The 258869-nt window shown below is 40.4% G+C and overlaps 13 protein-coding genes, 1 long non-coding RNA gene and 1 other non-coding gene across 19 annotated transcripts; 6 read left to right on the top strand and 9 right to left on the bottom strand.

Moving 5' to 3' along the window:
- The first annotated feature begins 16042 nt into the window (after positions 1–16042).
- On the top strand, positions 16043–36479 carry amacr (alpha-methylacyl-CoA racemase). 2 transcript variants are annotated; one of them, XM_040000710.1, is made up of 6 exons: positions 16043–16142; positions 19798–20054; positions 20477–20620; positions 23292–23452; positions 33079–33265; positions 35762–36479. In XM_040000710.1, the coding sequence occupies exons 2-6, from the start codon at positions 19808–19810 to the stop codon at positions 36169–36171; spliced, it is 1149 nt and encodes a 382-aa protein (XP_039856644.1). In that variant the 5' UTR covers positions 16043–16142; positions 19798–19807; the 3' UTR covers positions 36172–36479. The 2 variants fall into 2 exon arrangements, with proteins under 2 accessions (XP_039856644.1, XP_039856643.1); XM_040000709.1 differs by lacking the exon at positions 16043–16142 and adding an exon at positions 16329–16483.
- Positions 36480–47961: 11482 nt separating this feature from the next.
- slc45a2 (solute carrier family 45 member 2) lies at positions 47962–70138 on the top strand. Its single transcript, XM_040000799.1, has 7 exons — positions 47962–48697; positions 51068–51244; positions 62478–62839; positions 64133–64276; positions 66268–66391; positions 66868–67073; positions 69850–70138. The coding sequence occupies exons 1-7, from the start codon at positions 48226–48228 to the stop codon at positions 70069–70071; spliced, it is 1707 nt and encodes a 568-aa protein (XP_039856733.1). The 5' UTR covers positions 47962–48225; the 3' UTR covers positions 70072–70138.
- A 12730-nt stretch (positions 70139–82868) lies between these two features.
- rxfp3 (relaxin family peptide receptor 3) lies at positions 82869–84508 on the bottom strand. The gene has a single exon (XM_039999994.1). The coding sequence runs from the start codon at positions 84506–84508 to the stop codon at positions 83270–83272; it is 1239 nt and encodes a 412-aa protein (XP_039855928.1). The 3' UTR covers positions 82869–83269.
- Positions 84509–96059: 11551 nt separating this feature from the next.
- Positions 96060–102650, bottom strand: btc (betacellulin, epidermal growth factor family member). 2 transcript variants are annotated; one of them, XM_039999996.1, is made up of 5 exons: positions 102297–102650; positions 101564–101671; positions 97495–97649; positions 97052–97198; positions 96060–96905 (listed from the first exon to the last, which is right to left on the bottom strand). In XM_039999996.1, exons 2-5 carry the CDS (start codon positions 101633–101635, stop codon positions 96761–96763), a joined length of 519 nt encoding a protein of 172 aa, XP_039855930.1. In that variant the 5' UTR covers positions 101636–101671; positions 102297–102650; the 3' UTR covers positions 96060–96760. The 2 variants fall into 2 exon arrangements, with proteins under 2 accessions (XP_039855930.1, XP_039855929.1); XM_039999995.1 differs by having other exon boundaries at positions 97495–97615; positions 102297–102644.
- A 2640-nt stretch (positions 102651–105290) lies between these two features.
- gng10 (guanine nucleotide binding protein (G protein), gamma 10) lies at positions 105291–106697 on the bottom strand. Of its 2 annotated transcripts, none has more exons than XM_039999999.1 (3): positions 106433–106697; positions 105564–105691; positions 105291–105484 (listed from the first exon to the last, which is right to left on the bottom strand). In XM_039999999.1, exons 1-2 carry the CDS (start codon positions 106511–106513, stop codon positions 105566–105568), a joined length of 207 nt encoding a protein of 68 aa, XP_039855933.1. In that variant the 5' UTR covers positions 106514–106697; the 3' UTR covers positions 105291–105484; positions 105564–105565. The 2 variants fall into 2 exon arrangements, with proteins under 2 accessions (XP_039855933.1, XP_039855932.1); XM_039999998.1 differs by having other exon boundaries at positions 105291–105466; positions 106433–106688.
- A 930-nt stretch (positions 106698–107627) lies between these two features.
- nxnl2 (nucleoredoxin like 2) lies at positions 107628–110032 on the top strand. Its single transcript, XM_039999997.1, has 2 exons — positions 107628–108195; positions 109016–110032. The coding sequence occupies exons 1-2, from the start codon at positions 107894–107896 to the stop codon at positions 109182–109184; spliced, it is 471 nt and encodes a 156-aa protein (XP_039855931.1). The 5' UTR covers positions 107628–107893; the 3' UTR covers positions 109185–110032.
- Positions 110033–110132: 100 nt separating this feature from the next.
- On the top strand, positions 110133–147405 carry csgalnact1a (chondroitin sulfate N-acetylgalactosaminyltransferase 1a). The gene is made up of 9 exons (XM_039999993.1): positions 110133–110464; positions 112884–113058; positions 124697–126025; positions 129239–129455; positions 131442–131543; positions 141784–141962; positions 142216–142310; positions 142519–142600; positions 144925–147405. The coding sequence occupies exons 3-9, from the start codon at positions 125215–125217 to the stop codon at positions 145218–145220; spliced, it is 1782 nt and encodes a 593-aa protein (XP_039855927.1). The 5' UTR covers positions 110133–110464; positions 112884–113058; positions 124697–125214; the 3' UTR covers positions 145221–147405.
- Positions 147406–151808: 4403 nt separating this feature from the next.
- Positions 151809–164216, top strand: plpp1a (phospholipid phosphatase 1a). Of its 2 annotated transcripts, none has more exons than XM_040000808.1 (6): positions 151809–152396; positions 156803–156954; positions 158287–158567; positions 161090–161147; positions 162631–162807; positions 162975–164216. In XM_040000808.1, the coding sequence occupies exons 1-6, from the start codon at positions 152339–152341 to the stop codon at positions 163092–163094; spliced, it is 846 nt and encodes a 281-aa protein (XP_039856742.1). In that variant the 5' UTR covers positions 151809–152338; the 3' UTR covers positions 163095–164216. The 2 variants fall into 2 exon arrangements, with proteins under 2 accessions (XP_039856742.1, XP_039856741.1); XM_040000807.1 differs by lacking the exon at positions 156803–156954 and adding an exon at positions 155370–155524 and having other exon boundaries at positions 151817–152396.
- Positions 160134–162433, bottom strand: LOC120714544. The gene is made up of 2 exons (XR_005691422.1): positions 162003–162433; positions 160134–161219 (listed from the first exon to the last, which is right to left on the bottom strand). It is a non-coding gene; the product is annotated as an uncharacterized LOC120714544 (long non-coding RNA).
- A 5156-nt stretch (positions 164217–169372) lies between the features above and the next one.
- trnae-uuc lies at positions 169373–169444 on the bottom strand. The gene has a single exon. It is a non-coding gene; the product is annotated as a tRNA-Glu (tRNA).
- A 10448-nt stretch (positions 169445–179892) lies between these two features.
- On the bottom strand, positions 179893–194764 carry mtrex (Mtr4 exosome RNA helicase). The gene is made up of 27 exons (XM_040000804.1): positions 194664–194764; positions 194268–194408; positions 193516–193582; positions 193341–193403; positions 193138–193250; positions 192559–192733; positions 192341–192431; positions 191502–191626; positions 191259–191357; positions 190927–191047; positions 190712–190843; positions 188909–188988; positions 188457–188567; positions 187595–187696; positions 186708–186833; positions 186385–186535; positions 185998–186170; positions 185850–185918; positions 185655–185780; positions 185460–185570; positions 185182–185370; positions 183594–183757; positions 182928–183033; positions 181329–181385; positions 181079–181241; positions 180739–180843; positions 179893–180427 (listed from the first exon to the last, which is right to left on the bottom strand). The coding sequence occupies exons 1-27, from the start codon at positions 194762–194764 to the stop codon at positions 180375–180377; spliced, it is 3114 nt and encodes a 1037-aa protein (XP_039856738.1). The 3' UTR covers positions 179893–180374.
- On the top strand, positions 194761–206678 carry dhx29 (DEAH (Asp-Glu-Ala-His) box polypeptide 29). The gene is made up of 28 exons (XM_040000803.1): positions 194761–195127; positions 196329–196402; positions 196505–196618; positions 196711–196840; positions 196947–197089; positions 197170–197307; positions 197492–197618; positions 198620–198778; positions 199424–199592; positions 199673–199793; positions 199915–200304; positions 200378–200644; positions 200722–200865; positions 200950–201126; positions 201966–202106; positions 202241–202385; positions 202514–202634; positions 202723–202807; positions 202939–203027; positions 203542–203670; positions 203881–203956; positions 204040–204264; positions 204519–204655; positions 204921–205011; positions 205115–205417; positions 205520–205651; positions 206090–206186; positions 206457–206678. The coding sequence occupies exons 1-28, from the start codon at positions 194977–194979 to the stop codon at positions 206510–206512; spliced, it is 4131 nt and encodes a 1376-aa protein (XP_039856737.1). The 5' UTR covers positions 194761–194976; the 3' UTR covers positions 206513–206678.
- Positions 206679–207925: 1247 nt separating this feature from the next.
- Positions 207926–218928, bottom strand: pstpip2 (proline-serine-threonine phosphatase interacting protein 2). Its single transcript, XM_040000805.1, has 14 exons — positions 218806–218928; positions 217917–218017; positions 216236–216310; positions 214460–214494; positions 214246–214352; positions 214099–214161; positions 213393–213491; positions 212657–212702; positions 212278–212357; positions 212097–212195; positions 211067–211163; positions 210880–210964; positions 209664–209701; positions 207926–208734 (listed from the first exon to the last, which is right to left on the bottom strand). Exons 1-14 carry the CDS (start codon positions 218839–218841, stop codon positions 208679–208681), a joined length of 1017 nt encoding a protein of 338 aa, XP_039856739.1. The 5' UTR covers positions 218842–218928; the 3' UTR covers positions 207926–208678.
- An 834-nt stretch (positions 218929–219762) lies between these two features.
- Positions 219763–224492, bottom strand: LOC120714070. The gene is made up of 2 exons (XM_040000103.1): positions 224489–224492; positions 219763–222183 (listed from the first exon to the last, which is right to left on the bottom strand). Exons 1-2 carry the CDS (start codon positions 224490–224492, stop codon positions 219836–219838), a joined length of 2352 nt encoding a protein of 783 aa, XP_039856037.1. The 3' UTR covers positions 219763–219835.
- Positions 224493–229893: 5401 nt separating this feature from the next.
- On the bottom strand, positions 229894–250592 carry LOC120714542 (Golgi phosphoprotein 3-like). Its single transcript, XM_040000806.1, has 6 exons — positions 250581–250592; positions 234861–235235; positions 234239–234370; positions 233868–233982; positions 233099–233259; positions 229894–232325 (listed from the first exon to the last, which is right to left on the bottom strand). The coding sequence occupies exons 2-6, from the start codon at positions 235068–235070 to the stop codon at positions 232062–232064; spliced, it is 882 nt and encodes a 293-aa protein (XP_039856740.1). The 5' UTR covers positions 235071–235235; positions 250581–250592; the 3' UTR covers positions 229894–232061.
- Positions 250593–258869: the final 8277 nt, after the last annotated feature.

Below are 258869 nucleotides of genomic sequence, written 5' to 3'. Positions count from 1 at the left end.
AGAGCAAGCATTAACATGCTGTTGCAAATGCTCCCCTGGGAAAAACAACACGGATGGAACCACGAAATTTAGGTGCTAGTGACCATTTACTGGCTGGCCTGTGGCACCTCATACCGAGTGACAGCAGACATCTTTAGCATGCCGGTGGCAACAGTGTGCAGGATTGTCCACAATGTCATAGAGGAAATGATGAAAATTCTGCATCGCGTCATTCATTTCCCAAAGGCAGAAGAGATGCAGGAGGTTGGGGCAGGCTTTGCACGCCTTCCTGGCAATGAGGCATTCCGTTGCACAGCTGGTGGAATTGATGGATGCCACATCTGCATTCTTCCACCTGGGGAACCACATAAGAGGTCATACATCAATAGGAAACTGTTTCCCTCTATCGTGATGCAGGGCATCTGTGACTCCAGAGGTGCGTTCCTAGATCTGTACATTGGTAATTGCGGATCTGTGCATGATGCACTAGTATTGCGAAGATCCCCAATGTACAAACAGGCCCTGTATCCACCAGCAGGCTACTTCCTCTTGGGAGATGGAGGATACCCTTGCTTTAAGCACCCAGTGGCAATAATGACCCCATATCGCCAGCCTGTGTCAAGTATAGGGATGGGTACCGGTATCGGTTCTGACATAAACGGTAGTAACCAGACCGAAAAGCAGCGCGCATTTCGGTGCTTTATTTCGGTGCTTCTTTTTTCCTGAGCTGTGATACACTTCTAGCCAATCATTTTACGTTTCCGAGGATAGTAGGCGGGCCCAGGTACGTGCGTTCTTTTAGAGCAGAGCTACAGATTAAAAATGCCCAAGGCGAAGCGGTCAAAAGTCTGGCTGTACTTCACAGCAAAATATGCAAACTCAGCAGCAACAAGTGCTTTAAGCTGATACTGTGATACTGTCAAAGGAGGTAACTCCTCAAATCCGACGAAACACCTGGCGACGCATAGCGTTTTTTTTAAAAGCCCAGAAATGCGCCGCATTTGATAGCTTGCTGCGAGACCTCACACCGTGCACATCTACTGCGGGTGTGGTGCCTGTTATCGAACCCGGAGTTAAAAACCCGAAGAGGAGAGTCCTGGCCCCTAGCCCTGCCAGTGTAGCAGAAATGATGACGGATGATGATGGCAGCAGCAGCCGTTCTTCTCTGCGTGAGTAGCTTAATGTTGTTCGTGTGTAATTTACGTTGAGTAGGCTAACCACGTTATTACATTAATGCATGTAAGGTGAACTAGCAAACATCATCATAGCTACATGCGGCTGTCTTCTTGTTTGATGGCAGATGCTCCCTTCACCCTGGCCTAAAAGGCTAAAATGACCAAAGAAAAAGTGGGAAACAGCTAAAAATCAGAGGTGTTTGGACAGAGTTTGTGTTTTTTCCATTGTTTAAGCACTGCTTCCAGCCAAGAGTGATACCATATATGCCCCATAGCTGCAGAAAAGGCTAACTTTGTTATCTTTTTACAAAAAAACAGCTGAACATAAGAGGTTTGTGGACCAATTTTGTGTTCTCCATTCTTTAAGCACCGGTTTGAGCACCGTTTAAGCACCGCCACCGTTACAAAAGTACCGATTTGGCACCGGTATCGGATAAAACCTAAACGATACCCATCCCTAGTCAAGTAAGAAAATAATTCCTTTTCTTTACACCTACAAACACGTGTAGTGCTACATCTGTTACTGTGAAGCATGCAGAGCTTTAAGAAAACAAATGCAATATTATAATTCTACCTCCTACACTAATTGAAAGTTTACTAAGCACTGAATAAAAGTGTGTACTGTCTTTCTTTTAAAGCTCAAGTTGAAGAAAGGTTCAATCGGCACCATGCCAAGGCCAGAAACATCATAGAGCGTACCTTTGGCATCCTCAAAACACGCTGGCGATCCATTTTCTTGCGAGCCCTTGAGATCCGGCCTCTGTTTGCTCCCAAAGTTGTGGGAGCTTGCTGCATCCTCCACAACATCTGTGTGGCAACAGATTACGTCTGCCAAGAAGAAGGAGACGAGGAGGAGGCGGCACAAGCAGGACCAGACGCTGAAACAGAATGCACAGGCGTGGACAGGGAGCTTGTATCCGAGCCAGGCTTGCTGCACGACTGTCTGCTCCTGAACAGCTGCCTGCATATCTGTTTGAACATGACTACATCTAGGTAAAGGTTTAATTTGTAAGATGTAGTCATGCTCAAACAGATATGTAGGCAGCTAAGGCCAAAAGAAAAAGCCTCCTGTTGGTTAAAAAAAAAAAAAGTAAATTCAAATCATATTTTTTTTCCAAATTAGTGTTAGTTAGTTAAGTTAATTAGTTAAAATACATCTTTATTTGTTCAGCTTGTAAATAGTGTACATTAGTGTTCTTTTTTGTATATTTGCTTGTGTGCTCACGGTTGTATAGGTTGAATTCAATGTTAAAAGTTATTGTAACTGTTTTACTTTGACTAAAGAGATTCTCTGTTACACATGCAGCAAAAACCTCACTTCATTATTGAGATTTAAATTGCTTTATTTAAAATTTAAAAAGTTTTTCAAACAGCAGTGATCGGTCTGCCCTTTCAGTAGCTGCCCTCTCCCTCTCTTCCTCCCTAGCCAGCGCCTGTCTCTCTCTCTCTCTTCCTCTCTTTCCGCCTGGTCTTTTAGAAACTGAAGTACAGCCTGGCTGTCCCTGGGCCTCTTCCTCTGGCTCTTCCTCGACACTTTGGTAGAAGGGGACGAGGCTGGAGTGCTGACCGCACCACCTGCAGTGGATGTGAGGTTTGCTGCAACTACCAGGGGTGGACTTATTGAGTGCTGCCCCTGGAGCACAGCATCCATCATTCTGTACCACTGCCAGGTGGCGGCAGTCGGGCTACCTTCCTCTACTCCCTTGCCTGTGGGTGGGTCCCTAAGCTCCTGAAAATATGTATTAATGTCTATATTATCACAGATACAATTACTCTATTATTAAATGGCAAAGTCAGATTGTTCCATTTCTTTTGTGCTTGCTTAACTGTTATGGCCAGGCCTGAAGAGCTAACAAAGTCCCTGAGGGAAAAGAATGTTGCGCTGTCACTTCGATAGCTGGTTATTTGCTCCTATAATCCTTCCCTAGAAAACAGGGAGCAGCAAAAGCAGTCAGTACTTACTCCCATCCAGCCTTGCCGGAATTTCTCTTTCCTGTAAAAAGACTCTGATTTTCTGCCTGCCACTCAATGAGAGCCTGTGTTTCCTCACTTGTCCCTTGATTAAAATATCAACTATTGCATTAATATATTAACAATCCAAGCAAATAAAAGTAGGGAAAAATGACAGCAAAACAATCAGGTGCTTTATTAAAATTTACTGTTGATACAAATGTAAAAATAACTTAAGTTTTTTAAACATTATACAGGATAGTACAAGATTTGTGTGAACGACTGGCTATTAAAATTGCCAAAGTGATTTAAATCAGAGCCTTTAGAGATTCAAAACAAAATGCCGAACCTCTTGTGCTCGCTATTTGGTGGGCAAGGCCCCTTTCGAAAACAGCATAGGAAAATTTTAATTAGGGTCTGTGCTGTTAAATTTACTAAATATTTGAAGTTTAAATAACTATATTCTCGCATAAAAATGCATTGAAAATGCACTGCATATTACAAAAATAGTAGTATTTAACTTACAATTATGCGTCTTCTCCTCTGCCATTTTCACAGAGGTCTTGCGAAATGCATTCTGGGATATTTAGCTGTACCAAGTCCACACAAGTCACCACCGATGCATGCTCAATAAAACGGGCGCAGTGAGAACACATCCGGGAATTTTTTGCGTTCTCGGCTTGATGCGTACTTCGGATTGGAACAGTACTTGGTCTCCGACTGATGACCTATCACGAGTACATGAGAACGCAAGTACGCACAAGTACGCATATTGAGAAAGGGCCACAGTGCGAAAATTACCATAATCACCATCCCGCGCAACACGCACTCTGCTGTCACCACAACCATGGCCCTGGTCATAGAACACACATGTGTGGTTACCATACCAAAACATCAGGAAACCACCTTTGGGGAAACAAACCTATAAACACTGCAGTAACAGCACTGTAGAAAAACAAACAAACAAACAAACAAAACTGTGGAACATTCCTTCAAAGCAAGAACATCTTCATGAAACAAGCAGGTGGCGGACTCTTGACCAGAAAAAGTTTCAAAGTACACATTGTGGATTTAACAAAGTAAAAGCTAAAAGTCCACAAAGAGTCAGTATTCAGGCTTAACGCCAGTCATGGTCGGAGAGATCCTGAATCAGGGTGAGGACTCGAGGGTTCTTGTTGGAACGACGCTTTGAGTTGTTGTTCTCTCTTTTGGTTCCTTTTTCTGGGTTTATGGAGAAGAAACATCTGTAGAATAAAATCATATAGGAACATATTAAGCATTTTAATTGATCAGTTAAAAAATAAGTACAAGCATATACGTACACATACACAGCCATGGCCAAACTGCAACAACAATTGGTTTCCCCAAATTCAAGACAAAATATAACCAAAATGCTTCGGGAAGTGACCACTGCATGGTCAAAAGTATTGGCACCCTTCACAACAAGTGTCTTTTGCAGTGATAAATCGCACTTTTGCATTTTAAAAATCCAGCGCAAAGGTTATAGATAGTCAGACGTCAGCTGAGTCTTGGTCTGGCCCCGAGTCTTAGCCAGGCTTGGACCCAGATTCAGACTGTTATTTTATAAAAACAGTCTTAATCCGGGTGCAAACCCAGCCAAGAGTCAGAGCCAGACTCCAGATCCCAGAGTCTCAATCACAATTGTTGTAACGCGAGATTCTCAGATCTGAGAAATAAGAAAGACATATTTGCCCACCTTTGAAGAACCTCCAGAGTGAAAGCCAGCTCAGATAATGGATGTTAAAATTGTAGTAGCTCTCGAACATGATGCACAATGCAGAAATGAATGAGGATATGTTTGTGCTGACGAGGTTCCGATCAAGACTCAGCATGTATCTTCTTAAGGAATAGCAGGACTGTCCTGTGAACCAATTATTTAACAGGTTATATTAATAAGCACTGCAGTACATGACATTCTATAAACAGTGCAATTAAAAAAAGAGAGAGAGAGCTATGAAAAAGACTTACTAAAGACAATAATAGTGGGTATCAGAGACACTTGCTCCAGTTGCACCTCATCTGCCAGACATGTATCTTCTACATGGAAAACTCCTCCTTCTCTTCAAAGGAGCTGAACAGAAGCAGGACCGCCTCTTTCACCTCATCTAAGCAGCCACTTTGCGGTCCCCATATCCTCTTAAGCCTTGCATCAGTCTGAAGGAACGTCTTGCTTTTGCTGACACCAACTGTAGTCATGTAGTCCAGAAAGACCTTTTCCCCTTCAAATCCAAGTAGTCTATATAATAGAGGCAGGAATTAGCAGCTGTCCTTGCAGTTTAAGGTAAAAGAGACACATGTTTCTGAGGAAGACTGACCATCATTCTCTGGCGTATCACTGGCTGAACTAGCAGATGACATGGTTTTATGTGTGTTTTCTTAATAATCTTTACTATCATTTGGGGGCTGAGGGTGAGATTGTACATGTCATCAGTACCATCTGGGGAACATGCTTTATGCTTCTTACACATTTTCCCGACTTTTTTGTAAACACGTGCATACAACCATTCTATAATACTGGACTTATTTTTCCACTAAGGTTTGAAATTTGAGAGAGTTTAAACAAGAGCGAAAAGTGTGAAAATGTTCATGCTTGTCTGAGAAAAGTGTATAAAGTGTGTAGTGAATGGTTTTACAGCCTTAAAACATCTATAATAATTGTAAAAAATAAAGCTGGCTATGTTTCACCTATGGCGGGTTATTTTTTAGAACGTAACTCCCGCGATAAACGAGAGAACACTGTACACACCCTCTTAATGTGACCAATATCTTTTTACAAAACACGCAGGTGACCATTTTTAGTATTTAAAAAGTTTGCCCGTGCTTTTCAGCTGAACTAGCATGCTAGCGCTAAGTTATCAAGTATTAGTCTAAATATCAACTGGTGCTAGTGATGTTTTGTATGGGCAGAAATCTGTGCCATCAGAAACTGAATTTGAATAAGTTAAATTTGAATTTGAATTGCTCAGATTGAATCTGAATTGTAACTTGAATAAATGCTTTTGAAAACTGAATTTGAATTAGTCTAATTTGAAATTGAATTTATGGTTTGAAAATGATCATCACAAAATTGAAATTGAATTTTATATTTTGAAAATGAATTGATTTGCTTTGAAAATGCATTTTATCCTTTAAAATTTCAGCTCTCGAATAATTTCAGTTTCACTTCTCACCATTCAGTTTCAGTTCTACAATTCAATTTCAGTTCCAAAATTCAGTTTTTTGGAACTTACATCCGGTTCCGGTTCAAGCGCAGATTAATAGAACTACGTTTTACTAGCGGACCGAAAGTGTTACTGACAGGAATCTACAGCGTCTTGAGCTGAATTAAGACTTCAGAAGTCATTCGTCATGTCGAATGACCAGCGGATAAACTCTCAGGTTGGTAATAAATGTATTACATGTATAAGAACAAGCGTCATGTTAACAAATGATAGCTGTAAGGTAACTTTTATGCTTATTGTAGCTGTTAGCTAAAAACGCTAATTTAGCGTAGTTTGCCCTGAATTCAGCTTTGACAAACAAATATGATCGACTGTTTCTAGTAGAATTCCAAAGTTGTCATCTTGTACCCTGTCAGAGCACCCCCTCTGTATGCTTGCAGAGACCCCTACAGTAGGGAAACATGCAAAACTGTGTCCAAACCTTTGTATTTTAGCTTTATTTATGTCTTACACAGCATCCCAACTCTTTAGCTAACTTAATAACTTTAGCTAAAGTGAATAGTTAGCCTAATTCATTCAACATGTCTTGCAAGTAAAGCTTAACGAAGCACTGCACAGAAATGCAGAAATGGTTCATGAGAAGAAACAACTGGACACTAAATACAGAGAACTGGAAGGCCGAAATAAAGACTTGGAAGAAAGGCACAAGGAACCAACAGAAGCAGCCCAACGTGGACATCATAAATGAGGGCTGGGAAATAATGTTTAATCAAGCTCAGCAGCGCATTGCAAGCCTGATGGCAGAAAAGAAGCAGAACAGCCATAAGTTAAGAACAATGTCCTGCCAGCTTCAACAAGCACAAGCTGTTAATCAGGAGCTCCATGGGAATCTCCAAGACGCTGAGAAAAAGAAGCAGGAGATGCAAGTACAGCTTGATGAAGCCCAGGAGAAAAACCATGAGTTTCTTCAAGAGAAGAAACAGCAGGACATAAAGGAGAAAGACATGGAATGCAAACTTCACAACATGAAGAAACAAAATGATGTCTTGCAAATAAAGATTAATGAAGCAATGCACAGAAATGCACAAGTGCTTCATGAGAAGAAACAATTGGACATCATAAATGAGGCCTGGGGAATAATGTTTAATCAAGCTAAGCAGCGCATTGTAAGTCTGATTACAGAAAAGAATCAGAACAGCTACCAGCTTCAACAAGCACAAGCTGTTAGTCTGGAGATGTATGGGAAACTCCAAGACGCTGTCAACTTGAAACAGCAGCTGCAAGTACAGCTTGATGAAGCCCTGGAGAAAAACCAAGAGCTTCTTCAGGAAAAAGAGCAACTGGAAAAAATGCAGGGAAAGACACTGGATCAAAAGGCGGCATAGCCTGGTCTTCCTCCACCGCTTTTCTCATCTCCTCACCCCTATACCTCCCCTCTTGCCCTTTCTCTCCTTCCACCTCTCCATCATTCTCCATTTTTTCTTTCTCCCCTCCCTTCTTCATCCTTTTTCTTTTCTTTTTTTCCCCTCACCCCCCCAACTAGTCAAGGCAGATGACCCTCCCTGAGCCTGGTTCTGCAATAGGTTTCTTCCTCTAAAGGGTGTTTTTCCTATCCACCGTCGCCGAGTGCTTGCTCAGAGGGGATTGTTGGGGTTTTCTCTCCTCCTTTCTCTTTCCTTCCTTATATCCCTTTCTTTTCACCTCCCCTCTTCTCTCCTACCATCTCTCCTCATCCTCTCCATCACTCTTCATTTTTTCTTTCTCCCCTCCCTTCTTCATCATTTTTCTTTTCTTTTTTCACCCTCACTTAACTTATTCTTGACTAACAATAAACACAATCAACCATATTTTTACTCGTGTCAAATCAATGTCTCTTCATTGAAGAATAATTCATCTTATGAATAAAAGCAGCAAACGGGTAATAGCTGTGTGTGTTGGTGGGGCGGCATATTTACGTTTTACATTTTATAGTATCTGTCGTGATCTGCTGGTTTGACTCATCCAATAAAGAAATGCATTATTTTGACTGGTGAAAAGCACAGATTTTATTCACATTTGGGTTAAAAAATTAAAAAATAAATAGATGAAGGAACAATTGAAAATATTCTTAAAAAAACAAACCAGAAACATGAAGCCATTGTAGATACATAGCTAGGACCAGAGTCTAGGTTTGCAAGAGCAGTTTATACTGGTAACCTGAAGTAACAGACCACAGCCCACTGTGAATTTGGAACTGCTGGCTGCTTTATGGAAAATGGAATACACAGAAATGTACGCATGTATGGTTTCAGCACTTAAGTTGTTGGATCTAAATTACAGAAGGAATTTAATAAAACATCCATCCATCCATCTTCTTCTGCTTATCTGGGGCCGGGTCACGGGGCAGCAGCCTAAGCAGAGAAGCCCAGACCTCCCTCTCCCCAGCCACCTCCCCCTTTCAGCTTGTCAGGCGGAAAACCAAGGCATTTCCAGGCCAGCTGAGAGATATAATCTCTCCAGCATGTCCTGGGCCTGCCCCAGGACCTCCTCCCGGTGGGACATGTCCGGAACACCTCACCCACGAGGTGCTGAGGAGGTGTACTCATTAGGTTATTATCTTCTGTGGATAAAAAGCCAGCTGAACTCTTCACTATTCACCAGTCAACTGTGCGTTGGTAACTTGGTGCTCAACCTATTTTTCACTCTTACTTCATGTTACCTGACCTCCTCTTGTCTCCATTCCTATTTCTCTCCCTGTCTGTTCCTTGGCTGGTAAAATGTGTTGGGTAAAAGCGGGTGAATAGATCAAAATATGATAGTATCGACACCAACACTGATACTCCATACTCCTTTGCTATCTATTTTTGTTGATTTATTTCTTGGAAATTAATTGGAAATAATTCCAGTTCATTTGTGAAAAATCTCTGAATACTTTTTTGTTGGCTGTGAAGTCTGTTATATTTATATAACATGTTTAAAACAGAATTTGACTCATGGTGCTTTAAAGACAGACACATTTAAATTACAGGTACTGAAAAAACATTTTGAAAATATAATAATATAATAATAGCTAAAAGGTGTGTTATATTGTGTTAACTACAACTATTATTAGGGGCAGTAAAAATCTGTGATACATAGCCAAGGACATGAGAAGCCAAGCAGGAAAGATAAGGGAAAAGGAGAGGGAGAAAAGTGTGACCGCCTTTGTCAAGAGCCAAACGAGGAACGAAAGGCTTTGCTGAAACTTTATACAACACAAACTGGAACGTGGAAAACATATGAAATGTTTAAAGTGAGAAATTTCAGTATTTGATGGAAAATATTTGCTGATTTTGAATTTGATGGCACCAACCTCTTAAAAACACTGAGACTGTGGCAACAAAAGGCTGGAAAAGTAGGTGACATTAAAAATTGACGGATATATGAACAATTTGCAACTAACTAGGTCAGCTGCCAACATGTCAGTAACATGACCGGGTACAAAAAGAGCATCTTAGGTAGGCAAGAGTTTCTCAGAAGCCAAAATGGGCTGAGTTTCACCACTGATCTTCAAAAACTGTATACAAATTGTGGAACAATTTCTGAATAATCTTCCTCAACACAAAATTATTTCAAAAGAGTCAGAGAATTTGGAGAAATCTCTGTGTCCAAGGGAAAAGACTGAAATGAGATGCAAGGAAGAAGCCATATGTGAACCAGAAACACAGCTGACTTCTCTGAGCCAGAGCTCATTTTAAATAGACTGAGAAGTAAAACTGTTCTGTGGTTAAATGAACTGTCCATGAACTGTCAAAAGCCTTCATCACTGATGGTATGGGGTGCACATGTGCTGAAGATATATAAAGATTTTAGATTTTAAAAAATGGGAAAAAACAAAGTACAGATGAACAGAATATACCGATAAAAGCAGAAAACACATGGAAAAAGAATCAAAGAAAAAAACTAATGACCTCACTGTCAGTGACATTGAAACCAGGATGTTTAACATCATCTCAAAGTGCATCCTGAAGGAGCACATGGTGTATGTCTGCGAGATAATTTGAAAGAAATTATGACTTCTTCTCTTTCATTGAACGAGAAATAGTGAATAACTTAAGTGCTGGCTTCTGGGGAATGTAATTTAACAGGTTAATAAAGAAAAGTAGCACATTTGTTGTTTGATGCATCTGATATTAACTGCAGGTGGTGAAATATCAGACCAATAATCGATTAAAAGTGGCTAAATTGAGTCAAACCATTTCCTATGAAGGCCTTTCCAAAACACAATAAATGCAAAATAATTTCACAGGGTTTTCAGCTACTATTTGCTGCTCTGGTGCACTTTTCTTTTATGATTTCTTTTTTCTTGTGTTGAATTTAAATGCTGTAGATTAAGTATGCCGTTGGAGAATAAGGAGTGAGACAACAAAAAGAATGAAAGTAATGTCTGGATTTTGCCAGCACAGACTATATGTGAGCTCAGAAAATTGCTCTGGTGTGTGTGTGGCCTTCCTCACTGTTAACTACTGGTAGTGGGTCATACTAGAGGAGCAGTGGAAGAAAACCACACCATCACTTCTTCTAACACAGGGCCTTTATTATTTTCACTCTGAATTAAAGTTAGGGTGGGTGTGAGGTCCGTGAGCTCATCATGTGGTTTGTTTGCATTGCTGTTAGCTTACTCTTCTTGTTTGTCAAAATGCCTTTAAACCTAAGCTGTACTTTGTACTATATAGCAAATGACAAAATTACTCACAAAAATGCTCATGTTGAAGATGAGAGCTGAAAAATGACCAATCATGCTATATTCAATCCATAAGCAACAGTTTGAAAAATTACTTTATTCAAATAAATGTTTGCATCTTTGCACACCAGCTCAAAAGATGACCGGTTATTACCTTACTGCTGCCAACAGCTGACCACAAATGAAGTACACTCACTAATTAGGTAAAGCTTGGTAGTGCTAGGGTAGACTTACTTTTGCCTTTAGAATTGCTTTAACTCTTCGTGGAACAGATCCAACAGATCCGGAAACATTTCTCAGGGATTTTAGTCCATATTAACATGTTATGCTACACATACAGCTGTCAGAAAATGGGTAAACTGTGGTTATAAAAGGATGATTAACATGGTGGGCACCAATATACAGCTAGGCTCTGGTGTTTAAATGATAGCTCAGTTGGTTGAAAATACTCCCCAGATCATTACACCATAATGGATTGCATTTATATAGCACTTTTTGAGACCCTCAAAGCACTTTACATTAAATTTCCACTATTCATTCACACAAGGGTGGAAGCGACCTACAGTTGTAGCCACAGCTACCCTGGGGCTTGCCCAAGGAAACAACGACCAAGACAGACAGAGCTGGGGATCGAACTGGGAACCTTCCGGTTACAAGATGAGCTTCCCAACCCCCTGAACCATGATCGCCACCACAACAAGTCTGTCTTGAACCTTTGACATGAGGCAGGATGGATCCAGGCTTTCATGGTATTTAGTGAATTTGAGACTTATCAGGCAATTTTCTAGTCTTCGATTATCCAATTTTGGTGAACCTGTGTGACTTATAGCCTCAATCTTTATGTTTAGCTGATTTAGCTGATACCATACCTGGTGTGGTCTTCTGGTACTGTAGCCCATTTGGTTCAAGGCTTAACATATTAGAATTCCCAGAAGAGTTTTATTCTTTCTTTTTAAAATAAAACAAAAACAAAACAAAAAGTATTCAACAGGATAGATCGATAGACAGATAGATCAAAATTAAGGATGAATGATTGGTGTACCGTGTGTATTATGATGCGAAACAAAAAACAGCAAAACCTAAATACATTAACAATACTAATTACCCAAAGTGATGCAGCAAAATTAATTAAAATCAGCTTCTAAATGCTAAAGTCATTGTTTGTGTGATGTTTGTCAAAACTCTGGACTAGGACCTCTCTCTCCCACAGTCAACACAATACCCGTCATAATCACAAACAGAGAGCAACAGAATTATCATAAATCCAGTAACTCCAAAAACATTAATAACCTCCGGCCTCTTCAAAAATATCAACATCCATTCAACTCTATTGTCAAAAATCCACCAGTCTCAATTAGTATGGCACTTTTAAATGTACGCTCTCTGTCGAACAAGTCTTTTATTATTAATGATTTAATTTTAGATAATAAACTTGACTGTTTATTTTTAACTGAAACATGGCTGGGCTCGGATGCACCAGTTGTTCTCACTGAGGCCTCCCCACCAAATTTTAATTTCTCTTTTTCTATTAGAAGTGATAAGAGAGGTGGTGGGACTGCATCTTTAACCAACAACACACTCACCTCCAAACACATTTTATTTGATCATTTTACCACTTTTGAATTCCATGCTATTGTTTTCAGCAGCCCTCCAGTTTTATCTGTCACAATTTATAGACCACCTAAAGACAGCGCTGCTTTTATCAAGGAATTCTCAGAATTTTTAACAAACATACATTCAAACTATAATATGATCATTTTAACCGGTGATTTTAACCTGCACATAGATAATCCTTCTGACCCTGCAGCAAAAGAATTCTTAAACATTCTTCACTGTTTGGATTTTACCCAGCACGTCACGCAGCCGACTCACAACAGAGGACACACTCTGGACCTGGTCATCACCCATGGGCTGTCCACCAGCGTGTCCTCTGTTGTTGACTTGGCTGTCTCTGACCACTACTGTGTGTTTTTTAACATCACCGGTTTTATTCAGCGGGAGACCTCGGTGCGAACTGTGAGGAGGCGCTATCTAACCTCTGAAGTGGCTGCAAATTTTACCAGGGTTTTAGTCAAATGCCCCCCTGTGATTTTACCTGCACCCTGCGATTTGATTTTTAATCATTTCAACAGCAAACTGAAGAAAAGCCTTGACTCCGTTGCTCCACTCACCACCAAAAAGATTAACGTAAAACACGTATCACCCTGGAGAAACGAAGAAGTCAAAAAACTCAAAAGAAATTGCAGGGCAGCAGAAAGGAGGTGGAGGAAAAATAAAAATACTATCAACCATCAAATATTTTGCGAGCAACTTAAAATGTACAATAATACATTAAGGAACTCAAGAAATTCATACTTCGCCAAAATAATCAGTAATAACAAAAATAATCCCAAGGTCCTCTTTTCCACCATAGATCATTTATTTAACCCTGATTTTAACAGCTCCCAAAGAACCCCCACAGACTCGCTCTGTGAGCAGTTTGCAGACCACTTCAGGGGAAAGATCAGCGCCATCAGATCTGATGTTTTATCTAATCGCGATATGTTTGTAAACACATCTGAGGGCTCAATTGTACCTGAGGAGACACTGGACAGCTTTGTCCTGGTTAATGCTGAGAACCTTCAGAAAGTTTTCTCCACAGTGAGACCCACCACATGTCTTTTAGATCCAATCCCTTCTTCACTCTTTAAAACACTTTATGGATTTTTTGAGGCTGAGCTTTTATACATGATGAATTGCTCTCTTCAGTTGGGTGTCTTCCCTGCTGCCTTTAAAACGGCGGTGGTGAGACCCCTTCTGAAGAAGAGCAATTTGGATTGTAATGATTTCAATAACTACAGACCTGTATCCAACTTACCATTTTTAAGTAAAATCTTAGAAAAACTTGTTTTTACTCAGATTACTGATTTTCTCAATGATAGACAGATCCTGGAGATATTCCAGTCTGGATTTAGGGTGAACCACAGCACAGAGACGGCTCTCCTAAAGGTTTTAAATGATCTTAGATGTAACTGGGACGCCCAAAAGCTCTCAGTCCTGGTGCTGCTGGATCTAAGCGCAGCCTTTGATACAGTAGACCACGCTATTCTTTTAAACAGACTGAAACACATGGTGGGCCTCTCTGGTGCTGTACATAACTGGTTCACTTCCTATCTCTCTGACAGAACTTTTATGGTGAGTATGGATACATGCTCCTCTAAGATCCATAGAATGACATGTGGTGTGCCTCAAGGGTCGGTTTTAGGCCCTGTACTTTTTAATTTGTATATGCTCCCTCTCGGCAGTGTCATCAGGAGGCATGGAGTGAACTTCCACAGTTACGCTGATGACACGCAGCTGTACATCTCCGTGTCTCCTGATGACACCAGACCAATGGATGCCCTTTTTAACTGTATCTTAGATATACGATCTTGGATGGCAGCACAGAGAGAAACTCTTGTCTAAATTACAGGCATTTTCACTATGTCCTTCGCTACAAGTGAAAAACCTGGGTGTTATTTTTGACTCTGAGCTTGGTTTTATCCCACATGTTAAACATGTAACCAAAATGGGATTTTATCATGTAAAAAATATAGCCAGAGTCCGCCCTATTCTCTCTCGGGCCAACACGGAGATGCTGATGCATGCTTTTATTACCAGTCGCATTGATTACTGTAATGCCCTGCTCTCTGGTCTTCCTAAGAAGAATATTTCAACTTTACAACTTTTGCAAAACTCGGCAGCTCGTGTGCTGACGAAGACCAGAGGGCGGGCCCACATTACACCGGTTTTAGAATTGCTGCATTGGCTCCCCGTGTGTTTCAGGATCGATTTTAAAGTTCTTTTATTGGTTTTTAAATGTCTTAATGGTCTTGGGCCTTCTTATCTCTCAGATCTGCTTTTACCATACGAACCCTCGCTGACCCTGAGGTCCTCTGGTGCTGGCCTTTTAATTGTCCCTAAAGTCAGGACACATACTCACGGAGAGGCAGCTTTTCAGTGGTATGGTCCTCGTCTGTGGAACAGCCTGCCGGAGGAGCTCAGGGCCGCAGAGAACGTACATGTTTTTAAGAACAGGCTCAAGACCCACCTTTTTAATTTAGCTTTCACCTAACGTTTATTTATTTTATGCTTATTTATTCTATCCTGTTATTATATTATTAATTTAGACTTTACCTAATATTTATTGATTTTATTCTTATTCATTTTTTAATCTTCTTACTCTATTTATATTTATATTGTATCCTGTTCTTATTTATTTTATCATTTTACCCTGTATATATCCTATTGTGTCATATCTCCAGTGTTTCCTCAGAGGGCGCTCTCTGCACCGGGGCTGTGATCGACTGTGGCTGCTGGGTTTCTGGGGGTCCTCTCAGCCTGGCTGGGGGGCTCCTTGGCCTCCCTCCTGCTGTGTGCCCAGCCTGGAGGCTGCGGTCTGTGACCGGCTCCCGGTGCAGACGGCTCCCTGTTATAGTGTTTCCTCACTTGGCTCATGCGAGCCCAGCCCAATTTTTACTCTTTAAGTGTGCGCGTGTGTGTATGTGTGTGTGTGTGTGTGTGTGTGGGGGGGGGGGATATGTGTGTATTCACATCATTTATGTTAATGAGAGTGTGGGGAGTGAGTTGGAGGGTGGGGTGGGCTGCTTTTAACTATGTAAAGCACTTTGTGCTACATTTTTTTTGTATGAAAAGTGCTTTATAAATAAAGATTGATTGATTGATTGATTGATTGATTGATATTAGCAATCATTTTAAATCTGAGCTTTCTTTTTGAGCTTGTTCAGAATACTGTCTTTAAACCTAAGGTAAGTTGTTATATACTAAGAATAACCTTTAACGATGGAAATAAATAATATTTTGTCTTTACATATTTTATTTTGTGGAGTTGAATGCTCTTTCATTCAGTCACTCACTTAAAATTACCCTATACGTTAGCGACACGTGGAAACTACAATTCCCAGAAAACCTAGCAGTTGTCTCTCTGAGGTCACCAGGAAGCTGCTTCTTCACAACAGACGGTGTTCGCTAATTGTTCACCGGCGTACACCGCAAGCAGTCCGGCTAGGCGGAGTTAACCACTCTATTAAAACTAGCTCCCCAGTGAACTCCTTCGGAGTTGTTTACTCAGTACAAACCTCTTCTGAACAAAAAAACATCTTTTTAGCTGAACAGGTGAGGACGAGCAGGAGGCTTGGAGGACGGTATATTTGAATGAGAGTTGGGTTTTATACAGCCTGTTGGTTACACCTGTGTAATTTGGCCAGAATTACTTTTTATACATTTAGCTACGATAGTAACTCTATGACAGTTATGAGCGGTTTGGTATGACTGTTTCGTGTGTGTTTCTTTCTTAAGTTTGTTACTGTTATGTCGTAAGCATGTAGTTGTTGTTTAGTACACACGTGATTCACCCCACAGTGTTTAAGACATATCCAGCGGTCACTGTAACGTCAGTCTGCTCAGGCGCCCCGTGCACGCAGCTTCAGCAGAGGTGTCTTGTCTTCTCCTTGAAAGTAAGCCAAACTGCTCCTTAGTGCTATACAAAGTGTCGGACGCAGTGTGAAGATGTGCTCCACTTGTGGTGCTGTAGCTTCCCCTTGTTGCTTCGACTGTTCATGACGCATAACGTAACCGAGAAATAGCCCGTTTTGGGCCAAACTGCAGTCAGTGATTGGCTCAAAAGCATTGAGTTTGTTGGCAGTGTAGTGTCGTTACTTGGGTACTAAACGGAGCTACGTGTGCATGGTGCCATAGACAGTATAAAGTAACGGAAAGAAAGGATTTCAGTATAAAAGTAGAATCTTATACTGTCTGTGGACATTTGTGTACTGTAGTGTGCATGGTTGCACTCACTGATAATGGATGTCACTTTGACCTTTGAATAAAATACTCAGGTCCAGTTTCAAAGTCTAAAGTTTAAACGTCTCTGTCGCTGCAGACCACCAGGAAGGGTATTTCAACTGTGGTTTAGTTTGTCCTCTTCTGGTAGTCTTGGGTGCTTGAAAAGAAGACAACGGGACTTTCTTGTTCTTTAGTTCTGAAACAACTATTGGAGATTCTTAATGATCCTGGTTCATTAACTCACTATTGTGGATACCCCAGGATAATTCAAGGTGTGAATTGTTTTTTAAACATTACCACCCTCTGCCACAATGTAAGCTATTAAGGGCACATGGGTCAAATTGTGACTGGGGAGGGATCTCAAGACTGCATTGTAGGTGGGTGATAGTTAGTGTCTGCTTAGTGACAGTCAATCAGAGTGGATGTAGACAGCCTCCTTTATCCTTTTCTTAAACAATTTCTCTTGGTCAAAAAGATGAACATCTACTATGACCTGGATGACTGAGGACCTGCACAGACATCCATCTTATGTTTTTACTATAACACATATTTACATGTATATGTTATACTTAGAGACTTAGAGAGTTTTATTGTCATTGTGCAGTTTCTTGCACAGCGAAATTGGGCAGCTGGACCACAAGGTGCAAAAGTAAAGAAGGGAAAACAATATACAATGAGGGGAAAATAAATAAATAAATAAAAAGCAATATATTTTTATACATATATGTGTGAGTGAACTATATACATGGTGTATGCGTAGGAAACATTGAAACAGAAAATAGTCTGTCAGTATACCCTACACTACTTGCCAAAAGTATTTGCTTGTCTGCCTTCACATGCATATGAAGTTGAGTAACATCTTATTCAAAAACCATGGGGTTTAAAATATGTTGGCCCACCTTTTGCAGCTATAAAGGTGCTCTGTCAGGTTGAGGTCAGGTCTCTGCAGGCCAGTCAATTTCGTCCACACCAAACTCATTCGAAAAAAAGATATATCGAAAAATAAATATAAAAAGATAAAAGGATATCGGTGAGTAGTGGCAGCAAGTCGCGCCAGCGTTCACTCAACCGGAAGATGATAACTTGTACCTCCAATGGCATTGTGGAACCTGCTTTGTGGACTGATGTACAGTTTTGTTGGAACAGGAAGGAGCTAATTCCAAGTCCCCACACAGTGCAGCATGTTTTACACCACTTCAACTGAGGCTTTGGATTGCGCTTGGCGATTTAAGGCTTGGATACAGTTGCTCAGCCATGGAAACCGATACCATGAAGCTCTCTATGCAATGGTGTTGAGCTAATCTGAAGGCCATGTGAAGTTTGGAGGCCTGTCGTGATTGATTCAGGAAGTTGGAGAAACCTGGCTACAGCTATGCACCTCAGCATCCACTGACTGCTCTCTGTGATTTTAGGTGGCCTTCCACTTTGTTGCTGAGTTGCTGTTGCTCCCAATCACTTCCACTTCCATTGACTGTGGCAGTCACTCTGGCACTGATTGCTTTTTCACAACAGCAATGCCCTTAATAGTAGCAGATCCAGTTTTTCTTGGTTTGTTTTCAGCAGACCAACCACATTAAAACCTCACCAATTTTACACTTAACCTTGGGTAGGTCACTTAAGAAAGTCCGCAGATACGCAGTAGAACCAATATAGGACTTTTAAGACCAATATTGAAGGTGATATTTAGTAAAAGTGTGATCATTTTTTTCTTTCAGAAAACATAGCAGCTACATGTAATTATTTATGAGTCCTTATTAAGCTAATATGACAGTGCAGTATAAATTAAACTGTTTTATTGTTCCAATAGAGAAGTTCCAGAGCTCTGGTTGATGCAATATCAACACTCATAATATGAGTGTTTCTGTTGAATGAGCATCATCCATCCCTCCGAACTCTCTTCAAATTTGTCTTCGTCTTTGGATTACCAATGTTTAAATAAACCAAAATGCGTGTTTCTTTCATTTCATATATAAACTGTCTGCCATAAGAAAACTCACTATTTTGTTTATCTTCAGGCAAATTCACATTACAGTACAGCTCAGGTACAGTGTTGAAGCTGTGTGTTATTGCCTCTTAACACAGTCTGGCTCCATTGCCAATAGCATTCACACAGAGAGTAGTGTTCTAAGGATCCTCTGATGCGATGTGGCTTTGAAATCTGTTTTTTGATTTCTCACTCTTCCCAAGGTCGACCTCATTCCCCTTAAAAAGAAGGTTTGTCGCCCAAGGATTTTTCACCCGAAATTGCACTTTCAGAGATTTGTCCCGGTTGCCTGTGTGTTTCCCTTTGATGCGCTGCAAAGCTTTCCATCTTAAAAAGAAAAAAACGATGTTGCTGTGTTGCAGCATGACCACAGCATCAATTTAGATGTTTGACGGATGTGCAAAGCATAAAATGGGCCCACTTTCTCTGTCTTTCCCACAAAATGTAGGCACAATAATAAAAGATCATGTGATTGCAGGCCATGAGCAACATAGAAATGAGATCACATCAACTGATGTTACCGGTCCAGGAATGGGGCTGCTACTGTGCTGTTATTAACAGCTTTTTCTCCTCTGTCACAATGTGACACCCACTTTGAGCTCCAGGGCATAATCAGACCGTACCATTTCTGGCACTGAGTCCAGAAATGAAGCTGCACTTACAGTTAGTGCTAAAGGTTCCTCATTACAGCCAGTACAGTGTTGCTGTTATTGTTTTCATCTCAGTTTGAGTGTGTTTGTCGGTGAGTCATCATGGAAAACTGCTGTTCTGGAGACATGTACTGTTATATGAACTACATATTCTTGCAAACACTTTGACATAGACTAGCAGACTTTTTGACTGTATGTGTGTCTGAACAGATTTTTGTCAGCTAAACTTAAATTTCTCCTAACATCACAGGCTTTGATATTAGCCTCCCCACCCCATCCCCCCAACTACTGCTATTGGTGTTGCATTGGATTGCATTAAACTGAAAGAAGTTTCTGTTATTTGATCCTATAGTCCTTTAATCATGGCACTGGCTGGGGTTAGAGTTATTGAGCTGGCAGGCCTGGCACCCGCACCCTTCTGCGGCATGATCCTGGCAGACTTTGGTGCCAAGGTGATCCGTGTGGACCGGACCAAAGTTCCTACGTCTTTGGACACACAAGCGCGGGGGAAACGATCTGTGGCCATCAACTTGAAGACCGCGGAGGGTATAGCTTTGCTCAGGAAGCTCTGCATAAAGTCTGATGTGGTCCTGGAGCCATATCGCAAAGGTGAGACCTGCAGCACAATAGTGCCAGCAAGGGGTCTTGCTCTCTACAACATTATGGTACTTATGTACAGAATTACTTAAGTAATTATAATGTTTAAAAACAACTTAATTCTTATAAATTCACTTACATAACAAGTTGGCAATTTAGGGAAAGAAAACTATATATCCTAATGTAACACAGAAGTATGGCTCTTTGAGTTATATAAAAAAAACTTTGTGTTTTATTATACTCTTATTTTTTTACACTTAGAAGATTCTTAATTTTTAAATGCCATTGACTCTTATGTGTCTTCAAAGGGTTTACATAAGGTGACAAGCCACGTAGGAATATGAAAGTCTTTGAAAACCAACATAAGCAGTAGCAGAAACAGAAAAGGTAATGTGTGATTAAATTTACATGTGGACTTAATTTTGACTGCCCAGGTGTTATGGAGAAACTTGACCTTGGTCCACATGAGCTATTAAAGGAAAATCCTCGGCTGATCTACGCTCGCTTGACTGGATATGGTCAGAGTGGATCTTATGCCACCGTAGCTGGGCATGACATCAACTACACTGCCATGTCAGGTAACACAACTGTTAATGCTTTCAGATCTAAATTTTAGACTCATAAGACTGCAGACTTCATCAAATATTTATATGTATTTATTATTAATTGACATTTATTTTATCCTTCTTTTACGTGTGCACATGAGCTGTGAAAACAGGCCCTTTTAAGGGTGTCTGCATCTCACAGTTAGAAATGAGCTCAATGCTCCTTCATGTTTAAAAAAAGAAGCCAGTTAAGGTGGTTTAAGCACTGATCTAGGATGCTTCCTGGTCACTTCCAAGGTGAGGTGTTTTGGAGCAGAACCAGGATACACTGAGAGAATATGGGCCAATCCATTAAACACCAACATATTTAAATAGCATCATTTCAAAATTCTTTAAATAGAAATGTTAACATTTTCTTACATACCATGTGGCGTTACCTTAACAACCACAAAGGCTTTTTTTTTATCCTTCTCTGGCTTTGTGATTAAACTGTTTCCTTGTTTTGTTTTTTTCACAACAGTGTAGTTAGAACCATTTCTTCAAACTTAAAATTCATATATAAAAAGGTATGTACTCACATTCCCAGTTCCCACTTTAAAACTTCATGGCAGCGCTATAAACTGTGTGAAGGACTGCAGACTGACACAGGGTTTGAATAAAAGGGTTTGAAATGACAAGGGAGCCTTCATGAACTTGATAATTTGAGGTTGGGATAACCCTAAAAAAATTTAAATCTTAACAAGAGTGTAATGTGTGAATCTCTGAGAACAGTGGGATTGGGTTTATGTCACTCAGAAAGATGTCGGCATCTCACCAGAAGAACTGGAGGCAGGGACCTTTTCTGGCCATTCACTGTAGAGCCTAGAGATGGTTGTGTGGGAAAATCCCAGTAGATCAAGAGTTTCTGAAATATAGATTTGCACATCTCGGAACTAAATCATATCACATTCAAAGCCACTTTGATCACTTATCCTCCCCATTCTGATGTCGTGGTGGTTGTGTTGATCATGTCTGCATGCCGAAATACACTCAATTGTTATTGGCTGATCAGATCGATAAAGGTAAAGATTCCTTTATTGTCGCTATACTTGGGCATCGTAAGGTGTAATTGGAGCAGAGCTTGCATTTCAGCAGACTAGCGTACATACATTCTTACGTGCTCTCACTCAGATATTTGTGTTAATGAGCAGTTGAGCATGTCTATCTATTAAAAGGACAAGTGGGCGTATGACTACAAACTCCCAAATGAGGTCTGATAATGTAAACGTACTTTCTAGTTGTGCCTCCAATTAAACAAGCCCCAAGAAACCTTTAATAAAGCAGGATTTACTGCTTTATTAAAGGGTTCTTGTTCAGACTTGTTAATAAAGCATTAATGAGAATTTTAGAAGAGGTTCTAGATATTTCTTTTATTCATATTGTTGATATCAATCAGTTGGCACCGGTTATACCAGATGAACTTGATGGATTTTTGAAAATATATTAAAAAGCATTTAACCCCCACACACATTCCCCTCTCTTTCACCTACGTTTGGTGTCTTTACAAAATGAAAAAAGGCCGTCTGCATGGCCTCTTGCACTTTCATGGCCAGATGCTGGGTAATAAATTGTACTCACTAACTGCAGCATTATTTTATTTTATTTTTTTCAGAGAGTCTTTGCAGTCACCCTAAAACTCTGTTCAAGAACACATTTCTGTTATAATTAGCCCATTAGTGGTTTCCTAATAATATCATTTTAGTTTCAGCAAAGGAGGTGAAATGTTTTATACATACATTTACACTTACAAGGATGCATTTTAAAGGTCTAGATAACAAGTTTTGATAGTCTGTTTGGGCTTTATTTTGCAGCACACCAAGCCAAACTATCCATGTTTATAAAGGATTAAAGGGAATGATGACATCAATGTAAGCCGAGCCAAAAATATGGTTTTATATGGTACTTTGTGAGAAAACATCAGAAACGATCCTCAGAAAAGCTTTCAATGTTACTTAGCTTGGCACTTAACGGTACAGGCAAAATGCAGCGAGTGGCTTTGTTTAGCATAAAGAGTGACCTTGGTAAGTGTATATCTAGTGTACTGTAAGGCAGGTGAGATGTGTGTATATGAAGCTGTGAGTTTTTTTCTGTGTGTGTGTTTCCCCCACCCAACCTCCAGGACGTTTTATGCAAACTAAAGCAGTGAGTGGATACAGCCACGATAGTAGATGTGTTTAATTGGGACCCCATGCAATAAAAGATGGTTGTGAATATTATCTCTCATAGTTTATGTCTAGCTTGACAGTCTGCTTTTCATTCAAGATCCTTTTCTTTTTTTTTAATATGTAATTTTTTGGCCTTATTATAGGGCCACGGGTCAGATATGAACCCGGGCCGGCCACGCTGTGCTATACAGCATATGGTCGTCGCCTCATCCCCGTAAGCTAAGTCGGTGCCCCAAGGTCCTTTTATGCTTATTCCTTTGTTACAGGAAAAGCAAAAGGAGGGAAAAAATACAAAGCAAAGGTTACATGCTGCTTTAGCAATGCCAGCAATGGATTTGACAGACTAGAAGAAAAATAAACCCTTTGAAGGAGTTATGTTCACTTGCACACCACTAAATATCTTTCATGCATTGCTGTTTGTTGTGGCTCTTTTGTTTTCACTGAGCTTAACAATACTTGTTTTTCTGCGTAAAGCTTCTACTTTTTCTTTCCTGTCATAGGCCTTTTATCCCGGCTGGGTCGCAGCGGCGAGAAGCCTTACGCTCCACTGAATCTGTTAGCAGACTTTGGAGGCGGTGGTCTTACGTGCGCTCTGGGGATTGTCCTGGCGCTGCTGGAGAGGACAAAGTCAGGGAAAGGACAGATCATTGATGCTAGCATGGTAAGCACCACTGGTGCAAACATTTACTATCATGAACTGTATAAATGTAATAGTAAGAAATTTTTGTTTTTATCATAACATGCTGAAGGTGCTTGGTACAAAGTGCTTTGCACATATTCAGACTTACAGAAGCCCTGCAAACTTAAGACTATGTGTTCTGTTTTATGTTGCACTGCACTGTGGTAAACTGTGTGGCTGTTATACCTTTCCCCCTGCAAGAGCATAGGAAACACTAAGCACACTATGAAAAATTAGTTTAATGTACTTATTGTAGTATAATAAAAAAGTAATCAGTGCGATGTCCACTCCGCTGCCCGTGTGAGTATCTTCAAGTGATTGTATTTCCTGTGATAGTAGGATAAGTCATTAGGTGGATTCCTTGCAAACATCTGGTTTATTAGGCAAAGACAGAAAAATGCTAGTGGGTGTGAAGCAGTTATAAATGTGTGCTCTGAGCTTGTCTTATGACAGAAAAATGTTTAGAACCAGTCGGCTGAATTAAAGTGATAGAAAGTGTTAAAGTATTTACAATGATTTGTCAAAATGCTGAAAAAAAAGAGCAGTATTCTTTGCTCTGAAGTGCAGCTACAGACTGACAGCCCTCACGTCAAATGCACTGCACTGTTCAGATAAACAGAGTTGAGTCTGTCTTTAAACAGGAACATCACAACATCCTTTGGAGATTTTTGTTTAGTGCAATACGTTTGCAACCCTTTTATCCTGTTAGAAAAAAATAGCTACCAATGTGGCTTGAAGTCGCAGCAGTTCTACAGTTTTTACATAATCCATCCATTCTTCTGTTCTCTTCTGCCTATCCAACTCAGGATCGGGCTATCTGGAGCCCATAGCAGCTGCCATAGGGCAAGAAGTGGGATACTTTTAAATAATAATTATATAAAATACTTCACTAACTGAGCGGTCCTGTATACTCTCAAGCCTATTAGACTATTTATCTATTTGTTGCTGCTGTCAGTGTAATGTTATAGAATAATATGAACTTAAACTAAACGACTTCAGAACTTTAACATATAACAACATTTACAGGTATGTTGTAACGTGTTATGTGTGTGTGTGTGTGTGTGTGTGTGTGTGTGTGTGTGTGTGTGTGTGTGTGTGTGTGTGTGTGTGAGAGAAATCATGTAAAAATGCAACGGTATAAAATGCTGTGTATTTATAAAATGATAGATAAATATTCCTCTGCATTCCTAAGACAACAGTCTGCTTTTAGGATGGACTTTTTCTGTTTTCCCACATAAGATCCTCTGCACTTCACCGCTTCTCTTTAACTCATATTTGCAAATCTCTGGACAGGGAGGGATAAAACTCGATCATGTTTACTGAGATCAGCAGCAAACCTTTCAGATTAAAAGTCATAAATACGTGAAAATGATGCAGCTCTGTAATGTGTTTTACAGACTCATGGATCGCAGGTAATTGACGGCGGGAATGACGGTCAAGTTAGAGATGATCTTTTCACTCTGTCTTTTCACGCACTCTATCAGCTCAGCACAGCAGCTGTCCCATCAGCTGCAAAGCCAACAAACTGTACATGTAATTTCAGAGATGCCCTTCATAAGTGAAGGATGTGCCAGACAGCAGCTGTAGTAGATAGCTGCAATTTCGCAAGTTGAAAGAAGCTGCACATCTCACCCCTGTGGGGAACTGTTCACTGATCACAAGTTCTGAAAGTGAAAGTTATTTTGGCTGTGGAGAGATTTGAGATGCAGTGCTAAAGCTCAGAGAGGGGATGAAGTTTAATATTTTTACATTTTTAACTTGGGTACACAAGTTTGAATTTATTTGGGGTTTTATCAGATCCACTTAAGGTACAAGGTATTAATACAGGCTCAAAGTTTAACACCACTTGAAAACGGGCAAAAAAAATCATAATTTGTATGTTTGGACCTTAACAATGTTCCAAGTAGAGCTTCAACATGCAACAAGAAGAAGTGGGACTGAGACAAAACATTTTTCTGAGCATACAATTGTTTGAAAACAATGCTTAAGCTGAAACAGGCCGTTTTACAGCAGATGAAAAGTTTAGGACCACACCTCCAAAAAAACTGTAAACCCCCCAAAATATAAATGAAAGTTCCAAACATGCACTCAGTAGTGAGTAGCTCCACTATTATTGTTTTTGATCACTTCAAAAATTTGTTGTGGCATGCTTGATGCAAGCCTTTCCATGAGGTGACTGGGAACATTTCTCCAAGTGATGAAGATGTCCACATGAAGGGCATCTACTGTCTGGAACTGTTGTCCATTTTCGTAAACCTCCCTTGCCATCCATCCCGAAAGGTTCTCATTTGGATTTAGATCACGGGAAGAAGTCCCTTGTCCTGCGGGCATTGTGCACTGTAGCATTGTCTTGTCGAAAAACCCAGTTGTTACCATGCAAACAAGGGCCCATGAGGGATGCTCTCTGCAGCATCTGGACATAGCCAGCAGCCGTTTGATGCCCGTGCACCTCCTGAAGCTCCATTGTTCCACTGAAGGAAAAAGCACCCCATTATGGTGCCTCCTCCACTGTGGCGCATAGAAAACATTCTCATCAGAGAATAAAACTTTCTCCCACCTTTCATTGTCCCATGTTTGGTGCTCTCTTACAAAGTCCAAACGGTCAGTTCTGTGGTGTTCAAGGAGACGAGGTCTTTGAAGCCCTTCAGTCTCAGATGCCGTCTGATTGTTATGGGGCTGCAGTTGGCATCAGTAAAGGCCTTAATTTGGGTCGAGGATCGTCCAGTGTCTTGACGGACAGCCAGTTGGATCCTCTGGCTCAGTGCTGGTGAAACCTTTTGGGGTCTTCCACTTGACTTTTTTGTTCCATAACCCTCAGGATCATTTAAGAAATTCCAAATGACTGTCTTACTGCATCCCACATCCAGCAGCGATGGTGCACTGCGAGAGACCCTGCTTATGCAGTTCAACAACCCAATCATGTTCAAAAAGGGAACGTTTTTTTTGACAGTGTGACTACCTGACAGAAAATGACAGTGAATGCACATTTTTGCCCAGATCTGGCCTTTTAAAGTCATGTGGTCTTAAACTTTTGATCAGCTGTAAAACGGCCTGTTTCAGTTTAAGCATTGTTTTCAGTAAATTGCATTCTCCAAAAAATGTTTTTTCTCACTCCCACTTCTTCTTGTTGCATATTGAAGCTCTACTTGGAACATTGTTAGGATCCAACGATGCAAAATATGATTGTTTGCCATTTTTCAAGTGGTGTTAAACTTATGCTGAAGGTTCTTCAAAGTCTTTTAACCTGACAAGGCAAAGGCCTTTTAACTTCTTGTTAGTGATGTTGATTGACTACATCTAGTAGTTTTCTCAGCTGCATCCAAGCGTTAGTATAAAGCATGCTGCAACCAGAGTGAGTTGGGCTCAGCACCGTAGTTCCAGTGAAACCAACTGTTAGTGCTCTTACTAGCATACCAAGATATTTTGTACAATTTCATGTTCCAACATGACTGTGTGCACCAGTGCAAAAAGCAAACCCCATAAAAATCCCATAAACACACTAAAACCTTGTGGGAAACCTTCCCAGATCAGTGGAAGCTGTTACAGGTGGAAAAGGTGGGCCAACATCATACTAAACTTATGAATTAAGAATGGGATGTTTAAGTTTATGTGCATGTGAAGGCAGAGGAGCAAATAGTTTTGGCAATATAGAGTATGTATTAGCGCTGTATTCAAATTCATAGAACTGTTTAATGCATTTTATGTTTGTTTGGTCTGGTGTAATTTCAATTTTCATGCTGTGTTACTTAGTGTCCTCACCCTCAGGTTGTTAGTGGCATAAGCATATACATGTCAGCATCCACTTAATGAGGGATGCAAAATGCAGAGTATTACAATTCAGTATAAAATCTTTGGCTTAAATTCAGCCTTTTTATGAAACTTATAATATGTGTGTTAAATAAAATTTTTTTATTAATGCATACATAATTATGGTTTTACCCTACCTACCTATCCTATACAAACATGATCAGTACATATGTTGACTGGATTTTACTGTAGTATAATCCAGTCAGGTACAGCACTTTTATGATGGCTTAAAAAAATCTATCCTCCAATTAGAATAGAGACAGTTGATTAGATTGTAGAGGTGTTGGGAAAAGACCATTAATAACCACAACGTAAGACTGCACACTAAAACTTGCATCTTTCGTATTGTATTTAATTTTAATGTATTTTTATTTTACTTGTAGAATTATTCAGGCCGGATTTACTAGTGGGTTTTTTTGTTGGGGTGGGGGGGTTGTTTAGTTTTTTTGAACTACCAAAAAGAATAAGCAACTTTGATAAGCTACTATTGAGATGTCCTAAATAGGCATGGTGATAAATTGCGACTGAAAGGCAATTTTGAATGTTATTATTTATGATGTGCAAATTTATAGAAAATATCGTATCAAAACCCAAAATTAAGATACTGTAGTATTTATGTTATTTTTTCTAACTTGATTTTCAAAGGTTTGAGGCTGGCAGAGTGGCAACTTCTTGCATTTTGTGCCAGTACTTACAGCTTTATTTTGTGCCTGATATGGCTGTCAGTATTGCTGCTAGGAGCATTTGTTCATTTGGGCTTCCAAGAGGAGAATGTTACGTTGGTGCAGGTGGACTGCTTGAAGCTGTGGGGTGGTGCCAGAGCTGTGGCTCTGTCCTGTTGTTCTTTATGCAGTCTCAATCAGTTCCTTCGCCCACCTGTTTTTCATCTCCTTCCTCTCCTGCTTTAAATGACCTGATTCAGTCTCACGGCTCTTCAGCCTTGAGTTTTGAGGCAAGCTGAAGGTTGAGGTTAGTTCCTGCAGTTTTGTTGGTCCTGGTGAAGTGCATCCTATCCACTCGTTAGTCCCTGGATAAGCTTCTGATTATTCACTAACCTTTCAGCATGTGGCATTTTCTCTCCCCCACTAGCCAGCTTACTGCCTTTTTGTTGCTCTTTTTGTACTTCACTATCCTTTTTTCAACCATTTTCGTTCTGTTAATGCCAGTGGAATGAAACTTCCCAAAGGTGTGTATTTTTTTGGATTTTTTAATTTTCAACATCAGCTCCTTAATAATATCAATAATATTCACTATACACCAAATTGTTCCTCTTGATTATATCGTGGCTATTTTTGGCCAATTGAAACCCATTATAACCACCTTTTTTGATTCCTTGTTATTGACAGTACTACATCATGCGATTTAGGTAAAAATGCTTTCGTTCTAAACTCAACACATGAAAATTGTAGTTTTTAATGTTTTTTACCAAATTACATCATTTACCCATTTTTGGCCAAGCAAGCAATGTAATATTCCGAGTTTCTAGTAGCGGCCTTTGATGGCCTACCACACTCCAATGGATCAAAAATAATGAAACAATTTTGACATAGGTTTGATCTTAAGGATCTAATAGTTTGTGTTTGTGCATGCTGCAGCTGCAGCTCAAACGACAACAGCACTGTTTGCAAACGTGTCCTGGAGTTTCTGCAGGTGCAGACAGTGCTGCTACTGTAAGTAAGCCTAACAGCTTCCAGATCATTTATTCTGGCAATATGGCAATAAAGTCATCACTGCTTCAAGCACTGTCTATATGATCTGGTCAGAGAGCAAGGACAGCAAGCAGTCCTCTGCCCTTGAAGAAAAGACATCTGCCCAAGATGAAGAAACTTCCTCTCCAGAAGATAAGGGGACAATCTCCAAAGAGGCTGACTGCATCACTACTGATGATGAGTACTAGCCAGTGCCCGAATCCTCTTCTTTGGGAGAGGATTGGGGTTGGGGGGCATGCAGGTGGAGGCCGAGCAGCTGATGGAAAAGAACATAGGAGCATTTTCTGAGACCGAGGAGCCGGTGACTGAGTGGATCCCTCATGAAAGGAAAACCATGTGGGTCCCACCACTGAAGAGAGACTGCTCTACAATCCAGTACCCACTGGTATCAAACCAGGGGTCACCCTGTATGCAGTTTCCTGCATTAGCAGCCTGAGATCTACTTTTGACTTTTTATAACAAAGGAGATCTTTTAGCTGCTGTGCACCCTTACAAACCTGCACGGGAGGCGAAGGTGTGAGGATTGGAGGATTATAGATGAAGAGATGAAGCCTACACCGGAATAAAGCAATACATAGCATGTTGGAAGACAACACTGGAAGTTCTCAGGAAGTAAAAAAGGGAAAGGGGTTCAGACTCCAACTGACGGAGGAGCTCCGAAGACAACGTCTTTCCTTCGGTCACCTTGACAGAGGAACCCCTCAGATGAAAACTGGCACAGGGGAAACAACCCAGAGCTTCCTCCCCAGCTCCTCCAGTTGCAACAGAGGAAGATTTTGTTGTCTGTCTTTGGCTTCACCAAAACTACCACGGACTACAATAGGCACAAAAACAGCTTGGATAACTTAGAGAGGATGTTGGCACCTCGAGTTGTAGAAGGAAAACTAGCTGATGGCTGCTGGCTCTTTTCTCCAGTCTCCTGGATGTCTTGGGATATGATGCCTTTGTCCCGCCGGAAACAACTTCACTGAAGTGGGGGAGTCCTCTACAACCTACAAATGAAGAGTGATCCTGGGAGAGCTGGGGCACATGCTGGTGACCTCAACAACTGCAAGACGCCCATGTCCCTGATTCTCAGTCACTTCTGCCATTGATCTCAAGATACAGTAGTCTGACCCAGAGTGTGACCCACACCCCACCAACAAAATGAGAAGAAGGTGCAAAAGGCGCACCTCCAGGATTGGAACAGCAGTCCCTTGCACCAGGTGTGCAATCATTGTTACTGTTACTGACCTGCAATGATGATAAAAAAATTATTAGGTTTCATCATTCATATGCTAAAAAATGTGAACTTTATTACTATTTTCCCCCAAAAGCGTAGTAATAATACATAATCTGACTGGTATTCAAAGGGTATAATATCTGAATTTGAATTATATTTTGTTTTTCATGACTAGGACTGGTGCTAATTTAAAAAATCAAGTCAATGAAAGTAGAAAAATGTTTTAATATAAATAAATTTTATAGACTTTTGTAACATAAACAGGGGGTGGCCATTTTTGGCCACGAACAAGCTGAGAGGGAGTTTTTTTGTTTTTCTGTCACTGCACAAAAAAACAAAGATGCATAAAATTCATTGATACTGTTAATTATTGCTACACATCTAACCTCCATCATGGTTAGAAAAGAAATCAGATGGCATGTATTATTTTGAAAAAAAATTGGGGTTTTATGATGTTTTCCATTTATGAGTTCCTACAATTATGTGATCTAACTGGTATTTAAAGGCTTAAAATTCTGAATTTGAATGAAATTTTGATTTTCATCAACAGCACTGATGCTAATCTAAAAAATCAAGTTAAAAAAAGTGGAAATTTTTCTCAATATATATGAATTTTATAGCATTTTGTAAATGTAAACAAGGGGTGGCCATTTTTGGCCACGAACAAGCTGAGAGGGAGTTTTTATGTTTTTGCTCTCCCTGCACAAAAATAACAATGCATTATAATCAATGTTGATGTGAATCAATTACATGTCCCAGACTCTACTATTAATAATACAAGAAATTTCAGTAGCAATGCAATTATATAAAATTGCGAGATTTGAGGTTGTCTTCCAGCTGGTGCAGTGGACAAACAAACTGGTGTTTAAAGGGTTAAAAATTTTAAAAGTAATAACTATTTTATATTTATGAAAAGAACTGAAGTTACTTAAAAGCTTTATGCAGAAAAAATGGCAAAAAACCATAAAAATAATAAAAATTACATTATTCTATAAGTAGAATAATGCAGATGTTGTTTTTCAAGTTGTTAATGATACTACATAGACAGAACATCAATTTGATTAGTTTATTATATTGCCTTGGATTCTCTTTAATGGGAAAATATTCTTCATATGAAGCGTGAGGTTGTAGAAACACCTGTTGTGGCCTGTTCTATGTGTCGGTGCAGGAGCTGATTAAATGCCCAGCAGTACACCAACTGCATCACAACTACCAACTGTGACACATGTTCGACATGATTTCTAATTTTTCTCTCAACATCACTGGTCTGCTATCAATTATATTATTAGTGTCCATTACTGTCCGTCCGTACCTGACATGTCTATCGTTTTGATGCTTAGGTGGGCTGCAGCCAGTGCCAGCACGCTCTGTATCTGAAGGCAGGGTGCATTACACGCTCATCGTGTGCTTTTCTGCCATTCTGACATACGTGGACATATTTAAATTCACACCTGTGGCCACTTTACAGACAATTTCAGGGAATTTAGAAACATTGGTTGTGTACCAATGTGACAATGGAAAGAGTCACTTGAAGGTATGATTACCTGTGTGTGCAGCTTCCTTTGCTTTGCTGATTTTTCCCCCATTGTTTAATAATCTACTCTGAAGCTTCAGTGTTCATTCTCACTGCCCTCCGAGCTCTTTTCAGTGAAACGACTCTGGAAGGCTCGCTCAACACTACACTTTATACTTGGCAGCAGACAACAGACAGGCAGTATTTAGATGATAATAGAAACCACAAAAACAGCTAAATATAACTCAAGATAATAAATACTGGGTGCATGTTCAGCAGGTGGATACAGACACAAGTCCAATAAGCAGTTGCTTGCTAATGTTTGCCAAATCGATTTAAAAATCTATGATATGTCAGTGTTGTGTTCCTTAGTTGTTTGCGTTGCTTCCAAGCGGTTAAAGACATCAATGATTGCAGGTTTTATAGCTTTAAATAAAGACAGAGACAATGATCTCCTATTTTTCTCCTATTTTTGTGTCAGCTCTTGCTCTTAGAGATCTTATTGAGGGGATGAGTGGATTCAGCTGCTGTATACAGTATGAGGTACACAAGAAAACAGACTATTAACACTGCTTCTCAAATCTCCACACTTATGGTCTCATAGTTCTAAACCAGAAATGCATTTTTCATGAGTGAAGATCATCAAAAGAGAAAGCAATATTCTTCAAGCAATAATTGGGGGGGGGTTTGGCAGCGAGTAACAGTGAAATCACTGAAGCCCCGACTAGCTGGAGATCTTTCTCCACTCTGCTTTGTCCCTGACGGCTCACAGAACTGTATTATATAGATGCACAGCTTGTAAAATCCGGGGCTGATGCCAGCATCGGTTTTTATGATAACTATTTGGCCGGTACTAGTGCCTTTGTGCATTCTTATTTAGTGTTGTCGTTGACCCTTCTAGTGCCAGGCAAGTAAAAAAAAGTTACTCTCTTACTGCCTTTGCAGAAGGACTATTGCTGACTGATTCCCTCCCAGCAATGTTATTATTTGCGTTTTTTATGTCATGCATTCATTATTTTTTTGATCAAGCTTTTTCTGTTTACTCAGCAGCAGTGGAAGCAGCACCAGTTTAAATAAGCTCTGAATACAGAAAGCTGTGTTAGTATTTAAAATGTGATTTGTGCGTGTCGTTGTTGCACTGACACCACATTTCATCTTTGCTTTGTATTTTCTGTTCTCTAAAGATTTTCATGCCAACCTGCTTAAAAAAACAATATCCTCTGTCATGTGTGTGACAGTTATCTACACTCACACTAAAAAATTAAAGGAAAAAATAAAAATGAACAACAGAAAATTGTTTCTTTCTTTTCAGTGACATGAAATATGAACCTCTGTCTTCCTGTCTCATACTCTTCAGGTGGAAGGAGCAGCATATATGGGTTCGTTTTTATGGAAATCTCGTAGTATTGGTTTGTGGAACCGGTCTAGAGGAGAAAATATGTTGGACAGTGGAGCTCCCTTCTACGATACCTACCAGACTTCGGATGGACAGTTCATGGCTGTTGGTGCCATTGAACCTCAGTTCTACAAACAGCTGCTTAAAGGTTTGTTGACATATTTGAATAAACGATAGGAAACATTTATGGTGGCTAAGAATCAAGTTTAAGGTTCAATCCAAAAATGAATGAATCAGAAAACTGCCTGTAACCCATCCAATCATGACTCTGATCAATATTTGAGCAAAGTGAAGCATTACAGTACACTGCCAAAGTCTCGAGCTAGCCCTCATTGCTTCATATTTTACTTGGAAATTTGGAAATGAATGCAGCGATTTGTTGAAACAGGCAAACACTGAAACTGAATTCTTACAACAACTTTTACTCTTCAACACAGCTTGGATTCTCCTACACAAGCTTTTTTTTGGTCATTTTTAAGTGGTCATCAGGAATATTTCTCCTGACTTGTTGAAGATCATTCAAAGCCCTTCTTTGGATGTTGGCTGCTTTTTGTTTTGTTCTCTGTCAAGATGATCTTTCAGTAATATCTTTTTCAGTGATAACTCTTTCAGTAATCTTGAGGTCTGGGTTCTTTCTATCCAGGTATTCTTTTACTGCATTGACAGTGTGTTTTTATGCTGAAAAATGAAGCCGTTGCCAATCAGATGCTTTCCAGGTGGAATCACATGGGGGATCAAAATCGGACAGTAGTTTTCTACTTTCATAATTCCATCGGTTTTAAAAACATGCCCAACACCACTGGCGGAAATGCAGGCGGAAACAGAAAATTTAGCATACCTCTGCCTTCTCTCCCTGTTTGCCTTCCTCAACAACAGCGTTTTTAGAGCCACGCTTCCACTGAGACTAGTTCTGATGAGGCTTCAGTGGATGAATCAACTGAAGGGCCAGATGCATCTCTCAGCTTCTGTGTCAGGTGTGGATTTTTTTTTTTACCTTTTTCATAAGGACGTGACTTTCAGATACTGCTCATCTGCTGCAGAGTTTTTTGGTCCTGTCACTTTTTTTTCCTATCCACCTGTCCAGTTTCCTCAATATTTTTTACATAATGTACATCATGCACATGTGTCAAGTTTTCAGCTAATGGCTCAATGGTGCAAAAGCTATTGAAGGCCTGTCAAACTGTCATCCCCTGAGTTAGGTGCCTTTTTGAGGCTTGGGCGATTCATAGGTCAGTATTATGTGGCGCAACATTTCTCTAAAAATGGCCAAAAAAGAATGACGAGCCGCCTCTTATCTCTCAGTAATATGAAGCGTTGGTAGGTCTGCACGGCTTCAGGGTGCAGCACGTCACCATCAATTTCTAGGTCAATGCCTGAGAGTAGTTTGTCATCACGAAACTGCCCCAGTGGGAAATGTCCCGTGGGAAGAATTTCCAGAGCTGGCGGGACCTCATTCTAAGGACCCGCACTTCCAGGACCCCGCATTCACCGTGCCACCACGTTGTGCAGTTTCCGGGCCCACACAAAAGGATGGTCCTCCTCAGTCAGCCTACAGGCCCAATCGGTCCGGCACTTCCCAGCAGATGTCAGTGAAGCTGCCGCGCGAGGTCAGCGGCAGACTCAGAACTGCCATCTCAGCTTCCCATGACAGCAGTGGAAGCAGCCGCGGCGCCCACTCCGCCACTGCCATGCCTCTGCCGTGGCCTGGAACGTTTCCAGGAAGACCTGGGGGTCGTCACGGCCCCCCATCCATGCATTGCCACCAACAGTAGAGGAGGGGGCGGCAACATTGCAGCCCCGACCAGCTGCTCCACGACCTGAGTTTGCCGCTCCACCTGAGCATTTGGAGCTTCTCCAGCTACTCCAAATGAGTGACCACCTGATCGTGGTTCATCTCAGCCAGTATCTGCGCCAAAATTTGCAATGGCTGGGCGGGTGGCACGGCTTGTGGGTCCGACATACCAGCTTGGTTTTGGCACCACTGTAGAGATTGACCCGACACTCTGTGATGTTTAATGCTTGAGAGGGTTTTTTTAAGCGACACATATATGGCGGTACATTTTGGTACTTGCTTCTCGACTTTTCAGCCAGTTGGTAGCACAGCACACACTCTTCCTCTGGTCTCTGGCTTCACTATGTATAAAGGGAGAAACCTCCTTAGTCAAATCACTGCATGTCCCTCCAGCCCCCATGAGCTTACTTCAGTTTTCTACTCACAGTAACAGTAATGATTGTATTCACTGTTATAAATAGAGTTACCTTTTATATATATTAGCATATTTTACATATATATATATATATACCTTTTATGTATTCATTATATGAAAATACTGCACTGCTGATCACTCCTGTCTGTCGTATTTGGCTGAAAGAGAAATTGTGCATAAAAAATTACAGAAAAAAACTGCTATATTAAAGTCAGTGCTTAAATCCTGCACATGGAGTCATTATTCATTATTTAGTAGAGCAGTAACGAGTGGTTAAAATGATTACATCATGTGGCCAACTTGGACCTTCAGCAAGATCAGCAACCCATACTGAGATGAAAGTGTTGGCTGCTTCTGCACCAGCTTGTTATACTGAAGTTTATTTAACTTGATATTACTTTTGGGTCATAAAAAGTTATTTTTTTTTTTCTTTCTAGGCTTAGAGTTGGATGCTGGAGAGTTGCCTTCTCAGATGAGCTTTGATGATTGGCCAGAGCTCAGACGAATCTTCACAGAGCGTTTTGCCTCAAAGAGCCAGACGGAGTGGTCAGAGATTTTTGATGGGACTGATGCTTGTGTTACACCTGTGTTGTCTTTTGACCAGGTGAGCTCACACCCACATAACCGGGAAAGAGGCTCTTTCATGAAGGACTCCAGTGGGGAAGAAAGCCCCCGACCAGCCCCGGTTCTGTCTCGCACTCCTGCTGAGCCTTGCCTCACCTCCGACCCCGTTACTGGAGAACACACGGCTGAGGTCCTACAGGAGTACGGCTTCACATCCCCACAGATAAACCAGATGTTGTCAGCAGGAGTCATAGAGTGCAATGCTGTGAAGGCAAAGCTGTAAACAAACAATCAAAACAGTCAAGTTATAAATGTTTGAAAATCACACAGTGGCACCACCTTTTAAGATTTGAAGGAATCAGTAATTAACCATGTGATTGACATACTGGAAATAAACAACTGGTTTGGATAAAGCAAAGCTACATGCAGAGCACATTTGAGTGACTAACAGTAAGATCTGCCATTCAGATTATGTCTAACATAACTGTGAACAAATCAAAAGAGAAACTAAGAAAGTTATTTTCTTTTCATAAGCTAGGATTTCACAGGAGGCTGCTGTGTGCAAAGTAAACAAAGATTTTTACTAATTCACTTCTGCCTATGTGTCTTGATTGGACAAGACGTCCTCAGAATATGTGAGTGAATTTTTTTTGCAAAGCACACCTACTCTATTAATCATAAACTACTGATATCTGCTAAATTATCCAGCTCAGGGTGAGCAATGGTCATACATAGCAAAAGAGGATTGGATATCTCCTGAAAGCTCAGCAGTACCAATAACATTAAATTAATCAGACTTTGTTGTTGTTTTGCTCTCCCACAACAGCTTTTGATTTGTGTGCACTAATTCTGACACACAGATTGTTTAGAAAAAATGGTTGTAGCCAGACATGATGTCACCCACTAAAATCATCTTTTCAAGACGTTGGCTTGGGGTTTCAAAGCTCACCCTGCGTTTTTTTATTCTAAAGAAGGCCATAATTTACACGATGAATGTCAAGCTGTATTAAATGAGATCAGAAACCAGTGTTCGTGATTCATCGGTAAACTGTTTACTGAAGTTTTCAATTAGCATTAGGCTTGTTTATATCCAGAGGAGCTGCCCCCTGCTGGCTAATTAAAAGAATGAAGAAGGCTTAACTTTTCAAAACCACATGGAGACCTGTGTCTAACATTCAGTAGATCCGACTTTCGTGTTGCACTAACTGCACATTTCAGAGACAGGAAACGTTACGCCTACAAAGTGAAAGTAAAACTACTGCATTGATTATGTTGACAGGAGGCAACTTGGTCCTTTTTCGTGTAAGTGAAGTTTAAGTCACTTACCAATATCTCTGTTGCAAGCTACTAATGCAACTCTGCAAGCTCAAGTTAGGAGGCTCTGAAGATGATTCAGATTGACTAAATAAATTACTCAGTAGCTCATTGGGTATACATGTTCAGCTGCTTGTTAATCCTAATCCAATTAGCCAGTCACCTGCTGAAGTTCAAACTGAGCATCAGAATGGAGACGGAAGCTGATTTAAGTGATTTTAAACAGGGCACAGATGTTAGTATTTCAGAAACGGCTGACCCGGCAGGCTGGCTCCCTGCTCAGCCCTCTCTAAAGTTCAAAGGTAATGGTCCTAAAAAGAGAAAATATCCCCTGAATGGCAGTTATTTGGGTGAAAATGTTTGGTTGATGCCAGAGACCCGATTAGAATAACCATTCATTGCAGTCAGTGTATGCTAAAGAGCATTTGTGAATTCACAACACCTCAGATCTTGAAACTGATGGGCTACAGCAGCAGAAGACCACACCGGGTGCTGTTCCTGTTAGATAAGAACAGGATAAAGGCTGCAATTTGACAGTGAAAGAATGATAACGCATTGCATGCTCCAATGAGTCTCGAATTGCAGGAAATGGTCAGAAATTGATGTAAAAATCAATTCTGCTTTGTATCAATGGTTCATCGTTGTGGCGGTGTAATGGTGTGGGGAATATTTTCTTGACACACTTTGGACCCCTGAAGCAACTGAGCATCATTTAAATACCAATGCCATGTGTCCATGCCAGCTGGCCCAACCCCCTCTGTGACCCTATGTTGGATAAGAGTTACATAGATACATGCATGCATGTATGTATGATTGATTGACTAACCTTGTAGCTATGTGAAGAGAACAAGTAAACTGCATTACCTAAATACAAATGATGTGGAAGAACATGAGAAATTACCATAGTTATGTTTAGTATGCCTCGAGACAGTCAGTAACATCTCAGAAATATTATTAAATATTTATTTAAAGCCCACTACTAATAAATACAGACCTTTAAATTTAAATTTTAGAGCCCCAATCTGCTCAGCAGAGAAGATGGTGAAGCAAAGAAAAGATGTGCAAATGAGATACTTCCCTCCCTACGTATTCATAAGTACTTGCAATCACTCATAGCTGTTGTTAGTCGTGCATATTAAAAGTGCTAACGGGTTTCCAGAGGATTGAAAACATAAATGAAACATAAACATAGTTTCACAACAGTCTAAAACTTAAAAGAAAAATAGTGTAGGTGTGCGTTTATTACAGTCTTATTACAGATGGCTCCCTAAAGTATTTCCTAAGAAGCTGAAAATTTTAAAATACACATACAGGAGGGTAAGGAAATCCTCACAGGAGATATTGCATTCTTTAGGAGCTTTCATTTCTTTTCTCATCTGTAACATTTTGTACACCACAAGTTATTCAGTCATCTTGCTGCATATTTGCATCGCTTCACTGCAGCCCACTGGTGCCGCTAAATGTTTGAATGATTTTGCTCCTGAAGTAAATCAGTCTTTTTTCCCCCCCGACTTCATCGAAAGTTGGCAAAGACCTCCACAATGCCTTTTTAAAATGCAAACATATTCCTCTTCCCTGGAGTATTGCAACACGTCTGTCTGTACAGTATATATCATTCCAACAGGGAAGTACAGCAGGAAGTACTAGAAGTAACAGTGACCCAGTGTGCCGAGCGGTGTGCTTTAATGTCTGCAAAACTAGCAAAGCTTTAATGACTCACCATATATTTAAAATAATTGGCTGTGTTGGGAATACATGTAAACAAGGACGAATGTCATTTGATTGAGAGAGAGCAGAAGTGTGCAAAGATTTAAGGTCAGTCCTTCAGAAATCAAGATTTCTCATTTGCTCCTTATTGACAGACATTTTTTATTCTTCGTAGACAGGGAGCTGAAATGTTTACCTCTAAGATGATGATGACCTGGAATTTGTGGCATTCAAAATCAAATTAAAAAAAAAAGTTTTTAAAAATGATAATGAGGTACTTCTGGAAAAATAGTGGAAACTGATTGTAGTATGCCCTAATTAGGAGTCCTCCCTGAGCCACGTATACAGTATCTATATATCCTCAGTATGTAGCACTACACTAAGAAACCTTTGGTCACAGTGGGCTTTCATAGACTGGCAACATTCCCACTACTTCCCAGTAAAGCTAACATCATCTTTGACTCTTTACAACTGAGTGTTTCCCTCCATCTAGCAATAGCAGAGTTGCCAGCTTTGTTTACCTGGTCACTTTTTACTTGTTCCTGCATTTACTATTACACATTGTGCTGCAGTGTAAGACCTTGAGACATGTAAGAATGTGAGGAATGTCTGCGTTATGACTTGAAACATCTGACGCTCATCATGTCAGGTCAAATACAGGGCAACTGAATGTGAGCTTGCATCATGGGATGACCTTTAAACACACTTTCATGTGAACGACTGTCAGAAGTTTTAAGGAATAATGTAAAGCAAGAATGGCTTCAAAAATAATACTGTGATTTTTTAACTATAGCTGTTATACTGTACAGAGAAAAACAAGTGATCTGCTATGAGGAGGCTTTATGAGGATGCTTTGCTTGAGCTGTAGCTGTTCCAAGTACAGTTGTTGTCAGTACAGTTGTTTACATGTCAAAAATTTAATCCACAAATTTTCAGTAGGCTTGATGTCGTGGCGTTGGCAGTTCCAAAAGCTTAATGGAGCCATTTCTACATAACTGCAGGCCATCAGTGCAAACAATTGTACATAAATACAAGTTATTCAGTTATGTCACTGATGTATATAAACTGTCACCCTCAGATGTAAGGAAATTGTTTAGCATGCACAGGAACAACCCAGGAAGCACCAAAGCTTAACCCTGCCATGAAACTGCTGGAAAACCAGCATCATTGTCCACAGTGAAGCAAGTTTTACATCGTCATGGACCGAGAGGGTGCTGACCAAGAACAAAGCTCCTGCTCTGAAGTCAACACCGTCAAGCTTGATTAAAATTTTCAGCATATGGATTAGCCAAATGCCTTCTGAAGAAAAGTGAGACCTAAGAACACTGTACCAACTGTAAGCATGGTGGTGGTAGCATCATGCTCTGGGACTGTTTTGCTGCCAGTAGTACTGGTACATTGCACAATTTGGATGGAGCAATGAAGGAAAAACACCTCCAATTTTAGCTCCACCTGATATCAACAGCACTGTTCCAAAAATAGTAATGTCAAAGTATCTTACTGTATATTTTACAGTTTTGTACTGTCTTTCTAGAATATCATGAAATTTACATAAGTAGACTGTGATTTTACATGTCAAAGGTAAAATAACATAACATCACTGTAAATATAGTAAAACACAATTTACTTGTTTTTTAAATATATTTTTTTGTACATATGCATATTTAGATTGTAAAAATACATTCACAAATGTATCATGATCTCACAAATATCTGTCCGTTATTTGAAAGATCGAACTGTTGAATTCAAATGTGATGCTATGGAAAAGTATATAACATGATTCCTATAAGCTTGTGTTACATCACATAAGTATTATTATCGTTGCTATTTAGGGCGATCGTGGCTCAAGAGTTGGCAGTTCGCCTTGTGATCGGAAGGTTGCCGGTTCGAGCCCCGGCTCGGACGCTCTCGGTATTGTGTCCGTGGTCCAGACTCTTCCCCTACTGGTGATGGCCAGATGGTGTGATATGGCAGCCTCACCTCTGTCCCAGGGCATGCAATCCATTATTATTTAAACCAACTGTTAACTGTATATTTCTGTACATTTACGTATTATGATTCATATTGCCACATTCATTGACCTTGTTTATAGGTAATTTCATTGTTACGTTAAAATGTTCCTAATTTACTGTCTAAAATCACTTGGAAAAGGCAGAATCCCATGTAAAATTAGCGCAACAAACTCTATTTTCATTACTGAAAATGACTGTATTTTCATGAGAAAGTTATTTTCTGTTATTTTACGCTAGTATTTTGGCGCCCCAGCTGCCGGAATATTAACGTTTTTTTAAGATGTTTTTGTAACAGCGAGCCTAATAGTGAAAACTTGGATACAACTGGGTGCTCCAGCAAGGCACACACATCAAAGCGTGTTTTGGAATAGATAAAAAAGGCTAACATTAAACTTCTGAAATGGCCTTCCCAAAGCCCCACCAACTCTCTCTTGACCCCCCGTGGATTGGAGAAAATCCAAAATAAATTCAAACCTGTACATCTAATTCTTGTTTTTAAAGCTATTAAAGATGTATGCTGTACAATCCTTCCACTCTGGGAAAAGAACAGTTCAAAGAAATCATTGTGAATGTGTGTGTGAATGGGTGGATGACTGGATGTGTAAAGCGCTTTGGGGTCCATAGGGACTAGTAAATTGCTATACAAATACAGGCCATTTACCATTTACCATTAAAAGCTCAAAATTACCGTGACATTTATGCCCATGATGAGTGCATCTGCAGCTCTGACCACAACTATAATGTGAAAACTGCTTTGTATTTAGAATGTCTCTTACAGTTCTTTTAATGCCCACAGACTCCATAGTGCTTACATCAGATGTCTCTACTATAAAGCAGGAATGGGGTTTAGCAAGGTAACTTTAGACTTGGGTTTTCAAAGTTAAAGAAGAGGAAAAATAAGTCTCTAATAAGGATTTTAATTGCCTTGCAACATTTTGAGCTGTTCCTCAGACTTCAGACGCTTTAGAAGTCTTGACGCTTTACTTTGTGGATCTGTCTCTTTTTCTAATAGGCTAGATCTTTTTTCTTTTTTTAAATCTTTTTTTTATTAAGTATCACTTCAGCATTCATAAAGCTGAATATTGGGATATATTGGTTGTCTATTCTAAATATGAACATGACAAACACAAACTAATCTATAAAGTGATATCATATGCACAATGTAGAGCAGTCTCAAAGAAAGTGGATTCTCCAGTGTAGTGGTTTACATTTTCACCTAAAATAACAAAAGCTCCCCAGTTTGATCACACAAAGAGAAACCAGCCCCTTTGGCATTGTCTCAAGAAGGGCATCTGGTGTAAAAAATAAAAAATACAAATCTGTCAAATCAAACATGTGGAGCTGCTTGCCATGATGACCCCTTGTGTGCATAAGGGAGCTGCCGGGAGCAGCATTCATTAGAAAATGAAAATGACCTTTTTCTTCTCACTTCCTACATCTGACTGCTCCCACCTTTACCCCAAGGGATCACATGCACCATCACTTGATTAACTGAAAGTACTTCTGTAGTCAACCACAAGCCCCTTGTGATTTCATGGTTTATTGTACGAGTCGTCCATCATAGCATGTGCTTTGAGGAGCCTTTGCATTAACAATAGCTTTATTTGTATAGCACTTTTTTAAAACACGGAGGTACAAAGTGCTTCAGAGTTTAAATGAAACCACACATTATATATAAGTGTACGTGTTCCAGTAGTCACACATATAGACTTTTATCTGCGACACCTTAAAGGCCGGTCCGTGAAAATATTGTCGGGCATAAACCGGTCCGTGACGCAAAAAAGGTTGGAGACCGCTGATTTAAAGCAAACCAGTTCACTGAGTGCATCATTTGTCCAGTGGAGGTTCTGAAGTCTCATCTGCTCTTAAAGCCTGTCTCCATTTTTCAAAGGCTGTCGAGCATGGCTTTTTAAATAAAGGTCACATAGATGCATCAGATTCCAAGAAAGACTATTCTTATAGATTCACTGCTGTCAGTATTTACTGACTCATCATTATAAAAGTACCTCTTACTCTGTAATTTACAGTGTTGATTAGGTGAAAGTTAAATTAAAGAATCTTTGAGAAATTGGTGATGGGGCTAAAGAGATTTATTATCTTAAAAATTATTATAAGTGTCTCTTATCCATACATCTAAGGATGTTTCATCCATTCATTCTATTTCTGTCTGATTATAGCACATCAAGGAGTATTTTCCAAAATCGAGGGGAAAAAAGAGCAGCTATATTTCAGACAGAAAGCGTGTAGGCAGAAGCAACAGCGTATTTGTGCCTACCTCTCATACATAATGCCATGTTTAGCCACCAGAAACTGACAATGCAGAAAACAATATGTCACAATTAAATTCATTTGAAATAAATCAAGTAGTTTTCTTAACTGACACATATTTAAACTGTGCCACTTAAATTAAAGTCATCACTGGTATTATTCCATACATTTATTACATCAACAGAAAACCTTCCCCCCCCCTTTCTTTTAAATTAGTTCTTATCTTGACTTTAAAAAAAAGGCATATTCATCCTAATTCACAATTGGTTGTTATTAACTGGGACATATCCCGGACACCTTGAGCTTTTTTACTTTAAACACAATCAGCATAATTTTGAAGTTTTACCCTTGTAGTAGTGAAGCTGTTGATGAATTTGGGGATGTCCCCCCCCCCCCCCCCAAGATGAAATAGATGGCCCTCGTTAAAGGGCACAGTCGTACTCACAGGTCACAGATTGCAGAAATTTACTCCTACACAGCAAAATCTCCAGTGTTAAATTAACACTGGAGAGTGTCTATATGGGTCCACACCTCTGAGTGTTAAATACAACACTGTTGAGTGTTAAATTAACACTTTTGACAGTGTTATATGTTTAAAAGTAACCTAGTCAGTTTTGAAGATTAACAAAGACTAACACTGTGCAGTGCTGATTTTCTAACACTGGAAAATAACTCAAAATGTTGGAAATATTCCAGTGTTAGAAAATCAGCACTGCTCAGTGTTAGTCCATTGTTAATCTTCAAAACTGACTAGGTTACTTTTAAACATATAACACTGTCAAAAGTGTTAATTTAACACTCAACAGTGTTGTATTTAACACTCAGAGGTGTGGACCCATATAGACACTCTCCAGTGTTAATTTAACACTGGAGATTTTGCTGTGTACATCTGTCTTCCTGAACTGTCTGAACAAAATGTTACTGAATGACACTGGCAGTGCTTCAGTTATAGCCTATCCACACTTTTACTTTATAAAATAGCACCAAATAACCACATGCAGCCGAAGCTTTGGCCCTGACCTCTTTAGAGGTGAATAAACTTAACAAGATGACATTGTTAGGTATTCTTAGACACAGGAGAGGGAATATAACACAATTCTGGCCAACACAGTACAGCAGGATTCACAGCCGGCAAAGAGTTTGTACATTTCAGACCATGGTTCACCATTTGAGTGTATGCAGGCAAGCGTGTGACGACTGTAATTAAGCCATCACAGCCAGGTCATTAATCACACGCTTAATCCAGCCTTTCAGATGACTTCCTGTAGGCTCACTGCCAATCCAATTAATGGAAAATTAATGATGAATTATATCTTATCCTCAGTCTGGATAACACATTTGCCTGAAGCTTTGTTTTTTCCGTGATCCATGTTTATTAATATTCTGTCACACAGTGCATATAAACAGTAGGTTGCATTGTGTGGAGCCCATTAAAGTGACTCTTGATCACGGCCAATTTTTACCCTAAAGTCAAACTAAAATAATCTAAAAATTATTATTCATGATTGAAATCAAAAGCTTGGAATTTATTCAAACTCTACAACATCAGTAAGAAGTTCCAGATGTGTTTGATATATTTTTGATGTTTCCTGGCACAGTGACAAATGATCTGAAGGATAGATGGACGGGTGCCTTGAATTATGCCTTTATTTAACAATGAGAATGTCAGTGTGTAGCACAGTGAAAATCCTTTCATCATTTCTCGAAGATCTCTCGGTAAAGAGGCAACTATGAGATGGTACGTTAATGTTTAAAACAGTTATGGAAAAAAAATAACATGAAATTTCTCTCTAGGGTATATTTCTCTCTTTGTAAAATTAATCACACATCAGGAAAAAAGCTGTTTTCCCATATACTTCCATAGGACTGGAAGTCTTTTTGCACTAGGTAAATTGTTCAAACCTCAACAATTAAACTATGTTTTATTATGTCTAGAGGGTAAATTAGAGAAAAAACAATGTTCTCTTAACATGGCATCCTTGGGTAAACATAAATGTCAGCTTGTTAGCTCAAAGCATTGTCCCGTGACGCGTATTTTAACTGGCACTTGTCCTTTATATGAATCTTTTAAAGACTACCAATATGAGTTCAGCGCTTCCAAACTGCCTTTTTTTTATTTGTTTGTTTTTAGGTTAAAAGAGTGGTGACTATTAAAGAAACAGGCGGTCAAAGTAAATTCTCCTGAGCCTGTTTTGATGTCATGGAGATTTGATTAAGACCACATGAAATACTTTTTCGTGGAAATGCTAATAATTCACAGAAATCTGAATCAAGCGGTTTAGTTAATCAAATGCTATGCTGGTTTTTTTTCTTCTGATCACTCAAGATGTTTCGAAACCGCTTAATCTTGATGATATAATATGTTGCAAGAGAAGTTCAGCTATGAGATAAGGGGCATGAAATACTATTTCAAATGAATTTAAACTCATAAAAAAGAAACAAGTACAAATAGCTCAGGATTTCCTAACTTCATTTAATTTAATTGTTAGCATTTTATTCTGGACTGGACCTCTGGGAAGTGGTACATCACTCCAGGGTGTCCTGTCACGCTGCTTAGCACTGATTTGTCCTAAAAGATTAATCCTTTATTATAGAGATGGGGACTTATACATACTGGGGACAACTGCTGGAAAATATACTTTCAGGATGAGGTCTGAATGGTTGAAGTACGAACAAAGGATGGTTTGTGTGTTACTTGCATGCAGACTGCGTGTCTCCTGGTTCATATCCTCTGATGATACACACAAGATGCTAATTTTGAGAAAGACGCTTAACTTTGAGACTGCCCTTTAGGTAGCAGCCTTAGGTAACTGTAACTGCCAAGTATTTAGGGGTCACAGCATTCTAAGACATTCTGCTATATCTAATGTCGTCATCCACACTTGAAGAGCTTGACAATCAGCCTTTTTCTTCTTTACTACAACACCAATAAAAACTTGGCTCCAATAAGCACATGATGAGATGGTGACAGTAAGAGAGACAGTGGATCCACACAACAAAGTAAAATTCCCAATTGTTATTTATAATGTTTACACAAGAAGTGATTTATATAACCTTAAATTAAAGCAGGGATGGAACTGAAACTAAATGGTAAAGAAAAGAGGAGATGTTCCTTAAAATAGTAGATATGAAAGCAACAGGGGATGATCTGATATCCTCGTGTTGGTGTTGTTCCCAGACCATCATGAAAATGTTGTTCCAGGTTCAACATTGCAAGTGACCAATCACATTGTTGTGACGTTATTCCTTTGCGCACCAAGCCATTCGTGCATTTATGAAATTCCAATGTTGCAAGGACAATATCAATTCTGCTTACTGTTTATTAAAGGGTTACGGTTAGGGTTAGGGTCAGGGTCCGTTGATCGGCGGACAGAGGCGGTTTCACGCAGCTTAAGTACAGTTTTTTGTTTTACGCCGGTTTTTCCCGAAGTCGCAAAGGTATGACGTCACAACATTCTGATTGGTCACTTGCAATGTTGATCCTGGAACAACATTTAGTATGATCTGGGAACAACACCAACACGAGGATATCAGATCAACCAGCAACAGGGGTGATGAAAAATGTAACAATATTGTAACAAAATAAACTAACAAAAAAGAGAATTAACTTATTCTGACCTAACTATGATTAAACTGAGATTAAAACAAAATCAAGAGGTTTGGGGAGGGGGTCAAAATAATACAAAAGCACCTGAGCTGCCATTAGTGCTAAATTAATATTGATAATTATGGATTGCAGTTATAGGGCTTTTTTTATGATATAGTAGTGAGGACAGTGTTTAATGATTGTAATGGTTATACAAAAAACCCTTATTGAAGATTTAAGAAATTAAATCTATTTATCACAGCTGCTATGTCTTAAGTAAAACAGCACATGATATCATGTCATAATAGGCCTTTTTCTCCAAGTGTTTCAAAACCACCCCCATGACTTGACATTTATTGATGTCAAGTCATACATTTTGTGTATATTTATTCTAAATTGATCTGTAGCTCAAAATTTGGCATACACATGAGGCAATAATACTGTGGAGGCATGAAATATAACCAAAATGCAAGAGTTAACCGGTAATGTTACAAAGGAAGGCTGCTTAAATGTACAATTACCACCCCTCTCCTTACCCTGCCTCCAACCAAAAACTGAATACCTGCACAAAATGACATTTATTCAGTTCTGAGTTGCATAAAAAAAATCAGTCAATTAAACTAACCCCCTAAATTAGATTTGCAACAATTAGGTTTACATCATAGCTGCCATAAATTAACAGTATTTAATTTTTTAACAATATTTCGAATGACCAGAATCATTCTGTAATCGTTCATTCATCAGTATGCACAAGCTGTTTATTCAAATGTATTATTTTTAATGCCAAAATATAATTAGTGTTGTTATCCACAAATGTTCAAATTAATTGCTTTACAAATATGCTGATAAAAAACATTAAAGCACACTTTTGGATTAAGATCACACATTACAAATATTTACTTGCACTCCTAAACAGATAAATATTGTTTTAGCTGTTGTTTCAGTTGTACAGCACACTAGTGTGCCGGCTCACGTTTGGATAGAAAAACATGAATTTAGCTTTGTGAATTCAGTCATCTTTACTTGTTTTAAAGTAAACACTACTGGCCAGTCATTAGTGGCCAGTAGTGCCACCCATTGCCAAAACTAACTCAACCCCATGAGCTGCCCGAGGCCTTTACTAGACAGAATAGGAAAAGCCATTCTGTAATCTCTTTAAAACACTCCCTTCTTTTTCCTCCTCCCTTGTCTTTCTCTCCTCCTCGCCGAGTCTTGCTCAGACCTTCACATGCAAAATAAAGCTGCGTGGCGCTTGAACTCTTTGCTCAGCTATGCAGTAGTGAAGGATTAACTCAAGCCAAGCGCCAGTTTTGGCATTTCATCCATCCCTTGGCAGACGGAGAGAGACTACCAAAAGCTACCTCTTTGCCTCTCTTCATCTAAATCTCCTCTTTACTCCCTTTCTGTTCTCTTTTTCTCCTTCTGTCCTTTACCCCCCTCATTTTCAATTATGACTCTGTTATCAGAAGATCAGTCTGTGAGGCCCCAACCCTGCCGGATCTCTGAGCCTGGCAAACACATCAGCACTTCTCTGCACCAGGACTCAACAGACTGCAATGGCAGCAATGTGGACTACATAGACAGTGTGGAAGACTCTGTCTTTGGAGCTGTGGAGCCTCACAGGCGCTCTCGGGGGCGCCTTATTCTCCACGGCCTGGTCATGTTTGGAAGGGAATTCTGCTATGCCGTGGAGGCAGCTTTTGTCACGCCGGTGCTCCTGAGTGTGGGCCTGCCCCAGAGTCTGTACAGCTTGGTGTGGTTGATCAGCCCCATCCTGGGCTTCCTGCTCCAGCCCATCATCGGTTCAGCCAGCGACTATTGCCGCTCGCCGTGGGGCCGGCGGAGGCCTTACATCCTGGCACTGGGCATCCTCATGCTTGTGGGAATCACCCTGTTCCTTAATGGAGATGCTGTCATCTCAGGTGAGGGATCAGTGAAGAAAACTTGAGGGTGAGGAATTCAGACAGAACAAGAGTGGAGGTAGTGTGCTATCTGTAATCTTGTTATGTCAGAAAATGCTTTGAGGCCACGCTAGCTTTGATTTAAAAGTATTCCGAAGATTTACTATCAGGCTCCACTCCTGTGGCTCCCACTTTGGATTCGGGAAACAGGCACCCTCTCTACTTTGAAGGATAGGCTTAAAGCTTTCCTTTTTGATAAAGCTAGAGCTGAATCAGGTGACCCTAAGTACTCTCTTAGTTACACTGCAATAAGCTTAGGCTGCTGGGAGGGGCTTCCTGTGATGCACTTAGCATTTTTTCTTCATTCACCTTGTTTCACTCTCTGTGTTTATACACCACTCTGCATCTAATCATTAGCCATTATTAATCTATGGCCCTCTTCCACAATAAATGAATGTCTCTTTCCCCTCACGCCCAACCAGTCAGGGCAGATGGTTGCCCCTCACTGAGCCTGGTGTGAGCCTCCTGTTAAAAGGGAGTTTTTCTTTCCCATTGTCACCAAATGCTCCTGTGATCATTGGGGTTTCTTTCGAATATTGTAGATTCTTTACGTTACATACCTTATATAAAACACATTGAGGTGATTGTTGTAGGAATTGGTTTGATATAAATACATATGAACTGAACTGATTTAGGTTTTGCTGTCTTCTTTTACCTGCAGGACAAGGTTAAGGGCAAGTTTCAACCTCTTTGTAAGACTTTTAAAGACTCTGAATCCAAATTTCTACTTGTGCACAGATTTTGGGGGATAAAATGATACATTCATCATGAAAGGAAAAAGTAGGGCCCAATAGACTCCAAACAGCATCACAAGAGCGTCTGCACACGAAAGAATCTGTTACCATAAAAAGCAATATTAGGTTGGGTAAAAAGCCTTCTCTTAAAAAACAGAAACACTAACTGATTCACTGCTGGCAGTGACAGCGTGTGTGTGATTGTTCAGCATCCTGTGGAATCATTCAGAGATTAAATGCACATTTGGCCATAATTTAAGTCACTCTGATTTGAAGCACATCATCCACTTAACCCGAATCATTGTTTTTGATTGAAAAATCATGAAAGCAACACTCTGCAAAAATGTGACAAACTCAGATTCAGAGGTTTGCTTTGTGAGGAATAATGGAAATCGGTGTGTATGGGCAGTTTTATTTGCTGTAAGCTGTACATTTAAAATGCAGCAATCAGCTCAACAGTAACATTCGTTAAGTGTCTTAATTGTGTGTAGTTTGAACCTTTTTCACTCTCGTGCCGTCTTTGCCTGGATATCAGCTGTCAAAACACAATTAAACTAGATGCAGTATTGTTGTGGTTAATTTCCTTTTCGATCAAACTTAGTAGCGCAGATGTTGAGAGTTTTTATACCATGCTGAACATCACATTCACAAGTCACTGCTATGAGTTTGTTGGGTTTTTTTACCTCTTCATTTATAATTTTGATGGTGCAAAAATAAATGTAAAAAACCACTCTGTTCTGATATACACACAAAGAGAATTATTTTTCTTCAATATCATCCAAAGTGTTCAAGGTGGTTCAGTTTAGCCTGAAGCTGTTAGAGGATTTTTTGTGCGTGTTTTCAGGCAAAAATTACAAAAATAGACAAATAAACAGCCAAGGAATTAAAGATAAAGGCTCCTGGCTTTCTTATAGCGCTCTTATGAACTATAAAGTATGTCTCCTGACGTAGGCTGGATAAGCTGATTATCTCTCCATGTTCCCCGGGGCCGTAGTAAATGCCAAAGCGGTCGTGTGACATAATGTTTTCTATTGTTGTAGCTGCCCTCTTCTTAAAGATGAAAAACCTAACGCTGGCCTGCACCTCCCAGAGTTGCTCTTTTGGTGTTAAATTGTTTTTTTACTCTTTTTTTTTGCGACTTCAGGCTTTCTTTTAAAAGAAGTGACAAGTTAAAAATCCTTCCTTCACCTGTAGTTTTAATGGAATGATAAACCTGTCTTTCAGTATTCACTTGTATCTCTTAATGAAATCGTAAAATTGTCTTTAATAACTTCTAATTACACTTTCTCTTGTGGTGTGATTTGACATCTTTCATATCTCTAAAAGAGCAGCTTAGTGTTCAAGCATTCAGGGTTTTAAAATATAATTGCTATGGCGTCAGTTATAATAGGTTTTCTTTTTTTAATTATTGTATTGTTATTTTAAGTGCCTTCTGACGTGCTAGTCCTCTGAGGTTCTTGTGACGTGTATCAAGCCTAATTAAACTTGTGAATGTGACAGATAAGGCTCCTTAGTGTACTGATGTAGTCAGTGTATTATTATTTTAATCTTTCTCTGTGGTACGTGCTGAGTGCTGATGTGTACTGTTGTTTTCCAGCACTCGTCAGAGATAGGTCTCTGAAGAGCATATGGGCCATCGTGGTGGTGATGTTTGGAGTCGTGCTGTTTGACTTTGCTGCAGACTTCATCGATGGACCCATTAAGGCCTACCTGTTTGATGTATGTTCACATGAAGACAAGGAAAGAGGCTTACACTACCATGCTCTCCTCACAGGTATGTAGCACAAACACTGTTTGGTTCTTGCTTCAATACTCACAGCTTTTGTGTTTTGTTTAGACTTATTAATGCCGGTTACGTTGGTGATTGTTTCCTTTTGATGGATTTGGACTTTAGTTAGGCAATAATTTTATGTTCATTCTGCATCTGAGCAACTCACAGTAACGCTTTATGGAAGTAAGCCTCCAAAACTTCTCCTGCTGTGACTGAGTGGGCGGAGATGCACATATAGAGGGAGTGTGAAAGTTTCAGTGAACTGTGTCTGTTTGTCGGCGTGTTAAACTGTAGGTGGAAGCTACGTCTGGGTTTTTTTATTTGTGAGTGCAAACAAGAGTTCACTTGGGAAATGTTCGATAATTTCAGATATATACATATATGCTTTTCTTAGTAAGTTTGTCTGTAACAATAAAAGTTAGGTCAGGCTAGGATGAAGCACGGATATAAGAGCACAACTGATAAAACAGCTGGCTGATGATATTAGCCAATATAATGGTATAGATAAATAATTTTCATTCATCAACTAATAAATGAAAATTTAAAAAAGTAAAGAAGAGATGGGTATAAATGTCCTTCAACCATGTTATGAGTTCGGGCCTTTTTCCACTAGCGGGCACTCTTTATGACACAGAAAGTAATTTTTTTAGGTTATTTAATAGAAAACAAGAATGTTGTACTCATAAATATACATTGATTTGTGTGTAATTTTGTCTTTCAATAAAGTAATGCATACTCTGGAATTAATTCACTAAAAATACATGCCGGTTTGCCATCATATTGCGCTGTCATCTTTAATTCCATCACTGTATGCTTCATGTATATTGCTAGAAACCAGCCACATAAATAATACATCCATAAGTTCCTTTCAATTTTAAAATCCTCTTTCTTCTTACCTCACGCCTCATCTCCTGAACTGAAGTCAGGGCTGTGACAAACAGAACCATGCATGCACATGCTATTTTTTTTACTGATAGTGTCATAATTTCTAGCCGTCAGCAGATTAGATTTACCCTCCCATCTCCGGACAGCTGACAGCGAGCTGGCTAAACAACAATAGCAACAGTTCGTTATAAGCTAACATTATGCCAGCTAATCTTAGGCTCGAGTGGTCTAAAAATCACCCTTTGATTAACAGTGTGATGATATTTCCACATAGTATGAGCTCTAACAATGTTAGAGCTACTGGCTAACAGCAAAAACTGCAGCGCTTACTGCCTGGCTCTTGTTGTCAGGGCATGAACCACCACAGTGCCTCTTGGTGTTTCTGTCCTTGCTTGACTGTTTGCCTTCTAGTTTTAATTGTGGTGTATTTTGCCCTCTTTGAAGGCTGTTGGTGAGAACCATGCGCACATGATGTATCAGAAGAATACAATGTGATGGATGTCTCAAAATGCAGTTGGTGGCACATATGAATTTCAGTTTGCTCCCTGTTTTTCCTACAGGGTTGGGACACCTGTCAATACTCATATAAAGCCAAACATAAGATGTATAAATATCTACACAAATGTTTGTGTCATTTGCCTGAAGAAAAGAAATATCAGCCAATTTTTTAAATTTTTAAATCATCAAATGTTGGTCTGAAATTTTCTATATCAGTCAGGATCTACTGCCAAAAAAAAAAAAAAAAAAAAGGCCTGTATTTATATAGCGCTTTACTAGTCCCTAAGGACCCCAAAGCGCTTTACATATCCAGTCATCCACCCATTCACACACTGGTGATGGCAAGCTACATTGTAGCCACAGCCACCCTGGGGCGCACTGACAGAGGCGAGGCTGCCGGACACTGGCGCCACCGGGCCCTCTGACCACCACCAGTAGGCAACGGGTGAAGTGTCTTGCCCAAGGACACAACGACCGAGACTGTCCAAGCCGGGGCTCGAACCGGCAACCTTCCGATTACAAGGCGAACTCCCAACTCTTGAGCCACGATCACCCAAAAAGCATTTGTTAATCTGTTTTCACATGCATATGAACTTAAGTGACATCCCATTTTTAAGATCTTGCTTTGTGTACTGGCGTACAGTCATGTTGGAAGAGGAACAAAGCTGGGAGCATGAAATTGTCCAAAATGTGTTGACATGGCGTTAGCAGTTCCTTTCACTGAAACTAAGGGGCCGAGCCCAACCTTTAAAAAACAGCCCAACACCGAAATCCCTGTTCTTTTACCTAGCCTACCTCTCTGTGGCTGATTTGCTGTTGTTCCAATTCACTTGGGTGGAAAGACTGTGGAATATGTAGTAGCAAGGAAATTTCACATCTGGACTTCACTTAGCTCCTGAGAGCAATCCATTCTTTCACAAATGTTTCTAGAAGCAGTCTGCATGCATAACTGCTTGATCACCTGTGACCACGGTGACTGAAACACCTGAAATTCAATGATTTAAATGGGTGAATGAATACTTTTGGCAATATATTGCATCTAAAAGTAACAAAATAAAAAATCTGTAAAAGTCTCCAGCACATCTTGCTTTATTGTTTATATTCATTTGACGATATTTCTTATGTTAAGCATAACATCTGTGTGTAGTAGAGAGGATAATGCTCTTTACAGTTTAAATGCTCTGGTCAATTTAAAAATTGCAAACACGCCAATATAAACTGTTCATTACTACTATAGGAAAAGTCTAAGCATTAACAAAGGATGGTGATTGTGTGTATTCATAAGGGATTGCTCAAATACTGTGAAAACTGTAGGGTTTTAGTGTTTTTGAGCTCAATTCTACAGTATAGTTTTACAGTTAAAAAGTCGAACACCAAACCAAAATGCAGGACAGGTGAATGAAAAATTGAGCACAACCCATCATTCAAAAGCCTGTAAAACCACTTTTAGGAGCAATAAATTGAGATGATCATTATCAGTCTCTCACATTATTATGGAGGGTTTTGGGCCCAGTCTTCTTTTTATAGTTGTTTCTGTTTATTGAGGTTTGCAGGCCTTCATTTACACACATCTCTATTAAAGGTCCACTACAGCATTTTTAATCAAATTGAGGTCTGGGCTGTTCGGCTATTTTGTTGTAGATTTGCTGTTGTGCTTGAAAACGTTGCAGTGTCTCGTGACCAAATTTTGATTAATCTATCGCTGTTGGACAGATGGCTTGACATTTGACGCTGGAATACTTTGGTATACAAAGGAGTTCACTGTCGACTCAATGACTGAAAGGCCCTGTGGCTACAAAACAAGCCCAAATCATCAGCCTTCCACTACTTCTGCATGTTGCAATGTACACTATGACCAAACATCTTCACTTTGGACTGCTCTGTTCCAAAGGTCTTGTAGTTCACTCAGGTGCAACGTTGTAACCTGTGAGGTGCTCAGCGCAGGTTGTGGGATTTTTGAGTTTTGGGGCATAACCCTCTTGTCCAAGGCCAGAGCATGGAAGTGCAGTGGAGCTTTTGTGTGAGTGCTCTCGTGCCTTTCATAACTTTGCTCACTACATTAGCTTTTACCCAGCACTTCATGTTATGGCCAAATGGTTGAACTGATGAATATATTTTCACTTTTGCTGAGCAGGTTTGCACTACAAAAAGTTCTCAGGCACATATTGGATGTAGCATGACATCAAACAGCACATCAGTTTCTCCTATCAGTTTTCATTTACGTCTGATCTTTACTTCTGATTAAATAACACGTTTAGGCACACAAAGCTGCTGCTGTGCTTTTGACAAGACTCTTTGGCAGGAGGGCGAGTTAAACGCTTTTCAGTGTGGTAAATTCATTTGCACCTCTTTGTCATTCGGCGGACCGTTTATCAAAGAAAAGGAGAAAAAGATTAATATTATCACTTTTTTTACGTTACTGGAGGTATAAATTCAAATATCCTTTAAAAAGTTAGTATGTATACTAGCCTGCTTGAAGATTAAAGTTAAATATAAAGTTGAATATAGTTTGATGTGCAGACTTTAAGATCCCCCCTGCTTCCCCTAATTTCCATTTCCAACATTTCTGGAAGGCAGTGTAATTCTTTTTAATAATTTGAACTGAATATAATTTGAATATAATTTCTATGTCGATACCCATAATATTTTCACATTGGATGAGTTCACAATGAACAGATAAACCTGCAGCATACTGTAGTGCAGTAAATGTGATATCTTTGTATATTTTTGTTATTTCCGATGCACTAATGAAGCATTATAAACTTAACGAATATTTTCCAAAGTAACTCACAAAGAAAGACAGACAGGAAGTTTCTTTATGGACATGATGATGATGTTTTCGGTCTGAGCGTAGTGGTGTGCTCAGCTCAAATGTCAGCAGGCACTGGGTGGTGTGAGCATTTGAGTGAGGCAGTAATCCAGCCGTGAGCTAGTCATGTGTTACAGTCATGGGTCTTAGCTGAGAGAGACCGGAGCCAGGCACATGACTGCCATGTCTGGTATGTGAAGTTTTAGTACTGTACTGAATACTTTTACATCTGAAAGTCATGTTTTTAAACCATGTTAATCAGTATAACATGCATATTATTACTGTGCAACAGGATTTCTTAAATAAATAATTCCATCGATAGCAGGGTTGAGCTAAGACAGAGATGGTCATATGAATCCAGTTTATCAGCAACATACTAATAACTGTTTGACGAGTCATTAGTCGAGCTGAAGGCTAAGACCTCTATGTGCATGTTAAGTATTAATCTATAAAGATTTGTTTTCTAATGTTTTCGGACTTTTTCTGTGCCCTGGATCACCAGAACAGCGTGCTCTCTGTGGGTGTAGACCTCCTGATTTCCAGATGAACCTCTGGGTTTTCCTCTCCTACTTAACAAAACATAGACACAGTGGAGCTGTGACTCCCTCCATCGGAGACAGGGGAGGGTTTGGCAAGGACAAATTTGCATCTTAAGATATCATTTAGTTCAAAGATTTGAGTTTTAGGGTTGTAATTAAGGTCAGGAGATGAACTTTATCTGTGGACTTTTGTTTGCAGCAGTGCTTTTTAAAGCTTGCTGTTTTGCTCAGATGATGTTGTTGGTACCACCAGGGGTACTTTGGAGAATTGGAAAAGGTGTGAAACTTGTTTTTTTTTTTTCTTATTTATAACAATGTTAGTCCTGCATTATTCCTAAACTAATTAGGATTATTTTTTAAATGTAGCTTTGATAAACTGCATTTGATATTCAGCATTCCTGTTTTCATTGCTACGGCAATGTGTGAGTAGGAACCCCTGATTCTAATATTTAATGAAGGATTAAATGTTACAACAGTATTCAGAGTATAGTGAAAGAACGCAATTGTATGAGGCCTTTTTTGTGCAATGACAAAAGAAAGCAAAGAAATAAAAGAGACCAAGAAAAAGACCAAAGAAAGCATGTGATCATTGCAGAGAATGACAAAGACTTTTTAAACCCTGTTTTTTTAGATTTGGTTCAATACAACCAATTCTTTGTCATAAATAAGGAGATGTTTTTTGAACTATTGTATGTAAGTGATTGTCATAACAGGTTTGTTGTTTAAAAAAGCTCAATGGCTCAATCCTTTATTGTACTTTTTGTGGTGGCAAGGGGGTATTTGTCCTAATAAAATACTTCACGCTGGGATGCAGTATTTATGATGACAAAAGTTTGATAACCACGGGTTTACATTTTTACAACAAATCTATGCGCTGTTTGCAGCACCATCACGACTGAGAACAATCAGCCTTGAGTCTAACCACTTCAGCCTTTTTTTTTACTTTTTACTTGAGTGAAACTGTAGGTGCAGACAATAGAAATCTCAACTATTACAGTGGTAGAAAAGACCAGAAAGAAAAGAAAGGAACTCTCTTGAACCAGGAATTGATCCCACATCAATCTTCAAGTCATGCAGACATAAGTGAAGCGTGACTCCTGAAGTGGTTATTACTGTACCTGCCAATGACTAAAATGTAGAAAAATAGCCTCTATTGAGGTGAGCAACTATAGAGGGCTGCAGAGGCAAGAGTTAGTGGACAAAGTTAGTGATTCAACAAAAACAATCAAGTAGTTTTATAACACCAATTCATAAAAAGTTTGGATGCTGTGTAAAAACAAAATGAGACAGTCTGCAAGTCTAATAAAGTTTATTCACAATAGAGCACAAAGAACATTTTAACATTTTACTATAAGATATGAGCTCATTTTGAACACATCTCAAAATGTTCAAAGTAAGAGGTGCTAAAAAGAAAGAGCTGAATGAACATTTTACAATGAATTAGGTTATTTGGAAACATGTCAGTAACACGATTGGGTATTTAAAAAAAGTGTCTTAGAGAACATCATCTACAGTTCATAGTATCCTGAAAAGATTTTGAAACTCTGGAGAAATCTCTGTGGGCACAGGACAAGGCTGAAAATCAATACTGTCTGCCCGTGAACGTCTGGACCTCAGACTGCACTACACTAAAAACAGGCACGATGCGATCATTGAAATCACTGCAGGGGCTCAGAAACGCACAAAAAAGCCATATATGAACATGATCGAAGCTCATTTCAAACGGGCAAAGTGGAAATTAGAAAATCATGGGATTTTCTAATGTAGGATGGCCCCTACATCTTTATTTGTCCTCATTCTAAACATTTTACAAGTTTTCGGTGTGCTATTGTGAATAAAATAAAATTGATGAAATTTGTAAATCACTGAAATCTATTTTTTGATTGACATGTTACACAGTGATTGTCTACATTTTTTTTTGAATTGCTGTGTAATTCTGTCTTTTTAATTTTGTTAATTGGTTATTTTGCTTATGGCATGTGGTCAGTTAAACACGTAATCACGTTAAAAAAGAAAACTCAGTCTCTTCCTGCCATTTTAAAAATAGGCGCTTTATAAGAATAACGTCATCACATTATAAAAACTATTAGTGGTGTACTTTTATGTGTTGCAAAAGCCACCAAGTTATAGAGAGGCAGTGATTCACTGAGGGTTCACTGAAGGTTCACTGAAGGTTCACTGAGCTATCCATAGCTCAGCAAAATTATGACGCTGACATAAAGAGACAGCTGTCTCCATTAAGCAAAATGCTCGATAATGACGCGGTCCATCTCGAGTGTGGAGGCTGTGTCGTTAATCAAAGACTGGTGTGATATGTCTCTCCAGCGTTGTGTGTGGGTGATAATTCGCTTCATAATAGTACGCTGCGACGGTGACAGACAGGCTAAATCCAGATTCCCGATGAGACATATCCATTGCCTGGATGTTGATCTTAGCTTATGTCATCTAACCTTAACACTGACATTAAAGTACAGACAATCTACATTTGAGCTTAAGCACAAACACTTGTGTTAGAAATACTCTGGTAAAAATGGAAGTATTGATTCAGGTTCTTCATGCAAATAAAAGTGAAACACTAAAAAGTAACTCTTTTTCAACTCCACAAACAGCTTTTGTGCAAACCTCATTGAACCTCCACCTGCCAATTTCATTTAACAAGCAACACTGCAAGAGTGCGAACCTTCACCGTGGCAGTTCACTCTCTGGGCAGTATTTGTATTTAAGAAAACTGTTGTATTTTTTATGAATTCATTTTGTTTTCATTGGGGTTTTTTAAACACACTTTCAGACGTTTGTAGTGCAGTGAAAAAATTGCAAAGTTCAGGCTTTTGTTGTTTGTTTTGTTGAAACCTATTTTGATATACTTGACAAAATTTTGAATATTAGTATTTTTTTTTTAATCAATTTTATTGTTATGGATATAGTACATGTGTAGCATTCATTTAGTATTTTTTTAATATGCAATAATAAATGCCAAGTGAAAGTTTTTGCTCACCAGCTTATTTGGTTTTCCAAAAAAACAATACAATAAAATAAATTAAAAATGTATTCAGGAGCATTATACTGTAGTCTGTATAATGTATTTAAACAGTTAAAACCTGTAGTACACACTTGCAAGAATCATAGTTTCTAAGTTGTAAAGCTTTTTTTTGTCAATTTTTGACCAACAAATCATTAAGTTGACCTTGAAGACCTTTTATTTGTTAGCCTGACCCCACTCTACACCCCTACACAGTTTTACCAGAATTCATTCAAAGCTTTTCAAGCTGTTGTGAAAAGCTATCGTGTTTACAGACAACATGACTCATGCTACCAAAAACATAAACACTTTGGCAGAGTTAATAAAAAAATATTAATTCGTGGGAATATTTTTTCAGCCTTGACTCTAATGAATGTACTCTGCTTAAACATCTGCTATGTAGAACGCAAGCAGAGGAAAACAAGGGAATTAAAAAAATAACTCTATTTGCTGTTACCTACATTATAGATGGGCCACTTTGCCTAAACAGAAAAAGTTAGGAATGGATTCAGAAGTTGTGGGAACACTAAGATCAATTTTCAGTTCAATTCAATTTTATTTATACAGCACCAAATCACAACAACAGTCACCTCAATGCACTTTATATTGTAAGGCAGACCCTACAATAATAAATACAGAGAATAACCCAACAATTATATGACCCCCTATGAGCAAGCACCTTGGCGACAGTGGGAAGGAAAAACTCCATTTTAACAGGAAGAAACCACCGGCAGAACCAGGCTCAGGGAGGGGCGGGGCCATCTGCCGCGACCGGTTGGGGTGAGAGAAGAAAGACAGGGTAAAAAACATGCTGGGAAGAGAGACAGAGATTAATAACAAGTATGATTCAATGCAGAGAGGTCTATTAACACATAGAATAGAAGAAGAAACACTCGATGCATCACGGGAATCCCCCGGCAGCCTACGTCTATTGCAGCATAACTAAGGGTCGCCTGATCCAGCCCTAACTATATGCTTTAGCAAAAATGAAAGTTTTAAGCTAATGTTAAAAGATCAATGTTAGTGGTACAGCCTGGGACAAAAACAAAACAAAACAAAACACTAGAAGTAAGTCACATTCATTTCTTTTGTGAGTCCCAGTGGAGTTTGTGTGCATGACGTGATCAGTTGAGCAGCGCTGCCTTAGGTCTGATTTAACCCACCGAATTTAACAAGATATAACCACATGATCCACAGTGGGTGATTTCCAGTCCCTAGACAGCATAAACCTTGTATAGGTGGGATTCAGTGAGTAAATCTAATAAGCATTATCATCTTAAATTTATATTGATGCCTGCTACCCTTGGTATAACCAAACTCTCTGCACCAGTCCAACAGTGCATCACTGTAAACTTCACCACAGCAATGAAAAGTAACCAGTATAGCTTGCACTAAATTGCCCAGTATTTTCATGTTATCTTTGAATAGCGCAAAGATGGTATACTTAAAGTTGTTTTGCAGGATATTTCACAGTATGAAAAAAAAAACTAATTTCATCAACACATCAGGTATAAAGCTGATATCAAAAGCTTATGAAATTGAGGACATTACCTTTAAGATTTAAATTCCGAGTCTATCAAATGTCACTGAGCAGCACTTAAAAACAATCTCTCCTCCCCCTCTCCTCTTTCCTCATCGTTGAGTAAACTTCGCTCTCATTCTTTTCCCACCCTGGGAAATACAGCAGTGATCCTTCACACTGTCTGACAAACTGCACAGACTGTTGTGTTTGCTGACATTTGTTGAGCTCTTTAAAAGATGCATTTAAAATGACTTGCCACTTAAAAAAATATTACTCCCTTTGTGCTCGCTCCTCTTCTGCAGCGCTATTTCATCTCGTCATGTGTCATAAGAACCGATGTGGGATACACCAAAAGGATTCTCTTTTATATGTTACTGTTTCTCCCTTTACAGTGAAATCAGTTTGATGTCTGGAAGGTGAGTGAGGTCAAATAGCTCCCGTTTGAATAAACCTAAAGTAACAAGTGTTTAAATACTCAAATAAAGCACAGGTATCCAAAAACTCTATGTAAGTACAGTAACAACATATTACTTTTCCCACATCTGAAAATATTCAATTTTTTTCTGTCATGAGTTTTGAAAGGTGCTTGTCCAGTGGTGTGTGCCAGTAAAAGTAATAAAATTACTTTTCTCTTCATTTATGGAACATACTGTATGTACAGTTACATTTGGTTCTTTTAAAGAGTGTCAACAGATAAATGCGGTTTGCTTGAATAATATCTCAGATAAAATCCACTTTTCAATCGGTTATTTGATCCAACTGATTTAATAATTTAATTTTCTTTTATGGGAAAAAGTACGTTTATTCTTGGCACCAGAAGCTGTTAGCAAAAACTAGCTTTTGTAGCTTGTTTCTTTTGACTATTTTTCAATGCATAATTCCCAGGGTTTCAGGGTTTTTTGGAGGGGAATGTCTTTCATGTGCTGCCTGTTTCAAATCCATCACCTTACACTTTCCTGCAGATGGCCTCTAATCATCTTCCTCTCTTCACTCTTTGATATGATGCAAAATTCATAGTCGTTTCAGAGATCGCAAACACAGCAGCCCCTCAGGCACTGAAGCAACAACAAACCAGAACATTTCTACCATTATAAAAGAAATGTCAAGGCATTGAGTCACATAATTGTATGTTCAATGACATGTTCACCAAATGTTTTCTTTTTCTTTGCACCCTTTCCATAGAGGTCAAATTTAACCAGTCTATTCCTGATGACATACAGATTTAAGAATTACCTGATGGAAGATTTTGGGATGCTTAGAATCTTCTTCTGGATGCTCTTGATTTGAATTTGGATAAACTGGTTTAATAATAAGCAGAAGCCCACTTTTTTCTGAAGTTTTTAGCCTGGATAAAAGATCAGATAGAGATTTTTAGATCTTGGTATGATGACATCACCAGAACAGTAGGCCCTGGATGTCAGAGGTTAAAAAAGATGGGCTCCACTGCCTACATAACAAAAGGAACTAGATAATAATGTGAAATAGGTTTATCAGAGGAGATAAACTAGTTACAGCTAGTTGAGTTAAGCTAGTTGGTTTACACCTTAACTGCTTTGGTTACTGTCAAAGGTGTCATGGAGTCATTTATCCACATTATTACAGCTTTAAGCAACTACAGAAAGCCCGATAGAGACTAAAAACAGAGCTTAGAAGCAAGGAGATGTTTGATTTGCATTCTTTAGTTGGTCTTAACACAACACACAATAAATGTCAGTGCAAATAACTGTTTTCTAGCTACTTCGCCATATCAGTTCAAAAGGAGGTTTCCCAACTCTTGATGCTGTCCCCAAGCGGTTGAAAATAGTAGTTATTTCATCAGTCACCACTCTAGTCACCATGTATATAACTAATAGAGAACAAGTGCATTTGATTCCTCCCCTTTACCTCTCACTGCTCTCAGCCATGCTTCTAGAACAATTCTTGGATCTACGCATTGTTTTAATCTTTCATTCTGTGTGCACCAGGCCTGGGCGGAGCATGTGGTTACCTGGTGGGAGCTATGGACTGGGGTCACTCCGCGTTGGGCCGTCTCTTTGGATCCGAGTACCAGGTCATCTATTTCTTCTCAGCGCTGACCTGGGGCATCTTCCTCACTGTGCACCTCTTCAGTATTCCAGAGCAACCTCTGGGCAAGGCACCATCTCTGTCTGATTCACCATCCAGCCCTCTTCGCCTACTGAGCTCTCATAGCAATAGTTATGGAGCACTTAAGGAGCCTGTCTCTCCTGTAGTCTCCGCATCTGTCACAGATCTCAGGCCCAGATCTTTCTCAGCCCTGGGAGAAGCCAATTCAGTGACCTCAAGTGTCAAACAGCCAAACAAAGAGGTATGTAACATGCATAAAAAGTCTTTCAGGGAGTTTAGTGCATTACCATAAGTGAATTACACAATACAGAGAGCCAATAAAACTAGTCAAACCTTGAAGTTGCCACAGACTATATTGAGATTCAAATGGTTAGTCAGGGTACGCTTGGCAGAGGAAACTATGGAAATAACACACTGAGTCTTATAGGAGTTTGAATACTTTCTCTACAGTAATAAATGCTGATGTGAGATGCAGTATTCAGGGAGTTTCAAGACTATTGATACACCTGCCAGTTCATCTTACTATTCCTGCTTTGCTGAATGCTTTGCAGAATATCTTAGTATTTGATCTGTCCCCCCCCCCCCGCCTTTTGCTTTATTGACACCATCCATGCAGCTGGCATGAACTCTCCAAGTTTGTATAAATCCTGAAAAACTATGCTATCCCAGCAGGATCTAAGAGGGTTCCACAGAGTATCCCAAAGGCCGCTGAGATGCAGGAATGCCTTGATATCAGAATCTTTCAAGAACCCCTATAAGTATAGAGTGAGGCTGGGGTCAGCGGAGTGTTCAGGAAAGACCAATAGAACACATCTACCCGAGTGTCATCTCAACGACTGCTTCAGTGCAGACAATACAACTTCCAACTTTATAAGTTCCTGCATTAAAAGTATATCCAAACTTTCCAAAGATTTTCTAGACTTATATATTTGACTGATGTGATCTCAGTCTTTTACATTTCAGAGGGACTGATGTGATCACCTTCCTCAAAATCACCTTTACAGTTTTCATTTAAGTGTGTTTGATGAATTATCTCTACGATGTCGACCTTTTGCCTGAATATTCCTCCTCCTTCTTTTGTAGATTCAGCTTTCTATTGATGCTTCACATTTGTTTGTTTTTTGCCTGTTATGTTAGAAAGGTTTAAGAAAAAAAGATGCTAAAAGAATTGCTCTGTATATATCTGCTACACTAGAAAATTAATAAGGGATGATTGTTCCAAAGAGCGTATTTGTTTTTTTCTTTTTCAAGTCTTCCTTTTGCTTTAATCATCTCCTATCGTTAATCCTAAAGCCAACTCCTTAGTAGTAGTCCTTTATGCTGAATCCCTTCATTCAATCTAATTACAGCCTTTTATGGGGCATGCATGTTTTTTTAATTGTAGAGTCTTTTGAAGTGTTGTCACTCATGGGCTAAAAACACCACTAGCCGTGAAATACCAGCAGACTAATGAGCACTCTGAGAGGGTTTTTTTCCTCCTGTCAGTTTTTTAGCTGCTGGCACTGATGCCTGTGATGTTTTTGTGTATTTGCAGGACCAGAAGAAGATGACGTTCAGGTTGCTGATAAAAGCTATTGTCAATATGCCAAGTCACTACCGCTGCCTGTGTGTCAGCCACCTGCTGGGATGGACAGCGTTCCTCTGCAATATGCTTTTCTTTACCGATTTCATGGGACAGGTATTGATTTGCATGTGTCTCCAGTGAGCTTTTTAGAATTTCAAATAGTAACCAATCAATAATCTTATTTAGAAAGCTGGGCCATTTGCGACCTCATAAAGGTTACAATTCTACTTGATATTTATCATCGCTGCGTCCTTTCTTTCACATGTTGCTGTCAGATTGTGTTTCTCGCCAAGGCCTCTGTCTGGTGGAATAGATGAGAAAAAAGTGTTTATTTTTCTAAAGCCTTGAGTTTAGAATTACAGCCAACTCACCACAACGTTTTTGAATGAGGACTGCTAAAATGCCAGCTGTTGCTAGACAGCTGCAACTATAAACTGTACCAATAAAACTTCAGAGCAGATGTCTTCAGCTGGATATTAGTCCAATTAACCACACTGCAAGTGTTATATTTGCACTAAAAATGCTACAAAAGGCACTAACAAAAATGGATCCAGTTCAATTTCTCAAATTAACTGAGCTGATTTCTAAGGTCTACCAATCTCAAAGCACTTAATGATGCATTACTTTAATCAATTTACATACCAACAAGCAATTTAAGCAAGTTAAGAAAATCATTTTTTAAAAAGGTCATGAATAGAGCCCAGCCAACATGCAATATTTGATGAATTAAAAATCAAATATTTTGATATATTGCTGTTTTCTTCTTTTAGATACAGGAAACCTAAAAAAGATTCCCCTTACATTAATACTTATTTATTCACGATATTACACACCATTTGTTGTTCGTGGTGTTCTGAACACGTCTTCCCGACAGGAAATTGCAGAGTACCTGTTGGTGGATAAACTCAAGTGGTGTTATAAAGAACTACTGTTATTTTTTGCATATCCAAGTGTCAATTTTTAAACAGATATGCCCTAATATCTGAACAATAGAGGGTTTTTTTTTTCCAATATAAGGTTATTTTCTCTATTTTATCATTTGTTTTACAATTTGTGTGTGTGTGTGTGTGTGTGTGTGTGTGTGTGTGTGTGTGTGTGTGTGTGTGTGTGTGTGTGTGTGTGTGTGTGTGTTGTGATCTAAATGTGTCAAGTAAAATATAAAGGTGCTGCTTTTATTCCAGTCTGTTACAGCTAGTGGTCTGTCTATAGGTGACCATTTGCTTTTGGAAGACTCCTTTCTTCACACTCATTGGCTAACAACGTAGTCATTAGCAATGATTTTTGTGATGTCAGACTGTGAGCAGCATTAGTGCTTGTGAGCTTCTGATTGGCCATCAGATCTAGGAGTCAGGGTTTAATCACCACCTGTTCATTGGCCTTGGTGTGTTCTTGACGGTGATTTTTTTTAATTTTCATATGAACAGCGATAATTTTTCCAAATAAAAACAGAAAATCCTTGCATGTGGAAACCGTCTCAATAATCCAAGCAAACAAAACAAAAACAATTAACATATAATTATCTAATTTACTCAGTTTGGTTTGCTTTGTTTGAATATGGAAATTTAGTCTTTGGCAGAAACAATTAACAAAAATCATATCAGACTTATGTGATATCCCTTAAAATGACTTACGTTCAAATGAGGTAAGGTTCAAAGCAATTCAAAGCAACAACATTAGAGAGGAAAAGCAACACACTGCAACATGTATCTGCGTTCAAGCTCCATTAAGCTGCCTGCTTGTGTGGGGGCAGATGGAGGGTGAAGGGAGGTGCGGCGTGTTGTTATTGTTGTGTGCAATCCTCTGTTGACATGTGCCATTATGATGAATGCTTTCAGTGTCACAGTGTGAATGCTGATCAAAGGATGCTCTTCACACCATGACTCTGCCTCGCTTCATTAAGCACAGATGCACCAACTTATCTAAAATTGCAGGCTTATTTCTTATCAGCAATGAGAAATGCATAGTCAGGCTCCCTGTTCTGCAACAGGGCTACAGATGTTTTGTTCATAAGGAAAATAAAAAATAAAAGCCTGATTTTAACAAGAAGTTGGCCAGTATCTGATATACAAATCCTTCCTTTCTAAATGACCCTCCTCTCTTTTCAGATTGTGTATAAGGGGAATCCGTACGCCGATCACAACTCTACCGCCTATGCCACATATGAGAGGGGAGTAGAAGTTGGCTGCTGGGGATTGTGCATTAATGCAGTGTCCTCTGCTCTCTACTCATGTAAGTGGCAGTAATGTGTGAGGGGAAGCTATGTGAGAGAGTGGCAGGTGGAAATGGATAACAAAGGGAAATTACTGCTTTTGCTTTGGGATTGCAGGGAACTCCCTTAGCATGCTTTTGCCAAGGCATCCTGACCTGCGTTATTCTGAACACGTAAGTCCACATGTATGCTTCAAACATCCCCTGTTAAACAGCACATGTGAACCTGAGAGAACTGTTGTGCTACATACAGGGTAAAGCTCAGCCAAATAATGAAGGCTTGGCATGAACTCAGCTTTTTTAGTCTTTTGCTGTTGAGAAGGAGTCTTGGCTTCTAGGAAATGTCCAATTATATGTACAGACGGTTTTGGTACATCTAATGTACGCTAATCTAATGTTCACATAATTATCTACCCTGACTCCACACGCCTCATGCGGGTTTGTTGATCCACCAGTAATTTTAACTTTCCGTGACGTACATGTCTGTGTGTTTTCAGATGTGCAGCGCTTCCTCCTCTCATACATCGGGCTGAAGGGATTATATTTTATGGGCTACCTTGTGTTTGGATTGGGCACCAGCCTGATTGGCCTTTTCCCCAACATCATAGCAACGCTCGTCCTCTGCAGTGTGTTTGGTGTTATGTCGAGCACACTCTACACCATCCCATTCAACCTGATAGCAGAGTATCAACGTGAGGAGGAGGTAATAAACTGGCAGTAGAAACACTCACTAGCTAAGGAATTGTTCAGGTTTCCTCAGTTTAAAAGGATCACATGGTTCTTAAATGAGCACATTTGTATATTGTACACGATACTGCATAACTATAGTATTGATTTTCCGTTTTTTCCACAGTGTAAAACATGTTTTGTTGTCAGTTTGCAGGTAAATAATAACCCCATACTCCAAAATAATTATCTTTTTCCTAGTATAACTTTTGGTTTTGGGAATGAATCAAATGTAGCCCTAATGTGTCCTTATGTGAAACTGTAACAGGCACAAATTGATTGACAAGCAATCAATCAAGAAAATAATCTGCAGATTACAGTAAAAACATAAAAAGAAATGATTATTTCTGGTGTTTTTAAAAAAAAAAAGCATACTGTAAGAATTAAGATGATCGAACATTTCTGAATGATGTGAATGAAAGCTTCGATTTAAAAGGGTACATAACGACTGGAACATTTAGCGTAGCTACTTCCTTTAATCATGATTTCCGATCAAAATGTGAGACTAAGATAAAGCATTGCAGTGATGTGCAAAATCTTAAGCCACACCTCAATCTTTATATTTTCGTCAGAAAATGTGCAAAAATATGTCAATATACATGGGAACACGGTATGTAAGGCAAAAACAGAGTGTGTCTGATTCTAATTAGTTTGAAAGTCAATGTTTGGTACGACCACTTTGGTGCTTCAATAGGGCCTGAGCTCTCTCAGGCAGCTTTCTTGTCATTTCTTTAAGTAGTCTTCAGGAAAGTTCTCCAGGCGCCTTGAAGGACATTCAAAGCCCTTCTTTGGATGTTGGCTGCCCTTTATTCCATGGTCTGTTGAGATGGTCCCACACTGCTTCATTTATGTTGAGGTCTTGGCTTTAGGGGGGTCCTTGGTGGCTGATTTTATTTTGTGTTTTTCTATCCGACTTTTCTACCCTGCACTGGCAATGTCTTTGGGATCATTTTGATGTTGAAAAATGAAGCCTCTGCAAATAAGCAACTTTTCAGATGGTATTCCATGGAGGATTGAAATCTGAGGGTACTTTTCTGTATTAATAATTCCATTAATTTTGATAAGAACCCAGACACCTCATGCAGAAATGCAACCTATCACAGAGCCTCCACTGTGTTGTTACAGATGGCTGTACCAGTCACTGTTGACTATGCCTCCTGACCTCCTCTTTACATTCTGATGATGATTTGAACCAAAATTTTCAAATATGGATCCATCACTGCATAAGACCTGCTGCCACTGATTTTCCAGTTTTTATAATTTATCATTCCCCTGCCTTTTCTCCTTTTCCCTTCCTGCTACCCTTCGACTGAGAACATTTGCATTGAGGCTGCTAAATCTGTCAGGTATGTCAGGTCTCTGCTGGTTTCTTTTTTTTTTTATTTCTTAAGGACATGACTTTCAGATACTGGCATTTTTCATAGATTCAACTAAGGAAATGAGGAAAACAATCCAAAGTTTTTTCATCAGGCTGCTGGTAACAAAGTGTTTAAAGTAACAAGTTAAAAACTGGTTCTTTTTTTTTCTGATATGTGTAGACACGACGCTGGTTCATCTCTTGAGTTAGGTCTCCTTGTATTCTTAAACAAGGTCAGTCAATCTTCTAAAAATGTGGACTGAAAATGAGTGAAAAGGTAGCCAGCGTGCACAGACAAACTCTGAAAGATCTTCAGAAAGTCTAAAGAACTGTTGCAGGAAAATCTGGCTCCTTGGAAGCAACATATAAAGAAGTGAGGTGTGGCTTAAGACTTGTGCACAGTCCCATATTTTACTTCTTTAAAGTTCAAGTATTTACAAAAGACAGATCAAGAATGAGGCACTTTAAAGCCCCCGAAAAAACTATCCTAACTATTAATCCCATAACACAACTGACTCTACTCCTTCTGGCGGTTTTCTGTAGAAGTATTTAAAGTCCGAATGGAAACCAGAGATATTCACGAGGCTCTCCAAAACCATAAAGCCAGATATGTCATTATTTATTCATCAATACCGTCCCAAGTAGAACGAACGACTGAACTGACGTTTTTGTGTTAAATTGTTGTAATGCACCTTTTATACCTGTTAAATGGGGAATTAATTGGTTTAAATATATCAAACAGTAGAAATCATCTGTCAGTCAAGTACACAGGCATTCATATTTTATTGTGAATTTGAAATTGCATCATTCAGTGTTACATCATTGTTAGAGGCTGTTCTGCAGAACAAGATTTTTGGCAAGATTTTGCCACTTATTTAAGTTACATCTATGCATTTAAATACCAAAAAAATAAAATAAAAGATCAGATTTTCATTTTAAAGGTTTGGAATAACACTAAACTTCTTTTCCCTTTTTTTAAGTGTCCACATAAATGTTTTAATACCGCTTATAGTATTGCTGCAACATTCTCAAACAAGTTTATATAGTTCATCTATAAAACATAAACTGCAATGTCATTCATAAGTGGTTGCCTCAAAAATCAATTGTTTATTTTTTTCTGTCACGGTCAATCAATACCTGATTAAACTAAATCAGGTGAGAGTTTGATGGAATTCAACTTGCAACAACTGAAGCGAGGCTGAAAAGAATCTATCTTTTAAAGAAGCTGTTTCTTCATATTCTCAGAGCCGTCTGTTTATCCAGCTGTTTGTTTGTGTTTTTTGCCACAGCCTCTCTGATTAAACTGAAATTGATGTTTCCATATATTGCTCTCTTGTTTTCCCCTCCCTGCCATCCTCCTCTTCTCTAATAAACCTACAACCTCCTGTGCTTCCAGCAACAACTGAAGCTGCACGGAAGCAATAAAAGTCCTCGAGGTTCGGGAATGGACTGTGCCGCCCTCACTTGCATGGTCCAGTTGGCTCAGATCATCGTGGGCGTGGGGCTCGGTGCTCTGGTCAACGCGGCAGGAAGTGTGATCGTGGTGGTCCTCTCGGCTTCGACCATGTCTCTGCTCGGCTGCATCTTCATTGTCCTCTTCATCAGATATGTGGAATGAATGATTCTGCTCAAATACAAATTTTAATGATATTGTTTTAAATAAACAATGATTGCTAATTATATCATCATAACTTCTGCAATTTTTTAATCTTACCTCAGTGGCCAATTAACTGCTAATTATGACAATTTTTTTTAGGTTTCTCTGGTCTGATAGATCCTAAAAATGGTCTTTTTTGGCTAAAACAGCAACTGATATCTTCTTCAGCTCTTGTCTCGTGGTGCTGCAGGCCAGATATTTGCCACATTACAATGCACATAAACAATTTCATGTAGCTATTGATACTGTTAGTTCATTAAGCAACAAAGTTTCACAGCAGTAGTCTAAAGTGCTAGCAGGCATCTGGATCTCTTTTAGCTTCTTGGAGACATTTCACCACCCATCTGCAAAGGGTTCATGACATGAAGACACCAAACCAAGAGGGGTTTTCACTCAGCTGAAATGCACATTACTGAATGATCTGTGCGCCGGCATGACTGGTTGACAAATGGCCTGGAATAGTGAAGGGACCAATAGTGAAGGAATTGGACAGGAACAGATCAATAGATCGAAAAGCTCAGCAGCACAGCAGGAGAAGTACAGACAGTGGTTGCAGTGGATGACTTCATTACTTTTAAAACTCTGCTTCAGCTCTTTGTATGCTATAACTTCACTCATCTCTGCTCTGCCACGTCTGAGCCATAATATCATTCATTTCATTTCATTCAGTATTACAAAAAAGCCAGAGTAGCCTTGCAGGTCAAATTTTATCAGTCACACCTGTTAATGCAGCTCCCGTCTCCTAGATCGTGGCACTTGTTAGTGTGGGTTGGTTTTACAGGCTTGTACAATTGGCCCCAATGGAAGATATTACTTGGAAAGGCTAGAACAACCAATTAGAGCTTTTTGGACAAAGGGTAAGACACCTGGATGTCAAGTCAGGCTCACCCACATCAGCTTCAGAACCCTGTATTATCTACAAGGTAAGACTCATAGATTAAGACTTTTTTTTTTTATCAGAGAGCCAAAATCAACTTCCTGTATAGGAGTTTTGTGGGTGTACTGATTGACAGTATAAAGCATTGCCAATAAGAGCAGAGGATTCTGCAAACTGATGCACGACATGGTTGTAAATACTATCACTAGGAGTTTTTACGGCAATGACGGATCTTGGAGCCTCTCTCCTGGAAGTTAGCATACGCTATCTACGTTAGCATACGCTAGCAAAGACATGGCAGCAAAAGGTTAAGACATTAGCAAGCAAGGCTTTATATTATCAGCACACATAAATTACAATAATTTGTGCCTGAAAACATGTTAGTTGATCAATCACCAATGACGTACAATAGATCTGGGACTTACAGATGAATTGCAGTTAGCAATACTAAACAATACTACCCAGTAAAACTATCCAATAACATTTATTTAATTTTAATCTACCTACAAATACCTGTAATTCACCATAGTTGATTTTAATTAGAGATCTTGTCTTTATCCCTTTTTTCTAGTGTTCATGTTCAGCTAAGCCGAACAACTGGTGACTTTAGCCCTTTCAGTGTTGTACAATTGAGAAAGAGAGTGTTAACAAGTTTCATGACAAACTATTCATTTACGGACTGCTGTTTTTTTCTTCTATTCGGGTTGCAAGGAGTGTTAAATTTGCAGCTGCATCATTAGAAATCATGTCAAATTTTGACATATTTTCGATTTACTGTCCAAAGCTATGTCCCACTTTGGTAATTGGTAACACAACGACCGAGACTGCCCCGGCTTGGACAGTCTCGGTCGTTGTGTCCTTGGGCAAGACACTTCACCCGTTGCCTACTGGTGGTGGTCAGAGGGCCCGGTGGCGCCAGTGTCCGGCAGCCTCGCCTCTGTCAGTGCGCCCCAGGGTGGCTGTGGCTACAATGTGGCTTGCCATCACCAGTGTGTGAATGTGTGTGTGAATGGGTGGATGACTGGATATGTAAAGCACTTTGGGGTCCTTAGGGACTAGTAAAGCGCTATACAAATACAGGCCATTTACCATTTAAAATATTTCTCAAAGGCTCTCAGGTTAATTTTTTGAATCTAACAGACAATTTTTTTGACTCAAGGATGAACTGATTACAGTTAGTTAGTTATCAAGGTGACTCCCACACAGAACACAGTGAAAATTTTTAACAACAAATATGGGCATTAGGACAAAATATCACACCACTGTCTAAAATGATCAAATAAAGAAGTAACAGCCTTTTGAATCAAACCAACTCGTGTTTATGTTATTGTTTTTATTATTTATTTAGTGCACACCCAAGAAGGGTAGAGACAAATGCCCTGTTATATTGTGGTTCACCAATTACATGATAAATAAAACAGAAAATCTAAACTCAAGAGAATGCAATTTGACCCGCGTATGTTTGCCCATTTACAGTAAACATATTTCTAAAGGTGCTGCTGAGATTAAATTTTCACCAGATGTCGGTAACAACTCGATCCAAGCATGCAAAGAAATCAAACTATAAATGTCACTAAAATTGAACTCGTTAGATGCCATAATACACCATGTTTGGAGGTCAAGAGGCACTGCAAATCACCCCCAAAACACCATACCAACAGTCAGGGGCGATTTTAGCCCATTTTTGGGGGGTGCTTCAGCCCCCCCAAAATGAATCAAAGCACCCCAAAGATTTCTTACTTTTTTTGACAATATTTGCTGTTTGTGGGACACACTACTAAAAATATAAAAAGCATACAGTACTTAATTGAGATGGAACACTTTAACAACAAAAGTATAGATAACCCAGCCCCCTCCCAAAATGGTTTGTTCCAGCTGGCCTCTCCCCTGCTCTGGCTCTAGCGCCGTTGCTGCCGGAGCCATGGTGGCTGAGACGCAGCAGAGCGGAGATGTGGGTACCTGGCTTAAAACAGGACATATTAGCTGCATTTAACCTTCAGTTACTCTTTATATAGTTAGGTAGGAGTCAGACCATGTTTGTTTTTAGCTGAAAAACATTACACCAGGTAACCTGCTGTGTTGAAAACGTGTTTCCCGACTATGTTTGCTACCCTACAATCCGTCCTGCTCTGTAGTAAAATCAGCAATATTTGACCGTCCTGTTGCTCCCATTGAAATTTATACAACCTATTTAAAATCTAAAACAACATTGTCTGTAGCCTGCTGTTGTTACCACTGTCCTGTTTGAAATCTAATGAGAGAAACTGGTTATTTTGTTCATATGTGCTGATATTGAACCCAAGGTACCAGAGGTGGGACCAAGTCATTGTTTTGCAAGTCTCAAGTAAGTCTCAAGTCTTTATCCTCAAGTCTCAAGTCAAGTCTCAAGTAATGTCAAGCAAGTCAGAGTCGAGTCTCAAGTCACTGGTGTAAAAGTCCGAGTCAAGTCACAAGTCTGAAATTTTGAATTTCAAGTCCTTTCGAGTCTTTTAAAAAAAAAAACGAAAAAAAGCATGTTGCAGTTATATTGTGGCGGACCACCAGGTGGCTCCACTCACACCCAAGTTTGCTTTCTGAGTTTCCCTCACTTTCTGTCCCCACTTTCTCGAGCACTGTGACGAAGCATGGGGTGGAGCATTACATAACTACAGTAGGGCCCCCGGTGTTCGCGCGCGCGCGCCGCCTCGACCCTGCCAAACTGGCTGTCGCTCGGGAAGAATTTGCCACCATGGAGCGTCTGGGCATCGTGCAGCGTTCGAACAGTGCCTGGGCTTCTCCGTTACACATGGTGCCTAAATTTGATGGTCGGTGGCGACCTTGTGGGGATTTCCGCCGTCTTAATAATGTCACAGAGAACGATCGTTATCCCATTCCCCACATCCAAGATTTTTCCGCCCATCTTGCGGGGACCTCGGTTTTTTCGAAGATCGATTTGGTACGGGGATATCACCAGGTTCCCGTGCGCGCGGAGGATGTCCCCAAAACCGCCGTAATTACACCTTTCGGCCTTTTCGAGTTTCTGCGCATGCCGTTTGGCCTGAAAGGTGCCGCCCAAACCTTCCAGCAGTTGATGGACTCGGTCTTGCACGGGCTGCCCTTTGTTTTTGTATATCTTGATGATATACTGGTGGCCAGCAGCTCGAAGGAGCAGCACATGTTCCATCTGCGGCAGGTTTTTCAGCGTTTGGCGGAGCATGGACTGATTATTAATCCGTCTAAATGCCAGTTTGGGTTGCCCGTTCTCGATTTTCTTGGGCACCGTATTTCCGCCGAGGGCGCGGTTCCATTGCCTGACAAAGTCCGAGCTGTTTCGGAATTTCCGCGTCCCACGAATGTTAAGGCACTGCAGGAATTTTTGGGGATGGTGAATTTTTACAACCGTTTTCTCCCCAGAGCGGCACATCTGCTGAAGCCCCTTTATGGGGAGTTAAAAGGTAAGAAAGCTAATGACTCCGTTGACTGGTTTCCGGAAAGCATCCAAGCGTTTTCTGATGCTAAGTCAGCGTTAGCTAATGCTGCCCTTCTGGCCCACCCATCCCCCTCAGCGCCGATTGCGTTGACCACCGATGCGTCGGACATAGCGGTGGGTGCGGTGCTGGAACAGCGAATCTCGGGTGTCTGGCAACCGCTTGCCTTTTTCAGCCGTACGCTACGTGACAGCGAACGCAATTACAGCGTTTTTGACAGGGAGCTACTGGCGCTCCACCTGGCGACTCGTCATTTCCGTTTTTTTCTCGAGGGTCGTCACTTTACCGCATACGTGGACCACAAACCCTTGACGTTTGCCATGTCCAAGGTTTCTGATCCATGGAGTGCACGCCAGCAGCGCCAGTTGGCAGCCATTTCTGAGTTTACCACGGACATTCGGCACGTGGCTGGTAAATCCAATCATGTGGCTGACTGTTTGTCCCGTGCGCTGGTTTCTCCCGTCTTTCTCGGCATAGACTACTCCGCCATGGCTGCCGATCAGAGCGGTGACCCGGACATCCTCGCGCTTAAATCCACCCAGACGGGCCTCATACTAGAGGACAGACCCGTGCAGGACGGTGGTCCCCTCCTCGTCTGTGACGTTTCCACCGGCCGCCCTCGCCCAGTGGTTCCCGCTTCCTGGCGTCGTCAAGTTTTTGACTCGGTACATGCTCTCTCTCATCCAGGGGTCCGGGCCTCTGTTAAACTGGTCAGCTCTAAATTTGTTTGGCCAGGCCTTCGCAAATCTGTTAAGGAATGGGCGTTGGCGTGCATTCCCTGCCAGCGTGCGAAGGTTCATAAACACACCAAGGCGCCCCTGGAGCCGTTCTTCATACCCGGCAAACGTTTCGATCATGTGCATGTCGATCTGGTAGGTCCTCTGCCGCAGTCACAAGGTTTTACGCACCTTTTGACTGTTGTTGACCGGACCACCAGGTGGCCGGAGGCGGTCCCCCTGGCATCCACTACCGCAGCAGTGGTGGCCAAGGCGTTTTTGTCAACCTGGGTCTCGCGTTTCGGCCCACCCGCGGACATTACGTCAGACAGAGGCCCCCAGTTCATTTCCGAGCTTTGGTCGGCCATGGCTGATGGACTGGGGGCTAAAGTCCACCGCACAACCGCATACAACCCGCAAGCTAATGGGATGTGTGAACGGTTCCACCGGTCGCTTAAGGCTGCTTTTCGCGCCTCCTTAAAGGATGGCAATTGGGTTGACCGCCTCCCGTGGGTTTTGCTTGGGCTGCGCTCTGCGGTTAAGGAGGATCTCGGCGCTTCCCCAGCTGAGCTAGTGTTTGGTCAGCCCCTCCGCGTGCCTGGAGAATTCTTGCCCGAAAATCCTCCTCCCTGCTTCGATCCATCGGTGCTATCTCTCAACCCGCTTTTGCACTCGCTTCGGGTTCCTGGTCCGGTGCACCATTGTGTGCCTGACACCTTTGTTCCAAAGACTTTAGAGACTGCTAAGTTTGTTTTTGTCAGGCACGATGCCCACAGGACACCGCTGCGGCCGCTGTATGACGGCCCATTCAGGGTTATTGAACCGGGCCAGAAACATTTTGTTTTGGATTTTGGGGGTCGAAGGGAGACTGTGTGTGTTGACAGACTTAAACCTGCACATGTTCTTCCGGACAGTAATGTAGTGCCGGCCCAGGCCCCTCGCCGTGGCCGCCCTCCTTCGATGGGGTTGACAGACTCTGGTTTTCCCCCCAGGACTACCCCCGGACCACCGGCGTTTGAGCCTCCTCCTGCCTTTCCTGCTCGCCTTCACCAGCCTCGTTCACGGGATGGACCTTCCTCTGCCTGTTCTCTCCCTCCCAGGTTCAGTCGTTCGGGTCGTGTGCTTAGACCCAGGGTCCTGGACTGAATAGAGACCTAACTGTGTGTTCAGGGGGGGGTATGTGTGGCGGACCACCAGGTGGCTCCACTCACACCCAAGTTGAAGGGAAGTGTTGGGGTGGAGATTTTGGCGCTCAATATATGTGAAGTTCTGAGAGTGAGTTAATAAAGTTGGAGTGAGACACAGAGACCTCTCCTGTCGTTATTACATACCTCCACAATATGCTAAATGTAAATATTAGACCATGTAATTTTTAAATCTGTGTTTTTCTCAACACATGACAAAATAGTGAACTTAGAAAATATACACAAATTGTGAAATTGCACCTCTTTAAAATGCAGCTCAATTAAACCTAGCTCCAAGAATAATTTTCACCAACAGTTCTGAGATAAGCCGCATGTTATTCTTGGATGCGCTTGTAGGACTGGCTTTAAAATCGCATGACAAAAATATCATACACATTAAAAAAAACTGCATCACCAACGTAGCCTGGAAAACATTTGCTAGTTAGATGAAGTCAGCTATCTCATCGTAGCATATTTATATGCATATTTATAATTATACGGTTCTTGGAGTGAATGCATACACTCGTGAAGTTTAGTAACTTCCGGTCACTGCAACAAGCCCAGGTACAGTTTACCGACGGATGGGTGCAGGACCTTGAAATGCACCGTGTAGAAAGTAAAGACCATCGTACGTATCATAAGTTTACCAGTCTCACAAATCGTCTTCATAAATACACATTCGTTAACCGTTTATTAATAGGACCTTTGAGCTCAATGGTAATTAATTAGCAGTGGAAATAATTTCTGGTAGCATCACAGAAATGTAGCAGTGACAATAATATTGTATGCTGTAATCGTACTGGGCAATTAGTGATACAAAACAACTGTTTTATCCTGTGAATAAAAGTATATGTTTTTGTCAATGTACCATAATAACAGAAGCGAAACGCAATATTGTGTCAGGACAATTCACTATTTATGCACAATAAACAAAGGAGCGACAATTTCTGTTCAGCGCCAGACTTGCTTGTAACCTATATCACCAATTATGTTATGAAAATGACGCATTAACTACTACAGCAGACTGACCTTTGTGGGAATGCTTGGAGCAGACTAACCTGTGAGCTGAAGTGTTCTGGGACGTTATATTTGATCTTTGAATGGCTGCAATCCAGGCCATCCGTCGCCTCTTTGTTACTTCGGAAACATGGCTCGAACAATTTCTCTTCAACGACGTAATCTGATAACAACCGATCTCTTTACCCGTCGGCTTCCCGTGGCTGTCATGCGACCGGCTATTGCAGTTAATAATACAACAGCTTCTTGACATTTTTGTGTTTCTTTTTATCGCTGTATAACTGATTTCAATTGAAAGCCTGCGTGCGCTAGTACCTCTTGCCACGAGTTCCCAGAATCCTTTGCGGTTCTACCTGTGAATGACGTCACATTTTCAATCTCTATATAATATGCATGTTAAATTTTATATTTGGGGTAAAATATCAAGTCTTTTCAAGTAAACCGGTTCAAGTCCAATTCAAGTCCCAAGTCATTGGTGTAAAAGTCCAAGTCAAGTCACAAGTCTTAGAACATTTTTTCAAGTCAAGTCTAAAGTCATAAAATTAATGACTCGAGTCTGACTCGAGTCCAAGTCATGTGACTCGAGTCCACACCTCTGCAAGGTACTAACTAGCTAACTGACTGGATGCCCATTAACCTTATAACTCCTGTTGTGTGTGTGTGTGTGTGTGTGTGTGTGTGTGTGTGTGTGTGTGTGTGTGTGTGTGTGTGTGTGTGTGTACAGAGAGACAGCCAGGTTCATAATGGATATGAGGAAGTTTTTTCAAAAAAAGGAGCCACATTCAGTTAGTGTAAAATCAAATGATCCGTCAATAAAGGATAATGTTGGATCAGTGTTTCAGTATTTATATCTTTTATGTGGTTTGGTTATTTGCCTTTTGATTGAAAGTACACTGAGAGAGGACTTTTTTATTAGTGATCTTAAAAGTATTTTTTAATCTAATTGAATACAATCTATTTGTGTATGATTGTCAGTCCAAAGAGGGAGAGAGGAAAGAGGAGAACATGAGGAGAAAGTACAAGGTCAGGATGAACCAGGTAAGAAAACAGGCAGGGAACAGTGACAGGCACAACAGAAACTGTTAAACTGGCAAAGAAAAAAAACACAACTAATTTTACTCGTACAATCTGGAAGTTGTGTTCTCCCTATATTAAAGCTGCTATACAGAGTCTGCAAAACAAACTGGGTTGTCAGCCCTGGCACTGCATTACCATGTTGAACTTCAGTCAGAGGAAGTCACGGTTGCCAAAAACTTTTTGAATCTCAAGAGTGAGGCTGGTGCCATCCCAGATATGTTAACATTGTACAATCTTCTGGATAATCAGATCTTCCCCACACTGAAAACTGTTATTCAGGTTGCCCTAACAAACCCAGTTAGCAGCTGTAGCTGTGAGAGGTCTTTTAGTGTCTTGAGTCAGCTCCATACCTGGCTGAGAAGGACCATGGGTCAAAGCAGACTCCAGCACCTGGCTGTGATGTCAGTTGAGAAAGAGATGCTTGAGAGACTTGACCACCAAAATGTGATAGACAGATTTGCCAACCTCAAGGTGAGGCGACATAGGATAAAAGAAAAGAAAAAATCTGCAGAGCTATAGTAGCATCTGCACTAAACATCTTTTCATACATTGTATACATTGTACCAAAGGCCAAGGTGTCTCATTTTATTTTAATTATAAATAATATTTTGTATATTTCAAGGACTCTATTTTTGGAGCGTATTTTTTTCTGTATTATATTATACATACACTTTAAAAGTGAATCTCTGTCCAAAAAATGCACTCAGTTTACTTTTTACTCACTGTGAGCATCATTCATTATTCTCCCGCAGTAATTATGGTTAGGATATGTTTTTTTTTTTCAAATTCCAATCCATTCTTCTTTAGCAGCATTTAAATAACCTTGATCAGATTTGATAGTTTTGTTACAGACTTTTCAAAAAAGTGTTTTGCTTTTCTTTCACAAATGTGGGATTAAATTGTGTTAAAATGTACAAAACAGTGATGTCATGTTTTGTGATGAGGACCCAGGCACAGAGAGGCTTGATTATATAAATAAATCATAAGATTTAAGAATCTTATGATTTAATAAAGAAATTTGCAGACTTGCACAGAGATGGTAAAATTATGATGACTGATAACGGAGACGAAGACAACAGACGATGAGGACAGGGAGGAACGGGGGTTTAAATGCACCAAGGAGACAGTCAGAGGGAACTCAGGAAACTGGAGACATTTAAGGATGCAGGGACTGACAGAGACAGGGAAGAAGTCTCATCGTGACGAGTAAAGTTTTTCTTGCCTGGATGGGCAGCTCTCTGGGTGCTCAGTACCCCCAAAAGCTCTGATTCTAGAATCGCTCCTGCCAACAGTGTAGTTTGGAGGTGGGAACATCCCGTTGTGGGGCTGTTTTTCAGCATACGGCACGCTGGACGAATGAACGGAAAACGCACTGAGACGTTCTTGATAAAAATCTGCTGCCATCTAGCAGGATGATGAAGATGAAACGAGGATGAAGATGAAACGAGGGTGGACGTCTCCTGTTTCAGGACAATAATCCCAAAAACACAGCCAAGGAAACTCTCAAAGGGTTTCCGAGAAAGAAAATTAGGTTGTCATCTAGAAAGTATTAAATACATTTCATCAAGCTTGCTCAGTACTTTTTCTCTGTGTCATTTCTCATTATCAAACATAATTTATCGACATATGGTTTAATTTCATTGCATGTGTGGATTGGATTGTCACCAACATCTGGGGAGAATCTTTAGAAATATATTTACTTGGCAAATTGGTGACATATTAAATACTTATTTTACCCACTTCCTATATGTATTTGGAGATTATGTATCGGAATTTCAGGAGCGGGGCCACACCTCCAAACCCGCGCCTTCCAGTTGTCATCTATATAGGTTCCTCCCTTCGGGGCCTTCCCCAGAACGCAGCTCAATTCATGTCCAAGCGTTCACCTTTACCTACTAAAACGCGGTCAAACCTAAAATGAGGACGTGAGCCCAGCTAATGAAATATAATAACTGGAAAGTTGCTACATCTGAAACCTACACAAACGCAGTATTTCACAGATTTGAGGTTATTCCAAAAAAGTTGGGAAGAATGTAAATAAAAAATCCCATAAATCCAGATTTTATTCACAATAGAACATAGAAAACATGTCAAGTGTTGGAACTGAGAAAACATTCAAGCGAAACATTAGTTCATCTTGGGATTTGATGACAACAGCATGTCTCAAAAAAGCTGGGCAATAAAAATAAAACGCTTGAAAAACATTTGGTGCTAAAAAGAAACGGTTGGAGAAACATAATAAACTAACTAGGTTCATTTGCAACAGGTCTGTAGCCTGAGTGGGTATAAAATGAGCGTCTTAGGAAAAGTTCCACGTGGACAAAAACTGCAATTCGGACCTCTAGACATCTTTAAAAAACTGCTGTGCTGACATATTGGTGAAATTGCACTTCTTTTTCTTATACTAAAATTTACTGGTTTCACTGGTCTGGCCGTATGTGGCCTTGGATGCAAAATGAGTTTGACGTTCCTGGTCTATAATTTCATCAAAAAGATTCATAAAATCAGAAAAGTTGATTTGAATTAGACTGAGGCAAAGTGGAAAACTGTTCAGTGCTCGCATCAGTGCTCATTTAAAAAGTCTGCATCTCTGATGGAATTAAGGTGCAGTAGTACCTATGAAATTGGCGGATCTGAAAAGACACCATCATTGATGAAAGCTTTTAGAGCAGCACTTCCATCCAGGTGACATCTTTTTCAGCGAGGTTCTCATGTATTTCAGCGAGACAGTGTAAAACCACATACTGCATGTATTACAACAGAATTGATCATAGTAGAGTCCAGACACTGAACTGAGCTGTCTGCAGTCAGACCTTTCACCGGTTGAGAACATTTAATGCAACATGAAATGGAAAATATGACAAAGAAGAGCCAGGAATGGAGCAACATCCCTCTCCCAACTACTCTCCTCAGTTCCCAGCTGTTTATAGACTGATGTGAAAAGAAGAGAGGATGCCACACAGTGGCAACTTTTTAGACATGTGTTTGATGCAGACAAGTTTTCCTCAGTTTATTATGTCTTCTGCGTTCTACTGCGAATAAAATATGGCTCTACAAATTACTGCATTCTGCTGTTATTTACATTTTGCACAATGTCCCAACTTTTGAAATTGGTGTTGCACATTTATAGCCGATTGAGTGAATAAGATAAATAGAGTTCACAACAAAAAAGCCTTTGCAGATTATCTAATCATATTTGCATCAATGTCCTTTACATCCAGACCCATGTGAGGAGGAGATATTAGATCGCCTTCTGAGCAGTGAATATTACATTTAAATTTCTAATCATGATTTTAATTCAAGTCATTTTTTATTACTTCCATCAAAGGGGATTTTACTTACTTTCCACAGGTCCCATGATATGTGTGCGTGCACTGTGGGTTTCAGATTGAACACCCACATGAATCATTTCTCTGGTGTACTAATTTAAAACCAAGGTCCTGGAGCTGTTTGGCATTCACTTGTAATTAGATTATCCTGTTGCCATGTGTATATATATATTCTCTTCATTCCATAATGTTGGTTATTTTTGTGGGTTTGCAAGACACCTGTTAGTATTTAGGTGTTTTTGTTTCTTTTTCCGTCACTGTTTTATGTCATGGGCTCACAGCTGGAACAGACGATGGACTGAAGGCTCTGGAGGCATATTAACCAAATGAGTCTTTAAATGGTCTTAAGCACTTAATTGACTCTATTATTTTTTTTTGTGGGGGGGGGGGTTCAATGTGGACACATAAATAGCTTTTCAGGGAGGATTTTATTCTGCTCACACTGCATCATTAACACGTGAGAAAGGGAGGAGAGGGAGGAGACTGAAGCTGTCAGTGAAATGCCATTTTTGACTGCTTTTAAATTCGATTTATATTTACTCAGAACTTTGCTCTCTGTTTATTAAAAGTCATCGCTGCCCTCTCAGCGAATGGATGTGAGTAAATGAGATCTGATTATGTGCTCCCATCTAGCAGTCACAAGTGGTGGGGTTGAGTGGGGTGGTGTTTTTAAAGGATTTATTACTCATTCTGTGATTGGTTGTGGTCACTCTCATTTTGGCATGTAAAGGTATACGTTTGTATTTTGATTTCTAAATAATGGAGCTTGAAATGAAAACACTTTTAAAAGCACGTTTTTCTAAATTCATCAAATTGCAAAAAAAGAAAAGCAAAATCAAAACAAAAAACAGCTAAATAAAAATGAATCTCCCATTTAATTTATTTTTAAAATTCAGTAAATTCTGCAGTAGCAACAAATGTATGCAGTGCCCGTCATACTTAATTATAACACCTCTTCTCCATATGCATCAATCAAACTTTGCCTCCCACAGTTCAAAACATCAGTCTATGCAGCCCTCCGTGGACCCCCCCCCCCCCCCCAACACACACACACACACACACACACACACACACACACACACACACACACACACACACACACACACAATCAGCACAGGTCTGTGAAACATTCTCTGTAACATTATAGTGGCATTTAACAACTAAATGTCATTCAAGATAAGGACGGGGCGAAGATGAGCAAATGTCTCACATTTTGTTGATGCACCTTACCTGCACATTTAATATATGTTTTGACACCTTATTAAAATATGCGTATTTTCTTATAGGTAAGAACGCCAGTAAGTTGGCTTTTTAAAATCTCAACCAGGGTGAAGCCAAAGTAGCATTTCTGTGGACAAACATGAGTCATAAGCGCTTCTGTTTGACGTTTTTCCTCCTCCAACTTGGACAGCTGTGAGGCAAACAAAACTGACCTGATTGATGTAAATGTGTATGAATACAACATCACAGAGGATTTAAAACGTGCCTTAGATTAAGCGCTGTTCTGGGGTAGGTCTCGTCTGTCATTGTAAATCACTTCCCCGGGAGGATAAAACACCACTGCGGGCTCCTCGGGTGCGCACACGGGGACCAGGACCTGCCCTTGCTCGTCCGCCTCCGGCTTCGTGGTGGCTGTGATCGGTCTTAAGGTGGTCAGAGTCGGCGATGTCATCCGCCAAAAGAGTTTTTTCAGCGCTTTTCTGAACTCCCGCCTCATAAGACAGTACAGGATGGGATTCAGGCAGCTGTTGGAGTGCGCAAGGCACACGGACACGGGGAACACGTACACTTGCATGCTGTAGTACTCGTAACTGAAGTGAACCACGTTGAGTTTCACGAGGATGCCCCAGGCTGTGAGAGCCTGGTTGGGCAGCCAGCAAAGAAAGAAGGACAAGACCACTATGGTGACGGACTTTGTGACTTTGGCGCGTCGCTTGGCGCTCGAGGTGTTGATGTTTTTGGAGGTGATGAAGCGCAAAAGGAGCAGGTAGCAGGCTGAGATGATGCCCAGAGGCACCACGAAGCCAAGCAACACTTTTTGAGAGTGATAGAGCGCGAGCCAAAACTGCGCCGATCCGTTGGTTTCCGGGAATTTGACGAGGCACAGGTCCTCGTTGGAAACTGTCACCGTCGTGGAGAAAACCGCGTGCGGCAGAGCGGCGGAGACGGCGGAAACCCAGATGATAACGGTGATGGACCGCGCGGAACAGCAGTGAGCCCGCCTCCGCCTGCCTTTCAGGGCAGACGCGAGTGACCAGTACCTCGCCACGCTCATGGCGGTCAGGAAAAAAACGCTGGCGTACATGTTCATTGCCGTCACATAGGACACTATCTTGCACATCGCTTTGCCGAAAAGCCAAGTGAAGTCCAAAGCGTTTTCCACAGCCCAGAAGGGCAGAGTCAGGACGAACTGGAAGTCAGTCACCGCCAAACTAGTTACGAAAAGGTTGATGGAGGATTTTTTCCACACATGTTTAGACTTCATTAAGTACAAGACCAGCAAGTTTCCAACCAGACCCAGCGCGCAAACCAGAGAGTAAATGATCGAGATGATAATCCTTACAACAGCGGCTCCATCTCCCACAGAGTCAGCTTTCTCAGAGTCTGACAGGTGGAGGTAGTCCTCGTACGAGCTGTTGGTCGTGTTGAAAACATAGCTCAAGTTAAAGGAAGCAGCATAGACAATCCCTGGCGAGCCTTCATAAGCAGTGTCGCTAAATTCTCCAGACATTTTTTAATTAACTTTTATCCACGAGAGTGTTTAAGTCATGATCAGATCCAAATGACTCGCACCACTGAAATAATCTTTGTGTTTGGCTTTATGTGCGAGTTTTCTGCGAAACAAAAACAAATAAAATGTTTCTGTGCGCACAGGCGACACAGTTCTTCACGAGCTTGTTGTGTTGCTCTGAGATTTTGTCAGTGCGCCTCATCTCTCCAAGAAGCTTCCTGACGCAGCTCACGTATAAACGTGGCGCTGTCTTTGGTTCTGGTCCTTGGTGCAGATACCACGAAGAGGGTGGGGGTGGAGGGGTGTTCCACGGACAAGAAAATTCAGAGCATGGAAATAAATTGTTAAAAAAAATTGAAGTGTCTTTATTTTATGCATGAATGTATTTATTTCTTCAGATCATCTGGAACATTTTCTTCCTCAAATCGCACTCTCTGTATCATGCACAAACCCTACACACAAACATAAACACCGATTGTCAGACACAATAAAAGACGATTTCTTGAAAGCAGTGTTTTATTATGGATCTTTTTTCTCTTATACTGATTCCACTTCAGAACAACCTTGTGCGCAAGTAACCTGAAAGTCAGAGAGTCACCTGCTTTAATGCCACATGCATGTGACACGACAATGTCGTTCATCATACAGTCGCACAACCTTCAAAGACACACTATCGTGTGGAGTTTCGAGGACACGCGCTTGGCAACATAAACTTTAAATATCACTGGAACCTGCTATTATTCCTGCACTACATCAAGAGCCACAAGAGTGGTCCTCACAACTGTTCAACATGCAGCTGAACGAGAAAAAGAGTAGTTACGATATAATTGGCAGTTTTTTGGATCAACTTGTGTATCAAATTCACCTCTTCTTTTCCCGTTCATCAAAAAGTAGCCACTGAGGGGATAAACAACCAATTCTGTACCCGTTTCTACAAAATAGATTACTCAAAATGTGAGCTATTACTCCAAAAGACAAATGGAAAAAAGGATCTTCTATGAGTTCACCTTGCAGTCTCAATTTTGTCTCATTTTTTGCACATTTTTGAAGTTCCCACATCAGCTCATCGAAGCTTCAAAGAAAACAAAAATTAACCTTCAGAAAGTTGCACAAAAATCTTTCGAAATGAATTTTTTCTAGGAATGAACAAGCCAGTGTCACTTGCATGCCACGTTTCCTCCGTTGTGTAATCCACAGTGGTAAAGGATCTTTAGATCTTTTGTCAGAACGCAGCAGATTCTTTCTTACTGCTGACAGTCTCGTCCTACGTGTTTTCACTAACAGTGAATTCCTGCTGTATCTGACTATTATGTGTATTATGAGTAGAAGTGACTGCTATTGTGCATCGGAGTGAGTACTCTTCAGATTTACTATGTATTTATTTATTTTTACATTCTAGTTTGCAAAGAAAAAGAGCACTTATTGTATATTTGCATGTGAGGTGAAAATAGTTTTATTTCATCTCACCACAGATGAAAATAAATAAATAAATTACATAGAACTGGACACAATCCAGGCACAGCAGAAAGAGCATTAATAAATGCCTAAGTATCCAAATGTTTAGTATATTATTTGGCGAACTTCATCAAACAAAGCAGCTGAGAAAAAATCTATATATACTTGAGAAGTTTCTACCAGCAAGTTTGCGTTTCAATACCAAGACTGTATATAAAAGATGGGCGTAGCTTCAGCGTCTCAAAAGAGAAGCTAATGCAGAAGTGCCTGTAAGCCTGAATTCTTTTTAAAGGCCACCAGGGGGCAATAGCAACAGAATTCTCTCACAAATTCATGGCTTCAGTGACTCATTTTTGGTCATACTGATTAAGAAATTATCCATTTTGTATATTTTGATCACCCTAATTGTCAGTGATATGCTCACTGACTCTTAACTGACAAGTTATTAACCAATGAGCATATGGTTTCTGCAGATCCCTCGCTCCACCATGTCTGTTTTTAAAACATCAAGACGGTAATGAAAAAATGTTCATCTTAAGGTTGAATAATAGGAGTTCACGGACCGACGGCTGTGTCACATTAGTAGTAGTAACCATCTGGTTCATTTAAATCTACCTCTGGTTTGTCTTCCACCTTGGTGTGATTCACGTGGGCAGGTGTGAAGACGGTAATTGGACTTAAGTGTGCACCAAAACCACAGGGCCAAGAAGACCTTTAGAGAAGGTGGCCTCAGTCCAATTCCAAAAGACTAAATGCCTTCCCATTGCCAGGTATGCTTTGCATTCTGGGATGTAGCAGGTTGCCACAGATGTGCAGCGTACACAAACGGTCAGCCATAAAATTAATGTAAATTGTAATCCAGTATGCCAGAACACAGCAACTTCTTCCTGCATTTACTTGTTTGTTCTCGGTGTGAAACAACTGCAGATTGCTAATCTGGTTTAGGGTTTATTCCTGTTTTCTTTATTCGTTTAACTTTTGTTTCATAAAGGTAAGATTTGAATTAACCAAACTAAGATCGTTCCATGAATCAAATTCACTGCCAGCATTTTCCATTATGTTGGACACATTCCCATTTAGCTTGATGGGCACCACCTGATAAAATTGGTTTTAATGTGATCTAACAGCAACTTACCCGCTGCTAATGCAGAAAACCCAATGCAACCCAAGTTTAATCTCTTATTCCAAGAAAACAAAATCTGAAGGCAATTCAGCTTTTAGTTCTTAACCTCATGTGGAGTTTAGGAGCACTAGGACTGCTTGACATTAGTGCTCTACATTTTTAAGCTAACTTTATGTCGCGGCTGGGGCAGCAGTCGTGTGGTAGAATAAATGAGGACCCAAAATGCAGACGGCGGTGGAGATGCGAGGGGAAGTTTATTTACAGTGAAAATAACAGAGGTGAGGGCAGAACTGAACATAAACCTAAACTGGGTGAAACTAACAAACAAACCTGGGACATAAGGTCAGCGGGAGAAACTCAGAGGTGGCAGATGAGGACGGCTAGACACAGAGAGCGCGATGCAGAGGACCATGGAGAATAAACACAGACAATCTGACAACAAGCAGAAGCCAACACACACTATAAATACACACCAGGTAATGAGGAGATGACACACAGGGGTTGACACAGCTGACACTAATGGACATAATGAGAAGCAGACCTACAAAGTAAAACCGGAAACACACAGACTGTTTTACAACACCAAACGCAGGGACCCGAACGGAGCACAGAGGGAAGACACAGGTAGGGATAATAAACACGACAACCAAACCCAAAGAACTAATACAAATTCAGAATAAACACCAAACACAAGATAAAACCAAAATGAAACACAAAACGCTGGGTCAATGACCCAGGACCATGACACTTTAATTACAGTCTTCACACCATTGGGACTGTAAGTGAACATAAATAAAACATTAAGTCAAGGCCTTGATAGTGAACATAATCTTCACATTCTTTGGTTTTTACAGAAAGTCCAGTCCAGGTGTAAATCGTCCCTTTGGCTGTTATATTTAAGAGAAAGGTCAGGAAAGGTCTCCATTTGCCAAATCACACAACAGTCTGTCGGCTCAAGGCAAGAAAAACAAACAAACATTTAATACATGGAAACTACATCACATTGTTACACAGTGTTTACTTTACATGGTGCCCTTGAGCCAACACTAATGTGGATATATAAATCAATACAGCTGTATCAAATGCATTATACAGACTTTCTGTTATACAGATCCTATTGGCCTGTTTTTGAGAACAATACATGCTCAAGGGAAGGCTGTAAACTCTCAAGAGCCTCAGGAGAAAGAAGGCAAGAGAAACTTTGAGCAAGAGCGTAATGGTGTAGAAAATCTCAAAAGAGACAGTCGGTGCATCAGGAATGTGGAGAATATGTGAGCGTCATGCCGTAAGCACTTAATAAAACAATGTAGTTTTCTGAGATTTGGTTCGAAAACATTTTGCTATTTTTTTTTGTGTGTGTGTGCTTTAATGTTATTGCCAGTGAGTAACTGACTACTTGAGGCACGTAGGCCAAGTCACAGTGTTCTGGCATCAAGTTCTTGATGCCAGGTCTCTCTTGGAAATTAGATTTTTAATCTCAATGATATTTTTTTACCTGGATAAATAAAGGACTAATAAAAAAATCTTGATCCTGCAGCACCCACATTTTCTTGTTTTTTTTTTTATTTGTTAGCAGTGTGGGGCCTCAGATAAAACTGGAATGGCTGATTAATAATTTACATATGGCTTATCAATTCTAGCAGTAAGTTAACCAGTTCAAGCTGCAGTTTCATTGGATAAGACACACAGGATCAAGGGGGTGAAATGAGCTATCATCAACAACGATGAAGGAATTTTATTCACATTATCCATAAAGCCAGGTGGACAGGGTTCATTTTCTGTTTATGGAACTCTAAATGAAAGATGAGATTGTCTAAACCCCAGAGGTACTCTGCTTTCAGTGAACATTTGCTCTTTGTCTTGATCTGATAAGCCAAAAATCTTCCGATGAAACCAATGTATAGGACACACCTCCACGGCACTGAGGATAAAATACAAATAAAAGCTGTGTGAGAGGGAAAATCTTTGCTGTTTCAATCACAACTGCCTGCCTTCTCACTAGATTTCAACTTGTTTTAGAAAATATCTTCACACAACAGCTAGAAAAAGTAACTTAGAGAATGACACCTGTACCAGTCTATGCCCAAATCAGGTGTTTCAAACACAAGGTCAGCAGGCCAGAATCAGCCAGGCAAAGACTCCACAACCCAGGCCACTGGATGGCTTTGGAAAGTAGGAAGGAGGGCATAAATTTCAACTGTATTTTGATAAGTTTCAATGTTTTTCTATTGATAAAGACCCCTCCCAAAGCCATGCGACACCAAAGTAAGTAACAGATATAAAATTAAATGACCGAAAATGATAATTATTATATATGATGTATAATTATATATGTGTATGTGTTGAATATGGAGCTACCAGTTAGGAGGAAAAAAAGAATAACTCGGAGAAGAATTACGGATGTGGCGAAGGATGACATGTGGAGGGTTGGCGTGACAGAGGAGGCGGCTAGGTACACAGTGAGATGAAAGCAGATGAGCTGCTGTGGCGACCACTAAAGGGAACCGCTGAAAGAAGAAGAATTTAAAAGAATTCAAAGTTCTGATTTACCTACTGGGTCTATGTTAAGTATCACTGGTGAAAAACAAAAAGTAAAATATTTTCTTCTCAAATATAGCAGATCAGATATGAACCAGCATTAAACTGGAATAAAGTTAAGGACATACAGGCCTAGTACTGTAAAAATCATGTATTTAATGTAAAGATTTAGAACTGCCTTCCAGATCACATACTTTTCTACTGCAGCCCTTACAAAGTGTGTATGTGTGCACACATTTAGAATAGTCACATCATTGCACCTTCAATTTTGAGTCTCTTGCTGAGTATGCAGAGGTTTGTGAGCATAATGATGACTTACTGAATTATGTTTATTAATCTAAATGTGGTTGTGCTCTGCTGACCTCCAGTGGCATTATTAGGACCTGCAGCAGCTGAAGACAAACTGGTTGGAAAAGTGGGAGGATCCAAAGCCCAGCAACTCTTCCTGGACAACTCCCCAAGCTTGCTTCCAATGCTGATTTAAGTGCCATCCGGTGTTTGGGAGTTACAGCACAGCTGTTGGAGCCCCTATAGCTGGCAGAAATACCAGAGAACAGATGGAGCTGATAGCAGTCATGGTGGAGAGTGAATCGAGATAGGCTTGTAGTTACATTTCATCAAAGGTCTAATGTCCACCGGAAATAAACAGGCACAGTCATTTAAGGTGTTGTTTATGAAAGAGGTTTTTACTGCCTCTCTAACAAATTAAACATCTACAACAGTTTGGCAGGTTTCTGTCTCTCTTATCACATTCATTTCTAAGTACAGCAGACACACCCCTCATATAGAAACTCCAGCATACTCTGGCTCTCACACTTTTGAAGTCAGCTGCGTGCTCTGGCCCAGTGAAATTAGGTCAAAGATCCTAAACTTTCACTGTCAACAAAGTCTAGCAGAGATTTACACAGACATTTTTTTCACAGTGTGATTGGTGTTCAGAGTATTTTTAGTGCTTATTAATCAGTTGGTTTCATTTATGCGGATAAAAATGTGAGAATTAGCCCACTTTTCAGACATCCTAGGCAAAGCATTTCACTGTGGCAGAAGCCAAGAACAAGTCAGTCTTGTCTCCACCTGCAACCAAGACCGTTTTTCACATGATCAAATTCAAACTGACTGTGACCAAAACAAATCACTGAAAACAGAGATTCAAGGGGCTTAATCATGGCATTGCATGAAGTCCAGCAAACTACAGCTGCTGAGAGGATTGCACAACCAATCACACCTTTACACCAACCAGTCACCTGAGGCTGGCACCACAAAAGTGAGTCAGTCAATAAAAAGTCCCGTGTCAGCTTTCCTTTTTACTGCACTAAAAAGTATGTTTACAGCCTGGTATAAAAAAAACAAAAAATAAAGCATGTCTATGGAGAGCTGGAATGGGGTGGGCTTTTGGATAATGGAGTTTGGTTCATGGCTGCTTTGATTGACAGGTGTCTAGACACTGCAGCTGAAGTCAATAAATGTCTCTAGGCTTCAGCTTTGCTACTTTGAGCCATTAAACTGTACCATACCATCATTTGTTGGTACCTTGGAAAGTTATCAGGCTTTATTTCATTTTCTAAGTCAGACAGATGTTTTTGATAGGATTTAAGGGTTGTTTTCTTTCTTTCTTTCCTTCTTTTAGATGATGTAGCAGTTTTACACATTTGCTTAACACGTGAAAGATCCCTGTTTTAAGCCTTGGAGTAGACAGAAATCCCTTGGGGCTAGTGTAAAAATGTGCCAAATCTAATATGTGGAGTTACCTGATGCTTCAACTCCTTGTTAAAATGGCAGCAGCTTTTTTTGTTTTTGTTTTTTGAGCAACATTCTGGTCCACACTGCATTCTAACTGGTGGTACTAACGTACCATGAGGCACATCAGGGGACCGCACTGGGGTAGGGCAGCCCACTCCTCTAATGTAGGTATACTGTGGACATGCTGCACATTTATAATGGGTCCCTGTCTGCTTAGTGTGAGCAACCCACATTCAGCCCATGCCATGAGCTGCCCCACTGGGGCCAATCTGGACCTAGGCTCTACATTACACAGTGGGTTGCCCACTGTGTAATGTAGGCCTGTTCACAGTAGCTCCACATGGGCCCCAAGAGGGCATCTTTGCTGGGATGGCTGTGTGCAATTTTATGTAATACAGTGTATTACTGCAGTCTACCCTGACTTCACAGTCCAAATCGATACCATGCTATGAGTAGTATGTAAAACATTAGAGCTTGTAATCTGTACTGCCACCGTGGTTTACTTGTGATTTGCTAAAAAAAAAAAGCATCGACCAGGCTCTATCCACGAATGTACTGTTGTGGTGTTTTAAAGTACAAAGAGAAAAAAGGCATTGCATTGTACTCCAGGCAGTGGTAGTGATGAGCTAATAGCCTGTTTTGTTTTTCAACTGCTATTCCTGCAACATGGTTGACTCAGTTGTGACATCCCTCCCATCTCTGATGAAGTGAAAGGAACGTGACATATGCGCACAACACAGAGAAACAAAGCAAGTGCCAGCAGGTATGTTAACAGGAAGTACACAAAAAAGACAAAAAAGAGCTGGCATTCTAATAGGATTAGTTTTGTAACAGCTGTTTCATGTCATTGAGATTCTTTGTTTCAATATGACGTGTCAAGTATCGTTAAAGTTTGGTTAGACCAGTTTTTCTTCATACAGAAATGATCTTCCACAGATGCAGATGTAAAGTAGTAGCGCAACAGTATTTAGCGCGAGTTGTCAGCTGTTCATGGGGTTGGCAATTCCATCTCCCCTTTCTGACCCAAAAACACGACCTGATGCGTCCACCTGGATTTGCATGGATGCATCAGTGTGTGTAAAAATCTGCCTGTGGATGAGGCTGATAGTATAAAAAGTGCTGGATACAGTAAATTACAGTTAATTTACCTTGGAATCAACTATGACAATAGTTACAGCCAATATAACGCATAGCTGTACAATACAGTGGTGTAGACTCCTGATCACGTGAGGACCTTGATAAAGGTATAGTCATTGCATCAACAGGGACCAAGGCCATTTGGCCAAGGTCAGCAGTGGCTTCTCTCTGGCTTGTATATCAACAAGACATTAAAAGCCTATTGTTCGGGACTAGAATGAGAGAGCATATTTCTCCCACACTAGCTTGATGATTCAGTAGACAGACACTCACTCTATCTTTAACACCATTAAAAATGACATTTTTGATAAAGCTAATAATTAGGGCTGGATGAGGCATCCCTGAACCCTCCTGCTGTTATGCTGAAATAGAACTAGCATGCTGGGAGCGTCCCATGATTCACTGAGTGTTTCTTCTTCACCCAACTCTTTTCAATCTGGGTTTATACATCACTTTGCATTTAATTATTAGTTATTATTATTATTATTAATCTCTGCCTCAGGTCAACTGTGTGTCTTTTGTTCTGTCTCCCTCCCAACCAGTCGTGGTGGATGGTTCGCCCCTCCCTGATCCCGGTTCCACCAGAGGTTTCGTAATGTTTCTTCCCACTGTTGCCAAATGCTTGCTCATAGGTTTTTTCTGACTGTTGGGGTTTTCTTTGTATTATTGTATGGTCTTTATCTTACACTTTAAAGCACCTTGAGGTGAGTGTGGTTGTAATTTGGTACTATATAACTAAAACTGACCTGAACCTGTGCTTGTGTCAGATGCCTCACAGTATGAAGGCTCTAGGTTTTAACCTGTCCAAAGACTTGCTTGTCCGGTTAACTGGTGATTATGAAGTGGCTCCTTGGTGTGACAATACATGTTTGGGGTGACCTCTCATCCAGTGTCTGGTTTAAAGTCTGTAGAACTGGATAGAGTTGAGCCTAAGATAAAGAAGCCTTTATGCATCAAATACATGAAGTCTGTTGAAATAATGTGAATATATTGGCAGCAGATGACTATCTGAACCTAACTGTATGCACCACAGTGCTGTCAGAGGCATAAACAGATCATCAATCTGCACCACACAGTGAAGCCGCAATTATTAGTGGACCACTGGAGCAACACATAACATATGTGTCATCTCAGTTATTTTGTTTTTTGTGAAACAGAGAAGCTCTGAAGAAGTTTTTGCATTATAAATTTTCCATTTCTAGTACATCCACTCCCCTCCTGCAGATAAGGGACCACAGTGAGTTTCTGCACACTTACCTTCCAATCTAGACAACAATCAGCAACATTGCCCTTGAGACCTTCACAGAAGCGAAACAGGAGGCACCACACAAAAGACTGCGGCTCATGATTTTCAAAAAGCGCTCCGCTGGGTAGGACAATATCAGACCTCAAAATGGTGAGAACTCACCAATAAGTACACTCTGCTAACACAAAACTAACCAGACCAGCTGCATTCATTTACATTCATATTCACCAGACAGACATGAGGGTAAATCTTCTTAATATAAAATAAATCTTCTTACTCATATCTCTGCATTTTCAGACACCCAAATAATTAGTTTGAGTTGACCTCCTTGGTGTAACAGTATGATATCTCTGTCTGCCATATTGTAAACGACGCTTCTAAGAATATGGACATAATAGCTTAGCATGTCGATACCTAATAGAGAACGTGCATGGCATTTAAGGTTCTACTAAGATGACAAAATTGTGAATTTTAAACTCTTAAGATAATTTTGAATGTAGTAAAATCTATCTCTCATGTTTCTTTAGCAGACTTTTAGGATAGTACATGTAATAGATGCTGTGCATGTGCATGACATACACTAAAAAAAATGTAATACAAAAGTATTTTACTGTGTATTTTACAGTTTTGTACTGTTTTTCTAGAATATCATTCAATTTACATAAATAGACTGTGATTTCACATTTCAAATGCAAATTAATGTAAAATCACTGTAAATGTAATAAAACATAATTTCCTTGTTTGTTAAATGTATTTGTCTGTACATATGCATATTTAGATATATAAAATGATTCTTATAAACTTTTTTTTACATCAAATTATTATTATTATTATTGTTATTTAGGGCGATTGTGGCTCAAGAGTTGGCAGTTCACCTTGTTGTCAGAAGGTTGCCGGTTCGAGCCCCGGCTCGGACACTCTCGGTCATTGTGTCCTTGGGCAAGACACTTCACCTACTGGTGATGGCCAGATGGGAATTGTAAAGCGCTTTGAGGGTCTCAAAAAGCGCTATATGAATGCAATCCATTATTATTTAAACCAACTGTTAATTGTATATTTCTGTACATTTAAGTATTATGATTCATATTGCCGCATTCATTGACCTTGTTTATAGGTAATTTCATTGTTTAATCACATTAAAATGTTCCTAATTTAATGTTGAAGAAGGCAAAATCCCATGTGAAATTAGGGCAACAAACTGTATTGCCATTACTGAAAATAACCGTATTTTCATGGGAAAGTTATTTTCTGGTATTGTCTTGGCGCCCCAGCTGCCAGAATATTACTGTTTTTTTAGGATTTTTTTTATGGTGTATGCAAAGCTGTGATGGTTTTAAGGATAAAGTCAGTTACAGGATAATTCCCATTTGGGGATGTAATGCTGCAGGTTTGTGCCAGCAGGATTACATCTCTTTATGTCGTAGGATGATGGTGTCTTATGTTCACTGTCAGACTGGTATTTTTTGGCTCACACTGCTGACACAAGTTACAGCACCATAGCAACATAACAACCCCCTGCAATGAAGCATAATTATGATTTAATATGACTGCAGTATGTCTTGCATGTTTGTTTATGTAGTCCAGAGTCTGTGTTGTGGAGGATGAAATAATAGTTTCATATGAAAGGTCACAGAGATACAGTTATCTGCAGGAATTTGCACATCAGCAGCGATCGTGAACACTTATTAGCCTGCAGAGTAAAGGCATGTTCCATTTATTAGAGAGCACCACATAGTGTCAGTTTCATTCGAAAAGACAAATTAGAAAAAAATGGCTGAAGCAAATGCAAATGCACAGTGCACGTAGGAGGCACATTTACTGACAGGTGACATATAAACATGAGAACAAGCTTCTCTGACTTTGTCCTCACTCTCTTCAGACTACATTTAGAGCTCATACACATACAGATACACATTAAAACCCCAAAGTGAAAGGCTAGCAAGTTTGGAAACTGTCTCATACAGTGGAGCGCTTTTAGTTAAGCCAAGCCTCCACACACAGGCTCAGCTGTTCAGCCTCTGTAGCTCAGAGGCTGCTCGGCTCCAAATATACAGATCAAAACAGCCTTCAGCACAAGTTCTCCTTGTCCTCCTCCAAACCAGGAGAATCCAGAACCTCATTTTATACATACTGTATATATATATATATATATATATATATATATATATATATATATATATATATATATATATATATATATATATATATATATATATGTGTGTGTGTGTGTGTGTGTGTGTGTGTGTGTGTGTGTGTGTATATTTTTATACATGCTTTTCTTGCATTGCTAATGTTTCTGAGTAACAATATTCGGTGTTAGTTCATTTCTGTGGATTGCTGAATAAGTGATAACTGTTGATTTTACTGGTGCCTGTACAATAAACACTCTGATCTTGTGACGTGACACTAAAGCAAAACCAGCCTTAAACAAATAGGAGCAATACAAAAATGACAAAAAGCTACTAAAACAGCAGCTGGCAGTACTCTTGAGGATTTCTATACATCTAATGGTTTGTTCACATGACAGGAGTTTATGGAGTGCCGTATCTTCGTGCAGTCCTTTTTCTTCCATGTCTTAGTGTCCATGTGTCGCCCACGAAGGGCACTATCTGGTCAGCCGGATCAACTGTTATCACTGCCTGCCAAATGGTGTCACAGCCTTTTCCAGGATAGCAACAGTTTATTTAGTGCGGTGCAGCCCAGCAGCACTTAGTCAGAGGGTAGATGAGCCTGTTCCTCCACAGCAGTGGAAAAATCACCCGTGCCAGCACACCAGCAGCTAAACACAGCTCTCCGACTGATATTTATCATAAATCCTGGACGGCATCTTCTTTGCTCTCACACTTCTTTGAAGAGTGTTAAAAGGAACTGTATAAACTCCCATAAAGTGCACCGACAGATTTATCCATAAATGCCTCGGTGCCGTTCACAAACCTCCGACTGCTTAAGCGAAGGTGACAGCTATCATCTTTTATGTATAAAAGATTCCCAGACACGTTCCTCAGCTAGGTTCTCATACAGAATTTGTGAGGGCTTGCTCTGCTGAGTCGGGCTTTAAAGTTGAGCCTGTTGCATTGCTGTCCGTCATCATGGCAAGCTTCTCCGTCCCATTCCTTGGTTCCTCCCTTTGTGTGTCCCTTTGCAATCTCCTCCTACAACTGAGAAAGAAACAATCATGGCCAACAATCAAGAGCCAAGAGCTAATCATCAGTATGCAGCAGGCATCCACTCTGATCCTTTACATGCATTCCATACAATGGTGAAAAAACATTTCATTTAGCCCCTCACATGTACACAGACTTACCGTGAACAGATGCAGATGAAAACAACAAGAAGAATTAATAGCACAAGCCCTGCGATGGCACAGGTAATTATGATTCCTTGATTGCCTTGTATCTGCACCTCCAGGTTTACGTACTCACACCTGGAACCAATGTAACCGATCCGACACCTGTGACAAAGAACATAAAATGTGTTCCTAACTTCATTTTCGTGTGCATTTTTCTTGCAAGGCATCTGTTCGTCTACTTCTTTAACATGCTCGGACGGAACCCTGGAAACATTGTCGTGCAGGAACATAAATGACAGGGCTTTCTTTTGCACCCTGTTGTTTGTTCAAATAAACATCCTTGTTGTCAGTCTCGTGTCACTGTCTCTGCTCCACAGCTAAATGATTTTGCAGAATGAGTTTTGTTTAAATTACATTTTGCACAACTCGGAAACAGAGTTTGGAAATCTGCGCCTCACCTGCAGGACGGTGCATCCTGGTCCTTTATGTAACGACACTCCCCATGGATGCAGTAATGCTCAAGTTCCTCTGGGCATTTTGAGAAGTGCCCATTCGACTGTCCAGTATCTATTGTGTCTTCTGGAGGAGTAAAATGTGTAGAAAGGGGAGGAGTCTAATCATTGTTAGCAAGCACGTATAGAAGCTCATAAATACAGAAATTAAACAGTGAAATTTGTCAGTTGTTCTATATAAAGCATAGTTTTAATCAGTTTTGTTAAATAGTCTACTCTATGATAATGCCTGTTACCATCAACAATGACCCTGTCAATATTACTAGGCATAAAATAGTCCCTTATGAAAGCCCTCGCAAAACTACAACTTGGGCTGGTAGCTGGAGTTTGTTCCCTTTAACCTGAGATAGATGAACTCTGTTGCATATCGAAGTTATTTTCTTGATCTTATGCCAAATCAAAAATATACTTTGTTTAGAAAAAACAAAAAGCCTTTTTTGTTTATGGTTTGAAAAAGTAAAGCACAAATTTTTTTATTAATATTACTATTTATCAAATTCTAATGTCACTGTCACTGATTGTATACAAAACAGATAGATATATATGTCGAGCATATAGACACTGAGTGAAGTCAGTGCGTTAGTGCCTTAACCCTGCGTTCTTTCTAATGGTCAACAGGGGGAGACTATTGCGACTGCCAAAAGAAATCAGATTGTAGAGAAGTCTTTGAGTAAATTATCCTACGTTTGATTTTGGAAAACATTTTCTTAAAGGACTCAATGTTTTAGAGCCTTCTTCAATACAGCATAATGCTTATCTTGTAAATTATGGTTCCAATAAAATGGTTACCCCTGAGAAGTCCTAGTGCCATGTGCTGTTCTTGATTTCAGGTATCGGTTGCACTAAAACAACTTCTAAGAATAAGCTGTATCATTACCTAATCAGCTCAGTCTCTACTTCAAATACTTTTGAGCTCATTTCTCAAAAGATAGCAAGACCAAGTTCAAGTTAGAGCCCCCTTATAGGCCTAATGGAGATTTATCAGTCACCTTGTCTAAATGAACAAATGTACCAAAAGCAAATGAGCTCATTTCTACAAACGTCTATTTCTGTAACTGTGACATGATCTTCTTTGATGTACTCCCTCACCTTCTGGCATGGCATGATGTGTGTATATATATAGACTGTTTGTAACACGATCCACTGAAGAACTGTGCAATGCATGCCAGGAAAGGCCTGGTGTCATCGAGATCTCATTAGACACGTGTCTCTACAACTTGAGCTCCAGAAGAGCTGGGATGCTGTGCAACATCTCAATAATAACTGAATATGATGATTTGCAAATCTCCTTATTCCATATTTTATTCATGATAGAACATAGAAAACATATCAAATATACGAACTGAAAATCCTTTAAGAAAAAGTTTGGCTCATGTTGAATTTGATGGCTGCAACATGTCTTTAAAAAGTTGGGACTGGGCCATGTTTAACACCAGTCTGTAAACAATTGCAGGACTTTTGGAAAATTAATGTTTTCCCATTATTATCTGATATGAAATTATAGCTGCTCAGCAGTCCTGACTCGTCTTATTTTCCATTTCATGATGCATCAAATGTATTCAACTGGTGAAAGATCTGGACTGCAAGCCAGTTTAGCCCCTGAGCTCTTCTACCATGATACTTATTGGCCTTGGGGTTAGGGTTAGGCTTTGCTTTGGAGACTTTTGACCTGAATGCTGATCATAACCAGATTGTCTTTGTCCTTGTTAATCCGGAGCGCACCGTGATCCTGTTTTACAAAAAGAATTTCAAATTTTAGTTTGTCCGATGACAAAACAGTTTTCCACTTGCCCTCATTTTAAATGAACTTTGGCTCAGGCTGCATTTCCGGATCATGTTCATGGCCTTTTCTTTGCACGACAGAGCATTTGTAGTTGGCACGGTGAACTGTGTTCGCAAACATTGATGTCTTGAAGTGCTCCTGAGTCCGTGCCAAAACGTTCCTGCCAGAATCATACCTGCTTTTAATGCAATACTGATTTTTAGCCTTGTCTCTTACCCACAGAGAATTCTCCAGATTCTCTGATTATTTTGATGATATGATAGTATTATTACCGTAGATGATGAGATATTAAAAGTGCTTTGAGAAATATCATTCTAAAATTGTTCCACATTCCACATTTATTTTGCAGATTGGTGAACCTCTGCCCAACTTTACTTCAGAGAAACTCTGCTTCTCTCATAGGCTCTTTTTTAATACGTTATCGTGTTAGTGACCTATTGCCAGTTAACCTAATTAGTTATAAAATGTTCCTCCAGCTGTTTTTTTACCACTTACTTTTCCAGTCTTGCGTTGCCCTCATGACAACTTTTTTAAAACATGTTGTTGCCATTAAATTCAAAATGAGCTCATATTTTTCACGTAGTAGTAAAATATTCCAGTTAAAAGACCTGACCTATTTTCGAAATCATCCTGTTTTTGTTCACATTTTTGAAGCATCCCAGCTGTTTTCGAAATCAAGTCATTTCATTAAAATTCTTTACAAAATGAAATGGGATTCTGTTTCCATCCTCTCCCTTTTCTCTATCACAGACACACATGATAAAACACACCCTGACAGCTGCTGGTTAGCCATGGAGATGAACTTCTGACCACTGGTTTCATATAACACTTCTTCTGAATACCGCTATCTTTACAAGCGGCTCTCATGACATTATCTTTGAATATTGAGCTTGTAAAACAATAGTGCTGCGACATCAATGAGAGCGCTTCACTTGTTAGCTGAAACACGAGACCCAGTTTGCTGTCATGACCTCAGTGCTGAAAGGAAAAATCTCATGTTACGAAGTTTAAAGAGATAGTCTGGGAAGTAGCTTTATTTGCTGTCTTGCCAAGAATTAGCCGAGATGGGGCAACCGATACCACTGCCACTTCGTGAGCTATAAAGCTAACACTAGCTGCTGGTTTGCTTAGCAAAAACAGTGGAAAAGAGGACATAGCTAACCCGAACAAGTCTTTAGACCCTATAAAGCTCACAAATTAAAATACTACATCTTTAAAAAAAAAAAAAAAATCACAAATCAAAGTGAAAAGCGGTGCTAAATAGTGTGTTTCAACCTGTTTCTGCGCTTTCTGCACACCTTAGCTAAACAACGATGATTGTTTTATAGATATACAAACATAAAGTCAGTTTTCGTTTCAAATCTTAAATAGAATCTATTAATTTCAATTCTTTTCAAACTATTAATTTGGACTGATTAGAGCTTTTCTATTATATAGTCAGCTATTATTTTAATTTTATTTTGTGTCTTTGTTTTCTATTCATTTTAGTTTCTAGAGTGAAAGTGTAAGTTTTAGTCTTTTTTAATCATTATTGTATAGAGAGCATAATTCAGATGCGAGAATAAGGAAATCAGTAAAGGTATTACAATAAAAACTCTGAACTTTCTGGAAGAAGTTCACATACAGTCTTCTAGATATCCACAGTCTCAGTAAGCATGTCCATCAATGTCTTATCAGCAAAGTTGTAATAAAAACTTTCACCAACAGATACTAAAACTAAGCATAATTCCTCAATCTTTTAATTTTATTTTAGTTAGCTTCCTAAGTTCAAAAAATTATCTAAATTAATCTACATTTTTCCAAAAGAATACACACACACACACACACACACACACACACACACACACACACACACACACACACACACATATATAGTAAAATAGATAGATAAATTTGTGCTATTGTACTTAATCTCATATAAAATACAACACCCATGTTATGGGTCTTATCTAGTGGTTTATTTCCCCCAAAATCCATCTAACAATGATGAGATTGCAGTTAAAATTTGCTTAATTACAGGAATTACCCAGCAGAGGTTGTTGACAATATCTCTGTACTAAGGGCTGATACATTTTATATTGTGTATTGTATATTGTGACTCCTCAACAATATACTTTTCCAAGTGTGTCTCATACCAACATCTGTCTTACTACTTCTACTACTGATAAAGTCAAAAGAAGCAGTTATGATACCGTCACAGAAACGCCCCTTACACCACCTTTCCATATCTACCTGTGCAATTGTCTCTGTTGCCATGGAGATGACAGTCGGACACAGTTCCAGTGGGAGGCGCGTCTGTGGCATTCCACTCTGCCAGGCAGTATTTGCATAAGGTCAGAGCTGCAGCCAGGAGCACAAACAAAAAGCCAATCACACACAACCAACGTACGTACACCTGCACATTTTAACCAGCGTTTAGCCGCATTGTACTTACAGGATCTGGATAAGAGATGACAGGACTTTTACTACTCTATAAACATCCTCTATTACTTTTCCTGGTGACTGTATTGGCAAATAATTGTTTTTTTAATATATAAACCTATAGAAAGGACAACGTCACAAACAGTTTCCAAAACTTATATTAAGGGAAGCCTGATTTGATGATGATTAATGATCACAGAAGATGCACATTCCTTGTGCATGAGCTTTTCATTTAATCATTAACCACAAGTGAAGCTTGTTGTACAAGTACAATTATTCCACAAGTTGCTTAGCAGGGAATTGCCCGTAAACTTGTTTTGGCTCCATTATTTTGATAACACATGGTTTTAATACCAGTCAAAACAACATAGAGCTATTCAAATGACATTTTAAAAACTAGATATGAGAAGAAAACTAGAACAGTACAGGACATGCATTTAAAACAAGAACTATTTACATATCATTTTAATATTATCCTTTTGGGTTTTTAGCCTTCTGCTTATGGACAATGAGAAAGAAAGGTGAACAAGAGAAAAGATCTTACCGATTACTATTCCTACATAGAGTCTGTGCACTTTGGCCATCTCCTCACTTGATAAAAGTTTTCATCCAGTATATTAAAGTTCAGTGTCATTAACAAACAAAAGTCAAACTGGTTCAGTCCTTTTTCAGGGGTCAGCGACCTTTGAAAAAGGTGTGGAAAGGCTGTGGAAGTTCCCCAGTGGCGTATCGTATTGTGGTTCTTCATTGATGGTGGCTAATTTCATAATCAACCGGGAAAGCTTGAAGCTATAACCAAAGCACGTCAGCTCGCTGACTCTTCTGTGACTGACCTGAGCTGCTGGGTGTGAGAACAGAAAAAGGAGGCGGCACTGAAACCGAACTCCGATCCCCGCCCATACTTTTAAAGCTTTAAAGGAGAAGACAACTCCATTCAAGCTACTCTGTTTATTTTCTCTGTAGAGAACAAGTTTGCCTTTATACCTGAGATTTGCTTTCTTAAGAATGAAATGACAGGTGGAGCATTCATTGACAATACGTGGCACCGGTTTAGCTGAAAAGGACTTTAGATTCTATTTTTAATTTTCCATTCCACTGTCCTTCCCTCATTCCCTGGAACAGAAAGCAGATAAATGTAGGTGGATGGGTAGGAGATAAAATCTGATAAAATAGATGGCTGGAACAGCTGGATTCCTTGCAGGTCTGCACTGATTCCTGGAGAGTTTAAGGAAAGTGAAATAAAGTTTAATGTGGAAGTTTAAATGGTTGTAGCAACCTTCTTTTACTTACACTTTAAACTTCAGTTACATCATTTCATTTATTCATTTTACTACTTTTAGGTGAAAACTTTCGAAGAAAAAATAGAGTAAAGAGTTTAAAAAGAAAATAGGAGTGGTGGAGAACCACTCGTCATGGGAAGTCCCTCGGCTTATCGAATAGCATAGCTTTAAGGTCACATGATCTAAGCCTAACTATCAGCTTTATGAAAAGGGAAAGTTTTATTTCTAATTTTAAAAAGTGGAAAGGGTGTCTCAAAGCACAGCTGTTCACAGTAGAGAGGCCCAGTAGCTGAAGGCTCTTCCATTCTACTTTTATAAACTCTAAACCTGACCAGAAGATGGTGTAATTTCACACTTTTCCACACAATAAGTGGAGTAGAGGTGGAGTTTTTAACGACATAGTAACAGGTCTTTGAGAGCCAGAATTCTTGCTGATTGCCAGGTGTTCAAATACTTATGTGCAGCAGTGCTATACAAATAATGTCATAAAAATTATACAATGTGATTTCTTAAATTGTTGTTTAAATGCTGTGACACAGTGGGAATGCACCGACAATGTGAATTTCAGACCCCTCCATGATTTCATGATCGCAGAGTGTTCAAATACTTATGTTGCTCACTGTATATGTTTGAGTCTATATGCATAACTATGACCCTGTATGGATGAAAGAAAATCCGAAATCAATTCTAACTTTTGCACCCATTTGTAATGGGTAATGTGTAATGCTGCACAATCATTCCACATTGGAAAAAAAAAGAATAGTTCAAAGAAATCATTAAAATCTCAAAGTTATCATGATGCCGTACTTTAACTCCTTTTATCACATACAGTTTAGAATCACCAATTAACCTAACAGGCATGTCTTTGGACATGAGAGGAAGGCGGAGTAGTGCAGGCACAAGGAGAGGATGCTAACTCCATACAGAAAAGCTCCAGCTAAGATTCAAACTAGGAGCCTTCATCCTGTGAAGGCATAGCACTTCACCACCTTGCCACCTTTAAATCAGTTTAAACTGGATGTTTAAGCTGGAGACATGATCTTGCAGTCAGTAGCTACAGTGGCTTGCAAAAGTATCTCTCCCCCCCCGCCTTGAACTTTTCCACATTTTGTCACATTACAGCCACAAACATGAATCAATTATATTGGAATTCCACGTGAAAGACCAACACAAAGTGGTGCACACGTGAGAAGTGGAACGAAAATCATACATGATTCCAAACATTTTTTACAAATAAATAACTGAAAAGTGGGGTGTGCGTAATTATTCAGCCCCCTGAGTCAATACTTTGTAGAACCACCTCTTGCTGCAATTACAGATGCCAGTCTTTTAGGGTCTGTCTCTACCAGCTTTGCACATCTAGAGACTGAAATCCTTGCCCATAAAACAATTACCAGCACTTCTAAAGCTCAGAGCTTAACACCCATTTTATTTTTATTTTATTTTTTTTATATAAACATATATCTACACACTGACTGTAAATACATGCTTACATATGACAATACTGTCTTAAATCCCTCTTCTCTGACACTCTGAAATCCAGACTTCTGCCTAAATAAACTGCAAAGATACATGAGAAATGAGAACTAGGAGTTTATTTAAATTATCTGCAGAAACCGTTAAAGCCTTGTTTGCAGAGCAAAGGTTGCTAGCAAAGGAGGCATCATGATAGGAGAGCTATTGAGACTCGCCCATGCAGCGACAGGAAAAGGAAGTGATAAGGCAGAGCTGTCTCGTGACTGGCTAGACTTGTTTTAGGGAGATTAAACAGTTTCTTGAACAATGTAGACATATAAAAAAAATAGAAGTTCTGTTTTAAAATAAAATATACAAATGAACTGACTAAACAGACAACGACTTATGTAAACTGTCGCGCACAAATACAATGAACAACATGGTTTTTATATAGTTTGTAAAGCACCTTCTGCACAGAGTGCATTTATTTTATTTTATCTAAGCATTCTCTTCAGCTGGAACATCCAAAAAGTTTTAAAAGGCTCAAAGGATAAATGAAAAGTGGCATTTTGTCTTTGCAGTTTTGAACAGGAAGACCCAGTTTCCTCTCTCTGGCTGTGTTCCTGACTTAGACTGAACATCAGGAAGCGCAGACGCCACGAGATTCCAAGGCATAATTTAGAGCTCAGCAACAAACATCCGCTTTGAAAGCTTTACAGATAATCACTGTAAGACTGTTTGGTGCAGAAATGGCGTTTTCACAGCACTTTGTAAAAGCAATTTAAAAGAAAAACTGAAAAGACTGTACGTTCACGGGATGTGCTTTAATGTGTTTCACCAAAAAATTGATGATTTACAAAACTGTGTAAAAACATTTTTAGAAAAACATGAAATTAAAATCGATTACACTATTAAAAAAACAAAGCAAAATTAATATCTTCTTTGAGTGGGATGCCACTTGTATCCACTTTGTCTTCCACTGCAAAAGGTGCAAAACCTTTTATTCCACATTTGAAATCGAGACGTAATAACAGGCGTTACAAAGAAACAAAGCTGCACATTTTATGGACCCTGACCTTCACACTATGGCACAAGAGCGTGGTTCTCTGAAAGGGTTGCTGCCTGTGGGGACTCCGACCAGCAAGGCGTCTTTTCCTGCGTTCTGCAGACAATACTGCTGGAGCTCTGCAGCTGCCTGGGACACCTGGAAGCAGAAACAGAAAAATACACTCAGATGGTACAACTTTGTAACTCACATATACTTTAAAAGGATTTAAAAAAAACACACACACACAAATCAAGTGCAGGCTTTTTGTTTTCTAGGTTGTGCAAAACCAAAAACTTATATGTGTAACTGACACCCAGAGTTTATTAGCATTTACAAGAGCAGATATTACAAATGAATAAATTCCTTCATTTAAAAAAACTAAAACATTCATAAGATAATATAATGCTTATAATACAGAATACAGTGATAGTAATACAATACATAATACAAAATTATAAATAGTTAAATACATTTATAGATTATTAGGGTTGTAGTTGAGGTGGCACTAACTATTTTATATTGAATATACTGATTATCCAGTTTATTTTTTAAATTAAGTAATACTTAGTAAATAACCCAAATCTTAAAATTATTCACAATAAATTGGAACTTAGTAGTAAAAAAGCTAATCCAGGTTATATTTATAAGCAGAAATCTTGAACTTTTTGGAGTTTTTAGAATCACCAATTAACCTAACAGGCATGTCTTGTTACGAGACACTAAGTGTTTTAAATAAAATAGATTAAACAATCTTATTCTAAATCTTATTCTAAAATTAATCTAGTTGCACTTTCCCAACATTCATAATGTACATATTAAACAAAATAGTTACATCAATCAACAAAAGCTAGTTTGTAGAAAGCAAGCAGTCGTGTTCTGTAAAGATGCCAGCTTTACCTTGATTCTTTCCACACTGGCCTCAAGCTTCAGTTGTTCTACCAGCCGTCGCATGTTGGATAAATTGGAATTGGAGGTCATGTTGTTTATAATTGTTTTGGGAGAGAAAAAGTCCTTGGGAAGGAAAAAGGGGGAAAAAGATGTCTCTTTAGTCTTTTGCTCTCAGCAGTTGCCTTTACTAATGGGCAGCAAATGCTGGACAGGAACAGAGTGGCCGGGTTTCTTTCCAAATGACCTCATTGCACTCAGCTGAAGAAATGAGGAGTGATACAAACACACTGACCTCCCTGTGCACTACCAGAGACTTCATAGAAAAGTGTTTTAGAGCTGTCTTTTAAAAGGGAATTCGAGCTCCATTCACCCAGATTAAAAGTACTAGTATATTCAAAAAAGACTGTAGTCATTTTAATAGTGCGTTTCCTTAGAAATACAATTTGACACCCCCCCCCCCCCCCCCAAAAAAACAACAACAAAAAAACAAAACAAAACAAACAAACAAACAAACCCAGAAGTAATAATATGGGTTTTATAAAATATAGCTTTTCTCAAATATAGCACAAATACATCTGGAATCTACCATTAAATATCTTTAATGGTTTTCCCCAATGAGGCTTAGTATTAAGTAGCTTTATGTACATAAAGGTTTACATAAAATGTTATCCAGTACATCTCTGTTATAACAGATGATGTCATTAGTGACATTATTAATGAATCCTTTCATTTTTGTTTCGTTGTTTTCCTCTGTTGTGTTTTAAATTTCTCTCCTTTTTGTTGTTTTTGATACAGAAGCTCTTTTAATAAATTATTATTACTGTGAAAATGATATATTCTGTCAGCCTTGCCTGTATGCATTAGTACTGAGACTAAAATATACTCTATTTTCGTCTTGTGTTTCGAACATGTAAATAAAAAGTAAAATTAATGAATAGCTTTTAAAACTACACTGAAGACATTGAGGAGTGAGATGAAGTATAAACCAATAATTAATAATCAAACAAGTTTATAATAATTTACTGATGAGTAATTATACCACGTTTAATGCTATTTGATCATAATTAACCTCAACACACATACGCACATGTGATTTTTAAACTTCTTTAATGTTGTCTAGTTTATAGCTTTGCGCATGCGTACATCGATACCGGAAAGCGTCACGAGACGTCGTGCTTTACCTATCGCTATGGAGTAGTTACGACAACTATGCTAGCTGACTGCTTCTTAATGCAGTGTACGTGCGCGCGCGCGTGTGTTACCCACGTGGCTAATGAATTACGGCGGTTTCTGCGTCCTCATTGGTCCGCAGGTGATTATCGGGATTGGCTGTAAGCTACTTTTGCGGAAAGGTAAACGGAACTTTCCCCGGAGAGTCCACACTTCTGAGCGTTGTGTTCAAAACTCGGCAACAAATATGAGCTAAACGAAACTCTGAACAAAACTCAAAGCAGCCGGACTTCAGCAGACATGGTGGAGGTATTTTCCGGACGCACACTCCTGAACAAGGACGGAGAGTTTGTGGATCCTGAAGAGGCTCTGCGGAACAAGGTGGTGGGGATCTACTTCTCCGCGGGATGGTGCCCGCCGTGTCGGGACTTTACCCCAATCCTGTGTGACTTCTACACGGAGCTGGTGGAGGAGAGGGATCCTCCGGCTCAGTTTGAAATAGTTTTTGTGTCTTCTGACAAGTCAACCGATGACATGGTTGAATATTACCACGACATGCACGGAGACTGGCTCGCTCTGCCTTGGACGGATGATTACAAAAAGTGAGTTTCATAATCTAATATTTCACATTTGAACTCAACGTAACATAATCAGGTGTTTTATTTATCTTATACCTACACAGTGCAGTCTGTACAGTCTACTAGGCAGTGATCCAGCTTATGTAAAACGCTGATGCGCGTCACTGTCGAGGATTAGGTTTAAGCGACAGCAAGTCCAGAGTGTTCTCTTCAAAGTGTCCTTTATTTGTTTATTTTGATTTCCAGATCACGTGATTTGAGTTATTGGAGGGTTGCGTGACTAAATCAAAGTCAGATCTGTACACCTGTGAGTGCAAACTTTTCTCTCAAACATTTTTTCTTAAATAAAAGCAGTTATTTATTTATTACATAGCTACTTTAAAGTCGAGTATCAAGTTGTTCAGTTTCTAATCTTGGATGGAGTTGCAGCTATTCTGTTCATTTCTTTTTCTTCCCAAAGTTAAAACTGGACTATTTGAATGTTCTGTTTAACCATACCAGTAGTGTGATTTAAATATATTCAGCAAATAAAAACATCAAACATAAAAACATCCATGTGCCATTAAGTTAGCAGCATTTGAATGCTGTATCTAAGCAAAGTGAAGCTGTTTTTCTTACATTGTGTTTAGGTGTGTTGATTAATTGCAGCCAGTAATCATCTTTTATTTGTAAAATTTGAATTTGTGAGATATCTGTAGCCACAGTTGCCATCAAACTGCGTTGTTATGTGCAAGAATCTCACATGTATTCATGGAAAACTATCAAGTGTATAATAGATTCTTTACAGTGGAAGAAGTGTCTTTTTCTAATAAAGGCGCTTCTTTGTCTTTTTGTCCTCTCGCAGTGAGTTGAAGCATCGCTACAAGATCACAGCAGTGCCCAAACTGGTGATCGTGAAGGAGAACGGCGATGTGATCACGGACAAGGGCAGGAAACAGATCCGAGACCGGGGCCTGGCCTGCTTCAGGTCCTGGTTGGACGCTGCTGAGATCTTTCAGAACTTCAAGGGTTAGGAAACAAGGATGAGGAAAATAGAGGGCCTAACGAAGCTAATAAAATCTTCCTGCTTTCCATTTCAGTGTAGCCGTCTGACAGGTCGCCGGATCACCGGACAGCGTATGTTTCTGTTAGATGAAGATCTGCTTATTTTTAATTCATCTTCTGCCCATTTTCCCGTCAGAGGTCAAACACCAGTAGTTAAAAATGCAATTTCAATGAAACATTATGAGAAAGAATAATCGTATTTATATTCCAGTAATTCTTAAGAGCTGGTCTAATGATGGTTTTGCAGTTATTACTTGGGCATAAGGAGTCAGTCTTGTAGTGTAGTGGTCACATAGTTGGAATAATGACACCGTCAGTGATTAGACTGGATTCATCCAGTTCTTTTTGCCACTGGATGTGAAATCTGCCTGTAATGTAAAGGCTTGACTGCACAACCGAAACACAACGAGGGCAGCACTCTTATTTTTACTCCCAATACCTGAAATGGTAGCTGATGAAACACCTCTTTATCTATGGTAAAGAACAATTGTGAAGTAGTGGGAAAGAAACTTCTCAAATCGCAGATCTTCTATCATCCTATGCATTAACGATAAACCCTCAGGCACGTCCGATAGAGAAATTGACCATTTCATGTGACTAATTCAAGCCAGCTGCTGCCGTTAAAGTACATGTATACAGTTAATGCGCTCTTCAAACATTTAGCCAGACTTTGCCTCTGTTAAATATATATTTTGTTTCTATATTACTTACCTTTGTACATAAATGTAGTTCTATCTCAAGCTGCCTGTATATTTTTCTATTCTGTTTTTAATGAGTTGTTAAGATGGGCTATTATTAAAAATTTAATAGAAGAAAACTATTCTGTTTTAATTATGATTATTATTACTATTTTTTTTTTCAAGGTTTGATTATGTGTTGTAGTGCTGAAGAGCTGTTTGATGAACAAACAGAGCGATTCCCTTTTGCCTCATTAAACTGTGGAAAGCCCACAGGATCTGTTTCCATCGTGCTGGCACATCTACACGCATGGTCCTAATTACCTGTTTCCCTCGTGTGCGCTGACACAGCTGTTATCACTTTGTGCACGAAGCATCCAACAGACCTGCTGAATAATGATGCGTGTGCGCGGGCCATCTTCTCCAGGTCTTGTCTGCTTTTTAAAAAGAAGACAAGACCAGAAGCTCAATTCTGAGATGAATTGAGTCGAGCGTCTCTTCAAGGACCTTCGTCAAATCTCAGAGGACTGTGCAGTCCAAAAGATCTGAGTTTATTGATGCAAGTCTTCAAGGTAACATAACTCAAACTGCCACGTTAGATGGATTATTTATTGTTAAAATATATTGCAGTTTGCATCATTATTCCTCTGGGAAAAAGGATGAAGACGGTGCATTTCCACGGTGTGCCATGTGGTGTAGCTGCAACACCATTTATGAGCGTAGCGTGAAGACCGACTGTTCAGTTTCGTCTTATTAAAGGGTGTTTTCACATTTATCTGCTTATCGCGGTCAATTGATTTTTCATCCGAGTGGGAGAGATCTGAGTAATGTCTGAGTATTTATTGATTGTGTTGCGGAGTTATTAAAAAGAGAGCCACCGGCATGGGACCCTATTTAACGCTGTTCGGTCGATTTATAAGGCAGTGCGGATGAATTTTATTCATTCATATAAAATCTTTATGTCCTTTGCGTGTAAAGGCCACTCATTTCCTGGTCCTCTAATGGCAACGGAAAGTAACTTTTCTTGTAGGCTACCCGTTAAAACATTTTGCAAGTCGCCAAGGATATACATCTAATCCTAGTGTGTAATTCCTTCAAGTTCAGGGGCAAACGCTGGACTCTTCTGTTTATTAGATATCTCTAGTTTCTACTTACTTGCTCATCCAAAATTGAATAAATAACTTGTATATTAATGCAGATTGTGTTTCTAAAGTGTATCTGAGTACTTCGCCACCGCTGTGTATCAGTACTCAACAAGAGAACTACATTTTTACTCCAAAGACAACAGTTTTTGCTCCGTGCCTGTCACATGATTTGGGTCCTCAGAGAGCCCCTCGGGTCACTTGTAGATGAAGATGTGGGCTACACATTTGGACTTCTTGCTGGCCTTACAAATGAAAGGCAGTAGTGTTTCCTGCTGCTGTAACGGTGTCTTGAGTAACAAGGCTGTCTTTATGAGAGGACCTGGAGGGAGGGAGGCGGAGAGCTGGGCGGACCGGCGGACCTGCACGGAGAGAGCGCATCGGGGTCAAGTCGATCACATTAGCTGTCTGACTTCCGCTCATAACCTTCAAAATAAAACTTGTTTAAAATTTTTTATATAGTTCCCCCCCCCCCCCCCCCCAAGGTTGTTGCTAGATTTAACCTGCTGTCATTCAGATTATTCATTAATCAGTAAAGTTGTCGGATTTAAAAACCTGAGGCAAGTCAGTAAGATTAATAATTACATGATAGGGAGAAAGCTTACTGAAGAGTTATATAATAGGGCGGCCAGAAAGGTATACATGGAAACATGAATGAAAATGTAGACAAAACATTTTTTGTATTATCAGAGCTCTTGAGTTTACAAACAAAAAACTACAGTAGTGCCAGGAATATACAGATTGTTTTCCTGTTTTGAGCAATATCATGAGAAAAACAAACAATACAGCAATACGAACTCTTTTTGGTTTTCCAAACACACAGAACACAGAGAGCGACTAACAATGTCTTTCTCTCTGAATGGACGGAATAAAAATAGTAGGGGTAAAGTTAAACAAGTAGACATTGCATGTGGGGGTTAATGTACAGTGAGATTTGATAAATATTTCATAATTTCATCTTTGAAAAAATCTCCAACCTTTCACTGTTAAACTGATTTTTACATGACTTAAGGCACAAAGAAGTAAGTGGACGACATACAGAGGAGCATGATGAGACTTTTCGCAAACAGAACGCTAGTATTGTACTGCAAACAAGACAACTTGAGGGGAAGGGAATGGGGAAAGTTACCCTATGTTAAATGTAATTTCCCCAGTTGGCTGGGATACTTTTTTTTTTTTTTTTTTTTAATCACCATTCAATTAAAAAGCAGTAGTTTGGGACACAGTCTTCATTGCTTCATTGCTTTTGTTTGTTTGTTTGTTTGTTTTTTGTTAAGTTGTTGCTGGTTTCCAGTTTCCAATCATGATGGCAACAAGCCACATCATCTCTTAATTACTAGCGGATAAGTACTTTGTTTTTAACCCTTAAGTTCAGTATGTAGCCCACTGGACTGTATTAAACAAGTCGTTTTCTTGGAAATGAAAACAACAACAACAACAACATTACATTGATTTAGTGGTCATTATAATGTGTTCAAAAGTTGCAAAAATGATATCATGATTCATTTCATAAATCATGACACACTGCTCTCCCAGAAGTTTCCTTTATGGGTTAAAAGTATCAGTATCGACCAGCATCGCCAATACTGACCCTGTATTTACTTGGTATCACTTCTACTCTTAACCACGTTTCATTATCAGAAATTGTTGCTTTTAAGGATTTGTGGTTTAATTGAACAAAAATCGAATAACTAATATGAACTGGGGAGCTTTGAATAAGTGCAGGTAACTATACTATTTTCCATTTTTAGTGCTTTTATTTTTATTTCTCTTTTTAAGCTAATGTAACTGGCTTGGATGAAAAGCTTTAGCAAAGCTTGATACATAATTAGTGCATTTTATTGTGAAGGCAGCAGGCTTCTCGTGTTCCGGTGCTGTTCTCGCTGCTCCGCGGTACAAACGCTCACACCCGCTCCTGGACAACCGAAGAGTCGTCTGTGGACCGGTGGAGGGCTGCAGGACGGTTCCGCAGCACCGGGACTAAACAAACCTCCGCTCCGCTCACAGTGGACCGGACTGACGAGGTAAGTTGTCCGCATGAGAGGACGCTGATATACAGATGTAGCCTGTCGATAGCCGTACTGTAAAATAACAAAAGCCTAATATTTTAATAGGGAACATGTGCGGAGTTATTCTCACTTATTCTCTATCAGTACAAATTGTTAGTTTATATTTGGATTGTCTGTAATTACAGGGTTTAGCGATCAACTTTTTGTGCGTAATTACGCCCAACTTATCAGGTAATTTCCCCCCATAATGCGCTTTATGGAGATATCAGGAAGAGGCAAAGAAACGTGCAAAAATGTGTCCACAATTTTGAATTTAACTTGTGTTTGTTTTTGCAGCAGCGCCTTTTCTGACATTTAATTCATCCATCCCACACTAATATTTAATACCAATGCAGCACTAATCACTGACGGGGTCCAATCAGTGACTCATGTTTAAGGTCACTCCAGACCAAAACCACATAGAGGATCTGAACAAAACATCACCCACAATAATTTCAGCTGAGCAGACCCAGATAATAAAATTACATGCACTCAGTCAAAGTGTAGGCTTCTTTCTAACAGTATCCCACTGAATCTCACTCACTCTCTCTCTCTCCTGCTCTCTCTCACTCTCTCTCTCTCTCTCTCTCTCTCTCACACACACACACACACACACACACACACACACACACACACACACACACACACACACACACACATACATCCAGTACACACTGCTGGAGGTTTTTATCACAGAAAAGGCTCTAATCCTGCTTAGTGCGCTTACTAACAAGTACCTAGCACCCTGAAATATTTGGTTTGCATGCTGGCAGAGTAGATTGTTTTTTTTCCCTCAGACTTGAAGAGTGAAACTTGAGGGATTACTCAGCGTGTGAGTTTGTTTGGCAGGCAGACCGTGTGTGTGTGTGTGTGTGTGTGTGTGTGTGCTACAGGTCTGTCATGGTGTGCACTTTTTAAAAGCTGATGTGACAATAACATCAGCTTTTATGTGTTAAGTGCATGTCTGTGAATGTTTACAGTTTCGCTTTCCCATGCTGCACCATCGTGTTTCACATTTCAGATAACAGTGTCGTGCGGGGTAATTAGCCATTGACATTTCAAATGCTCTGATGTAACATCCCTGCAGCACAGTGACAAATGAGATCTGATGATATTACAGTCACCCTCGCTATGTGTCTTTTGATTCTTTCAGATGGTTCCAGTCTTGAGAAAACTATTGAGTTAAATGCAGATCGCATAAATGGCACTGATTTATCGCCCTGCGTTGGTAGGGCCGGCTGACAGTTAACAGTATAAATTATCAACAGCAGATGGTGGAGCTGGTTTGGTAGCAGTTAAAGAAACCTGTTGTAACCCCTTAAAGCCAAACCACAAGCCTTCACCTTAGCCTTGCTGCGAGGTTAGAGTTGAGAAACGTCTGATGGTAATTTCTGTTCTGCGGTGTGCTGCTTCAGGGAGAACAGGGAAGTCGTGAGTTTGCCTCATAATTGTTTAGTGTTTTTTCCCATTGCACAAGAAAAGCAACAGTGAATGCGCTGCAGGTGTTTCTGGTTGAGATGAGCAGGTGTAAAAAAAAAAAAAAAAAAATGTGGATGCGCCGGATTTCTTCATTTTCTGTCAGCTTCAATTGTTTGCCGTCTTGCCATAATCTGTTGTCATCTATTTATAACTGTCCACCTGCAACCGTCACCGTCAACAGCGGTAAGACCCGTGACACAGGGAGTGTCTCACTGTGCAAACCACGATTTATTATATTACATCGCGATTATGCAGAGGCTTACTGTGCCCTCTATGAATTGGATTGCGGTTTTCATTGTGCTTCTGTGGATGAGTTACTGCCGTCTCAGAAAGGGCAAATTAGCGGGCACTGTATATATGTGTATATAACCATCCATCCCTTTCCTTAACTGCTTATCAGATCCAGTGTTGCACTGGCTGGAGCCTCTCCCAGCTGTAATAAGGTGAGAGGCTTGCTGCTGCTGGCCGGCAGGAAAGCTGGGGGGGGGGGGGGAACAAGTGCGTCAGATATCAGTGTGTTAGTCTGTACCATTAATTCCCCTATTATAAGAGATCCAATTGCACTAATGGACATTTCACATTCATAAAAAGCAGGAAAAGGTTGAAATTTCTGACATCAGTGAAGCAGAATGTGGGAAGTAATTCGATTTTTTTTATTTTTTTTTAACTTATTATCAGAAGAGTTGCCACTCTTTATTCCCTGCTGCCATGACCCATTTTCCCCATGGGGACCATTAATGTTTAATCTGATACAATCTAACCTAACCGTGAAGAAATGGAGCACTTGAAGAGAGGGAAAGCAGGGGGCGGGGTTAGACGGTGCATGTTAACACAGACACTTGTAGTGAAGTAGAGGAGTGTAGGCTTTTTCGTTGTTTTCGTTTTTTTAAGGGCCTTCCAGATGGCACGCCGACTGGAAGGATCCGGAGAAACCGGCCCCTAATGAATGGGAGGGAGAATCACCTGAGGGGACAAGAAACATCAAAGAAAGCTTTCTCTCACCTTCCTACCCTCCAACAGGCTCTTTTAATCCCGACTTTTTCCTCTCTCTGCTTCATTTTCTCCTTGCAGCATGTATCTCATCTACTCGCTTAATAGTTCCCCTCGAGTTATCTGAGGATATAGTTGTCAAACTCACCACCCACTTTCTTTCCCCACTCGTTTTCAAATTTTATCTTAATTAATCTCTCCTCCTCTCCTTTCCTTTCCTCTCCTCTGCTGTCCTTCCCTAGAGGATGTTCCCCAATTTTCCAGTAAGATAGCCAGAGGGCAGGTTCAGACAGCACTGTGTGAAAAGAAGACATTCAGTGAGGCCAACAAGCACACAAACACATTAACATCCCTGCCCTGCACGGTAACAAGTATACCACTCGGCAGAGGCTGCAGAGCTAGGATGACGGAGAGACAGACAGTATGGAGCAGAGTTTAAGCATGCATGCTTCTGTGGTTTGTACGGTTGCTTGTAGAGATCTCAGGGGTCAGTTACTCACAGACAGTTTATGTGTATGGAAGGAAAGGGCCGAGGTAGGAGGAGAAGGTTGTTTTTAAAAAAGATTAATATTCTCTCATATGAACGTGCTTTTCAGATGAGTATATGAAATGATGGGACTTAAAGGAAGATTTAAAGAACGCAACATAATTGTATATGGTCAGTAAAAAGCATAGCAATATACTGAATTTTATGATTTATTTATTTGCATACAGTAGACAAAGCTATTGCTCCTAGCTGGCCCTGGAAGCCTGCCTGTATTGTGAGATTCCTGTTTTTTGCCTTCAATATTTAGTTTTGCTCACTGCAGCGCCAAATGTGATGGGAGGAGTGGGCACGGCTGCATCTGGGTGGGTTTACTATGAAGGGAGTTGAACACAGCCAGGCTTTCTTTGTATTAGCTGGCTCGACAAATACCAGTCAGAGATAAAAGTGGCTGCTTTGCGGGTCATGTGGCTCTTCTTCCGCACAAAGTGATTCCTATGAGTGCACCCACTCCAATCGGGGATGACGATGATAATAAAATGGTGATAAAATTCTATAAAGAACAGTAATAACACAAAATTAAAATATGACACGTTTGCAAATAAGGCGAGAAAAAAACTGTTAATTTGGAATTTAAAGCACAGAGCGGTAAACATTTTAATTAAGTTAATTTATCGCTCAGCGCCCTCTCAGTGCTGCTGTTTATTTCTGAGATGACGACTGCTCATTAGAGCCCTGAAACTTTAAACTGGATCCATTTAAACATTAATGGTTGTGTATCCTGATAACAGAGACGTTAGCTTCCCGGCACAATATAGTGAGATACATTTTATGACTTGATAGACGTGTTGTGTGTTCCGGTAGCTGCAACTCCAGCAGTGTGAAAGAAGCTTAGAAGCAGATTTTTTTTAAAAATATATACATATAAAAACATTTATACATTTTCCCAGTCACCAAATAATACAACACACACTTTGCACTAGTGTAACTTTCCAGCTCGGTTTAATTTGTGACGTTAGTAAAAGCGGCTTAACAATTTGCACATGTAAATGTACTCGCCCATTAAGGAATCGATATTGGACTCAACAAATGCTGTAAATAAAAGAATGAAATTAATGCAAAGTCTGACCATAGTTTGCTCCCTACCAGCTTATGTGTCCGCCATAAGTTACCAGTTGGTGATTTAGGTAAAAAGAGAGCCACATGACACAGGAAACTCTGACTTTAAGCTAAACCATTAATCTTGCTTCTTAGTACACCCCTCTAGGATTCACATGGTATCGTGCTTGTGACTGTTTGTGTAGGTATTTGACTGCACCCACTGAAGGATTCTGGGCATGCAACCTACACAAACTTGCTTGTGTGCAGAGAAAGAAACCAACCGGATGTAGCTCGACATGGATTATATGACGTGAAGAAATTAAATCTATGATATGTTCAAGTTGAACGCTGATTATCTGAAAAGATTATTATTTTTTTTATCATTTTATCTTGAAGACGTCAACTTGGATCCGCTCTTTGAAGCTTGGCTTTCTTTCTTATTGTGGTTTAGTAACAGTGCAAATAGATAAATGACTCACTTAAAGCACATTTGTTAATGATTAATAGCTGATTTAAAAAAAAAAAAAAAAAAAAAAGTCCACTAGGTTCACCAGTGTATGAATGTGTGTGTGAATGGGTGGATGACTGGATGTGTAAAGCGCTATACAAATACAGGCCATATACCATTTTTACAAGTAACAGTCGATCAGTCACAATCGATACAGTTATCTCCAGAGAAGTTGCCGGCTGGGTGGCAAATTTGATTGGCTGACTGGCCAAAAAAAACAAAATAAAAAACAACAAGAGCTCTGCTGGAGGACAGTTTATGCATCAGAAACTGTTCAGTAATCTAAATTTTTTTTTTATAGATTGTTTTGAGAGATATTGCCGTCTGTTAAAATAACAAACCTCAGGAAATATTGGAAAGTCTGGCGCTTGACTGTTTTTGTGTGCAGCCGGCATTCTCTGTTTTCTCAGGCTACACTGTGCTCACCTTTGTTCTAGATTGTATTATTGTTAATTTAAAAAAAACAACAACTTTGCGCACCTTTTCCCGTGCTGCAACACATATTTTGGACACTGCCCTCTAGTGACAATTAATAGCTGAAACATGTAGACAACAGTTGCGTGCAGGCTCTGTGTAGACAATCACATAGGTGTGATTGTAGAGGCAGAGCTGGACTTGACCAGAGGCTCTGCAGCCCCTCCTGATATGTCAAGTCATTACACTCAAGCTGTGACCTCTGAAGTCACAGGAAGTGGCATAATTTGCAGTTCCCTAAAGGTGAGTGGGTTATAATCTTCAGTGTTTAAATGACGGCGTGTTTGGAGCCTGTTACAAAACCAGTTTTGATATGATAAATAGGCATGAAAAAACATGCAAAGACAGAAACCCCCCAGCATTTGATTCAAACCCAGGACCTTTTTACTGCGAGGCAACAGTGGTAACGACTCCACCACTGTGCCTCCCTACGTCTAGCCCGCTTCTTTAAATTGTTTTAAGGTTTAAAATGAATGCATAACTCAGGGCGCGGCCACTTTGAATAATTCACGAGTGCCATTTTTCTTTGTTTGGGGTTTTGTTTTTGAGCTGCTTCCTATTTGCCAAAATTAGCATTCCACAGTGAAGGACAGATAAAGGAACTAAGCTAGAAAGCCAGTGCTGTCATGAGCTGAGAGCATGAAAATATGGTCACATCTACTTTCCAAACCCAACATGGCACTAGGCAAAACAGCTGGGCTTAAGATGGGAGTCCACAAACTGTGGGGTGACGTCACTTTGGCGACATCTATCTTTCTCTCATAATCATGCAATCTGTGCTGGCATTCCTTTTATATCTTCAGTCTGGCGCTGCCACCATCCCCACTGATGTCTGTGGGGGAGTATAAACAAGCACATCTTGAAAACAGCTGAATGCGAAGTAGGGTGAGTATTGAAGTCTCTTTTTCAGAGACTAAGATTTATGAACAGTTTGCTTGTTTGTTTGTTTAGTAAAATGTGGTTTTTCAGAGCGTGTTCTGGCATGAGCATGTTAAGATTTCCCCTCATGTGCACTGTGGATCTGAAAACGATCAAAACCCAAAAATGCACAAAGTAATGGAAAACAGTGGCTGCCATGAACAGGAATGAAAAAATCTACAACTTTGAAGTGCAACTATATAATAATTCAATAGGAGATGCAGATATGAGAGATAAAAAGCTTAAATGTGCAAAAGTGCTGATAAAATCCTGAACAGTATAAGTACAGTGTCTTCTGTGTGTTTCTGCTTTACAACCACCCCACCTAATTTTCCAGGCCATTGCACTCTCTTTCACACAAACACTCACACCCTTTGAAAAGATACATATACTGTGAATTCCCAGTGCATACGTTTTTATGAAAGAGCGGTCTGATGGAGACAACAAAGACAGTCCGCTCTTTAAAAATGACAGCGGGGATTAAGATGCTTCGTTTGTCGCGACGTTGCGGTCACAAGGTTGCGTCTCAAATGCCTCAGGCACTTAAAGGTTGGCCTGAAGCACAGAGAGGAGCACACAAACAGAGATATGCTGTCACCTGCGTGTGATTTCTGCTTCACCAGTGTGACTGAGACTCACAAAATGGGGCAACGAACAGAGAAGAAATTCATTCTTTCTCTTCCCCCCCTTTTTTTTCTAAGTGCAAACTCCTGCAGCTTCAGCTACTCTCTCAATACTCGTTGCTACACTTTGCTCACACGTTATCTCCTCTCTGACTTATTTTCACAAAGATGAGCACAACACTTCTAACAGGTGTCAAGAGGAAGACAATATTTTTGATGCACAGATGCGCCTATTTCAGTAGAAACACACACAGTGAAACAAACAGGCATAAATCCCCTGGGGACAGGAAACAGCAGCGGGAGGGGAGGAAGTGATTTTAGCGGCTGACCCAGATGCTGCTACTGGGAATATCTCTGGTCACCAAATACTAAATCATTCTTTTTCTCGGTCCTTACTTTCTTTTCTTTGTGACAGGCAGATTATTTTCCCGCTCTCTACTAGATGTCTCTCTGCATCTGTGTTTCTATTTCCGGCATATCTAATAATGGGGACAGCACATTTATCAGCTGCGACATCTCAAAAAGTGAAGAAATGTAATGTGTTGGTAAACAAACTAGCGTTCGTATTGCCTGTAGATGTATTTGATGCATTCTGCAAAAGAAAAGCGGGAAAAAGATTTCTCAAAAAGAGTAACTCAGTGTACTATGAGGACTGAAACAACCATCAGGAAACTGTTATCAGGTGTTGGCCCTGCCAGGCACTGACTTAAAGGTGGAGGTTGAAGAGACACGGTGGCAGAGAGAAAACACAGGAACTATTGTGGTAAACTTCACGGCAGGTTTGTTTTTTGGGCTGTTGAAATTGATTTATACTGAGAATCTGATCAGTTTATATGATTTCCTTTCTGAGAAACAGTATGTTTGGATTTACGGTAGATGCAGACATCTGTGGTTTTCAGGTCTCTGAAGGATCTCCACAACAAAGTTTTCTGCTAGCACAGACGAAAACTTTAAATCAAGTTAGAAATGTGGAGATCATAATGACTAATGATAACTAATGGCAAAGTGAAGAAGAAAGTTTTTCAGAGGACTCTGTGCAGTCCTGTCAAACTTTTAATTTATCCTTAACTGCTTTCATAGAAATTAAGAGGATGAGTAGCAGCCAAGTGCTGCTACTACTTGATTAAATGAACATCATTAGATAGACTCACACTGTATCTGTGAGTCTATCTCTGCAAAAACATTTGGTGGTTTTTTGCTGGTGTGATATTGTGACATTGTGTTAACACAATGTCACAATATCACAGTGGACCTGACCCTGCAATACTCGGAGAAACTGCAGAAAGTCCAAGAGCTGCATGCCAAACTCTGCATGCCTCAGTTAGCATGTTACATGTTTAAGTTCAGGACAGTACAATTAGAAAAAGACTGAACAAGTATGGCTTGTTTGGACGGATTACCAGAGGACAGCGTCTTTTGTCTAAAAAGAGGATCGCAGCACAGCTTAGCTTTGCAAAGCTGCAAAAGAACAAACCACAAAACCTAAGAGATCTATGCATAAACGGATATCCACAAACCTCAATGGACTGAAGCAACGCTTTAAAGAAGAGCAGGCTAAATTTCCTCCAGAGCCTTAAGAGAGACTGATAAAGTCGCACAGAAAATGATAAATGATTGCATTAAGTAAGTAAAGGTGGTTCTACTTTCTTTTTCACAGGCCTGATTAATGTCTCTCACAGATGTAGCACATGTCAGACACACTGTGAGAATAAACATTTTATGAGCATGCGTTTACTTTAGTGCTAGATGGTAACAGGAAACTATATGCCTGTAATTATTTCTCTGCGGTGTTCTTCTGTTGAGGCCACGGCTATCCCCGTGGGGAGTCAAATAACCAGGGCTGAATCAATTCATTCATTCCGGTGGGACTCGGTGGTTTGACTGCGGGGCTCTGCTCATAAATCAAAGTTACACCAGCCTTCTTTGCAGTGATGAATCTTTCTCACATACCTTTATGACTTGGAATGACCACATTGCCATAGACAACATATACTTTTGTTCTGTCAGGGGTACATTTGCAAAGGTTTCAAGAAGCTGAACCAAACTAAAATAGCGCAGGGAGAGAACAATCACCCCAGCCTTAGTCAGCTGATGGCTCAGTTGACGATAACCAAATAGAAGAACTTGACATTTCGCGAAAAGTTCTGCATGCTAACTTAATCACCTGCTGGCTGTAGCTTCATACTCTCCTCCCACCATGAGCTTGCATTTGACAATGCAAAGCAGCGCATTTGTTCCTCAGTAAAAACGGGAAATTGACCATCACAATGCCAGACCCAGGCACACGCTTTAATTCGTGTGAATGGCTTGTGATCACATTTACTGGCATTAGTTCGAGCGCAACTGTGCTACAGGAAGTCAAAATCATCTGGAAAAACCAATGTAATTATTTAGAGGAGGTTCCCTGCATGCGGCCGCAACTCTCAGCTAATGAGAAGCTTTTGTGAACGAGCCAAAATGAACTGATTAAACTGCCATTAATGTCATGCCACATGTTTTGAAGATCCATGGCTCCATATAATGATATCATGAGGACTTTTTCTGTAATTCAAAGGACGATACTCGATGTGAGGAGCCGCAGCACGCTCTCCAGCACTAACTCAGCCACTTTTCCCCGAGCGTCCTCTCCTCAAACATTCTTTTAAGTCAGCAGCGGAGGTCCTGCTGGAGAGACGCCCTGTCTGTCCTGATTCAGCCATCTGTTAGAGCACAGTCCAGTATTCACTTCTGCCATATACTAATCCTTTCATTACGCTCAGCTTCAGGCTGTCCTGTCAAAGAGCTGACTGTGTGGGGAGTCAAGAGAGACCGGGACTGATACACAGAGATACATTTACAGATACATACAGGAACACTGAAACACATTCCCACAAGAACATATATATGCATAGACACGCACACAAAACGTCTATTTATGCTCAAGACTTGCATTCAGACATCCAGATACACCATACTGCTGCTCACCTTTCCCACGCAGAAGACATAAAGTACAGAGTTATCGCTTAAACTTTACAGCTTGTTCACCACTTAGATCTACTTTGTTTCAAGTGACGTTTTTGGATTACCACAAAACACAAAGCACGTCTGGTGCTGATCATGTCAGTGGTTGTATCTGCATTTGGCTGGTAGCGGTGAATGTTTGTCTGTTGTGTAAGATCAATTTTGTGCTGACTAAATGTTCTAACATGGCTAGATCAAGTCTTTTTGGGATGACGGTTCCTTTTTTGGGACAAGTTGTTATTTTACCATCTGTGCCAGACAAAAATAATAATAATGGATTGATATAGCGCTTTTCAAGGCACCCAAAGCACTTTACAATACCACTATTCATTCACTCTCACACACTGGTAGAGGCAGCTACAGTTGTAGCCACAGCTGCCCTGGGGCAGACTGACAGAAGCGAAGCTGCCATATCGCGCCATCGGCCCCTCTGGCCAACACCAGTAGGCAAGTAGGGTAAAGTGTCTTGCCCAAGGACACAACAACCAGGGATCGAACTGGCGACCTTCCGGTTACAGATGCGATTCCCAACCCCCTGAGCCACGGTCGCCCCGAAGTCATAAGATCATCACTTTTATTACAGTTTTTCTTTCGTGACATAAATCGATGGGATATTCTAACCAAGCCCACAAAATTTGTTATAATTCATCATCCAGGACTAAAACGGTGGTCCAAACAACTAACGTTGCTATCCACAAAGCCATCCCAGTAAAAATGCTGCTCAAGAGCTTTTGTGAGTAAAGTTTAAATATAGTCCTCGAAAAAAACAACAATGCATAACCCATCATTCAGAAGCATGTCGAGGCAATAACATGAACTAATGGTTTTCTATATGGCTATCAGTCTCTCACATTGCTATAAAGGAAATTTGAACCACTTTTCTTTGCAATGTTGCTTGTTGAGTTTTGCAAGCATTCATTAAATACATTTATTTGTCTTTGAAGGGCCTGCTGCGGCACCTCAGTCCAGGTGAGGTCTGGACTTTGACTGTGTCATTGCAACACCTTGATTCTTTTCTTTTTCAGCCATTCTGTTTTAGATTTGCTGCTGTTCTTTGTCCTATTGCATGACAATTTTGTGCCAGTTGACAAATTGTCACATGGATGGCCTCACATTTGTCTCCAGAAGACTCTACAGAGTTCATGGTTGACTCAATGACTGCAAGGTGCCCAGGTCCCAAGTCTGCAATCTAAGTCAACACTCCACTGTGCAGTGCTTGACATTCGGTATGAGATGTTTGTGCCGATATGCTGTGTTTGGTTTTTGCCAAATGGTGGACAAACCAGACATCTTGTGGTTAACTTTAACATGAACATGTTAAATGAGGACTGCAGAGTCGGAGATGTAGCTTTTTGATTTTTTGCAGTTTGTCTGAGCATTGCATAATCTGAGCTTTATGCCAATAAGTTCATCAACTGCATCAACAGCACCTGGCTGATAATAACTCTCTTAATTCATATGGAGAAAGTAAGGGTGTATTTACTTTACTGTCTTTATTGCATGACTGTGGATACATAAAGAGCAATAATATGACACTACAGTCCACTTCATGTGCACATACCAATACACACACTGCAGGTACAAATAGCTGCATAGGTGTATACATATTTTCCTCTCTATTCCCTGATCTCTCTCTCACACACGCTCTCTCTCTCTCTCTCTCTCTCTCTCTCTCTCTCTCTCTCTCTCTCACTCACTCACACACACACACACACACACACACACACACACACACACACCTTAGCACATATGAACTATAACTTCTGGAGTTTTAAGCTCACACTACCTTACTTACTGCGTCATATCTTCAGTGACAACATTGTTTTCCAGGAGCTTTAGTCCTGAGGCAATGCTTGGTTTGGCAACTTCTTGCCACCCTAAAACTAATATGTCAGAGTAGCCTGGTCGGTTTCTGATTCAGTGCATATTTAAAGACACACCCTCCAGCGTTTAGAGAAAGCTGGTGCACGTCAAAATGTTAAAAAGAATTGTTACCAATAACAGTCCTTTCTGTCTCCTTTCTGTTTCCTTTGTCAGGAAAACAGCTTTGGAAAAAAAACAAACAGATGACTACTGAGGATTAGAGTTCTATGATTTTTTTTTCTTCTTTCTTTCTGCATCAGTCACATTTGTATAGGAGACTATTTGGCTGAGCATTCGGATACTGGAAGGAGGACAGGAAGAGGACAACATGGACTTAGTGGGAGAGTCAGAGCAAACAGATGAGTCACTTATGAGTGACAGATGATGCAACAGTGTCTGGAACAGTTTCTTCTCACAGACCATGGAGCTAATTGGACCAAGAGAAAGGAAGAAAGTGTTTTTTCACAAGTGTCTGCCTTTTTTTCTTTTTTTTCCTTTATTTTGCCAGTGACACAACAGTCTCAGGCAGTTGGGAACCAATGACCTAATTCAAATTAAATGACCTCACACTGATATGTAGCCCGCCTCCTCACCGGGTGATGGAACATAAACACAAGTCAGACATCATTAAGGCCAGAGTGTGTGAGGTTACATGATACCTCTGTGGATTTAACCAGGAGGAGTGAGTTTTGATGTTGCGTGCAGTGATGTTACGGCGCGGACTACTGTTGTGGGTGTCCCGTGTCGGGGGGCTTCTGGTGCTCCTCTGCTGCTCACTTTCGCTCCTTTATGTGATGAGATGCAGCCCGCCATACTCTAATGACCCTCCACTGAGTCATATATTACCCCACGCTGGATCTAATCATCCCAGCCTGGGAGGCACGAGGCCGGAGACCGGAGCGGGAGCCGCTGGGGTCGGAGGAGCTGGGCCTGCCCACAGCGGCGGTCCTCCGAGTGCCCACTCTTACCAGGTGCTCCTCCAAGAGCGTGAGGAGCAGCACCGCCTCCACATCTCCTCCTTGAAGAAACAGATAGCGCAGTTGAAAGAGGCATTGCAGGAGCGCAGTCAGCAGTTGAAAGGAGTACAGGAAAGCCTGAAAAGAGCCAATGGAGGCCCAGCAGAGGGGCAGGAAGGAGGCGCTGCCTCACAAGGAGGTGGTGTTGGAGAAGCTCAGGTAGCCAAGAGCCAGCCGGCGGACCTACAGGAGTTCCTGAAGGCCCAGCTGTCAAAGGCTGAGGTGACCTCTGGCATCAGGTTGCCCAGCGAGTACGCTGTAGTGCCATTTGAGAGCTTCACCCTGCAAAGAGTATACCAGCTGGAGATGGGGCTGACGCGTCATCCGGAGGAGAAGCCTGTGAGAAAGGACAAACGAGAGGAGCTTGCGGAGGTCCTAGAGACAGCTCTGCATAGCCTCAATACGCCTTCATCTGAGCAGGACCGCAGGAGTGCAGCGGAAAAGGCCCAAGCTAGCAAAGTCTACACACCATCTGACTTCATAGAAGGTGAGAGTATGTTAAATCTCAACCCAATCTCCTGAAATATGTGTTTATCTGCAAATATTTTATCAAAGGTAAATGTGTATGGTATCAACAGAAGCATCAAAGTCTCAGCTTAAAGCTTAAAAGTTGCACCTTTTGAAATGTGTTGGTTGCAGCGGTATGGCACAACTTTTACTTGAAGGGTGAATGTTTCTAATTTGCGTTGCACTTCTTCAAGTTTCACTACAGCTCAGAGTGTTTGCAGACAAGGCGGCGTCTTCCACGCAAGCTACGGAGCAGCCAAAGCAATCATAAGGAGGTTTTTGTTGTAGCACCTTCTTTGCACCCAGCAACCAACCAATACCAGTGACAAATACCCACAGTGCATCGCTGTAAAGGATAGCGCCACACTGGATTTGTAATGCAAGATAATAAGAGGGCCAGCAACACAATAATCATCCTATTTTTTATTGTTATGTAATTGTATTTGAATGTGCTAAATTGCCCTGCTACTGTTGGCTACTGGGATATTGTATAACTAATATATAATTAAGTTTCTTAAGAGCTACTTGGTTGTGTTCTGCCGCTGATTTCACTCTTTGCCTTTGAATTTAACAAATTACACATTAAATAATTAATAATAATAGAATTAAATGCATATTTCTTTGTGACACTGTGTTAAATCTAAACTCCACTAACCACATTTGTTTTACTGTCAACAGCTTTTCTCCTCAGAACACAATTACTCCAATATCTTCTGCTATCTTGCTTTACCTTTCTCTCCTTTTCTTTTGTCAACATGAATCCCTGAAAGGTCAGAAATATGTGTATTTGTGTAAAACCACAGTCATTATATCCTCCTAGTTTGTTCTTCTGCAGCTATGATCATAACCTCAGGAAATGAGCACAGCTGCTGCTCAATCACAGCGCAGGATCTCTTCAAACACGGTGTTTTAGTGTGTGTGCCTGCTCTTTGAAGGTCACTATCTTCACTGTGTGAGTGGGTGGAGGTTTTAAAGAGAGTGATGGGGCACCTAGCTCTGTAGAAATGAGCCAAAGGTCACCATGTGGAGCTCCATGCATCTGTGTTAGCTTGTGCGTGGTCCTGTGCAATCTAGGTCTGTGTTTATGTGATTGTGGCTTTAAAGGATGTGCGTGCATTTGTGCATCTGTTTGTGTTCACGCAAGTGGTCTCCACATTTCTTTAAGTCAGCAGCAGGGAAATGCAATTTTTTTTTATAAATGAAATGGAGACACTCGCTCACATCTCTTGTGCTTTTTTCCCTTTAATGGGCTTGGACATCGATTTTAAGTGATTCTCGAACAAACAACGTTTTATCCAACCAGTCAGACAAGTGAAAGCCAGTCTAGATAGCCAGACTAACACAAGCATCTTTGGGGAGTTTGAGGGCTGCATTAGCAATCTAGTGAGCTGAAACTGTACACAAACACTAGAGGTATGCAAAATGAACTTGCCAGCAACTATGTTGTGGCCTCAGAAAGAGAAAAAGAAGTGCAGTTAGACTAAAAAGACAGAGACAGGAAGTGGCGGCACTCAGTCTAAATAGTTTAACGTATTTACTAAATGAAAGATTATGGTGTCCCTTTGGGAAATGAAGCCTTGGCTCACAGGAAGCAGGCCAATTTAACAGGAAGGCCTTAATTCAAGCTGCTATTAGGCAAAATCTATGGCCGCAGAAATCCCTCTGTTCTCTTCTTCTTTTTACATCAGTAGTCTTTTGACTCTCTTCCATCTGTCTGTCTGTCTTCTGTCTTTGAACACCAAATGCCTCTTTGCAGGAATGAGTTTTTTCGCATTCCAATTTCCAATTTTTTGTTCCACTAGCCTCATGGGGTATGTTTGCAAGCAGTAATCTGTTAGTAATGTCAGAGTAATTGGAAAACAACCTCTCTGTGGGGAAACAAGCTGACATACAGCGTCCATCAAGATAACTGACAGAGACCGTGGAGAATGTGTGTTGTTTACGTGGCCTCATTTGCCCTCTTATTTTTATAATTTACAACTTACCCTCCTGAGTTTTTTTGTGAACTTCAATCAAACCTGGTAATTTACTTTAATAAGCAGGCAGATTCCTATAAATATGACACTTTTTTCAGTAAATGCTTACATCAGTAAAATTACCCCAAAAAAAACAGATTTTAAATTAATGTAAATGTAAAATAACATGAAACTAAATAAACATTTTTTTTAAATTGAAAAAAAAAAAAAAAAAGCTAAGCCTAGCTTAAACACTGCAAGCAGATGATAATGGCAAATCAGCAGAGAAACAAAAACAGCTTTCAAATAATTGAGAAACCCATCTGTTCTCTGATTGGATTGTTACATTTGTGATTGACATGACATTGACCAATCAGATGAAACGAAGAAAAATAGGGTCAAAATTCGTACTTGTAACTTGCAGGGTTTTTTTTGGCTAAGTCCACACACAAATCTTTTTTACGCAAACACAAATTTTGTTTACACACACAAATCTTTTTTACGCACACACAAATTTTTTTTACACATACAAAACCGATTTACAAGTACAAAATATTTATGACCACATTTTGAGCCCATAGATTCTGGGAAATGCAGTTTTCTAATGAAAAATACCAGTTAAATGCTCCCTTTTGGCAGAAAATTAAATCTATAATTAACAGCTCTCACTAAACATGTGGCTAACACTTTAATCACTTACAAAATAACCAAAATGCTGTTATCAAACAATAAACTGCAATAAAAGTTACAACACATAAAGGAATGTACATGGTCCAGTAAGCTGGGGTGTTTACATGATATTCAACTGGTACTAAGATGCCCAAGGTGTGTCAAGAAACTAGGCCCCAGGACCATTATCCACCATCTGTCTGAACCTTTGATAGAAGACAAAAACTTTCGAAATTCTTACCCTGCCATCTGAAAGTCTCAGCAGAAATCGAGGCACCACACTGGGTAGTCTTTTTCCAATCTTATTTGTCCACTTTTGGTGAGCCTGTGCCAACTGCAGTCTCAGTTTACTTTTCTTACCTGAAAAAAGTGGTATGGATCATGTTGAACATGTTTACACCTTTAAATGAATTGAGTTTATGCCATTTGATTAGCTGATTAGATATTTGTAATAAGAAGCAGTTCAACAGGTGGATGAGTGAGTATATAGTGGAAAAAAATTACACCCCTACTGTTTTATAAGAAGAAACAATGATGTTGACTGTATTTAACTTATCTGCTCCCGCCAGGTATCACGCGTACAGAAAAGGACAAAGGTACGTTGTACGAGCTGACCTTCAGAGGGGAGTCAAGTAATGAATTCAGACGCCTGGTCCTCTTCCGGCCCTTCGGACCACTCCTGAAGGTCAAAAACGAGAGAGTGGACACAACCAATGTGCTCATCAACATCATCGTCCCGCTCTCCCGACGCACGGACAAGTTCAAGCAGTTCATGCACAACTTCAGGTGAGTTAGATGTTTTGACCTGCAAAGTCGACAGACAGATGCACCCCTATAAATTATTCATGGCGGCTCTTTCCATCGCATGTTACTAATTCAGAAAAATGCGATACTCAGTGTTATTCAAACCAAGTTTCAAACTTTAATTAAGGATCAACCAGACAGAGACAGGGGCTGAGGAGATTAGAGGGAAGAAAATTAACATCAGAGAGATTTTATTTTTACTTTTTTTGGGAGGGGGGCATGTAATTAACATTTTTGAAACTGCATGCGTTGTCTTATCAGTTAATTTATTTTGCTGCTGGTAGGCATAATCTGAATATAAACAAATCTGAGAGACTTAAAATGACTCAGACCAGAACATGAATAAAGATGTTCTCGGTGATCACAGCCATTTTTGTCACCTCATTACCATAGGGAATCTATTTTCATACACACTTTTAACGCGTATGACTAACACCTCAAACACACCGCACTGTAGCTTCAACCCCACGTAGAGCCGAGCGGGTGCACGCATGAGACAAAATCACAACAGATTTTATTTTCTTTAAGAAAAAGGGTCAGGGTTAATGGAGTTTTCTAAGGTGAAAATAAAATGAGTCATTTCCGTAATTTTCGTAATAATTCACACTCACAGCTATCAAATCTAATCACCTGAGAGCAAAACATGCTTGGTTCAGCCCTGCAGCCCGTCAAAGCTGAGGAAATGTCTTCCTTAATGTCTGTGATTTATTGTGCTGCTGCTACTGCTGCTTATCACAGCTCTTTTTACATGGTAAATCCTACTTTAGTGGCAGTGTTGCAGCCCATTAAAATGCCCCCCTGGCAGACCAGCGGTACTTGATATACAGCACGGCAAGAAGTGTACTTACTTGAAAGACTTGGGGAGTCGCTGAGCAAACACATCACCCTCATCTATTATAAAAGTGCACTGAGTAAGAGAAGAGAGAGAGTGTGTGTGTGTGTGTGTGTGTGTGTGTGTGTGTGTGTGTGTGTGTTCGAGATAACATTGGGTAAATCCAAGCTTATTATGAGTTCTTTGTCCACAGTTGGACTTGAAAATATGCTTAATATATTAAAAGGAAAGACTATGGAGATAAAAAAAAGTCCTGCTTGTGAGATTTGTTTGTATGCAGGCAGATTTTTAAATTGATTTCTTGCTTTTTACACACTCAAATAATTAAGAGATGGGTTTTTGTCTGCTCTGGCCCCAGCACAGAATTAGACTGTCTCATCAGATCCCAACAAAAAATCAATTTATTCCAATTTACTTCTAGACCAACATTTATAGAGGCCTTTTATGCGACAGCGTCAATAATTGCAGCAAAAATGTTGGCTCAATATTCCCCGCACATTTTTTTCCAAGCATTTTTGCCTTATGTTGTGGGCTATGAATGCTATGAATCGCCTGCCCTAACGTCCCTTTGGGGAAGATGTTGACAAACTGCGTGTGCACATCTGCGCATTTGCATGCGTACCTCGTGGGAGAGGTGAATTATCTGCAGCGTGTGCTTGTGATATATTTGACACATCTCCATCAAAGAGCTTTCAGGCATCTCCACCTGGTGTCTGTTTTACTCACAATAAGAGCTTCCTCTGTGTGCTAACGCGGGGTCAAAATGGGGGGAAAGCCTTGAATACAGATACAAACGATGAATTTTATTTCCTTTTTTAGAATAAATCATCAGGAAATAGTGAATGTTTAGGTTCCAAGATCCAGTATTCAGTCTGCTGGCCAAAGCCCAAAGAAATTCAGCTTTATAAAGCAGAAATCAGAAAATACTTGGCTCTTATGATGAACTACTTAAGCAGCTATTCACTTCATTATTACAGTTGTTGTGTTTTGGCACTGCATGGATAGATCCTCCAACCAAAGCTGTATTTTTAAAACCCCTCATGTCCTCTTCCTTCCTGCACACCCCCAAATCCCATTCTCCTCACACACTTTCATCCTTAATATCGCTTCCTTTGCATGTTTGTGTTTATGTACAGGGAAGTCTGCGTGCATCAGGACGGCCGGGTCCATCTGACGGTGGTGTATTTTGGGAAAGAGCAGATGAGCGAAGTCCAGAGCACTCTGGAGAACACATCCAGGTGGGTTGGAAGTGGAGCCAAGAAGTGGTCTTTGAATTATAATTCCCAACACAAGAGTATGAAATGCAATTTACGTAATGAAGTGAACGCAGCCCCAGCCGTGTACCCGCTTTTGGAACGCGCTGTAGAAATGTTTCCACTGTTTCAACTCTTACCCTATAAACATTTCCTTGGTGCACAAAGCGCACACACCTCCTGGCTCGCCATTCTGCCACAGCCAGTCATCTGTCTGATAAATAATAGAGCAGTGTGCCACCCATGCCGGGTAGCTGAGAGCTACCAGCCAGCACAGATAAATTACAACAAGCCTGTGATCCTGCTGCCCTCTCGCACGGACACCCACATCTCTCGGAGAGGGATCGCTGTCGCCCAATCGGGAGTCAGATCCGCTGCGCCGCAGATTCCCTGAGGGGGTTGCTATGGTGACACTTGTCGATTCCCCAGCCTCGAAGGTTTTTGTGTGGCCTTGAATCAGTAGGACTATCACCGGGATCACACAGCGTGTCTTTGTCTCACCGTGCTGAGCGGAAACCGTGGAGATTTAAAAAAAGATAGCATTGCACGGTCTTAAAGCAAAGTGTCAGATCAAGTGTAAAGAAGGCAAATTTAGAACCTGTGAATGTGGAAAGGCAGACACAAAAAACATACAGTTAACCCGAGGCCTCGTTGATTTTAGTATGGGAGCCTTCTTAAATAAGTGACAGTGAAAGTTTGTACAAAACAGAAATTGAAAAGAGTTGGAGCTGAAGGTGCAGTCTGGGAAAGAACGGCATTAAATAAACTGGAATTTCCGGTAGTTTTTCTGCTTTGAACTTCCGTCTCTTTGTACTCTTCTCATTCTACTGTATTCCTGAGCTGTGTGGAAACATATCTGGGTGTGAATCACTGGGTGTAATCAAGCCTGCACTCCTCTTCCCTTTTATCTAACATTCAGGCTGAGGTTGAAATGACTGGGAATTATCATGGCTTGTTGTTCTCGTATCTGGGATCTGACACAGACAGACTATGCACAGATACAGTCAAATGTAACCTGCTCTTTAGCTTGCAAGGAGAGGTGCACGTCTGTATGTGTTGCTGCAGGTAATGATTTATTTTTAAGAGTTAAGCATTATTCTTTTTTTTATAAGCGGACTGGAGTCTATAAATGCCAAGTATAGTGACAGAGTTACATCCCAGCTCTAATCTGACACTTTAACTGTTGTCACCCATTTATAGCGTACATGAATGGACTGGTGTTGGAAATTAGCTTTAACTATATAATACCCTGCTCACTGCTTTTAAAACTGTCAGGGTTTTTTTTTGTTTTTGTTTTTGTTGTACAGCTATAAAGATTAGATGAATTTACATAAACTAGTACATGGCCACGCAGCAGTATTGTTTGCTGTGTTTGTGCAGTTGTTAAGCTAATCACTATGAGAAAAGTCAGAAATAGCAGTGGTACTTCCTGTTTATATAAATAAATAGATAAATATAGGAGTCATTGTGTGCAAAATGGATTTATGTCTGTGTAATTAAGGGACCACATCAACCAGTCGTTGTCTGGTTGTCTAAAAAAACAAGTGTATTTGTTGTACAGTCATCATCCAAACACTGCCCACCCCCATTAAGTGTGTAATAAATTATTGGTATAATAACTGCCATCATGATTGCATAGATGTAGTGATATCTATGGGTAAACCATGAATTCTGTATAGCTATATTTTAGACTTTTCATATAGTCTATAAATACAGTGAATATAGTAAAATGATGTTATACATAGGCAGACAACTATTCTCACTCACATACACACCTGTTGCCAATTTAGAAGCACACATTTACCCAACATGCAAATGCAAAGGTGCAGAGAGAACCCAGGCACTGGGAGAATGTGTAAACAGCACACAGAAAGGCCAGCCAAGCAACACCTTGTTATGAGACCATAGTGCTAACCGTCATGCCACTTTGTCATGAAATCAAAATGACACAATGCTTTTATAAAGTGTTATAGATGCATAATTACTATAAATGCACCATTTTAGCCCTTCGGTAAATGGTTGCCTATATCAGATATAGAAATGAACCTTCAGGGGTTTAACATTTACCTTTTTGCCTATTTTGGTTGCTCAAAAATTGGCAGTGTAGAAGGATTTACCAGGTAACCAAACAGACAGATTGATACCATGAGGTAAACATTAATGTTAGCATGCTAATGATGCTAGCATGCGTTGATGTTAACCAACATACTTTAACATTTTAGGGTTAACATCTCCTCACTAAACACAAAGCACAGCTAAGCCCTGATACGTGCAGTTATACAGTGATTTAATTAAAGAGCAAGGTGTCGCAAATCTTCTAAGCTTTTTTAAGCTAAATGACATCTCCCAAATGTGAGCTAATGCTTATTTTATTTTTCCGTTTTTTGTTTTTATTAATTTTTTCCTTTATACATACATAGCTCCGACTTACAATAGTACTTTCTAAGTACATTATATTATATACCCTGCAACGTTTTCTTATTTTCTTCAGTTTATCCAGATTCCACCCTAAAAACCAAGTCAAGGAGAGGACTGACCAGAGGGCTGTTTCTGTAAAACGAAACTGGTTCACAGAGAGCACATGCCTTAATTGGCCAGCAAGTCAATATCTGTTTGCAGCTGTTGGCATCATTAGCGACTGATAAGATTCTGCACTTCCAGCAAATTCAATTTAACACTATAACTTGGTTTAGTTTGTCACATATCACCTCTAGCTATTTGTCTTGGAGTTTTTTTGTTTTTTCTATCACATTGCAGTCACACTCCCCACTTTTAAATAGCACAGTGTCCCTGCTCAAATTTGTTTGGGAAGCATTTACATGACTACCCACAGCCAATATAAACTACTTGAGGCCAATTTCCCAAGAGCCTAACAAGATCTAAATTGTCCGGGCTCTCAGGCAGCTTTTCAGCCCATATCAATCTCTCTACAGGGTTTAAATTATTACCTTTTTTTTTTACTGCAGGTGATCATTATTTAAGAGTATACATATTAAAAGTCAGTATAAAAGTATTTGCTATTAAAAAGCAAGGTTCCAGAAAGCAGGGCCTTACTCTCCAGCGATTCTGTCTTTTTTTAAACATACAGAAAATCAGTTGCAGCTTTCAAATGTGGTTCTTAACACATGCACACTTCAAAGCCTAAACTCAGACTCAAACCAACAGGGCCTTGTATGTTTTCGAGCCTTACATGCTAGAAAATAATGATTCAACACAACATGAGTGGAGTAGAAACCAATGGAGACGGAGACGGAGAGGGGGGTGGATTGTGTGTAAAGGATGGAGAAGAATGAGTGATCTGTTCTGTGGAGATACCAGTCGATACATATGAATAATTACTGTGTTTCAGATGCAGAGGGGAGCCAAAGGCTGAGGGAAAAACAGAGGGAGAGGAAGTAAGAGGAGAGGTGTAAAGATAAGATATCAGAGCTGAAAGAACTTGAACAAACCACAGATTTTTCCGGGGATGGAAAAAGGGTGTCACCAAGGATTATACATGAAAATCTCACAAAGATAAAAGGCCCAGAAATTTGGAGAGACAAAGCATCAAAGGATGAGATCACTTTGTCATTCCTTTCTCTTTATCTTGTAGCAACTTGCCTTTTGCAATTTGTGCCATTACTTCATTGCACAGAAGGGTTAACGATCTCAGAAAAACCCACTGGGAGCTTTGAGTGAGCACGAAAATAAAGTTGAGCAGAAGTTGGAAGAAGATTATAAGTGTATGAAATAATATCCAAATCTCTCATGAGTTTGAAAGCTGTCCAATATTCATTATGAAGAGATCTGATGCCTTTAATACAGATCTATTTTGAAAAAGCATTATTAACTTTGGTAGGTGTCTTGCCTAAGGGCCTCAGTCAGAGAGTGATCATGAGTCTACATTTTTTATGGTTTGTACTTACCCCTTTATTACATGCGTGGACTGCTGATTCCCCTGCTCGCCATAAAGAACAAGCATCCAGAGAGGTTATGCATGCCACCCCCTGCTCTGTAAACAGAAGACAGCCAAACATAAAGTATGAGTCGATTAAAATTTATTGCACGTAAAAAAATCATAATTTAAAAAAAAAAAAAAAGCAGCTACTGGCATTGCTGAATACAGAAAACACTTGAGAGATGTTGAGTAAGTGGAAGTTGACTTTTTTTATTTATATTTTTATGTATGTATTAGGTGGAAACTACAGTTGTACCAGTGAGTCTGTGAGGCTGGCCTAAATGCTAAATGCTCACATATTAATATTTAGCAGGTGCAATTCCACATCTTTATTTTTGCTAATATTAGTAAATCAGCACTAAGGACAATTTATAGCGAATCAAATATAGCTTGTTTTGATCAAACAAATATCTGTTATTACAGAAACTGGATTAGAGGGCGGCGAGGTTTTGCAGATGCATATGATGGTAACTTTTGGGACGTACGACAATCATGACAGTGTAGAGTGACTCGCCTGCAGCCAACTGGCAAACGTTGGAAAAAAATGCACATTACTAAGAATATGTATTTCCTACAAATATGCACATATTCTTTTTTGCCTTTTATTAACTCGTTGACCAAGACTTCCTAGCAACTGCTTTGGTAGCTAGCAGATTGTGTCCCGTAGTTTGCATGAAAGGCGCCAACTTGTCCGGAAACACTTGGCTACTATCCAAGCTGGAGTGAAACTGTGAAAAGTGCGACTCAAACTGGAAACCCACAGGAGACCCTATTCCTTCAAAGTAAAACTTGTGCCTCTTGAAACATGTTAGCACAGCTTTTGCTTTTAAGGATGTTTTCCATGTCCGGTTTGTGTCAAGTTTTGCCACTGCACGGCTAGTAGTTAGAATTAGTTTGCAGACAGGTCAACATCTTCTATGTAAACTACTATCGACTGAGGCTTTTAATGCGGGGGACAGATGTAATCTAGCAGCATCCAACAACCAATATGTCAAACAACTCTTTCATGGTATCACGCTAACAGCGTCACAGCTAACAGATTGACTAGCACTAGCTATTTATTTTGATTTTGATTGATTTGATTTATTTTGATTTTGATTAGGCTGTTTATTTGTCAGCCTGATGTGATATTAAATAGGGTGCCAACTTTGGTTAGTCATTAAAAAAATAAAATCCTGGATTCTAATCCAGTCTGTGTATTTTCTTTATGGATTCCTTCTGATTACTCTGGCTTCCTCCCATAGTCCAAAGAAATGGGGTTACACTTTGGCAAATCATTCAGACATATACCGCATGACTAAATTGCAAGCTTGCTTCTGTGATATCTTCAAGAAGTGTTGAAAATGAAGAGAAATGTGTATATGGCCTCATATTAGATGCACCATATTTACAGTCAGTCCTCCCCTCCCTGTCCTGACTGAGCAGAACTAACAGGATCAGACCTGCTGCTTAGACACAACAGGGAAGCTCTTTACAGACTCACTCAATCTGACACAATTTCAACAATTTCACTCCTACTAAGTACCATTAGGTACCATCACGCCTACAGTAAACAAATTGACTATTTTAGATCATAAAAGTGTGTGTGTTGGGAGGAGGAGGCTGATGCCTGTGGGTAGGAAGGGAGAAAAAGAGCAGATATAAAAAGTAATTTAGAAAACAAGGATTTATTTCTGGATTAAGTTGACACACAAATGTGGGGTCTATGCTCATATTTCTGGACTTGCAGTCATGAGACACAAATACACATAAATGTGTAGAAGCATTATTCAGAGAGGAAAATCACTTGAAGCAAAGCTTAGATTCTGTATTAAGAGCGACGTAGCAGGCGGCAGCATCACCCACTGCTTTGCAAGCCTAGAAAACCGCTTTATAGTCAGCGTCATCTTTTCCTATTCGAGCCAGGAAGCATTTTAGCAGTGGTATGTTAAGTAATGGCACTCATTCAATATACAAACTCTTGATGTCTAATATTAAATAAAATATGCATGACACGATTTTTATAAAACACGCGCACACACTTACTTAGCCAGTAAAAGTGTATCCCTGGATGAACTGTTATTAAAATGAACCAAAGAACAAGCCATGATAATCACAACTGATTAAAACAAGATAATGAACAGCAAAATGCCTTGAAAATAAACCGCTTACTCCAGTATCAAATTACAAGACAATAACGTTGATCATATTACAAATAAATTAACTCAAGTTCCCTGTTGAAGGGCCCTCACAGGCTGCCTCATCCAAGCTTTTTGTCAGTCACTCCAGAAAAGGAAATGCAATCAAGTCAGTTATCCCCCCGCCCACAAACATACCTCTACCATGTGCTTGATTGTGGAAATATTTTTAAAAGCACCACCCACTCGCAGACCAGAAGGAACACTTATACTGCATGCTTATAGGATTGAGCAAGAGACAAACTCCTGGAAACAACTGGAGACGGTAGCATTTTGTTCCTGAATAATATTAGTAATCAGGATATTCTGACTAAGCTAAATGTCTCTGTAAAAATTAAACACACTAAGCAGCTAGATTAGCATAAAGACTGGAAACAAGGGCGAGGCAGCCTGGCTCTGTCCAAAAGTAAAAGTTATTTTAGGCGTATTTTAAGCTGCTCCTTAATCTCCCAAGGGATGGATCCGCATGTTTGATTTGGCACAGATTTTCCAGATGCAGCGTTCCCGTTTTCATCTGGGCTTGGGACCAGCAGTAGAAGTGAACTAGCTTGTGGCCCACTAATGCTGGGTCTGTGTCTCCTTCCAGTCTCTAACAAGGGACCTTTCACATGTACAACCAAAGTGTCAACCACTACACCAATGGACCAATCTGACATCTAAAATCAGTTTTAAAGAAATAGTCGGGCATCTGACATCTTCTTGGTAGCAGGTATGTAGTTAGTGGTACCACTAACTTTACAAGTCCTCACAGTAGTTTAGCTTAGTTTGGCATAAATACTGGAAACTGGGGGAAACGTCTAGCTCCACGTCTCTGTCCAAACGTCCTTAAAAATGGTATCTATAATGTTCACGCCTTCTATATTGTTTGTTCATTCTGAAATGATGATCCCAGTTTTTGTTTCATTCTTTTAAAATCTTCAATGCGAAAATGACTTTAGTTGTTCTGAGTGGATTTCCTAGCAAACAGGGATAAACTACAGCTTTAAAACTAAAGACACGAAACAAAGAGCAGAAGGACGTTCGGCAACTTCACATAAATTCTCGACGTTACTGTGCGTTCTGGTTTGTTTGCGAGAAATCATGATGTATTTGCTGACTGAGCCGATTTGAAGCTCGTCTCCCATTAAAGTAAAGCCTGAATCAACATGTGAATAAAGCTCCTGTTGCGTTAACATTGTTTAAGACAAACAGAGCTATTGTTCTCCGTCTCTGCCATCTGTGGACGGTTTAGTGCCAGCGGGTGGGTCCGCGGGGACTCTTGTGTGTAGACAGTGAAACAGACTGACTCGGCTTGAGTTTATAGACTCGAGATGTAGATGTGGAGGCCAGGCTCCGTGCACTGACAGCACAGAGCGGGCAGGTTAGCGCAGACATCCAGATATTTCTACCTGTATATGAACATTTCGCAGATTTTCTAAAGTTATGACAGTTCTGGGATGTGAATATTTTGGGGTTTTTTTTGTCTGTTTCATTTAATGACAGGCAGAAGTGGTTTTTCAGACTATATAAAATAGTCTCATTACTGGTGTCATGTTTTTGTTTCTTTTGAATTTAGAGCCACTGGAGACCAGAGGGTTTCATAATGTCTTATTTATGGGGGGAGGCTGAACGGAAGGGAGCGAGACAAAAGCTTTACACAGCAATATACATGAATCAATTTCACACACTGAACATTGTTGCAAACGTGACACACTCGCACAGCGGGGATTTGGAAATGTGGGGAGTATGATTCAAACCACCTCAGGCCAAATCTTTCTTCTGGTCATCCAGATTGTCCTTGACAGAGCTGAGTGCGTCTGCCCTGGCGCGCTTTCTTTCTTTCCCGCGTGTTTCCCAGCATCGCATGGATGAAGGATGGATGCAGTTTGTTCTGCTTCACACTGAGATATGCGAACTGTTTTTTTTTTCTTTCTTATTCATCCTTTATCCAAAGCCCATGCAGTTGTGTGTGTGTGTGTGTGTGTGTGTGTGTGTGTGTGTGTGTGTGTGTGTGTGTGTGTGTGTGTGTGTGTGTGTGTGTGTGTGTTTTGTCTGAGTCTGTGAATGCGCATACATGAGGAACGGATTAGTCACAAACAGTGTAAATTGTTATGCTTAAAGAAAAGCCGCAGCTGTGTACATCTGGATCCAGCTGTTTCTCTTCACTCGTGCTTCAGCCTTGAACAACTCAGTGGCCAGTGACAGAACCAGCTGAGTTTCCCATGAAGCGGAGTAAAAAGAGTGGGAATTTGAGCTGATGTGCACTTTTGTGCGTCATCATGTTTAATCTCTGGGTGGAACGTTCAAAAAGCAGAAATCAGAGGATTAGAAATTCTAAAGTTGGTTAAGCTGAATTGTGGCGCAGGGCCCTTCAGCGAGATGAGCTCTCAAGATTTGTGAAAAATGTGGGAGCTGCGCTATATTTCAGCGTTAAAGTGGCTGCATATCAAATAGTCAAATCACCATTACCAAAGTTCATTACCACCAAGTAAGATTTAAACGCAATTCAGCTAAGTAGAAATCATAAATTAGAAACACAGTTGCAGCACAGTAATGTTTTGTGAGGGGAAATTAAAGTGTGCTAGAAAAATTACTCAATCAACAGCAGAGCCCTACAGCCGAGATTACAGCTAGAATTTATTCAGCAACATAAATACGGCAATTAATGCTTAATATGTGGTATGTCGATAAAACAGAGTCATATATGGAGCACAGAATCTGCAAACATAGGAAAGATCTGCCGTATGTTATATAATAATGTATAGAAAATGTCTGACACCACTGCAGTGGTAGTAGTGCAGCCTCACCTCATAGCAAGTAGCTCCTGTCTTTGAATCCACTGGCCGGCTGTGGCCTTTCTGTTCTCCTGCACCTTTCACGGGTTTGCATTGGGTACTCCGGCTTCCCCTCATTGTGCAAAGACATGCATGTTGGGATAACTGGTGATTTTAAATTGGCTGCAGGTGTGAAAGATTTTATGTCTCTATATGTTAGCCTGCATTAGACCGGTGACCGGACCTGAACCAGAGAAGCGATTAAGAAAACGGATACAAAAGATGGCCTTCAAATTATGCCGCAAGAACAGTTTCATTTCGATATAAGGGGAGAGCATTTGGAAGAATTGAACATGACTTATTGAGATGTGGGATTTAATTAAGCTGTTTAGTGATTAGACTCCGATGACCCATCGTGGGAGAACGGATTGTCAGAGGTGATGGGAATAATGACAGGACCCACCCGAATCTAGACACTAGTGGTGAAGATGAAGATGGAGGCTTGGATGGAGCTCTGTTACCGGGGTGAGGCAGTGATGGGGAGGAAGCGGGTTGCATGAATGATGCGATGATGTCAGCACTGAGTTTGATGCCGTGGGAAAGTGAAAGTGACTTGAAGAATAGACTCGCAGCCCAACATCCAGGCAAGCAGGCAGATGAGTGATTACAGATGCTCATAAACTACATTTGTTCAGATGAAATCATTAAAAACTTTATTTATTTGAGTGCAATCAATAAGAGAAGTAAGATTGTGGCTGAGATACGTGGACAAAATGTAGTTGTAAGGCCGGGTCGTGCTGAATGACTCAGAAGGCCGGTGTCCATACTGATAGTGCATTAATATTGCTCAAGTAACATTGATGTGATTCAAAGATTATCTGTCATGATCAAAATGGAATGATACATCAATGATGGCGATTAAGATACAAATAAATTCTCTGGTCACAATGTGAAGCGAGCAAAGTTGAGTGAATATGATTTTTGTAGGCTCTTCTTCTTTGTGTCGGTGCCTCCGTCTACAGAACATACATTATAGCAGGTCCCACTACCATCTTGTAAACCTTCCTTTTCACTCTTGCTGCTTTTCCTTCTGTTGCAAATCACTCCTGACATTCATGTCTGCCCACTCCACCCTGCCTGCACTTTCTTCTTAACCTCTCTTAATGAGTCTGCTGCTTTAGATTGATATGATTTTTGTAGGCAAAATAAACAACAGTGCTTGCAGATAACACCATGCTGTTTGTTATTTCACTGGAATTCAACTTTCTTTCCTATTAATTCATTAAATTGTGAGGCTTTTTTTCTAGCTTCTAAAGTTGGCTAAACTACCCAAACTACTTCTCTTCGCCTTTCTAAAGGGAAGCAAATTTTAAGAACTACACGCTGATGCAGCTGGACGAGGAGTTCTCTCGGGGGCGGGGTCTGGACATCGGCGCCCGAGCTTGGAAGGGAGGCAACGTGTTACTTTTTTTCTGCGACGTGGACATCTACTTCACCGCCGACTTCCTCAACACCTGTCGACTCAACGCACAGCCTGGTGAGATGACTGCTGTAAACTCCCATGAGGCATGCGGCGTGCAAAACACTTTAATGACAAGACAAAATGCCAACTCTGGGTATTTGTAACAACCTTGGTGACAGATTTTTATAATTGGATTTTCAGTTATCTCAGCCTGAGTTGAGTGGGCCTGTTAAGTTTTCTTCTTATTTTCTATTGTGTAGTAGTAATGCACACATTCCCATCAGATTACAGCTGATTCATCTAACAGTTCTTTTTTTCTGCATCTCAGGTAAAAAGGTCTTCTACCCGGTGTTATTCAGCCAGTACAACCCCAGTGTGATCTATGGAAGTCCCGATCGTATCCCAGCAGTAGAACAACAGCTGGTAACACACACACATACACACACCTTTTCATCCCTTTTTCAAACCCTGCCACGCACTTGTGGAAAATACCACACTCAGCGTGGCGCTGCATTGCAGAACAGTTTAAAAACACTTCACCTCTCCAGTTGCTATAAGTGGACAAATCCTGTGTGTTGGACTAGTATTTCTTTCCACAAGCTGTTTAACGCTCGCTTATTTCCTCCTGTAGGCGATCAAGAAAGACACGGGCTTCTGGAGGGATTTCGGTTTCGGCATGACCTGCCAGTACAGGTCCGACTTCCTCAACATCGGTAAATATGACGGTTATTTACAATCCTGACACGGGCATCGTGCCCATCGGCGCATCTTTGCAGCGAGGAATTGGTAAACAGTTGCTCCTGGGGGCTGATTATCAGTGTGCAGGTGTTACGTAACGCAGGGCGAAAATGGTCCTCTGAAAATGTGCACTTTGCCACTCTTAACGGCGCCACCGCTTAATGGATGTAAAAAAAAAAACCCTCACGGCCCAAACGGTTCAGTATCGCATTACTTTTCTTAACAGGGAGGAGATTTTATTATATCACTCTGCGTGAAACAGCTCTGAGCTGCAGCAGCGTATATTAGCATATCTCATCGCCCCGTGTCCTCTCCATCTGTATATCTGGCAAGGAATATTGGCTCTGTAGACAGATTTACATCAATTTAGTTTGCCTCCAAAGTGAAATCAATTAGAGGCTACTGTGGAACTCGGAGTGCTTTATTGTTTAGGGCCCACACACATGCACACACATTCATGCAAATGTCCTCACTTAACTATGCCAAATTGTAAAACACAGCTCCAAGGCCAGGAGTGTTGTAAAAGGATAGTTTGGCATTATGGGGAAATAGTAATGTTAACTCACTTTATGTTCCAATTTGTATTCCACTTCATGTATTTATTTATGAGCGCGCATCGATCCCAGAGCTGAAAACTAAATGGGATCTAAAGAAAAAAACACAGAAGACATTAGAAACAGAATGAACAGCTAGCCTGGCTCTGCTGAGAGATGATTAACTAACACAATATAAAGATAAATATGCAGTAAAAAAAAAAAAAGTTTAAAAGAGTTTAATTGATGCATGGCAAGTTGGCAGATTATTTTACATAAACAGAGGCCAGCTGTTTAATCATTCAGCGGTGGAGCCAGGCAGTTTTTAGAGGGGCAAGGATGAGACCTTTAGTCACATTATGGTGGTGCAGAAATCGATGTTTGTCGCATCATTATTGTCATTATAAGGATGTAAATACACTCATTAGCCATGTTATTAGGCACTCCTTGTTAGTATCAGGTTGGGCACCCTTTTTTCCGTCTGAACTGCCTTTCTTCTTCCTGGCACAGATTCAAGAAGGTGCTGGAAACATTCCTCAGAGATTTTGGTCCGTGTTGACATGATAGCATCACACATTTGGTGCAGACTTTTCGGCTGCACATCCATGATGGGAATCTCCCATTCCGTCACGTCCTGAAAGTAGTCGACTGGATGGAGATCAAGTGACTGTGGAGGCACCGAACTGAATGTCACGTTAATGAAACCAGTCCAACCACACGCATCAAGGCAAAGCGTGTAACAGACATGCTGGTCCGCCGTGTCCATTTCCCCCTTTGGATCTCTTAACGTAAATGTACATGCATGCAGAAGTTGAAGTAATCTGCAGTAACAGCAGAGGGAGAACTACCAGTAAAAGGAATCTCTTAGGAAAAGAAGGAATGCATGTAACGTTGTTGTAGACTGATAAAGTTTTATTTCCAATTTCATTCGTTTAAAAAACAGCTTTAATCCAAAGAGCATGAGATGGGGGGAAAGAGGATTTCCATCTGGGTAAACAACAACAACAACAAACTGAGAAAAACAATTACATCCTAATTATTTCCACTCAGCTGTAAAGTGGGTGAGAGAAACAAATAATGTGGTAAGTGGGTCTGCTTCTGAGTTTGTGTCACAGATTTCTAAAGGAATCTTTAAAATGAGACGGGGAACAACGAAACACGTGCGAGAGCTAAACACGATTAGCGTCCACAGTTTCCTTTCTCACCGAACTCTTGATGTGAAATGAAATTATGTGTCTCCCCAAACGTATTTCTTTATAAAAGCATAATTTAGTGGTTCATGTTTGCGCTCTTTGTTTCATCATAAGGATGTCCTTTTGTTTTTTTAGGCCACGAGTGCATATTCAGAAACAAGCACAATGCATCCATTTGTGCAAATGTTGTGTCTTATCTGTGTTTGCCCCTGCAGCTTGAATTTAAAACAAAAAAATGCAAAATAACAAAATAAGGCAGATAGGGAGAGACGGCATAAACAAAATAAAACTGCAGGGAGGTACAAAGTGCAACTGAAAGCAGGCACGAGGAGTTCTGGCGTCTAATGTGACAGGTTTAAGATCGCCTGGTCACAAAGTCCAAATGTCTTTTCTGTCCCCACAAGAAACAACAAAACAAGGCCGTGGTTATGATCACACACCACAAACTCTAATCAGATTTCATAATCAGCATCCAAAAACTCTGGAACTAAAAAAATGTTTAGAAAGTTGTAAAAATAAAATAAAATAAAAAAAAATGTTTCCTATCGCACGCTCTCCTTCTGTTCTGCCTAGGAGGTTTTGACATCGACATCAAAGGCTGGGGCGGCGAAGATGTTCACCTCTACAGGAAGTACCTCCACAGCAACCTTCTGGTGGTTCGAGCGCCGTCGCGAGGCTTGTTCCACCTGTGGCACGAGAAGCACTGCGCCGACGAGCTCCCGCCCGACCAGTACCGCATGTGCATGCAGTCCAAGGCCATGAACGAGGCCTCGCACGGCCAGCTGGGGATGCTCTTCTTCAGGCACGAGATTGAAGCTCACCTCCGCAAGCAGAAACTGCAGCAAAACTCGAACGCTAAGAAGACTTGAATGCTGGAGTCAGCGGCTGAATTACGGTGGCTCTCTGTGCAATCGGAGCTGGTGAACCCAGCTGATCTGAACTTTATGCTTTAAGCGGATTGCTGTGAAATGCTCCTGTTTGCTGTCTTGCTGAGAACTATTGAGATGGTCTACTTGAGAAAATCTCTCCCTGTCTTGTTGGGTTATGCTGACCTGTAAAAAAAAAAAAAAAAGTTTTTTTTGTTCATCTTTTGGTTGGGTCTGTCTACTTCTCTTTTACCTGCATTTCCAGTCTTTGCACTAGGCTAATGCAGGCTTAAGTCTGTCTTGTCATCTAACTCACACCTAGAAAACAAACACGTGGTTACCAAAATCTAAAGCTTCTCCTTTTAATGACAAGATGTGAGGACTTTGTTTTTAAGGACTCAACATAACAGAAACTGTTTTGTCTGCGCATCTTCACTGTTGAAGTGGAGAGTCGGACACTTCCTGCAGCATCCATCTGTACTGTAAGGTGTTTTTCAGCGCTCTCCAGAAGAAAACGTGGAGCCTAAAATTTTGAGCTTTAAGTTGACTGTGAACTGCGTGCCTTCTGTGAATAACTCCTGAACACTGTCTGCTCTGGATGGTCAGTAAAACTAAGTGATCCTTCCTGCAGGTTTTATATAAATTGGGGAACGCTGCCACCCAGTGGGCGGGGGTTGAATAACGTGCTTGTGAACAATTAAGGACTTTTATAAAGCCTTAAATGGCCTTGTAGGTTGTTTTTAATATATACATATAAATTATTGTTTATTGGTCTTCTTTGTTTTATTAATATTTTTAATTTTTGTAAATGCTACAAGCTTCAGGCAGTGTTTGGTGTAGGCGTTTCACTTTTGTAGTGAAGTGAGAGTATAACATGAATCACTTAATTTCTGGGTGTTTCCCAAAAAGTGTGGCATATACAGATGGGTTAGAAATGACAGGAAAACCCAACACAAAGTTATGAATCTTAGTAAGTTAATTGACTGCCAGTTGTCAGGTGTCTGTCTGTCTCACACATTGGTCCAAAATATATGTGTTTGAGCAGGCTGAGATTTGGAGACTTTGAACCCTCGTGTCCTGTGGACAGGGGGATTGTAATCACATCTGGATAGACATGTTTCATTAAGCGATTGAAGGTGGTGCGCTGGCTTGCAGCAAGATTTCCCTCTAAGTAGGGATGAGTGGACCATTAGGCGTGAGGTTGAAATGCCCGTCACAACATAAAATAACTAAATCCCCTCGCTGTGGGGTTCTAGCATTCAGGCCTGTACCGGTTTTTGATGCCAGACATGAGAATGGGATCAAGGATGACTCATCCGGCCATGGCACTTATTTCCACGTTTCTGACAAATAGTGCTTTAGTGGGTTTGTCCACAAAAAGTTCAGCTGTGCATTCATTTTGATACAAACCACAGCAGCATCCCTGTCTGTGTAGCTGACGATGGATTGTTATGCTGATGTCGTCAGATCGCTGACACTCTGCCACCTGAGGAAGAGTCGCTCCGTTTGTCTTGCACACATCAAATATGCGCCATCAGTTGTTGTTTTTAAACCTACCCACTGATTTGTTTTCCCACTCGGCTAAATGCAGATGTCACTTTAGTCACTGTTCCCTGTGAAACACCAGCCAGTCGAGCAGTCTCGGCAACCAAAGCTTCCTTTCTTCTTCATGCAAAAGCGAAATCAACTGGACCTGCCCACCATCTCTTAATTTGTAACCCATCTTTACATATTTATGCCCACAGTGTGACTAAAGATCACTTCCTTTTTAAATATTTAAATTAAGATAGACGTGAACATGTAGGCTACTTTGTGTTTTCATTTACTTAATTTGCGGTCACATAAATTAATGTGATAAAATGTAAATGTAAATTATTGACGATGACTCAGAAAGTCAGAACGGGACTTTTAATCTTAAGGTTTTTATTCCACGTGACTCAAATGTGACAAAGATATGAAAACTTGCCAGTGCAATACTAAAGAAGAAATGTGACATTACACGTGTTTGAGTGTAGTCACAGAGATACACAGAGATACCTGACTTGTCTTTTGTGTTTCATTTTACACAAAATCACATTTTTCTGTGTGGAAGTCATTCAGATGATCCTTTTATATTTGATTCTTTTATGTTCAAGATATTTCTTTCACTCCATGTAAATGAGCTAAATAAACATTTGTTTATACTTTATGACTTTGCTTATGTCATATTCTGTAGTTATCAAATCCAGTATAACTATAAGATGGTTTGCATTACAGAAAATATTCTTTTATAGTGGATGGCTGTAGCTCAGGTGGCAGAGCAGGTCAGCCGCTAATCAGAAGGTCGGTGGTTCGATCCCAGGCTGCCTCCTGGCTGCATGCCAAATATCCTTGGGCAAGATACTAGCCCCATGTTTGCCTACTGGTGGTGGTCAGAGGGCCCGGTGGCGCCAGTGTCCAGCAGCCTCGCCTCTGTCAGTGCGCCCCAGGGCAGCTGTGGCTACAATGTAGCTTGCCGTCACCAGTGTGTGTGTGAATGGGTGAATGACTGAATGTAGTGTGAAGCGCTTTGGGGTCCTTAGGGACTAGAAAAGCACTATACAAATGCAGACCATTTCTACTTTCAACTGTATTTTGACACGTGTAATAACACAGACATGTTCATCTCTGTTTAGTTCTTTCTTATGTGTTAACTCTTGATCCAAAATGTCCAGTACAAATACATTTTTAAAAAGTAAAAACAAAAATGTTAAACAGAATATATTATTACAGGATAATACCAAATAATGCTATTTATGTTTTTTTTTTTTGTTTAGTTTGCTTATTTTCCCAATAAATGTCATCTAAGTTTTTACGTTTTTTCTGTTATTTGATCATTTTTCCAGCGTCTGTTTTTCTTTCATTACACTGCTTTTTTTCTAAATGTTTTATGTCAATAAAGACATCAAGGCAGAGCCAGTCCTATGTTCTTTAAAGGTTAAATAAGGTCCTCTTCGCCATATTGATTAAAGCAGTGTTTCCCAACCAATGTGCAAGATTATCTGGTTTCATCATGCTAGGCCAACAAACCATTCGGGGTTTTTTTTTATTATTTTTTTAAAGGAGGCATTTGCATCACAGAAGAGCCAATGATGGTTCTGATATCTGAAATATATATACATATATGTTTACATACATACATACACACACACACATATATATATATATATGGGCGACCGTGGCTCAGGGGGTTGGGAATCGCATCTGTAACCGGAAGGTCGCCGGTTCGATCCCTGGGCTCTCTGTCCTGGTCGTTGTGTCCCTGGGCAAGACACTTTACCCTACTTGCCTACCGGTGTTGGCCAGAGGGGCCGATGGCGCGATATGGCAGCCTCGCTTCTGTCAGTCTGCCCCAGGGCAGCTGTGGCTACAATTGTAGCTTGCCTCCACCAGTGTATGAATGTGAGAGTGAATGAATAGTGGTATTGTAAAGCGCTTTGGGTGCCTTGAAAAGCGCTATATAAATCCAATCCATTATTATATATAGATAGATAGATAGATATACATACACACTAGGGGTGCAACAATACTCGTATTGATATTGAACCGTTCGATACAGTGCTTTCGGTTCGGTACGCATATGTATCAAACAATACAACATTTTTTATTTTTTTTTATCAACTTTTCTTCTGACGATGCTGTCTGTGTTGAGCACTCAGTGAATCTGCGTTCGACTACTCCGCCTAGGCTGCACTGTGAGTGCAGATCCACTGAGCGCAGTGCAAGCTAGCAAGACAGAAGCTAAGCTCGTTGCAACATGGCAACTGCCTCAACGCTAGACGAAATTGAACCTCCCCCATCCTCATTCAGATCTGGCGTTTGGAACTATCTTGGTTTTCATGTGAAGCATCACCCTGATGGTAAGCTCGTCATGGACAAAAGTAAAACAGTATGTCGGATGTGCCACGCAATGCTCAATTGGTGGGAACTACTGCGTTAGTTAGCTTGTTAACGTGTTGACGCTGTCCAGCCCCACGCACAGGGGCGATCCACGGTAACTCGTTAACAGAGATTTGCTGCGTTATGGCGTTAATGTTATTTTAACGAGATTAACACTGACAGCACTAGTGGGAACACAACGAATATGACTGCACATTTACTCCGACATCATCCTAGTGCAAAGACAAGTGGAAGCAGACAAAAACAACAAGCACGCATGCTACAAACTTTACCGGAGTCATTTAGACAGCCGTTAGCAGTGATTCTCCTTATGGGGACCTTATATGTTTAATATGCTGCTGAGAATATAACCAAAGTATCGAACCGAACCGTAAATTTTGTGTATCGTTGCACCCCTAATATATACATATATGTATATGCATAAAAACTAATTAATTTGATAGACCCTTAAATAATCTGACTCTTAGGGGTTTTTTTTAAGTTACTGTAGAAACACTCCTCTGTGTTTGTACTAGTGGGCTAGTATAAGTCAAGAAAAAGTGACTTTATTTGGATAACTTCATATTATAATAGAAATTAGAGATGTTGGGTAAATAACAATGAATGGCAGGCGAGCTTTGAATGGAAGTTTTGTGTCTCAGATGGTCCCAGTTCTTGCCTCACTCTGTGTTGTCATCTAGCATAGGCATTTCCTTTAAAATGTGTCTTTTGGCATGGCATCAAGTTACACACCCCTTGTCACTAATATTTGGCTAGCTCTACCAACTTGTTTTGATGATCAGACGCATCCTACAGGAGAGTGGGCACACACAGTGCTGCAAAAACATTTGCCCCTGCCTGATTCTTTTTTAAAATATTAACAATTTTAATATTAGAGAAAGATAACCTGAGTAAATGCACTGAAAGAAAAATGAACCTGACTCTTTGTGAAAAAGGAACTGCCCCCTCTTGTTAAATTATCAGTCATCAGTTATGATTAAAGTGGACCCAAATTCCCTCACAGCAATATTAAAGACTAATCGTGACATCGCAGTTCTTCCAGTGACACAGCCAGTTATGTATTGTATGTGTCACTTCCCTATCTCAAACCGCTACAGATTATACACAGCTCTAATTCTTAGTAGTACTGAAACCTAAGTTGTCTGTGATGTGTGTACCCATGTGTGAATTGGTTGCAGCGGTTTCAGAGTTACACTGTGGTGTGATCATTTGCAGTGCAGTGGCATACATTATTTGTATTTCTGGTTTGATTAGGGATGTCGATATGTTCTCTCATTTAGATTTATTGTATGCTTTGGTGTCACTTGGTATGCATAAAGACTTGTTTGGTGATTTAGAATTTCTCTCATCTCTGTGGGTTGATTTCGCAATCAGCTCTAAAGTTTAAAAGCAAGACTAAAACATTTTTTGGTGTTATGAATGTGTGAGAATAAACGAAGCACATTTATATCACTGTTAGTCGGCAGCCCTGATGTCATGCTTCTCCAAGTACAGCTGTGACAAATATCAATATATGCAATATTGATAATGGCTCTTTCCTCATGAAAGCTGATTCTGAGCACTACAGGAAGCACTCAGAGGTCGTCATGGAGACATTTATTGTGAAAGCAATCTTTCTATGTACCGTGATTGTCACAGGCAAACATGTTAATACAGTGTGTTAACATGTTTAATACAGTGATTTCACTTCTTTACAGTGGGGGGAAAGAAGTGAAATCTAAGTCTTTAAGTTATCGGTCCTTTAAGACTATATATCTGTTTATTTCTCGTGCATTAACAAGTAAGCAAAATAGTGATGGCTGTTGAAGTAAACTTTTAAAAATTAGCATATCCTCTTCTTTTTAACTTTCTAACCTCTCTTTAACTTTGTCTCCAAACTGATCAAACTGAGACCTGAAATGTGACTCACTTGGATTTGAGATTTGTTCACTGATGAATATGTGATCGGGGACATCATGAGCATGTAATACATCAGGTATGCAAACTGAATTTATAAGGTTTTAGGAACTAGAGCTGTTGCAAATGGCTGTGCTGAAGTTAGTGTTTCCTCTTTTAACTTTAACTCCTTCATGGTTTTAACTTTAACTCCTTCATGGACATTTGACATGCAATGTTTTGTTTAGAGGGTTATATAACCAATGTCAATCAATTTTTTGTGTTTAAATATCTGCAGATAAATCACGGTGATCACGGGACTGAAAACATTGGAATGTGAATCAATGCTAAAGAAGTGCGCACGTTCAACCACCGGACCCTAGAGGGCGATATTGATACAGCGGTTCAATGAAAAATGTTTATTTATTTGTGAAATTAAAATGCAAAAGGAAGTTTCTAAAAGGACAGCACGCATTAAACTTTTGTTTTTGTTAGACATTAGCTATAATTATGTACATGCAAATTATAAGCCATAGCCTAAAAAAGCCGTTCTCCACATCTTTTAAGATGCAATAAAATATCCAAACAATCAGGCCTAATATTAGTTTAATACATGTATTTAAACATTCAGGGTCCCCAGAGGCACATCCTCATAATTCTTACTAATTTTCTCAGCGGAAACAAAAATTAATAATTGCCTTGTAATTGTAAAAACCTTTTTTTTTTTCAACAATCTACCGATATTACATGAACGCACCATTTTAAAGCTTCATATTTTCCCCCAGCTTCACGCGGGTACGTGAAGGCAGCAGCGGGCCTGGCGTAGCTGCGATCTCCTCGGGTCTTCTCGGGTCCGCCACAGGCTCGTGTTTCATTGGATACACACAGCGACACGCGGGACAGCTGCGAGCCGAGACTCGCTGTTTGTTTTTATCACGAAGTTGTTGTTTTTTTATTCCAAATCGGCTGTAAATCCACCATGAAGCATATGCGGAGTCATCGGCTGCGCTGCAGTTCACCACCACCGCCCCCACCCAACTACAACAACATCAACAAACACAGCAGCGGGGCCGGTCTGTGAGCCACACTCGCTTCTTTTGATATGCAGCTGCTCTCCTGTGTCCGGGGTGGTCTTTGTGTTTCTTTGGAGGGCGTCGGCTTTTATTGTGCTTTTTAAACAGCTCGCTGCTGCCTTCCTTTGGCTCTCATTCAATCGGAAGGAGCACAGCAGCAGCTACGTCCTGAGGAGGAGCGTCCCCCTGGTGTTTTATTACGGCAGAAGACCCGGCAGCAGACAGGGACTCAGGAAAGCACAGACAAGAGACAACATGTTCGACATGAGAGGGATCCCCTTTGTCCTACTAGATATAGTCTGTCTGGTTCTGGGTATGTATTTAAACGCCTTTTTCCCGTCCTCGCTTTTATGTACTATGCTGTTAGTCTTTTTGATGTAAGCCGATTTAGGAAGCAGGTATAAACCTGCTGAATGGGTATTTAGCAGCTTTCGTTCACGTGAAGGGAGTGGTGCTGGATTCACTGACGTTGTATTTACAGTGGTGCTACAGTACAGCTGTAATATGTGAGCTTATCTTCAGCAGCTTCTATGCAAACTGACTTTTCAGTTTGTGCTGGCAAAGCATGTGCTGATAAATAATTATGACATTAGACACAGTGTAAAACTAATAATTCATGCGTTGAATATCATATTAATTACACTGTACCAGTAGATTTCTCTCCTGATCTTGTGGTTTGGTACTTGTGGCGCACTGACTTATTCTTTTACTTATGTAAGGGGACGTTTGGAGTCTATATGCTGCTCTATAATTCGTGACTCATTTAAGCCAAATGTAAATTTCCTGACACTTAGTTTAGAATACAGTGCTACCTCTGCTCAGCAAAGTTTCCTGATACATGTGACCACACTTTCCCTCCCTCAAAAGGTCTGAAAGCACTGCAGAGCAAATCTGAAACTGTACTGTTGACGTGTTGAATAGCCCCACGTGGTGGGACCCGTGGATTGAGTTAGACTCATTTCTCAGTCTCTGTTCCTACCAAAGATCTTCTCCAGACACGGCAAACACAAACTGGCCATTAAAGTGAAGCAAAGAGATTCTACCATTATAATGAAGAGCACTTTTTAACCACTCCCAACAGGGCTGGGGGGCTGGGGCTGCTTGTCCCCGAGCCTGGTTCTGCTCGAGGTCTCTTCCTGTTAAAAGAAAGTTTTTCCTCCCCACTGTCGCCAAGTGCTTACTCACAGAGTGCCGTATGATTATTGGGAGTTGCTCTGTATTATTGTAGGGGTTGTTGTTGTGGCTTGGCGCTATACAAATAAAATGTGATTAAATTTAATTAGTGTCATGTTTCAACAGGTCTTATAGTCGTGTTGATATTTCTCAATTGGCCATCGCAGTAATTGCTATGTCTTAGATTTAAGGTGAGCAAAAAGAAACATATATCAATTAAAGGATGCAGATTTCTTTCAAGGTTCAAGGTTCAAGGTTCTTTATTTGTCACATGCATGGTTATACAAGTATAACACACAGTGAAATGTAGCCTGACACGCTCCTCGACATGTGCAAAAATTGGGGGGGGGGGGGTGTAGAGAGGAAGAACATTATATATATATATATACAGACATTTAGTATATACACTGGGTGAATGTGCAGTAGTAGCAGCAAGCAGGTGAATTCTGTACATTAATATGAATAGATATCTGACTATTTTACAGGATAGACAATATAAACATTTTAAAATTAAAGGAATTGAATGTACATTGTGCCCTGGTTTAGAGTGTCTGAAGAGTCCTGACTCAGTCAATTATAGATGATGTGAGAGGGCGGGTGTGTGTGTTTAGGGCACGGATGGCTTGGGGATAGAAGCTCCTCTTGAGTCTCTCTGTCCTTGCCCGGAAGATGCGGAACCTTCTACCAGATTGCAGAAGTTGGAACAGTTTGTTGCCAGGATGGGACGGGTCCTTCAGTATCTGCGCTGCTCTAGTCCGGCATCTCCTGGTGTAGGTGTCCTGAAGCGGGGGGAGAGCAATCCTGCAGCAGCGTTCTGCTGTACGGATCACTCTCTGGAGAGCTTTTTGGTCCTTCACACAGCTGTTCTGCTCTACACCTGAACCCGTGTTGCCCTGAGAAGCTGCTTGACTGCCTGCGTGCAGTTCACATTCACCCTTTAATTCAAAGGGGCTATTAAATTACAAGCAGGCATCTTGTGAGAGTCTGTTTCCAGACAGACGGAGGCTGTTAGCAGCAGTCATGCACTGCTGCATGTTGCCAAACATGCACATGCATGTTGTGCTGTTAGAGTCACAGGAATGTCATCTGGTAAATGTGAGATTAAGATTTTTCTTTTTTTTTTCTTCTCTGCCTATTTGTTTGTGTTTGGCCGCTCGCAGCAGTTGTAAAGTTAGCCGTGCGCTGGCTGGAGTGCGTTTCAGTCCCAGCTTTCTGGCATCTCCAGCTGCTCCAGGCCGTCAACTTCAGCTGGTGAGGAGCTGTCCCTCATGAGGGTGAGGACAGCTGCAGAGGAGGCACGCAGAGCGGAAATACCAGGCCGAATGAATGGGCAGTTTATTTGTAGATGATGGCATATCCTGGCGTTGTGCATCTGTGCGCGCTCGTCCATTTGCAGCCTTGCGCATCACCTTTCACTGATGGACTCATGCTTTCTGCTTAAATGAATCTTGTCTTCTCCGCACCGTACAATGAGCTAAACAGGCCAAACAGCCTGCAGGAATGGCAGCAGCATTACATCAAGACTTTGGACTAACTAATCAGCCCGTTCTGGTATCTTTATGGTATTTTATCTTAGCCGAGTCCAAAGCTCCTCTCACATCTGTGTGAGTCAGTCATCCAGCCACAAACCTCTCAGCGCAGTTTGCTGACAAATTGCCCAATGAGTGGTTATGTCACTCGTGCCGGAAGATGTTTTCATCTTTAAATTGTAATGTTGCAGAGTATAAAGCAGTATTTCTTGTGTAACCTGATGTAGTTCTTACTTACTATTAGGACGGGGACTGCATTTCATTACAAGGTAGTGCAGCTGTTGTAGATGTTCAGTCTTTTTCACCAAATAATCACCAGTCTGAAGTAGTCCTGAACTAATGCCACACATTGTTCTTATTGTTCTTGTTCTTCAACATTATTAATAAAAATAAAATAAAGCAAACAGCTTTTTATGATATATTGATTTTTGATTTTGGTCTTTTCATCAAATTTAACGACACAAGTAATACATAATAAGGTTTGTGCCGTTTGACACCTTCGTTCTGTATGATATGTTGTATGTTTTTTTTTTAACGTGTGAATTTTTTGCTGTGGTAATTCCTCCCGGTCTCTCCTTCCACAGGAGGTCTGCCTCTGGCAGCCTATAACCTGGGTAAGATCCGTCCCTACCAAAGGGGCTTTTTCTGTACAGACGACAGCATCAAGTACCCTTTCCACAGCAGTACAATCACCTCCACGGTGCTCTACACTGTGGGCTTCGCCCTGCCCATTAGCTGTGTAAGTAGGAGTCGCTTAAAGCAGGCTCAACATACATACACGACCCGCTTCACAGCCAATATATTGACTTGCCAACAAGCACGTGTTCCGTTCTGAGCCGGTTCCTGTGGTGTGACGCATAAGCGGCTGTTTTAGTGCCCCACCTGCATGGAAAGCAGTCTTTACTGTTGTTATCAGCTTTGGCAAGTCAAAATATCCACTGTGAGGCGGTCTGTGGGGACTGAGAGAGCAGCACATCAAAGAATAAACACCCAGAGTCGAATGGAGGACAGCAGTGACACCGCTGACTGTTACTGAGACTCTGAATATGTGTCGGCTGCTTTTACTGGAGGTGTATTAAAAAGAGTTAAAGGTGAAGGAGGATGTCCACTTTACAACTACTGCAGAACAATTAATAATAGTTTATTTTATTGTCATTGTCAAGCACTACAGATGGATTTGTGGGGGAAAAAACCCTGTAATTCACTTGTTTGGTTTCCTGATGCAGTCAAAGAGCTCTAAATCACATTTAGTCCAGCAAAGCACACAATCGACTATTTCCAGATATTTAATTGTGGATAATGACTGAGGCCAGGCCTTTTGGAGGGGTGTGGGGGGTTGGTTTTATGTAAACATCAGAGAGAACTTTATGTCTCTGTTATTAATCTGTGCAACAGACATTCAGGCTGCGTCCTCTGTTCCTTAAAATAGCTGGAATGCTCTTCTGGAACAGAGCGGTTGTTTCTGGAGAATGACGGGAAGAGCAGGAAGAGCGTCTGCTTTCTGCTGCTTTTGTAGCATCAGTGATTCATCCCTCTCTTTTTTTTCCCTCAATGTCTAATAACTGCTGTTCAGCGTTATTACGATTGACTCCATTGTTCCCTGTCTGTTAATGTGAGGTTTGGGAGGATACGTGGGGATATGGAACAGGACCACTGAGGAAGTTTTTTTTCTTTTTAGGAAAGAGGAAAGTGTGTTGATAACAATGAGTCCGAATCAGCCTAGAAACACGATCGCCGCTGTTCCCAGCACAGGAGCAACGGAGATGCACCTGCTCAGCTCTAATCTTTTTTAGGATTGACTTTTCTTCATTAACAGAAACACTAACCACAGTTTCACCATCTGTCGCTCTAACACTTTAACTATTAATGATGTTCCTGAAAGCCGGACTTCAGAGGAGCGTGGGTTTTTCCTCGTCGCCTTCTCACGTGGCTCCTGCTTTGCGTGGTGGAGAGATCTCTGTCCCGCTGACATCTTGTAACCTGTATTTGTTTCTCTGTCTCATTGCTTCTCTGGTAGCTGGACTCCCATTTGCAATTCTCACTCTGCGACACAGTCCTTTCCACCGGGGCTTTTTCTGTAACGATGATTCAATCAAGTACCCCTATAAAGACGACACCATTTCCTATCAGTTGTTAGGAGGTGTCATGATTCCCGTCACGGTACTCACTGTAAGTGCACAGTTTTTGTTTTCTGTTCACTTCTGTACATCTTTTTTTTTTTTTTTTTACTCTTCTTCGGTTTGGAGTTTTGCTGACTGCTTTCATCCACTTCTTTTTTCTTCTTATACTCGTGACCCTGCTTAATGGAACTGCATGGTTCTAATCCTATATGCATGATTTGTTTTGCTTTTTAAAAACCCTTTAACCCCACTCTACTAATGTGCTAGCAGTTTTATTTGGTCAAATCATTTTTTGAATGTTCTACATTTAATGAGGAAACAGAAAAGAGGTAGGGGTTTGTTTTTTTTACCTGACCTAATCTGCTGCCTCGGGCTTTAAAATAGAGCAGATGTGTAACCTACAGATGTGAAGGTCTACGCAAACCTTCTAGTGATGACGGAGGTCAGGTTTTATCGTTTTAAGTAATGACACGGCTATTTAGAGTTGTTAAACCTACACTATTTTTAACTGTAAGTCGAGATAGAGCAGCTCTTCTGCTGTAATAATGAAGAAGCAGTGTGTTTGTTTAAGCCTTCGAGGCCTGTTGCCTGTTCATAGCGTTGCAGAAACATGATAACATGCTCATAAGCCTCAGGTTTCATTTAAAGTTTCAGATGAACTGAAAGAGAGAGGCTTACTGTGTTAAGTGGACATCCTCCTGTGACCTCAGCAGCTGTTGCAGAGCCCTTCTGATTACCGTCAAATGAGCATTTATGTATTTCGAAAGCAGCATTATGAGAAGGATTTTCTTCGTTGTAAAGGATTAGATCAGAAGATCAAAAAAAAACTAATTTGTCAGACATTTCTTTCATTATTTAATGTCATAATCTTAGCATAAAAACTGGAAATGAAGAAATAGCACAGATTCAAAGTTGGCTCCGCTCTGTGTCTGGTTCTGTTGGAGGTTTCTTCCTGTTAAAAGGGAGTTTTTCCTTCCCACTGTCACCAAGTGCTTGTTCAAAGGGGTTTGTCTGGTTGTTGGGGTTTTCTCTGCATTATTGTAGAGTCTTTACCTTACAGGATAAAGCAGCTTGAGGTGGCTGTGTTTGTGATTTGGTGCTATATAAATGAGATTTAATTGAATTATTCATAACCACATGTCCAGTCTTTGCTAATTTGTGGGTTTATATTCAGGTCCTGATTTAACAGAAGAGTCAATCTTCTGATCTAATTCTTGTTTAAGAAGCAAATCATCATAGACGAGTCTTCAAAAACAAAATCAAAACAATGATCCTGGGATTTTGCCTCCGACGTTCATTTATCTGCATCTTCTTTTTAAATGTGTCACCCTGTCATTCTGTATAGAGATGTAACTCTGTGTCCTCCCGCCCCTCGTTGCAGATGATTGTTGGCGAGTGTCTTTTAGTTCATCTAAACCGCATCAAGTCCAAGTCGTCTTTCGGCAGCTACGTTGCCTGCCTTTACAAAGCCATCGGCACCTTCGTTTTCGGTGCCGCCATGAGCCAGTCTCTGACGGACATCGCCAAGTATTCGATCGGCCGGCTTAGGCCGCACTTCCTGGATTTGTGCAGACCCGACTGGAAACTGATCAACTGCTCGGCAGGGACTTACATCGAAGACTTCACCTGCACTGGAGACGCGAAGCAGGTCAACGAGGCCCGGTATGTATGACCCAGCACCAGGAAAGCAGAGCTCCAAGCAGGATTGTCAGTTTGAGCAAAAATGACGTCTAGGCTAGCTTCTCAAGTGTGATGATTCAGTGCTTTATGTTGTATAATGTCTAGCTGGCCTTTTATTGGAAAAAAGCAAACCATTTAAACAGATCACCATGGACTCTGATTCATCTTTTTATTCTGATGTTTAGATTTGAAACTAGCGGTTGCAGCCCGAGTTCAAATAAGAATGAATTTGTTTCTTTTTTTGATTTCAGATGTTGAAACGAACACCTCTTTTCCAACTTTATGCACACCAGCTTTGTTTGTTTTGGGGCTTTCTTGTTGTTGAGCTGATTATTGGAAAATCCTCAGGCCATTGTTTTGTAACATGTTCACAGCGTAAGCACAAAGGGCAGAGGTGAAGCATGTCACTGAACAACTTCTGAATAACCGTTTTAGAGTTGTGCTTCCGACTTTCAGCTTGTGCTCAGCATCACTTGCATCTATTACTGAAGCGTAAATGAGAACAAGCACGTCAAACCTAGCAACGTCACTCCAATGTGAGAAATATGTAGGTTCCAGTTATACATGTAAGCCTGAGTTGAGATGGCCCCTTTTGATATTATAAATAAGCTAGATTCTCAGCACTTACTCAGCACCATATCCTGCAGGAGATAGTGGTTCAGCAGCCACAACCATGAGCTGTATTTGTAAGTACACAACTGCTGCGATCTGTTGGGGTTGATGGGAGGCAGACAGGACATAAAGACACACTGTGGAAGAAAGCCAGAGATTAATAATAACTAATGATCTATAAGCACACAGTAATTCATTTTTAGATTCACACAGCCTAAATGTATTTGTCCTTCCTGGCTGAGGCTGCAGCAGGATTATACTTCTGAAGTCTTATTTGTTCTTTATAATGTTCTTGTAAGAAATATCCAGCTTTACTCCCATCCATTGTCCATTGTTTACCGCCACCGGCGGCGTTAGCACCACCGCTCATACCGAGACCCAGAAAAGCCGGGTCAGTTAATTCAGTTGAGAACCACATGACCGCTTGATTTGATTTTGGTCGTTAGGGAAGGGAAACAAACCTTGTTTATGTTGCACTCCTTCATAGTACAGTCATCATTAATGATCTTCTGGCATAGATAAAGATCGTGTTTAAAAAAAACAGCTGGGAAGTGTTTAGATGTGCTAAATGGGTGACATCTGTAATATCACAGGAATGTAAAGCGTATTTTGATTTAAGGTCTCTGTCTCTTATCGGCTCAGAGCAGGAGGAAGAGTATTGGGAGGAGAGGATTTCCTCTTCTCAGTCTGACGGAGGCCCCGGCCACAGAGGAGTGTTACGTGTTTATTATGGGCTGTGAGGAGGTTTACGTTACGTTTGCTTCTCCCCTTCTTTATCTGTTTAAAGCGAGACGGGGAAACGTTTTGCTCGAGCTGCAGCCCTTGAGCGTAAAGGGCCCACCTACCCTTTACCGCTCTGGGGTATCTGCTGTACGTTTATCAGGGCGTGGTGCACAATCATTGCTTCCTGGAGCACCATTATTACTCAGCAGTCTGCTTTTTTTTTTTAAATAAAAAGCTGCTCCCTGTCTTTGTTGGCATCTGCTGGACTCTAATGCATCTAATAACTGCAACAGGAGAGGAGAGAGGAGGCTGAGATAGACTGCCCAGCATCATCTTACAGTAATATGACACCTCTGTGTCTAAGGTTTACTGCCCAGCAAAGACACAGCTCACTGTCAACGATTGAGTTCGTTTCAACATTGACGTGAAATCACAAATATTGATTTGTAAGGTGGCAATCATGAATTTTTCATCCTGTGATCCCTCACAGGATGCCACAGTCCTAATCTGATGCCACTGTTGGGGATTTATGGAGGTCGGCATTGTTATCGTTTACTCTGCTGGGTGTAACCAACAGTCGCTGCTGGGGAGTTGATTTATAGATTAGCTTAATTGTTAATGATGATGAAGATTTTCAGCTTTGCCATTTTGAGGGATTTCCTGTAGAGCTTTTAAAGAAAATAAGTGTCATGTTAGCAGCTCTGGGCCTAAAGTGTGCTTTTAGGTCAAAGGATAATTCTGGGTTTTTATTACAACCTAGTATATTTCTCGTTTATTCCAGCTCCTGGGGCTCATGCTAACCTGGCTCTCTAGGGTTAGGGGAAATAAGATGTTGAATTTAAAACAGAGTATTGCAAGTATTGGTTTATAGAGATCCTTAACGCAGTGGCGGATTTTTTTTTTTGAAATTCCTCCACATAATCCACTGATTTTCAACAAGCAGCAGGTTGTTCTGCGCTGCAGTCCAGGCCCTAAATCTGATCAGTAAAAGCCTCCTGACTGGGAAAATTGTGCCACAGTATCCACAGTGTGTGCACATGGCTGCTGATGTGGTGTTTCAAACGAGAGCTAACTAAAGCCGGGGACTCTCCAGTCAGCTCAGACCGCCGTGTTAATAAAAACATGTCCTTACTCGGGTGTTGAGCTGTGCTTTTGTCTCTCTGTTGCAGGCTCTCGTTCTACTCCGGCCACTCATCTTTTTCCATGTACTGCATGCTCTTCCTCGCTGTAAGTATCTCAGCCAGCTGCATGTTGATCTGTAATCCCATCCATCAATGTATGACTTGACCAGTGTGGCGGCTGAGGAAGCAAGGTTATTATAGTTAACTGAAAACTAAAATTCGATGTCAAAGAAACATTTTAGCTAATCAAAAAAACAACAACTAAAGATCAGACTCCTTGAAAAAGTAACTAAAATGAATTAAAACAGAGAAAGTTTTAGTATTTGTTTGAACTATCCATCCATTCTTATATGCTTATCCAATCCAAGGTCGGGGTGAGTGGGGGATTTTCTTATAGTTGAAAATTTATCATTAAAATTATAACTTTAACTAATTATAATTAGATTGAAACTAATAAAATCTTGATTAAATTCAAATTCAGTGAGGGTAGGGAGAAAAAAAACAAACAACCAAACTAGTTAGTTTAGTTTTTATTGTTTGAAAATGTTTAGCATTTTCAAACAATAAAAACTGAAGTTCCTTAAGCAAACCTGCTCTGGAAGCAGAAATAAAAGTGATTAGATGTTACTTGGAGTTTTGTCCCCCACAGAGTGCAGGAACTTTCCCTTTATTTCCCAGCAAAGCTCCACTTTCTACATCTTCCGCCTGTTAATGTACAGCTACGCCCGTCAGTCGTTGAAAACAAGGAAACTCTCCTTCAGATGGTCTAATGGACACAAAGGCACAACTTTTCACCTCTCCGCTACGCTGACGAGTCCATAACTGTAGCCACCTTCCTGGTAGTTTAGACAAAATTATGCAAATGCTTCACCAAGGCTGTTTATGATAAGCTGAGTGTCTGCTGGCTGTTGTTTCATGGCGTCACGAAGCAGACATCATTATGTTCCAAATGATTACTTACAGTTCTTTAAGGTTACATCTGTGCACCTTCAACCTCGCGCCCGTTATCAGCAGCACTTCTGTGTGTTGTTCTGAGATTTTACTGCCCGGCTCCGATGGACTTTGCGGTCTGCTGACTCATTCAACAGCAGCAGATATAAATAGACACAGGGACAAAGTCTTGGCACGATAAACCTCTCACACACACCCTCCGGCAAAGAGGAAGTTTGAAGTATGGAAAAGCGCTGCCATTTAAATGACATTTGCGTCAGAATTGAAGTGCAGCAGGAAGACACGAAGCATGAATCTTTGCAAAGCCATGGAGCTTGTCTGTCCTTGGGGCCACACCCTGTTTTAAACATGAACAAATGAACTCACTGGACACTGTTCCTGAGGCAAACAGAGATATAGAGACATTTATCAGCTTAGATCATCGATCAATTGCAGATAAACGGCCTGCATTGAACAAATTCCTTCTATCAGTAAAATTCTGAGACCAGCAGGGTTTTTTTTCACATCCTTTCCCTTCGTGAACGTCCAGCCGCTCATTGCGGAAGCGGGAACAGAAGCGTGTACTAGGCTTTGACAGTGACACATGTGCTTGTTTGTGACTGTCTGTACTTTAAAAGCATGGCCCTTGTGTTTCTCAGCTCTACCTGCAGGCTCGGCTCCAGGCCGACTGGGCGCGGCTGCTGAGACCGACCATCCAGTTTTTCCTGATTGCCGCCTCTGTGTACACCGGACTGTCGAGAGTGTCTGATTACAAGCATCACTGGAGCGACGTTCTCACCGGACTCATACAGGGCGCGCTCATGGCTCTGCTCGTGGTAAGTCCTGCACTGATCTTTAAGTTCAGCCCGCAGGGGGTTTTATATATCACTCCCTTCTGGCAGTCAAGGTAAGTACTCAAACGCTGTGTGTAGATGTAACTATTCAAACCTCAGTAGCACTTATTTTTAATTATTTTATTCATTTATTTTTTTGTCTATTACAGGTCTTCTTCGTGTCAGACTTTTTCAAGCCACAAATGGAGTCCCGTAAAGAGGCAGACATCCCACACACGACTCTGCAGGAGACGCCGACAAATGGAAACCACTTTGAAAGCCCTAACTAAGCTAAGTGAGCAGTGGAGGCGACCTCTGCTCTGTCCAAACGCACGCCCGGGATCCAGCTCTCTACCTACCATCTCACGCCAATTATCTCTGATACTCTGCATGGATTTACAACGTGAAGTTACTTGATTGTGCATTAAGTGCGCCGGTGGACAAAACACATCCTAGAAAAACCACACTGGCCCGTTCAATTTCAAGACAGTTTGCTGTCTCGTCCACCACTTCTCCTCGTGGCTGGAGAGAGCTGAGACAACCTGTACAATCCCTGTAGTTAAGCTGACTGAAGCAGATGTAGGTTAGGGGCTAGAGGTTCTGAGAGGATGGAACTCTTCTTTTTTTTTTTAGCATGTATGAATCTACTGAACCAATGGAAAGACTTGCCTGCATGCACCCACTAAAGGGTCTGACCACTGCTGGGAGGGGTGGGGAGGTTGGAAACCTGTGAATGTATCTCTGCTTAGTGCTTTTCCTGACCTGGAGTCAGTGTGCTGGATGATCTGCTTTAGGGTCAGCTTGGTCTCCATCCTTCTGACCATGCTGCCTCAGGTTCATTGTTAATTAAAGGGCTGACTGCAAAGCCGATCCCAGACCAGAGGCTGTCGACACAGCTGCCGACTCCAGGTCAGCGCCGTCTTCCTCTCCAGCTATCTAACCTGATGTTCAAATCAGGAAGTTTGATTTGTATCACGATTGGTTAGAGTGCTGCAGAGTTCAAGTCATGTGTTGCCTTTGCTGGACTGCTGCTGCTATTACAGCTTCCTGTGTAACTAATGTAAACATAAATAAATGGACAGCGTGCTTTTTATATAATCTGTAAGTAAACAAATCACCCCACAGTCATTTATTGAAATATGTCAAATATGTACATCACGCTCCCTCATCTAAAGAAACAAGGAAAAATAAAGCTGTTTATTATATCGTTTTTCCTGCATACAGGGTTTTTGTCTTTAGTACTCGATGAGGTGCTGTGGGTGGAGACCGGCAGGAGGCTTTTGATCTTTGTTATTCCTGCAGGAAAAGAAGTTAAAGAATGACTTTTTGAACATGTTTTACAATATAACTTTTCCTGAACAGATGCGTAATCTGTAAGCTTAGTTTATCGGTCAACCAACATGCATCCCCCCCAAAAAAACCAAAGGAAAATAATTACAAATACATAATATAATATAACAATCAAATATCTTTATTTATAAGTGCCTAAAATTTATTGAGCAGCAGTATATCTAACAAACTGTCTGACAATTGTGAAAAGGCTCTGCTGTTTAGGGATTTAACACAGACTACGTTTTAAGAGAAACTAATAAATATCTGGTGATAAATGAACCATGGCTGTTCCTTGCCTTCAGCAAACATCTCTGTGTTGCCAGTAGCTTTAGATCCAGTATGAAGTTTCTGCACTCTGATGATTTCAGGTGTCATCTGCTGCCGATGTTTTAACAAGTCTGAAGTCAACACGATGTCTACCATTAGGGTTTTACAGCACTTCATGTTTCCATTTGCTGACAGGCTTTATGGACATGCAGATTTCCCTTTCTAGTTAGGAGCATAGCACTTGCCTGCATGGCTTAAACTACTACCAATCAGATCTGATCTGGTATTACTGCCTCTGATTGGCCAGCCGGCTTGCCTGACCCTGTACAGAATCTGTGAGATATTGTCAACAACTACCTAACAGCCCCAAACTGCAGACGAGCTGAAGTCTGCATTCAAAACAACATCAGTACTTGAGTAACACAACTGCAGTGCCACAAGCTGACTGCCTGCATGCAACAGTAACACTGTAGTTATTCATGGTAAACAAGCACCAAGCAAGTACTTCTTACTAGCTGAGCATTTTTCTATTGAACGCTGAAAAACGTCTTCCATTAATAGTCTAACATATTTACTTTCTGATTTTCCTCAAAATTAAGACTTGAAATATTTTTATGTGTAAAATCAACATCATAGAAATGTTAAGTTGATTCAACACAGTTACTGTGATAAAAACAAGTAAATTAAATCCTCCCTCAGCTATTTCAGCTCAGTTTTACTTTCTTGTTATGATGCCATTCATTATTTCGCAGCTGAGGTCAGTGCTGGCACTCTGATGTCGGTGGACTCAAACCGCACACAATAAATCTCAGTTACAAGTGCGGCTCCAGGGTGGTAGAAAAAGCTTTCATATCCTTATTTAAGGATGTTCAGGAGAAGCTTCTGTTAAAGGTGGTTTTAACTACTATATACACTTTTGGGTTTAAGTCATGTGGTCTCATCGTTGGGTTGGACCCCTTTCAGATGTTCACAAAATAAGCTTATGGGGCTGTAAGAAGATTTAACGTGGAGAGTGGAGTATAAAATACATTTTTAAATTTTCTTTTCTCATCTCTTCTTCAAGAAAACAACATTCAGAGCAGCTGTTTCAGCTGGATTTTCTCCAAATACCAAATGGTGTAGAAACACACAGCCAATCGGGCTGGGAAGCTATCATCTCCAGCTGAACTAGCAGCAGGTGGTCTTTAGTGACAGATGACAGCCCTGTATACACCAAAAACACACACACACACACACACACACACACACACACCTTTACAGTGGGGCAAAAAAGTATTTAGTCAGCCACCGATTGTGCAAGTTCCCCCACCTAAAATGATGACAGAGGTCAGTAATTTGCACCAGAGGTACACTTCAACTGTGAGAGACAGAATGTGAAAAAAAAATCCATGAATCCACATGGTAGGATTTGTAAAGAATTTATTCGTAAATCAGGGTGGAAAATAAGTATTTGGTCAATAACAAAAATACAACTCAATACTTTGTAACATAACCTTTGTTGGCAATAACAGAGGTCAAACGTTTACTATAGGTCTTTACCAGGTTTGCACACACAGTAGCTGGTATTTTGGCCCATTCCTCCATGCAGATCTTCTTGAGAGCAGTGATGTTTTGGGGCTGTCGCCGAGCAACACGGACTTTCAACTCCCACCACAGATTTTCTATGGGGTTGAGGTCTGGAGACTGGCTAGGCCACTCCAGGACTTTCAAATGCTTCTTACGGAGCCACTCCTTTGTTGCCCGGGCGGTGTGTTTTGGATCATTGTCATGTTGGAAGACCCAGCCTCGTTTCATCTTCAAAGTTCTCACTGATGGAAGGAGGTTTTGGCTCAAAATCTCACGATACATGGCCCCATTCATTCTGTCCTTAACACGGATCAGTCGTCCTGTCCCCTTGGCAGAAAAACAGCCCCATAGCATGATGTTTCCACCCCCATGCTTCACAGTAGGTATGGTGTTCTTGGGATGCAACTCAGTGTTCTTCTTCCTCCAAACACGACGAGTTGAGTTTATACCAAAAAGTTCTACTTTGGTTTCATCTGACCACATGACATTCTCCCAATCCTCTGCTGTATCATCCATGTGCTCTCTGGCAAACTTCAGACGGGCCTGGACATGCACTGGCTTCAGCAGCGGAACACGTCTGGCACTGCGGGATTTGATTCCCTGTCGTTGTAGTGTGTTACTGATGGTGACCTTTGTTACTTTGGTCCCAGCTCTCTGCAGGTCATTCACCAGGTCCCCCCGTGTGGTTCTGGGATCTTTGCTCACCGTTCTCATGATCATTTTGACCCCACGGGATGAGATCTTGCGTGGAGCCCCAGATCGAGGGAGATTATCAGTGGTCTTGTATGTCTTCCATTTTCTGATGATTGCTCCCACAGTTGATTTTTTCACACCAAGCTGCTTGCCTATTGTAGATTCACTCTTCCCAGTCTGGTGCAGGTCTACAATACTTTTCCTGGTGTCCTTCGAAAGCTCTTTGGTCTTGGCCATGGCGGAGTTTGGAGTCTGACTGTTTGAGGCTGTGGACAGGTGTCTTTTATACAGATGATGAGTTCAAACAGGTGCCATTCATACAGGTAACGAGTGGGGGACAGAAAAGCTTCTTACAGAAGACGTTACAGGTCTGTGAGAGCCAGAGATTTTCCTTGTTTGAGGTGATCAAATACTTATTTTCCACCCTGATTTACAAATAAATTCTTTACAAATCCTACCATGTGAATTCATAGATTTTTTTTTCACATTCTGTCTCTCACAGTTGAAGTGTACCTCTGGTGCAAATTACTGACCTCTGTCATCATTTTAAGTGGGGGAACTTGCACAATCGGTGGCTGACTAAATACTTTTTTGCCCCACTGTATGTCCACAAATAAAGGACTAAGAAGTGAGAGGAGTAACAAAAGTCCTGCTGAAAGAGAAAAAAAAGGTCAAAACACTAACAGAAGACACTTAATCCTCACCAGTAGCTCCAAAACACATCACTGAACTCAACACAATAGTGGATCAAGACCATCATCAGAGCCTTCCATCAGCCATCAGATAAATATGGCAAAGTCCAAAGACCATTTGTTAGGCTGAACCCACATAAAAAAAAATCCACCCACCTGAAGATGCCAAGAATGCAAAAGGAGCTCTAATGTGTGGGAATAGGAATAAAGTTGTTTATGTCAATGTTCGGGGAAGGATGAATATTTGTACGCTGAGTCAAAGGAATGACTTGTTTGTGTTCGTTTGTCCCCACGTTTTCCTGGAAGACAAAGCAGGACAGCGAGGCGGTGGCTTGGTCAGCTGTCAGATCATTCAATTGTCAGAAACTGTTGGACATCATCTCAGTCAGCAGGAACTCATCAGGACTGGAAACATTTACTTTTATCTTCTTCTTTTTTTATCAAACATGAGCTTTTAAAAAACAGGATCTCAGAGGAGGTGTGACATGTGAGCTGCAGCAGACATCTCCTTAATCTAAATTACAACTCTCTGACGGCATCGTGACTCAGGCGATGCTCAGCATTTCACCATGTGAGGGTCCAGTTTCCTTGTCTCATCAGTAATAAATGAAAACAGGGCTGCAGCAGAAGTGAAAAAGATGCCAGCATTGATGTGAACCCTCTCTTGTAAAGCCTCTTGTGACAGTTTGATTATAGCACTACTGCTACTACTCAAACTACAGATTTGTAGCATGAAAATAAAGGCCAAAAGCATCTTTTAACAGATTGTAAGATGCTTTTTTTATAAAAAAAAAAAAAAAAAACGGGGATTGAACCACCAACCTTCTGCTCTACCTCCTGAGCCCAACCCGATTTCTGTTTAGAAGCTGCTCCACCCAGCAGTTTGCCATCCACACTGTGGGGTGTGAGATTATTGTTTATGCCAAGCAACCTTTCTCATTTTTAACTTGTTGGACTTCTTTCAGGGTTCCTTACAAAGCTGTGCGATAAGTACCAGCTGTCTTGCACATGAGATCATTTCAAACACCACTTTAGCTGTCAGAGTGATGGAGAGGAATGTGAATGAAAACTGCGTGCTTATCTAGCACCAACAGTTTCATTTATCTGCTAAAAACCTCTAACCCTCATCGTTACGACACAAAGATTTCACCAGCGCAGCTGAAATCAAAGCAAGAAACTCTTAAATCTCAAGCTCAGCTTCTCTGTGCTGGTGGCCGCGTCTGTATTGGTAAAGAAAAGAGATCACACATGCACACTTAAAAAAAAAATGCATCTCAACTGCTCCGATACTCCTGACACGTACGGGATCACTACAGGTTTTCACTTAGGCAGCAGTTGTCCTTCTCTCCTGGATCGGCTGGAGTTTTCTTTAGGCGCCTTCCCAGCTTTGACAGAAGTCCAGCTGGGATAACCACATTTACTCAGGGCCTTCTTGATGTGATGTTCTTCTGCCTCCCTGGCCACTGCGTCTGTGGGGATGGTGTTCGCTCTGTGTTGTAGCGTCCTGATGACACCCAGTTTATGCTCCAGTGGATGATGAGAGTCAAACCTTAAATACTGATCCGTATGTGTAGGTTTACGGTACACAACAGCTTTTAAATGTCCCCCATTCCTGATAGAAATCTCACAGTCTAAGAAGGCTAACCTGCCACTTTCCATATCCTCCCTGGTGAATTTGATGTGTCGGTCCACCGAGTTAATGTGATCCGTGAATTGCGGTACGTCCTGAGATTTGATTTTCACACGTGTGTCATCCACATATCTGAACCAATGACTTGGTGGTGTTCCAGGGTAGGATAACAAAGCCCTCTTTTCCACTTCTTCCATGTACAAATTGGCCACGATGGGTGAAACTGGGGAAACCTGCAGTCAGCTGAGACTGAAGAAGTCACTTGGATGAGTGACGAAACGTTTCTCCCACTGATGAACAGTCAACTTTTGGATATTTACGTTATACTTTCCCACATTACTTCTGAATGGGAACCCATTTAAAATAACAAAGATACAAAATGCAACATTTCCCATACCGGGAGTTGAACCCGGGCCGCCTGGGTGAAAACCAGGAATCCTGACCGCTAGACCATATGGGACTTCTCGGAGTATTGGAGTATACCATGGTTGTTTTGCTTCTGATGTGACACAGAGTAAGTACAATGCAAACTTGTGACCATTTGGATGAGCCATTCTCATGATTTACATAGAAAGTTGCTTCCTGTTTGGTGCTTTCCCTGTGTGTGGGCAAAATAAGAGCCCGCCAAAAAACAACAAACAAACAAACAAAAAAAAAGATGCTACACAGCATGAAACAAAAGTCCCTTTCACTGAGCGTAATATTTCTGTGAGATGTGCAGTTCAGCCAGTGCTACCTGCTTTCCTAAACAAACATGTAAAAAAATGTAAATCACCAACGGTGGCGTCTGTAAGGACTGGAGTGTAGAGAGATGAAAGAAGGACGATAAAGGATCGCAGCAGGAGTTTGAAGCTGTTAGGAAAAGTGGGTTAATCACCAGCCTACAAAGGAATCAGTTTAGTAATCCAGTTTGTGCTGGACTAGTTAGCTTAGCATTTCATTCAAACTTAACCTGGCTAATCCTCAGCACACTACAAACTTACTTTGGTTCCTTAAGTGTTGCTCATGTATTTCTTATTGAAGTACCTTCGATTGTATAAGTAATTTCTGAACATGTGTAAAGACCTAGAGATACACAAACTGAAAGGACTCATGCAAATTACTTACAGTTTATATGTCAGCCTTTAAAGGCCATACAGGAGGAATTGTCCTTTTCTTTACAAATGCAGGGGGGATGGTGCGGTTGGGCTTGTAATAAATTGCTGGAACACAGCCTGATTTTTTTCTTTGTTTGTTTTTTTTAAACACAATGCAGTTAGACTTTTTGAACATAATGTACAGGATAAAATAAGATCTACTTACGATCATATTAGGAATTTTTCCCACCATGCCACCTATAGGAGTAGGAGTAGGAATAACGAATAACGCCCTTGCTTTCTTCCTGTGTTTGTCAGTATGAGCATATTGGACCGTAACTGAAAAGCAAAATACAATAAAAGGTCACAGATTCTTATCTGACAAAAGGTAGGACTGTAGATAAACAGAGAAGGTTAAAAATGTATAATAATCTGGTGTTTAATGTCATCATAAGGCCTGACATTTACTCCTTGACTCCTGGATTTCTTTGCCTATATTGGCCAGCTGCTGCCTGATTTTAAAGCACGTGACGGTGTGGCGATTCATCCAGATAGATCTTACCCGACAACTTAATACTTAATATACTACAATATATACTTATAGATGCTATTAAAATCAGTGATTTACATACAAATTCTTATCTAATCTGCAGTGTGCACATATGAAAATGCTTACTCTCCACTACATCAGGCAAAGCCCTGTAGTGTTGGAACTGGTAGAAAGACTTGCATGCACTCTGAGTTGATCTCCTCCACATGCAGCAGGTTGAGCACCATGTTGTAGGTTCGGTAGAAGCCGGTGTTCAAAGGATCTGCAGAGCCCTGCAAAGCAGGATGAAATCACAAAAACATCAACTGGACAAAAGTACAGCTGTGATAAATCATGTATTCTGATTAAAATGTCAGCTTTTTCCTAAAACGGGCCAAGAAATCTAAATAAATGCAGGCTGAAGTCATTTTCTCCACTTAAAATAGTGATTTTGTAATCACAACCTCTGAACCACAGACATCTTTCTCCAAGACTCAGTGCAAGTTCAGAGCTGTCACAGCGCCAACGAACAGTTTCAAATTAACACTACTTCTTTGAAAAGCTGACCCGCTGCGTATTTATAGCAGCGCAGCTATAAATGTGTCAAATCAAAGGCAGGGGACAAAGACTCTCTGGCTTCTTTGTGACTCTGTGTTAAGGTTTGACAGCACACCAAGCGGCCTCATGACACACAGAACAACTTCGGAGTCACTGCTGACAACCTCTACTCAGTGGTTCACACAGATTGTTAGTAGGATTGTAATTTGTATGAATGACTAGAAATGCATCAAAGAGGAGTGTGTAGACAGCTGTGAGGTGGTCTGCAAGGACACGATTAGGAAGAAGACTAGAAGTTGAAAACTTCATGACTTGATGGTTAATAAGAAGGATACCAGATTATTCACAGCTGGGCACACCTTCTTATTCACCATGAAAAAACAGTCGCTCTGTCATCCGCTCCTCTCCTCCCAGCACACAAAGACATGTGGATATACTCTATTTCTGCATTGCTATAAATCTGCATCACTCATCTATGTTGTGATGTGGAGAGTGAAGCACTTTTCCAAAGGCCTCTGAGGACTGTGCATTGAATCACACATGGCACTGACTAAACTCCACATTTTTACCTCTTACCAAACTAAAAAAGTGTTTAAATGATCCAACTTTCAATCCAGGCATGCGATCAGCTTTTGACTTGGAAGAGAGATTTTTTGAAGAATGAAGGTGAAGTGCGAGTGCCTGCGTGGAGCTTTGGCACTATCGGAGGCAACAGATGTTCCTGATGAACCTCTTGGAGGGCAGTTTCACTCTCCCTCTCTCAATTTCTCCAGTCCTTAGAGCACATAAGAGCCCCCAGCTTATAAACAATACGTGGCTGTTTATGTGGCAATGCAAGCTGCAGCGCTTGAAGACCTTATAAAGGCTTCAGAGCAACACGCTGCATAGTAACTGCATACTTCACAATTTATGGGGAGCTCTGCATTTTACTGGCCTCTAACAGAAGCCATAGAAAGACAGATTTCTTTCTGGAGGTTTAAATTTTCCAAACATGCGTATCTAAAGTAATACTGCTGCAGAGAAAATGATCTATTTACAGGACTTGACATTGCTAACCATGGCACGACTTTGCTGCCTACAGATGATTTATTATGCAAAACAAAGAAAGAAAGAAAATAAAATAAAATATCAATGTATGTGTCTGACTGTGTGCTCTTCCAACGCTGTGATTTTTGCCATCAATCTTGAATCAATTTTTGGCACCTTTCCCTCATTTCACAGTGTTACTGTCACTGACTGTTCATTACGCAGAAGTTAGCAGCAGCACAGTGCGACACTATGGCTAAAGTCAATCTGAAAACAGTAACATCTGGACCATTTGCAGAGCAGATGCTGCAACACCGTGCTTCCACTCTAATCAATGAATCTGGCTACACCACACCCAAGTTGTGGACACGAACCAGTTGTGGACACTGTTCTTTTTCCTAGGCGGGAGGACTGTGCAGCATAATTTTTAACAATTTTAAAAAAGCAAGATATGAGTGCATGATTTTATTTTGGATTTTCTCTATTCCATGCAGAGTCTGAAGTATACATATAGCCTCAAATATATACAAAGACTCATTTAAATCTTTTAATACGTTGTCCTGAAGGTTCCACAAAGTGTTTCAATTTGACAGGGTCTTTTGAGTTCGAATTAGTGAGAAAGGTTGATTACAACGGGTAGTTTCTCTTCACAAAGATAAAAACGATTTGTTTGAAAGCACTCACTGGATTGACCAAAATTCGGCATAATAAGAAAGTCCATGGACCTCAGTGAAGATCTAAGGAGGAGAACTGCAGATTTATGATGGGAAAGTCTCTTGGAGCCATTTCTAAATAACTCCAGATTCCAAGATCATCAGTTTAAACAACAGTACACAAGTTATTAAAATGTGTTACCACACTCAATGGTCTGGAAGACAGACCCAACTCACCCTCAGATGAGAGGAAATTGTTCAGGAACAAACCAGAAGCCACCAAGGCTTTCTGGCCTGCCGTGAACTGGAAACTGCTGGAAAACCTGTGTCACTATCCAAGGTGAAGCTTGACTGAAATTTGAGGCTTATGGGCAAACCAAATGTCTTCTGGAGAAAGGTTTTATTCAGACAAGATAAAGACTGAGCTATTCGGTTACAATGACAACAGGTATGTCTAAAGGAGTGGAGATGAGGTTTTCAAGCCTAAAAACACTGCACCAACTGTCAAGCATGGTGGAGGCAGCGTTATGCTGGTATTTGTAGTAATCTTTTATTTTCAGTCCTACTAGTTTTTGCTCCATTCTTGCTGATAGCTATGAAAATGTTTTGCCACTCTCTGTGTTCCCTTAGTATGTTGCCCTCCTCTGTCAAGTTGCTTGTATTAATTTCATTAAGGTGATTGTGTTTTCTCTGTTTAATTATTACTTCCTGTTTTACTTTGAAAGAATTTGTGCTCCTTGTGCTTTGCTTTTAGTTTTGCTTCCTTTGTCTCGTCTGCTCTGATTTGGTTCACACCTGTGTCTTGTTCTCCACAGTGGTCTCCACTTCCCCTAATCACCCACCTGTGTGTGTATTAGCTGTGTCCCAAAACGTCGGCTGCATCCTTTGGAGGATGCGGCCTTCGCAGTCTACGTGGGCCGGTTCCTTCGAAGACCAAGAAGGCCGGAAGTGCGAGGCTGTAAAATGGGACAGTCTAGCCTTCAGATTTGCGTCACCGCTGTCTCGGTGGAGTTTAATAAACTCAGCCGTCTGCTCCTTGCTATCTAAAATATAACAGGACACTGGCATAAATTCTTGACCGTCTCATACTTCTGTTTAAGCAGTTTTCTGTTTGACGTTTATTCAGCTGTGTAAAAATCCTGGAGGAACCCGATGGATTAATAAAGTTTTATTTAATCTAATAATCTAATAACTTTGATCTCAGCCAAACCGATTTACTCCGGAACAAATAAAACACCGATAAAAGCCAAACAATTACATTTTTAAGTTATCTGAGTGACTTATATATCATGTTTAACCTGAGAAGCGAAAGACAGTGGAGGTCTGAAAACGATGAAGCTGGAAGTCCGCTGCTCTCGTCGGGTCGAGTGACCTTTGAACCCCCGGCTAGCTATCGAGCTGGTGGGTAACAGACATCTCCGAAAACATCGGAGCACTTTTGCAAATATGCGATGTCTTGATAAACCAAGCAGATATTTGTAATTTACACAGCTACTTTCTTGTCTGAAAATATGTTAAAAGTTTATTTTGTGACCCAGAAAGATTGATAAGAGTAATTTTAAAACTTAGTAGCGGCCACCATTGTTGGAAACTAAAATAGGCTGGGCCTCGCTATGAATTCTGGGATATGGTAGGCCACGAAGGACACACCCGACCCATCCTTCAAATTCGGGGAAATGAAGGACGCATTTGTCGGTCACATTTGAAGGAGTCGACGAATTGGGACAGCCTTCGTCGGCCTGGCTGTGACGTAATCGGCCTTCAAATGCGGCCTCCGGAGGATGCAGCCGACGTTTTGGGACACAGGTATTTTCAAGGTGTTGTCCTAGAAACAAATTGGTCACAAATGGTTTTTCGTTTATTTTATTTGTCAAAAACACAGATAAAGTTTCATAGCACTGTAAAGTCGCTGAAGATAAAATATAATCCAAAACAAAAGCTCAACTTTTTGTTTTGCCTGTGACTCAAACAGGCTTATACTGAAGGTGTGCTCCAGGTGTAACAAGTCATTCGCTTTGTGTATGATGTGTTCAGGGAATTCAATGCCTAGAAGTCACTGCAAGTATTTGTTCATGCACCATTACCCATAGTGTTTACTTTATGGGTTACCTTTATTAGTCATATTCATGTGGGCACAGACTCCCTCAATCAATGAAGCTCACTGACTTTTGGCAAATTAACTCTTAGTGCCGACTATTTATTAAATTTTTGTGAAAAATATTTTAATTCAAGCCTTTAAAAAACTTTAAACTCTCTAAAAGATGAACATTTCCTAAATCTCAGTTACAAATAGTGCAGCAGTCCTGCAGAGATTGACCAATTTTCTTATTAAAGTTAGCATCACATAGGGTGCCTTCGGAGGAAAGCACCCTATGGTCTGTTTGGGGTTAGCAGTAGGCCTCCATGATGAATCCCCCTCTATATCTCCCTCCTTAACAGTAGCTGTTAATCTCCTTACTCAGCAACAGTTCTGCTCACATGATCACAGCTGTCGAAACCAAGGAAACAGAGGATTGGAAAAGCATCCCCATCCCTCGTAGTGGAAAAGTGTGTTGTAGGATCAGGCTATAATGGTCTACCCACAAACAGCTATGACCGCAACAGAGCTGGTTTTTATAACGTGACTCATCACAGCAGAGCAAAATAACAGGAGCACAGTGTTTGAGCCCGTGTTGACATTTTGTGTGCAGCTATTTAAATTAAGGCTGTCTTTTCTGAGCAGGAAAGGGACTCTGTGGACACGGAGAAGAGTTTCGATGAGGTTTTACAAGGTGTCAACGCCAGGTTCAGAAAACTGCTTCCTCTGGCGTGTAGAAACAACATCTCTGCTTAACTGACACAGTTTGTTGTCCTCGTCCGAACGACAGCCCGCTTTCTCAAGACATTTCTCGTCATCTGGAACAAACAAGCACTGCATTTTTTAAGATCCCACGCAGCTACTCGGTTCATTTCTTACAGCTTTGAGTCATTTTAAAATGCTACAAACGCAATTAATCTTGGCATATGTGTGTTTAATGCTGGACAACGCAGAGAGGGGTTATTGTGGAACTGGCTCCAAGGAAACATCAAACACTCAGGGACTGAGCAAGGCTCTCATGACTCTTTTGAGTTTTTGTGCTAAACACATTATAGTATTTGCTGTTGCCGCTGAGCCGTCTCTGTGTCCATCTCAGTCTATGTGGAAACTTAGTCACAGGTCTTTATTCATGAAACCATTCTGGGAAATGTTCCTTCTTATGAGGCTGTATTAATCATAACCTTGGAGCACCACAAAGTCTGACAGCTCAGTATTTACTTTTAAAATGTCAGGCGTCAGTGCCGGGGAGACTTATTTTACTTGTTTAATCATTAACAAATTTACTTTTAAAAAAGTCTAAAGCATGGGGGGAAAGTTCAAGTTAAGGCCTTTGCTTCAGCAAAAAACAAAAAAACTTAATCGATCTAACAGAGCAGGGTTGTGTAGACCTTTTAAGAGGACTTTCACTCACAATGTACCAATGGTGCCACTGCTTTTATCTACACATTTTTCCAATGGAAAAAATGTGTAGATAAACAACAGTTGTTGCACCGAGCGAAGTGCAGGAGGTGCCTGATGAGCTCAAAGGCACGACGTTGGCAAAGTTCAGCTCATTTGAACCTTGACCACTCCACACCGTGATGAATGCTCACACAATTAGAAGACAAAAAACAGAGCAATGCTGACTGCCAAACTCCCGCATCGAGCCATCAGGAGTAAAACGCTTTTTAATGGAAGCAGATTTCCATCCAATTAGTCATGTGGCTTGTTGATAGGTTAGATTTGTTAGCTGCCCTCCCATTGGCTCCACTGATGTGTTAAACTCTCATTTTAATTCAGGTAATGAGTAAAAGAGGAGCAGCTTTCGTTACTCCTTACTGCATGAAAGCATACCACAACCAAGATGGAGAAGAAATATAAGCTTTGTCATGGACTTAAAAAGGCCTTGAAGTTAGTAAAGGTTGAGATGCATCATGGATAAAATATAAGATTCGACGTTCTTGGAGTTTGCCCCACACCAGGGATTAATACTGTGTACATCTCAGCCTCGGTTGTTTCTATCTCGACTGATCTTTCAGTGTGATGCTACATTTCATGTCCGTAAATCAGAGGAATGCCCAAGGGTGAACAAAAGATCAGCGAGGTCAGCAGAATCATTAGGAACATGCAGACACAAAGATCCAAACAAAATTCACAGCTATGTAACCAGTCCATGCTGAAGCACTTGGCTGTGCAAACTTCATCAACCTCAGGCTCTGCCAACAGCAGGAAAAACATCTGCCATACTGCTCTGTGGCCAAAAACAATGGCCTTAACGCTGCGGGTCAGCCTCCCGAGCTAGATCAGCATCGAACTTGTCTGTTTTTTGCTGCAATTGTGCTGTTTCCTTGACTCCAACATGGCCCTGTCACTCCACAAAAGCTGCCCAGAAAATGCGCAGTCACGAGTCACAGCAGGGTGGGAGAGGGGGGGACCCTGTCGTCAGGGTACAAGATTTTTTTTTTTTTTAAAGGGGGGGGGGGGGGAAGAAAAATTAAAAGCAAAAAAAGACAGAAGAAGGGGAAGGAGGGGGCTGGGTGGAAAAGAGAAAAACCAGAAGAGCCACGTGGCTCCGTGTCCTCATCACAACCCACCTACACACACAAACAGAGGAACCTGTGTATACACACACACTGGTTAGACAATATAGTTTTCATCTGTGTGCTAGTCAGAACCGGCCCCTATGAGTTTGTAAATGACAGACAGCAACAGAAAACTTTAATGATATATTTAAAAAACTGCAAATTTACATTTATCTCATATGTTATTTGATCTACATAGGGTTTTTTTTTTTTCTGTAAAACATATTTGATATGTTAACCTGTAACTTTTTCTCCTTACTGCCGATGCTCGATCATTATCTTCCCATTTTTCAGGGAAAATCAGCTTTACCGAGAGAACTCTCAGAACACGAGAAACTTGTGAAAACGAGGAACTGTCTTTGGCACAGTGTCTCCATTTGTTTTGTGCAATACTGATAAATCATTGGCGATCTGCACGGGATTTCAGTGCTGGAAGAGCTCAGTGTGAAAACAAACCTTCTCATTTATAACAATGTCACCGGGCAGAAAAAACAAACTGAAATGGGGAAGGAAAAGATCTCCCACTTAAGATTTGATGAGCATGTTTGACTTGGAGCAGGTGGATGTGAGCCAAGCTCAGTCTGCTGCTGGACTGTCTCCAACCATGTGAGGATTTATTCTTATGAAGCAACTCCTCCACTTATCCACTGGACCAAACAGCAGCGCCAACGGTGAAGGCACAATAAGCCACACTGATGGTAATCGCTGGGTGAGGAGGATTAAATTACATTCCCTGCCAACGATTTAGCAATGTTGATTTATTTGCCTGATTTCATCTCCTTCCCCGACCTCCTCCCAGTCACTAAAACACATGATTTATGATGTTTCAGTGGGTAAGGACAATCTGTTTGTCATCTCCAGATTTAATCAACAATGAGCTCACTGACTGATCATTTGACCTTTATAGCTTTATACCTGACAGTTTCATTTGAGCTATTGCTCAAATGAAAGTACATAATCAATAACAAGAACTAAGATAAGCTCCTATTAAATGAATCACCAGTAATTATTACTTTGGGCAGTAATTATGACCCAGAATGAATTCAGTATCGTTAGTTATGATTAAGCCTGTAGTTGTCTGTGAAACAGCTACAGGCACCAGCTGCTGATCACATCACAATTCTTAATGTCTAAGAAGATGAAATCGTGCCTGAGGCATCAATCCAGCGAGACCCATTCTGTGGAATCTAAAGGGCAAAGATTCAGCTGCTATTATAATAGCTAGGCTCAGACGTGCACTCAATTGCCAGTTTACCAATCTAACTGAAAACCAGAAGCAGCAAGTTTTATGGAGTGATGACTTCAAATTTGAAAATTCTGGTCAATCCGGAGAAGGTCAGGAGAGACAACATGAGTGCTTACTGCAGTCTGTAAAACACAGTGGAGGCTCTGCCAGTTTGGTTAGATTTTGATTCATCGTGCAATACTATCAGGAGAGCATCAGGCTGGAAACAACTGGCCTCATTAGATCTCAGGACTCAACATTAGCAGTGTGGGATCATCTTGACAGAAAGCAGAACAAAAGGCAGCCAAAATCCAAAGAAGAGCTTTGAATGTCCTCCAAGAAGCCACGAAAAATATTCCTGAAAACTTCTTAAAGAAATTACAGGAAAACTTACCTAAGAGAGCTCAGGATGGGTTGAAGAATGGAGATGATCATACCAAATATTGACTTTCACGTTCATAAAAATTGTGCAAACACTATTTTGCATTATATTTCCATTTGTGTTCGCATGTTTCAATAAATTGCTGCACCCATTTCCTATAAACTCTGAGATCAGCAGGTCTCAGTTTGCTTTTCAATCAACTCAGTAAGTGACTGTGTAAAAGACACGTTTACTGTTGTAAATGTTTACTTTGACACGCAAAGCACAGCATACTGATGTTTATCAACGTTAAAGCTTCAGTTGCTTATTATTTTGCAGCTTCACTTCGTTTGTGTGGTAATGGATTTGGAAGCGGGTTTTGAGCGCGTGAGCTGGGGTGTATCTGAATATCAAGAAACACCGCCACCTGCTGTTCAAACCAATGAACTTCCAGATGAATATTATAATGAAACATGTGATCCAATTCCAGCATATACACTTTATTAAAAACATTAGAAGCAGAGCCCCCCCCCCCAAATTTAAGAGCCCGATGGTGGTTGAGTTAAATTGCTGGCTCAGTGCTCACACGCATGAGCTGGTGGGGTGTTTGAATCTCATGTATGTTTTATGTAGCACCGCCACCTGCTGTTCAAACCGATAAACTACCAGATGAGGTTGAATACATATATAAATAAAAACATTCAAGTGAAGTAGTTTCTACCATGTTTGGTGAGAGCACTGCAGAGTAGGCTGTCAGTTCAGGTCCTGTGTTGCTTGGCTGGACAGCTACTGTTATTACAACCTTCTGTTTAATATCAGCATCAAGTGAATGGACAACAGTTTGCTTTTTATATATAATCTGTATGTAAACAAATACAGACTTTTATTGAAAACTGTCAAATATGTACACACATGTAAAAATACGGAAAAATAAAGTGGGTTATTAACATCAACACAGATGTATTATGTCATGAGCTCTCCTCAGATCAAAGCACAAAATAATTATCAGTCTAATTATGCACATTTTTGCCATTTAAGCAAAAACAAAACATGCATATTCAATGAACTGTGAAAACAGACCATATATGATGCGCACAGTGAGGACAATGATTGGGAAACCTCAGCAGGATGAAAGTGTTTATGGAAGTTGCTGTGATTGCACAGTTAGCATTCCCAAAGAGCTTTCAGCTGGAGCCAATGGAATAATCACCAATTTAAGTTCACTAAGGCATTACACATTTTTTAAAAAAAGGGTAAATAACAAAGCACATGACTTCTATAGTGAAACAAACAACCACAAAAGAGCAGGGTTCACTAAAAGACACTATAAGTAGAGACTGGCAGCAAAGACGATGTCTCTCTTGATCTTTGTTATTCCTGCAGGGAGAGAAACACAATTCAAACTCTGTCACAACTTTTACATGAACAATTACAGAATCTAGTTTTGGCTTCTTCATAAAACGTAAATGGTTTGTTAAAAACATGCACTAAATGCATGCACTAAATAAAGTTTATGATGCACAGGTGTACTGTCAATGTAGTTTTAACAATACAAAAATAAATCTAACAAAAACCAACAGAAAACAGTGAAAAATGTCCAACTTTTTAAGGATTTATCATGTTAGACTACATTTAGAAAGGGAGCTAATATTCATTCAAATGAAAAATTGGTGCAATGTGTTTCCTACCTTCAGCAAACTTATTCTCCAGCTCTGTGTTGCCGATGGCTTTAGATGCAGAGCACATTTGTCTCAGGACCTCCTCCAGACGACGCATGCAACGGATGATGCTCCCTAAACAGAAATCCAGAGTGTAGATACATGTGTTAGAAATCTTAGACAGATATAAAGATATATATAATCAATCTATATTTTTTTGAGAGTAAATGTGTTCACTTTGTATCAAATAACTCATCTGACCCACAAAATCTGCCTCAAATAGAAAATATTTCCTGATACTGGAGAAAGGAACCAATAAATTGTGATCTTAATAATTAAACACCTGCAGATTGTAAGAGAAGTAACAAACCTTCAAAGACGTCGGTCATTTTGCAGATTTGAGCAAACGTGGCCCCGTTGGCCCAGGCATAAACCACGTCCATTAGGTGGGGTTTAAATTGGTTCAGATAGCTCTCTTCGTCCACCTCCAGCTTGGCGTCTGCTGACACTTTGGCGATGCGCTTTGCACATTCCTGAACACAACAGAAACAGTGATGCTTTCATTTCTACTAAAGTTCACGCATTTAACAAGATACAGCTCCACTCTGATGCCGTCTCACCTGCATCTGTCTCAGCGGTGCAGCGAGCTGCTCAGTTAGTTTTGGCATCTCGCTGGCCTGGAGGAAAAAAACACAACATCTAAATAATTATTACAAGTACCATATAAATGTTAATGTTATTAAATCATAATACAGCATAACTCCTGCACGCATGTCTAAGTTTTTCAGAAAATACAGGAGGAATACAAGGAGGAAAGACATCAGTAATTATCTTAGCGAAGCATCAAATAAATTTGTGGAGGTTTATGAGGAAATTCCCAAACAATCTGAAGTCCATCCTTCTACAGTGAGGAAGATTATTCATTATCAAATGGAAAGACAGTTGCCAGGTGGGCATCCAAGCTAAATTCACAGCAAGGTCAGAATATGCAATGATCAGGGAAACTGCAAAAAATCCAAGAGCTGCATCTCACTCTATGGGAGTGTTGGCATGTTAAAGGCCCAAATTTCATGGGCCTTTCAATTAAATTAGAAAAAGAATGAACAAGTATGGCTTGTATGGAAGGACTACAAGGAGAAAGTGACTTCCCTCTAGGAAGAACATGGATAAGGTTTGCAAAGTTGCACAAAAAAAAAATGACTCATCAAGGAACCAAAGCATATCAGCAGCTCATATCACCTCTCACTAACTGGCAGGAGCGTAATGGGGGGGTCATGACTTTGCCTAATTTTACAGCCACTGTACCTGGGCACTTTGTAGTCATTGAATCAAGCACGATCTCCACTGTATATCGAAGTATCCTAGAATCAAATGCAAGTCTCCGTCTCACAACAATTTGAGATACTAATGTTATTTTCATCAGAAAACTTAGGGCCTCCTAGGCTGCCGGTATCACAGCCACATCTGCTCTGTAAATATTTATTGTGGTCTGGATTTTTATTTTTCAATACAGCAGTATTGAAATCAGGTGGTATTTATACATATTCTAGTGTGCTATTTTGCATCCGAGCAGCTGTTTGGTCTGCAGATGCAAACTAATATTAACATGCACTTGATCTCAGCGAATATCTGTTTGGTGGCTCCTCTGAGAAGCTAATGTGCAGGATTAGAGGTATGTTCATGTCTGCAAGTTATCGAGAAGGTGATGAACTTGGCTCAATAAGTAACAAATGTACAATTTATTTTCAGGTGTTCTTCCGACCAACGCTGAAGTCCTTTAAAAACATGCTAATTGGCTAAAGTCCCCATCATCAACAGCTAAAATAGCAGCAGGTCGTCTTTAAAGACAACAGCTGTGCACTCACATGCGCACCGGATTTATTGGAAACATGACAGCTGCTTGTCATTATTCCCTGTGTAAACATTTGAAGCTGGCTAATAAGAGACAGTCGGATATGGGATTGAGGTCAGAATTTTCCTGTTCACAGGACTGAGCTAATGAGAAACCAATGAAAGTCTGTTTAAACATGTGCTGATGCTGGATCAACCTATTTTGAGAGTTTGGTGTTTGCTTTGACTGTAAAGCAGGAGAAGAAGCCAAGAATGTGAAAGCAGCTCGAACTTACAGGAATGGGAATAAGGTGTTTATATTAGTGTTCGGGAAAAGATGAATCTTTGTACATAGAGTGAGTGATGCATTTGTGTTTGTTTGTCCCTACGTTTTCCTGGAAGACAAAGCAGCACAGCAGGGCGGTGGCTTGCTCAACTGTCAGATCATTGAAGAGACCGTTGAACATCATCTCAGTCAGCAGGAGCTCGTCGGCACTGGAGATATTTATACAGAAACTTAATTATATAATGACTTTGTTTCAATATCTTGATCTTTTGAAAACAGCAGCTATAAAAGAAATGTGAGGTGGAACACGGAGTAAGAATCTGCTTTTTTATGCTAAATATCTAATTGTAAGACATCAAAACAAAAGCTAGGAATAGGAACTTTAGGTAACTCACGTAACCCCAGTTCTCAGGGTAGCATGAGTGAGATGCCCTTTTTGCTGGGGTGAAGTGAGAAAAACTGCTTATCTTTAAAAAAAAAAAAAAAAATTTAAAAAAAATGGCCACATAGTAGTGCAAGCTTCATAAGGTTGGGTGGCTGTCCAACGTGGTCATTTCAATCATTAGCCAATCAGGATTGTTGTAATGGAATAAGGCTTTTAAGGAATACGCAAGCAGGTGCATCCCATGCTGAGACATCTCACTCATGCTGCTGTGAGAGCCGGGGTTACACAAGTAACCTGAAGTTTTCAGGTTCATCCATACAGACACAGCTCAAACATTTTCTTCACTGTCCCAGCTTTGTGAGTGTGTGCCCCGCCCTCCCCTACCTGCTAATTTCACAGGCGACCCGCCCTTTCATCTCAATGACGTCAGAGGGACTGGCAAAGCCAAGTCTTCGAAGAACTCTCTTTCTGCACTTCAGCTGGTCCATCTGCAAGATGGTTCGAGCTTTTTTGAGGTCTCGCTTGGCTGTTCGAACATCTGCTGCGATCTGAAACACACACACACAGTTATGTTATGCAAATTTCTTCATTTTTAACTTGTTGAACTTTGATTTCAGGGTTTCTTAAAGTCTCAAAAAGCTGTGTGATAGGTTCCAGTTTAGCACATCAGAAAACTTCAAGCAACTTTAGCTGTCAGAGTGATGAAGAGGAATGTGAAAGACAATTGCATCAGATGTTCATGTGCATGCTTATCTCATACCAACTATTTAATTTATCCACTTCAACCTCTTCTACTTTGTTTAACACACACACACAAAGACTTCACCAGCACTGCTCATCGATCAAAGAAAGAAGCAAAGACTTCTCTGTAATGGTGACTGGATGTGTCGGTAAAGATAAGTGACATCACAGGAACACTTAAATCTAAAGCTAAGACTTTTTAGTGCTTGTGCATCTGTAAGATGTGCTGAGTTCAGCCAGTGCTACCTGTTTGGCTAAACAAATAATATAAATGAGACATCAGAAATGGTAGCATCTGTAAAAACCAATAAAAAGATGAACCTGAGGATTAGCAGCAGTTTTGTTTCATTTTGGTGTTCAAAGAAAGCAAAATTAAATTTACTGGACCTCTGAATGTAGGAATAACATTCACAAGCGGTCATTTTTCCTGTTTGCCTGTATGCACATATTTGACCACAACTGAACAGAAAAATCCAATAAAAAGAAATCAAGTCTCATCTAACAAAAGGTACTTTTTGTAGATAAACAGGAAAGTTCAAACACTGAGAAATTAGAGTGTTTAGCTGTTATTTGTTATAGTAACCTGTTGTGGTATAGACAATACACCCCAATATCAATCAAAGCTACCAATAAATAACCCTAACCAAAAGTGATGTTTTGTTCCAACACAAAGGTGATCGACAAATAAATACTTTGTTAGTACCTTGTTGCGATATATGACCCCCACAGGGTAGTAACAAAGTGTTCAACAGTGTAAGAACCTTTGAATTCACTGAAACAGTGCTCAGAGTCGCTTCCAGAGAAGCCATGATCAAAACCATTACCAAGTCAGAGAAAAAGCAAAGAACAACAGGTTATAAATAAAAATGGCAAACTGGAGACCAATACACACACTCATTAACTCAGTCCTAGCCTTCAGGCAGTTAATTCTCACACTCTTTATTTTCACACTCTTGATCAGCGGTGTGATGAGGCAACTGGTTAAAACCAGCCACATAGTTGTTCCCGACCGTATAGCATTACTCACGCTTACTAGTTTACAGCTGACACAGTGGATACCCCAGTGACAGTGATGTTTACTTACGCAAACATCACTTACCAGGCAAACACAAATGCAAATCATGCCACTACAAGCTAGGTTAGCTCAGTTTGCCACCATTTAGTTATGCTCTCATAAGGCCTGACAATTAGCAGGACATCCCATGGCTTGAAATTTGACAAAGTTTCTCACCAGAGCTTTCTTCTCACAGAGAGAATAGACAGATTCCAAGTTGGGGTCACTGTGCAGGGGATGGGTGTACATGCGGTGCTCAAAGGCCTCAATCTTCTGAATAACTTTCTTTAATGCAGGGTCTTTGATGCCCATGTCATCTATGGGGTCAAGCAGAGGAACACCATCTGGAAAACGTTTCTGCACCTCCTGTGGACAAAATGATTGGAGGAAAAAAAAAAATGTAAATGATTCACACTAATATCTTCAACACCTTGAGAAATGGCTCTACTTTGTACCTGTATGGACTTGAGCATGAGCTGTCTGTTGTCATAGGGCCTCAGGTCTTTGGGGATGTAAAGACGAACTGAGCTGACAGAAGTGAGGAGATGGAGCATCACTGGAACCACCTGGGCAGAAAAAGGTGATTTTAATTATGGCGCTCCCATTTGTGTATATGAAGTTATGTGTGTTCTTGCGATTGCTCCACCCACCTGCATCTCTCCAGTCTCCCCTGGAGCGGCAGGTTTAGCAGCTTCAGTTGCAGCATCTTTCACACTGTCCTTACTACAGTGGACCAAAACCTCCACGACATACAGCGGCTCTGAGTCTGTAGTCGTCTAAATGGGAAATGTGTGTTAGTCATAGCCACGGGACCTTGGATTCATCTACAGGTGCCACTAACTTACCTTAACATTAGTCTTCTTGCAAAAGTTTACAACCACTCCCCAGCCAAAGTCAGCATCCTCATTTTTTACCTGACAGATGAAAATACAGACTTGTTAAATGATGTGAAAATCTTCCATTATTACTGCTGGTCTAAGCGTAAAGCAGTACCTTGACAAGTCGCCCAGGCTGTAAGAAGGGCAAGCAGTATTTGGGTTTGTGGATGAACTCCTGGATTTCTTTACTCAGTTTGGCCAGCTGCTGTCTGATTTTAAAGTAAGTGACCACACTCTCTTCATTGGGAATCTCAATGGTGTGGTACTGCTCCTCCAACTTCTTAATTTCTGCACAAAAACAGTCATTTTAGATTCATCTTAGAACTAGATCACACGTAATTCATACCAGACAACTGAAGATGACACTTTAAACAGTCATCATACTACAAATATACATATACATGCTATTGAAGTCCGTGATTGCTATTTGTGTTCATATTTGTATGTCTGTCAGTTACTACCCAAGTGTGTAGTGTGAACAAGTGCATACAGAAATGCTTACTCTCCACTACACCAGGCAAAGCCCTGTAGTGTTGGAACTGGTAGAAAGACTTCTCCAGCATGTATTCTGGGTTGATCTCCTCCACACGCAGCAGGTTGAGCACCATGTTGTAGGTTAAGTGGAAGGCACTGTTCAAAGGATCTGCAGAGCCCTGCACAGCAGGATTAAAATGGTTAAAATGATTAAAATGTCAGTGATTCCTGACAAAGAACAACTTAAGAATCACTTCTAAAACTTTGGATTCAGTGGTTAAAATAATGCTAGGGACTAAAAAACCTGAAAGTGATGGTAAAAAGCATTTGCAGCAGCCTGGTTAACAGTACCTTGAGTAGCTGTTTACCCACAGCTGGGCTCATCTTCTCATCCACCATGAAAATAACAATCCCTCTGTCGTCCATTCCTCTCCTCCCAGCACGCCCAGACATCTGGATATACTCACCTGATGTTATCTAGACAAGGTGGGAAGATAAATTATATTATAGAACGTCTATGTACATGTGAAATATATGTACAACTGAGAAACTGGTTAAAACAGCATAAATGAAGGTGGAAAAAACAAAACACTGAACATCTGCATATTTATTCAGTTACTGCCTAGGCAATTATCTGCATTGCTATGAATCTACATCACTCATCTACTGTTCATTGAATCACACATGGCACTGACTAAGCTCCACATTTTTACCTCTCTTTGCAAAAAAAACCAAACACGAGTTTAAATGATCAGATCTTCATTTCACACATTCTTCAGAGCAGCTCTTGAGTTGGAAGAGAGTTTTTTGAAGAATGAAGGTGAAGTGTGAGTGCCTGCGTGGAGTTTTGGCACCATCAGAGGCAACAGATGTTTCTGATGAACCTCTTGGAGGGCAGTTTCACTCTCTCTCGCTCATTCTCTTTAATCCCTAGAGCACCCCCTTGTAAACAATATGTGGCTGTTTATGTGCCAATACAAGCTGCAACGCTTGAAGACCTTATAAAGGCTTCAGAGCAACATGCTACATAACAACTGCACACTTGACAGAGCAGCTTTAAAGCACAATTTATGGCGAGCTCTGCATTTTACTGGCCTCAAACAGAAGCCATAGACAGACAGATATCTTTCTGGAAGTGCAACTTTTCCAAACATCCATACTAATACTGCTGCTGAGAAAATTCTGTATTAAAGACATAAAAGAGGGGGAGACCATTGTGTTTGACTGCGTGAACTTACAAAGCGGTGATTCTTGCCATCAAACTTGCGTGCACTGGTGAAGAGCACAGTGCGAGCTGGCATGTTGATGCCCATGGCGAATGTCTCTGTGGCAAACAAGGCCTGCAATGGAAATAAGGAGCATTAAGCTCATCTCAATATTTACATTTTATCACTTACAAATAGACACTGATGAAACTGCATCCTCGAGGACTAATAAACATGTTCAAAGTGTTCCTCATAAAACATTTGGAAAGCCATTTTCTTTCAAGTGCAAAAAGATTGGAGCCGCCAAGAACAGCCGATCAGGCACAAATCTTAAAAAACAAACAAACAAAAAGAAAAACCAACACAAAAGCAGGATTTCCCGTAAAGGAAAGTTTCCAGTCTGCATTGACTAAATCTTAAAGTTGTGATAAAAAGCCTTTGATAATTACCTGACTTGTGTCTAAGTCTGGATTACAACACGCTGAAACATCTGCTTCTCCAGATGTAAGAGTATTTCTAATTATGTTCTTTTATTTGCCTCCATTTTAGCACATTTTCTTCATTTCACAGTGTTACTGCCATAACAACCAGAAATGACCAACAGCTAAAGTGTAACTCTGTAGTTAAAGTAAAAAGACTGAAGACAAGACTGAAGACAGGCACACATCATCATGAACTGGACGACTGGTTACTTTAAAGATTAGTTTTAATTACACTTGAACAGACTCTCTCAAGGATTCCATGTCAACATATTCATCAAATCCATTAATATGACTCTGTACTAAACTTTTGCGCAAATTAAGTATTTCCCCTAAACGTCTGTTACAAACACACTTTTGAAATTTTCAGTCCTGCAGAGGCAGACAAATCTCATTAAAGTTAGAATCACCAGTACCTTGAGGAGGCCTTCAGAAAAGAGGATCTCTATGGTCTCTTTCAGGATGGGCAGTAGGCCTCCATGATGGATCCCTATCCCCCTCTTTAACAGTGGCAGCACATGCTCGACCTGAAGAACACAAACAAGCTCATTACTGTTGAACTTCTTACTCAGTGACCGTTTTGATCACAGCTGACGAAACCAAAACCAACGTAACCCTTGTAATGGAAAAGTGTGTGGTAGGGTTGTGCTTTGCTGTTGCTCGTGTTGTACCCAATAACAGCTACTAACGCTGTTACTGGGTACAGGACTGATTTTAACAGGACTCATCACAGCAGGAAACAGTGAAGCTTTTTGCTAAGATTTTACAAGGTGTTAAGATCAGGTTCAAAAACCATGCTTTAAATCAATAAACAAACCCTTGACAAGCTCAGAGAAAGCTGAGCGTGAGAGCATGTAGAAACACTTACCTGAGGCAGTTTCTTGTCCTCATCTGATAGACAGTCCACTGCATTGTTGAAAACCTCCTCCACCAGACGTTTCTCATCATCTGTAACAAAGAAAGGAGTCTAGTTTGAGTGATTTTAAAATATTATTCAACACATAATTAATCCTGGGAAATGTGGGGTTAACGTGGACCAATGGAGATAGGGGGTTTTGGGGAAATGCCTACAGAGAAACATCAACCACTCAGGAATTGTGCAAGTCTCTGTTGACTTTGGAGTTTTTGTGCCAAACACATTATAGTATTTGCTGTTGCTGGTGGGCGGTCTGTGTCCATCTCAGTCCATGTGGACTGGCCCTCATTCATGGAACCACTTCAAGTCCAATAATTACATTTGTAAGGGAATTTTGCTGTAGCTAAAAGCATAAACAAATAAAATACTGAAAACTTCTTTCTTGCAAGTCTTGCAACATCAAAGGTGTTGACAACTTTATCTCCTTTTTCTGACGTCAGACTGTGTGCTGTGTTACTGTTTGTAGGCCTCTGGTTGGCCAGCATTTCTAGATGATCAGAGTTATATCACCACCTGTTGCTTCGGCATCAACAGCATGCCAAAAATGTTTTGCATTTTCATGTGGAGAGATATTTTTCAAAACAAACATGGAAAAAACCTCATTTTAAATAAGACCTGTATATATGTGGATATACCCTTTTTCTCCAGTCTACTGAAATTATCTCAGTATCTACAATTTTTCTTAAGAAAAACAAAAAACAAAAGCTTTACTGAAACCACAAGAACACAAGAAACTTGTGAAAACGAGGAACTGTCTTTGGCACAGTGTCTCCATTTGTTTTGTGCAATACTGATAAATGTTTGTCAATCTGCACGGGATTTCAGAGCTGGAAGAGCTCAGTGTGAAAACAAACCTTCTCATTTATAATAATGTCACCGGGCAGAAAAAACAAACTGAAATGGGGAAGGAAAAGATCTCCCACTTAAGATTTGACGAGCATGTTTGACTTGGAGCAGGTGGATGTGAGCCAAGCTCAGTCTGCTGCTGGACTGTCTCCAATCATGCGGAGATTTATTCTTATGAAGCAACTCCTCCACTTATCCACTGGACCAAACAGCAGCACCAACAGTGAAGGCACAATAAGCTACACTGATGGCACTCACTGGGTGAGGAGGATAAAATTACATTCCCTGCCAACAATTTAGCAATGTTGATTTATTTGCCAAATCTCATCTTCTTCCCCCGCTCTCTGAACAGTTTGTCACAAAAACAGGTGGTGTTGATGTTTCAGTTGGCAAAGAAAATCCATTTGCCATCTCAAAAATCTGCTCACTGACTGGTCTTGTGACCTGACACCTCATAAGTGACAAATGCAGTGAAGCTATTGGTCAAAAAAAGCAACATCACTGTATAATAATATTCTCATGATCAAATTATAAAAAGTCAATCATTTCTAATCTTATTAGAGGAAAAAATAAGCTTTTAATCTGTAATATTCAGAACTTGACTGACAAAGAGTCTGACCTCACCTCATTCAGCACACAGAGCTACAAGCCAAATGCCAGAAACACATCCTTTGATATTAATCTATCAGCTTAGGTGTCAGCAGTAAACTTTCAATTATTCACACATTGCACTTATCAAACAGCACGTTTGCAAAGGCCTCCTCAAAGTCTATCGGTGCTTTCATGACTACAAACAACTTAACTTGACTGACTATACTGCTACTCTCACCAGAGACATGGCCGCACGCTTTCGTGGGGAAAATACTGACACACACACACAGATTAGAGAGTTTCCAGGAATGCACATACCTCTGTTAAAGTCCAGTTTAGCCACCTGCAGAGCATAGGCCTCACACTCTTTCTTACTGAAGCTGAAAATAATCACTGGCTGGAAGTTCCTCTCCATGATCATCTTCACTATCTTGAACACGCTTGATGGGCCTGATTAAAGTACAAAGACATGCAATCTTATATGAATTACTGAATCAAAGATTTTTACATTAAAATCCAGCAAACCCACACACCTTTAGTGCCTCCTTTCCTTCCTTTTGGATCCCACTTGGCACCTCCGCTGCTGCCCCCAGAATCCCCAGCATCTCTCAGCACCTGCATAGCTGTGTTGAAATTGTCCTCTCTGAATTCTCCCTGGAGAAAAATACAAACACAAAAAAACGTCATGAATTATACATTACCTTATAGCGGCTGTTTCTAATTGGTGCATCCAAATTTAGAATACACAAATTGTTATTTTAGCCCCACTTGTGTAAAGCAGAATTATCAGTGAAGGAGATGAAGCTGAGTCCAAAGAGTTATTCATTCATTTCTTCTGAAAAGCCCTAATGAGTGTTGTCCTTACATTTTCATCAACAACCAGGTGGAGTCCATCACCCCCTGCTGGAAAGATATAGTGTTGCAGTGGAGTGGGGCGGTAGTCTGTGTAGACCACATGGCATGGCTACAGGAGACATTAGAAAAGGATAAATCAATAAACATAAAAACAAAGAAAAACTACCCTAAGTCACTCATTTAAACTGTCACCTTCTCACTTAGGAACATTATAAGAACTTTAATTATACTATGAGGCAGTACAACATCCCACCTGCTTGTGTAAGTGACAAATCCACTCAGCAAACTGTTTGGCATTGGGGATGGTGGCTGACAGGAAAACATAATGCACATTATCGGGAAGAAGAATGATGGTCTCCTCCCACACCACGCCACGCTCTGAAATACACAGACCAGTGAGACGTGTTACCAACCAAAAGCCGTCATGTGACATTTTTTTTAACCACAGGGTTAAAATAAACTTTAATTCAACTGAGCCTTAAGTGCTGCTGTTGAGAAATCAGTAAATGAAAAGTCGACAAAGAAGGTATAAACACTGATTTTTCATGCAATTGTTTTACTTTGCTTCCATTTTCATTCACTGCCTCAACTGCACCAGACTACAGGAAATAAAACGCTAGAAAACATGTTAACGTGTTTACTTTCCTGTGTTTTCTCTATTTCAAATATATATATTTAATTTGACAACATGCCATGTGCAATTTTTTTCAACAGCGTATTAGTAATCTTAGAACATATATTGTATGGACAATTGAAAGCTGCAGGTCCACACCTCCTAATCTTTGAATTCAGACATTTCTGGTGTTACTGCAGGTGTGTAAAATCATTCCTAAAGCCATGCAGTCTGCCTTTGTAAAACTAAAATGAAAGGGTTGTTCTAAAGGGCTCACTGAATTTGAATGTGATGCTGTAATAGGATGCTAACGTTGCAGCGAGTCACTGTGTGAGGGATCCAAGTCAAGTATCCATCCATAACTTACTCATGAATTCTGTTTGTACCCAGGAGAAAATCTATTTGATTCTTGGATGTTCAAAACACACTGATCTGTAATTTTACAGATCGTCTGCATCACTTTTCTATTTTACACCCACCCGTGTCTCTCATGTAATGGATCTCATCGAAGATGACCCACGCCACTTCCCTCATGATCTCAGAGCCTCGGTACAGCATGCTCCTCAGAATCTGGGAGAGAAGAAGTTTATTATTGACCGACCTCTGGATTGAGCAGCATCAAAAAACACTCTTCAATAAGGATATAACTAGCAAATGTAATAATGTCTCAACTCCACACAAAATTGTTTTTTTTTACCTCTGTTGTCATGACGAGGCAAGAGGCAGTGGGGTTGATGGTGACGTCACCTGTCATCAGTCCTACATCTTGAAACTCTTCGTACATCTCTCTGTACTTCTGGTTGGAGAGAGCCTTGATGGGGCTGGTGAAGATCACTCTCTGCTTCTCCCTGAGAGCCAGCGCAATGGCATATCTGCAGAAAGATATCAGAGAAAGCTATTAAAAAATGTTTCTAAAGAACTATGAACACCTACTGAGCACAATTGCTGACCAGTCTTCATGTTTTAGTTCATATTAAATGAAAAATGTTTAGAATACCCGTTTTGTTTTGGTTCAGTGTTATGATCAATCAGTGGGCTATAAAGGTTCATAATATCTCTCAGTGCTGCTTTCCAGCGTGTCAGTACATTTACCAAGAAGGCACTGATACAGCACAACAGTGAGTATCATCTCTAGTCTCTATAAACTGTTAATGGTCAGCATCACATTTTCTGTAGTTTGAGTTTAAATTCTAAGCTGTATTTTAGCCAAATATAATCAACTGGAATGAGGAAAAATGTGATCGCTCAGTATAAATTGTTTACTGATGACACTTACTCAGCACAAACAGTCTTCCCTGCAGAGGTGTGTGCAGACACAAGCACAGACTGGTTGTTGTCAATACATAATATGGCCTCCCGCTGGAAGGGATCGAGAACGAAAGGGTACTCCTGCAAGACGAGTAAGATGTATCAGAACAAAAGGAAAGCAATCCCACGGTAATGTCAGTTCGTGAAAACTCAGACTAAGGCCCCTTATACCTTGGCTGCTTTTCCCACTCGTGGTTTCAGAGGTTTATATTCCTCACTGGCAGGAAGAGCAACCTGTCAGGGAAGTACAGAAATGGCAACAGTTATCACTATTTTTTCTGCTTGTTTATTTAAAAATGAATAAAATTCTTAAAAAACCAAACAAAAAACAACAGATTTTCTTTACCTCATGTGAACATCCTTCCACTGTTTCCACCTGCTCCACCTTCACCTGAGGCATAAATTCTGCAAGACTGAAAAAAGAAAGAAGAAATAGAACAAACTCGGATGTGAATGAACTCACATAATCAAAATGTTTATCAGAGGGAAAGTGTGATTCGTGTGGAAAACGACACTCAAGCCTGACATTAACTGGCATAATGTGAGCTTATAACCAGCTCTTGTTGTTTAGCTGGGTCCTGTCAGCTGTCCAGAGACAGGAAGGTTGTATGTCTAATATGCTGACAATAACTGTGATGATATCAGGAATAATAAGCATAATTATGCACATTTTCATGTGTTAGAGCGCGCTCTTCGGAGCACAGGTGAGGAGGAAGAGGATGACATTTTATCCAGTTGCAGGTTGCATTCTCTTTCCTTCACATTTTCACTTCATTGGTGTAGAGGAGCCCTTCTCAGAGAACATCTGAAATAACATTTTGATGATGACACCTCCTATATTTCTAATTAGAATATGACAATCATATGTAAGCCCTGTGATAGACTGGTGATATGTGCAGTAACCCACATCTCATGATATGAGACCTGGGATAAGCTGCTCGATGATAAATGCGTGGATAAACATTCACAAGCAGGGATAATTTAAATATTTCTAATAATATGAAGCTGGTTTTACATCACTTTTTTTATGCTGCTGAGCATTTTAATAACTGTGTCCACTAACACCCTGCATGAACACAACAAAGCTTCCCCTCTTACTTTAGTTCATTCGCCGAAACTGCCTCATGTCGAGGTTTCTTCACAAACACCACCTCCTCTCCACCATCACTGTCTGCCTCTCTCTTGACTCGGGCAGACGGACCGACATCTCTGTCTGTTTCATTTTTGGCTGCAGCTTTCCTATAGAGAGCAGAAACACACGAGCTGTTAGCCAACATGCACGATTCACCAATGAAGGGCACACAAACACTTAACTACAAGAGAAATGGTCTCAGAGTCATATATGCCATAATATTGTTAACTTTAAGCCCAATAAGCCTTTTTTTGTCCGGTGTTACTATGACTGGCACGAGCACCCATGGCACTACCGTCCTCGCGGAGAAAAAAACTTTCGAAAACAAACACAAAAATTTTCTCCAGAAAATACATATTTACCCCGGTTCTGCCGCCACACTCGACGGTACTTTTTTATTTGTGGTATTTTGTTGTTCATCGTCAAACACGCTGAACAAACCGTCTCCAAAGGTGTCAGCCATGTTTGTTAGGGGCACACTTCCCACAATACAGCACGAGGTTGTTTTCGGGTACTACTTCCGCTACGGCAACCGTGCGGGGCAAAAGGGGAGAAAACGTTTTCTCAGGTTCGCTCTTGATTTGATATCTTTACATCTGTCCGGCAATTCGCCGATGTCTTCCCATCACTCAGGCACATAAAGGACTCAAAAGCGGGCAGCGTTTGGATGACCTAATGGGGGGGAAGAAGAAGAAATCGCCACCGCAAGCAAGTGCTCCGGCCGCACCGAGCCGGAGCGGTGGGGCTGCAGCGGGGAATGGAGTGGCCGAGGAGCCGAGGAAACAGGCAGCCACCAGCAAGCCGGCTAAAGACAGCAAATCTAAAGGTGAAAATCACTCACAGTGTGAACATTTCACTCTACGGTTAAGGCGTTTGCACTGTATTTTCACTCCAATTAATAAGATTTTAGTATGAATTTAGCAGGCAGAAATATGGAGCATGACATGGGTTAATCACACATATTTTCCTGTACTATTACTGGATTTACTTTTTTTTAACATCAACAGGGGCGATTCTAGGTTCAAACTTTTAGGGGGGCTCAGCTCCCAATCATAATGTCATGCATGTAGTGCCTTGTAATTAATATTAATGGAATATACTGTTTCCAAATGAAGTTGAAGAACCATTTGTGTTTCCAAATGAAGTTAAACAACCATTTGTGGCAAAACACATAAGATGAGAATCATGCACAGCATTATTTCAGTCTCTTAATCACATAGAGGCGGTCCACTAAATCATCAAGCACTTTACCTTCCTCTTGTGTTGGGATCGACACTGATCCATTTTTAGATTTTAAAAGCATAAAAGTGCCTTTTAAATTGGCTTATTACATGAAGCCTTTTTGACTTTGTCGGAATCTCTGTTTAAACAAAAGAAAAGAAAATTTAATTTCACTAAATTACAAAAAGCTCTGGCGAAAATTGTGACCTTTGTGTTGTTGGGGTCGGTTTCAACCCAGTTATAATATAAGACAATAAAACAATAATTAGTGCCAAAACGGAAATCATAAACACACTGTGAGCTCACTAACACAGTCAGAGAGAAGTTAGGGGCTTCTCTCTTTAACTGTTTGTCTCCTTCCCTGAACAAACAGCCCCCTTTATCCCCACTGCTTCCCTGACACGGTCATCCGGATGGAAATGGACAGATGTGTACAGAACAACTCAGTTTAGTCGGTGCCTGGCAGAATACACATCTTCTCTTGAGGTTCATGTTACCGTTTTTGTTTTTGTGGGGTTTTTTTTTAGATAACGTGAGATATGCTGTAAAACGATAGGGTCTGGGGGCCATGCCAAAAAATTAAATCAATATTATCTTGGATAAGGTAACTGATAGGTAACAAACATATTGGAGGATGAAACAGTGTTTTCAGGGTATTTTGGGGGATATTTTCCAGCCTGTAAAACAATAAACCTGTTAGTAAATCAGTGACATGGTTTATTTATTTATTTTAAACGTGAATAGTGGATTAACTTGAAGTCTGACGCAGTGGTGTCTGTTTGTTGCTCTGTCTGTCCTCACTCCAGCTCCGAAGACCTACAGTCTTACCAACACCGCCCAGGTGGACACTGGTGGGGTCTCCGATAAGTCCATTCTTAAAGTAAGTCAAAAATCGTATTATATTGTGTCAAGTAGCTTTCACGTTTAAAAAAACAACTTGTATTATTATAACACTGGGTGTGATTTTTACCTTTCAATAAAGGTTGCTATCCAAGCTGACCTGGAGAAGAAGATTATCAAATTGATCAATGAGTTCAGACAGGAGAATGGCGACAAGGGGCCCATATCAGGAAGACTTACAAGCAAGAAGTTGCTGGTAAATACAAAACACTTTGGTTCCTTCCAGCTGACTCACACTGAGTTTTAGTGTTTTGCATCCCTGCTGTTTTTCTCCTGATGTGCTTTCAGGACCTGTACACAGCTCTACAGAAGTTTAACTTTAAAAGGGAGCACATTGAAGAGGCGATGAAGAGTAGCATCCTGTACGGAGGAGATCTCCATTCTGCTCTCGACTGGCTCTGCCTCAACCTTAAAGATGGTAATACGGCATCAGCAGGCATCCAAACATCATTATCGTCATCATCATCGTGGGAGTCCTTAAAGGTAGAAGAGTAACTTTCTGGATTTATGATCTGTTTTGTTAGAGGAGCTGCCAGATGGTTTTAGCCAGCAGATGCAGGAGGAGAGTCAGAAGAACCGGCCTCGATTTCAGCCTCCAGTCCAGCAGAAACCTGCAGCTCAGAGCCCTAAAGTGTCAAACAACACCACCCGCAGAGAGATCACCAAGGTTTGTACAGAGAGGGTGTGTTCGACGAAAAGGAGGTGTTCTGTCAAATAGTTTCTAAGTGTGTGTGTGGTGCTTGGCAGGCCACAGAGAAGGATGAAGCTGCCAGCATGAAGGATTGGATCTTAAGGTATGCAGAACAAAGCAGTGAAGAGGAAGAGGAGGAAGAGGAAGGTGGGAAGAAGACATGCAATCCTGAACTGGAAGAGAAGTTTGATCCAGTAAGTACAATCAGAGCCACTGAATTCTGAGATTCTCTTTATTTACAATTATAAGAGAAAACAGACACATATTCCAAAATGTTAAACTAAGGCTATGAGATGAAATGTGATCGTCTTTTGAAGTAAATGTCATTTAGGAAGCTGATTTTTCATTAATATGTCTGTATTCTTTTTTGCTGTGTAGAATGACAGGTATTTGATACTGACTGCTCAGCTGTTTGACGCTAAAGAAATGGCAGCTGCTGCCAAGACCAAAGCAGACAAGGCGGGCCAGAGGATGGCACAGGACAGGATACGCATCATACAGCAAGGTGTGTGTGCGTGTACATAAAACTAAGACAAAGCTGTAAACTCATTTTGCAAAAGAAAGCGTTTACACACACTCACAGGCCACTTCATTAGGTACAGTTTGCTTGTATCAGGTTGGACCCCTTTTGCATCCAGAGCTGCCTTCTTCGTGGCATATATTCAGCCAGGTGCTGGAAACATTCCCCAGACATTTTATCCATATTGATATGACAGCATCACACAGTTGCTGCAGGAAGCTTCCATCACAAGATGGGCACACTGTGGTCATAAAGGGATGGACAACATGTGGTGTTTAAATGATGCTTAAATGGTTCCACAGGGCTCAAAGTGTGGCAAGGAATTATCCCCACGCTATTACCATCACCAGCCTGAGTCACTGACACAAGGCAGGATGGATCCATGCTTTTATGCTGTTTACTCCAAATTCTGAGCCTACCATCCGAATGTAGCAGAAGAAGTCAAGACTTATTAGGCTGGGTGATAATTAGGTGACAGGAGTGGAATCTGGTGGGGTCTTCCACTGCTGTAGTCCATCTGCTTCAAAGTTTGACATTTCGTGCATTCCCAGATGATCTTCTGCATACCTTGGTTGTAACAAGTGTCTGTTTGAGGTACTCTTGTCTTTCTATCAGCACAGAGCAGTTTCTGGCCATTCTACACTGACCTCTGACCTTTGGCATCAACATGGCATTTTCACCCAGAGGCCTGCTTCTCACTGGATCCTTTCAGTTTTTCAGATCATTCTCTGTAAGCCCTGAAGATGGTTGTGCACATGAGCAATCTGAATGATCAGATGGTACCAACATGCTCGCTTTGAACTCCAGGAAGGTGTTTTGACCATGTTTGAATTACTGCCATGTGATTGGCTGATGACATGTTTGTGTTAAGAAAGCAGTTGAACGGGTGTCCCCAATGAAGTGGCCTGTGAGTGTATACTGTTTCCTGTGGGGATATTTAAGATATATATATTTTTTAAATTGAACACAGTGTTTTTATTTTCTAGAAATGAAGCAGCTGGAGTCCCACCCTATGTTCAATCCAGCCATAAAAGTGGTGGACGCCCCTCAAAAAGAAAAGAAAATACTTCCTGCGAAGGAGGACAAAGAAGAGCTCGGCTTTAGTTTATTTGAACAAGCTGAGAAGGACCCGCCGGCTGAGAAAGGTACACGGGTACACTTTGTGAGCCAAACTGACACATAATAGAGGCTGTGCGTGTTTTATGCATCGTACAGTAGCTTTAGGGAATGTCACAGTTCAGGAAATTGTGTGCAACTGCAACTGCAAAAGCATGCTTTATGGATTTAAAAAAATCCATTCACAAAACTGAATAACATGTAAATGTGAGTTTGTCCTCAATGATGATCTCTGCTCATGGTTTGGGTGAATCGTAATAATCTGCACAGGTGGTCAAAGACGTTGAGGGAAAATGTCCTTCATTTGTGTAAGGTAGAAACGTGTAGGATGTTTATGTTGTTCACAAAGGTGCACAGAAGAGGAAACATTTTTTTTACACGTTATTCAAAGGGGACCTACTATGCCAAGTTTACTTTTTTTCACTTATGTGCTAATAGTGTGGCTTTGCAGGATTGATGGTTCATAATAATCCTTCTTTATCTTATACTGGACCTTAGTGCAACTGATCATTTCATCTGCAGTCTGAAAGAAGTCATTGTTGCCACGTTTAATCAGCATCCAGCGCGTTTAATGAACGCATCAGCTGATTTACTGTAAATAAGGACAAGCATTAAAATGTGCACTGTAAGATCCCTTTGAGAATCTGACCTTTTCTTACTTTTCTTTCTTGCAGTTGTGAAGAAGAATGAGCCCAAGGACATCCGCAACTTTGACTACACGGCTCGCAGCTGGACCGGAAAGTCTCCCAAACAGTTCCTTATTGACTGGGTCCGAAAGAACCTGCCAAAAAGCCCGCCGCCTGCTTTTCATAAGGTTGCTTGCGGCAGATACTGGAGATGCAAGTGAGTGTGTCTCCGTGCTTCTGGTTTTTGGTTCACGTACTTGGCTGTTTCACGTATTCCAAGTGATGTCTTTGCCTCAGAGTGCGTGTTCAGAGGCCAGATGATGTTCTGGAAGTTTGTCCCACCATCCTGACAGAGGACAGCATGCAAGCTCAACATCTGGGAGCCACTCTGGCACTCTACAACCTGGTTAAAGGACAGGTAACAGTCACAGCATACATGATGCAGTAGTTTTAGGGGTTTGGCCTGCTACATTTTGGCTTTGTTTTATTCGTCTTATGTGCGTGCAGTGAATTCTCTCCCCTGTTATTCTCTCACAAAGTCGGTGCACCAGCTGCTTCCTCCAACCTACAGAGATGTGTGGCTGGAGTGGAGAGACAGCGAGCAGCAGCAAGAGGAGGAGAGCCGCACTGCTGCCAACAAACCTCGAGACCAGTTCATCTCCCGCCTGCTGATCAGACTCAAACAGCAGCAGAACCAGAGCCAACGGCAAGAGTCTCAGTCCCAAGGGAAGCATGCATCGAGCGCAGATGGTGATGAAGAGCCAGAAGAATCATGGGAGAATTTGGCCGGTCTCGATATCGGGGAGAAAAGACAAGAGCAGGAGGACAAGAGTGAGAAAAGAGGTGGGAGGAGGGAGGTAGCTGATCTGGAGGCAGCCAGAGAGCTCTTATTAAAGCTGAAGAAGTCACCGCTCGCCCGCAAACTGCAGGTAAATACGCTTGAACTTCTCCACGTTTGCACTGAATGAAGCCGTGTTATTAAACGTGCGTCCCACCTTCAAGGCAGAGCGAGAGCAGCTTCCCGTCTTTCAGCACCGACATCGAGTCCTTGAGGCTTTGCAGCGCCACCCTGTGGTGGTGGTGGCCGGCGAGACTGGTAGTGGGAAGAGCACTCAGATTCCTCAGTTTCTCCTGGAGGACCTGTTGATCGGGGGAACAGCGGCACAGCCCTGCAACATCGTGGTGACTCAGCCACGCAGAATATCTGCCATGAGTCTGGCGTGCAGAGTCAGCCAGGAGCTAGGCTGTGAGGATGGACCAGGGTCGAAGGTGAAAATGCTTCTTTTTTTCTACATGTTTATCACACCGTAGCCTGCTGTACTGACCCCGTTTCATCTTGAATTTAGTCGTCATTGTGCGGGTACCAGATCCGGATGGAGAATCAGTCCGGAGACTGGACGCGCCTGCTGTACTGTACCACTGGAGTTCTGCTGAGGAAGCTACAGCACGACCGGCACCTCACCTCTCTCACTCACATCATCGTAGACGAGGTACTTACTTACAGCTATGGATGCATTTCTTCTCATCCTCCTCCTTCTTCTTCTAATTCAGCATATTAAACTCCATCCTCTCAGGTCCATGAGCGCAGTGTCCAGTCAGACTTCCTGCTAACCATCCTAAAGGATGTTGTGATGAAGAGATCTGATCTGCAGCTGATCCTCATGAGTGCCACGGTGGATTGTGACAAGTTCTCCAACTATTTCAACCGCTGCCCAGTGATCAGCATTCCTGGCAGGACCTTCCCAGTGGAGGTAAGACAAGCTTTACCAGTTTGTTTTCATTCAGCATTCAACCGTGGACTCCAGGGGTATAAGCACTGGAGGACTTTTCTTTTTTAAGTCAGTAAGTTATGAAGTTGTCTTGTTAGCCTATCCTTCCTGTTATTCTGCTGTCTGTCATTTCTGACCTTAGGCATGACCAGAGTATCTCTAAACTTTTAGTTGCTGTAAATCTTGAGGCTTTCAAAGATTTTTTTCTACTCTTGTCTCCGTTTAATGTCAACGAGAGTGGATATCTTTAACATTTCAGTCCCACTCACCTGCTGCTCTAAAACGTTTGTTTACAAGGGGGAGCCAATTGGAAAAAAGATAACTTAAGGGAGGAGGAGCTAAATTGGCTTGCTACTGACGATTGATTGAGGCGCTGCTCCAAATCCAGGGTTACTGGGAATGAGGCTACTCTAAATAAAATTATCCATCCATCAATTTTCTTCCACTTATCTGTGTCCGGGTCCCCAGATAAACACCGAATTAATTAACGTGTCCTGGGTCTACCCCCGGAGCATCCTCCTGCTAGAACATTCCCGGAACATCTCATCCTAATCAGATGCCTGAACTACCTCAACTTGCTCCTTTCAATGTTAACGAGTAGCGGTTTTACTCTTGAATGAGTGAACTCCTCACCCTAAATCTAAGGGAGAGGCTAGCCATCCTTCGTAGAAAGCCCAAAATGATAAAACTGCAAATAACGCTGAATATCAGGGATGACCTGTATTTGTTTCTGGCCACCATGAATGAAAGTAGGGAGCAAGGATAAGGCCAAGAAGCTTAAACGTTTTCAACAATGTGTGTGTCTTTGTTTATTCCTTCAGGTGTTTCATTTGGAGGACATAGTGGAGCAGACGGGATACGTCTTAGAAAAGGACTCAGAGTACAGCCAGAAAATTCTTGAAGAAGAAGAGGAAGTGACAATCTCTGTCACACAAAAAGGTGGCAAGACTTTGCAGCACCAGGTAATGTCGGCTCTCCTTACCATTTTGTCTTGTCCTTTTATGCCTCACCAGGACTCTGAAACAAGAGTGGACTGTCACTGTCCTGTAAATTATTCCTAAGTATGAGCTCATCAATGTGCGCCCCGTTGTTCCAGGAAGTGATAGTGAGGGACTCGTCCTCGGGCTGGGACCTGGGTCCTGACCTCGACCACTTCAGCAGCAGGACCCGACATGTGCTGCAGTATATGAACCCTAATAAGATCAACATGGACTTGCTTGTTGACCTCATAGACTACCTAGGTACACAAACTGGCAGCATTTGTCACGGATTCATTCATGTTCTCTATATTAAATATGAAATATCCAGGGGGGGGGTTTGGTTTGTTTTTTAAAAATTTGTCCTGTTTTGCTGTTGGTGCCGCTGCCAGACAAAGCTCCACAGTTTGTGGATGTGGATGGAGCCATTCTCGTGTTCCTGCCAGGTTTGGCTCATATCCAGCAGCTGTTCGACCTGCTGTCCTCAGACAAGAGGTTTCGGGATAAAACCAGGTGGCGTGCACACACTGATCAGTAATCTAAAAGAAGTGGTGACACAAACTTTCCCCCTGCCTCACTGTCACGTTTGTCTGTCTTGAAGGTACCGGATTGTTGCTCTACACTCGACCCTCTCGTCGAAGGATCAGGCCGCTGCCTTTACAGTGCCCCCTAGTGGGGTTAGAAAGGTACTTCAAAATGTTCTACAATCATAGAAACAGTCAAAGAAATATTACGTGAATTGTATTTCGCATCATAACTGATCCTTCCATGTGTTAAACAGAACAAAAATCCTGTCTCTGCTTTGTGTCACTTTTAGATAGTGTTGTCGACTAACATTGCCGAGACAGGTGTGACGATTCCTGATGTTGTGTTCGTCATCGACACTGGGAAGACCAAAGAAAATAAGTAAGACCTCAAGAACAGCAACAGAAATGGATCTTGTCCAGTATGTTCAAATCCACAAAAGTTGGAAAGTTGTGCAAAATGTAAAAAAATCACAAAAAAGAATGTAATGATTTACAAATCTCATAAAGCCGCAATTTTATTCACAATAGAACAGAGAAAACAAATGTTTAAATTGGAGAAATGTACCAACATTTGAAATCTTTTATACGGTCAAATATGAGATTTGCAGATCCTTGAATTCTGTTTTTTATTTAAATTTTACACAGAGTCCCAACGTTGTTGGAGTTTGGTTGTCTTTTTATTAGTGGGAAGACAATAAAGATATTGGACAGTTTTTGACCACGTGGCACTAGATAATAAACAAAAAAATTACCCCAAATCTCTCAACCAGATTTTATTGTATCATGTCATTTAGGAATTTTTAGGAAAAGATGACACAAACATGAATAATAAGTACCTGCTTGTGTGTTACATGCATAGACATAACTAACTCCACTCTGTCGTCATCTTTCAGGTATCACGAGAGCAGCCAGATGAGTTCCCTGGTGGAAACGTTTATTTCCAAAGCCAGCGCCCTCCAGAGGCAGGGAAGAGCAGGACGTGTCAGAAATGGCTTCTGCTTCAGGCTCTATCCAAAATACAGGTATGAAGCTCATCGTCCAGTAATGCAGAGAGCTGGATGGAACCAAGTCCAGAAAGCAAGAAATACTTCCTTATATCATCTTATCAAGAATGCAGTCAGCAGAAAAGACAGTAAGCAAAACCTTTCCAGTTTTAGGTCATGTGCTAATTTGTTGTGCTCTTTTTTTTTTTATTTTTTTATTTTTTTTTTTAAACACCCTCCTAAATTTAGGTTTGATATCTTCATGGATTACTCCATTCCAGAGATTCTGCGGGTCCCACTTGAGGAGCTTTGTCTCCATATCATGGTATCTACACCGTTCTGATTCGCACAGAAACAAAAATTCCCACACCGGGAAATCACTTGACTCCTCTTCCTCCTGTCCGGTAGAAATGTCAGTACGGCTCCCCGGAGGACTTTCTGAGCCGCGCCCTGGATGCTCCTCAGCCCCAGTCGGTCAGCAATGCTGTAAACCTGCTGAGGAAGATCGGAGCGTGTCACCCTGATGATCACATCCTCACCCCTCTTGGACACCATTTGGCGAGCCTGCCGGTCAACGTGAAGATCGGCAAGATGCTCATCTACGGAGCCATCCTGGGCTGCCTGGAGCCCATAGTAAGTCTAACTGTGCTGTGTGGTTGGTTCCAAGCGTGTGAGGATAACATCTTGTTTTGTTGAACTGTTTTAAAACGTCTTAATGCATTTTCAATCATCCAGGTAAATAAATCTCCAAAAGTTGATTCTGTTCATCTGGACGTAGCGTTTTCAAGTGACTTATACGGGATATGACACATACGGGATCACTACAGGTGATCCCGTATGTTTTGTTTCATATCTTCCAACTAATCTTAACTAGAGACTTGTTTCAGGCAATCATCGCGGCAGCCATCACAGAGAAGTCTCCTTTCTTCACACCAATGAATAGAAAAGAAGAAGCGAACCTGGCCAAAGCTGCACTGGCAATAGCCAACTCCGATCACCTGACCATCTACAACGCATACCTGGGGTACGAACCAGTCTGAAGATTTTAAAAAGGCGTGGGTTTAATAATTTTATTAGAGGAAATGATTCCCGAATCATTTCCTCTTTCTTTGACAGTAACATTAGATATGCATTATTTTAGATTTCTTTGTGGTTGTGAGTCATCAGGAGACATTCTACATCTATTAAAAGAGCAGCCTGAAAAGAAGCCAGGAGGCCCATTACGATAAAAGTCAGGACATTCAGGGAGGCTATTTGTTACTTACTTGTGTCCATCATCATACTTTCAGGTGGAAGAACTCACAGACTGACGGCTCGAGAGGAGAAATGTCCTACTGTAGGAAACATTTTCTTAATCGAACGGCTCTCATTACAATAGAGGTAAAGATTTGAGTCCACTGCACGTTCATTACTTCATTTTTTATTAGGATTAGTTTTTCTTCTTCCATCTAATTCCATGTCGCTGACTCCATCTTCCCTGCAGGATGTGAAGCGCGAGCTGATGAAGATGATGGAGCAGGTGGGTTTCTGGTCGTCTCGCTCCTCGTCCTCCTCCAGCTTAAAGTCGCAGGCGGCCTCTATGTCCAAGCAGCAGATCTCTGTCCTGAATGCTGTGCTGACTGCTGGACTCTATGACAACGTGGCCCGGGTTTTATGTACCCCTTCTGTGGACGTGCTTGAGCGCGTGGCCTGCACAGTGGAGACGCCTCAGGGCAAGGCTCAGGTCCACTTTTCCTCTGTTAACCGCAACCTGCAGACGCACGGCTGGCTGCTGTACCAGGAGAAGGTATGGATGAAGAGTGTGTGTGTGTGTGTGCACGCGTGTGCGAAGGCCTTATCGGTGATTCACACTTGTGTTAAAAACATGTTTGTTTGTTTTTATCCGCAGGTGAAATACACTAAGATCTACCTTCGAGACACCACTCTGATTTCTCCTTTCCCCATGCTGCTGTTTGGAGGCGACATTGATGTTCAGCACAGAGAGAGGCTCATCACCTTGGATGGATGGATTCATTTCCAGGTCAGAGGTCACGGGGATTACTTTAGGATTAGTTTAATATAGCTTCCATTTGAGGCAATTTGAGTAGAGTGAACTCATTGTCATGTTCAAGAAACCAGTTTGATGATTTGAGTTTTGTGACATGGTATGTTCAACAGAAGATGGTACACTGATGGTACAAAATATCCTCCACACCATCACATCACCACCATGCTTTGGTGTTGTTCGCACCAAATTTTGACCCCTACCATCTGCAAAAGTAGAAATAGAAAAATGCTGCCCGTCTGTTCTCAATTTCTGCTGTTGCAAGCTTTTGTCTAATTTTGGTGAGATTTTGTGAACTGTTGCCTCAGTTTGTTGTTTTCCAGCAGTTTTCAGCAGTTTAGATCAGCAGATCTAAACTGTGTTACTGAAAAGTGCTGCAGAATTAAGTTCTCTTTGTGTCGCTCTCGTTAAAAGGCTCCTGTGCGGATCGGTGTGATCTTCAAACACTTGAGAAGGTTGATGGACTCTTTGCTTGAAAGGAAGCTGGAGAACCCGAGAATGAATTTGGAGGGTAAACCGACACATTCTATCACCAAAAAACGTCTTTGTCACCACATAATGTACATAGTACATAGGAAATGAGTCGTTATACTGAGATACAGACAAGTGTATTGTTGAATTTTGTCTTTTCATTTGAGTTTTCTTCACATATTGCTGTGTGGAAATGGAATTAAACTAGCAGTGACTAAAATTGTGCCCAAGCTGCTCTGGAAACATTTAATTGTTTAATCGCTTAGCCGAGCTACATACAGACAGATCTAACTCAGTGTTCTTGATGTAGGTGAGGCGACAATCCGGATAATTCTGGATCTGATCAAGTCAGAGTATGCTGCGTAACAACAAAGCAACTGAGGATCTGAACCCCACTCCAGTATGCAGAATAAACACCGTTACGATGCGTAGCAGCCAGTGGACAGAGGAAGTGACCCTTCCCAGGAACTCTTTACTCACATTGAGGAGGACTGTACAATTTGAGATGCATAAAGTCATGTTGAAATGTACGGAAAAAAAAAAGCAAACAAGACCACAAATAAAATAAAGCTGATTTGTTTTATATTTGAAATGGTTATTTTGTCATGGATGATGATCATGGGAAAATATTATAGCTAACATACAACCTGTATAAACACAGGGATCAGAAAGAGCCTCAATTTACAGTGCTGTGGAAAAGCCTTGAGCCACCTCTCATTTCTGTAGTCGAATCTACAAAAAATGCCAAAGAAAACACAGATTAACAGGCATAAAATAGTGTTTTTGAACCCAAAGAGCTATTTGCTGAAAACTTAGCATATATAGAAAACTGTACAGAGGAGGACAAAAGCAGTTGCAGGTATAAAAACTATCTACAGCAGATTAACAGTATCTGAGAGTCATGTCCTTAGAATACGACAAGATCCAAAGAGCTGACACAGGAGACAAGAGAGGGATCTTCAGATGATTTATCTACTGTTTGCCAAAGCCCCATCAGGAATGGTCTTGGTGGCTGTCAAGAAGTCATTCATAAGGAAGGAAATGGGGAGAAAAGGCTGAGGTGTGCCAAACTGCACAAAAACTGGAATCAAGATGAGAGAGGTGCCTACAACCACCTGTATGTAGCTCTAGCTGCATCTTGGCTTTTAACTATTGTTTTAAAAAAAAATGCAAAAATTGACAGGATTAAAAATGTAGAAAAGTACAGTCAGATTTCAATAAATAACGCAATACTACATAAAGAGTGTGACAGCAATAGCTCCATCTCTTAGCATGACAAACACAACCACGTGATCCTAAACACACTGCCACTGAAGTAAAAGCATGCCTGGACATAAAAATGCCCACTAACAGTCATGGATTGGCCTCCCCAGAGCCTGTATCTCAACATTACTGAAGCAGTGTGGGATAATCCTGAGAGAGAAGAGAAGAAAAGGCAGTGAACATTTGAAGAAGAGCTTTGAATGTCCTTCAAGAAGCCTGGAGAACTGTTCCTGTAGACTACTTAAAGAAATTAGAAGCAATTTTGACTAAAAGAGTTCAGGCTTGTTGAATAAATGCGATCGTACTGTTGGCTTTCAAACTCATTAGAATTGTACGCTTTATTTCCATGTTTGTTTGCACACGTTTAAATAGATTGTTGCACTTATTAAATGTAAAGGAATGAGGGGTGTCTGAAGATTTTTGTACAGTATTGTAAAAACACTGTTTAATGAATAAAAATGTCTCAAGAAGTGCAGTGAAGAACAAAGTCTTTAACAAAAACCAACAGCAGATCGGTCGCAGAATCAAATGCTATCTATTTACTTTTTGCAACAAAAAGTCGTTAATATGGGCAGAAGGAGAAAAAAAAACAAAAACAATCCTCCTCCAATATTCAGAAATATTTTATAAATCATCATCACGCACATTTTACTTACAGGAATGTTGGTTCAGAGCATAAAACCTTTAACCCTTGTCTGAAAAAGTGTTGGGTGCAGGTTGCACTTGACTAGGGTGTGTCTACTGTGTGTGCATGAGGCTTTCTTGTATACCTGTCAGCTGACGTGACACTTTCATACTCAAGGGGAAATGAAACCTAGATTACACAGGATCTTATTGTGTTTGAAATATGAATAGACTATTTTTTTTAAATAACTAAAAGTAAAATGTGACACAGTCATGTAGAAGAAAGAACCTTGCATGACACCAACACATTAAAAGGCTGTCTGTCAGCACAATGAGCCCCTACATTAATACAGGAATTCAACAATACAGCTGTAGATGTTTATCACTAACGTACTGCAAAAGCATCACCATTTAAGTCTGTTCTAATTTTAAAAACAGAATCAAGTACTCCAAAATAAAATGTTCACTATTACTTAAACCTAAAACTCTATGTGCATTTATGACACACGTTTTCCTCTTTGGTATGACCTTCCTTTTACAGGAAATCATAAAAGAGGAAGTGAGGAGAAGTACAAAGTAACCCTGAGGTTTGACACAAAGAACAGTCCACAGTGTGTGCAGTAATTCCTCCTGCAGATATGTGTGCTAGTACTGGATAACACTGTAGCCTGCATCCTCCACTGTTGAGTAGTGCGAATCATCTGCAATAAAAGCAAACGTTGAAAAACATTTAACGTTTAAGTGTAAAAAGCAGAAGCATGGATCAAAGGAAATACACAAATATTCAGTTTCAAACATTCACAAATACATAAAATGCAAATAGAACATGTTTGGAAGATACCAGTATGATTTCCTGGTTATTATGACCTACAGTTTTCTGTGTGGAAGCTACACAACAACACAAGGTCAAAGTTCTAATTTCAGTTCTGACTGAGCATGCTCTACTCAAAGTAAAATGTGACTGGAATGCAGGCTTGGCCCTACATTTACGCCACACTAAAGCAGATGTCTTAACTGGCTGGTTTGGCACTTTGATGTAAAAGCTGTGGCCTGTGAAGCTGTTGTGCTGCCCGATGAACACTGCAGCAGGTAAACTGTGCCCACAATGTGACCACATTTAGGTATTCCAAAACAAAAACCCTAAAGATTCACTATGCAGGCCTCAATTTTTAGGAATGTAGATGTTGTCGAGACAACCGACTGTGTGCTTAATAAAACAAGACCTTTCATTGGGCTTTTAACTATTTAAAAATATATATATTTTGCTTGTAAAAATGACTGATGGTGCAATTTTCATTATTTCCCCAGGAACTCAGTACAACTGGCAACAGTTTGGAAAACTGTTTAACAATTTCTGAATGCCTGTTTGGACTCCAATTTCTGTGACCGTATGCTCTGAATTTAAGTTTGGCTGTGATCACACAAAAAGAACAACATTCGATAATTTTATATTAAATATTTGTTGACTGGAGCTTGGAGTACTTTCAGTAACTGAAACAAATCAATGTACATAGGCTCACATGATGAGTGAACCTGGGACCTTTGGGGTCTCTGGACAGTAGATAATTTTGAGGGTTGGTAGTCTACTTTGATAGTGCACTGTATTTAAATACAAATAAAGCAAACATACCATTACTGTTCTGTGTTGGCAGAGGTAATGGTCCCCTCCTGCAAAGTGAATATGAGCAAAAAAAGCAAAGAATCAGAGGTGTCCCAACAATGCTCTGCACATGTAGAAAAACAGGTTTCAGCGTGAGAGAGATAATTATTTGATCCCCTGCTGAAATTGTAAGTTTGCTCACTTCCAAAGAAATGAAAAGTTTCTCATTTTTATGGAGAGATGCAGAATAGCAACCAAAAAGCCAAAAAAAAACCCACTGTGTGTCAATGTGGCATACAGATTACAACCAAGCAACCAACTAATCAGTCAACTACAGATAATCCTGATCTCAACTACTTATGAGAATCAGTTTTATTCCATTCCAATCTCCCCACCACCATGACCAAGACCAAAGATCTGCCAAAGGACATCAGGGACAAGACTGTAGACCTGCACAAGGCTGGAATGGGCTACAAGACCAACAGCAAGCAGCTTAGTGAGTCGCCCTCGCTCTGAAACTCCATCCAAGATCTTGCCTCATGGGGTGAGGGTGATGACGAGCAAGGTGGTGGATCGGCCCAAAACTACATGGGAGAAGCTTGTTAACGATCTGAAGGCAATCACCAAGAAAACCACTAGTTACACACTACGCTGTAATGATTGAGATCTTACAGTGCAAAGTCTCCCTGTTGGAGAAGACGCATGTAGAGGCCTGTCCCAGTGAACATCTAAATGATTCAGAGATGGCTTGGGGAGAAATGACCCAGAGAACACCATCCCCACAGTCAAGCACTGATGTAGAAACATGCTTTGAGGCTGTTTTCCTGCTTAGGGTACACAATGACTTCACCTCATTGAGGAGCCAATGAATGCGACCATGTACTGAAAAACCTTGGACAAGAACCTCCTTCCCTCAGCCAGAACACTGAAGGCTGTGGATGGATTCCAGCGTGACAGTGACCCTAAACTTAAGGCCATAAAGAGGTAACCACCTCAATCCTACAGAAAATCTTTGGAGGAAGCTGAAGCTTTGAGCTGCTTTAGATTTAGATTTAGAGAGTGATGACCAACTACAAGAAACGTCTCCACTAAGTCATGTTTGCCTGTTGATAATGTGTCTCTCTCCATTAAAGTTACTACCACACATTTTAAGTGAGCAAACAAATTCAGCAGAGGATCACATAATTATTTCCCATGCTGTTAGGAGGCAGGCGGCACCCTTTGCTGGAATCCTTCTCTTTCATACCTGTTGACTGGTGGAGGCATTCGAAAGGGTGGTGCTCCAGTTGGAGATCTCTGACCACTATAGAAGTTCTCATACACAACTGGAACTGTTAGAGAGGAAGATGGAAATTGGTGACATTTTGGTAACTCATGAGACTGTGCTGTTAGATAAGAAGCTCTTTAAATACAATGCTGTCGTTGAGTCCTACCTGGTGGTTTATCACCAGTCTGTCTGAGGTTTACAAAGTGTTCAATATCTTCCTGGATGTCACACTGCTCTAGTGACTTCCTCACTTCCTCATAGAGCTATGCGAACATGCAAAAAAAGACAGTAAAACAAGGTCAGAGTCCAAGCAACTCACAACAAAGATATAAATATATGAAGTTGCCCAAGAACCTTAAACCGCAAATAACTGTGTTTTTTACACATACAGAGAGCAGAACATGGTATAAATGCAAAACAGACTGTATAAATATAATGTGTCAAATGTCTGTGCTTATGCAGATACTAAGATTAGCGTATCCGTATAAGCAGATAACGGATTATGTCATGTCTTTTACAACAAGGAAGAAATAAGTACATATTGAGTCATTTTAATGGTTAAATGTAAGTAGTCCAGCTGTGATACTAAAGTGCAGCCTAAATTTGGGGTATTTTGGAGTATAAATACTGCTTAAGTGCTGGCGGCTTGTTCAGGGTGTTCCGTCTCTCGCCCTATAATAGCTGGAATACGCTCCAGTGATCCTGAATTGGATAAGTCCAAGAGAATGGACTGACGGATGGATGGATGGATAGATAGGTCATTTAGTGTTGCATAATTTCTTGTAAATTTTGCGGAAATTCAATCAATATTTTTCCATACATTGGAAGATGTATATTGTATTATACATCAGTGGATTAATCTTGCCAAACTTCCAGGTATTTTACAGGAAAGGAGTCACTGCTTTCCTGTACAATCCTTTTGAAAGAAAAGGAGTGTCCAGAACAAAACAAAATCCCCCCTTTCTTGGGTCATATTATAATGTGTGACCAAGTAGTACAGCTGAAAACAGTTGTTGGCTTCGAGGTTAATAAAACCAGTGGGCTAAAGCCAAGACAGCGAAGTCACAAGCTGTAGAATCAAAACAATGAGACGCTAAAGTGGCCTTATGACCAACCTCCCTGATATTTCCCACCATTCGACCCGCTCTTTATATAAAAATACTGATTATAGTGATCGTGGCAACTGGAAACTTTACCTCGTCACTGGTCACACATTGCTGGGATAACTGGTTGAGGTGAGTCCAGACTGTGTTTCTCAGAAAGTTGATCCGCTCCACTGACTGCTTCTCAAACATCTAAGGGGCCAACAAAAACAAAATCACTCGGCCCATTTCCATAATGTGTGCTTTTGTTAGAACTTGAAGGTTGTTGTCTCACCTCACAGGCTTTGATATGCTCCTTTATCCAGTCATCTCTAATCTTTCCCAGTGTAGTGACATTCTGCTGGTATAACCTGTCTGTAAATGGTAGAGAGTATAAAAAGTATAAATGAGCAAACTCAGTGCATTAACTGAGAATATTTAAGCCACGTTCGGCTATGCTTCCAGTTATGTGAGGCTATACACTGGCACTATAGTGTAATGCTAAACTTAATCTCTGCATGCCAGCATGGTCACTATGAAGATGTTGCGTTATTGAAGTTAAGCACACAGGGGCAATGGAGTGACGTGACCAAGATGCCAGCATCATCACAGTGTGTGTGAATGGGTTACCGAAAGGCTAAGTCATTCCGTCCTGCTGTTGTTTGCTTTCTTACCTGCTTCTTCTGCGTTCTGTTTTGCCTGCTGTGCTTTTGCGTAGAGCTGAAACATGACAAAAAAGGAGGAATGAGATATTAAAAATGAGAAAAGCCCTCTACTGAAGGTCATACAGACATTATTCCTGTTTTTTTTGTACCAATGAGCTGATATAATAAACAGAAGTCTGAGGGTCAGAACCAGTAAGGGTATCTTTTTCTCACTAAACACTAATGTTTCATTTGCAACCATGTGTTCATCAGTCTGCATCTTCCTTGTTAAGTACTGAGGCTTTCTGAAGTACAGTTATATGTTTTGCTGACACCTTAAAAATGGGCATTAACAACAACACCTCTAAAACGGAAATAAGCACTCCGGTGGTAAATGGTTGGGACTTACACGGCTCTTTTCTACCCTGAAGGCTCAAGGCGTTTATTTACCACAAGCCACAACTACCCCCTCCCACTCACACATAGATTGCTCTCTGTTTCACACACAGACTTTTACTCCAATTGATGTCTCAGCGACTCAAAAAATAATGAAGCCTCTTGAAATTGTGACCAGTGATTTAAATAAGTGAAAGTCATAGCAGCAAATACAAGTACATATATATGTGTAAGAGTTCAAAGAGATTTCAAGGTTCAAAGTCCAAAACTGGGGCCAATAAATGATATAATGCCTTTAGCATTTATCCCTTCATTCATTTATATCACATTAGATACTGATCAGTGCAGGTGACTGCTGTTGTCACAGTACCTTTTCCATGTGCTTGGTGTTGTTGGTGTTGGTGTTTCGGTTCACGTTCTGATCCGCTTCTTCTTTGTCTCGACACTTCTGGTCATAAGTCTTCTTTGACTTGAGACAAAACCAAAGTAGGTACTTTAATAGTGTATTTTGACACTTTGATGAAAAAAAAGAAATTCCCCAAATATATAAATAAAGTCAGTCTATAGAGACCATGTCTTTTGGTGCCACCATCTGATTTCTATTGTCACAGAGATGACAAGCACTTCTACTTTTGGAAAAGATTTTAATGGTTTTAAATGTTGCCCTGGTCCTCACTTCCCAGACTGGTAAACACAACTTCCCCCACCAAAGAGGAAGAACAGCAAAAGGATAAGAGCGGCATTTTCACAACACAATTGAAACTCATCTTACGTGACTCACCAATGGGAGATCTGCTTGGGGCCACATTGTTTAAATACTTCTGGTTTTCATTTTACTAAACACGGGACAGAACACGAGCTTAGGACTACAGCTTTTGAACCTTAAAATTTGAATAAAGAAGTGTTTTTGACTTTGGTTTTGCAGACCAATCACCGCAGCTACTTCATGTGACTGAATCCACAAACTAATTATATCAAACTATTGTTTTTGTTATCACAACTAAAAGAAGCAAAAATGTTCTTGCAGAAAAGTCATCAGTCCTGGTTGGTCTTTGAAGATTTTTATTTTTACTTACATCCATTGTCTTCTTGTACTGTGAGGACCTCTGTTTGTGGAGAGCATCCATTTGTTGTTCTACCTAAAATGACAAAGTTCAGCGTCATCATTAATATATTACCTGAATGCATTCAACATCTCAGTGAATTGCAATGTGAATAAAAACCTTTTTCCTAGCTTCTTTCTGCTTTTCTTTGAAGTCTTCCAGTTTCTTGGCCTCCTCCCTCATGTTTTGGGCAAGTTGTAAATGTGACAGACTCACTTGTTCAGTCTCTGCAGGGCGAAAGCATACTTCAGATTGCAGTCATCATAGATTTTATAGTCAAGGATTAGGGTAATTAAGGAATCAGGCATGATTAAGGTAAGAAAAAAGTGCTTACGTAATTTCAACATGTCCAGGGATCTCTTTAATGTGCTGAAAAAGCAGAAGAAGACATTATTCTGCACATTGAATTTTTGGTGTTGGAGCTTGCAAATACAAATCATGCATCCTGGACTATGATCAATGGTTTATCAAATATGGCATTCCTCAAGGATCCATTTTAGGACCTCTTCTTTTCTCATTATGCATGTCACCCTGTGGCTCTAGCTTTGATAAAAACAATATTCACTTTTACATAGATGATACTAGCTACCTGACACACTTGACAGCCCAATGAAGAACCTCGGCGGTACTTAGAAACACTCATCCACAGCTCTATCATGTCTTGTGTAGAAAACACTGCAACTCTGAGTTTCTCAAGTTAACATGAAGATAAAACATCAGTCCTGTTTTAATTCAGTTGACAGTACAATTGAATTGATTCTGAAATACAGGATTTATTTAAATATTCTTTATTCATTTTTAAAGCCCTCCGTGGATCAGCTTCACAATATATCACAGATGTCTTTATACCTCTAGGTCTTTGAGGTCCTCCTAAAGACAACCTGCTCTTTTCTATTATTACTTTTGTTTTAAACATGCCATGCAAATAAAATAAACTTGATGTGGCTAATCTAAATGTATGCGTGTCTGTCCAATGCACCCACATAGTCTATTGGTGCATCTTGCAAGCAGAGATGTAACATTTAGCATACCATCTTCTTGTCCAATTATAGTTACGTTTGACTCCAAAAAAGAAGAAGAAGAACTAAATGAGCTACGCACAAGGATTTAAAATATCACAATCTATGGTGCAAACAAGCAAGCAAACCTGAGAAAATAAAATGTTCACATTTTAAAAGAGGAAGGAAAAGTCTTGTAGAGGTTTTCTAAAAGAATTACTAAGTTAAATGAATTACTTTTAAATACATAATACATGTAATTTGATACCAGTCGTAGTTTGTGATATGACTGGTCTTAAAATAGTCTTATGAATTGTGTATTCTGTCTAAAAAGTTATAATTTGTTATTTTTCACTTGCCAAATAAGAATAACATTTTTCTCTATAGAGTTCTTCCTTTTCACCCCCTAAAGTGAAACTGGCTGGCAGGCCTCTGAATCAGCGACATCTTTACTATTTTAATTATAGAAATGTGAGTCAGACAGTTCTGTCTGACTCTTAAAAAAACAACACCAATTCATTTGTCTAGAATAAATCAACTGAAATGCTGTAAATAACTATCAGAACAATGAAAGTACAACCTGACAGCACATCGATTCTGTCTCGTTCTAACTGATCTCAAGGTTGTTGTAAAAACATGGATGAAAAATGCCTTTAATGCAGTTCAAGTAAGTCCTTTGATAGGACATCTTTAAAAGATGAGTCTATCAATAATGCACTATGAATTCAAGAAGTAAATTATGTAGCTAAGTCGTTCCTTCCTATAATGAGTGCGAGCACTCATTAAACAGGAACTAGGCTTGCTAATAAAAGATCGTGGTAGTGGTGTCATATAAAATCTGACTACATCAACATTAAGAACCAAACTGTCAATTTTACAGAAGTTCAAACTTAATTTCGAAATTCAACTTGTGAAACAGACTGAGAACAACAACAAGAACCTTTGGTGACTAGACTCATTGTTTTCTTTGACCTTACTTTCTGCACTACACTTGAGTCCAGACTACAAGGTACTGTGTCAGTACTGCAGAAACCTACTCATGCATTAGAAGGGGTGAGGCTTCCTGTAAATACAGCACATAATAACAGCATATCAACACAGAGGTCGCTTACTTCATCTCACTGTGTCCACACACCTTCTTGGACAAACTAAGGAGTTCTTTGGCATACTTCTCTTCAACTGATGCCCTGAAAGAAACAACCAATTGAGAGTGAGGGCAGCGTAAAAGCATACATGCAAAGATTCGGCCAACAAACAGAGCAGTCTGCCGGCCAACAGACTGTATATGAATTTACATGCAAAACCCATACTAGACATCTCTGAAAGGTAATGCTTAATCACAAATTTACATTTATACATCCCTTAGGCTTCACTATCAGTATTTTTCAGAAGTTATAAATTTCCATATTAAATTATTAACTGATACAAAAAAGACAGGACAACATTTACATGTGTGGTGTTATAATTGGAGTCTGTTCTTTCCCTGAAGAGTTTTGACAGGCACATTTAAGCAATGTTGGAGAAGTAAATGGAAAATAATTAATCAATTCTAATATGCATTATACAATGATAAATATTAAAAAACATACATATAAATATACAACTCAATACAGTTTTACTATACAAATGCATGACAATGCTATAGTGCTGACCGCTTACAATTTGTTTAATTTGCTAAGCAATGCTAATAGGAGACTTAAAGTAAAATGCAACGCTAACACATCTCAAATATAATTACACAACAACAGATCAAGATATAGTTAAGGAGGGCGGGCTGTCGTAGCTGCTCTTTGGTGTCCTGAAGAATTTGTTTTTGCATAACTGAAAGCTGAAAGAATTCGATTGTTGCCGCCGTTTCCCACAAAACACCTCACCCTGACCGTGTTTCCTTACTCTACTTTTATTTTGGTAAATCTTCCCACAAATATTTTTTAAACCACTGCGGTTTAAAAATGGTGAGTCCCAAATTAGGAAACGTCCAGTTGTGTTGTGGCATAATATCCTCCTTTTTTCATAGCATTAACCTCACTAGGTCACGTTTCTGACTACACACTGGACTTTTATATGTGTGGGGTGTTTTTGTTTTTTTTTGCTGTGTGCATGTGTGTGTGGGAGAGCACGGACAGATTAATTATTATAAGAGGAATTAATGATTAGATGTGAAAGGTTATACGTCTCTATTATAAAACCTGATGCGTCACATCATTCCAGTGCGCAGAATTAACCTTGGAGTATTTTTAGAAAGCAGAATTGTACTACTTTTCTGGCATTTAATCATATAACTGCAGTAGTGCCCTTTGCACAAATTACAAGACGGTAGGACGTGTTTGTGTTTCCTCTTTGTCAAGACAACAATGCAAGTCACAATAATCCTCACTAATTGAAAAACTCATGCCATAACCTCTCTAAAGTTCCTCAAAAGCTTTTATACTGACTATATAATTCATAATCAAAATATGTATTCATCTGATTTTGTTTTAGATTATAGCAACAAAAATGTACTTTTTTAGGCAACTTTATTCGTTGTATTCCAGTACTGTCCTTAATCTCAAAATGCTGTCCTCCTCCACTACACTTGTCGTTCTCAGAGTTTATTTTCTTTTCACTCTCTTTATCATAATTGCATGCCTGCAGCCAAAACGTGCACTACATCTATCTATCTTGCAGTCAGTTGTACATCGCTGGCAACAACTGGCCTGTAAATGTAAAGCTTGAACACAGTTTTGCAGACTTCGGTTAGAGCCAAACATCCCATCAGTTGTGCATTATTACATATAAGGATGACGACATTACCTGGCTTTCATAAAATCCTCCACCTCCTTGCATGTCCTCTTGCCATCATTGAGATACTGAATGATGGCATCATACCCGACAGTGGAGGTCAGGTCCGAGTTCTGTCAGCAAGATGCACAGACAGTATTACAGCAGACAGTTTTACAGCAAAACACATATCCTAAAAGAAACAGAGAGCTGTACCTCTGCTACCTCTTCTCCCACGCCCAGGTCTTAACTGTACGACAGCCAGACTGGCTAAACTTGTTTAAACATCCCTACAGACATAAACGAGCACTGTAGCTTCAGAATAATTGACTCTGAGTTTAATTAATGTTTGGGACTAGGCATCTCTGTAATTTAGTTAAGGTGAGGGCAACAGCTTGTAATCAACTTGCCAGACTTTTTATTGGTTTAAAATACACCATATGAGGCCGTATTTAGACAATGCAAAAAATCCTGTAGTGAAATTTAACTACACATATTTGCTTATGTTGCGTAGAAGCAAAGTTATTGGTACTCTCAGTATTTCCACTCTAATCTGCTGGATTATGAAATTTACTCTTTACTCCACTAAAGGAAATGACATTTACACTATTTACACTGCAGAGAGAGAAACGTGATCTGATAAAATATCGGTCTGGTTACACATGAATGCTTATCAAAAACTCCCCAGCAGTTCATATCAACTGTTTTTAATAGCTTAGTTTTGATGCTCCTGTTTCCATACTATTTAACAAACGTTAGATCCCTCAGCAGGATTCCCGTTTCTAATAATTAATACAATACAAAAATACAATTTTTTTTAAATTAAACCATCTGAAGCTGAATCAAAAAATAAAATGTTTCTAATTCCAATCACGACTTCATAGAAAGGCAAACAAACAAAAAGGACAAGAAAAAAACTCACCCAGAAGAAATCCTTAAAATGAAGGTTCTTCATCATGTAAATGGAGCAGGCAACAGACAGGTGCTTTATCGCAAACACACACTGACCATGTAAGAGAAAGAGCCGACTGTCAGGCGAGAGCTACACGAAGCCCGTCAAAGTGGCGCACGCGCACTCACGTGACAACTGGAGCGCCAAAAACCTCTTGCGCTTAGCTTGGTTTTGCCGCCATCTGATGGCTGATGGGCGTACTTACAGTGTTTACAGATGGTATACACTGGTCCGATGATAGATAATAATAATAATAATAATAATAATAATAATAATAATAATAATAATGAGAAGAAGAACAACAACAAGAAAATACAACATGATTTAGTTGATTTGAGGGGGTTTATCCCTAACAACAAATAAAACAAAAGTAGTACACTGTAAGACAACATGAAATCCTAATTTGTAACGTAATCGGTAAATAGAGCTGTTAAATAAACACAATGTAGACAAACAGGAAAACCTTGCAGTACTGTAATACCAGCAGTAGCACAGTAATGGATTAACTGTCCATGAACCTTTCGCTGCTAAAGATCAAAAATAGCCCATGTTAATGAACAACCTCTTCAGCTTCATGGACAATTCATCATTGTCCCAAGGTGCAGGACTGAACCATCCCTTTAGATCCTTTCTCTCGGTGGCTATTACACTGTGTAACTCCTAAATAACCAGAAACCAGATAGGATTCATATTTATGATTTGATTTTATTTCATTGGTTTTATCTGTGTCGTGGTTTTTGTAGCTGGGCTTTATTCTGTTCTTGTGTCTTGTGCACATTAAAGGCACAAGAGTTCTTATCATTCTACGTGTGCATGTGGAGTATAGGACGGGCCATCAGGCAAAAAGGACAAATATCCTAACTAATTATTTATCTATACTATAAAGACACATCTCCTGGATGCACTGGTACGCATCTTCAGTGATGTATCCTAGGGTCATCAGGCGTTTCGGGTCTCACAACATCATACACCCTCGCCCAGGCGACCCAGCCGGGGGTGATCAGGCCCCGACTTGCGTACCAGTAGCTACCCACGGATCAGCCCTCTTAATCCACAGCCACCTTGTGGCTTTCTCTGCCGCTTCACTCACAGCCTGGATGGCCCTCTTCTTGGTTGCCCCAGCCACGCCCAGCCGGCCTAGGACTTTGCAGAGTGATCGTCCTGCAAAGCCCCTACAACCCACTTCTATGGGCTCATAGAAAGTCTTCCAGCCCCTTCCCCTGCACTCTTGCACTAGTTCCTGGTACTTTCCTCGTTTCCTTTCATTAGCCTCCTCAATCCGCTCTTCCCAGGGCACTGTGAGTTCCAGCATGATCAGCTGTTTTGAGGCCTCAGAAATAATTATCAAGTCTGGCCGGAGTGATGTTTTTACAATGTTCTGAGGGAACTTTAGTTGTTTACCCAGGTCAGCCTGTAGCTGCCAATCAGAGGCTGTGTTGAGAAGGCCAGTTGTCAAATGTGGGCGCACCTGGGGTTTCTCTCCAGCCTTAATAAAAGAGATTGCCTTCCTCGGAGCATGATGATGCTTGCTGGTGCTGATTGCTAAGGCAATCTTTTCAGCAACTACTCTGAGCACCTGGTCGTGCCGCCAACGATACCGACCATCGGCCAGGGCCCTTGGGCAGCTGCTAACAAGGTGTTCTAGGGTCCCTCTTCCAGAGCACAGGGGACAGGCAGGTGTCTCGCTCTTTCCCCACAGATGGAGGTTTGCTGGGCTTGGCAGAGTGTCGTATACTGCCTGCACTAGGAATCGGATCCGGTGGAAGTCTGCCTGCATGATGTTTGCCCAGGTGACCTTGCGCTGCAAGGTGCTCTCCCACCTTGTCCATGCTCCCTGCCGCTTAAGGCCTACAGCTCTACTTACTCGCTCCTCCTCCACACCTGCTCGGACCTCATACTGGAGTAGCTGGTGTCTCTCCTTTCCCTGTGCCCTGCTGACCTGGGCCTTTGGGACGTACCCCAAGCCTGCTCCCCCTGTTGCTAAGACCCCCATCAGTGTTTTCTGCCTTAGGCGTGACTCCGCCACCTCAACTGCCTTCTCAGCCTTCCACTTTCTTCCTGTCCTTACCTCAATGCCTGCTGATGCCACCTTGCAGTCTTTAGAATCTCTGTACTGTAGGGCTTCTCGTGTGCGAGCCACCTTGAACTCTTCTGTGAGACCACTGAAGGGTAACTGCACGCTGTTGCTTGTCCCATACAAGGCAGCGCTGGTGAGACTGCGGGGAAGTCCCAGCCACTTACGAAGAAAGCCACTGATCTTTCTTTCAAGGGATTCCACAGTAGTTATTGGAACTGTATAGACAAGCAAGGGCCACAGGATTCGGGGCAGGATGGAATGCTGGTAGATCCAGGCTTTAAATCTTCCAGGCAAGCCGGACTTATCCACCTTAATAAGCCACGCTCCCAGCTCCTCATTTGCCTTCTGAATAGCAGTAGAGTCTTTCAGGCTGGAGTCAAAGAGTTTCCCCAAGCTCTTAACTGGTTGTTCCGTTATGGATGGAATAATGGTTCCTGAAATTGAGAACCAGAACTTGTCCGTCACCTTGCCCTTCTTCAGTACCATTGATCTTGACTTGGAAGGTTTAAAACTCATCCTTGCCCATGAGATGAGTCTCTCAAGACCTTGCAAGATCCACCTACACCCGGGAACTGATGATGTTGTAATGGTGAGGTCATCCATATAGGCTCTGATAGGGGGCTGACGAACACCTGACCTTGTTAACGGCCCTCTGCACTCCACCTCCGCAGCCTTTACCACCATGTTCATTGCCAGGGCAAACAGCGTAACTGAGATGGTACAGCCTGTTATTATACCTTTCCGGAGTCGGTGCCAGTCTGAAGTAACTGCCCTAGAAGTGACCCTAAGCCTGAAACTGGCATAATAGTCCAGGATTAGGTCCTTGATCTTACTGGGAACATGGTTCAGGTGTAAAGCATGCTCAACCAGTTTGTGTGGGATCGACCCATATGCATTAGTCAGGTCCAGCCACAATACAGCTAGGTCGCCTCTGTTCTCATGGGCTTCTCTTATAAGGTGTGTAACTACACCAGTGTGCTCTAGGCAACCAGGAACTCCTGGGATCCCCCCCTTCTGAACTGATGGATCAATGTAATTATTTCTAAGGAGAAACTCGGTCAATCTCCGGGAGACAACGCTAAAAAACACCTTCCCCTCCACGCTCAATAGCGAGATGCTCCGAAACTGGTTTATGTTTTTCGAATCCTCCTCTTTGGGAATCCAGACTCCCTCTGCGCACCTCCACTGATCAGCAACTCTCCCTCTCCGCCATATCACCTTTAAGATCTTCCACAGGTGGCGGAGCAGCTCTGGGCAGCGCTTATTATTATCTGCCCATCACAAGGTGGCGTATTCACTTTGTTTTGTACAACTAACAGTCAACAACCAGAGGAACTTCAGTTATTAATTAATTTTATTTAATAAGTTAATTAGTTAGCTGAGTTGGCTTTAGTTTTACTTTTCAAAGGTTGTAAGGGTGCACTGATCATACGTAATTATATTAACTGTAGTGACACACAACTCTCGTTTATCATTTTCTTTTTAAACTACGTTGTACTTCAGGTCACAGACAGCAGAGGGCAACATTTCGCTTTTACACAGATGCAGTTACTTTTTAAAAAAAATAAATGAACTTTACTGAACAAACAATGAATATACAACATACAAATAGATTAATTATACAAAAGAACAGAACATGAACACACAAAACCAGGGGTAAAAAAATTTTTTATATGAATACACGCAAAAATTCACATATATGTATCACAGCTGCAGTTACTGTTTACTTTGCACCAAGTCAGAACAGGTGGGTGAGCCTCTCCTCTTTCTATCTGAATACCTCTGAATATGTGACGATAGTAACTGAAGCAGACTTTACTAAAGTGTTTACACGAGTCTCAGTAAACAAGCTATGATGTCCTATTCTCATAAATTTTAAAACATGCCACTTCAGATTTTCCCCATCACATCCCAGTCAGTATAGTTTGGGTGTTTATGTCACTCATTCATACAAGCACTAATGTGACACATGCATGTCTATAATGTTGATCTAGAACAGGAATTAACCATAAATTAGACAGACAAAAAAGGAGGGGGTGTATCTTCACTCAAGTTTCTATATGATTCCAATATAAATGGATGTTTCGGATGTTCTGATTTACCAGCAAAGGAATTTCCAGTGTGGGCGCTTATGGAACTGCATTCCAGTAGAACCAGTGACACAAAGATTTTTGATTTGTGCCTTGTAACACATTAAAAATCAGGCATGGGCTGCTGTGGGTTAAGGTCCTACATAGATTAAACTTACCTCAGGGTAAGTTTAAACCCAGCTAACCTTAAATGCACTGAGAATCCATTTACATGTTTTTGCTGTCTCACAAACAGACCATACAAATAAAATCCATTTTAATAATAATCTAATAAATCAAAATTTTATTCTTAATTTAAAATAATTTTCATTTTAACCACATGAATACGACAGTTGTTCAAGGTTCAAGGTTCAAGGTTCAAGGTTCAAGATTCTTTATTTGTCACATGCATAGTTATACAAGTATAACACACAGTGAAATGTAGCCTGACACGCTCCTCGACATGTGCACAAATTGTGTGTGTGTGTGTGTGTGTGGGGGGGGGGGGGGTAAGAGGAAGAACATTATATATATATATATATATATATATATATATATATATATATATATATATATATATATATATATATATATATGTAGTATATACATTGGGTGAATGTGCAGTAGTAACAGCAAGCAGGTGAATTCTGTACATTAATATGAATAGACATCTGACTATTTTACAGGATAGACAATATAAACATATTTAAAATTAAAGGAATTTGAAATGTACATTGTTCCTTGGTTTAGAGTGTCTGGAAGAGAGTCCTGTCTCAGTCAGTTATAGATGATGTGAGAGGGCAGGTGTGTGTGTTTAGGGCCCGGATGGCTTGGGGATAGAAGCTCCTCTTGAGTCTCTCTGTCCTTGCCCGGAAGATGCGGAACCTTCTACCAGATTGCAGAAGTTGGAACAGTTTGGACGGGTCCTTCAGTATCTGCGCTGCTCTAGTCCGGCATCTCCTGGTGTAGGTGTCCTGAAGCGGGGGGAGAGCAATCCTGCAGCAGCGTTCTGCTGTACGGATCACTCTCTGGAGAGCTTTTTGGTCCTTCACACAGCTGTTCCCGAACCACGATGTCATGTTCTGTGTGAGGATGCTCTCCACAGCGCCTGTATAGAAAATCCTGAGGATCTTTGGAGAGACCCTGAACTTCCTCAGTTGTCGTAGGTGATACAGGCGCTGCCTAGCCTTGTTGTAATATTATTGCTAATTTATATATATCACAGGGAACAAGAGTGTTTAATATTTGCATATAAATATATGCATACCTTTAGGTAAAGTCACATTTCCTAAGAATTTTTACATTAAATGATCTGAATTTACTTCAACCCAGATGGCATGAACGGCTTATTTAAAGAACAGCTTGACTATTAATGTCACATCTGTGTACTCTTCTTTTGTCAGTATTTACACAAACAAAGGTCAAAGCCTGTCAACTCTTTTTTTTTTTGTTCACACAAGCTACCTGCTCCCATCACAAATAACACAAGCACCGACTTCAAACCTACCCATGAAAGCCCCAAAAAGCCAATGTGTTTTCCAATTTATTAATTTATTTCCACCAAAGCAACGTCATTCACACACACCCCAACCATAAAGCGGAACATTAATGGGGTGATTTCCTCTCAGAGATGTTGCACAACAACAAAAAATTTCATACAAAAGGTCACAAGACTGCACAAGAGAGAAACCACGATAAGCCTGTTGATTTACATTCAAAACATATACCTTAAGGACACGGCAATAAAAGGCCAGTATATTTAACAATGCTGTTATCAGCAGCAGCGACACGCCTGCTGTAACCATGTCACCACTGAGCTCTGTGGACAACTAGCAGCATGTGTGAAATGTGCAGTGGTGCCACTTAGAGTTCCCCCATTTAAGTACGTTTACAGTAATAGTAGTGTAGTACAGTAATAGTAGTGTAGTACAATAATAGTAGTAGTACAGTAATTAAAATATAAAGGCATTTTCCAGCTAACCTTTAAAATTGCTTTATTGCCATACAAGTATTATATATAGAGACATAAAAAATATACATAGAATTATACAACTGTATACAAACTATATTACTATACTAATACATGCCTGTTTCTGCTATAAGCAGTGACATTAAAATGATGCGATGCTTTTAGGTGATTTTAGCCTGTTTTTAGGTAGCATGAGGACATTTTAATATACCATGTATAATTCAGCTTTTAATTCACCATAAATATATCGTACATAATTTTTCACTCTCTATATGTTTTTTTTAAATGCAGAAATGTAATTTAAAATTTGCTCTTAATCTAAATTTGCTCTTAATGACATGACCATTTAAAGGGAGGCCCACCATGTGTTTGGCAGCCACTTGGCTAAACTGCTGACTTATACTTAGCTGAAACTTCATTAGTTGCCTTCAGTGTGGCTTTATTGATTATTTGTGGCATAGAGGCTGGAAGCAGGATTAGAAGATTGGTACACTGTGGTCATCGAGACTCAGGCCAGGCAACAGTTTTCGAATATTCTGCTGTCTAATCATTGCAAGCCACTGGGAGTTGAGGCCGACATTTCCTCTTTTGCTTTAAGCTGAGTGGATATTTTCTGGTTTTCTTACTAAAACTCCAGAGATGGTGGCGTGTGGGGAAATCCAAGTAGATCAACGGTGTCTGAAATTTCTTGGCCAGCCCGTCAGACACCAACAACCACGTCACGTTTAAAGTCACTTTAACTTTCTTCCTTACTCTGATACTCGCTTTGACCTTTCACAGGCAGTCTTGACCTTGTCTGCATGCGTAAATGCAATGAGTCGCTGCCATGTGATTGGTTGGATGAGATATTGATTCGCAGCTGAACAGGTTTAATAAAGAGGCGCTGAATGTATATTAAAAGCAGACCGACTACAGTAAACATTGTGCCATAGGTATTAACAGACCCAACATGCCACATACATTAAACATTTATATTGTGGCACTTTCAATAATCTAAATTTCTTAATCTTAAAGTTTAGACTCAGTTCTTAAAAGTAAATACTTTTTCCTTAAATAAAGAAATAATACTGCAACTCTCTAAGCCGTCGGTGGTCAGGTGATACGACTTTCGTACTTCCCATTTCGCACGAAAGCAGAAGGTATGCCCAAACAAGTTCACGGTGCTTGTACTAAGCACAAATGCAAATAGTGCACTTTTAAGGAAGAAGCGCAATGCACATATCTTTGTCTTCCAGGTCACCAAGTTTTTCATCACCGTCTAGTGTAAACAGGTCACGTGCCTGGTGTGTGTAACGTGATTAGAGTGGTGTTGGCCTTGTTTGTTTTTGCATTAATTCAGTCACGGAAACTTGCGTGACACCGGTTAATGCAAGGTTTTGATGTAAAAGAAACATTTTCTGCAGCTGGTTATTTTAAATATTCTGTGTTTGTGTTTATATAATACGTCCAATGATATCTGTCCTGTACATGGTGAAAAGAACACTGTTTCTAAATATCTAATCTTATCGGCCAGGTAGGACACAAAGTGTGGCTGTGAACTGTTGTCGTACAGTCTGTACTGTTTTCTTTATGGTTGGTTTGTGAGCTTTTTGCAGTTAACAAACTGGTCTGATGAAATGTTGCTTCGTGTGACACGGTGGAACTGGTTCAGATGTTGTTTTGCTTTCTATTTCATTTGGTTATGAGCTCATTCTGAGACTTCTAACTTTTTTTAAAAACATATGTACGTGTCCATTTCTATTCTCCGTGTTATTCTTAAATGTGACTATCGGGAAAAAATAGGGCAGGATATATATCTTTAGCAAAGTGCAAACATACTAAGTTTTAACCATTTTAACCTTTAACACTACTGATTGTAGACGCTCGTAAACAAAGTAGGAGGAAGAAGTTGACTCGTGACCAACGGGGGATTTCTTTCTGAGCATGTGTGTGACGTATAGCATGCTTAAAAGGCGGTCTGTGCTATCAATAGGTCAAACCTGTTCCTGAACATCAAGTCTCAACACTGAAGAAGCAAAACGATCCCGTGAAGCGCTTCTCGTTTTCGGACTATTATCGTTGAGAAAATGGCCAGCAAAGGTGAATATATAAACAGACCTGATTGAGGAAGTTTTAGTTAAGCCCGATAGTTTACTAACAGATTGCGAGTAATCGACTGATATGATCTAACCGATGTCTTCTTCCCTCAGACAGACCCTCAGCAGCTGCTGCCGCTGTTGAACTCTGCGCACGCGAGCTTCGTAAAGCCGGTGATGAACTCTACTGGAAATACAAACTGCTGGAAATACTTATCAAGCACTACAAGACTGTCGCTAATGTCAAGTGAGACATGATGTGAGAGCTCATCAAGAGGAAGCCTGTACTGTAAATCTGACTGGCCGTGAGCCTAACATTAAAGACGGGTCTCATATATAGACTCATAACTGGTGGCAATATGGTAGCCGTAAGTGGGATGTACATATGTTTGTGGACACATCTTGCTGGAGTCGCTGGATTTGGACTGGCAGTGGACTCAAAAAGGAAGACAGGAGCTCTCCAGAGGAAAACTTGTGGGATGCTGTTGATCCACTGATACAGATCGGTGACGAACTGGATCGAACAGGAGCTTCAGAATGGATGATATCTGCTAAAGATGATGATTGTCACATGTATATACACCGTATACTATCTGTGGACATTCATGCATGTTGGCTCTGTTATAGGTTAAGGTGTGACATTTAGACTAACTGACTTGGACCTAAAGGAAATGACACTTGTGAATCTATAAATTCTGTGAATCTACTTAAAATGCATTTAAAAAATGTCAGCATAAGTGGAAGTGTGTCATAAATAGTTCATTAAAAGATATACATTCAGTAAATGTATTACTTGGTCATGTGTAGTATCTGTTTGTATGGTGGCTATGACAGAAAGCAGTTTGTGAATGTAGTTAAGAATACAAACAATGCGCATTTTTTATGATCAGAAAATGGTTAAAGCTGAATTAGAAGGCTTACTGATGGTGGGTCTGTTATTAAATAGTATAAGCGTTGTGTTTTTAGTTACTTGAGACAGCTGGTGTCAGGTTCTGTAAGAGCAGCTGACGTCAAGCAAACTTATGACTAGATTAAAAAGGGTTTCTAACTCCACATTCACATCCACTGTGCCCACAGCAGACATTCTGAATTGTGGTAGCAGGCATGAAAACAACGAGTGTAACACCAACTATCTAATTTCAGTGTTAGGCAGCAATCACGTGTCTCTGGGAACTGGTTCTGATCTAAGATTTAGGGGAAAAAACAAAACAAATTGGACATGATTATCTGCTTGCCAAGTGCTGCAAACCTAACTAATCTGGAAACATTAGGCGTTTAAAATCTTTTGGATTCCAAACATGTAGTCGTGGCTCATAAGGCTTTACAGGTGTTGGAGTACATCAGCAGGCAGCTGTTCCACAATCCAGCCCAGGTTTAGGTCAAAGAGTAATGGATCTTGGCTGTACTTAACTGCAGACATTTTTAAAGAATTCATCCTGCTGGCATTCTTTCCGCCTTCAAATCTGTCTTATAACAATTTATTTACATGTCTAAGAACTAGCTGTATTTATATTTTTAACATTATACAGCTCTGCTTTGCTGCTACCTCATTTTAAACTGAATTCCCACCAACAATGGATTCTGTTCATCTGGACGTAGTGTTTCCAGTGGACCAAGCGTACATTTTTCACCTTCTTACATCGCTGCCATTCCCCAACTCTCTGTGGATGGTACTCATAGCCATTGATCGATGGTCAGTGATCAATGGTGACGACAACTTGCATACTAACGATCATGAAACTGACCTCACAGGCCATTGTTGACTAGTGGTGATAGTTTCGGTCATCATGCAAATGTGCTGTTGGTAAGGCTGGGGAAACCTGCAGTCAGCTGACACTGAGGAAGTCACCTGGATGAGTGAGGAAAACGCTACATCTACCTGAATGCAGAGAACTTTTTGGGGTTTCCTTACCTGGATAATTGAACATCTAGTAAAACTATTAGGAAGACCGGTGTTCTCCAACTTTGAGAATACGTTTGCTGTGAAATACATCGATCTGACAAAGTTCACATACACATTGTCAATATGGTACAAAATGGTGAAATTTCTGTTTAAAGCAGTGGTTCACAAACTTCTTCTGGCCTCAAAGAAAGTTGACTAGCCACTTATTAAAAATTGATATTTATTGTTAAAAATACAAATATAAAATGCATCCAAGTTTCATTGTATTTAAAGGTTAAATAGCGTCAGGGAACTCTTTGTGTGTGTGTGTTACTTTCCCCCCAATAAAACAATTCACCTTAGTTTCATTTCATGTTTTCACCTGCACATCCCAGAAATAATTTACTTCCTGATAAGAGTTAGGCAAGAAGCCACTCCCATGTTTGTAATGGAAACTGTGTAGCTGAAGCGAAGACTTCACAAAGAATGATAAGGTAACATGAGATCCCTGTAATCATTGCAACTGGAAGTTGCAAAAGAAGTTTAGTCTGATGGGAAATGCTGTCGCATACTATTTCTTGTTTGGGATCACAAAAAAAAACAAAAAAACAAACTGTTACACAAAGGTAACAAATTGGCCCATGTTAGTTAATGAATTTCAGAGACTGATGTGTAGGCTTTTAAGTTAAAGAAAGAAACTGATCAACTTTCTGTCATAAATATAATTTCTACAACCTATTATCAATTATTTGTTACCTACTGATTATTAGAAGCACACTTCTACCACTGAAAACAAGTACCAACATTTTTCCCCCTTTGATTACTGAACAAGTCTTGCAAAGGTTTATATTCACTGAAGAGATTCATCTACCAACTAGTACTAGAAGAATGTGAATCAGACGATCTACCTAAGGGATCAAAATCTTGATAAGAGCAAGCCCGTTTTTAACCATAAATTCTGAAAGAAAAACCGCAGCAAAACATTATAAATTCAGGCACTTAAAGGATCCTTAGTTTATTTTTTTGTGGTAATACAAAAAGCATACAGAATTATAGAGGATAGGAGAGATCCCTTTCACTGAATTCAATTAGACCGTACACATAAAATGATTAATAATTACATACAAGCCGTTTTCTCTGTAGCTACATCCACAAACATCCCAGCCCTCCACCGAGAACAAGCATGGTCTTGTTGCTGTAAACGTGTCTCAACAGTTCTTCATACCCACTGGTACTGTGCAGATAGAAAAAAGGCAAAAATAAAACAGGCGATGTAACTTCATACACAGACCACATTGATCAGATGGAGTTTTTATAATCATAATTTTACAATGAAACAAGTTTTTCCCAGACCAAAGCGTGTTTGGAGTTCATTTCCTCTCCATTAGACGTTAAGATGTTTCAGTCATAAACAGGGATTTACCAAGACCCCATGTAACCTCCGCCATCATTTCCATGTATCAAACCATACAACATGCCCACAGGGGCTGATTAAACAGAACAAAAAGAGCATGTAATCATGAAATGACAATTAAGCTGAGATACATGGAAAGTCTTGACTTTCCATAACTGCACAACACATTTTCTCACTTACCTCTAAAAGTAACAACTGGAATAAATCACATGATCATGTCAGGACGATTTCTTCAGAGGAAATGCAAACAGGTTATGCTTGCCGATTAGTCATGTGTGGAAACTCCTACACAAGACTTGCCTCTGACTTTCTGTTTTGTTTTTGGGTTGTTTTTTTTATACTAACTACGATGACAAAAGGAAATTCAACTAATATTTTTGTCAATTTTCAGGGAAATGAAAATATTGTTAAACCTAAATAGCACTTCTATGTCTACATACCACTAGTTTTAAGTGAGAAAATATGTTTTTGTAGTAACTAAAATAGCTAACCTGCTTGGCTAACAATTCCTTAATATGTATAATTAAACACTAATGATCACAGTAAGTGTCACAGAGGGTTTTTTTAAATATCCAAATTCGACCACTACTCTTTTCCCCCCTGCGTCTTTACATCTCGATTCACATTTAGAAATATAAGTAGCAGGAGCATTTTTTTTTAATCACCAAGGGAATTATTTATTTTTTTGGTTTTTTTTTTATTTTTATATTTATAGAGCTGGATTGAGATTTTGTGTTGTCGTTTTTTTCTCCTTTACCATAGTTTCTAAAGTTTATAATCATCAAATCCCTTTGTCACAAGTGGGTTACACAACCCGAGAAGACACCTATAAATACTAACCTACCTGCAGGGCTAGCAGCTGTGCAAAAAGTTAATTAATGGCAGGCTACTCCAAGCATCGATCAGCAACATAAACAGAAACGGAAGACTAGCTGCGCTCTCTACACACAGAATGGACCCTTGAAAAACCAGCAAACTAATGAGAGCTTTGTTAGATTGCACATTTTAAATCTCTATAAGGGCCGAATGATCTCACACTTACTGGCGAAGGAACTGAACTTGTGTTTAGCCCCTCTTTCCCCCTCAAGAGGCATTGAGGGGAAAGGAGGAAAGAAAAATTAAAGCAAGGACAAAATGAATCTGACACAGTCAGGTAGTTTGTAATAATGGGAACCCAGAGATGTGTTCTTAACTCAAGTGGAAACGAACAGGTGGAAGCGGGAGACCTGCGAGAGCAGAAAGAGCGTTGCTCATCCTTTGTCCTCGCGTTAGCATGTGGCAGGGTATGGAGATCTTGAAGTGATGAAGAGATGACGTTTCCTCTGCGCTGAAGGGAAACTCGGCCCCAGTCAATATCTTCATATTCACCATGACTACTGTTGCCAGCTACTGCGCTCTCCGATGTCATCTAACGAATAGAAACCCACCTGTATGTAGTGTTGATGTTTTATAAGTATATCCTTTGCAGTGGCAGATGATGTACCTCACTTGTGTGAAAGCAGCCAGTCGTTTCCATTTTAGAGAGTCATCTAGCCCGTCCCACTGTTAGCTTGGTGAAGCCCACCACCGATCAAGACTGTGTGTTAATATGGACTACCACCAAAATATCATCCAGAAGAGATGTCTAAACAAGCTCCCCAACCAAAACAGATTGTCTCATTAGAGTGAAGTCTGTCTCATTAAGTCCTTCAGCCAATTAAATAATACAGACCACCTTTCAGTCCAACCAATCAGGTGCTTTCATTTAGTAAAGGCGGCCACCACGGCCCACATTAGTTCATTGACATTGGGCTTAGCGCTCTCTTTCTCGGGCTCCAGCTCTAGCAGAGTGTGAACCCTCTTCATGGCGAGGTCGTACTGTTCGTCTTGGAGCGGGGCGAAGGCATTCTCAAGAACATCGGACGAGTGAGCCAGCAGAATCAGGGCCAGAACCCGCTTGTCCATGCGGTGGGGATCGTTGACCCACTTCTCCAAAACAGAGTCCTGGACCTTCTTGACAAGGCGCTGCAGGTAGTAACAGTAAATATTATAGAGTTTTATAGTTAGAATTAACGTGAATTAGATTCAATTAGATCATTGCACTATTCAGGCTCTAACTCGGAATCTGCACCACACCATACCTTTATTATAAAGCACTTTAACATAAAACCAAAGTTCACACAGTTCTGCACGTATACAAATATCGTAAACAACAAAATAAATAATTAAATAACTAAAATAAAAACTTTTTTTTTTTTTTTAAAGTCACATTTGTAGCTTCATGTTTAGCAAGACTTTAACCCCTTCAGCAGTCAGACAGGAAGTTTGCTTTAGCCTCTCGAGGCCGGAAACTAAACAGTTGGTTTTTTGCATAGAAGGTTATGTTACAGCTAACTAATAAGCATATACGGCTGCCAGACTTCTTGTCCTCCTATAGCTGCTTGTTTTAATGCTAGACCAGAATCAAGGTTGTTAACTATACAACCATGAAGTGAAAATGATTTGCCATCCAGCTAAAATATGAGAGAATATATAAGAGGGGAATATTACCCCTTTTGCACTAATACTTGTGCAGTTTGTCAACTCTACTTTAACTGAATCCAGTGAAGAAAAAAAAAGTGCAAATATAGGTCAAACCTCTATCAAATGAAGTTGAGGGTGTGACTAACATGCTCCTAAATAGCTGACAGTTCCTGCACGCAAACTAAAAAACACAAACCTCCCCCACTAATGATATGCAATGATGCTTGAATCAAAATTTTGATCATGATTGCAGAACAAAGTGAACATTTGCATACCTGTTTAATGGTACTGTTGGTAAGCGGATGTGTGGTCATATCAAAAAGCAAGAAGTTCTGCTTCTCTGTGGTGAGGACACCTTTCTCCACCAGGTTTTTGGCCAGACGTTCTCTGACATTTCGCAGCTGATAGTGCAGCTTGAGCGGATTCCAGGTCTCGCCTACGTGACAACATTGAGATGGGCTTTCAGACGCAACAAAATAAATGACGTGCATGCCGAGGTCATTTTTCCCCTTTAAGGTTCTTAGCTGAGAACAGGAGCCAAAAATGCTTCCTGTGTTGCTTTTATAAAGGATGCACCCATTGTTATATTTTGTTACATTTTGCAGACTGTGACAGTGCACAAAATGTAAATGTATTTTAATTAAAAATAAATGTTTAAAGTGTAATAAATCTTCATCATTACACTGTCTTTTGATATTTATCCATCTTGGAAAAGTTTTGGGACTACAGATAAACGCTAGCTACTGCCATTGGTGAATGTCATCTCACACAACGAACACCAAGACTGACATCTACTGACAGATTGGTGCATCCCTAATTATCTAATGTATTTCCAACAATTGCCACTTGGGGCACTACAAGGTGTTTTTAAAACAATTTTAAAAATCAATTAATCCTGCTACTGACAAATGTGACATTACATTGCACATAAGCAAGCAGTACTCCTCCGCCCCAACATTTTAGACACCTATGTGACCGAAAAGGTGAAACAATAAGCAGATCACCACTAGGTTTGGCTAACAAATACAGCAGTCCTTATCTCACCACTCAGTAGCTCTATCCAGCTCTGGACATTCTCTGGAGGCTGAGTTTCTTTAATGTGTTTCAAGGCCTCATCCAGCAGCACGTCTCCTGTTGGAGCATCTGACTTGCAGATCACCTTGCCAGAGAAAGGTAAACATTTTAATAATGATGGCTGCTGTCTGTGGAATTGTGATGTAGACACATCCTGTGTGAGGAGGAATTACATAGATAACTAGGTGTAAATCTCCCGACAAAAAAATGCTTCCTTCTTCGTCAGAAGAAAAGCAAACAGTGTCAAGTGTCCACTACGTCAAAGCATTTAACCGGACAAACTGGTCCTTTTCCCCCTACACACACGCACAAACATCTGATCGCAATATAATAGTTCTCACCTTTCTTGCCAGCAGGCTTTTCCTTCGCACACCGGACGCCTCCAGCTGTAACCTCCCTCTGAGAGCCAGCTCTACAAGCATACAGCCTCGAAGGCCGGAAGAAATACAGTCGTTCCAGAAAGACGTGTAGCCCTGGGTGGAGAAAAAAAAAAACACTCGCTAACTTAGCTGACGTGTTGGAAGGAGCTGAAGCAAAGCGAGATGAAAAGGAAAGCGGTGACTCGCTGGCGAGTTGTCAAGTGAACGCTTGGAGAAACCCGAGCTAAGAAGCTCAACAAACCGGATAATTGTTTTCACTCTCCACCACCCCCCATTTTTTTCTGTAACCTTACGAGCCACCAACAAAACGCAGCGCAAAAACATTTCGATGCGCTTAAATACAAGCTACATGACATCTGCTAGCAAGCTTAGCAACGACACACTGTGAATCAATACACTTCCAGATGTGCTACATGAACACAGCATTCCGGGAAACTTTTAACTAGCGCTTTAATAAACCAGAGTTAGCTTTGTTGACAACCACGACTGGTGACGCACAGTAAACTCTAACATTAGCTAATGTCAAGTGTAGCGACTAAGTTACTAGCCAGCCTGCTAAGCTGGACTGCAAAACAGCGCTCACCTCTCGGTCCTTGAGGCCCAAGAGCAACACTTCCTCCATTAGCGTCAGTCTGGTCTCCTTTGAGTCCCCTTTGTCGTCGTCTTCCTCCTCCCCGCGGCGCACTTCGTCCTCCTCACCGCCGGACTCCCTCTCCTTCTCGGCGGCGGCGCTGCGAATGGCCTCGGTCCGCCGCTGGACGAGGCCCGATGTTCTCTGCGTGAGAGTACTCATAGCTGATGCCGAAAAACGATAAAATCCGAAGAAAGGCGCCGACTTCGACCAGCAAGAGAGCCACGCAGCATGTAACCTGAAGGTTAGAGGTGAAAATCGGAAAGCGGTGGACCGATCGAGCGAAGCCGACGGCTAACGTACAGCTGGGCTCGAGATTCCTGCAGACTCTGCCCACTTCCGGATCCAACATGGTGGCAGGTGACGTAAAAACGTGGCCTGGAGTGATCCGCGGACGCCTCCGGCCTCGTGCATACAACAGAGCACAGCGGGAAATATGTGCTACATAACCTCTGAGCTGCCCCATAAACTGATTACATTTAACGACAAAGACTATGAATTATTCAGAGGAAATCCTGTTTTATAGAGCCCTAATTTAAACAAAAACAATGGATGTTGAGTAAAGCGTTTTAGGAAGAAACTCAAAATACTTTAAAGATGCAAACAATTAGATAAAAATTTAAAAATGGCTGTCTTAATCATTACATTATTTAATCTCTGTAATGACGAGTAAAGGAAACCAAATAACACATCATAAAGGCGGGCTCAGTCTAGGAAAAAGTGTAAAAAATAGCCAGAGCTGGTCATCTATGAACTTTTACTGTATGAAGAATTAGCCTACTTCTATATTAGTGTTGTTGGTGGGGTTTAAAAATAAATAAATAAATAATGATATAAAAATTGGCATTTACGATCTATTCTCTTGTTATATACACTTAATTATTGCACCTTCAATAGATCACTTAAAAAAAATTCTGACCTGGGAACAATTATATATGCTTAAATTAAAGTTCTATTGTATATACTTAATTAATTCATCTAGTTCTTTACTTATTACCACAGCTGAGGTGCTTTGATGAGTTAAATTATTTAAATATTTGATCAAGCAGTGCTGGTAACTGCAGCTTTTAATTGTAGCAAGACCCAAGCTAATTTTTAAACTGTAATATGCAACATGTATTGCAATTTGCACTGCACATTAGTATTATATTTAGGGGAAAAAAATGCAAACTATACATTGGAGAGTTTACTTAGCTCAAACGCTATATGATTTAATATAGATTCTCAACACAAGGTGGCAGGCTATGCGTAGGAAACATGACCAGACTGATTATGTCCTCCCCCTGCTGACCTCAGCTTCTCTGTGTATGATGATGAACACTGATTGTTTTTCTTTCACATGAAAACGCACTGATACTAAATTTAGACTATGTGCATGATAAAAAAATACTAGAAACTAGGTTATTATTATTCTGTTTACAAGTTATTTCCTATTTTCTTACCTATGTTGGCATCTTTAAGCATGAGGGTGCTGACTGTTGCCTTTAGCAGCTGTATGTTGGTTATTATTGTTGTTACTCATCACTGGGAGAGATGCATCTTGGATTATAACCTTGCTCCACTCCCATTTACTGCACATAACTGCCCTCGGTGATGTAAGAGTGGCTGGACTATCATCTTTTTTATGGCATGTGTTGTGCCATATAGTGGAAAAGCCACATATGGAACTAATAATATAAATGAGCCCACATGCCCAAAACGTAAATAGAATGCAGACTTTATTCATGCTAGTTACACGTGTGACTTCCCAGCTATGAGGTCAAGAAGACATTATACAAATGACAACAAACAGACATATCTACTAGTCTAACTCCATTAAATAAAAGCACACCTTTTATATACTCTTGTATATTTTTCTACCTCCAGAATCAAGTAATTGTAGAAAAAAAATGAGTTGGAGGACTTTTTATATGGAAACACAAAAAGCATTAAAAAAGTCAAAAAAATCTATAGTGAAGTTTTATACTGTAAGGTTAATGCCACTAAATTCACCTTCAGTAGCAATAACCTGAACTTACTCCTTTCTGTAGGATTTTATCAGTCTGTCACATCACTGTGGAGGAATTCTGGCTCACTTTTCTTTACAGCCTTGCTTCAGTTCATTGATGTTTGTGATCATTTGTTTATGCACAGTTCTTTAAGATCCCACCACAACAGTTCAGTCAGGCTGAGGTCTGAGCATTGACTGAACCGTTGCAACATCTTGATATGTTTTTTTCCAACCTTTTTGGTTGTACATTCGATCCTTGGGATCATTGTCCTGTTGCATGACCCAGTTTCAGCCAAGCTTTAGAAGCCCTCATATATGACTCTAGAATGCATTGGTATACAGTGGAGTTCATGGTTGACTCAATGACTGCAAGAGCTCAGGTCCTCTAGATGTAAAACAACCCCAAATCATCACCACCAAACCACAGTGCTTGATGAGTTGTTCATGCTGATAGGCTGTGTTTTGTTTCGACCAAACCTGATGCTGTACGTTATGAGCAAACATCTCCATTTTGGTCCAATCTGTCGAAAGGATGTTGTTCAGAAGAAGCCTTTACACCTAAGCTGTGCTGTCAGGTTCTTTTTAGAGAGGCTTTTTCCTGGCAACCCTTGCATATAATCCATGCTTGTCTTTTTCTTTTTACATTGTCACAACCGGTAGCATTTAACATGCTAACTGAGGCCCGCAGAAACTGAGATGTAGCTCTTGGGTTTTTTTTGTTTGTTTGTTTTTTACAGCATTTCTTAGCATTATATGGTCTGATCTTGGGGGGAATTTTGCAGGGAAATCAACTACTGTAATAATTGACGCACTGTGTTAACACATACCTGAATGCCACAGCATACATTAATTCATGAATGGTACTTACATGATACTTATCTAATGATGATCAATTAATCATCAGTGATCAATTAATCAGGTTCACTGGACTGGATTCCCAACCTCTTTATTCCTATGGAAGGACTAAGTGTATACTTAGTTTTTCACTGGACTTGTTACAGTCCAATGAAAACCTGCTTTATATGTTGGGAAAAGGTTTTAATTACTTTCCTTAAAAATCCCCTTTTTCAGTTAAAAGGCTTTATAAACTGTTTATACAAGTGCATATTAAGTTAAAAAAATGCCTTCATATACTTTGTTGTTCAAAAAGGGTAATTTTATATTTTAAAAAAGTAGCTTTAGAAGATGGACAAAACATGACTGAAAACATGATTCAAGTTCCTGAAAACAGGAAAGGTGTGAATATTTTTATAACATTGATTGGGCCTGATTGGGTTAAGATGAGGTCATTTAAAAAACATTCTTGAAAAGGCTCCCTTAGCTCTTATTTCATTAAGCGCCGTGATTATTATCAGAAAGAGTTCCTGAAAGGTAATGAGGAAAGCAAGCAATTCACTCTCTGAGCTGCATGTCTCATTAGGTTAGACGATTTATTCAGCCCACGTTGCGTCAAATTCTGGATAGCTCATCTACAATCAGTGACACCCAGGGTTATCAAGAAGTGGTTTGTGAATCACATTCAGCAACAACAACAGGAGACAAAGAATGCAATTAGCAGCTGTGGATTACTGTGAGGAAATGAGTCCACTGAGGAAACAACACTGATTCAGGGAAGTTGAACCAAACATATAGAACAAACACGTATTAATTAAAATAAGTAATAGAAGCAATATAAAAAAATCCCTCAAAAAAAAAAGAAGAAGCCTGTGGTAGAGATAAAATGTGGCATACATTTTTAAAGAGTAGTTTGCAAATGGAAACACTCAAATATAAAAATGATTAATACACTACTGAGTAATGGAAATAATAAAAGAACTGCTTGGCTTGTGGATAGGAAGAGCTGGGCATCTAACATAAGCTACTTTTACATCTAAGAAAAGCAAACATGAATCAATTCAGACCATTACGAAAGTGACATGAAAAAGCTGCTTCAGTAAAAGCACTAAAAAAGAAGTGTTTGAGAGTAAAATGAAAGTCAGGTTCAGGTGTATACGCACTCACACCTGTTCAGCTATTCATCAAGGCAAATAAGGCAAATATTGAAACAGCCGATCACATTGCAGGAGCATTTAGGAATTTAGACATTTTAAGTTACTCTGAATGTGGCATGGTTGTTAGTACCAGATTGGCTGGTCTGAGTATTTCAGAAGCTGTTGATCTTCTGGGATTTCCCCACAAAACCAAGTCTAGATTTTACAAACAAGAACTTCTCTGGTCAAAAATGTCTTGTTGATGCCAGAGATTAGAGGAGAATGGCCAGATTGCTTCAAGCTGATAGGAAAGCAACAACAACTCAAATAACCGTTAGTTATAAGCAGTGTTGGTCAAGTTACTTGAAAAAAGTAATCAGTAACTAATTACTGATTACTTCCCCCAAAAAGTAATCCCGTTACTTTACTGATTACTTATTTTCAAAAGTAATTAATTACTTAGTTACTTTTTAAAAACACGATTTACAACCTGAATAGGTGATAAAGCGATAGATCTTTCAGCCCAATTCTACTTTTTCTGCATAATCCATCATACAAAATGTAATCAAATGAAAAAGTCTCCTTTTAAAACTTGTTTTATTAGTTTTAATCTTTTAACTTTATGCATCAAGCAAAAATGTAATTATACGCACAATTCTCTGACTTGAAGAAATTTGTTTAACATTTAAACCTATTTTCTGCACATTCCAGCACATAAAATAATTTTTTTTTTTTTTGTTTACACTCAGTCTTTCAAATAGATGCAAGTAAAACACAGCAGAAAATAAATAAAGTCAAAGACTAGCGGTCCTTTTGCTCTATTTTCACCTGTAAAGCAGGAGTGGGATAGTAGGCGGAGGTTTACCCTGGTGCAGGTGTGCCGCAGCGGTCAGTGGAAGAATCCACAAGTTTCTCTGTGAGTTTCCCATTACGTCGTAGCGCACTCGGTGCTTGCTTGGAAGTTTAGGGTGTTTTTTCACTGTAAAAAGAAGTTTTCTTCCCACGCACAATGGACGCTAATGTTTTTGTCACTTTTTATGGAATCAAACTTAAAGTAAGGTCAGTACTTCCACGCTTTAAACGCTGCACGCTCATACTCTCTCCTGCACTAGATATATGATCCATTGTTGATCTGCACACAGCTGTTGTCACGAAGGTCGCACTCGCTTACGTCACTGTCGTGAGACATTCTCGCAAAAAAATCACGGTTTTAGTAACGCAGTAACACAGCGTTCCTACGGGAAAGTAACGGTAATCTAATTACCGTTTTTGCGATAGTAATCCCTTACTTTACTCGTTACTTGAAAAAAGTAATCGGATTACAACCATCCCTGGTTATAAGCATTCCTTAACACAGAATACTTTAAGCCTTGAAGCAGAAGACCACTCCTGTCAGCTAACAACAAGAAACCGATGCTACAGTTCACACAAGCTAACCACAATTCGACAACAGAAGATTGGAAAAATGTCGACTGGTCTGACAAGTCTCGACTTATGCTGCAACATTTTGTGGCAAGGTGAGAATTTTGGGCAAACAACATGACAGCATGGATCTGACAGCAAAAGCAAACCTATACCCAGTAGGTGAGGTGTAACCAGTAGTGTGTCAGGTAGTGTGTAGGTTGCTCTATTTTTAATGCTCTGCTGAGCCGTGCAGTGCGAGATTTCTGTTTTAAAGTAAGCCAAAACATTTGTTTCGTTGTTGTGGTATGAATGTGACATGGATATATCAGCTGTGAACCTAGATAGCAGGATGTTAAAGGTAAACCCCCCTAGCAAATGTTGCTAACATGTGCAAGCTAACCTTTGCATTTTTACATTTTTATTTTAGAGTGTTGGGGGTTTTTTTTGTTTTTTTTTTTACATTGTTAGCCTTTATTAATGTTTATTTATATCATTTATCTTCATTTATCTCATCAAAGCAATTCAACTTCTTTTTAAGATAGTATTAAAAGAAATGAGTGAAACGGGTGCAGCTTACATTAACTGATAAAAATTCAGCTTTTACGTTTGTTTACCTCCAACGTTTGAGTCCCATTTCTGTTTTTTACATAAATATATTTTGAATGAAGGAAGATTATAGGCCACCGTGATGAATTAATTTGAGTATTAAGAATTGTACATTAGTGATAGCAGTGAAGTAAGTCAGATCTCTCACTGTAAAAGTGCCAGGCAATGTAAATATTCAAATCAACCCCTGTAGCAGAAGGGCTTGTGTGAATAAACATGATTCAAATAAATGGTATATATGCCTCAGTAATATATATTTTATTTTTTTCATATAAGCAGCTGTACAGTTTTTGTCAAATGAATACTAGAGCATTCTTCTCTGAACTACAATGTAGTGGAGGAGAAATATAACAAAATGAAACTATACAGGCACAATCACCCAAAATACTTCAGTGGAGTGCGTAAGCTCTGTGTTTGCATCATCCAACCTGAATAACACATCTCTGCTTTGTTCACATTTTATTGTGTCTGCAAAGAGAATCATAACATGTCAGAATCAGCCTGCAAGTAACAAACTCGGCCCCCTTTCGTGACGCTGAAGTCTTAAGTATGGCCCTAAATTAGATTTAGCAGATGGTTGGAAATATGCTCTGTGTAAACAACCATCACGGCCGAGATAGTTGTCAGATACTCTGACCATTTTAGTAGCATATTTGCACACAGTCCAAGATGACATGATAAACATCTAGCATTAGGTCTGGAAAAAGTCTGAAGTAGAATATATCTTCATGTTCGAGTCTGTGAACAGGTGTTGCTATTGAAAGCTACACATAAATCCACCAGTAGCACAAACACATGTTACAAGACTCTAACAGAACGTAATCTGATAGAAAAGACGGCTCAAATGGAAAATAATCTGGTCTTACATGACGATAAAGACAAGAAGCTAGCAGAGGTTTGAGGTGTATCTGTCAGGGAGAAAAAGCAGCATTTTTTACATATGTTAACATTAAACTTGACATAAATTTTTCTTGACATATCAGCTCATTGCTCGCTGCCCCACTGACACTGTTAATAAACCCCTGACTCTCGGTGAAGCCCACCAGAGATCAACGGTTTCAAATGGCCCAAATGAAACATCTGTATTTTTCACTTTGTACATTTGTGCTCCCTGATCTTGGAGTTCTGGCCCTGACAAGGAGCCTAAATCACTCCCAAAAGCGTTCAAGGAAGCCCATATTGGAGCCATTTCCTGTCTCTGGAGTGGGCACATGGGTGACCCTTAGTGACCCTCATTCCCCAATATAAATGCGCATGAGCGCTCTCACATATACAAATGCGTGCACTCTTTAACGACAGCACCCCCACAGCCTGTTGCAGTGTAGTAAGCAATTCATATAATATCTCAGTTGCCTATTGTAATAAATACATCTCACTGGAGAGCAGTGCCAGAGAAAATATAATTACATTTAATGGCTTGTGATATGCCTGAGAGTGGCTTGAGATAAAACAGAGTCACAATTTTGGGATCTGATGCGAATGGCTTGAAAATGAAGCTTCTATCATTTTTCTCACAGTTTGTTTCCATAAAAAGGAAACCAGATCAGACAAGAAGGCCACACTGTATGGAAATAAATGGAGGGTAAAAGGTCAAATACCAAATTTCTTGCTAATTCTTCCCTTTTTGGGGGGAAGTCTGCTGTGAACTTGAACAGCGGGTGAAACAGAAGCTCGCTGCAAATCATTGCAATTGCAATGGCAGCACATCCCTAGCTCGGAGGCTAAGGTGAGTGAAATAAGGCTAAAGAAAACAAAAAAGAAATAATGAGATGAAAGAATAATGAGGCGAGCGAAAGAAAGCAGCAAAAACGATGTCAGTTTCAACATCTGCTCCATATCCGCACAATTACAGGAAGCGCTACGCTTTTGCCCCATTCACAGTGACACGAATAATAAACATAACAATGAGGTAATCCATCTACAACTTATTATGCAGTTGACCAAAGAGCAACTTCACTCCGGTACAGAGGCTTGAATGCATGTACTGAAAGCCTGTGTTATCACATCCACTCAGTTGAATCAAGTCATTTGTTGCAGGATCAGCCAGATACAGAAAACGTAGCAGTGGAAGGAAGAAACTACAGAAATGATAGCATCTATTTTTAAAGTCACGCAAAAATAAGTGTTTAAGGTGAAAGTGAGAAACCTGGAGAGGAGGATTACTCAGATCTGAAGCTTTATGGACAGTAAGATCATTGTTTACCCTCAAAGTCCACAAATTTACTGTTTTAGTTCACTTTCTCATCTCTCAGGTAGTTTCTGTATTTAGATCCTGTTTCTGCACTGAGCTGCAGACAGACACATGTGAAGGCGCATTTTTCATTAGCTGAATTAGACAAAAGCTAGAGTTAAGAGATACTTGTAGAACTACTACGCCAGATCAAGAAGAAAAATCTTGGTGCATCTTACTGCTTGCTAATTTACATTTTCTAGCTGTAAAAAAAAAGTCCTTGTGGATTACAGCTGAAAGTGTTCTTTTTCTATTTAACCTCCATATTTTTGTGATCCTCCCTTTCCTCTGCTCGCCCTGCTAGATTTCTGCAGGAAGTCTTTAACAATAGGACCCCTCCAGAGATTCTGAAGCCCAGCTGTAAGGAACTCCACACAAATACACACAGTGACGAGGCACATGTGACTACCTTTATGTTTGCACGTATACACACATTAACACACACAGAGTAACTCACTACCACTCATTTAGTTGAACATTAAATAGGAGCTCCTGCTGTTTGTGTGATGAAACAGCAGACTTTGACAGGATACTCACGTGACTCACTCTGCCACCTAATTAGCAGGAACAGCTGATGAATCAGCAACACAGCTGACCTCAGTTTATTTACTCCGCAGATGTGGGGTTAAGTAAAATGGTAAATGGCCTGTATTTATATAGCGCTTTACTAGTCCCTAAGGACCCCAAAGCGCTTTACACATCCAGTCATGCACCCATTCACACACACACACACACTGGTGATGGCAAGCTACTTTGTAGCCACAGCCACCCTGGGGCGCACTGACAGAGGCGAGGCTGCCGGATACTGGCGCCACCGGGCCCTCTGACCACCACCAGTAGGCAATGGGTGAAGTGTCTTGCCCAAGGACACGACAACTGAGACTGTCCAAACTGGGGCTCGAACCGGCAACCTTCCGATTGCAAGGCAAACTTCCCAACTCTTGAGCCACGATCGATTGAGCCAGTAGTGGGTCAAGGTTGCCTCAGCCAGTGGCAGAAAGTAAATATAAATGGCAGTTTCAGTTTTAAAGGAATTATCCTCTGTTGGAGCATTTCCGCTTTGTATCACTTAGATCGTCCTGTACTTGACTACATTTTAGAGGGACTATAGTCAGTTATGTTTATTTTCAAAGCTCTAAATTGCTTTTAAGGTTAAGTTTTTACATGTTTTACATACAGTGCTGTGTAGTCTTGAGGCAGGCTTCAGTTCTTCATATTTTCCTAGAAAATGAAAAATAGGTGATGCAATTTACTGAAACATTTGCAGATATACATGGAAGTATAGTGTATAAGGCAAAATTAAAGTTTGTTCTATACTAACAAGCTTAAAAGTCCATATTTTAGCATGACCACCTTTATTCTTCAGCACAGCCTGAGCTCTCTTTGGCAAGCTTTTGTGTAATTTCTCTAAGTAGTCTTCAAGAATAGTTCTCCAAGTTTCTTGAAGGACATTCAAAGCTCTTTTTTAAATATTGGCTGATTTTTTTCCCCGATCTCTGTCAAAAACATCCCACAGTGCTTCACTAATGCTGAGGTCCAGTTTCTGGTCAGGCCAGTCAATGACTGACAGCGTTCCTCTGTGTGTTTTTCACACAGTGAAAGCATACCTGGTTTGCGATCATTGTCACGCTGAAGAATTAAGCTATTGCCAACTAGATGCTTTCCTGATGGTTTATTGGGTAGACCAAAATGTGAGGGTACTTTTCTGTGTTCATAATTACATCAGTGTTGACAAGACCAGCAAATCCGACTGTATTTTAATGTGTTCCACCAATTTTGATGAGATCCTCAACACCACAAGCTGAAATGCAGCCCCAAACTATGACACAGTCTCCACCCTGTTTTACAGATGCCTGTAGAAACTCACTGTACCAATCCTCCATATATATACTGAACCAATAATTTCAAATGTGCGCTTTGACAGATCTGTGACAGATCAAAGTAAAAAAAACAACAAATCTGGACGTAGCGTTTTCATTGGGAGAAACGTTTCATCACCCATCCAAGTGGCTTGTTCAGTCTAAGCTGACTGCAGGTTTCCCCAACCTTATAAACAGTACCTTTGCACAATAACTGAAACTAGCCCACTGAATGAACAATGGGCTGTGAGGCCAGTTCCTTGACCATTAATATGCAAATTGTCATGACCATTGATCAACAACCTCTGATCAGAGTACCATTTTCCATGTTTCTCCCACTGAGAACGCTACGTCCAGATGAACAGAATCAAACTTTTGGGATTTACTTACCTGGATGATTGAGCACGCATCAAGACAATTATGTGTTGCTTTGAAAGGCTGCTAGTGACAGAGCGCCTAAAGATATGTAAGACTGGTCGTTTGCTAAGCTGCCTGTTATGTTTAGTCACTACACTGGTTCATCCCATGTGTTCTTTTTGCGCGCTTGAATGATTCATAGGCCCATTTCAGTTGATTAATAAATAAAAAAATCATTCCTCTAAAAATGGTTATGAAGAAGGACAAAACATAACTTGTGATGTTTTTCGTGGAAGACATCACAGAATGTGGAAAACGAAAATGAAATGAAATACCGCTTTACTTTGAGTACAACCTAAATGTGTCTAAAGAGTTTCAAATATGCTGGTTGACTGACGTTTCAGCCAGTACCAGCTGATAATCCTGACCAGATGACTCCTCATGCAGTTTTCTAGTTGTGGTCAGAGGCCAACCCCCAAAACATGAGATTTGTGGGCGAAAAAGCCAAGCAAAAGTGAACATGATGAGGCGGCGTGGAGACCTTATGATCTTAATCATCATCTGGTTGCACAGTGGGAGGCTGAGTGTAGCAGGGTCAAACACATGAGCATGCCTGCTCGCACACACACACACACACTCGATTCCCTCTGGGCGCACAGATTAAACCTGAGAAGATGTGGCTCCCTGAGGCCATGAACTGAAGCATTTGCACTCTTCTCAGCCTCTAAATCAATGTCCACCACAGGAAGCCTGTCAACATGACCAGAGCTGAATCTGTCAAAGTTAAACTTTTTCGTTGTTATGACACGAGAATTCACAAACAAAAAGTTCAACTACCGGTAAAGTTAAACGGCTAAGACGACGACTCTTGTCACTTACGGTTGAGCTCTTGCTCAGAGAGCAACAGAACATCTGTTTACTGTTTTTCTGTGTTTTACTTGTACTTATGATGTCATGTTCCTAATGAGGGTGTGTTACGAATATTTTGCTGACAGAGCATTGAAATATCTGACTCTAGCTGGAGAGCCTCTGGTTTTCATTGAGAGCAATGCAGTCACAGTGAGGAGCATGAGGTGCAGCAGTAGACCGGCTGGTGGCTTGAAGGTCGTTCTGGCCTGCTGTGAGCAGTCTGAGCAGAGATATTTCAGTAAACAGAAGCGAGGTGATGGGTCTTTCAGAAACTACACATAAGCCAAAACTCACTCGCTCTCATATATAATGTATGCTCTCGCAACAATGTTCATATGTCCGCAACAATGTTTGAGCCAAATGTTTTCATTTGTAATCTTCTATACCAAATGAGCATAGTGGTATCGCTATTTACCAACAATTGATATCATATTTATGTCATGTTAATAACACACATAATATGTTGTAGAGAGGCTGTTCTTGTACAGTGAGTGTGTAGAGTGATGAACAGAGACTCCCCTTTTGCCTCGTTTCTCTGTTGTTTTTTCCGCCTTGTAATCGGAAGGTTGCTGGTTCGAGCCCCGGCTCTGACAGTCTCGGTCGTTGTGTCCTTGGGCAAGACACTTCACCCGTTGCCTACCGGTGGTGGTCAGAGGGCCCGGTGGCGCCAGTGTCCGGCAGCCTCGCCTCTGTCAGTGCGCCCCAGGGTGGCTGTGGCTACAATGTAGCTTACCATCACCAGTGTGTGAAAGTGTGTGTGAATGGGTGGATGACTGGATGTGTAAAGCGCTTTGGGGTCCTTAGGGACTAGTAAAGCGCTATACAAATACAGGCCATTTACCATTTAAAGTGAATTCCTTCTGTGACAAATATTACTTAGAGAAAATTTTATACTGTGACAGGTGTAATCAGCACATGGGGTTAGGCTGAATAATTAGCAGTCTGTTGACACGTGTGTGTGTGTGTGTGTGTGTTTGCGTACAGCGCCCTGCGATGGATCAAGTCTCAGACTAAATTGCTGTTTCAGTCCAACCATAATAACAGTCATTATAGTATTACACTGAAACCTAATGCAAATACCATAAACTTACTGCTTAGCAGCTACAACAGAAGAGCACGTTACCTAGCGACAGCGTTATTGCATTTACCATACTCTCCACACACACGTCAATGCAACAACTGCAAACAACCAGTTTCAAATATTTATCTTCCTTATAGAGGGTGAAACTGATTTTATGTAAATAACAGTAAGCATGGAACTAAATGAACATGTTAAAAGGTCATTTTTGACCTAGAGCTTTTCCTTATTTGTTTGCATGCATGTCATTCTGTTTGTAAGCGCAATACCTTCAAAAGTTTTAAATGATATTTATTGATAAAAATGTAAACAAATTTATTAAATGATGAAATATACACAAAATTATGTCAACAGGGTAAATAACCTGAAATTTACACTTGTTTTTATTGCACTACAAAATTCTTAATGTACTTTTTAAAAGCACGCAGAAAAAAAAGGAATATAGTGAGATGCCTTTACAGCTTTTTGTTGTGGTGTCTGCACCGTGTGTTTATTATGTGGGTGCAGTATGATTAAAACTTCCATTATACTTACTTATAACTTACACATTACCAACATTTAAAGGGTTTTAGCTGTTGAAAAGAAATCTTCTATGGTTGGCGTCAATATAACAGACACATTTGTGGTTCTTTAAAGAAATGTGTTCAAAGTTTAATTAAAACTAAAGCTAATTTACACTAACTGGACATTTCATTAGGTGCACTTTGCTGGGTTGGACTGGGTTTTGTCCTCAGGGCTGGTGCTGAAAACATTCGTCAGAGGTTTTGGTCTACATTCACATGCTAGCAGTTGCTGCAGATTTGTCAGCTGCACATCCATGAAGCCCATTCCACCGCCTCCCAAAGGCAGCTCATTGGATTGGGATCTGCTGACTGTGGAAGCCATTTGAGAAGAATGATCTCTCTGTTATGTTCGAGAAACCAGTTTGAGATGAAATACTCAGTCTGGTCCATTTGGCACCAACAAACATACTGCATTCAAAGTCACCTAAAACACCTAAAAAACCATGGACTGAAACTGAAGTAACTCAAGTAGCTTCCATTTTTCCAAAATGTCCTTTATTATCTTGTTGTCTTTTCTCTAAAACTTCTGTGGAACTTTGTTAATCATTTCAAGTTCATGAAGGTCTGTTTGTGGGTGGGCTGTACTGGGCTGCTGTACAAAGCTGCTTTCTGCTTGTTAAAAATGTGGAGTTCATAGATCAGCCTTAACTCTAAAACACAACTGGATACATGTTGCTTGAATTACAGCCCTTCCACAACATGTCTTGTGTTAAATTATGAACAGAAGTTTTGCCCCCCACCCTGCACACACACACACACACACACACACACACACACACACACACACGCACACACACACACCCTGGTCAGTCCTCTCCGTCTCTTCCCATGATTACCATCCTGTCATGTCAGATGTAACGCCAAGAAGTGACGGCACTCTAAGCAGAATACGATATCCTCCAAATCACAATAGCTGTGCGACATGCCAGGAATGTGATGTCACATGCTTGAAACAACTGTGCGTGCACACATGTGTAAATGCAGCCTGTTTGCATTCAGGTGAGTTTGCTGGAACAAAGGGGATTCCTAAACAGCACATCCTCACAGCAACACTGTGTGCTGCAGATTCTTTAAGGGGCAATCAGTGTGAAGCTGTCTTTAGGGGCTGACTGTAGTCTTTTTATTTTTTTATGTTTTCTTGGAGCTCATCATCCTATAAACAATCCATTCCAGTGAGCGAAGCTCCATCAAATTTCCTGTGTACTTACACTAAGGTCTGGGGACAAACTTTGACGGAAATCACATTCCTGTCATTGTTGGGCAGTTGCAGGAATAAGAACATAGAAACACACACAACAATATCACATAATGACTTCTTACGTTTGCCCCTACTTCTATAACAACACTCCAAGGATACAACAAAAAAACAAGGCTGACTCAACAGGCAAGCCAACAGCTCTGTGAGGCCTCCTGCTTTGAGCAAACGTCAGCATGATAGCATGCCAACGAAAGCAAAGTGCTATCACAACAGCAGCTTCGGCTTCAGCTTGTTTAACGTGTTCACAGTGTTGCACATTAAGTTAGTTGATTCTAAATTTTCTTTAGGTGCGATAGTGACTATAGACCTGCTTTTTCTGTTGTAGTGGGGGAATTCCTACACTAGTTTGCCAATCATAGCTAGACTATAAGGGGCACCTGTGGCCCATCCTTAAGTTCGTCTGGGCTTTTTGAGATTACTGTTGGCACACATTTAGTGTTAGAGTCTGGTCTGAGAGGCAGTGGGTAGCACCCCTGAGCACTCCTCAGTGTAGTGGCCCCCATTTATTTGTACTGATTAGTTAATTTAGTTGGGCTGCCATTATAACTAATAAACTATTGACACTAAACTATCACAACTCTGCCTTGCCAGTAACAAGTCTGTTTGCTTTTACGAATAATGTGATTTAAAAAACAAATGCTTTTCCCCCCTAAATTAACCATTTTCAAAGGTAACAGCACTGAGACTCATTTACAAGAGAGAAAACTGTTTCATGAACTAATTTCTGTTTGTTTGCACTCACTAACCACAAACAGGATACCACAGTTCACAAGTCCAAAAAAGGATGCTAATGCATAGATAAGAACCAGACGTGACACAGCCAGTGAGGCATTCAAGAACAGCAGGACTATCCAACATTTGACCGACTTGAAATATCTCTCAAACCTGTGAAAACCTGAAAACTGTAGCGTATTGAGCGTGTCTGATTCGTAAACCACACATAACACATCATTTTGCTCCTAACCCTCTCAGCTCTGAGGGGGAAGACTCAAAGGAAGCATCATCTTCAAGTCATAATGGTTTACACACAATTTTGGTTTTTAATTCATCCAGTTGCTCTTCATATTTGGTCCCAGCTAGCTAACAGTGCGAGTTTTATCACAAACTTTTGGCCAGTAGAAATGCTTTTATTAAAGTTACATGAAGTCAAGTTTAAATGGATTTCTAAAGCCTAACATTTTTTTGCATACAAACATGCAGAGGGATTCTCTGTCATTGTAAAGACGGCAGGGGTGTCCACTGAGCGTGTGTGTGTGTTTATTTGTGTAAGAGAGAGACAAAACCAGCAGTCAGGCGGTAACTAAAGCTCCACAGCTGAGTGTTGACAGAGTCAGAAGGTTTTGACCTTGTATGGACCTTCTGAAGAGTGACAGGAAGCTTCAGAAAATCAGCAAGAGAAGATAAAGCCCCACAATGCGGCAGACTTAAGAGAGATCTAATTGGTGCACACACACGTCTGATTCTTCTCAGGAACGATGCACAGGAAGGATGACAGGTTTACTTTCAAATTAACGTGGTAATTGAAACATTTGTGCTACTACTCAAGCATCTGAATTAAGGCATGAAGTTCAATAAGCTTTTAACTACTCTAGTTCATGTTTCCTGGTCACAGCAGAAAGGCAGCACAAACACAGTGACTATACAAGAAAAAACAAAAGAAATGATAGTGAACAAGAATTCCTGAGGTGAGGTAACCTCTAAACTCAAGATACTTCTATTTGCTCTCCTTTGTCTGCTTAATGTTAGAGCTCAAAAAGGAGTGAGAAGCTTCTCTCGTTACAAAGGAATCAGTGAGGATGGATCTGCTTTCCTTCACGCTGAGCTGTCACCAGACTGGCTATGTACAAAGTCACGCTAAAGAGCAACAGAGCTAAAGGAGCTGTGAAGTCACGCTGCAAAACAATGAGAAACTCCTCTTATCTTCCACGTTCAGTGCTTTCACTGTTCAGTGCTTTCACAAAAAAAAAAAATACAAGCAAGAAGTCATCCTCTACAGAGGTCAGCATGTCCTTATATAGCTGTGGACTGATGGGCGTCTTCTGATGAATATGGTGTGTGGCCACAGACGCAAACTTTGAGAAAATTGAGTTTTGCTCATTTTGAACATGTTTCTTCTTGTATCTTTATGTATGTTGTACTTACTCTGCAACTAGTGTCTAAAATTAGCCTTATAGGAACAGCAGAGGTGGCAAAGTTACAGACTTGACTCAAGTAGAAGTACAGATACCTGTGTTAAAAATACTCCAGTAAAAGCTGAAGTAGTGAAGCAACTTCTTAATTCTACTGAATGTGCTTAGTTTGAATCTGCTGTGTAAAACAACTGCAGTGAAAGGGATCCTGAAAAAGATGGTAGCGGGTGACAGTAAAATGAGTAGAGTCAAGGTGGGATTGACTCAGTGGGATTCAGCAGGAGGGGGAAGCCTAAGCGCTGTGAAGTGGCTCAGCATGGGGAAAAGAATCATAGTTCACAATACTTTCTCATTTGAGCTTCAGCAGGTGTAGTGCAGGCTGTGATCAGCTGACCTGCTGCTGTTTCTGGGCTTGTGGACTGTGGAATTCAACAAGATGTGCAAAGTTTGACAAGCTCTCTTGGCTGATATCCATCCCCTACACTGACACTACACTGTTTACTGTCTTCATGCTAGACAGTATACAGTTTGTATAAAGTTAAAATTCAGTGTATGAATCAAAGCATCATCAGCTTTAATGCAAATGTATCTCTGCTATGCTAGATGTAACCTAAATCTGACCATGAGCACCACAGAGGTTACTTTGTTACCTCTGGTGAACTGCAGCTTTCTTTTATGTTTTATGCAGCATCAGGTTGGACTTACACACTGCACCAATACAAGAAAGTGAAGAAAGTTACCGCACTGGTCCGTATTAGCAAAACCTTTTCCACAGTTCTTACACTAAACATGATGACAGCTTGAGAGAGAGAGTACATTTTTCAGTTAAATTAAAAAGTCCCACCAGCATACAAATAGAACTCAGTAGTGTAGATAGAGTGAGATACCTTTGCTAATATGTTAGCTTTCCAGCTAACAACAGGTGCACATGGATCAGTCACAGATGAGTTTGTTGTCTGATATCGATCCAGTATTCTGTCTTGCTGCTGCTGACCACGAGGAATAAAAGCAGCAGAGGGAACGTGAATGAGAGAGGGAGATGGAGTAACAGTGAAGATGCAAGAGTAGAGATGGTTAAGGTGGATGAGTTTAAATACCCGGAGCCAACCATTCAAAGGTATGGATGGAAGGAGAGGAGGAGGAGCGGTGTCAGGGCTGATTTGTGACAGAAGGATAGCAGCAAGAGTGAAAGGGATGGATTACAAGATGGTAGCGAGACCTGCTGTGATCTATGGTTTGAGGATTGGTGATACTGACCAAAAGACACAAAGCTGAGATGGGAAAGCAGACGTTAAGATGCTTTCATTGGGAGTGATGAAAATGGACAAAATTAGAAATTAAAAGATCAGAGAGACGGCTCAGGTTGAGCACTTCAGCGACGAAGTCAGAGAAGGTTGAGATGATCTGGACATGTGCAGAGCAGAGTAAGTGGATATGTTGTGAAATGGAGCTGAAAGGATGCTGAGTATGAAGCTGTCCCTCCTCTGAGGTATATGAAGGACATACAGGGAGACGGTGTGACAGGATGATCAAGATAGTATGACATGGAGGCAGATGAGATGCTGTGGCGAGGCCTAAAGGAAGCAGCCGAAAGACAGAGAAGAAGAAGAAGCACGTTTAGTCGGGATCCATTTAAATGTTATTGGTGGTGGAGAATTAGAAGCAGGCAGTACGTGGACAGAAACACCATAAAAATCTGAATTGAACAGTGGCTAGATTTTAAGTAAGCCCTTTTCAGAGGCAAAGTTGTCTATCAGTTTTGGATTTCTTTATGCCAAAGGGTCAAGTCATGGTTTCTGATACCAAGAATCTAGTTAATGTTTGATATTTGTTGTTTCAATCAATAAATGATTTATTGCACTAATTTTCCTTATTGATCAGCTGCACTAGCTCGCCATGAGAGCACATGCAGCAAGGAAAATCAAATGTGGTTCCATGCACGACCAGTTCAGGGGAAAGTCTGCTCCTCTATCTGTTCGCTGTTTCTTGTTGGGTTTATTAGACCCAACAAAAAAACAACACTCACTTATTTTAAAGTTGAATAAATATAAATAAAAATACACAACATTACCATACATAGCATATGTTTACTGTGAGCTATCATCTGCTGTTACACACAAACCATTTTCTTTGTATACATTACAGATTCCTTAGATCCTCACTTTAAATGGCTTTCAGTCAATGTAGTATTGCAGGTTCTTGCAGTTGGGATGAGGGGCTGCAGAGAAACATCACCGGTCACACTTTATGAACCAAGTCAAAGTTTGATAGTTTTTCAGCTTCAGTAGCCGGGAATTACTGTCTGAAATAAACAGTTTGTCTTCATTGCCTTTGCCACAAAAAGCATCTCGGACGAGCTATTGTCGTTCGGGAATATGAATGAATTTCAGAGTTTTCAGTTCAAAGAAAGTATTTCTCGGAAGTAAATAAAAAAATGCCTTCAATTTATTAGAGAGGCAGACAGCCTTATATCTCATACACGCTAATGCTCTCTTCCTGTCTTTATGTATACAGGCAGTTAAGGAGGGAGCGAGAGAAGCAAAACACATTAGAATAGACTTCCACGGCTAATAGGAGAATATAGTATGTCAGAACGAAAGGCAGGGGGTGGAGGAGGGGGGAGGAAACCGCGTAGAGGTCAGAAATGAAAACATACATGCAGTCTATACATTGCTACAAGGAGAAAGAAAGGCATATGACCAAATCAAGGCATGAAAGAGGATGAGGAAGAGAGGAGATGGGTGGGGAAGGGTCTGCTGTGGTGAGGAAATGCATGAAAACTAATCAGAGTCTTCCTGAATCTCAGTGCGATGGCTGACGACAGGAAGGACTTCTGTAAACTCTCTCATTGACTGGGAGTTGCTGAGATCCTGTTTGATGTCTTTCTATGAGAATAGCTGAAGCGTGTTTGCGCTACATTTGATGCGCACACACGCCATGTAATCCCGCATTATTCCCCACCTAGATTGTGTATGGAAGGATGTACTTTATGTTGAATAACTCATCCTGTATGCGGTTTGTGTATGAAAAGATTCAAAATATTTACGCAGTGAAATTGAGAAAGAAGAAACTGACAGAAGTGTTAAAGTGTACACAGTCTTTAAAGCACTGCTGTGGATTTTAAATTAAATTAAAGGGGTATTGCACTAATTTTTAAGGAATTACATTTTTTATACACAGTTCCTCATTTCTAAAGACTTAAAAGTCGTTGGATAATAACTGATGCACTGTTTTGTGGTCAGATGGAGCCCGATCCCTTGTTGTTTCATGAAAAATAAGCAGATAAAAGATCTGGAGTTGATTCCAAGTGTTGGACTTGAAGATGTTGATGCAAGAGAAGGAGGTCATCATTAGGTTGAAAATGGAAAAATAAACCTATCAGATTGATTAAAATCAACAGTCTGGTTCATTCTGTCAAACCACTCTGTCAGCTCAGCAACGCAAAAAGGAAAACCACACGAGACAACTGAAGTGCATGATCGCAGAATAGTTTTTTTCTGGTTAGGAAAAAAAAAATCTCTAAATTTCTTGCCTAACTAAGTCAAAAACAGCTGGAAGTTCTCAGGCCTACAATCAAGAGACTTTCTTGAATGTAAATACAGAGGGTTTACAGCAAGTTGCAAACTACACCGCGTTCCAAATTATTATGCAAATTGTGTTTAAGTGTCATCAAGATTAAAGTTGTTGTTGGAATTGTGTCTCGGGACTCTTTGTATCACTGAAATCAATCTCGGACACCTATGATCATTCGTTTGCCAGGTGAGCCCAATTAAAGGAAAAACTACTAAAGAAGGATGTTCCACATTATTAAGCAGACCACCATTTTCAAGCAATATAGGAAGGAAAAATGATCTCTCTGCTGCTGAAACGCGTGAAATAGTTGAATGCCTTGGAAGTGTAATGACAACCTTAGATATTTCACGAAAATTTAAGCATGATCTCCACAATGTAAGAGATTTGTGGCTGAGTCAGAGCACACATGGGTTTGTGCAGATAAAGGCACAATGATGAAGGTTTCTGCCAGACAAATACATCAGATTAAGAGAGCAGCTGCTAAAAGGCCATTACAAAGTAGCAAACACATATTTGAAGCTGCTGGTGCCTCTGCAGCCCTGCAAACATCAAGGTGTAGGATCCTCCAGAGACTTGCAGTTGTGCATAAACCTTCTATTCGGCCACCCCTAACCAACGCTCACAAGCAGAAACTGCTTGTTCACTGATGAGTGCAGTGCAACCCTGGATGGTCCAGATGGATGCAGTGGTGGATGGTTGGTGGACGGCCACCATGTCCCAACAAGGCTGCGTCATCAGCAAGGAGGTGGTGGAGTCATGTTTTGAGCCGGAATCACGGGGAGAGAGCTGGTCGGCCTCTTTAGGGTCCCTGAAGGTGTGAAAATAACCTCTGCAAAGCGTGTGGAGTTTCTGACTGATCACTTTCTTCCATGGTAGAAAGAGAAGAACTGTGCCTTCTGCAACACAACCATCTTTATGCAAGACAATGCACCATCTCATGCTACAAGGAATACCTCTGCATCATTGGCTGCTATCAGCGTAAAAGGAGAGGAACTCATGGTGTGGTCCCCATCCTGACTTCAATCCTACTGAGAACCTTTGGAGCATCCTCAAGCAAAAAAATATGAGGGTGGGAGGCAGTTCACATCCAAAGAGCAGCTCTGGGAGGCTTTTCTGACATCCTGCAAAGACATTCAAGTAGAAACTTTCCAAAAACTTCCACTGCTGCAAGAATTGTAAACCTGCTATCAAATAAGTGGTCCTATGTCAATATGTAACTTGACCTGTTAAGATGTTTTTGATTGAAATAGCTTTTGATTTCAATGAAATTGATCTACTAATGCTGCAAATTCAACAAATGACCATTTTCAATTCTCTACAACCCATAAAATCTTTTGAAACTCTGTGTGCGTAATAATTTGGAACAGTGCATTTTAAGTGTTTTATTTTTGAAAAACATACTGTTTTCATTGGGAGTTTTGTTCAGAAACATTTGAATTATACTCTATTGGTCGATGACTCGAAAATTATGCCGACTGTCACTTGAAACGACTATTTAGGAAAAACAGAAAATATCATTTGCATAATAATTTGGAACGTGCTGGTTACACTTAAGAACAGTAAGGTCAGATTAGACTTTGCTAGAAAACAACTCAAAGAGCATGTTTCTGGAAAAAAACAACAACAGTTTCTCTGAGATTAACTAGCGGAGAAGCAGCTCATGATCGGAGGCATACCAGATCGTTTGTCAAATAGATGCCTGTCATTATACTCTCTGCTTCACGGTGAAATGTTTAAGTCTCTTAAACTGTAGTGTGTAGAAGGTGTTATAGTAGATACTTATATTAAATGTGGCTGACTTGGGGTTTAAGTAAAACTGCAGTTCACACACACTTATTACAAAATATTCAAAAGAAATGTAGGAACACCCACGTGAGCCAGCCACCTTTGGAAGGGTATGTACTTTATCACCATGTCAGTTGTTAGGATACCATGATGACAGCTGCTGAAGTGATCCTGGCGTTTGCTAAATTATCCTTGAATGGTTGGCTGTTGATGAACAGGTACTCATGTGTCAGCAGCAGTTGAAAGGGAAATAACTGTGGTTTATAAGGAATAATGATGTAGAATTTAAGAAGTGTAGAGTAACACGTAAAATTAGAGCGCAGTTGTCAGGAATTGATTCAGAGATCGTCCATCACAGTAGGGGGCTATTATTTCAGAATTATGGCTCTGCAAGATACTGTGTTGAACAGAGGATTTTTGCATTATATGGTAACATGGTAACTGTACACTTGTGTGGTTGGTTGTAGTCCAGGCTCTAACTGCCCCCTCATTATAATAATCCTTCCGTAACATGGGGATTTTTTCTCTCTCTCCAGCTGTTGACTGCTGGAATTGGCACCACTTTTAGACTGTGTGTGACGCTTCTGTTGTTGTAACAAAATCAGTGACAATCAGTACTGAGATCTGAGTGCTGAGGAACTGAGATCTAGACCAAACAAATCTGTGTTCTTTGTTTGTTTTTTTTCTTTATCAACGAAACTATCCAAGCTCTCACATGCGAGGCAAGGCAATGGGAAAATGCTCTTTTTTAATTTCTAATTTACCTATTTTTTCCTGCCAAGATCTATCTATCTATCTATCTATCTATCTATCTATCTATCTATCTATCTATCTATCTATCTATCTATCTATCTATCTATCTATCAAATACCATACCAATTGGTTTATCATGACATGTTATCTAGAGGCATCTTGCCTCTCAGCACTGAGGTCAACTATATATCTCATAGCTGCAAGATATCGGAACAATCGCAGGCCTCAGATAAAAGCAGTCCATCTATGCTTTTTATTTTGCTCCATTTCAGGTTTGCAGGGGGGTTTGAAGCCTATCCCAGCTGTTATAGGTTGAGAGCTGAATACATAAGTGGCCTGTCAAGACACCAATCAACCTAGCATGCCTGCCTTTGGAGGAAGCCAGAGTACCCAGAGAGAATCCATGTCCAGGACAGTTGAGCACAGTGCTAACCACAGCACCATCATGCTGAGACATTAGATTAAAATCCCCTTAGATACTGCTGTTATGTGCATAAAAAGATCGTGAAGGACCTCAGCCATCCCAACAACAGACTGTTCTCTCTGTTGAGGTCAGGAAAGCGATTCCGCTCCCTGAAGACCAACACAGAGAGACTGAGGAGGAGCTTCTTCCCGCAGGCGATACGGTCTCTCAATCACACCACCACACAGTACTGACCCACACATACAGTTCTTACACACACACTGGACATTCTGGACATTGTTTTCACTTCATTACTTAAATCACGCTGCTGTTATTGTGTATATATTTATTTATATTTCTTCATACATTCTTATATAGTTCTATATTGTGTATTTTGTTGTACAGTTATTTTATTTTCAACTTTAATTTATATATTTTATCTTATTCTCCCAGTTAAATTTACCCTTCATTCTAATTTGTGTTGTACAGTTATTTCATTTTTAACCTTAATCTATATTTTATTCCTTCCTAGTTAAATTTACCCTACAAAGTTGAGCCGTTTAGAGACAACTTTTTATTTTACATAAACAAATCTAACACGTGGGTTGTCACTGTTTAACGTTCTGTCAATATGATGTTGTGTAATACAGGCCTAAAATAATATTTACAATTCCATATAGTGTGCTTTTTGCATATGCTAAAATTTAGTTTTACTGACATCTTTGGGTAGGACTAACACAGGTGTTGGATGATCATTTTTAAGCCCTATTTTCCTATCTTCAATACAATAACGAAAGCTTCTAAGTCATCCAGGACACCGGGGATTACAGTTCACGAAGGGCTGTGTGGTTGTCTAGTAAAAGTTTTCACTCTGCAATAAATTAGTGTTCATGTTTGCTACTTTTCACACTTTTTGAATGTGTTCACAGACAGTTACTCACAAGTGCACTTTAACCCTAAAACCTAAAAAAAATTTGTTTAAAATATTTAGAGCGGCGTAAACAGGATATTGCACCATGGCATCAGTGAACTCTTGTTTATTTCCTCTTCATAAATCATATTCATTCAACTTCGTTTCCATCTAGACTAGCTCG

The sequence above is a fragment of the Simochromis diagramma genome, unplaced genomic scaffold (assembly GCF_900408965.1).
Source record: "Simochromis diagramma unplaced genomic scaffold, fSimDia1.1 OVJJ01000596.1, whole genome shotgun sequence".
Lineage (NCBI taxonomy): Eukaryota > Metazoa > Chordata > Actinopteri > Cichliformes > Cichlidae > Simochromis > Simochromis diagramma.
This window is presented reverse-complemented; position numbering and strand designations above follow the sequence as displayed.

Coding starts and splice junctions, on each gene's coding strand:
- plpp1a (XM_040000807.1), top strand. CDS start 152,339: ATGTTCGACATGAGAGGGATCCCCTTTGTCCTACTAGATATAGTCTGT. Junction 152,397..155,369: donor TATAGTCTGTCTGGTTCTGG/GTATGTATTTAA, acceptor CTCCTTCCACAG/GAGGTCTGCCTCTGGCAGCC. Junction 162,808..162,974: donor CGCTCATGGCTCTGCTCGTG/GTAAGTCCTGCA, acceptor TGTCTATTACAG/GTCTTCTTCGTGTCAGACTT.
- amacr (XM_040000710.1), top strand. CDS start 19,808: ATGGCACTGGCTGGGGTTAGAGTTATTGAGCTGGCAGGCCTGGCACCC. Junction 23,453..33,078: donor AGATCATTGATGCTAGCATG/GTAAGCACCACT, acceptor CATACTCTTCAG/GTGGAAGGAGCAGCATATAT. Junction 33,266..35,761: donor CTACAAACAGCTGCTTAAAG/GTTTGTTGACAT, acceptor TTTTCTTTCTAG/GCTTAGAGTTGGATGCTGGA.
- dhx29 (XM_040000803.1), top strand. CDS start 194,977: ATGGGGGGGAAGAAGAAGAAATCGCCACCGCAAGCAAGTGCTCCGGCC. Junction 196,403..196,504: donor CCGATAAGTCCATTCTTAAA/GTAAGTCAAAAA, acceptor CTTTCAATAAAG/GTTGCTATCCAAGCTGACCT. Junction 198,779..199,423: donor GGACCCGCCGGCTGAGAAAG/GTACACGGGTAC, acceptor TCTTTCTTGCAG/TTGTGAAGAAGAATGAGCCC.
- gng10 (XM_039999999.1), bottom strand. CDS start 106,513: ATGACCTCCAATTCCAATTTATCCAACATGCGACGGCTGGTAGAACAA. Junction 105,692..106,432: donor CCAGTGTGGAAAGAATCAAG/GTAAAGCTGGCA, acceptor TTCTGCTTCCAG/GTGTCCCAGGCAGCTGCAGA.
- slc45a2 (XM_040000799.1), top strand. CDS start 48,226: ATGACTCTGTTATCAGAAGATCAGTCTGTGAGGCCCCAACCCTGCCGG. Junction 64,277..66,267: donor TTACCGATTTCATGGGACAG/GTATTGATTTGC, acceptor CTCTCTTTTCAG/ATTGTGTATAAGGGGAATCC. Junction 66,392..66,867: donor GTCCTCTGCTCTCTACTCAT/GTAAGTGGCAGT, acceptor GTGTGTTTTCAG/ATGTGCAGCGCTTCCTCCTC.
- rxfp3 (XM_039999994.1), bottom strand. CDS start 84,508: ATGTCTGGAGAATTTAGCGACACTGCTTATGAAGGCTCGCCAGGGATT.
- LOC120714542 (XM_040000806.1), bottom strand. CDS start 235,070: ATGAGTACTCTCACGCAGAGAACATCGGGCCTCGTCCAGCGGCGGACC. Junction 234,371..234,860: donor TGGGCCTCAAGGACCGAGAG/GTGAGCGCTGTT, acceptor TTCTCCACCCAG/GGCTACACGTCTTTCTGGAA. Junction 233,260..233,867: donor CTGGATAGAGCTACTGAGTG/GTGAGATAAGGA, acceptor GTTGTCACGTAG/GCGAGACCTGGAATCCGCTC.
- btc (XM_039999995.1), bottom strand. CDS start 102,336: ATGGCCAAAGTGCACAGACTCTATGTAGGAATAGTAATCG. Junction 97,616..101,563: donor CAACAGAGACAATTGCACAG/GTAGATATGGAA, acceptor TTACTCCTCCAG/AAGACACAATAGATACTGGA. Junction 96,906..97,051: donor TTCATCTGCATCTGTTCACG/GTAAGTCTGTGT, acceptor TTTCTTTCTCAG/TTGTAGGAGGAGATTGCAAA.
- mtrex (XM_040000804.1), bottom strand. CDS start 194,764: ATGGCTGACACCTTTGGAGACGGTTTGTTCAGCGTGTTTGACGATGAA. Junction 191,358..191,501: donor TTTGTCACTTACACAAGCAG/GTGGGATGTTGT, acceptor TGTCTCCTGTAG/CCATGCCATGTGGTCTACAC. Junction 181,242..181,328: donor CACCGCTGAGACAGATGCAG/GTGAGACGGCAT, acceptor TGTTGTGTTCAG/GAATGTGCAAAGCGCATCGC.
- nxnl2 (XM_039999997.1), top strand. CDS start 107,894: ATGGTGGAGGTATTTTCCGGACGCACACTCCTGAACAAGGACGGAGAG. Junction 108,196..109,015: donor TGGACGGATGATTACAAAAA/GTGAGTTTCATA, acceptor GTCCTCTCGCAG/TGAGTTGAAGCATCGCTACA.
- csgalnact1a (XM_039999993.1), top strand. CDS start 125,215: ATGTTGCGTGCAGTGATGTTACGGCGCGGACTACTGTTGTGGGTGTCC. Junction 126,026..129,238: donor ACCATCTGACTTCATAGAAG/GTGAGAGTATGT, acceptor TGCTCCCGCCAG/GTATCACGCGTACAGAAAAG. Junction 129,456..131,441: donor CAGTTCATGCACAACTTCAG/GTGAGTTAGATG, acceptor GTTTATGTACAG/GGAAGTCTGCGTGCATCAGG.
- pstpip2 (XM_040000805.1), bottom strand. CDS start 218,841: ATGATGAAGAACCTTCATTTTAAGGATTTCTTCTGG. Junction 214,162..214,245: donor AGAAAGAAGCTAGGAAAAAG/GTTTTTATTCAC, acceptor TTGTCATTTTAG/GTAGAACAACAAATGGATGC. Junction 208,735..209,663: donor GCCAACACAGAACAGTAATG/GTATGTTTGCTT, acceptor CTTTTATTGCAG/ATGATTCGCACTACTCAACA.